Here is a 272,913-nt window from a genome sequence, read left to right on the forward strand (position 1 = left end):
TGAATTTATATATCACCCTACAACTTCCAAAGCAATGTCACCTGGTCTTGTTTGGTCCTTGCAGTCCCATTTTACAGACGAGAAAACTGACTTCAGATAGTAAGGTAAGTGACTTTCACTGGTTCATCTTGATGACTATGAGCATTCATTTACACGAAACTCCAAGAAGAGGCATTACAAAGGCAATATAAATATTCCAGTGCAAGTTATAAATTGTTGGTTTAAACTTCAGAAAGTATTTTCCCATAGAAATAAAGTGAGTCATGGTGAATAGGTGCGTAGGCGAACCCACAAATGCCAGAAATGCAGTAACTGTTACCACAGTAACCGCAGTACTCCAGGGCCTGGGGGGGGGAGCAGCCTAGGCAGGAAGAGGACCTGGGGACAGTGGCAGGGAAGAGGCACGGAGGTGGAGGGGTATCTTCGCGGGGCTAAAGCAAAGGCCAATGACAAGCTGAGTGTTTATAAAGTGGGGCATAATTTATACTTGATCCGGCCCCCCACAAAGCCACGCCACTTAAGTACAAGGAGGTAACATTTACCATTAGTCAGAGAGCTTTCCTGGAACAAGACATGCCTCCCATCTGAGGGACTTGGGAGTCTGAGTTTCCAGGCTAGAAGAACCGAGCGTGGAGAGGAGCCAAGTGACAGGCCCCAGGCCAGCTAAGAGCCCTTTGTAGAAGGTCCAAATAAGGCCGATATCTCAAAAGAATTCTGGTTCTTTCCCTCTCATCTTAGGCCCCTAGTTTTACAATTAACCTACAGACCTTGTATAGCGAGAGGCTCTTTTCATTCCGGGATGACATGAGAAGAATCTCATATTCTGAGCTAACGTAATCAGTCATCTTTAATGAAGCCTTCTGAGATTTACAGGCTTCTAAATCAGGCATCTTTCAGGGATAAAGCACTTGCCAGCTTGACCCAGGATAAGAGCTGGCATTATTGCTCTTTGATTGATTAATTATGATTATAACCATAATATTCATTCATTCAGTTATTCATCTATCAGCTTTGCTCATTCTAGAAAACACGTGAGGTGACCAAATGTGATGATGGTGATGATGGTGATGATGGTGATGGTGGTGATGACGATTTTAGTTCATGAATTCCTTGGAGTTTTTCTGCAGTCACAGCAGAGTAAACCTTGCTATGCAGGGGGTAGGTGGTTCTTGTCGCTGGCACTCAGAGATGGTTTTTCTTTCCTTTCTTTTTTCTCCTGTGAGAAATTAAACCGTTCTTACAACCCCACCTGACTCCCGGCCACAAAGTGTCCCTCTTCATCATCAGAGGGGATCTGGTAGGAGAGCAGCTGTCTTAAATTCTGGAAGCTTTGTGAGACTTGACCAGAAGCTAGGCCAGGGCCCGAGGGTCAGCAGCGCCTTCAGGGCCCTGCGGCTGCAGGGTTGGGAAACCAGGACCTTCTAAGGCCGTAGAATAAGCAAAATCCACTTGTGATTTTTTAATTTTTTTTAGCTCAAAACAAACCACAAGAAACAGCTGTGATTTGAATCATCTGATCCTTGCTCAGGAGCCAGACATACTCAGTAATGAGTCACAATTGTGGTCAGTCCATCTGTCTGTCCTACAACAGCATCGAAGGGAGAAAATTCTTTTTATTGCTTTATTGAGGAAACTGAGGCCATTGTCTGAGTTTTTTCCCTTCAACTTCATACTCTTCCCAACTGTGCAGTGTTCTCCAACTACAACCCATCCTGTCTTCTCTTTTCAGTTCAAGGTCAACTTTTCCACCTATGTTCCGACCCCCTATTCTTTCAGCTCCTGAAAGAATATTTTTAATTTAGGCGAACTCCAAATAACATATAGTCAACCACTTTTAAGTGAACAGTCTGTGGTGTTTAATACCTTCACAATGTTGTGCAACCACCCCCTCTATCTGGATGTAAAACATTTTCAACACCCCAAAGTAAAACTCCATGCCCAGTGAGAAGTCACTCCCTATTTCTTTTTCCTCCCAGCCCCTAACAATCACCAATCTGCTTTTCTGGGTATTTTATATAAATGAAATCATATTATAGGTGACTTTTTTGTGTCTGGCTCCTTTCACTTGGCATAATGTTTTTGAGATTCATCCACACGGTAGCATGTATTAGTACTTCATTTTTTATGGCTGAGTAATATTCCATTACCTGTATATACCACAATATTTTATCCATTTATCCATTGATGGGCATTTGTGTCGTTTTTACCTTTGGCTATTTTGAGCAGTGCTGTTAACGAACCTTCTTGTACAGTATTTGTTTAAATGTTTGGGATACATACATAAGAGTAGAATTGTTGTACAATATAATAATTCTGTTTAACTTTTTGAGGAACCACCAAAATGTTTTCTACAGTGGCTGAACTGTTTTACATTTCCACCAGCAATGGACAGGTATTTCATTTTCTCCACATCCTCATCAATATTTGCTGGTTGATAGTAATGTGCCCACTTTCATTTCTAATTTTAGTTGTTTGCACCTTTTTTTTTGTTGTTGGTTTAGCCAAAGCTTTGTCAGTTTTGTTGATCTTTTTCATGAACAAACTTTTGGTTTCATTCATTTCCTTTAGGGGTTTCCTATTTTTCTATATTAATGATCTCTGCCCTAATCTTCTTATTTCTTTCCTTCATCTGGCTTTGGTTTTATTTTGCTCCTTTTTTTTAGTTTCTTAAGGTGTAAAGCTAGATTATCGTTTATGATCTTTTTTTTTTAACGTAGGCATTTACAGCTGTAAGTTTCCCTCTGAACACCGTTTTCTCTGCATCCCAGAAGTATTGGTATGTTATGTTTCTGTTTTCATTCATTTTGAAGTATTTTCTAATTTTGCTTGTGATTTCTTCTTCAACCCCTTGCTTGTTTAAGAATATGCTGTTTAATTTACATATATTTGTGAATTTCCCCATTTTATTTCTGTTGATTCTAACAACATTCTGTAGTGGTTTGAACAGCTACTTTGTATGATTTCAGTCTTTTAAAATTCATTGAGTTTTTTTTTGTGGCCTAACATATGTTCTGTCTGAAGAAGACGGTTCCATGTTCACATGTGAGGCATGTGTATTTGCTATTATTGGTGGAATGGCATATAAACAAAACACCTGGAGCCAATTAAGTAAATGAATCCTCTCCCCACCTTGCAGATTTGCTGGGGTACTTCTTCAGCTCTGCCCTAGCCTCCCCCCACCTGCCAGCATTGAGCCCAAAGGTCAGCCCAAAGTGCAAGAGTAGGGTCCATTCAGGTCTTTTCTGAGCATGTACCCGGCCCTGGACGTGTGTGTTGCATTCCAGATTCCCCAGAATACAAGGTCGCCCTTTAAAGTTTTATTTCTCTCCCTTCCCGCAAGAGTCTTTTGCCTCAGCCTCTTCCTTCCCAGGCTGTTGAGCCTGTCTTCCCCTCACCTGGTCCTCCATCCCTTGCCCCAGGGATCTGTGAGCAGTGTATATAGCTTTACATGCCCTCCAGCCACGTTTAGCCCCATCTCTTCATTTCTCTAATTTCCTCAACATTCCCATCTCCTCTACTGTCTTCCCTTACATGACAAACGATTCTAGTCTCATCCATCTAAAAGGAAAAGCAACTGTCCAGTCTCTCTCTTCTCAAGAGAGTTGTCTTCATTTTCCCTCTCCAACTTCCTTTTGACCCACAACCCCCTGCCTGGTGGTTTCTGTTAAACTTCGGCTCTGCAGAGACCACGTGTGATTCCCCAGTTGCTCTGAGTAGTGAGTGTCTTCAGTCCCCTTCTTGGGTCTCTCTGAGGCATCGTTCACTGTTAACACACCCCTCCTTCCTGAAATGCTTGCCCCCCTCAACTTCCATGATACCCCTGGTTTGTGACTCCTGACATTTATGATTGTTCTTCTCTCTCTCTTTTGTAGGTTTGACTTCTTTTACTCATTCCTTAAACTTGTGTCCCCCCAGGCTTTATGCTCTACCCACAGTCCCTGTCCTACTCTCTCTGGGCGATTTCATCCACAGTCATTGAGTCAATGTCATCTGTGAACTGACGACTCCCAGATTTATTTCTGTAGCACTTTGTTTCCCTTCTCAAGGAGAGGACTCAGATATCCCATTTCCTACTAGAAGGATAGACTGATAAACATCTCACATGTGCCACATCAGAACCTAAACCATCTCTTCCTACCTACATTCTGGATCACAGATGGTAGCCTTACCTGTCACTAGGTTAGAAACCCGAGTGTCCTTCTAAACCCCTTCCTTCATCATCAACACTGAGACAGTCACTCAGTATTTCTCAGGTTGGCTCAGTTTCCCCCGCCCTCATTACCCAAGTCCCAGTCCAGACATGCATCCTTCCCTCATGGGCCATTGTGCCAGCATCCTCACCAGTCTCTCTGGCTCAGTCCTAGCACCCCATAATTCTTCCCTTCAGCTGCCAAAGAGATCATCCTTAAACACAAATGTAATCATGTCCCTCTGCTTATGTTTCTTTGGTGGCCGCCTGTCTCGTACAGCTTCTTCACTGATCAGCTCTCTACACACCTCGTCTGTGGGCACCTCCTGCCTCTGACTGTGTTAGAGCAGCTTTGGACTTCAGCCGCCCCACTGCATTTGCCATGCCTTTCCTCACCTCTGCCTTCCTGCCCTCTCCTACTCTCCAGCTCCTACTCACATCATCCGTGAAGTCTTCCTTGGCCCCGGCGTCAAGGCCCTTGCTCTGAGGTCCTGGTACGAGGCAGGGGCTCTCCTGTGCTTGCTCCCTTACAATGGTCTGCAGTGATCTGTCTCCGAGTCTTTGTCTTTCACCAGCTTGGAAGCTCCTTCTGCCCATTACCTGGCTCCACTGCTGCCACGTTGTTGATCCTCAAAATTAGTGGAATAAATAAATGACGTTCAGATCCCCCGCTGCCACTTTCTGTGAGAGAGGATCGGCAGGGGAGAAATAAGAGGCAATAACTAGAAACAATTATGAGAAATGTTTCAAATAGACAACATCGCGCTGCTGGTTAATCTGATTTTCTTTTAAGTCATGGTATTTAAAGTATTTTTAAATTTGGACTTTATGGAATACTAAATTGGGAGGGATTATCAGAGGTCATCTGTCTTAATCTCCAGTTTCTAAAGTGCAATAATTAAAAAAACAAAGAGTCATTTTTTAAAAAATGCCTTTAAAATTAGTTTTCTATTTCTTAAACCATTCTCAGATGATGAGCCTTCCCATGTCTGGACCTGCTGAACTAAAACTGTAAACTCCCATACTAAAATAAGCACAAAGGATGGGAATGGAGAATGTCTGACGTCAAGATGTGCCGTTGCCTAGTAACTGACAGGCAGCACCTGCCCCAGGCTCACCCCTTCTGTCTGACGTGCCAGGTGGCCAGGAGCAGAGAACCTGGCTTTCCCAGGTACTGATGTCTCTGTCCCCAGAAGGGCATCAGATTTACTTGCCTTGCTCACTTGTACTGTTTAACTGATTGGGTTAGTCATGATTTTAAATTGTTAGCGGTTCGGAGCACCCTCCTGGTTTTGTTCATTTAAGTCCATTTCCACAGGGCAGAGGTACTTGGTAAGTACAGTGAGTGGTACCTCGGTACTCGTTGTTAAGTTGCTCCAGCCCTTGTGGCAAGTGCCCAAACCGACGAGGACCGAACGATGAAGCACTTTCTCTTGTAGGGCGGCGTTGCGACTCATACAAGTGGCAGCAAGTGCAACGAGTCCCGAGCCAGCACTGAGTGCTGAAATATGTTTTTCTCATCAAAATATGGCGAGTACAGGGCTTGACGAGTTCTGAAGCTGATGAGTACCGTGGTGTGGCTGCACTATTTAATATCTAACAAATTGGAAGGGCTTCTAATTATTGGAGATAAAACTCCTTTGTTACTTTTTAAAGCAGAGAGCAGAAAAAGAGAGAGAGAGATTAGAGGCAGATAGATCATTTTACTCCCTAGTCAAGTGAAAGGAAAAGGAAGAGTGATGTCTAATCTCCCAGGGATGACTGAGAAAGAACGAGGGAACAGCGACAAGGAGAAAGAGACGTGACTTTGTGGCTGCTGGGACTGAAACACTAATATACACAGATAGCATCACCTTAAGGGACCCATCTCAAAACCAGAAGCTGGGCCACTGAGCAGAGCAATAATAATAATAGTAACAATGACCAGAATACATAATAAACCAAGTCTGGCACACTAACCAGCAAGTCATCTCCACGTCAAAGTAGAGTTGGCAGAGGAAAAAAGCTGTCAGAGTTCGATGGTGGGGCTGGAAGTAATGTGGCCCGAAGGATGGATGTAAGAAAAAGGTTCCCCAAGGAACCAAAACGGGCTGAAAAGTCAATGTAAGGCAGTGAGTCTTAACCAGGAGTGGTTTTGCCACCCAAGGGACATTTGACAATGTCTGGAGACATTTTTGGCTGCCACAGCTGGGGTGTGGGGGTGCTATTGGCATCTGGTGAGCAGAAGCTAGGGATGCTGCTCATCCTACAATGCACGGCAAGGAATTATCCCACACTGTGATAAGTTGTCCTGACCAGTGTGGCTCAGTTGGTTGGGCGTCATGCTGCAAAGCAAAAGGCCACCAGTTCAAATCCTGGTCAGGGCACATGCTTGGGTTGTGGCCCTGTTCCCCAGTCAATGTTTCTCTCTCACATCGATGTTTCACTCCCTCTCTTTCTCCCTCCCTTCCCCTCTCTCTAAAAATAAATAAACAAAATCTTTAAAAAACACTCACATATACCTGTACTAAATTTGAGAAACCCTGATGAAAGGGAATTTTCAACCTAATCAATAGTCCCAGGAAGACTGTGTAGGCTTCCCAGGGCCACAGTCCGGGTCCCCTCCTTCTGCATATGGCCAAGGGGTAGAGGCCCCCGTGCCAGCTTTCAAGATCCCTATTCCACATGTCATGACCTCACGTTGGTGGCTTGAAGTAGGCTGCGGTGGCAGTATTTACACATGGCAATTGGCAAATATGACAAAGCAGGGCTTTGTGCCTCCCACGGGGCACACCCTGGAAAACTGGTTGTGAACATTTACCACCACACCGCTGCTGCTCAGTTACCAGAGGAACGAGAGCATTTCTCCCTCTCCATCTAGCCTTCATCCCTCTCCCTCTCGTGCCCTCCCTCTCTCCCTTCTCTTCCTCTCCCTCTTCTGTTTATCCAGAGCACTACCCTTCAACACATGAGTGAAAGATACGAAGTCCTGGCCCCTTCCGCTTCCAGCCAGATGTTCTCAGACAGCACGGGGCTTTAGCATCACCACGGACTGCTGGGTCCCAGTTCCAGAGTTTCTGATTCAGTAGGTCTGTGGAGCCTAAGACTTGGCCTTTCTCATGCGTGCCCCAGGTGATGGTGGTGGTGCTGGTCTGGGGACCACATTTTGAGGATCACTGTCACATGCTGTCTCTGAAAATGGCTTGGATGACTCACATGACTTTGTCTTTGGGAAGCAATTCTGTGGAACGGAAGGTGGTTCCCCATTTCTCAGATACTCACATAAAGGTCACGTTGCACGATAGGAACCATCACCTTGTTTGGGCCGCTTGCACTTTAGTGTGATTTCTCCGGCTTTGGCTCCTCTGAGGAAAGGTCATGGGACTGTTATGCATGACAGTTCATGAAATCATCTCGAAGGCGGAGTGCCGAGTAATAGGGTGCGTTTCCAGGCTCCTGCCAGTGGCTATGCACTGTAACCCGTGGCCTAAAAGCATAGACACTTTTTACCAAAAGATTTTCTTAAAAACATTCTAAAGTGAAATAATTGGAAAAAAGTTGAAAGAATTTTTAAGACAGAAAAGACCGTAAAAAGATGAGTTTTCAAAGTGCTGATGGGAAGCAGGGTGGTTTGCAGCCTGCCCACAGCCAGACCCGGCTCAGGACTCTGCTCTTCCTTCTGTTCGCCGGTCAGAGGAGGCCAACCTGGGGTGGGAGCGAGCGACGTCAAGCGTACGGGTTGTGAGAGGGCTTCTGTTGCATGCCACTTGGCATTGCCCTCCTCAAATCCCTCCTTAGTCATCTGTTCCCAGGTGGCTCTGCTTGGCGGCTGGCTACAGTCTGCTCCCCCTGCCTGCCTCCTCATCAACTGTCCACGCCTGCAGCCAGGTGGAGACCATGGCTGCCCCTTTGCGACGCTCAACAGCTCAGCCCAGTCTCAGCTCCCTCAGGCCCAGCCGCCAGCTGGCCCTGGCTCACAGACAAGCACATTACCAAAATAAGCCATTTGCAGAGGGATTTTATCATAAGGGTCCCAGCAGGAGCAGATGGAACACTCCAAGGGGGTCATTTGAGGAGAATTTAATGGAGGGTCCATTTACAAAGGTGGAGGCAGGATTTCAGGAAAACACCGTCAGGCTAGGAAGCGCTAGCTGACTCCCTACCAAGTGGCAGGCTGAATTCTTAGGTGACCTCCAAAGGTGGGTCACAACCTTGAAGAATCTCCTGCCCCTGAATGTGCGGGGACCCTGTGGTTTGCTTCTAGCTGATGGACTACGGCAGGCCTGATAGACGTCAATCACTCCTGTGATTGGTACGCTGTGTGAGGCTCTGTTGTCACGGACTGCAGGTGAGGTTCTCCTGATTGGCTATGAGGAAGGGACCCTGCTCATGTTGTGTAAGGGCCACCAGCAGGGACGTGTGGGCGACCTCTAAGGGCTGAGAGCAGCCCTCAGCTGACAGTCAGCAAGCAACCCCGGACCTCCATCCCACCACACAAGCAACTGAAGTCTGACCATACCACGTGAGCTGAGAAAAGCTCCTTCTGGCACAGAACAGGGGAGAGAGGGGTGGGCAGCGGATTTCAAGGGGCACATGGAATATGCGTCCAGCGCGGGGGATTCTCAGGCCAGCTACAGGAACAATAAGAGTTTTCCTTCATATTGTTACCTGAACACACGGACAGCAAAAGACAAAACAGGCAAGGGTTCAGGTTTGCGTTTCCACGGTAGAATCAGTCAATAAAAGTATTCTAAGAACTAAAATGACTTATATATTGACTTATCACTAAGATAATAAATGTAACTGGGAGTGAGTGGTGAGATTGTATTTATCTATTTGTACTCTCTCTAGAGTATTTGCTAAACCATGGCCAGAAGGGGAAATAATATACAGGGTGGTACAGAAATAGGTTTACAGTTATGAGGATGCAAAACACAGTTTATTCTTACATTATCATTATTTATTCAGTATTGTATTATTTTCCACGGGCACAGCTGTAAACCTACTTTTGCCCCACCCTGCATGCCACTACCATATTTACTCTTCCAACAGTGTTGGCTGCTGGGTAGGATGCTTAGGCTACTATTTATGGATCTCTGTTCATTCTGTTCTAATAATGTCTAATGAACTGCAAATAAGGTAAGCTTTTTTCTAAGTCTATTACAATGGCATCGTAGAAGAGATTGCTATAACGAAGCTATTGGCTTCTAACGAAAACAGGGGAGACTTAATTGACAGTATCTTGGAATACGCAGAAGACCCAAAACCTATCAGTCTTTCATTGTCCCGTACTTCCCATTGGTCTGTGTAGTCCCGGTTGCTGCTGGTTCTCGGACAGTATGAGCTCTTTGCACTCAGGCTCTTCCACCAAAGTGATGCTCTGATGTGCTCAGCCCTCCACAAGCGTCTTGTTTGGGTAACTGTCTCTCCACCTCCAGCTCCTCATCGCGTCTGGCCGGTCGGCCGAGCAGACAATCTAAATACATTCAGGCCTTTGCACGAAGCTGCTATAGTGTGTTAATGGAAGATTTTTTTTTTTTTTTTAATTGGCTTGGAAGCAGAATAGGGGAAGGGAATCATTATTTCCTAAAAAATGTGTTTCTTTAATCCAGTACTTTCAGAGTGAGATTTTTATTCACATTAATTGTAGCCAAAGGAAAGACCGTGAGGAGAAGCCCTCATTAATGACAAGGCTTCCTGCTGGTCCCCAGCAAGTCTGTTTTCAAAGCAGGCTGCGTCAGAACCGACCCAGCCGCGATAGGCTCCAGTTACATGGAGTTGGAATCTTTAATATTCTTAACGAGGAGCTGTCACACAATTCTTACATGCAGGTCCCCCAAAAGCAACGATGCTGCAACTTTCAGAATTTGCAACTCTGGTTTCTACTTCAGGGAACACGGGATAATGGAGGACAGCAGACACCTGATTAAGGTGGATCCTCCTAATTCCTAGTTCAACAGCTTTCGATGCCTTTGATTTATGCTAAAATCAAACGTTCCTTGGAAAGCGTCATTCTCTTCCTCCTGGCTTACCTTACTCTTCCAGCTCTAGGACATTGAAAACTGTCTCTCTCTGCGTTTGGTGTGACTGACGTCTTCAACTGAGAAGTTCTTTTGTATTTAAACGGTCACCGAATGAAGGATCTGACATTTTCCATTGCAGAAGGGACTGCATTCAGGACTTGTAGCAGATAAACTCCAGCAAGTGACTTTCAATAAGGAGTCTGTGCTGAAATGAACCGGAATACCTGCTGAGCAAGGATATACCTGCCGTACCTGCAGAGCAAGGCTGGCTCCTTGGGTTGAAAATAAACCTCTTGTCCCACTCTCTGTCCACACTCCAGGTCATCCCTGAAGACCCTAAGTTAACATTGGAAACGAACATGGTTAGATTCTAGAAACGTCTCTCTCGTCTTTTATTTCCAAAGCAGCCCTATGATGCATAGAAGTCAATGGACTTGGAATGCTCACCTCTCACTTCAGGTGGATCTCCTTCTTGCCTGAAAGCATTAGAACGAATGAAAGAAGCATAGCCTGACGTTATGTACAGATCCATTGCCCACAGCCGAATCCTCATTGTATCTCCAGGACTGTCTATCAAGCATCATCAATATTTGTTAATTTCTAGGTAACATGCCAAATTTATCATTCCCTCATTGGTATTCAAAATATGCATTTGGAACACCATTTCAGCTGTACTGGGCTTTACAGAAGTAAGCTCCTGTGGTTTGTCTGGGAACATAGGCTTGTACCGGTGGTGTTGTGGGGCATTCTGATGCTGTGCCCCAGAAACTCTGACCCTAGGGACTTGGGGACTCCTGCTCTGCCCCCAGAGCACTATTTACTTGGTGGACACTTCAAAGGGAAACTGCGAAATACACTGGCACGCACACACACACACACACAAATGTTTGCTAACCAGGCTCTGCGGGGGTGTTAATGGCTTGGTGTGAGTCTTTGAATTCCAAATTAATACCCTTCTTTTAACCATTTGTCCCTGTGATACGTCTGAGATGGGAGCGTCTGGACGGCAGCCATAACCGACACAAGCAAACAGGAAAATAAGCAGCACAGGGTCACGGTGGCTTCTGAAAAATGCCGAACCAGACTTTCGGTCTGTCCTGCATCTGTTGGGGGTGGGGGATGGGAGTGTGGAGTGCCATCTATACGAGAAAGAGAAAATCATCTGTGGAGAGATGAGGTAACATTTGCTACCAATTATGCTCCGGGTCCCGAAGCCAAGGCCTGAATTCGACTGGGCAAAATAAAATAGTGAGATCTTTCACCACGTGGGCTTTCATCTTAGGATGAGATTTGATACCACATTTGGTGTTTCGAACCTAGCCTTCGACACGCAGTGAGGAAAGGCAGCCTCACGTCGTTTGTTTCTTGTCCTTCCACCTTGTTTGGGGTGTCGATAACACCGCGGCCTATGACAGGCAGCTGATCGCCCGCAAATGCAGCCAAGGAAGGTCCCAGCCAAGCCATGAACTTTAGTTCAAATGCTCATCTCTGACACGGACAATGCCTTCCCTTGTGCGGAAAAAAAAAAAGAAAGAAAAGAAAAACAAGGTCAGAGCGTTGTATGGGCATGGTAAGAACAATGCGCCCCAAGATTCACTTTCGTATTAATGCAGGGTTTGTATGTCAGCGCCGTGAAAGACAACTGTGTATTTACTGAAAACAGGGTCACGGCCATGGTGCCATGTGCTGGAAAAATACAAGGTCATCCCCAAACTGAAAGCTTCTCTAAAGTTAAGGCTCCGTAAAGGGTGTGAACTTAATCCTTAGAGGAAAATACCCTCTTTAGAAACCGTTCATTGTTTGTTCTAATGGTTTGGGCCTGTCTGCGCAATTGACCTTGATCATCCCCTCTTCCTCCCTCTTCTTGAAACTCCTATATTCCTTGGTGTTTTGGTGGCTCATTTAGTGGACTCCATTTTTCTCCTGACACTTTAAATGGCACTCACACGATGTTTGTCTTCAAGCCCTCTTCTCTTATTTCTCAACACCATTTTTCCTATAGAGCTAATTCCAATCTAAATAGTTACAAAATCTCCGTTCCAAACCTCGTCCTACGCTGTGGTCTCTTATTTCTGACCGCCTGAATATCTTGCTTGTACTGCAAAGGACACTTGGTTTATAATCCTAACTGACTTCCAACAAAAATTATGGTCCTTCAGATTTCTACAATTAATTTTTGTTTTCATCAGTGTCATACATAATGAGTCAAACTGGCAGCTACCAGCTCCCCCACTTCCTTCAAGACAAATTCTTTCCATCTTTCTAGCTGTTTCTTTCGGTATTTCCTCCTCATCACAGAAACACCCCGTCTGCATGTCTCCATTTTAGGCGTCATCTCTCATCAACACTGTATTGTTGCTTTCTCTGTCCATGCCTTCTCCCAAAATAGTTCAGTCACAATTTTTGGCTAGATCATTTTGCAATTCTTCTTTTATTTTTGGAGATAAGGGGAGGGAGAGAGAAGAGAGGGAGAGAAGCATTGATGTGTGAGAGAAACATCAATGAGTTGCCTCCCGCACACGCCCCCACCACATGCACCCCAGCGGAGGCCTGGGCCCGCTGCATAGACAATGTCCTGACCAGGAATCAACCCAGCAACCTCACATTTTGCAGGAGGACGTTCAACCAACTGAGCCATGCTGTTCGGGGTTGCAGCTCTTTTGACTCTGGCCCTGGCCCACAACTCAGGCATGTGCCCTGACGAGGAATCAACTGGGGACCCTCTAACTCTGTACTGCTGAATGACGTAGCATTTTTAAAACTACTTTCCTTTCTTCTAAATCTTTGTTTTCCCTGGTGTTAATAATTGCCTTGGTTTTTTTCTTTCACTTGGTTGTCTATTTAATTATCATTAATTAAGCCCCAAACTCTTCACTGGAAGAGCAAATATCTTCTCATCATGCTGGGCCCACCAAGCTTGTTACCAGTTTTATCTTGTGGAAGCATGTCCCGTGGAGCCTTCTAAACTGCCCCCCGGGGCAGGCTGCCCTCCCGGCCTGTCCCCCATCTTGGAGTCTTCCTTCACCATCAACCTAGGGATTCTCTTCTTCTTTCTTGAATTGAGATCTGTTTCCTGGATCCTGTAAGTTCCTCTTTCTTGGCAATTCTTTTATTTCTCTGGAGCATGTTCTCCAGTAGATACTTGAGAAAGAGAAAGTGGTAGATAAAGTTGGCAGGACTTTGCATACCTGCGAAAGTATCTTAATCTTCCCTAACTCTTTTTTGTTCTGTGTATTCATTCATTCATCATTCTTGAGGAGAACATCTTTTTTTCTGGACGACGTGGGTCAATTCTTGCGCTTTGGCTCCCTTCAGATCATAACAGTCCTTTTCTGAAAATGCTCTCCTTCAGACAGATCACTACACGTTGGCAAGATTGCAATACACTGTAATTACTTTGATTGAACTTGGGTGGTTTTCAGGTTTACATATCAATATATTTAGATCTTATATAGTATGATCTATTACTAAAAATATCTGCTTTTAATAATTTTGTGAATGGGACCACCCAGTCAGAACTACCTGTATCCTAACGATGCTTGTCATTTATCTACCCCAGGCTTGTTGGGAGAATCAGGGGAAGTGATGTATGGATGTGAAGACCCTTCATCCATAGGAATGTGCTATGAAGATCCAAGGTATTATTTTTGCAATACATCCTATTCTCTCTTTATAGTCCAACTTGAAAAAAGTTTGATGGATTAGAAACTAACCTTTAATCTAAAAAAATCTATAATTTAACAGACCTTCAGATATAAATGTAATGTAAGCTGTTTTATTATGTATATAAGAGAACAAACAACAGCCCAAGTTTTGTTATTATTCTTTCCTTCTTCCATTTTTTTGCAGTGGGTTTAAGATTCTTCATTTGAAAGGGACTGTTTTTCTCTCCTAATATTTAATAAATCAAGCTTGTTTTTGCTCTGTCCTATATAAGAATTATATTTATTTTGCAACTATAATTTAAAATAGAACTGATGCAGACTACAGATACTATGACAAACTATCAATTAACTAATATTTAGTGTAGACATTCTGTGTGGTTCTCAGAGTCTTCATTTTGTATTATGAGTCTCCAACTTAAAAAAAATTAAATACATTAAATAAAGCTTGTTTTTTTCTTCCTGTATTTTAGTATCACCATTAATTATAAATCTAATCAATCAACTTTGATTGTAACAGCATTTATGTACTTCCATTTGGGAAAATACAAATACAAGCTTTCCCATACTATTATGCTTCAGGGCTGTGTGTCAGATTTGTCCAACATGCATTCATTTCACAGTTACGTTTTTGCACTTTTAAAAACCAAATGCAAAATAGGTCACCATTCTAGTAAATGTATGTTAACATTAAAGTGTCAGCCTTCAGAATATGGAAAAGGTATAATTAGGAAATATTCATTCATTCTTCTCAATATTACGGGGGCAAAAAAAACCTCTTCTCTTGTCAGAGTTTGAGTTTTTCCTATTTTTAATTCTAAAACTGTACATACAACACTCTAGTGCAATGGAATAGTCAGCTTCTTCTTCCCTTCTTTTCTCCGTGCCTCCTGCCTTCACTGCCTCCACCCTTCTCTGTGTTTCTGGACTATGTGACTCTAAAGGGCAGAACTGAAGTCCAGTTTGAGAAGTTGGTTTCTGGTGCAGAGTTGAGTCCATCTATTCTTAAAGTCTATCTATTGGTCGGCAGGCAGGCATTTCCCTTCCAAAGCTATCAGATCTAAGAGGAGAGGGTCTGTGGATGATGTGGGCATCACTGTATTCGTTCTTCTCAGCCAAGTGCCTGGCACATAGTAGACGCTCATTCAAACTTTTTTGAATGAGTTAATCTGCATAACTGGATCATCAAACTTTGGAACATGATATTGTATTGCCCAAAGTCAATCAATACAACTCATTTGGAGTCCAGATCTCCAGGTTCACATGGAGATCCAACAAGGGGAAACAGGTCCTGGTCCATGTGCTTTTGCACAAAACATTCATTTTACAGGAAAAATGTAGAAACTAAGGTTCGTGGGCCAAGTTGTAAGGTGTACGCCATTTTATTCCCTCTTCCAGATTTGGCTGCCTATTTTGGCCTTGTCTTCGCATATTTGCCCCAACTTCGTCCTGCGCTGGGCCTGTCTACCCTACCCAATATTCCTCCTGTCTCCTACCTCACCTGCCCAGAGTTCTATGTGATGAATGTGTTAAATAAATCCAATGTTCCCTTGTCTTAATCAAAGATAAAACCTCTTACTAAAGGATTATACATAAAGCATTCATATCACAGAGATCTATGATCTTTCACTCCTATAAACCACGCAATCCAGATTAAAAAAAAAATAGAATATTAACCAGAGGGTCGGAAGCCCCCTACAGTTACTGCCCCAGGCCAAGGTTAATTTTTATTCTGACTTCCATTAGATTAGTTTTGTCTATTCTTCTAAAGAAATTGTATTAAAGTATACATAACATAAAATTTACCATCTTAACCATTTTTAAGTATATTCACATTGTTGTGTAACCAATCTCCAGAACTCTTTTTATCTTGCAAAACTCAAAACTCTCTACCCATTAAACAAGTCCCTATTTCCCCTTCCCCTCAGCCCTTGGCAACCACAGTTACACTTTCTGTCGTTACAAATTTGACTAGTCTAGGTACCTCCCATAAGTGAAATCATACGGTATTTGCCCTTTTGCGCGCGGCTCATATCGCAGTTTTGCCTATCTTAAATTTCACTCGTATGTACGGAGTCGTATAATCTATGCTGGTTTGTGCTGCCTTCTGCTCAACACAGTGCCTTTAACATTCACCCACGGTACCGCGTGCTTCCGCAGCGTGTCCTTTTTATTGCCGCGCAGTATTCCACGGTATGATTTTTCTGCCACTGTTTTTCCTCTTTCCCGTTGGTAGATATTTGGGTTGTTTTCCAACTTTGGCTATTTATGAAAGAAGATGCTGTGCATATTTGTATTTTTGTGCGTATCTTTCAGTGGACGCATTCATTCCTCTTGGTGACCATGCCTGGGAGGGGAACACAGGATATGTTCAGCTGTAACAGATGCTGCCCGACAGTCTTCCAGAGTGGGGTGTGGGAGGGCTCCAATTGCTCTGCAACCGTGCCACCCCTCGGCGTTGCCACTCATAGTCTGAGCCTTTCTACGCTGTGGAGCGGTGTCTGATGAAGCTCGAATTTGTATTTTCCTGATGAGTAATAATGGTGAGCACCTTTTCCCATGCTAGCTGGCTTTTTGATATCTTCTTTTCTGAAGCGCCTGTTTAACTGTTTAAGTGTTGTGATTTTTGAAAGGATTACATTTTTCTTATTGACTCATAGGAGTTCTTTATACATTCTAAATATAGTTCCTTTGTCTCTCTGTGGTCTGTGGCTTGCATTTTCACTCTTAATGATGGATGTCTTTGGAAGAGCAGAAGTTCTCACTGTGAAAGAAGTCTAATTTACTATTTTTCTGTTATGCTAGAGCTTTTGTGTCTTAAGGCCTTTACCTATCCCCAAGTGATTTTTAGAGGTTTTGTAATTTTATCTTTCGCATTTAGAGCTAAGATCCAACTCACATGAATGTTTCTGGTATGGCGTCCCAAAGTATTTTAATCTTGGCTTAAGCATAGTGAGCTCTTCCTATTACCTTCAAAGGCCTTGGTTCTCATATCTATTACTTTATCCGAATGTGGTCTTTCAAGCCAAGCTAGGCTGGTGGAGAAGCTGCAGAGGTATTTTGGGGAAGGAAAGCCTTTCTTTTCAAGTCACATCTCTGAAGCATTCGCTTTTTGCAGCTTTGAATCTATATGTCCGATTCTGATCCTGGACAATTCTAATTGACAAGCATGATGCAAACATTGTAACTGGTTTAAAAGTTAGGAAAATATCAGAAACTAGATTCTTCCTTCCAGAGCAAAGATGCACCAAAGTTAAACAGGTAAGGAAGACTTTCTTTAAGGCGATAGCAGTAAGGGAGAAGAAGAACCAGAACTCTGTCTGACCTTAATCCGACCGCAGGGTGGGCAGCAGGGTTTTTAAAGGCTGGAGGGAGCAAGTGGAAAAGTGCTGGGGGCTGTTAAGCCATCTGTGTTAGCTAACTGACTTTATCCAGAGGAGAAATACACTTCTCACATTTTTATGACAGCAGGTAGTTTTACAACTCGGATCGGGACACCCACTGAAATTAGGCTCCTAATCTCCCGTGGCACCCGGGAGATAGGCCCTTATCTCCTTTTACGATGACATTTCAAAGATGTGGCTCCCAGGTCCTTGAAAAAGACATTGTTGGATTATAAAACTGGCGAGAGACTTTAAAAAAAAATTACATACATCTCAGAGCGGGTAGACAATAGATAGTAACGAGTTTTCTAGAGAAAATGCTCCAAGCAGAGGAGGTGAAGGCCTGCAGTGAGGAAGAAGCCCATCTAAAGTTGAGTCCAGCCAAGGGAATCCTTAAGTTGTCTGGGTCACCTCCTCCATGAGACATGTAATTAATAAGCTCACTTGAGAGTTGCCACAGGCTTCCTGGCCAACCACCTTTTCTGCCTACAAGTTCGTTGAGCTTTGCAAGTGTACCAGCTCAGCCAGGATGCCAGGACCCTGAGCTGCTTCAGGGTTGAGGGGACATAAGCTGGGGTCTCAGAACTTCAGAAGGGAGAGTGCAGCTGTGAGATGCTGCCACATGCTGGGTGTGAATTGGACACCTGCTTCCTTCTGTGCACAAGAGTGAGCCTCTGATCCCTTTGGTGGTGTGCTGACTCCATTGGTCAGATATGTTTTCCTGGAGTGAGGACTGGGGGCCCCCATGGGTGGCACTGTGGACGTCTGGGTCCTTCTCCAAAGCCCTAGCAGGTGCCTCACCTGGGCCAGCCACAGAGCCACATCCACGTGGATCTCAGGACAGAGCCAGGGCTTGCTCCTCTCTTCCTGCTTAAGCTACGCTCAGTATCCTGTACACACTCACTTCCAGCAGCCACTCCCCTCTGACATTTGCCCCACACTCCTCCAACAGTGCTCCCTCTGGCACCTCCTTATTTCAGGAGCGAGGGAAGTTTCGCCTTCTGCTGATGAGAGGCAGTCAATCTCAGGCATTTGCCAAATGGCTTGTCTGGAAAGAATCTGTGTGGGGGAAAGGAAGCAGCAAGGCTGAGGAATTAATGAACAAAAGCAAGAGAGACCATTCCGTTCATCCCGGGAGGCTGGCTGGTGCCACACTGTGTGTGTGTGTGTGTTAAAAAGCCCATCAGCAAACAAATACTCAAACAGTCTTGGGGTTTCATTTGACTGCGATCAGAATGTGTGATGGGGGTGAAGTGGTGGGGGAAAGGAGTATCAGCTCATTCTTGTTGCTCTGTGTCAATGAAAAGCCTCTTTTCGGGGCCTCCATTTTAAATCATGGACAATAGGTAGGTCCTGTCACCAGGATATAGTAGGCATTTTTACAATTTTAAATTTTTTATTAGTACTCATTTTTAACATACCAATACTTAGGAGTGATGAGCAATTTTTTAAAAGAAACAGTGGCAGCCAATGAAAACCTGAAACACCCTCTCTCACTGAGGGAGACTTGGGTTCCTGTTACTCAAGCAATAGGAGGTAGGCCACCGAATTTGGAGCCCTGATCTTGGTGTCAGACAGCTTGAGTGTCTACCCTTGCTTTGCCCCTTGCAAGCTGTGTGACTTTAGAAAAGATGCTGAACCTTTCTGAGTTCTTCTTTACAATGGGAATCGTCATATTTAACTCTCAAAAGGGACAAAGGGTTAAAGTTAGAAAACATACTTGACAAGCATGGCCATGCTCCTGGGTGGGGTGCCAGATAAAATAGAGGATATCGGGTTGAATTCAAATCTCAGGTAAACAACAAGTGATTTTTTTTCATAAGTATGTCCAAATATCGCAATTACTGGGTGTCATATATTTTGATTTGTTAAATCTGGCCACCTTACCCAGGCATGATAGAAACATTTGATAAATGTTTTCTCATTTTCACTTCCTCATATGCTTGCTCATCTAAATAGGACTCCAGACATTGCCCGATGTAAATGCTGCTAACTTGTGGTTGAAAGATGGGGAGATAAGGAAAGATGACTGTAGTGAAATCGACTCTGATCATACTCTTATTTCCATAAGTAGAATATTACAAAAATGGTATCTGAACACCGAGGGCCAGCATACTGTCCTACCTAATCATTAATTCACAACTTAGGGAGAGCTTAAATAAATATGGTTCGCCCCAAATGACCTATTTTTATTTAGAAATTTAAAATTATGTTTATGGTTGAGTTTTTTAAATAACATGGAAAATTGTTTATAGCATGGTCTTGAGTGAGAAAAAGCAAGACAGAAAACTGTAACAACATTCTGATCTCCACTACATCAAAATGTATAGAAAAAACCTGGGAGGAAATATGTGAAAATGGCTGGGTTATTAGATTTTTGTTCTGTTTCTATTTGCATCTTCAGAGTTTTCAGTATTGTCTAAACTTTCTATAGTGAACTTATCACTCTTAGCACTAAAGTAGTATTTAAAGTTCTCTGTTAAATTACATTAATTCACAATTTATCAATGGTTTTTAATTAAAAATAAAATTCTAAATGAACTAAACAAGTGGTGGGAAACAACGTAACTTTATTGGCAAAATACACAATTTGTTCAGAATGGAACAAAACCATACAATGATCTTAAAAAAAAAACAACCCTTTGTCACAAAGCATAACACAAAAAGGAAAGTGTATAAAATACAGATGTACATTCTTTTTAAAACAAGAGATGCAGGTAACCACCAAGGTCTAGAAGGCCCCATATGACCTTTCTCACTCAGAGCCACTCACTTCTGCATCCTTGGTTTGTGTAATTTACTTCCTTTTCATTTCAGTTTTACCACCTGAATTGCAAAACCCCCAAATACAGATTAGTTTGGTTTGTTCCTCAACTTGATATAAATGGAATCATAAGTAAGTGTTCATTTACTAAACATGCTTTTCAGATCCATTCACGTTGCCTAGCATTGTAATCATGCATTCATTTTTGTTGCTGTGTTGGTATTTCACCCTAGGATTACGCTCCCACTTATTTTCCATTCTGCTGTCGATGGACATTTGGGTTGCTTCCAGGCGTTGGGGCACGTGGACTGTGGCCAGTATTGACACCCCTGTCCATGTCTCCTGGGGCACCTGTGCTCACTGGGGCTGGCGTTCTCGCTTCTGTGACTTTACGCCACACAGAGATTTCGGCCCATATTTGACCATAAAAGGGAAAACTAATGAAGACCCTGGAGTTTGGGGAGCTGAAGCTGTGGATCTTGCTGTCATGGATTGGTTCTTACTCGTGATAAATTCCTATTTCAAAGGGCTGGAAACCCAGCAGTTCTCTTAAATGTCAGAATAAACCTGCTGTTATTTTAAATGCATTACAAGTTCTTTTAAATGGCAAGAATCAGTCTGAAAAGCATTTTTATTTCCAATTAATAGCATCTAAATGTGAAAGTCTCTGCTTTGTGACTATCAAAAACATTTGCCAGTATTCCAAATTAGGCAATTTTGCCTTTATAAAGAATCAGAAAAAAACTTTTGAGCTGGGAGAGATTTTAGAGACACTTCCTAGTTCAACCCCTTCACATCTCATAAATTAGTATCGAAAGCCTCCCTGAGGTCATATTTAACTAGTATAAACCATGACTAGAGTGAGGACTTCTGACTTCCAACTTTTTACATTACTCAATGCCCCCCAAATATTACACAGAGCCACCTTTTAAACAAAAGTGACTGATATATAACAGAGAATACATATTTAAATGAATGAGTAAAAAGTTAATAACTCACTTGGTGACCAATTTTGGGGGGGGGTTGGGGGGAGAATTTCACTAATCCCTGAAATGTAGAAGTCTGATACATTTCCGATTGTCACTCCTGAGGAGCAATACAAAACATTGGAATGTTCCCTGAAAATTCACATCTACCTGGAACCTCAGAATGTGACTTTATTTGGAAACAGGGTCTTTGCTGATGCAATCAAGTTAAGATGAGATCATACTGCATTAGAAGACCCTGTTCCAAGATGGGTATCCTTATAAGAAGAGGGATATCTGGACACAGAGACACAGGGAAAAAGCCATGCGAGGACAGATACCAGAAGGCCTGGATTGAAGTGATGCAGCTCCAAGCCAAGGAATGCTGGCAACTGCCAGAAGCTGGGTAAGGCCTGAAAAGATCCACCTCCACTCCCCCCTGCCCCAACCACGAGCACTCAGGGAGCATGGTCCTGCCAGCACCTTGATTTTTGGACTTCCAGCCTCCAGACCTATGAAAGAATACACTTCTGTTATTCTGAGCTACCCAGTTCATGATACTTTGTTACAGCAGCCCTAGGAAATGAGTAGAGTGTATCTACAAGTACAGACCAGTGGATGTCATGGGGAGTAGAAGCAGAAGGGGCAAGATTTGTAGGGATTGACTGTGTCTCCTATAATCTCTCTACCTGGGGGCCCAAAAAAGAGAATACCCATGCTGCTTCTTCAGGGGCTATTAAGGACTGTAGGTACATCAAATCATTATCTGGAGGATACAGTTCCATCTTTAGTCATGGAAGATTGAGGGAAAATGCTTTGGGATGATGGAGGAAGGATTTTTGTTTGATATGACTCTTGATGGAAAGAGGTATTAGGCACTTGTTAGAACCCAAAATGGGATTTCCAAAAATCTGGGTATAAGTCAATTAAAAAAAATTATTATATTTTAAATGTAGTAACATTTTAGGAGCCCAGTATTTAAGGCAATTGTATAACCAAGTCATATATAAGAGAAAGAATAAAGAATAGCTTGGGAAGAAATCTTCATCTCCTAATATATAATTTACACATCTAGATGACCATATTTTCCATTTGCCTAAAACAGGAACTGTCTCTACAAAACAAGAGAGTAGGTCAATTTTAACAAAAGATTAAAAGAAAATGACAGTGCCTATAGGTAAGCTTTCTTTGGACAGGTTTTTTTGTCCATTCTATTTACTGGGGGTAAATGGCACCTCCACGTAAAAGTTTAATACATACTTGTTGAACGAACATCCAGGTAATTTACATTGTTCCCGGAAGTGCTGGCGTTACCTCATCTTTATGTGTTGTCGGTCTCACACTTTATTGTTGTGACATGTAACACATGTTTATTTCTACAAGGCAGGATGTGAGAAATAATAAAAAATGAAAGGATGATGGGATTAAAAGGGGTACACTAAAATCTGAAAAACTGTCCAACTGTAGCTATAAAATGGACAGCCTAAGGTGACAGTGGCAATCTAAGCTCCTGAAGAGTTCTTGTGGGGGAGGGGTAAGGCTTTAGAGAGCTCAGGAGGTCTCATCCTGCCAGTGAGCGGAAAACATATGAATTCAGTTTGGCCACCTGGGGCTCATTTAGTGCACTAGAGCAGTAATTTGCTAAATGGTTCCCTCCTAGTAAAAAAGAATGAGTAAATAGTGAGCAATTTAGTCATGGTAAACCACTAGTAGCTCAAGGGATATAAAAATGTGAAACTATAATTAGATTCCTTGTTCATAATGTACTAACTAAATGTATTACATTGTATATTGCATCTTTCTGAGTTTATTCCTGGGCACAGCTGAGTCCTTAACAATTCAGGCTGAAAGCATCCCAGCTATCAATTCATGCCTCCATTAAAATTCCAACTGCTTATATTAGAAAAAAATTCCAAAGATAGTTTCTTTTATCTTGGATCTAAGGATGCAAGCAGGATTAACCCAGATGCAGAACACAGCAAGCCAGTAACAAATCACACAGCATAAAATAAACTATGGCAGTACATCGAAAGTCATGTTCTCCTTTTCTATACTTAACTGTGAAAATATCTTAACAAGTTGGGTTTGCAACTTTCACATCTGTTATTTCTTTTCAGGATTATCTTTTAACATTTTAAGATGTGATTCTTTGAGAAGTGTAGCTAGTAGGAAATGTGGTATTACATTGTACATTTGAAACACTTTAAAGGTTGGGGCGGTGTCATTCAGGAGTCCCATGGTTGTGGGATAGTAGCCTATTCCCCACTCTACTTTTAAGTAGGAGAAGGTATTTCATGGGTTTCTGAAAAACTTTTGTCCTGTACTGAAATCCTTTTCTTATTCAGAGAGATTGTACAGCGTGTTGGCTCAGATGGTGTGAATGATGTTTCCCAATACAAGTAAGCTCCAAGCACAGTCTCACGGCCCCAGGCAACTCCGAGGTTCCAGCTGATCTGGTGTTAAGGGCACAGCCTATTCGTGATGAACTCACATTTTCTTTCTCTCTCTCCTTTCACCCCCAAGTTGAGTAACTTTATGGACGGTTCAGCGGGGGAACGAGGAGTGAATCACACTGTGGACTCGTGCTCCTCTTCCCCCTCCACTCTGATTTTCATTATTCCGAGTACAAGGGAGTGTGGTGGCTTCCAGATTACGAACACTATGCATGCAGTAGTTTCTTTATGTCAAGATTATAGTCTACATTCTTTCCCCTGCCCAATGCCCCAGCACACTTTTTCTGAGGCTGGAATGCATTTCCTTTTTCATGTTGAGACACTTTAACATTACTCATTATTTCCCTTCTCCCAATTTAATAATCCTTCATACCAGGTCTCACACATGTGTATGAGGAATTCTCCACCCCCCTCCCAATACTTTGGATACTAGATTCTCTGAGCAATGCCTTTTCTTTAAATTCTTTTTCCTCTTCGAGGAGGCGTTTTGGTTATAAATACCTTAAAAGAATAAACAAAATTTCTAGAGAATGAAAAGCCTAGGTGGCTGTGTAAAGCTAAAGGGCAAGAACCAGAGATAGAATAAGAACAGTCCTACAATTTCTTTCTGTGGGTAGACAATCATATACTTTATAAAGTGTTCCCCCCGATGTATCTAGCACCCACCTGGCACCATACATAGTTATTACAGTAGTATTGACTGTATTCTCTACGCTGTACTTTTTATCTGTGACTGTTTCGTAACTGCCAATCTGTACTTCCTAATCCCTTCACCTCTTTCACCCAGTCCCCCAACCACTTCCTCTCTGTGTCTATGAGTCTGTTTCAGTTCTGTGTGCTCATTTATTTTTTTCTTTAGATTCCACATATAAGTGAAACCATACGGTATTTGTCTTTCTCTGACTGATTTATTTCACTATGCTAAGTGAATATAAATAAAATAAATTAAAAAAGTGATTTATTTCACTTAGCATAGTGAAATAAATCTAGGTCCATTCATCCTGTTGCAAATGGTGAGGTTTCATTCTTTTTTATGGCCAAGGAATATTCCGTTGCATGTATGTACCACAGCATTTTTTATCCACTCATCTATTGACGGGCACTTGCACTGCTTCCTTGCCTTGGCTATTGCAAACAACTCTGCAATGAACATTGGCGTGCGTGTATTCTTTGGAATTAGGGTTTTGTGTTTCTTTGGACATATACCCAGAAGTGGAATTGCTGGGTCATAAAACAGTTCCATTTTTAATTTTTGAGGAATCTCCATACTGTTTATAACTTCTTAGAGAAGATGGCAATGGACATTGGGCCAAAGTTGACAGTATTTCTGATTAAAACAAACCTTCCTGGCGTTTGTTACATTAGCTAAAGAAACATAACTCTAGAAAGCAGATGCATGGGAATTAACGTACATTTCTTAATAGAGCAGAAGTTAGAGGTTTGTAGGAAATCATCTAAGGAACTAAAAAATAGAAATAGTCTCAGTACTGAAATTTAACATGCACTTTGTTTTTTAATCTTATTAAAGGAAGGCTACATGGAAATACCATTCTTTTCATTTTTAGAACTAATAGTTCCTGTTAGGGGCTGCTCAAGGCAACATAGAGATTAGTGTAGTTAAAATTTAACTTCAATATCATTACCTCTTTCTCTGCCTCTTTCCTCTTTCAGAGATTCACTTTTCAGCAAGTACTCAGTTTTAGTTATTCCAGAAAATTTTATCCAAATGTAGGTCTCTATTGTCTGATTTCCTGGACTAAGTCACTTTTCCTTGTTTTATTTTTGTCTTTTTCTATGGTGCTTTGTCTTTTTCCCTCTCCTATATCCCTCTCATTTGTTGACTATCTTCCTTTCTGATCTGTAAGCTCTGTGAAGGCAAGAACTGTGTCTGATTTATTCAAACGCTGAAACATAGTGACTGCTGGGATATAATTGTTTATAATTACTTGTTAAATTAATTTACTTGACTGTCTTATCTCTTTGGGAGAATTTGCATTCTCTTTCATTTTAAAAATGAAACTCTGCTGTTGATCAAATTGAAATGGAAGAAAATTAGTTTCATGAGGCGAGGAGGTAAGACTTCAAAAGGAAAACACGGAATGTCATTTTCAGGAATTTCAAGTATGAAGAGAAATATTGTTTTTGTGCTGGTAAGTTTCTTCATTCCTCTTCAATGAGTCTGTGCAGATAACTTAAGTACAACTTTCCTTACCCTTATCAACTCTGTCTTTTCAGCTACAAGTTTCAGTTACTATCTCTCTCTGTAACCCTCCCCCCTCCCCCATTCCCTACTCCCAAGTTTAGTAACTTTATTGAATTTAAGACCGTGAATAGTATACAGTTGAACAAGTTTCACACGTGAAAATCAAGATTTATAAGGCAATCTGGGGGAGTGGTAATTCAGTTAAAAAGGTTTACCAAATTCCTTTACATAGTAAGCTGCCCTAGTCTAGTCTACAGTATTGTTTGAACTGAAAGTGTAGCCTTTCAGACCACAGCTAAACACTGTATCAGAATTTTTTTGAATGTTGAAAGGAAAGTCAAGGAAAGATGTAAGAGTAAACACATAGAACCAGCCCATCTCATGCCCATTAAAGTCTCCATTCCAACGTTGCTTCTTCCGTCCACCGCTTTCCGTGTCATTAAGTGACTCCAAATGTTAAGATCAATGGGAAAACAAATGAGACCCTTGCCCTAGGCCCTTTTCCTTCTCTGGTATACACTGGGAGAGGCTCGGTTCCGGATTGCACGATTTCCACCCCGCAAATTTAACAACTGTCCAAGTTAGAATATCCAGGCACTGTGTCCCCTGGCCCTGAAAAAGTGGGAGAAAGTCAGCTTGCTTAGTTTGTAGATTTGTATCTCATACAATGGGACCTAGCACTGGGGACCTTTGTACCGTTTAGAGTCCCTCAACGCCCTTACTTCCAATTAGTAGGGAAAACAAGTCTTCTAGGGAGCGGGAGTGGGAGGGTTGTGTACATGTTAATAAACAAGAACACTCCGGGCACAGAGTTCAACAGCAGAGGGCACAATACCCACTGTCAATGGCTAGCCGTGGACGGCAAGGAGGGGCATACTGTAAGGATCTCTGGGGCTTGTAGTTCGTCCGTTCCCCCCAGCATGTCCGTCCCCGCAATGGCACTACAACTCCCAGGGTGCACCGCGCACCCCCTTCTCGGCCACCCCTCTTGGAGACCAGCGCAAAAGCCTCCCGTGAAACTGCCCCCGCCCCGCCCCCGTACGCACGCGTCGCGGTTTGTTTACTCTGAAGCCCCGCCTCTCCTCCGTCAGCCCGCTCTTCCCACTCGCCCCAGCGGTGCTGTCCAGCTAGTGATGCATATTCATGAGGCTCACGTGGAGCGGCCGCCCCGCCCGCCCCCCGCTCCCCGTGCGTGATTAATATGCAATGAGCCGAGCTCCGCGGCTGGGTCGCGGGCGGGAGGTGGGGAGCGGGCGGGGCCTGCGAGCGGCAGCTTCGACCCGAGCGGGGAGGGCGTGTGTGTAGGGGGGGCGGTGGCGGCGAGTCGGGCGGGCGCGCGAGATGGAACGCGGAGACACCGTCGGAATGCTCCGAATTGCCACATAATCCCCTGGAACGGACGCGTCGAACGCCATTGGCTTCTCCCTCCGCCCCGCGCCGCCGTCTCCCACCTCCGCCTCTCCGCGCCCTCTCCGCCCGCTGCCTCCGGAGCTGGGGGGGAAGCGCGAAGACCCACCGCAATGGAGCCCGCCGCCGCGGCCGCGGCGCAGCGACTCCCAGAGACCCACAGGGAGGACCGAGCCCCGGCGGCGGCGCCCGGGGGCGGCCGGAGCCCGGAGCCTGCGCTGACCCCCGCGGCCCCGAGCGGCGGGGCGCGGGAAGAGGCCCCCGGCCAGGCGCCGCCGGGGCCGCTGCCGGGCAGAGCGGGAGGCGCGGGTCGCAGGAGGCGGCGCGGCGCGCCCCAGCCCACCGCCGGCGGAGCTGCGCCGGTGTCCGGGGCCGGCGGCGGCGCCAACTCCCTCCTGCTGCGGAGAGGGCGGCTGAAGAGGAATCTGTCTGCGACCGCCGCCGCCTCGTCGTCCTCGTCTTCGTCGTCGTCTTCGGCCGCTGCCGCCTCGCACTCCCCCGGCGCCGCCGGCCTCTCCGCCTCCAGCTCGGCCTCGGCGTCGCTGTGCACCCGGAGCCTGGACAGGAAGACGCTGCTCCTGAAGCACCGGCAGATGCTGCAGCTGCAGCCCTCGGACCGGGACTGGGTGAGGCACCAGCTGCAGCGGGGCTGCGTGCACGTCTTCGACCGCCACCTGGCCTCGACCTACCTGCGCCCGGTGCTCTGCACGCTGGACACCACGGCCGGCGAGGTGGCCGCCCGCCTGCTGCAGGTGGGCCACAAAGGCGGCGGCGTGGTGAAGGTGCCGGGCAAGGGGCCCCCTGAAGCCGGCCCCCGGCTCGCGCCCGCTGAGCCACACCCCGGGAAGCCCGCCGTCGGGGCCCCGCCGCGCGCGCCTCCCGCGGACCTGCCGCTGCCCTGCGCTCTAGGCGGGTGGGCGCATGGCGCTTCCCGCGTCAGCCCCGCGCTCTCGGATTCCAGCCCCGGCGATCCCGGCACCCCGCTGGACTGCGCGGCCGCCGGCCGGGCCTCCGACAATGAGAGCTTCAGCCTGAGCCCCAGTGCGGAGAGCGTGTCCGACCGGCTGGACCCCTACAGCAGCGGCGGCGGCTCCTCGTCGTCGTCCGAGGAGCTGGAGGCCGACCCTGCCCCAACCCCAGCAGGAGCTACGGGCCAGCCCTGCCTGCCGGACCGCTCCGCGCACACCCGTCTTGGAGCGGGCGCTCGGTCGCCTTACCCGAAAGCCTCCCCGCCTCCGCTGCAGCCAAAAGCCCCGACGGCCGTCGATTGCCTGGACGGGGCCACCCGCGAGCCGCCAAGGGAGGAAAAGGCGGTGGCAGCCGTGGGCCCTGGCCGTTCCCAGCCGATCTCGGGTGGGACCGCGGAGAAAGCGCCTTCTCCACCCACCCTTTACGTGCAGCTCCACGGAGAGACCACCCGGCGCCTGGAGTCGGACGAGAAGCCCTTGCAGATCCAAAATGACTACCTCTTTCAGCTGGGATTTGGGGAGTTGTGGAGGGTGCAGGAGGAAGGCATGGACTCGGAGATTGGCTGCCTCATTCGCTTCTATGCAGGTAAGGAAACCACCTGCACTTGGATGTTTGGGGTGTCAACACACGGGTCCCGAAAAATAAGTCAAGTCGGGATCTGTTGACCCTAAAGTAAACGCGCGTCCTCGGCAGTCTTTGTTACTTCTTTACAGCTCTTGCGGGGAATCTGTGTAACACTCAGTCGAGCAATTAATCGTTCAGTCCGCAGGTTGGGCCAGGCTTGAGGGCCCAGAGGTTGGAAGCCATGAGGGAGGAGGTGGCAGAGCCACCTGGAGTACAGGAAGCGGAGACTCCTGAAAGAGGCGGTAGTACACTTAACAATGAACCTGCTGCCTCCAGGCCTCTCTTCCGGGGCGGTTTGGGATTTCAGGTAAACTATCGCATGCACTTAATATCGGTAGAGGATAATAGCCAACAGAAATGCTGTAGGACACACTCCGTGCGTTTGAGTGGTCCCAGGTTGCCATTCTGGGCATCACAACCCCCCCCCCCCCCCCCCCGGAGCACCTTACTTTTCACCTGCGCACGTTTAGCTCTCTACCATGCTCCTTTGCCCACTTAGTCCTCGTTAGAAACCTGAAAGATGGAATCCTTTTAGTGATACTTTTTCCCAGTGCTTTTTTGCTTTATCTCAGTTTTCTCTGCCAGTTTGATTCTTGCGACAAAGTGATTTTGCCCATTTATTTCTCTCATTTCTTACTTACAGCCTTTATAAGCTAGAGCTGACCACTGCAGTGTGACTGGCAGTGGGGGTCACAGTAAGACTTTTAAGTGGTTACTATCCCCTGAGATGTTCTCTGAAATCCACCTCATTCTTTTTCAGTTCTATATTTAAAAACTTTCTGTTCTTTATTTATTGCAGCTTTTTGATATAATTGACACATAAAGTTCCTAAGTAGGGGTGACTGTTGTTTCTCTTTTGGGTGAAGACTTGGCCAGTAGTAAATTAGGGAGTTGTAGATCCCGGTTGTTACATTTGAGCTTTATAAATTGTTTGCATTCTTTTCTCCCTCTGGTTTAAAGAATTATATTCTTAGTGATGAGGAATTTTATAAAGTTAGCATAACAAAATTAAATCAGGACAGTTAAGGGTCCCCCAACTTTATTATTCTAGATTTCCGGGGGGCGGGGATAATCATACTTGTAACTAATCTGTAGCCATTCATAGTATTTGATATGCTTTTGGTCCAACTCTGGCAGTTCAGTCAGTTTGAATGAAGAAATTTTTACTCCCATATTGAAATACGCAAGACCAGTAGCATTCCTGTTGAGATCGCCCTCTGAGTTTGGTTGAAGTTTTTAATTCAAGTGGATGGCTGATGGATTTTTGTCTTATAAAAAAACCACAGTACGATAGTATTTGCAGTTTCTGAATATTAATATCCCAACTGGATGACGTGATTTTAAAATTTAGGGCCTACAAAATAGGTGATTGTATTTTATATGCAAGAACAACAATTACATCCTTCTCTCCTGTAGCTCATCTAATTTGTAAATTACAAAAATGTTAAATGGTAACCACACTGGGCATGAGAATATTTTGTTAACATGAAAATGGTAGATACCAACATAACCAAACTAATTACATTGAAGGAAATATACACACACACACACACACACGAAATATATTAGACAGTTTTGAAAATATTTTGTATGGAAAGAGCTCTGCTTCCCTTGTTTTCTTCATGATTGGATATATTGATCCACGATAGTTCACGGAAGGTTTTGAGTGTCATGGTCATGGAATTTAAATCTTTGACTTCCTCCTTTATTGTCTCTCCAAGTATGTGTAAAATATTTGAAGTGAATGATACACAGGTTTTGTTTTTTTGTGTGTGACATCATACTTCTGGTTAATATTTGTAGTCTACCTTTTTGTTCATGAAAAGCAGTACTTGGCACTTCATTCTGAACTTAGTTGCTGTATATCTGTATACACACCATAAACGTGTATGTACACCTCTGTGTATACACTCATAAAAATACTAACAGGAAGACACACACAGTATCCAACCTGTTCTAGAATACGAGGCCAGTGTACAGGTGTCCTAAAAGGAAGGTGACTGATTGTTATAAAGATGTCTCATTGCTTATTTTTCTTATACAAAGTTGAGCTTATTTTAAGCCTATGTTAATATACCAAACATCTCTGTGTTGATAATCATTTGCAATAGAACAAAGTTTAAAATGAGTCCACTTGAACTTTTGCAAGACAGTTTAGTTATTGACAAACAAAAGGGCCTTGTTGCAAGGTGGTCTCACTTATTATGTATGGGAAGGTGGTCGGAACTTCAGATGTAGCAAAAGTTTGCGCCAAGCTGGAGGCGATTCCTGGAAATTACTCTTGTGTTGCAGTGGAATGTAGGACACCCAACTGGAAAAGTGTTACATTTTGGTAGTAATTCTTTCCTTTAGGAAGAAGAGATTTCGTGTTTGTTTTAGATGACTCCCTTAAAGAGGGTGTTGTGTACCACATTTGCTTTTATAATTTCACCTGTAACTTAACTCTTGAATTTAGTGCTGCCTGTTTTTTTGTTTACACTTGTACTGGAATTAAGGATTGAGTAGGGAGTTACCTGTGAAGCCTTTTATTCAAAAGGCGTATTCAATATATCTTCCTATATTTAAATTGAGCTTGTTATCTTCTGTCTATCTAGTTTACTTAGTCAACTGTATTTTTTGAGAAGTTCTTGTTTAGCCGGGAACTTTCATCCTCTTGAGGGTGACCTTTCAATTACAATATAGTATTTATTACCTGACTCAACTTATGTTTAAAAGGCTTTGAAAGCCATTTATGGTTGCTTTGAATATTTAAATATTTATTTGGATAAAATGAAATGAAAGTCTTTAAGGAACTAGGAGGTAGATGTTGGACAAACAAGTACTAAAAACTACAAGGCAGTTATGGAGACTTTAGTTTGACAACTGTTACTGTACCTATCAAGCTACATGTTTTTGTTGTTGATTTAAAATATGAAAAAATTTAAATGCTTTTATCTGAAGTTATTTGTCTTAAGTATGGCAAGTACATGAACATTTAATTTCCTTTTAAAATCAGCCATCTTAAATTTTACCTTAAAGAAAGTAACTTTAGGTTAAAAAAATTCAGGAATTTAAGTCGCTTGAGATAAGTTATTGCCTTCAAAACATTCATGAGCTTGTGTTTTGGACTCCCTGGGGATTCTGAGTCATTGATGAAGTGCAGTATTAAACTGTGTTTTTTATATTTTGGACTTTCTACCACCTTTAAGATTTCAGTAGTCTAGCTGTTTCAGCTCGAACTTTAATAGTGGGGAGGATGTTGATAGAGTGGAGAACATGTCCACTGTGCAGAGTGCATCCTGGACAAGATACTTTTATGTGTGACTTCTCGGGATTGCTCAGGATGATCTTCTTACCCTTCTCATATTTCTTCTCTTTTTCTCTTCTGGGAATGATCGAACCCTACATGGTTTCCTACCTGGAAACCAAGAGGGGGTGGCTCAGCCTTAAGCTGTAATATTGACGAGCAGGCTCCTATTACTATAATTACAGCAGTGTTGAGTAACGTGGTATGAGCATGTGACACCAGCGAATGCCTGAGCAGTCCTTTTAATTTTAAGAACAAAAGTCGTAACTTCATTTTCATTTTTTATATTTAACTTTTATGTTTGTGTTTATGTAAAGTGCATGCTGTCTTTTCCTTCGTAACTGGTTTGACAATATCTATTAATATATTGGGGCTTACTTTCTTCAACCATCTTCGAGGGCTTTCGTGTAGGGTATCTCATTTGTCCTTTCCAAAACCATTGTCAGGGAGGACGCTGTGTCCACCCGCTTTTCGGATGGAGAGACTGATGCCCGGAGAAGCTCCACTGTTGCTTGTGGTTTTCAGGCCTGGGCAGAGCTGACAGTGTAGAGCCTGGTTATTCTGTTTTGCAATTCATATCTCTTTCCATGAATCGATGCTGAATTTCATTTACACTTGAATTTTTACTCTGTTGAAAGCATTCGGAAAATAGGCTATTTTTGTTGGTGATGAGGTGGTATTATCCTCTAGTGCAGAGTGGCATTCATTGTGAAATGTGGAGGGCTCTATTTTTATCCCGCTGCCTTTAAAAACATAAAGAACCCAAACAGGCACATGAGTAGACAGGGCAGAAAGAGTCCTAAAGTGTCCCAGATATCCTGGTTGCAGATAGTCATGCTTGCGTTTAGGGTGACAGGAACTGGAGTCTGCCCGATGATTTGCCGGGCTTTTATTCAGGCATGCCTCGTTTGCTAGACCTCACGTCCTCATTGGGGGTAGGGAGTTAACACTTCATCTGAAGAGTGGATGACTTGAGGCTGGGCGTGTGACAACCCAGTCCCTTATAAAGTATGGAAACTAAAACCCGTTGTGAAAGATTTGCTTAAACCTTGTATTTTAAGATGGAATTATTTGTACTTCAGTGATCGATACTGCCTTAGTGGTGTCACTATGCCGTTGAACAGTTTTTATAATTTACATGTTGTATAGAGGTAAGAGTGCAATTCTCCCTGAATTTCATAGTGATTCCTAAAACGGGGTGTCTTTTGTGCTCATTGAAGTAGCTGTAGGGAGAGGAGATATGTGTGAATGAGTTTGTAAAGTTTCTACATTGAAAGTTGTATTGTTTTGTTGCTAAGAGATTGGTAAATCAAGCTCCATAAATGATTGGTTATCCAAAGATTGTTATTTTTAAAACTATAAAGTATTTTTGTTGTTTCTTATTTTCTTTCTTTTTAGAACCCTGAATTTGATTTATTGGTAACGTAACATACATTGACATTGTATATGATCCAAGCTTAGCATAACACTTGGCATTTTAAGTTTAAACATTTGTTGAATTGAATTTGTGGAATTTCGTTAAGCAGCTGGTGGCGTGGCCCTGCCTCCTCAGCCTTCCACATTTGGGTCTCCAGGGACATGTTAAACACACATGCACTCAGAGGCATTTCTCCCATGGCAGGAGCTCCGAAATGTGCCACGTACTATTCATATCTTCTGTTTCACGGGAGTGAAGCTTATGGGGGTTTTGAGAGGGCAGTTCTCAGAATTTCCTTCCAGTGAGCAGGTGTTCCCCACCTCCCCTTTTCAGAGGCATCTCTTCAACTTTGAAATGAATTTAATGAGGCATCTGTCAAATGAGGCATCTTAGATTTAATGATTTTGCTATGTGCCAGGGTTGAACACAGTTCAGTCTCTCTGGACGAGAGAAGGGTTTAATTGTACTGTGAAAGTCGAGAGACCCTGAAGCCACTCAGTAGAAATGCTTTTCCTTTACAGAGACGCCTGACATTTTGAAAAAGAGAAAGAGATGTTATCAAAGTGTCCAAAACAGTCTGGGAAAATGGAGCCTAAAAAAAAAAATCATCCCACCTCTGAAAGCTACTCCACCCCTTTAATCCCAGGCATCTGGTGCAACACTTGTAATGAAGGGTTTTGAATCTGGCCTCCTGTTCCTCTGCTCCTAGGGAAAACTGTTTTTATTCTTACCTTTGGTTTTCTAAAGATAGTGTAATTAAAACAAAACCAAAAAATCGACATTGTGGCTTCTTTAGACATACCAAGTATTTATGACCCAAGGTTGTAGGAAACGTCGACTCTCGTCTTTAGAATATTGTGATAAATTGAAACTCATGGATCTGGGAAGAACAGAGTTTCATGATGCTTTGATTAAAGAACACTAGGACATTTGTTTAACTCTGAAATAGCAGCTCTTTCAAGTAGTATGATACCACCCTTTAGAGTCAGTCATAGTAACAGTTACTGGATTACTGAAGTGTTATACTTTGATTCAGATATGGGATGGTTTTGTTATATATTATTTCTACATAGAGGGAGGGGCAAAAGTAGGTTTACACTTGTGGGTACGCAAAACACATTTTATTCTTGTATTATTTATTAATCCATACGAACAACTGTAAACCTGCTTTTGCTTCACCCTGAGTAATCTACATGCCTAGTATATCGTTTAGTATGTTAAATAAAACAAAGAAAGCATAGTCACCCCCAAATGCCACAGTAATGCTTGAAATAATCATTTCCCTGTTGTATTTTCACATTTCCGGTTGCTTTAATACACTGTAAAGGGCATTTAATGATGAAGTGTGTTGTTGAGGTACAAGTCCAGTGGCCTTTAAGCTTGGAACCTGGAAGTTACATTGGATATACTCTATTAGTAGGTCGTACATGTTTTATGAGTTTGTAAATGCCAGTACTTTACAAAAACAATTCAGAATTTTTGTCATGTGCTTCTCCAGGTGAAGTTTATGAAAAAGTAAATTGGTCTCATTTCCGGTTACATGAAAGCATTCAGTTCATTGAAGCTTGAATAAAACTTGAAATGCGGCATTTATTGAAAAAATGAAGGGACCCCCGCAGTTCAAACCCTTGCTGTTCAAGGGTCAGTTGTAATTTGGTTTTGGACCATTTCAATAACGAGTGAAAAGTCTCATTAGAAATTTGAACTTTGAAGTAATTATAAGTTGGTTGGTTTTTCTTTTTTTTCCTCCTGAATTCTTTTCAAGCAGGTTTCGCGTTTATTCCCGTCTGTTTCTACTGACTGATAAAATTGATGAAGAGCAGCTAGAGAGTGAGTTTTTCCCTCTACCTGCCTTTGCTAATGATGCTAGAATGTTTGCGCTTTCTTTTCAGATATGAGGCATGTTTTTAATACAGCAAAAGAGCATATGATCTGTGCTTGTTTTTAATGCTTATTTAATAATTAGCTGGATTTTAATCACTTCACATCTGACACATAGACTAAAGAACAAAATTTTATACACAGAACCAGTTTTTTACCTTTATTGTCAATTATGAGAGATACATTCCTAAGAAATTCTTTGTTCCCATCCATGTATTTTGAGAGCTTGTCTGGCTGTACTTCAGTGCTGGAACGGGAGCTACATTGTGGTTCTTGACTTCAACTGCTGTGTCCAGGGGTCAGGTGAAAGTAACCTTGTTCTTTTCAAAACCCACTTTGTACCCTTCTCTCTCACACTGACTGAGAGAAAATGGTCTGTCCTTTAAAGGAACTAGTCTGAGAGTTGGGAAACTTGGTATGACTTTGGGCATTTAGTTTAACTTATCCTGTGCTTTGCTTTCCTCCTTAGTAAAGTGACGAGCTTGCCGTGGAAGGAATCTAAGGTCTCTTCCAACTCTAAACGTTCAGGGCCTCCATTAAAAAGCCTGCTCTTCAAATTGGAAGAACTAGAAGTTGGAGTTTTAAGTTCTGTAAGATCTGTGCATGGGCTTAAGACAGTCAAGTCTGCCTTTTGCCTGGAGAAAGGAGTAGGCTTGGACTTAACATATACACAAGACAGCCTGAGGTTGCCAGCCACAGCAGACCACCTTTTTGGTGTGGATTAGGACTAATGCCTGGGTAGATAATGTGTGATTGACTTCTCTCTGCCAACCCTTACTCCTCAGAGTTGACTTCTGCATGCTAGAGATGAACTTAGAAAACACATCCTTTTAAAAAATAAAGTGAGATTTTTTAGTTGACTTATAAAGTAGGGTAGTTTCATAATCCAGTTGATAAAGCTTACTGTAATGATAACTCTTTGAAGGCTCCAAATGTGCAAAACTTACTGGTTTGTTAACTTCAATTCACAGTGAGCTGTGTGCCTGTGTCCTTGTGCCTAGAGTCGGTAGGAGAAGAAGTGCTTAAAAGAAAATGGCACTTTTGTATTGTCATTTTGGTTATGTTACAGAATTCAGGATCCCATAGAGATTCGAAGGTCTGCATTTTTATAGGTGAGGAAAGCGCACCCATGAACTAAGTGTCTGGTTCAAGATCAAGTCTGTTCCAGAACTAGGAACAGCACCCAGGATTTGGATTATCGAGCCTGCGTTCCTTTTTCCCCCTCCACGCTTGAACTTACTGTCTTTGGGTCCTCCTTGTATTTAGCATTCAAAATGAAAGTTTAAAAAAAATGGAACATGTTTCACACATTTGTGGTTTCTCTCTGACTTCAGTGTGTTTCTAGGGTTTTTTTTTTTCATTTTAATCAGTACTTTTGAGAGGTCACATATCACTTTGACAGATTATAAAGAAGTGGAACAGTTGGATATGTTAAAATAATAGAAATGTTGGAAAAAGAAATAACTGAATTTTTAAAAATATTTGGGAGAAAAATTGAAGAATAGATTTTGAAAATTCCCATTCAGACATATGTGTTCATTAAAAAGATTCAATATTCATTATATTTTTTATTTCACTTTTTATGTAAGGAAAATAATTTGTCTTCTTAGGATGGAAAGATTACTCACGTACACATACACAGTTCTACTTTTGTCTGATAGAAAAAACCAGGACAACCCAGGTCAGCGATCTTTGGCCTTTGTTTGCTGGTTTTGGAAGTCTTTACCATGAGACATGCTGCTGCTTTGAATATCTTTCCTCTCTCTAAAAAAAGAGAGAAAGGGAGAAAGAAATAGCCTGCTCTTGTTAGCAAAAAGACAGTATGTTAAGTATTTTTTAAGGGTGAGAGAAATTCCCCTTTATATTAAGTTCCGTTTTAATTGAATCATACACCTGAAGCGAAAGTGTTAGCTTCCCTTATCTACTGAGTCAGTTCCTCAGAGATGACTGGTCACTTTTCAGGTTAAGTATAGTTGGTTTAAAATATTGTATTAGTGTTGGGGGTACAGTAGAGTGAGTCAGCATTTCTGTGCCTTACAGTGTGGTCGCCACACCAAGTCACCGTTCAGAGTTTTCACAATATTATCGACTCTATTCTCCTTCGCCTTTTTTACCCATCCGCTTGCCCACACCCTTCTGGCAGCCATCAGTTTGACCTCTGTTTCTATGAATCGATTTTTGTTTTGTTCTTTTTTTTTAGATTCCACATATGAGTTAAACCATATAGTGTTTATATTACCCTTATTTCACTTAGCATAATACCCTGTGGGTCCTTTCACGTTGTCACAGATGTTACGATTTCACACTGAGCCCTGTCAGGTGTGGCTCAGTGGATTGAGTGCCGGCCTGTAAACCAAAGGGTTGCCGGTTTGATTCCCAGTCTGGGCACATGCCTGGGTTGCAGGCCAGGTCTCCAGTAGGGGGCGTGGGAGAGGCAACCACACATTGATGTTTCCCTCTCCCTCTCTCCTTCCTTTCCTCTCTCTCTAAAAATAAATAAACAAAATTAAAAAAATGATTTCATGCAGAATAATAGTCCATTTAATTTATGTATGACAGTTTTTTATCCAGTCATCTATCGGTGGAAATCTAGGTTGCTTCCATATCTTGGGTGTTGTAAATAATGCTGCAACGAACGGAGGTGTGCATGTATCTTCTCCTATTAGTGGTTTTGTTTTCGTGGGGAAATACCCAGAAGTGGAATTACTGGGTTGTTTGCTAGATCTGTTTTTAGTTTTTTGAGAAGTCTGTATATAGTTTTCCACAGTGGCTGCACCAATTTGCATTCCCACCAACAGTGCATAAGTGTTCCCGTTTCTCCAAATCGTCCCCAACAGCCAACGTGTTTCTGATTTTTTGATAGTAGCCATTCTCATTGGTATGAGGTGGTATCTCATCGTGGTTTTGATTTGCATTTCCCTTATGATTAATGATGTTGAGCATCTTTTCATATGAGATGATTGTTCATGTTTAATATGAGGAAGGGAACTTTTTAAAGTGCAGTGTACAAGGGTAAAAATACATGGCATCTGGCATATAGAATATGTGCTCCAGATGCTGAAGCTGAGAACTTGATCTTAATAGTCTCTGTGAGAGGGGTGTGGCTGGGGGCAGCTGACATTCAGAGTTTTATGTAATAAGAGTCTCTCATGGGAAGAGTAAACACTGTAATTGGAGCAGACTTGTTCTCTTCCTTACACAGACCCCACTCACTCTATTGCGATGCCCGCTTTATGGCAGTGGTCTAGAACTGAACCTGCATTTCCTCCGAGATACATCTGTAATTGATGTGCGTCCTTAACCTTCTTAAGGCTCTTTTGTTGAAGTGAGAGGGGGAAAAAAGGGTGGTGAGAAATATGTCAGAGGACTTTGGGAGATTCAGATTTGGTGACAGATGTGGAAGTGCTTTGTAAACTGTCAGATGTTAAACAAATGTAGTGTGGTTTTATTATTTTTAGCAGTAGTAAATTGCCACAAATGTTAATTAGAGTTAATTAGGGCTCATTAGGGAGGATGGGATATACCGTTGCTAAGTGACATGGCAGACTATCCAGTTTCATGTCCCTCCCTCCCTCCCTCCCTCCAGTACTTACTGTATCTACTGTGTTCAAAGGAGCTTTTGGTTTAAAGGTGACACATTTGAATTTTCTGTGATCCCTTAAAATACTTAGAGATTTGAGGGCATGTTTGTGGAAACAAACAAGTGGAGCCAACATTTACAATACAAAGGTGAAAAGTGTTCCAATACAGGCACAGTAGTCACAGAATTCGTAGCAGCAGTGAAGCCCAGGGGCTTCTGACTCCACCGTGAGACTCCCCAGGAGGCCTTTGAACCAAGCCTTGAAGAACCTGGAGTAACCAGGCGGAGTAGGCTGTTACCATAATTCCGGCAAAAGAATTGTTTGAGGAGCAACCATAAATTACTAGTTCAGAGTCCAGTCAGACTGAGTTTAAGGGTTAGTAATTCCAGCTGAAGGCTTTAAGGTCCCCCACAGAGGCATCTCGGCCTTGTCATCTCCTTGAATCATTCGGGCTCCATTTGGTGTCAGTCTGGCAGGATCTAAGTTCTGGGTAAGCAGATACGAATTTTGCCTGTTTGAAAAGGAAATGCAAATGTGTGCGTGCTCCAGGTTGCCCTGGATGCTGGCAAGGGGCCTGGAGTCTACGTGAGAGATATTCTCAGCTACCATTTTTTAAGGCCTGTGAGGGTTTCCTTTCCATGAGTTTAGCAGATTTTGGGGAAAAGTGTTGATCTTCTGGAGGCAGGCACTCTCTTTCAGTTTTGTGTCACATGCGAGCCACATTAATGTGAAATTTGGAAGTTGATGAATTGGTAATAATCTGGGGCTATTATTTTTAACTTTGTTCATCTACTGTCTGGCTTTTTGTCACTGATGGCAATTTTTTTAGACTCTTGTGTGGACCAGGAGGAAACACAACTTTTATGTGCTCACGTAACCACAAAAATCTTTCCTACCTATGGCTGTAAAACCTGTACTACACCTGTGGCAACTTACATCTTGACTAATGGCCTGTTATAATTTTGTTGTTGTTGTTTTAAGTGGAAAGCAAAATGTATCTGAAATGTTGTCTTATGTAGTAATGTGACCGACAACACTGGAAAAAGGTCTTCCTTTTGCTTTTTATGTTTTTAAATTTTAATGAACACCATGGTTAAAAAAAATTATTCACATCCTATCTGGCTGAAATAAGTCATGTCTCTCATTCAAATTAAAATACTTCTAATTTAAACTAATCAACATTCAGGTTAATTACCTGTCAATGTGTATTATCCACTGTCATCAGCACCTTTTTGACCTCAGCTAACTCATTAGAGCAATATCAGCAATGGAGAAGTGGAGTTTCATGGGGGATATTAACAGGAATGTCAGCATCAATGTAATAATAGGGACAGTAGTTTCTGGCTCTTGTGCTTGTAAAGTAGGTGTTCAAAACCCATTGCTCTGTAACCAAGTCATAAGAAGAACTTGTTTTTTTAACCAAAATCTGAACGGTATTGTCTCTCTGATGAATAAATAAGAGATGATAACAAAGTTCTGTGAACACGCGAGCAAACCCTGGAGCAGTTTAGATAATGGTGTTTTGAAGATGCCACACAGAAGCCCCTTTCTGAGAGTAGGGGTCATCTAGTGGTTAGTACCTTGGGGATGCTTGTACGTGCCGAGGTTGGTTGCAGCCTCTGTACATGTGCATAAGATTCCCCACCACCACCCTCAACCAAATAAAACACAAAGATTAAGAGCCCTTTTAGTTCTAAGAAACTGATAGATTAATCCAAGTGGCATTAACCTTGAGATAATGCAGACGATAAAGCTCAGTAGTAGTGTTCATTTATCTTTAAGGTTCTGTCGTAAGCACACCTCTCCTTACCCCCTTGCACGGTCACAGTATCATTGCTATCCTTTAAAAAAAGCACTTGTACTATTGGAGCAGACTAAATCACAGTTGTCTGTCGGAACCTGTAAATGCAATCCTTGAAGTAATACTTGGGAGGGTGTAGCTTTGCCAGGCTTCATGGATGGAAAAATCGGTGGGAACGTCATGGCTATCCCTGGGAGGGCATAGAATCTCAGCACTGGAAGGGACCGGAGGACATCCGGCTTCTTACCTAGTGTAGAAATCCATACTTATATGATATGTTTCTGATTGACGGTTCCTAGTGTAGAAATCCGCGCTTATCTATTCCTGGCTGATGGTCATCTGGCCTTTGGTTGTTGATTGCTCGCGAGGCGCACTTTATTCCAGGGCAGCATCGTCAGCATCTCCTGGGAGCATGTTAAAAAGGCAGAATCTCAGGCCCCACTCAGACTTGCTGAATAGTCGGCATTTTAACAAGATCCCCAGGTGACGCATCTACACATTACAGTTTACGAAGTGCTGGCGTTGGACAATCAGGAGCTGGGGCTGTTGGAATTGGTGGAAGGAAACTTAAAATAGGAGCTTGTGTGGGTCAGTGAGGTACCCAGGGCATGAACTAGAGCCGTGGAGGGAGAAAAGGAGACGGATTAAGTGTTATCCTAGGACTCAGTAGTTAATTGTCTGTTTTGGCAATAGAAGCTCGAAGATGGCAAGTTTGCAGTTGGAGTGATGGGAGAATTGTAGGTTCCTGAAAGCAGGAACAAGAGGGTGCACAGGGGATCTCACTAATTAACTCCGTGGAGCTTGAGGACAGGCACTGTACTCAGGAGCTGGTGGTACAGGAATGAATGAAGTTGTGTCTCTTTTGATAGTTACAGTTATTTAGCAGTTGAGATGGTTTTACTGAGGATGAGTTTGAAATGGTAATACATATTAGGCTGAGTGTAGTCATCCCTTTAACTGGCAAATGGACCTTGTTCACCACCAGCTCTTGGATCTCAGTGGCCCTTTTTTGCTTTCCACTGCTTACCATATGTGCGGTTACTCTCAGGAAGGTGATGTAAACATTATTTATTTACTTGGTTTTCTTATAAGAGCCTTTTTTTCACACTCAGAATAAATGCTAGAAGAGGTCTAAAAAGAATGTTTATATTAAATTTATGAAGCTCTCAGGATGAATGCCTTTTGAATGTCGAGGCTTTCCTATCTGCTATGTGTGTGTGGGAAATTTACATAAACAGCTGTAATAAAACCTGAAGTGCCTTAATGAAGGCATTTATAGAGCGCCGGGCGAACCCAGAGAGCTCAACAAACCCACTCTCCCTGAAAGTGGAATGTTTTAGAAAGGCTTCCTGGGAAGCAGAGACCTGATGACAGAGTGTTACGTGTCAGAATGACTTGGGGCTTTCTGGTTTGGTCGACTGTGATCCCGTTAACCAACAGGCACAATAGGGCAGAATACGGAGTTGGCTTAGGATGAGCGGAGAGCTGGTGAATACATTTTGGATGTGTTACATTGAAGATGCCTGAAGGACATCCAGGCACATCTGAAGAGCTCAGGGATCATCTGTGCTTAGGTAGTGGGTGAAGTCTTTTGATTAAGTGAAATTGGTAGGTAGAGTGGGCAGAGCGAAGCGAGGGCCCTGAGGACTGCCCTGGTAATGGGTGATCACGAGTGGAAGAAGTCAGATATAAAAGAGACGTGCTGTATGACTACATTCTTACTGAGGTCCATTAACAGGCAAAACTAATGTTCGGTGACCATAATAGGTGCTGCTTTTCAGGGGTATCTTGATGAAGGGGTGTGAGCCCTCTGCTGCTGATAATGTTCTTTGTAGTTTTCTGGGTTTCAGTTTCCTGGGTACATACATGTATGCAAACGTGCTGAGTGCACCCTTATGGTTTGGCTGCTGTACTAGATTAAGTTATACCTCAGTAGAAGAAAGAAGGGACGTGGTCTCAAAGAACCTTGAACATTGTTTCTACCCTGAAAGGAAAGAGAGAGGCTGAGGATGATGGATGGATGGAGAGGGAAAAACAAACAAAGGAAAGTTCGGGAGGAACTAAGAGGAGGTGGAATCACGAACACCATGAAGGGAGTGTTCTGTGTGTGGGCAGAGGGGCATCTGCTTCTTTGAGGCTGTTAGGAAGGATTGATAAAGATTCGTTGAAGTGATAATTCATGAGATTGAGTCTCAATTTTTGTAGTGAATTAGAAGGTAGGAAAAACCAAGTCTCAATAATTATTGTAAACTGCATTCTTTCCTTTTTTATTTTTTAAAATATATTTTTAGAGAGAGCAGAAGGAAGGGAAAAGAGGGAGAGAATCATTGGTGTGTGAGAGATAAATCGATTGGTTGCTCTCATACACCCCCAACTGGGGACCTGGTACACAACCCAGGCATGTGTCCTGACTGGGAATCGAACCAACAATCTTTGGGTTCGTAGGCTGGCACTCAATCCACTGAGCCACTCCAGTCGGGGCTGCATTTTCTTGAGTGAACCAACTATCTAATCATAGTTTATATCCTCTTTGGGGGAATTTATGACACTTATATCAACCTATGCTGAATTATCTGTAGGGTGCTCCTTTCTTGGACTGTTCTAAAGCACTTACTGTAGCGGAAGGGGATAATGGAGCTAGAGAAACGATGATCCGTTTTACAGCTTTGGCAGTGCTTGCATCGGGCAGGTTTGTGTTGCAGGTTCGATGGCACGGTTTCGGTTCCCTCCTCCCAAACTTTGCCTGGGTTTACTATTTTCTTTGGGGCGGGGAGGGCTGTAGGTACAGAGACATGAATGATGGTCAAAAAACCTTTGGAGAAGTTGTAACTAGTAAATGACAAAGCTGGGATTGTACCTTCCATTATATCCTATTTCCTGTCTGTTTATAAAATCACTTATGGATAATAAAACTTCTGAGATAGCTTGATTTTTTTTTCTCCCTCATGACTTACTGATTACATTTGCAGAGATAAGAGCTGGTTCTGAAGAATGGGTTTCAATTCCTAGGTTGTTAAAAGTGACATTGCTTGAATCTGTTTATAAAGTGAATGTGAAGACATGATAACTTGTAAGTTTAGATAGATACAAACCAGATTGTATAGGGGGCAGTTTATTATTAAGTAATAAATACTGTTGAGAAACCACATTAAACCTTTCATTCTTCCTCTTGTTAATTGTAATAAGCATTGGGTTTCAGTTTTGTGCTCAGTCCTGGGCTAGATGCTGAGATTTCAGTTGTGGTAATGGAAACAAATGAAAACCTAGCATTTACATTGTTCTTAAGAATATAATTACCCAAATATTTACTGCGGTGTTTGGATCACCTGGTTATTTTATATTCCAGGTGCAGCATTGTTTTCTGTGAATTTTTAATGAAGATGTTTTGGGGAATGGGGTAGAAAGTCTTGAGAAAGAATCGTAATTGTTCACTCTTCATATCAAACATGGTGAATCGCCAAACCGCAGGAACATTGGGGGGTTGAGTTTAGCACTGTCGCGTTCGGTTTGCAGAGCCTGCTGCGATGGCAGTGGAGTTGTTCCTAGTCTTTGTTGTTGCTTTACTTGCTTAGGAACTTCATAGTTATTGGGCTGGCAGTTGTTGGCACAAAATTTTGTTTGTGTTCACAAGTCACTGATCTTCGTAACAGAAATTGTTTTTCCATGGGATACTGACATTTTTTTTCCTCATCAACGGAGTCAGCTCAAACAGTTGTGGTGAGCTTGCTGCCCAAGGTGTAAGGTGCTTTGAAGGTTTAGGAGAAAGGATGAGTCAGACAGATCCTCTGCCTTTTCAGGAGCTTAAGTCAAATTGCAGAAGGACAAGGACGATGGTAGAACAAGCAGAGAAGACAGTGCAGGGGAGTTCTCCCTAGTTCCTTGCTAACAACGCTCTTGACCTTGTGCCTGCTTTATGCCAGTCTTTAACAAGACAGACATGTCCCTTGTTACTTCACAACAGGTGGGAAGAGGCTTGTCAGACACGTAAATAATCACTTAATTGTAATTGTGATATGTGCCATTAAGAGAAATACAGTATTTTTTTTTTTTTTTAACAGCAGTGAATCCTTGTCGTTTAAGCTGAGACCTGAGGGATAAATAGCGGGTTTGGGAGCTTGGGGCATAGGAGTACCTGGAAGAGTGTTTCGGCTGGGGGAACTGTGTGTGTGAAGGCCCTGAGGTGGGGAGCGCAGCCTGCTTATGGACCTAGAGGAAGCACCACTGTGAGTGCAGCGTAGTGAGTGACGCTGAGAGCATCATGGAGCAACAGCCATGGGGGTGTGTGGTCTGGGCCACGTTCTGTTATGTGCAGAGACCTTCGGTCTGCATTGTCCCCACCCCCCTGAAATTGTATACAAAATTGGTAGATAGGCGCATCAGGTTATGTCGGGCGGCAAGGGTCTTGTAGGCCACAATTAGTGTTTGGAAATGATTTTAAGAATAATAGGAAGCCATTCCATCGAGTTATAAAATATCATTTAGATTTATCTCTTTCAAAGACAGGTGCCACGACTGTCATTTTATAACTTAGGAGGGATACAGGGAGGATAAAAGTAACTTGTTTTTTCTATATTTGCTAAGTCTTCTATCCCTACATCCTAACCCGGCTCCATCCACTCTGCACTGAGGACCCAAGATGCTCCCAAATAACGTGGGCCATGGTCTGACAGTAAAGGCACAGCCTTTTAAATGGCTCACATTACTTTTTACAGGCAGCTTTATTTTGCCCTCCTTTGCCCCACGCCAGTCTGCCCATTTTCCCTTTCTTAGAAAAGAAACATCAGGACTTCTCATTGGGCGAGTATGTAGACACTCCCTATTGTACACCCCATCTATCCCTAACTCACCCCAGCAGTAATAAGCAGTGCTGAACGTCAAGCGTGTTTGATTGAGGAAATTAAAAAATACCAATTGGTGTGTTCTCCTGGCATTTTAGCAACCGACTTCCATGTGAATGAAGTTGGAATGCAGCATTATAATTTTTATGTCCCGTTACGGAGACATTTAGGGAGATTATACCTGCTTAGGATTTCTCCTTTTGAATACTTTTTATCCATAACCAAAAGAGGTCCCAGGGTCATTTGTGCACAAAGTCAGTTATTTTTCAATTAAGGGCAGTTTAATTAGTTTCTTTATAGTTATTATTGAAGCGACTATTCTCTGTTCTGTCTTCTGCCTTTCTTGGTCTTCTTTATTTTTTGAATCATTTTCCAACTTTTGATGAGATCAAGTGATAGTAGACAGGAGAGAGAGAAAGGATTTTTACTTTAGGAATTTTTTTTTGAAAGTAGACAAATGGAGTCCTGAATTCTGTGGACTCATTGGTGACTGTCAGCTGCTGCCGCTTGCCCTGGCCAGTCGAGCTTTATCGCGAGCCACTTCTTCTGCCTGGATATTTGGAAGCAAATCCTAGACGTGTAATTTCATCTATAAACTTCTCTACACTTAAGTATCTGTCAAATGGAGGCACTCGTTTTTTCAAAAACAACCATGACATCATTATTTTTGTTAAAAAAAAATGAACACTAATTCCTATCTTCAACAAATATGTATTCAGTCTTCAAATTTCTAATTGTCTTAAATTGTTAGTTTGAATTATGATGCATATGTGGTCCACACCTTGTAATTGGTTTTTCTGTCTTTTAAATTTCTTTTAATTTTAGGTTCGCCTTTCTGTCCCCCTCTGTCCTCCCCTTTCCACTTCCACTCTCACCCTTGCCCTCTCTTTCCCTGGCAGTTTATTTGTTGAATAAAACATGTGTTTTGTCCTGTAGGTTTCCCATAGTCTGGACTTTCTGTGACTATATCCCTAGGGTGTTAACAGGAGTACATTGAAAGTTGGAGTATATACTTTTGGAATTTCTTTTTTTTGGAGTTTTGTGTAACTTTCGCTCTCTCGATCCAGAGAGCTGGGCTGGGTCATAGTTTGGAGGACTCAGACCGGAACCCCCAGACCAGAGCTCACACGCCACACGTGGCTCCCAGACCTGTTTTGTTCTGTGGACACAGTCTGAAATACTTTAAAATTAGTAAGCTAAACATTGTCAGTTTCCCTATAAAAATCAAGATTTACGTTTTTTTTTTTTTTCTTTGTAAGATCTGGGCATACTGGGTTTCTGTGCCGATTCTACAGGTTTAGCCGATGAGGGGTGCCAGCCCTCTGCACGTTACCCTGCTGCTTCTCTGGTGGGTTTTCTGCCGGGCCCCGAGGCTCGGTGGGTCTGTGAGCCCCGACTTAATGCAGCAGAAATTACCTTTATCGGTGTGGTGCCACTTACACTTTATGCATGATAGTTTCCGTCTCATTTTTTGCTACATGTTTTACTCCAAGCTGGTGTTTGGGCTACTTCACTGTCTAACAATTGATGTTTACTCCTAGAAAGGTCAGAGGGCCGGCTGATGATTCTGGGCTTTGTATCTTTGTCCTAAGATTTATCCAGTGCCTTGGAACGGAATCTATCAAGGAATAAAACTCGAAGATGCCTCAGAATTTGACTTCTATGTAGAAATAATTTGTACTTCTTCAGAAGGGTGGATTAAATTATATCTAGCCAGCTTCCTTCTGAAATGTTTGTGTAAGAGTAAGAACAACATCAGCTCAAGCAGAGAAATGGGGGGCATGGAGGGAGAGTCATCGGGCCTTGTTAGTGCAGTCCAGCTCCTTGGGAAAGGCTTTCATTTGTGTGCTGCTTAATTATACTGTAAAAGAAAAGACTGAATATATTAAAAAGCCAGGCCCTTTGTGTAGCTCCTGAATTCCTTTAATTTAGTGGCTGCATAGAAGCTTTATTCAGAGCATTCATAGTCCTGTACCATCTTTCCTGTCTGGATGCCAGGTCCTATTCATGGTGTTCTCATTGCAGGAAGTTCTCACATTCATTTGGGGGTGGATAAAGAGGGGAGGGGAGGGGGAAGTGGGGGAGGGGGAGGGCAAAGGACTGTGTGGATCTCCCCTGCCACCCCCCTCCCCCCCAGTTTCCTGCACTGCTCCTTAAAAACAAAACTAACCCCAAACAAAATGTAAACTTAAGAAGATAACTATAAAGGACATTCTCAAGTGACTCGGAATTGCTCACTCCTGGAAAATCACAGAAAAGTTGTGTCTGCCTCTGGTATCTAATTTCAGATAGTACTAAAACACCCAGAAAAAGCATTTCAGGTCAGATGAGGGGAGGAGGCATTGGAAGAATAGACAGTAATGTGTGCCCAAGGACTTATTTCTTTTAACAGAACGTACCTGAAAGGTCTCATTTTGGGGGTGGTGGGTAAAGAATAGTTCTTCCCGATGTGCCAGTGAGCGGTCAGGTTGGGGCTGACAGGGAGAGGCAGGAGAGGGGGCTCAAGTGAACATCTTCAGATCTAACCAGGGGTGTGGAAAGAGGGCAGAAATGCTTTTTATCCCCTCCTTCCAGAGAGTTTTTATTATTTGAGGTTTGGTTTCGAGTATGTGACTTTTTTTTTAGCCGATAGATGCTGAATTGTTGCTTATATTTCCAACTTGTTTCATTGTGTGCCCCTGAAGAAGGGAACCAGAATGATCCATGTTTTTTGTTTTGTTTTGAGAGGCCGGTGGTGGTGGAAATAAAGGCATGGCGAATATAGGGGGGCTCTTGAGAGTAAATAAATAGCGCCCCAGTTTTGAATTGCCAGGGTGTTATCTTGATTAATGGTAGTTCTTTAACCCAAGGGAAGTTCGATCGTGTTGAGTTTTGTTTGCCTAGAAATCTTGGTAAGTGAAATGGGGAAGTGTTCAGGGGGTGGTCAAGGTTAGATTCAATTCCTGTTCCATATTTAGTGTCCTTTTCAGGACTTTCGGGTATGGGGCATCATTTCAGTTTTCTGATCTCTAATTGTTTTAGTCAGTTGTTTTTGAAGCTGTCCATACAATTAAAAAACCAAATAAATCAAACAGCTCATCTCTGTAAAATCTCCAATAGAAAACAGGAGTGAATAACTGGATGAAAACTAAAGGAAAGTGAAGAATGTAGCTGTACTGTGAAATACATCTTCAAAAATTATAATTACAGAAGAAAACTAGCTATTTAAGGAATATGGTAAGAAGACTTCCTGGCATGTGGAACCCTTGACTGGACACGTAGGAGACCGAGTAATAGAATGGGGTGGAGACGGCTGAGTCTTCAGTAGTTTTTATGGAGAGAGACATTGAAGAATTTTTGTTTTGTTTTTTGGTTTTTTGGTGAGGTGAGAATGATAATGTGTTGTAACCTTTTATTTCAATGAAGTATATGATCAGGTAAAGTTGTCCTTTCCACTACGGAAAGCTGGTATCAGGTCTTTCTAGTTAAATTTGAAGTAAATGTGGCACCAGAGGTTGTCCAGCATATCAGTATATAGGTATTAAGATAATTTATGAAAGAGAAACAGGTCATATTTTGTATATTCCCAAGCATTTTATTTTAGTTTTCATGCCTTGGGAAAATAATTTCTGAGATAAACCGTAATGTTTAAATTAATTTTCCCCTTTTTTGTAATTAGCTTTTTCTTTATTATGCTATATTTGCTAATAAGTGTTATGATTAATGAGAAACAAGATCTCAGCTAATATGTATATTCTTTATAGCTATTCATGATGTGACTTTCTTCTTCTTTTTTGGGTAGGACATATGTGTGTATGAATGACAACGTGTAAGTTTTAGGTTGCAACTTCATAAAGTGTGGTTTTCCTGGTGCTGATCTGGAGTGGGCGTCGGGCGACAAACACTTTTTGCTGGCTTCCCACTCTGGTGGTGATGGAAGGACCATGGAGCCAGAAGCTCTGCCGGCCTTATCCACTCTTGTACCCCCAGTGCCTGGAGTAGGCATTCCACTTAAAGAGTGGTGATTTTGTTCTTACGCTCATTTTCACTCGCCCCTTCCACGGTGTTCCAGGCATTGTCAGGCACTGTGGAGAGGGTACCGACATGTACAAAGATTGGGCCCCTGCTGCTCAAAGTCTCCCATTGATAGTGCCTCATACAAGTGCTGTAATAGATGGAGGTACCAGATGCTGTGAGAGCACAGACAGGGGATGAATTACCCGGTCTGGTGTGGAATTAAGTGAGTGATGTGAAATTAAACCTGGAGAGGGTGTCTTGAAGGTAGTGGGATTTTGCCAGATGAAGGGAGTGCGGATACCAGCATCATTTTGGGGTGGAGGGAAACACTCATACATTGGCCCTGAGACATGGAAAGAGTGTGTAGACTTTGGGGAAGGGGCTTAGTGTTGTGTGACTGGAATGAACATTGCCTTGGAGGGAGTGGAAGGAGATGAGGTTGGAGTCGGTTTGGTGGAAGTAGTATGTGAAGGACCCTGTCTGCCGTATTGTGGAGAGTGTGGACTGTATTTTGCAGGCATGGGGAGACCTTGCAGGTGGGTCTTCATTTCTGAAAGATTACTTTAGGGCAGTGTAAGAGGGTCAGAAGCAAGGAGACCTACCACTTGGAAGGCTGGCTGTTTAAGTTCATTGGAGAGGGTAAGGAATGGGGATGGACAGAGGGGATAAAAGTGATCAAGTTCACAGCTGCTCAGAGAAGGAACTACAGGTTTTGGTAAAGATAGCGTGAGAACTTAAGAGAAAAGAAAAAAAAATTGAGACTGGATTCTATTTCCTGTGGAAATGAAGAATATAAAAGAAGCAGTTTGTGGAAGGGTTTAAGATACCTGTTTCCCCTTAACAGCTGAGGTCCAGAAAGGTCAAGAATCTTACTTACCCCCATCCAGGTAGGTTTGTGGCAGGGCAGGAGTGCAACCGTGGTCTTTTCCAGAATGTACTGCTGACCGTGTCTTTCTGGGCTGCACATTGCTCAGCTGCAGGGGTGTCGGTCACGTAGATGAGGGTATAAATTCTAGCATCAGGCTGCTCCACAGTGCTGCCTCCCTGTACCTAAAATGGAAGAGGCATAGGCGCTTTCAATAAAATGACAACAACATGCATTTACTTTAATTCTTTACAATATTGTATTTAGATGGGTGTAATTATTTTAAAGAAACTGAGGTCTTAGCAGTCAATGAGTTCTGGTTTGGATATGTTGAGCTTGTTGGCCACAATAGTGTATTCAGAGCTGATCTCTTGTGGAAGAAGAGAATATGCATCACTGGGGACTAGGCTACATATTTTCTCATTTTAACTGGTTCACATATTGTTTTGGATTCAGGAGGAACCACTTAGCAGATTTGAACCACTTAGCAAATTTATTCTTAGATGAAGCAAACTTTGTTTTATGGTAGAAACTCTCTTAACTGACCTCCCTGTGTACTCTGTGTGACACCGTTTCTTGAGAGTGTTGGCGGCGGGGGCTCTTTCCTGGTATGCCTGTGCTGGCTTCCCCTGCCAGGTGAGTTGAACGTTGTGTCTGCTTCATGTTCGAGATGTGTCCAGGATTTGGCTCATCTCCACTGCCACCTCCTCAGTTCAAGTCCCATCGTCTCTCTCCTGGATTTGTCATTGTAATAGCTCTTTGACATTCTGTCTCCCTGCTTCTCCCCTCCCAACCAAAGTGATCCCGATAAATTAAAGTCAGATCACGTCACTCTTTTCAGACCTCTCCAGTGGTCTCTGTCTCCGACTAAAGCCAGAGTCCTTACTAATTCCTAGAACAGTGCTTGGCTTGTAGTGGGCACTCAACATTTGTTGAACAAATGAAGAGCCTCCCACTTTAAAGAAACAAACCGAATGTTTTAGAGAACGCATTATGAGTGTGGTTTATGCGAGAGCCATGAGTTCATACTTGGCTCTGCATCAAAAGATTGATAAATGAATACACATTTATGTTTTATGTTAAAATGCAATTGTTTAAGGTATTTGTGTTCACATGATTCTAAACATTTTATTATTTTAATAGGCTTTTTTCAATTATTAATCAACTGAGTCTATATAAGTCATATAAGAAGATTTTTACGATATGGTATTTATGGAATGTTTGATTAGAGGAAAATAACAGGGCTGTTTCTAATAATAGTAAGTATAATAACTATAATTTATCGAACCTGTGCGGTAAGGCTGCACAGGCACTTCGTCTGCATGGTTGGCGTCTTGTTCTGGTCCCAGACACGTCTGAGGCCTCGATTCACCGCCACCGACAGTTGGGCTGGTTCGGTATCAGCAAGTGTGTGTCGCTGCATTCAGGTGCTGTGCCCATGCTGCAGACCCGATGGCCTCCGCCTTCCTCAGAATGTGACGCGGTGCGACTGCTGTTTGTATCTTTTCCAAACAATGAGATAAATAAAAGGGTAGTTTCCTCAAGATGACGACTTTAAAGGTTTGGCTTTTTCCTATGCAACTTTGCTTGGAGAAATTGACTGTTGTGTAGAAACGGGCCAAAGAAAAAGACGCCACAGTGATTTTTGATCCTATGGGATTGAGGCTTTTGCTTTTTCTTGAAGTCAGCTCTTTGGAGTTGAGTTCATTTCCTTGCTGTCTCATCTACTGACTCCTGGTGAGGGCTGTGCGGTAAAAGCTTTTTGTCAGTCATGTAACTAGCCCAGGGCCTGCGGGTCCGAGCCCTCCTGCCCTAACCACGGCAGCTGCTCCTTGCACCTTCTCCAGGGGAGAGCGTGCCCTGCACTGTCTTAGCTGCGGCCCCTCCCTTATGCCCAGGGCGCTTGCTCAGCTGTCCACGCTGTGCTGTGGAACTCCTTTCACCCTGTGCACCAGGCATTCCCCATCTCTCGGGCCAACTGTGCGTGCTTGGGGCCAGGGCCCGGTGCTTGTCGATGGGTGTACATGTTGGGTGGTAGGGTGTGTCTGTGTGCACGCAGGGATGTGTGCACGGTCCTGTCGCAAGTTTGGCCATCCCCCGAGCTGTGGAGGCTGCTGCCGCCATACTTTCTTCTCTGAACCATGTTTGTGCCACGGTGTCGGAGTGGTGACTTAGCTGTCCGAGAAGGCTTTCTGGGAGGAGAGAGGAGCAGATTGAGGTCTGCAGTTATGTGGAGAGGGGGGTAGGGGGCTTCAGGGGGGTCGTGGTGGAATGGAGTAGAAGGTGTCTGAGAAACCTTTGTCTGCTTGGTTGGGACGGACAGTGTCTAAAGGAGGGTCCTCCCGAACAGATGTCAGAAGGCAGGGCTGTTGTATCAAACGGTAAGGGCAGTGGCCATTCCCCTCCGATTTGCTGCGAGGGTACCGTAGTGGCCTGTGCAGTGCGCCATGACGGCATTTTGAAATAACCGATGTGGTCAGACGGGCTAATCACAGTATTTTGTAGGCTGTAGAGTTAAGACCTTTTTTGTTGTCCTCTAGATAGATCATCATTATTTTGATTCTGTGTGGACATGGAAAAGGTAAAAAGCATTTTACTTCTGAAACTGGCCAGGAGGTCCCAAACCTGATCCAGTCACGCTCTGTCAGCCCATGGCTCATCCCCGTCCTCTCTTCAGATTCCTGCAGTACCAGTCTTCATAAATAACTCCCTTTCCTGTAGTGACTCACGTGGGAAATGAAGAAAGAAAAGTTTAGATAGAAAATTGCTGTATGTACTGCTAGTAAGATACTTTGTAATTACTTCTGTTTTACTGAACTGGGCATTTACTGCTGGAGGTTTCTTAGAAAGTATGCTTTCTCCAGGTGCAATTTCCTCTTAGTTTTCTTAGCAAACCTCCCCCCCCCCCCCCCATTTACATCTGGGTAAAACAGACAAACGTGATTTGTGAGAATATTTTTTTCTTCTATTTGTGCTAACTAGAAACTTGGATTAATGCTTCTTTCATGTGTTTTTATTTATTTTTTAATAAAATACGGGGATGAGAGGGATCTGCTCACCCGTATTCCTCAGGGATCCAGGCTGATGGAGCAAATGCTGCCTGGAACGGTGCTAGTCGCCGTGGCAAAGGGAAAACAGAGTCCGAGAGGGCTTCTGCTCACGTGGCTGAAGTGACACGGTCCCACCTGAGAGCAAGAGGGTCCTTTCCTTCTCTCAGCCCTGCCATCCTTGACTGGAGCTTTGCTCTCAGGCAGGCTTCTCTCTTGGTCAGAAGGTATCTGAGCAGGTTCAGGTAGTACTTCCAGAAATGATGGAAGTGCTGGAGAAGAAAAGGGCAGAGGAAGAAAACGGATGCTCTTTCTTAGGAAATCTTTCCCGGAAGCCCTCACTAGATTTCTCACGTTTTTCTGGGAAGAATTGTCACATGCCCATTTAAACCAGGTACCAGGATTGATTTAGAAACCACAGTCTGCTTGTTGCAGCCGGCAGTGGTAGGGTCAGCCTCCCCCGCAGCGAGAGCTGGGCACTTACAGTTAAGACTGGGGATGTAGGGTGAGCCTCCTGCAGTGCCGGCCGCACGCTCTGCAGCACAGTGCGCGCGGTTGAGGCGTCTGTCTCTGGAGGTGATGAGAGAGATTCGTTTCTTAAGGTGTGAGATGGTCCATAAAAAGGAGACTTGAGTGGACAAGGGGTAACTCGAACTTTAAAACCTCTTTTTCAGCCCGTTCAGCAGGTACAGAATATGGTGGTGGTGATGAGAGTCAGCACCGCACGCACAGCAGAGCCGAAGGTGCCCGGCGCGGCTTTGGAGGAGAGGCGAGGCCTGACGTGTGCCACCTGTCAGAGGTTCATAGAAGCCCTCGCTAAACAAACCCAAGCCCACCCGAAGCAAACCAGAAACCGGCTGTGGCTTCTAGCGTCTCTGAAACAGTTCGGTTTTCACTTGGATGAGAAACAAAACTCCAGTGTGAATTTCATTAGTTTTCATTTATTTCTTGCTCTCTACAGGAGATGCAGTGATTCGTCCTGCTGTTTTTCAAATCCGGCTTAGTGTGTCTTTGAGGTTTTAAAAAGGTGTGTTCTACTTTCTCCTTATCTGTCAAGTGCAGGCTAGACTGGTGATATGTTTACCCATTTGTACCGAGTGGCCCCATTTTAACTTCTGAAAGCCTTGTTCCTTTCTGTTCTCACAGAGCTGAGCTTCCCTCTTCTGGCTAGTACCTGAGGTACCTGGAAAGGGTACTGATCCCTAGAACTGGCACCGTGCTGGTGGAGATGGGCTTTCTGTCTCCATATCTTTGTAGTGTCTGTTTTTCTTTCTAATTCTTTAGCAGGACTCCTGGGGCCAGCCCCACAGTTCCTCTGCTGGCAGAGAACAGCCGGGTGCCTTGGCACCTGCCCTGGGCCCCGGCTCTGCCTGTGTTAGCCGCCAGCCCTCCTTCCTGGCCTGCTCTTTCCTCTGCTTACAGACCTGTGCGAGCAGATCAGCCTCCCAGCACTTCCTGCAGAAACCTTTTGCTCATCTTGCCTCTTTGGCCTTGGGGCCTTCGGGCATTTGCTTTTACGCACAAGGTCCTTTTCATTTGTCTGTTTAGGGCTTGAAAGAAATGTGTTCAATTAGTTTTCATCTGTGAAATTTTCAGATTGTGGACACTTCTAAATAAAACCTCATAGATTACAGGATGGTAGAGACTGCTCACATTTTGACCCATGAGCTGGTTTCCATATGTATAAAATATCCTTTTCTTCAAGTGCTTTGAAAACTGTTCTACAAAGGTAAAGTCTGTTATTATTACCAGAAAATCAGGAATCTTTTCCCCTTATTCAAAGAATATTTATTAAGCTTTGGATGGTAAAGTTACTTGATTGTAGTAGTGAACTTTTTTTTTGTTTTTTTCTTTTAGGTTATGTTTACCAAAGTGTCAGTCATACCCATGGCATCCAGGAATTAATAACATAGGTTTTTTTTTTTGTTTTTTTTTTTAAGACAAAATAGAAGACCTCACTCAGGGCCAGCAAACTGCCATTTTGAAGGTGAGGAAATGGGCACAGGGAGTTGAAGTAACTCGATCAAGGTCATGTACCTTCTGTGTTCAACCCTGCTGTAAGACATGGTCTCTCCTCTTTTTCTTCAGCTTTCCTTTTTTTGTTGTTGTTCTTATTCTTCCTTTTGATAAAGTTTATCAAAACTTTGACCTTCCTCAAAGTTTTTGAGAGGAAGGTCAGAACTATATATTCCACATTTTTGTTCCTTTAGGCTGGTGACCATTAGACCTTTTTTAAAGAAAAGATAAAACATCCCTGGCCAGTTGCTGAGGTGGTTGGAGCATCGTCCCATACACCAAAAGGTTGCAGGTTCAATTCCCGGTCAGGGCACATACCTAGGTTGCGGGTTCAATCCTGGTCGGTGTGCGTAAGGGAGGCAGCTGATCAATGTTTCTTTCTGTCTCGTATCGAAGTCTCTCTCTTTCTCCCCGCTTCCTTCTTTCTCTGAAATCAGTTAAAAACAAAAACAAAAACACATATCCTCTAGTGAGGATTAAAAACAAACTAGCAAATAAACAGAAGCAAAACCTTTTATGCCACAATGCATTTTGGGGTATTTACAGAAATCCATAATCATTAAACAAAGAGAAATATCTAGTTTTTGTTGTTGTTTTGCTCAGGTAAGGATTTCTAGTATTTTAACTTTTTAGGTATTATTTAGTGAATTGGTCTAAGACAGACATGAAACATCTTGTTATAACTTTATTATTTTCCTCAGCAAATCCATTGCAGAAAATTTCAGTTAATGACCATACCTGCATTCCACATGCAAAAGCCCGTGAACTATTTCCTGAAGAGTTTTTTAAAAATAAGATCCCTCAATCTGAAAAATTTTGCCTGTCAAGGACGATGAAACCTTGTTAGTTTTACATGAAACCATATGCAAATTGATTTCTTTTCATTGGCGCTTTCATTGATGGGAGGGCTGTAAGATGAGATCCTTCTGCAGAGTGGAGGCTCTTGTGGAACCCAAACATTTCTCAACCAAGAAAAAGAAAATTTCGTGTTTGATATCTATGTAATGGTTTTAGAATTATGCTGTTTGTGAATTAAAAACAGGATTTATATGGAAATGTTTACTGATTAAATTTGTGAGTCTCCTTTATGGGAAATAGAGGGAGAGAACTGTTCTTATAACTTAGAGCTACTTTAAAAAAATCACATAATACGATAGAAAGTGATTTAGTAGAAGTGGTAGGGCCCACCGTCATCAAGGGAGCGAGTGCTCATAACGGGGTAGAGTGTGTCAGATGGCCATGCCATTCAGTGAGCAGATTGCTGTAGACCAGGGGTGTCACACTCATTTCCCCAGGGGCCACATCAGCCTCGGGGTTGCCTTCAAAGGGCCGAATGTAATTTTAGGACTGTACAAATGTAACTACTCCTTAATAGTTAAACAAGAGCTAGGAGCTGTAGCCAGGTAGAAACAAGGTGCAGGCCGGATAAAACAAGGTGGAGGGCCGAATGCCCTCGGGCCTCGAGTTTGCCACCTGTGCTGCAGAAGAAGCCTAGGTAAAAGGTATTGTCCTGGACCGCAAATAAAGTTTGGAAAAATGTTCTCTGTGAAAGCTTCAAAATCCACCATTCTCCCGTCAAATGAAAACACACGTCACTCTTAGGCCCCTTTCTGCTTTCTGAGATTCTGTTGTGTTTGCAGCTAAAATGGTTTTACTTTATTCACAAAAATATCTCTTTGAAGATGCAACAGATTGAGAATACATTGCAAGATGGGATGAAAAGTTACATAATTGAGTATGTTCTCATTCTTATCTTTATCCTAATAGTTGTTAAAATCTCTTGCGCATGTCAGATATTTGTTTTAATATCAAGGTCATGCTTGAAATGTAGCACACTGACATGCTTGCTTCCCCTTGGCTCTGCTTTGTGGGCTAAGATAAGAACTAATAAAAAACGACTAATTCTGCCCTTCGTTGGCAAACCCACAGTGCAGTGCACTGGTTTGGAGACCAGTTTCCCTCACCCTTATGTGTGGACCCCACTGATGATGGTTGCTGGCGGGGTTGTTTGTGGCTTTGCCCCGTGTACTTGTTTGTAAACCCCAGACTACTTTCCTTTGGGGTCCACAGGAACTAGTGATTTTCCCATTTTGGTCTAAAAAAAAATGAACCACTTCAGGTACGTGTTCAATGTGAACAGCCTTCAGAATGGTGAGATAATTGGGCAATACATCAATTTAATTGTTACAAGTTTTTCCACCCCTTTTGATGTTTTACCCTGCCTGGTAATTAGTTTTTGGGTTATCAGCATTCTAGCCTACCAAATATCCCAATGTAAATTATAAAATAAAATTATTTTTCCCATACTGGAAGTTTTGCCTTTATCTTCCTAATTACATGTTTATTGTTGCTTCACATCTACTGTGTATGTATTTGTATGTATTTTTTCAGGAATGCTAGTGTAATTCCAAAACACATGAGAAACTCACTGAGCAGGCAATAGGAGCCTGGAATTGCCCACCACTACAGAAATTAATCTTAACTGAGTCAGAATTGGTGATATTGTAACAGGGTGCAGAGCAGGGGTGCCCTGAAATATTCCCCAGAAACCTTGATTGGAGGAGGGGAGAAGAGTGCTACATGGCATTTAAGATACTTTGCATCACAATGGCAAGTTAAAAGCTCTGCTGCTGCCCCAGGCAAAAGGCATATGTGACTTTTAGAGAGTATAGTGATTTGTGACATAGCCAGGGGAGGCCGATGCATGCCCCTGTGTCATGGGAAACTTTTGCCCTGACTAAAGATGGCAGCTGAAAGAAGGTAAAAGATATGGGGGAACTGGCAAAAGTAGCACATCATAGGAGGGACCAGATAGGAGGTAACGTGGGAAGTTCTGGGCCAAACATATAAAACATGGGTGGGCTAAAAGAGAAGGGGATTCCACCATGTGGCCTGGGATAGTAAGGAAGAGGTCGTGCGGTTTGATGGGGAGGATTCCGCCATGAGGTCTGAAAGAGAGGAGGAAGCAGCCTTGCAGGAGGAGAGGGCATGAGGAGAGAGCTGATGGAGCTGTGTGGGGACCCGCCTAACCAGGCACGGGTTCATGGGAGATTGCTTAGAGCTGAACTGTGACCGGGAATGCAGATTTCTGCTTCTCTGAAGGATGTAGGGAGAAGCCACTCTGGGGACGTGTGCCTCCCTGGACTCCACCATGATATAGTGGAACATGGTGTATAGTTTCCTAAACCACTACACGGAGGCTGAGGACAGCGTACCCCAGATCCTGGAGACAGCTGCTGCGAGAGGAGGGCGACTCTGAAACCCTCAGGAGCACAGCCGGTTTAAAAACAGAAGGATATGGGGAATTTCTGGGTATGGTTGTGGCTTATGGCCTTTTGGGGAGCAGGGGGAGTGCTGGGTCTTGTGGGAGAAAAGGGCTCTGAGCAGGAGTGCCACCCCCTCCCCAAGTGGGAATCCTGTAACTAAAAGCCTGTTTCCTTCAACACTGATTACTGGGTCATGTGTCAAGGTGACATGTGGCCAAGCCCTGGTTTGCTTGGTTACAATAGTAGAGTTTCAAAACAGGTGGCTCAACTGACTCATTTAAGAGTAGGTATTAAAATCATTACTATACAGTTTGTCTTCCTCCCCCTCTCCTTCCCTCCCCTTTCTTTAACTTTGGGAAATTGAAAACCAAAATATTGAGAATGTTACATATTGCTAATAACAAATTTCAGCTTAGATCAGACAGATACAGTGATTCATCTAATTTGATAGTCTTCCAGCTGTTCTAAGGCCTGTGCGTCTTTGCCCCTTGGGTTCCACACTTGTCTGTTTCTGCTTCTACTAGAAATGATGGTAGGGCCTCCAGAGAGTAGTTGCTGTCTGTCAGTTTCAGGGGCTGGATGCTAGTGGCACACGGATTTACATCGTTTGAGCAATATAATGTTTAATTTTAAAAACTACTCATCCGTATTTTTTAATGAGATTATTTCCAGTGTCTCTCGAAAAGAACTGAAAGTGTGGCAACACCTGCGCATGAAGTGACTTTGTTTAGATGATACAGAGTCTCTGGTTCCCCAATTCCATTGGCTCCCCTTCATTTACTGTTACTTGCCTAGCCCCAGGGGCATTTTCGACTTGTGGTCCACCTGGAGGAATGTTAGCTACAGGTGCTTCCCTGTCTTTATGGCATTAGATTTTCTACCTTGGGTGCTGCTGAGTCTGTGCCTACTATGGCTTGTGAGCTGGTGAAAAAAAATGTATGATTTTGGGAGGCAGGTTTCGAATCCTGCTTTTACTATTTATTTAGCTGGCGTCTTTGGACCAGTTCTCCATCACCTCCCTACACTCCAGGTTCCTCTTGTGCGGAATGGGTACAATCCCCACCTCCAAGATTCCTGTGAGCTTCCAGCTACTTAGGGATGTGCTGGACGGTATAGACAACTGTTTGACTGAAGTGGTTGCAGTAACTTGTTTGCCACCTCCTTCACTGCTCTGTAACTGTATGCTTCTTAAATAATTACAGTGTGTGGCCTGTAACCATGCTCTCTGACCTTTTGGAATTCAGGAGGAAGCAGGGTGCTGCTAAAGAGAGGAGGAAGATCACCAGTGATTTCCATACAGGTTGTGAGTAGGGCCGTCCCTGGACACAGATGCCTGTCCTTAGCCATGGTTCCGCCCCTTATTGGATACACGCATCTCGCCTACAGGAAATCACGGGCGTGCCTCATTCCCCCTCGTGGAGTCGGTACAGAGCCAATGCTGCCCACCCCCTCCAAGCGCTGGGGCAGAAGGAGGACCGAGACTACCACGTAGTTGCCCTTTCTGTCCTGTCTGCTCTCGGATCTTACCGTACTCTGCTGTAAGTGGTTCCGTTTCCCTGCGGTCGGCCAGGGTGTGGCCCTGCAACACTCTCCCCTGCGTGTCCTTTCCTGCCTGCTCCCTGGTCTTCTGCTAGCATGCCCCTGGCTTCTCTACATGGGACTTCTCCCAGTGCCACTGGGATGTTTTTCCTATTGGGCAGACCTCAATTCTGTCACTTAAGGTGACAAACGCTTAAAGGTTCAATTGTCTCCATCTTAAAAACAGAAACAAACAAAACTCCAAACAAAAACAGTTTCCCCCTTACCTACTGTTCTGTCTTCTATCTCTCTGTCCTTTTACAAGCCAAACATTCCTTTTAAACTTTTCTTTCTCAGCTGTCATTCATTTGTTCCCAACCCCATCCAATTTGGGTTTTGCCTCTACCTAATTATGGAAGTAATTTTCTTAATGATCACCAAAATGGGGGTGGTAGTAATACTAACCTCATAGGATTGGAAGGATTAAGTGCATTAATGCATGTAAAACCCTTGGAACAACGTGCCTGGCACATGGTAAACACTCAGACATTAGCTTTAATTATTATTATTTGCCACATCCACTACCGTCTTTGTCCCTTGTCTCCTTTAAGAGCATGTCATACTTTTAAAATGCTTCTCCCTTCCCTTGGCTGCTATGACACTTTACTGTGCTTTTTTCTTCCCAGTGGCATTGACCTTTTTCAGCCCCTTCATTAGTTTCTGTTCCACCTGTGCTTTAAATGTAGATGTTTCTCAGTGGTGTCTCAGATCGCCTAAGTGTCCTTCCCTCAAATTCCTGCCTGCCTGCCTTCCTTCCTTGGTTAATGCTGTTGCATTCTTTGAGTCATTCAGGATTTTTACCATGAAATTCTTTTAAAATCCTGTCTTCTCCTTCACTTCCTTTCTCCAAACTGTCCCCAAATATAACCTTTTCCCCAATCCTGTGGCTTACACTTCCATCTCTGCATGCGTAGTCTGTTCTATTTTAGGTCTCGGGTCTTTCAACTTCTTCCTCTCCACATTGCCACCAGAGTTCATGTTCTTAAAGCTCAGCTCTGACGTCACTCCCCTTGCTTGAACTGAAGGTCTCCAACGAGGGGTGCTTATGTCATAGGGAATATGCAAATAGATACGATTGGATGTGGGAGGAAAATATGAAAACTGGTATTTATGCTTAAATTTAGCTTTACTGATATTTGATGTGTGCATTGATACCTTCCTCGAGTCTACAATCATGTGATCATGTGTCTTGCAGTATCCCCTGGAAAGAATGCAAGATGAGTTAATAGCCCCTTCCTTGCTTGTTGCTTGTCAACATAGTGTGATCCATTACAGTTTACAGGTGCCTGCTGAGGTGTATTTATAGAGTACATCACTTAGTTTTTCATAAAAATATGCTCTCAAAATGGGTAAGTGACTTTTAAAGGTTCCTACAAAAAAGGAGGGTTGGCGGCAATATTAATAATGCAAGATGAACAGGATTGAGATAGGGGAAGAGGGAAAGAGTTCCAGTTAGAACAGCGTGTGGGAACTTGGGAATGTCGTGCTGCTTTTGGCGGAGTTTGCGGTCCCTTTGTTGTTGCATGTTCAGTGAGACTCTCCTTTCTTCCGGTTTCGTGTTTGCTTGCAAGGGATGGGCATTTACGAAGGTGCTGCTCCTCTCTAGGAACCCTCCCTCACTCTTCCCTAGGGCAGGAGAGGTGACTTGTCGTTCTGGAGTTTGGAAAAAGGAATTGGGCATGTCTAGTTCAGCTCACCATTTCCTCCAGAGAGCCTGCATTGTGCCCTGCCCCCGCATGCTGCAAGTTTTATAGGGGCAGGTGTCCCCAGGGAGGCCAGTGGAGGGGGGAGCTGCACCTGTGACTGGGGAGATAAGTTGACCTAACTCTGGGCTTAAACATTTGCAAGACCATTTGGCTAACTTACTTACGATACCTTTTCTAATTTAGTAGTAAAGCTGGTATTTTATCTCCATCTGTCTGGCTTCCCTGTGTGTCTCTCACTGGTTCTGAATTTGGGGGGTAGGAAGCACTAAACCTTTCCCATGTCAACACCAAAACCTTCATCTCTAAAATCAAGTTGCTAATCTCTAAGTTTAGGAGGACAAAAGATACAGAATGAAGTATTTGAAAAGTAAACTACATATAACGTATAAATTTATAAATGTTCTTGGGAATGGAAAGTAGAAACAAGCTGGGACCTGTTACTTTTATAATTAACTGCTGTCCACAGATTAAATCCTAGCTCCTGCCAGCCACTCCCTGCCAAATCGTTGGATTTCACACAGGAAGTGGTAGCAGTTCACTGGGGTGGGGTGGGGTGAGTCAAAATAGCAAATGAAAAAGATTTTACTTTGAATATAACCTGGGTGTCAGGCTCCAAATTATAATATTATGATATCAAGAATATGAGAATGAGGAAATTTTAGATCAAGAAAATTAATTTTCTAAGAGGAATAGAGAGAGTTAAGTAATTCAAAAGGAGAACACTAATGCAGAGATTGGCTCTGCTTGTCAGAAGTACCACTATGTTACTTGGCCCTGAGGTTGATGAACTGTGGGAGATGTGCTTGTGTTGGATTATGGGAGCAGAACCACAGTTTCTCCTCTGACTTGAGAAAGTCCTAGAATTTGGGAGTACACATCTGTTACTTTATTAGACTAGAAGCCATCATTTCCAGTTTTTTGTCAGGTTTGATCCTTTCCCCTGTACATGGCAAAACCCAATTCATTTTTCAGGAATTTTACATGAAGTGACTTAATGACGTGGGGCATTATTGGTTTGAACACGGGTAAGTCATACTTGTGGCATAGGCATGAAATCCTAAGTAATGACTCACGAGAATTGCTGCTGCCACAGAGTTTTAGAACATAAGAACTGAATTCTCTCTGAAAACATATTTAATTCCATTTCTAAGTAGGTAAGTAGGAAACAGCTGCTCGAATCTGGTGGTAGCATTTGTTTGTGGGTATGGAGGAGAAGGTAGAGTGTACTGCTTTTATGTTAGAGAACTTGTACCCACCCCCAATCTGGTTTAATGGAGTACAGTAGCCAAAAACGAACCAGTTTGGGGAGTGGCCCATCTAAATCTGGTGCCCTTTTATCCACAAAGTGGTTTGGAAGGAAAGATGCTAAGATGCAGTGTTTGGTTGGCACTAGTTAACCACATAGAATGTAGCAGAGTTGCTGTGAGGCTCCAGCCATCTGAGGGCTCCAGGAGAGGCATGAGAACCCATTCCTACCTCCAGTGTGGGAAAAGGGGTGTTGCCATGAAGCTCTGTTTTGGAAGTTTGTTTAATTTCTACTTTAGAAAGAAACTAGAGAGGTGCAAAGTTAAAAGTTTGGGAATTGCCTTATAATAGTAAAGAAACCACAGCTTGGATGAAAAAATTTTAGCTGCTGTGATTCAAGAAAAGCAAAAATGAAAAGAACTTACAAAAAACCATCCTCCCCATTCCTCAAGCCCCAAATCTGGGAGTCGGAGTCTTGAGAACTGAAGAGATGGAGTGCAGTAAAGAAGGTCCAAGAGCAGAATCAGACGTGACCTGTAGGACAGGAAGAACCGCCTTAGCCTCTGCTGAAAACAGCTCGACAGTGATGTCATTGACTAGGGATGGAGGAGGCTATTTTATAACTCTCTGGAAAATGAGTTTAATAATGACATTGCTCTGTAAACAACAGAAGCAGCACAACAATGAAAGGCTCTGTAACACTCTCTCCTATCTGGAATATAGGCAAAAATAGGAAAATAGGCAGAAAATTTCTCTGAATATCACAAATTGATGGCACTAAACCTTACTTGGCTCAGATTTTACTTACTTTTATTTACTTTTAAGATTTTAGTCATTTATTTTTAGAAGGAGGAGAAGGGATGGAGAAGGAGGGAGAGAAACATCAGTATTTGATTGCCTCTGGTGCACCCCCCACTGGGGACCTACCTCGCAACCTAGGCATGTGCCCTGAATGGGAATCGAACCGGCAACCCTTTGGTTCACAGGCTGGCACTCAATCCACTGGGACACACCAGCTAGGGTGAGATTTTATTATATTTAAATATGATTCTGCTAAACTTCGTAATGTGGTTATATTAGAAATATGCAGTTGGAAAGGAGGCTACTATAGACATTCACAGTGACAGTATCAAGCAAATGTATGTGGGTGAAGATAAAAAATTATGATTACCTAATAATAAAAAAAGATAAAATAAAACTGTAGGAAGCAGATACAAGGATTTAAAATCTCAGAAGCTGTGTTCTAATTAAGATACAAGCAAACAATTTATATCTTAATAAGCCTTTAGGGATCCGAATTACAATTAAGTTATTTAATAGACATCAAGACAACACTTTATATGCTGGGGTCTCCAGGGGGCCGGGGGGCGGGGGGGCGGCTGTCGGTGACGTCTGACACATTCATCATCATGGCTGAACAGGAGATACACTTGAGAAAGTCTAATGTATCATGGATGAAATGATTGCTAATACAATTAAGGATAATGATAACGACTGAGTCCTTGAAGGGTAACTCTGATGTGTAGAAAATTATTAAGAACTGTTCATTCACTTAGTATTCTATATATGTACAAACTTTCAGAGCTGATTATTCAGTTGAAAGAAGTAAAGTATGATTTGAAGTTGTAGATTAGAAATACATTTTAACGGACTTTTGGATATAAAGCTTGACTAAAATTTTTAGTATTTTGGCAGAAGTCTAGAGGTAGGAAGGCTTAAACAGGATTTCATATAATCCCTGGTTTCTGCCATGCTGTTCTATTTTTCAGTTCTAAAGCCTATCATGTTAAAGGTAAAAATTATTGATGTGTTGAAAATAATGATTTCTGATTTTGGAGTGGGCAGAATAATTGTCTGTGATTGCTTGAGGAGAAAGGATAAACAACCATAATTTTAAACAAGCTCTTGTTTAAACTTTTGTTTAGTCACGGTAGGGTTCAGAAGTATGCATTCTCTCTTTCCAAAAAGCATTTTTAAAACTTTCACAGAAATGTCTTAAAGCTGCTTTATCTTCCATATACTAGGAAAAATAGTCATTACCACTTACTGTCTGGGTTCAGTGGCTCCTTAAACTTTTCGTGTGAGTGTTTTTAAGTCAATTTACAAATAATTTACAGGACATTAAAGGGTTAGGGAGAAATAGCTTTATTAGGACTTTTTAAAAAGAATTTAAAGTAGCGAATCCAAATTCTTATTCCATGTTTTCTAGGTTTCTAAGGTATGTACATCCCCAAAGGGTAACATTCTCTGAGTATACTACTTGTCAGCTGTCATGCTTGAATCTAGAAATATCCAGATTTCAAATAGATCTCTGGTAGCTTATCATTACTCTTCTTGCCTTTGCACCATCGAATGTCATGCTCGAAGAATTTGTAAAATCTCGGACAGTTCCTAGTTGTGTCGAAGAGAAGGAGGCCATCATCTGTGCCCCGTAACTGCAAGACATTTTTATTCCTGGGTTTGTGTGCATCAGCCAGCACGGCCAGTCTAATTAATATGTTTTCATTTCCTTACCGTGTATATCCTTTCATTCATTATCCTGTCTTCAGCATGTCAGTTTGCAACCTACTGATGAACTCTATGAAGTAAATTTTGATGTACAAACATCATAACAGACAGACAGACACTGTCCCGGGCTCTTTAGCAAAATGGTGTTGTGGCGCATGTTCTTGTCAGAAAATACTGCGTGCTGTTCCCGCTTCCTGTCCAGTGACTGTGGGCCGAGAGTAGCCTCCTTTTTGTCCCTGGAAATACATTGTTCGTGCATCAGCTCTTGAGTCCATCTAGGCCATCTTCGGGTGAAGACTCATGGTCTGAGATTTTGCTTATATGACTAACGTCATCATCAGAGCCTAGAGTGCTGCCACCTGTTCCTTTGCTTTCATCTTCTCATTTATCTCACGGTGACATGTCTTCAGATGTCAGCTTTCTTCTCTTTGCCATTGTGGGCAGAAAATAAAAAATTCTGCATTCTCAACTGTTTTCCATGAATGCTAAAAGCAGACAACAAAGTTCATCAGTGTAAAATTGTCTTGAAAGAGCATGTAATGCTTTGGGCAATGCAGTGAGAAAACTGAAGGATGATACAGTATTAACAGTTTATCTCATTATTATATCATCTTTCTCTGGGTGATTCGACCGTTCTCCTGTTTTCTTATTTTAGTTGGGTTTTTTTTTTTTAAAGCATGGTTGGGAATAATTGATTAGTATTAAAATAATCTTCGGATGATTCGTAAGGGTGAAGCACCTTGCAAATAGCAAAGTGTCTCAATACATAGGAAAAATAAGATCACTAAGATCTCGTAATGTATCTCAGATTTATAGAATGGTCCATTGGGCCCATCTCATAATTGTAAGATACAATGAATTTTACTGTTTTTAAAGATAATAAGTAGATTTTTCTTGTTGTTCTTCAGAAGACCTCTTAGAATAACTCATGAAATATAGTTCTTACAAATACGTAGAACTGCTAGAAAAAGAAAGTAGAAAACTGAAATTGGGTACAGTGGACCCCGATGGTAAGATGAGGGCCAATGGAGGTGGTCGGCAGTGTGTGGTGTTTTATGGAAGCAGAAGAGAAGGGATGGATGCTGGAAAGAACGTGAGCAAGAAAGGCCTGGATTTGGTCATTTGGATTTTGAGAGTACCTTTCAGCTTTCGTTTCTGTGGTGTTGCTTGCTGAACGGATTTACTCTAGGGTGCCCCACTTCACTTGTGCTTGTGTGTCAGAGGTTTTAGCTGCTAGGAGACTTCAAGAAACAAAATAGAACGTATGTTTTAGCTAGTCCAAGTCTCAGAGTTAGGTAGAAGGTGGACATTGTCAGAACCCTTTACGACCTGGAGCTTTGTACATCAGTGAATATTGGGGGGAGGGGGTTGCTTCCTATCTACCTTGATTTAATTTACATTTATTTTCTCTCTGTGGTAAAGTGGTGAATTTCAGAGACCAGTATTGGTAAGAACTTGGCTTTATGTAAAGTTTCCTTGTTTATTGTGTATCACTCTTTTATCACCACAAGTTGTCACATTTGGGGGAAAGGACTTAAAATTTTTGTGGGGAGGAGGTAGGTATTCTATTTGCTTGTTCTTAACCAAAATTAAGAGTATTTTTAACTTTGAGGAAGGTCAAAGTAATGAAAAGTTGTAGCCGATGCTGCTGTGGATCTGGTAGAAAACGTCCTAGCCTTCTTGTGAAATCTGTGTTAATCCAATTGGCTGATTTTGCCTGTTGTCCAAAATTTGATTTGCTTGGCTAGTTTCAAAGGCTTGTAAGGTGTGGTTCCAGCAGTCTTTTTTTCCCTACTGTGGGGTGAGGAGAGCTGGCGTGACATCCCCTGCTTTGTTTAAAAGGGTGATTCTGGCCCTTTGGTGGAGAATAGACTTGAGGAGGGCAAGGCTTCCAGAGGAGGCCAGTGAGGAGGCTGCTGCAGCGATGCAGCCGGGAGGCGGTGGAGGCTGAGAGCAGCAGTCTTTCCTCTTCCTACGCATCCGCTGCAGCTGAGGCAGGCTGGTCTTATTCCTGTGATGCCTCCATGTTGTTAGGCACCCAGCGTGCATGGAGAAGTGCGAGGGGATTGGAGTCAGACCAACTGCATTTTGAGCCTTACTCTTCTGCCAGATAGATTTTTGACCTTGGGAAAGTCCGTTGATGGTTGTGAGCCTCTCATTCATCTACGCATGGATTGCAAAGTTGTGATGTTCACGGGTCTGCATATCTGAAAGTCTTTGACACGGAGGTCACTTTGTGTACAGGTCTCTTCTTTAGCTTGACTGAGCTAATGTCGTAACGGTCCCTAGCTTAAAAGGCATCACACGTGCACACACTTAAAGTCGCAGTGAATTTGGAAGATGTCTTGAGAATTCGTGATATCGGTTGAAATGATTAAGGTAGCATTTCTTATTTAGAAACCTTGCCCCTCTCTCTCGTATCACCATTCTACCTACATCATGGGCTTAATTCTGACTATAAAAGCATTCGAGTTATTTTCTATGTAAAGGCAAAACGAAGTAATATGTCAGTTTGATAATAGCAAAAGCAAAATTTAAGCAAAACAAAAATACCTCCTCACAAAAACAGAACCCTATTTACCATCCTCTCTTCTTTAAAATTGAGGTAGCTTCTTGAGAAAATAACACATAGCAGTATTGTCACTTTTCCTTTCCTCTCCAAAACTGACTCAATGCAGCTTTCTTCCTTCTACGCTACTGACACTGCTCTCTCTAAACTAAGGTCGCAAAGTCCCAGTAGCGTCATCCACGGGACACTGTGAAGCCTTCGTTTCTTCACTGCTGCCTTGTTCTTATCCAGTCTGCCCCTCGTCGTTCTTACTGCTTTTGCGCAGACACTCCCACAGCTGCATTCGGCTCAGATTTGTCTTTGGAAGCCTAGGCTCACATTCGTTGGCTTTTTTGTGTTACCACAGGACATGCCAGCAGAACCATGGCTTAACATGATTATAGCCAAACCCAGTTCAGCATGTAGTTCTCGCATCCTTAATCTCAGCTCATGGCACGGACATTTACCCAGTTGCCCAGCTGAAGTATAATTCAGTGAGGTGTGATTTAAGTACAGTAAACTATACCCATTTAAAGTACATAACTTAATTATCTTGACATGGAAACACCCATGAAGCCATTTCTGTCACCCTGAAAAGTTTTCCCATGGCACTTTGCAGTCAGTTCCTTGTTCCTCTGCCCTTGGCCCTGGGGAGCCAGTGGTCTGTTTTCAGGTGCTATAGATTGCTTTGCATTTCCTGTATTTTATAGAAATGGACTCGAGCTCTATCAGTCAGGGTTCTGCAGAGAGAGGGGACTAATGCTGCATATGTGTTGTGTGTGTATATGCTATACATATCTACAGCTATATAAAGAGATTTATTTTGAGGACTTGGCCCACATGACGGTGGGGGCTGTCAAGTCCCACGTGCTTAGGTAGGCCGGCAGGCTGGAAACCCGCAGGAGTTGGTGTTGCAGTCCTGAGAGTCGAGTGTGTGGAGCAGGCCAGTCGCCCGGAAACTCAGGAGTTGATACTATAGTCTTGAGTCTGAAATCGGTAGGCAGACTGGAAATTCAGGCAGGATTTATATATCACAGTCTTTAGACAGAATTCCTGCTTCTATGGGAAACCTCAGTTTTCATTCTTATGATCTTCCACGCCCCACAGTTAGATATCACGTGTTGTAGATCTCTCCTTCAGAAAGGACCACCCCCCCCCTCGCCCCCCACCGCCAGCGCCCACCTTGGAGTAAGGACTCTTTTTCACACTCTGTTGTCTGTGTTTAAGCCTTCATTGTCTTTGACCTTCACATTAAATTATCCTTCTCATCGACGTCCTGTGTGTTGTATCTTTTTTCTCCAATCCATTTAATGCCATAAGTTGTCATTCTGAATCTCAATCTGTTCATGTTACTCCCAGCTGAGGAAACCTCAAGAGCTCCCCATTTCTCCCAAATTGCCTAAGTCTAGGCGATGTGGCCTGGTGGGGTTTCCATGTTAGAGGAAACGGGCACATCAGCCAGGTGTTTATGTGAAGGAGTCGGGACTTGGGGGATTTAAGCATGACTTCTGTTGTTGGATTTATCACATTCTGTTGTCATTATTTCTTTTATTAACCTATACTTTTAAACACATTGCCTTTGATGTTCTCTCTAACCCTTAACACAGACTATTGTGACATAAAAGGCTTTTATACCTTTTTTTTTAATGTTATAATTAGAAAACCTTTGGGAATTAAAAAAAAACTGGAAGAGAAGTATAGACAGCCATTCATTTTTGGATGCTATATTGTTTTTTATTTTAATCTTGTAGTTTTATATTTAGAAGCCCTAATTTAAAGAGAATAATCTGGAAGACTAAATATAGCCTTCAATTTAATCGGGAAGTAACTTTTGTTAAGTGGCAGTGAAGACGTGTTGAAGAGATGATGAATGTGATTGATTCATTATTCTGAATTTTCTCTTGACATATTGTATACTGCAGCTTTTCTATTAGGGTTTTGCTGTTTTGGTTTAGATAGAGATTTCTAAGCAACCAGATTACATATTTTTAGACATACAGAAGCATGTGTTCAAATTGAGTTTTTTCTTTGGGGAAATGGAGTAACATTAGAGTTCTACAGGTATCTCATGAAACTATGTTATGACTGTTATTCTAGATAGTACATGGGCTAAGTATACAGAAAGCAGAATAATTCAGCCCATGGAATAACTATGTGTTAGTGATAGATTTAATGTTTATAGCCTGATGGTATGGTAGAGATTTTGGGTAATTTCTTAGCATGTTTGTTCAAACTGTGCTTTGGAAATATTTTAAATGAAATCTTCTGACTCTTTTGGTCCAGTGAGGTTAGTTGTGGGTTTGTACATTTTTAGTTCAGGGAATGAGAGTTGCTGGGGGTGATAAACTCAAAGGCGCGTTTAGAATTTAAAATGATTCTGTTCTATTCATAAGTAATCAGATCCTGTCATGCTCCTATTAAAAACCTTCTGGGCGTTTCCCATTGCACTTAGAATGAAATCCAAACAACCTACCAGGCCTGCAAGCTCAGGCTTGCCTGTCAGCCTTATCTCCTATCCGTCTCCCCCTGGTTAGCCTGACTTCATTACTCTGCCCTCTGAGCGTGCAAGGTCATTCCCTCGGCCTTTGGACTGGAGTCACCTCTGTCTGTCATCCTCTTCCTTCAGACCTTAACTGCCTTTTTCAGATCTCAGATCAAATGTCCCTCCTCAGAGAGGTCTTCACCTGTGTCTCCTCCTCCCCAGTCACCGTATTTGATTACACTATTTTTATTGCCTTCCTAATGCTTGTCACCTTCCCTCTAATTGGTCAGTAATCCTCAGGGGAGCCTGGCTTCGCTGTTTGGTTCCCTTGCTGCTGTAGCCCTGTGCAGGGAGACAGGTATTGCGTGCTTTGTAAGTGTTCAGAGGGATAAATGTAATCCTTATAATCATCCTCGCTGAAATAAAGCAGTAAGTTAAGAACGACATGTGACTAAACAGGTACTAATTGGTAAGATTGTCTGTTTGCTCAGTAATTGATCTTTTCATTACATAGTACAGAATTCAATTATGGTAGAAACAGATACTGTCTCTTGTGGATAGCGTTGGTATGCAGACACACGATCCTGGCTTTATTTAATTTGTTGGGTCATGGTTTTTTTCAGTTCTTTAAGAGAGATAGCTGAATGATAATTTCCTATTTTTAAGTTTATATTCTAGAGGCTTTTGGAAATTGCTGAGATGTCATTAGATCATGTGTCTGGTTTTTTATGAAATGGTGGGGTGGCGGACTGAGCATTCTGGACTGAAGGTCAGGAGGCCTGGGCCCTGGTCTCAGTTTCTGCCCGTGGCTCTCTTCACGAGTCTCTTGGCCCTTGGTTCCCTGATTTAGAAAATAATAGGATTGAAGGAAATAAATATCTATCCTCTTTTAACAACAGTGTATAATTATGTAATTCCAGGCTTGAATGAGTCATTTTGTTCACCTCTGGGAATTTTTATAGGTTGTATGGGTGGGTATATGGTATACGTGATAGTTGTGTCGGCATCATTACGTTTTAGCAAGAATGGAAAGTTAAATTCATTTGATTTAGTGGAACATTAAAACATCCGAAAGATTGAGAAGTGGTCTGGTTTATTTCACTTGTTTTACTGTATGTTGGAGACATTGATTTTTAAATTGACAGTATTATTTAAGTGGACAATACAGGTTTACCTTAGGATACTAATTTGGGCCTTATCACTGTTGCAAGGATCCTAGTCTTGGTCTTCTTTGGAAATCACTTAAGAATTTTATAACTGACTTGTTTTAATGTATTTCACATTAGCCTATGGGTTTCACCTAGAATTCATAGAAGTCCTCATTGACATTAGAGACGCGATCGGTTTTGAGAAGTGCTGTAGAACGCTCTGTAGCCCATTCTGCATTCTGTAGTTCACTGGTCCTCAGGCTTCAGCGTGGCATCAGCATTACCTCTCGGATTGTTGTTAAAGCACAGACTGCTGCCCCATCCTGAGTTTTGACTCAGCAGGTCAGGGATGGGGCCTGAGAACTTGCATTTCTAACAAGTGCCCCCACGATGCGGATACTGCTGGTCTGGGACCACCCATACTTTGAGAACCACTGCTCTAGTTGAAAGTTCTTTATTTGCACTTGCCGCCACCATCTTCATCCAGAGCATTCTAGGGTCCTCCATACTGTGTGGCACTGCATCTCAGCAGTACCAGGTCCTCCCCCTCTTTACCTTGTGGTCACTGGGTTCCCTTGTATTACATGGCATCTTCAATCCTTTCCAGCTCCTGGTAAGTATGAAACATAACAAATGGTTGAATGCAGCTGGAACCCTTAAGCACAGCATGCTGCCCGTAACTTAACCTTTCGGATTGTGTGTTTGGGAAAAATGGGAGAAACATGCATTTAGAGGTGATGGGCAATTTATTCTTGTCTGTTTGACGACCCTGGCTTTAGAATCAATAAGACTTTGGCTCAGAGGTTAGCTGTACCACTTACTGGCTATTTTGAGTTTGGGAAAATTATGTAACTTTTCTGAATCTTTGTTTTCTTATTTCTAAAATGGGGTGGATGATATCTGCCTCATAGGATTTCTGAGAGGACCTGATTAAATTAGATGCATAAAGTACTTCGTAGGTACTCAGTAATTGGTGGCTTTGTAAAAGGTCATACGTCAGTCTAAATGGCCACAACTTCCATGTAGTCTTAGACAGTGTTCATTACTCTCAGACTCCATTCATTATTTGCTCACCTAATCTGATTGCGGGAGCCCGGCCACGGGCAATAGGCAGTTAGCTGTCCACTGTGTATGCACGGAGCCCACTTCTCTTGATTGGAAATGCTCTGTCCTGTCCCCATCTAATCTGGCTCTGTATCCCTGGGCACTTAGCTCTGGCTCCTGGTGCCTGAATCGGGCCCTTCCTGCTCTGAGGACCGGTTGCAGCGTGTTTCCCTGACTCAGATCCTCACTCTGTTCTGGGGTGATTTATGCTCCTTTTTCTGGCTCCACATGAAAACCAGCGTATTTAGAGGCATGCAGCTCCGTCCCCCACCTGGAATGGGATTTTTGTATGTGTCACGATATTAACCACTCTTGTCTCTCAAATGTGTATAGATTTAAAGAAGAAACTTTTCGCTTGCTTTTTAAGCTCCAGTTTTTGTACTGGATGTTCATTAGATACATCACCCAATGAGGAGAACTTTGGTTTACTTTGTATCCTCTTAAAAAGAACCTACGTTCACCAGATTTTAGTTAGCTTGGAATACCTTGAGGAGATTTTCAACTATGAATTCTGTTCACTGGGATGGAGTCCCCTAAGAACCTGTTTTGGCCACCAGCAAGTGTTTTGTGAGAAAGTGCCAGTTGCTCCCATCACAGATTATGCTTGGTGGCAGCGTTGGAGGGGGTTCAATGACTTTTCATTGTTGTTTTACATCCTTTTTTTTGGATGACCATGAATTCTCTGTTGTCCTAAGGCCTATTGTAATGATGTATTTTCAGCCACATTTATGATTTCATGCTTTTCAGAAACAGAAGAGGTTTGTCTTCATTACATATTTGTACAAACACTTTGCTTCCTGTTTCCTTTTCAGAATGCCCATACTCAGCTGGCCCAGTTACGTATGTGGGGGTGAGGGGTGTCTCAGCCAATATATATGGTCCTGACTGAGCAATTGTCTCGTAGGCATGATTTTTGCTTGTGTTTGTGAGCACGTGGCAAGCTTCATGCACTGGACCTTGTGAGACTCAATGGGGAGAGAACAGACGCACCCGAGATACCATGTATTCACAGGGTTAAAAACTATATGATAGCTGAACGTGATGTGGTAGTTTCACTTGTTTGAGTTAGGATGTTTGAACACTGGTAGAAAAATTCAGGATGGGTGCACTATATTATTGCCTAAACGATGTGACGTAGTATGAAGGATTTAATAATACATAATGGAGCTCCTCTGCCTTTTATGTATTCTTGCTTAAGACTGTTTTGTTTTAGTGCAGGCATATCTGTGAGTTTAACTTAGGTGGATGCAGCTCTGTGCTCTCTGTCTTTTGTGTAAACACCAAATGTTGCAAATGTCAAAGAATTCATAAATGCAAGAACTTACGAGGATAAATTCCATATATGTGATATTTATCCTGTTCTTTACTGACTTGAATATCAATTCTTGACTAAGATGCAACTGGGAGTAGAAGTAACAAAAGTAATGACTTTTAGTGTTGTTAAGTGTGGTATAGCAAAGAGCAAGATAGTGGATTTTTGACAGACTAAAATCAGATGTTTTGGGAGCAAAGTGCTGTCTCTGTTTTGACTTCCGGTGCTCTGGTTTTTTTTTGGTATCTATGCTGGAGAAAAATGGATTTGTTTGCTTTTATAACATTCTGAATACTTACATGGTTTGATTGGTTTCAGCTCTGTTAAGTAAGTAGCTTTGGTGAAAGTTTATGAGAATCTCTTAAATAGTTCAGGGACCAATAAAACATTCTTCTTGCCGGAAGATGGAGATGGTTGGAAGTAGTACCCATCAAAGATACTCCTGCTAAAACTTGATGAGTTAGAATATTTATTTTAAGGGTACAAAAAAAAGGTAAGGTGGGTCACCTGTAGTTACTACAGTTACTACTTCAACCCACAAGCCTTTAGCTAAATGCTGTGTTGTAATGGATATCGCACGGGAAGCTGCTGGGCTGCACTCCCAAAATGAATCTTTTCTGATCCACGAATACTAGCATTATCAAGGGGACACTTGAAGCCCGAAGAAAAGCTTTACTTGAGTCCTTTCTTCTTGATGCACTTTTTTCCTCTTAGAGCAGCCACCAATTTGTGTTTTATTTATTTATTTATTTATTTATTTATTTATTTATTTGATAGCAGAGAGAGTAGATGATTAAGCGATAGTACACTCCCCAGAGCATGGGAGCAGGCCAGCTCCATGCAGAGATTGACTCTCGGTGACTACAGGGACTCTGTTCTTATAGGGCAGGTGTTTCCGGGCTGGTTTTGCTGGGGTTTTGTTGTGCATGTGCTGTTGTGCATGTCATCTCCCATGATTTTCCTTGACTGGCCACCAGGACAGGGGGCCCCACAGTGCTAATTTATTGTGTTTTAGAATACAGTCTAATAACTTGTCTTAACCCAGTTGTCTTTCAAATAGTGTGAAATGTGTGACTCTAGTATAACAGTTCCTGCAATGGAAAGAAAAAGGGAATATTTATACTTGTCTTTCAGGAAACCCATGCTTCTCAGAATGTAGGTCTTACCTCTCATTCAAGGGCCTGAGAATGAGAGAGAGAGCCACAGTGAGGAGGGGCCTCCTCTCTTGCCTCCCAGATAGTCAGGGCCTGAGCTGCTGGTACACTAGTAACTCCAGAGCCAGGTTCATGGTCTTCAAGGTTTTTAATTTTGAAATGTGAGATTATGGGAAGGATCTTGAAGTTATTCTCATTCTTTGGTTATACTTCCTTATCCTAGACTTTATATAGACACAGACAATAGTGAGATATCTCTGAAGCAGTGGTTCTCATTTGGGGCAGTTTTGCCATCCAGGGGACATTTGGCAACATCTGGAGACAGTTTCGGTTGTCACACGAGGGGATTGCTCCTGGCATCTCTTGTCGAAGGGCAGTGAGACATCCTGTAATACACAGAATAGCCCCTCCAGAGAGAATTGTCTTGCCCCAAGTGATTGTAGTTTCATGGCTGAGAAACCTACCACTAAGCATTATTTCTCTGAGAGAGAAGTTTCTAGAGTGATATGCTCACCCCGAAGGGGAGTTCTAGGAAGGAAAGCAGGCGCCCAACGCTAGGTTTAGCTCCTGCGTTAGAGTGAGTGTCATAGAAATGGGTATAGCAGGGTGAGTCCTGACACAGGTTCTGTTCCCCACCCCACCCCCAGGTCCTCGTCTCTAGAAAGAAGTGACCTTTCCAGGCTAAGTTAGTTCCAATTCAGGTCATTTTGCATTTGAGTGAATGTTGCAAAGTCGGAGATGACTGAAGCCACAGGTTTGTCTGCGTGCTCAAGAAATCAGGAAACCATCACCAACTAACCTCATTTGGTTTACAAAATGGTATATAGCAGCATTTAGCATATGGCGCATTTTGGGGCCTGCGCTTTACTGTCATTTCATGCAGTCTTAATTTGACCCTTTCAGAGTGAGCTAGAACAGAGCACGGATCTCCTTTCACTGACACTTCAGTCAACAGAAGATTATAGGGATCTTTTTTTGGAATTTAGTAATTGTGGTTCTTTTTTGACGTAGTTACCACAATTGAGAAATTGTGAAGCATGCCTTGCTCAGGGTAAAATGAGTCATGAAGTCAGAAAATACATAGATATGTGTGGAAAAAGCTTAGTGTGATATAAGTGCCAGAGGAGGGGAGAATCATGTAAGAATTCATTATTTATAACTTGAGGCAAATTAATTGCAGTTCCAAAATTGCGTTGTTATAAAACATGGAAAACCAGATAATTGGTATGTTTTCCTGTTTGACTCTCACTCTTCAAGGACTCTAATTGGTGTGTTGTAAACATTGTTCACTAAATACAGTGTTGGAATGATGGGGGCATGCATGTGATAGCAGTGCAGAGATGGGCGGCGTGTCTCCCCTGAACAGTTGCAGCGCCGCGGCTGCCAACAGTGACGTCACAGCAGATAAAGAGCCATTTCAGACTCTCTGTAACTGTCATGACAAGAACAGGGAGAATTTGTGCAAAGTGCAAAGCAGTGTTAAGATACCTACTGTGTTCCTCTTAAATGGTAATGTTCCTAACATTTAATTACTTACATAACTTAAAAATTATATTTAGCATCCTCCAGGAAAAGAAATAGTACTGTTTATAGGAAGCAAAACAGGAGCTCTGTGTAAGCAGAAGCAGAAACTCAAAGCAGTACTTTGGCACTGTGGTAGAGAACACAGTGTTGGTTTTTAACTTGGTAACGTGGCTGTTACAGGTGGTGTTGGGTAGCACTGACCTACCTAGATTGTACATTTTAATACTGTTTGTAGATAAGTAACATCCCTTTGGGGAGTGGAAAATGGTAATAGACTTCAGCTCTGTGTGAAAAAAGAAAAAGACATCGCACAGCTAGGAAGAACCTAACTTAAAGGTGATTTTCTGAACGCCAAAGGCCTTTGCCATCACCTGTACACTCTGCTATTTTTGCGAGACTTTTGCTTGTCTTTTTCCTGGATTTGGAGTTACATTAGAAACGAGTATGCTGTCTAACATTGGTGCTTTAGAGATGAGGAATCCGTGCATAGCAGGAGCAGGCAGTGTGAGGGAAGGACAGTAAGGGACGAGTCTGGAGAACTAGGGAAGTGAGTCCTTGAATTTCATCTCTGTATTTTTATCCCAAAGCTTAGTGCCTGAACTGTGAGTGCTTAATCAGTAACTATGATAATTTATTGGTAATAATGGATAAACACTTTTATACGGAGATTTCTACGTCCTAGATATATCTTTTATCACCATCTTTTCTCTGCATTTCTGTTCCCCATTTTAGTTCAGACCATCAGTTTGAGAGGGAGAGACAGAAAGAAATAGAGATAGAAAGAGAGAAAGAAAATGAATATGAATAGAGCAGTAAGAAAACTGAAACACAATGGGCTATATACTTTATTTCACTTAATCCTCACAACCACTTTGGGATTTTACTACTCACAATTTTTGGATGAGAAAAATTAAGGTTTGCAGATGTTTCTCCATTTATAGTAAATAACATACCTGGGATTTCATCCCAAGTCTAGAGGATTTCGCAGTCATCCTCTTTGTTACAGTATCTGTACCTAGTGGAATTTAGGAGTTCTAACAACAAGGGCTGTTATGCATCTGTGTGACTCCATAACTTAGGCTTAGTTATGGAGAAATGCCAAGAAAGTGTTAAGGGATCTGTTTTAGTCTACAAACTTGAATTTTCTTTGGAGGAACAAGTAAAAAAAAGAAGAGGGAGCATACATCGGAAGAGAAGTTAGCATTGGCGGTACATCCAGTGAGTGCCTGGTAGTGGTGAGGCCCCGTGAGGAGAGGACAGGAATTGAAGGTTTTGGCCATGAGCGGAGAAGGCAGGGCCATTGCGTACAGATGGCATGGCCACTGTGCACTGCACAGTCACCTGGGCTGCCCCTCTCGTGTGCAGTCTGTGATGGGGCTGCTCCTGGAGCTGTGCACTGTGTAGGGGTGCACTGACCTGCATGGTGAACGTCCAGGTGCGTGCCACGAGGGGAGGATCAAGGACCTGCTGCAGGTGCAGCGGTCTCTTTCTGCAGAAGGAAGAGGGAAATGCCTGGAAGCTTAAAAGTCAGAGCTGCTAAACAAACACAAATAAACTCAATTAAAAGTGAGCAAAGGACTTGAATAGATATTTCTCCAAAGAAGATATGCAAATGGCCAATAAACACATGAAAAGGAGCAATCTCACTAATACTAGGGAAATGAAAATCAAGACCCCATCCCGTGCTACCTCACACTCATTGGGGTGGCTGTTCCAAAAAGTGTTGACAGGGATGTGGAAGAGTCGGAGCCCGTGTGCAGTGTTGGTGGGAATGTAAAAGGGCGCAGTTGCCGTGGAAAACAAAATGGCAGTTACTGAAAAAATCTTTAACAAAATCACCATGTGAGCCAGCAGTTTCACTTCTCAGTATATACCCCAAAGAATTCAGAGCAGAGTCTCAGAGAGAGAGTTGCTCACCCATGTTCATAGCAGCATGATTCACAGTAGTCAAAAGGTGGAAGCAACCTGTTGAAGGATGAATGGATAAACAAATATGAGACATATACACAGAACATTATTATGCCTTTAAAAAGAAGGAAGCTCTGACCCATGCTGCAACATGGATGGACTTCAGGGACATTACGTTAAGTGAAAAAAGCCAGTTACGAAAGGACAAGTGCTATATGATTCCATTTACCTGAGGTACCTAGACTAGCCAAACTCACAGAGACAGAGAGTGGAATGGTGGTTCCCAGGGACCAGGGAAAGGAGAGCATGGGGAGTTGGTACTCAATGGGGACAGAGTTGCAGTTTGGGACGAAGGAAGTTTTGCAGGTGAATTGTGGTGATGGTCACACAGCAGTGTGAGCGCACTCAACGCCACAGAGCAGCACCGTTAAAAATGGCTCAGATGGTACATTTTATGCTACTTTTCCACAATTAAAAAGAGTAACAGTCCCCGTAAGCTCTCCTATCTTTTCTTTTTGCAACACACTTTGCATTTAAACATACAATTTTCTTGATCAGTACTAAGGGGAAAAAAGTCATCTGTAATTTAAGAGTGCTGTTTACAAGGCAGAGGAACAGAGCGTTGCCTTTTCCCACATCCACACTTCAAGAATGCCTGGCGCTGTTGCCGTGAATGGTGGCCGCGTTCGGGAGAACTAATTTGGAAGGATGGTGCTGGTGGTCTTTCCAGTCACGGTCTGCTCTGACTTCCCTGCTGAACAACCTCCGTGGAAATTTCCTGTTTTAAGGTAATTTTTAAGGCTTTCCCCATCCTGGACTTTGCACAGAGGCAGGGAGGGTAGGATATGGCAAAAGCATCATTTTGAAGAAAGGATCTGAGAGGAGCAATGGGCAGCTGTTTCCCGTGTAGTAGTCCTGGGCCCACTGAGTCACGAACAGTACTGTTACTGTAGTTCTTGTGCCAGAACCAGCCCGCTAGCTTTTTATCAGTGTCCCTTCCCCCATTCACAGCTTTTCCACAAGTCTCTTTTAATACTGCTTTATTAATTGATTTATTTCATTCACTTTCTTGAAAGAATTCAGCTTAGTTTTCATAGAAGTCACTTTTCCTTTTGTGTTCACATGTTTCTGGTCCGTGTGAAAGTGACTGTAATTTCAGCAAGTACAGTCGGCATCACCGTTGTAATGCTGAACTGTGGTTTCACCCTGTGCTCAGCAGGTTGGGTTAGAAACAGGCGTGATACTGGTGGGGACCTCACAGTGCCCTGGACGTCCCTGGTGTATTTTACTGCAGGAATGGAGACGCGCGGTTCGTTGGACGTTGGCTAAGGGTGTTTTCTCTGTTCAGTATCTATCATGTCTCCTGCTTTGGAGAGAATGTTTATGGCTTTATCAAACCTCGGTGGTTTAGTATTCATTCAGTGCCCTCCTGTGATAAACATTCGTTCTGTGTTAGGTTGTTTGATAGTTTTCAGTAATTTGACAATGAAGAAATTAAGCCAGTAGCATTTTCTTTTGAGGCGGTGGTCTCCAGAGGTCAGCCCAGAGGCCCTTTTATCTTTTCCTTTCAATTCCTTTACTTGAGTGGGTTGTTACAGAGAACTCTGGGCAGCGTCCCGGGAGATGGATTATCTGTCACTGCCCCAGTGCCCTGCCGTTGGCACACTTGGACATTTCTGTGTGACCTGGGTACTGGGAGTACAGGAAGCTGCTGTGGGAAAGCAGGAACAGGACACTGGGAAGAGGGAGGGGTGCCTGTTGTGGGAGAGGCCAGGACTAGTCAGGACCCGCAGAGGGTGCATAGTCCCACTGTAATTACCCCTCCTGTTCTCCTTTATATTGGAATTGTGCCTTCTGGCGAAAGGTAAAAGCTTTTCCTTTTGTATGCTATTTATAACAGAGCATCGTTTTATGTGATTCAAGTGAGCCTTCAAAAAGAGGTGGATAGTAAGAGGTGGTATTGTGTTTTGTTTTGTTTTGTTTTTAACCTAGGGGCTGCTCTTGTTCAGTCTACTGTGGTATGTCTCCATAAGTTGTAATTAAAACTTGCTACGTCTTCTGTGTTTAAAAACATCAATCTTGAGTTAAAAATTACCATGCCAAGCTCTGATAAGCACAGCTTCTGTTTTTGATACTATGTGCATAAACTTAAAACATTTAAGTGAAAAGAGTATTCTGGATTCCAGAGAAAAAACTGTTTACTCAAGATGTCCCTCCCTGTCTCCTTCCCTTTCCTCCCCTTTTTGTTTTGGCTTCACAAATTGCTGTTAATTTCTGAAATATGGTTAATCCCAATTATCATCATATGGAATATTAGGCAAGTAGAAACTTCAAGAATGTCTTGGCCAGCCACCCCCCCCCCCACACTCTTTCCTTCCAGTAATTGTATATGATATACGTTCACACAGTGCACACTGATAACTAAATTTGGCCTAAGCTTCAGAAAAATTACAATGCATTAAAAAGTTATTTTCTTAGAGTACCTGAAATTTTACATACCATTCTTTCCTTCTTTTAGCATGCTTGACTGACTGTATGCAGAAACTTCTTATATCTTACCTGACTGTTTTTGTACCTGTCTTCTTGTGTCTATTTCTGTATTGTGCAGAGGGAACCAGTTCTTCCAGGCCCTTCCGTCTTGGTATTAGCCGTTGCAGAGAGAGTACAGAACCTGCTTTAACCTGCTGTGAGGCGGCTGGCGTTGTTTCCCACCACTGGAGAGGTGGATGTTGTGGCAGGGAAGCCCGTAAAGCTGGATGAAACAAGGCCACATCAAGGCTGGTGGCGAGGCAGTAAACCAGGCAGGGAGGGCTGCTGCGATGCCATGTCAGATGAGCACGCGCGGGCACGCGGGGGAGGAGGATAACTGTTGTAAAAATACTTTAGGAGTCTGGACTGCGCCATATAATTTTCCTTAAGCAGCATGAACATATGCGCGCCTCTCTGTTGTTTGTTTTCACGGAAACAAGCAGCAGAGGACAGTTCTGTGTTGGTGGGTGGTGTTGCTGTCCTGAGAGAGTCACTGCTTGAAAACTCTGACGCGGGTGTGTATGTAGCTGTCTCTTGGTCAAATAATAAATTAGTTGCTTTTGAGTGAAAGCAAGCACACAGTGCCTTTGTTTTTGAAGACTCTCACACACAAGTACATCTCAGATTTTATGAAATACCAAATTTTTACTGGAATCTCCCAGGCCCCTTTTAAAATGGTCTCTGCAGAGGTGAAATATTGATTTTGCTCTCTGCTATCAATGGGCAGGTGCAGTGGGAAAGCCAGCAGCGTGAGGGGCCCATGCCCCATCAGTGGGCTTACTCTGCGTCAGACCTCAGGGGCCACGGGCCTGCTGTCTGGCTTCTGTATTATGCCCATCTGGAGCCTTCTTCTGCTGTGGCTGCAGAAATTCTGAGTGACAAAGGTAAGTAGCTCCAAGCTGTACTTAAGGCCAGTTACATTTGTGTGTGTGTGTGTGTGTGTGTGTGTGTGTGTGTGTGTGTGTGTGAAAACTAAACATACAAACCTTAGCAACAACTTGAATTCTCTGGCTGTTTCTCTTCTTTAGTGAAATGGCTATAGTCCTGTGTGGAAGTATACTTATTTTTCAGCTAATTTTTAAATACATTCTGTGGGGCTAGCGATTTCATGGCTATCGGATGATAAAACAGTAGCCAATGGTAACAGAAAACATAGATTGCATAATATGGAGTCACTGCCTTTGTGTGTTTTCAGACTTTGAAAAGGCAAGCCTTTATAAATAAGAAAGTTGAACATGGGTAGTTTGGTGATTGGGGTATGAAGCAATGTTACAAATTATAAATACACCTTGAAGCCAGGAGGCCAGCAAATACGGCCTCTGAGCAGCCCAAATGGCCATACAGAACCCAAGTGTAAGCACTTGGGGTGAATCCGAAGAGGAGACACGAAGCGGGAGCCAGCCAGCCTGGGACTGCAGTTGTCCTTGAAGTCGTTTTTATGAATATCATTTACTGTGCTCTCACATTAGTGATGATGACTCAGGGCCATCAGGCAAAAATATTCATTGCTTATATGATTTTTGACAAGACAGAGCATGTCGTGGTAATATTCAAAAATATTGAAATGAAACTTATTGCCAAAAGAATAAGTTCTTAGAATGAGTTCTAAAGCTCAGTAATCTAAAATAGCATGCGATCCTTGGATTTAAGAATGTCAAGACATTATTGTTAACAATAGGATTTAAAATGTTCCAGAAAACGTCATAGGCTTGGCATGGGACAAGAGAAGGCGCCCAGAGCAAGAGCTCGTGGTGGTGAGTGTGCTGGCGGTGACCTGGGAAGGAGGCGGGAGCGGAAGAAGTAGTCAGTGGATGCTGTAGTTTACCTGAACCTGGGGAGTGACAGGAAGAACGGAGAGGAAGGACTGGATGCAAAAGAGAGGCGGTGAAGCCTGCAGGATGAAGTGATTAACTGGAAGGACTGGCAAGAGGGGAGGGAGGGAAGATTGAAAAGTGGGTCCAAGGTTTTGCAGTTTTTGAGTCTGGGAGAGTTGTTCACTGCCACGGTAACAAGACAGGCAGCTGATTTTGCAGGGAGGGAGGCTGGCTTAGTTTCCGGGGTGCTGAGTTAAGGAGTTGGCCAGAGACCTGGGAAGCCTTTGGACTTGTCGGGCTGGAGCCGTAAGAGGCTCTTTTCAGCTAAGACAAGCAAAGACAGGCATGCTTTCATCGTTGCCCTGGAAAGTGCTTAATAATTGTTGGTTGGTTTGTAGCTCTTTTGAGTTCTGTGGGATGATTGCTTTTTCTTGACAACAGACTTTGTTCAGACACACAGTTTTTACTTAAAAGTAAAAAGTCAGTAATTAGACCTGCTTACGCACTTGAAGAGTGGGAACAGAAGCGAGGCAGGCATGCTAGCCTGACATCATCATCGTAAAGCCTCTTGAAATGTCATGTAATATTTCCATTCTACTCCACGATGTTTATGTTCGTGTAATTTTTAAAAGCATTAACGATAGCCATCAATCCAAAATGAAGAGTTTCCTACCACGTTTTGTCTTGCGGTTTTGCTGGGCTCTTGGTTCTAGGTAGGTGCGCTTTCCTCTTGACTTTGAGCTGCAAAGGAAAATCTTCCTTCCTGCCAGCAGAATGACAGCTCTTTTGGTACATCATTGAGTGTTCTTGCTGTTATGGCCATTATCTTTAGACAAATAGTCTACATGATCAGAGCGTATGAAATGCTCTCAGGAAAGCAGGACAGCGCAGCTCGAATTACTGGAACGTTTTTGTGGCTGGATTTGCACTAAGGTGGTAGGGTACATCTGAAGTGACTAGTTAAGCCTTCTGGTTTTATAGAAAATGGTGCTTTTTTATTGAAATGGCTAATGAGTAATTGCAGATACTGTCATTTAAGGGCTAAGAGTCCAAATGGTTAAATTGGTGGATGCGAGGAAAGCTAAATCTTAGGTGACTTAGATTAATACAATTTTAGAAAATTACTACTCTGCTAATTAGTAAGCTCACTACTTCTTCCTGGAGTGAGACACATTCTTTCTGAATAAAGAAATTATAAAAATATTTTTTTTCGGTCTGGATATAATCAGCTTGGATTCCTACAGCCAAGGGGAAGACTTTGTTATTATAAGCTTAAGCATACGTTTTTCTAATCAGAGTGATTAAATCAGACCAGTCTTTCTGGGCTGCAACCTTATTTCCAATGAATGCTGCAGAAACAGGAGACTAAACTGAAGGGGAGTGTACAGTACTGGCTAAGCTTTATTTCTAGACTTGGAGAGTGTCCCCTCTTTCCAAGTGCTGGAGACTGAAGCAGGGTAAGAGAAGTATTTTCTCAGGCCTGACGTACTATCGAATGGTTATTTCCCAGTGTCCAGCTGTAATGTGCTGTCCCATCTGTGCTCCAGGGACAGTGATGCGAGACAGTTGACTTCACTGCTGATGTCCTTTCAGCGTAAGCGATTCCTCATCACTTTTTTCCTTGGGAAACTAAATTCTGTTGCGCTACCCTTTTCTCAGTGACTTGCTGTTGCTCTCTTCTCACTTTCTTCTAATCAACCCCCTTTTATCAATGTCCTCCTATTCTGACGACTTCTCTGCACACTTGCTTCCCCCAACCTAATGCAAAGAACACCCATCGATACACACGTTTTTAAACAACCATCCTTCCTTTTACTATCAAGTTTTGAGTTTGAACTTTTAAAAAATAATTCAACAACCCCAATAAGGCTTTTATTCAAATTTCTTCTTTTTTTTTTAACCTCCCCTTTTTAATAGCATGGGTTTCCCCCTACATTTAATGCTTTGCAAGTGTCACAAAGAAATTCCCTGCCATTAGGAATAAGATTTACCCACTGGCGTTACGGAGGTGAGAGCATAGTTCCAGTAGAAGGTTGATACAAGGCCTGTCCAGTGCCTGGAGATTGCAAGGAGGTACTGCCCTGACCTGAAAGCCAGCTAGATTTTTGCATAGAAAACCAGTTCTGAGAAATTAATTGGATGGGGTTTTATGTGCTAAGAATTATGGCTTCAGATACTTTGAAGGGACTTACTACAGTAATGAGTACATACAAAGTACTGGAAACACTTTAAAAGTTTTCTTCTGTGATGTGAAGGTATGAGCCTCTGCCTGTTGTGCAGTGCTGATAATCAGTCACATTCATTTTCTGCGTACTGTGCATGTGGAGATGAGGGGATGAGCCCTGTCCTAGAGACCATCCTGGAGCACGTGTCTCGGCTGATGAGAAGGGCAGTTAGCCTGGTGAAGGAGGTAAGGGAGAGCATTGCAGGCAGAGGGACATCAGTGAGACGTGAGAGCGTATTGGTGTGTTTGGAGGGTGCAAGTGGGTCCGGTGTGACTGGAGGGAGGGAAAGCTAAAGTAGAACGTGCAGAAAGACGGGACTGCAAAGGCCGGCGGGAACGGGGTCCTGAAAAAATTCCTTTGCTGTGCCAGGAGTTTAGTTGAGGCAGTACGGCCCAGTGGTTGAGAGAGCGTGGCTCTGGGTTGTATTCCGACTGTCTGTACTCGCAGTGTTCTCTGCGCCTGGGTGGACGCCCTTGGTCTCTGTCGCCTCATCAATAAGTTGGATCTAATAATCGTGCTTGTCTCGTAGAAACGCCATGATTAAATTAGATTGGCCAATGCCTGAGAGAGTGCTCAGTAAATGTTAGCTCCTGTTGTCGATGATGTGATTATGACTGTTCGGAAGGTTGTGGGCCGTCATTAGAGGGCATTAGATGGGAGAGTAATAGGTAACATTAGCATCTTAGAAAATGTTCTGGCAAGCAGGGCGGAGGGATGAGGCATACTGGGTTAAGTGAGATGGATCGGTACATTATTGCAGTAGTCATCTAGGTAAGACCAAGCGAGGGCCTCACAGAAAGCCGGCAGGGACAGTGGAAGGAAGAAAGGGTGGATTAGAGAGGTCAGAATAAACGTTTGGCAGGTGGTTAAGGTGATGCAGATAAACCAAAGTGTCCAGATAACTAGTAGGCTTTAGATTCCAGTAACAAATGGGGAAGCCACGGAGGAAATATATGAGGTCAGAAGATGGTGAGTTTAATTTGGATTTGGATTTCATGTGCTTGGGGATCTTCCCTGTAGAGAAGTCCAGTGCCCTGGGGGTACTGGCATGCGGTTGAGGAGAGGTGTAGACGTGGAGGCTGTGAGTGAAGTCTGGGAAGTGAGTAGGTGAAATAACAGGAGCCCGAGAACTAGACCTGGAAACACCACATTAATAGAATCCTCTGCCCCCCCCCCCCATATTTAAGGAACTCAATGATGGGGGCTTCCACAAGAATGGACCCTGTAGAGAAGAGTGTAAAGAGTCCGGAGAAGTAGAAGACGACCAGAGGAGAGGAATGCTCCAGCAATTGGATGGGGAATGTGGGGCCAGGGAGAGTGGTTCAAGAGCGAGTGTGTTATGGTGTAGTGGGGGCCAGTGTGTGGGAGGTAAAGGTGGAGTCGGGTGCTGTTTGAAGAAACTTGACCCTGGAGGGAAGGAGACTCATTCATCAGTTCTGTTCCCTATCTCAGTACCCTGCCCACTGTTTATAAAGCAGGGTCTATTATGTGACTGCACTTAGCTTTGTTGGTCATAATGGGTTTTTGTTAGTTAAAAGTAAATCCAGGTTTGTAAGACTTAGAGCCAGGTGGCAAACACAAGGCCCGCGGGTGGAATCCGGCCTCCACCTTGTTTTATCTGGCCCAGCACCTCGTTTCTACCGGCGGCAGCACCGGAGCTCTTTGCCCCTAGTTAAGGAGTAGTTACATTTATACAGTCCTAAGATTACATTTGGCCCTTTAAAGGCAACTGTGAAGCTGATGTGGCCCCCGGTGAAAGTGAGTTTGACACCCCAGACTTAAAAGGTAATCTTCAGAGGCCCTAATGACAGTAGATGCAAAGTCAGTCACTGTGCCTTATGCTGCTTTCACCGTTTTACATGGAGGACACTAAGACCAAGAGGTCAGTAGAGAAAGTGGCAGAGAAAGGGATGCAAACCCGGGCTGCCTGGCTTCAAAATCCATGTTTTTGAACCATTGTGCTATATTGCTTCCACACTGAATTAATAGTTAAAAGAAAGACTTTGAACCTAGTAGAGAAAAGGAAGGAATTGTTCAAACATAGCTTTAACCTTCATTCCCTTTCCTGGCAAGGTCTGGGTCTCTTTGTATTTTGTTGTTTTGCCAGATAGTTTGTGAACTTGGCTGAACTTTACAGATGGAAGTATTTCAGTGTTTGAAATAGGGAAGAGTTGAAGGTTATCAGGACAGAAAAAGTTCGGCTCTTTTTCGGGAGCACAAGCCGGTCGGTACCTTTGGATAGAATGTGCCAGAATGTGCCAGGTACTCTATTCATAAACAAGGAGAAGAGGAAGCATTTGAACATGATTATTCATTGTGAAAATTTGTTAAAAACATCAACATAGCATTGTTTTGGTCAGCCATCTGCTAGAAGATAGAAATGAACTTGTTAAGAATTTGCAGAAAATTGTTGATGACTGTTTGTTTATGGATTGCATGTTGTCATCTGGATTGTTATTTGCTGGGAAAGAGAAGTTCTTTTTAAAAAATGTTTTTTATTGTACTGTTTTTTCATTACCATTTAGTCCCTTTATACATCCCCTCACCACCTCCTCCCCCAACTCACCACACTGTCATCCATGTCCATGAATCCTTTTTACTTTTTGCTCAATCCCTCCACTCCCAATCCCCTTCCCCAACCCCCTGCTTAGCTGTCATCCTGCTCTCCGTCTATGAGTCTGTCTCCATTTTCCTTGTTAGTTCAGTTTGTTCATCAGATTCCACATACAGGTGAAACCATATGGTATTTGTCTTTCTCTGACCAGCTTATTTCACTTAGCATACTGGTCTGTAGGTCCGTCCATGCTGTTGCAAAGGATACAATTTTCTTCTTTTTTACAGCTGAGTAGTATTCCATTGTGTGAATGTCCCCTAGTTGTTTTGTCCGCTCATCTACTGATGGACCCTTGGGCTGCTTCCATATCCAGAAAGAGAAATTATATTTTCAGTTTCTTTTGTGACCCAAGCCAAATTGCCCTTTCTTAGAATTCCATATGTAGGCAGGCGATCTGTGAGTGCTGGCCAAGTGAGATACAGATCATACTGAACAATAGTTAACTTTGATCTTCGCCCATTTGTTTAGGTTAAAGCCTTTGATACTTAAGGTAAAGAAAGCTAATAAACACAGTTCTTATTTTTAACCTGTTTGGTTAATAGATTATTCTTTTGTAACGGAAGCATTTTTATCACACTAAAACACATCTTCAAGATTTCCCAGACATTCATCGTGTGACTTTTTCTTGAGGCCACTATGTGTCAGGCATTGCACGACCTCTCTGCTGCACACTGTTGCAGGTGTTCAGGAGACAGCCAAGGGTAAAGCAGGGTCTGTGTCCCCATGAAGCTTACACTCCTGTGGGGGGAAGGGTTAGTAAGCAGAGCAGACAGAAGTAAATTGGGTACTCTTGTAAGTGTTCGGTGCTGCGGAAAAAAGAAGCATCGGCAGGGTGAAGGGCTGGCAGCGCGGGGCGAAGGCAGGCCGTGGCATTGAAACGGGGCAGTCAGGGCAGGCCTTGCTGCGGTCGGAGCAGAGGCCTGAAGTGAAAGAGGGGATAAGTGGCTAGTTAACTGTACTGCCTGCCACCTCCCCTTATTTGATGGCCACTCTTCCTCTTGTAGACAGACCATGATTAATTTGAGTCCCATTTGATCCCACAAGTTATAACCTGTGATGGCTTCGTTAGCATCCATTGTGGAATTTTGAAGCAGCTTCCTCTACCCTTTGCCACTACAACCAGAGCACATAAATTAAGGCTTTAGAGTTTGTGTCGCATACATGTAATTTATTTGGGCCAACTCTATAGTTTTTGTACTTTCATTATTTTTAGCAAATGCAGTTTTCATGTTTTTAAAACTTGCTTAGATAACTGTGCAGTGGTGGCCTCAGCGTTTTTGCTTTTTTTTTTTTTTTTTTTTTTGCCTCTGGACTGATCACGAGTAGTGAGTACAAGCTCTCACATTTTTCATTGTAACATCTTTCATTATGTGCAGTTAAAATTATTCTTATGGGGAAGGTGCAGTGAAAGGGGCTGAAAAGTGAGGCATTCTTCTAGGGAAGCGTGTAAGAAAAGGCAAGGGCCTCTATTGTAAAATACCCTCTCAGTTTTGATATTTGCTTTATTGTTTAGAGAATTTGTCTTATTTCCTTATGATGCTAATAATAACTGGTTGAGATATAGGGTCTTGTTTTCTAGAGTGCTTTGAAGGTATTGGGTACTCAGCTGTTTTTTCTAGCTGCATTCTTTGCCTGACTTAGTAGTGGTCTTTGCAAACACTAATAACATCAGTCCTTAGGAGTAAGGATCTCTTGTCACTTGGTGGTAGTAGATGTACCGAGAGAGAGGAAATTCAGTTGGAGTTTTATTTTATGAAGTCCTTTTTATTGTCTATTTTCACTTAACTGAAAATTGACTTTCTTGGTGTTTTTGTGCATAGTAAGCTGAATTAGAGAGTTGAATTAAAGCTAACTTCTAATATAATTGTCCAGAGCAATTAATTTTAACTGTAGGCTTGCCAGTGTGATGTTTTACACAGTAGGTTTGGTTTGGAGCTAGAGAGATGCATTGAACAAAATAAAACAACAGTGAGATACCATCTCACACCTGTCAGAATGGCCATCATCAATAAATCAACAAACAAGTGCTGGGGAGGATGTGGAGAAAGGGGAACCCTTTTGTACTGTTGGTGGGAATGCAGACTGGTGCAGCCACTGTGGAAAGCACCAGAGATACCTCACAAAATTGAAAATGGATCTCCCTTTCAACCTAGCTGTCCCGCTTCTGGGAGTATATTGAGAGGCACCCACAACACTAATTTGAAAGAACATAAGCACCTCTATGTTCATTGCAGCGTTGTCTACAATGGCCAAGATATGGAAACACCCAAGGGTCCATCAGTAGATGAGTGGATAAAACAATTGTGGGACATTTACACAGTGGAATACTACTTGGCTGTAAAAAAGAAGAAAACTTTTACTCTTTATGACAATATGGATGGGCCTGAGAACATTATGCTGAGTGAAATAAGCTAGTCAGAGAAAGACAAATACCATGTGATTTCACTCATATGTGGAATCTAATGAACAAACCGAACTAACAAGGAAAATGGGGACAGACTCATAGATGGAGAGCAGGATGACAGCTGGTTGGGGGGAGGTGAGGGAGTGGAGGGACTGAGCAAAAAGGGAAAAGGACTCAAGGACATGGACCAACAGTGTGGTGATTCCTGGGGGGAGGGAACTATAAGGGGACCTAACAATAATGGAAAAAATACAATAAAGATTAAATTTTTAAAAACCTGTTTTTGTATAACATATGTAACATGGTAGCTTCACTACTGAAATTACTCATTTGGACAAGTGAGACCAATGTGTCAAAAAGTAATTATGAAGTACTGGATAATTTAGTATTTGAGAACAGCTACTTGAGTAAGTGTGCCAGCACTTACCTTAAAAATGGGATCCCAGGTCTCTGTGGTCAGTTCACTTGTGCCGTCTGTTGTAAAACTGCTGAATGAGCCTGAAGGGTTACGTTGTAGTTCTTACTTTTTTTAAACAGTTAGTAAACTGAAGTCTTACTGTTTGTATCAGTGGTGATCATATTTACTAGGCCTAATAGCTTAGTAAATTTCAAAATATTTATGTAAGCTTCATATCCTGATTCTAAAAATTGACGGCACCATACCCTGTAAAATATTTAAAGATTGTGTTATCGCTAATTTTGCTTAATGTAGCAGACTGATGAGAAGAGTACTTCTCTGGGGGTATGCTCAAATATCTTTCGTTATTGTAGCTTCTGTGTAATAATGAAAAGCTCACTCTATTGAAAGCTTTCTGTGCTGCCTGACATTGTTCTCAGTGCTTTACATGTGTCTTATTTCATTCTCGCAACAATCTGGGTTGATGCAATCTTCATTTTTATAGTTAAGGAAATGGAGTCACAGAGAGGTTAAGTCCATTCACTCATCTATTCAGTAACTGTGTTTTGAGTTTATACTGCGTGCCAGCCATTGTTCTAGGTGCTGTGAATACAGCATTGACCAAAACATTAAAGCAAAGCAGAACAGCACCGAAAATTCTATCATCAGAGAGTGGAGAAGGAGCCCGCCCAGTCGCATGGTTCCTAAAGGCAGAGCTGCGGTTCTGCAGTCTGGCTCCACAGCCCACGCTCTCCACCACTAACTGTGGGAACATCCCCTTGTTCTTACGTCCATGCTTTCCCTTCTTTCTCACCGAGTCTTAGGCATTTACCTTCTTTCATGGTTTTAACACACTTTCTCACCTGTTTCTCGGCTTTTCCCATATTCCGTCTTTTCTGTCTACCTTCGTGTCACGCTCACATTCATGTACACTGAGGCTGTGATTCCCGGTCCCCAGGAACACTATTTTCTGTGGGTTGGTGTGCTTTATGTTTGTGTCTTTTATATTTTTATTTCCTCTCTCTTCGTGCTCCTCTTCTTCTTTTCCTTTTCACCTTCCTTTTTCCTCATTTTCCTTCCTCCCTCCCTCCCTCCCTCCCTTCCTTCCTTCCTTCCAGCAGCCAGAGGCAAGGAAAGGCTGGGGAGTTGAGCAGTGGGAGTGTGAGCTACCTGTTCCTCCATTGTTGATGGGAAGAGAGACCCAGAGAAAAGAATAGCGGCAAACTAACCACTGGTTATGGGAGGGCGGACTGTGTGCCCAGGGAGAGACTGGGAGTGATGGGTCTGCGGGACTGAGGACCTGAATCTCAACCCAGCAAGCAAATGAGAGCAGAACCTGAGTCTTGGAGGGAGCACGTTGGGAAAGGGGACAGATGAAATTACATAGAAGGCAAGGAGAGTGGAGCACGAGCATGTGGGAATCACTCCCCCCCAGATAGAATAGGGCTGTGCTAATCTGGATAATCGAAAGGGTTCTTAGCATTGCAGTTACAGTACTGTGGGTCTAGAACATCACACAGCTAACTTAAATAGGTAGAGTAGCAAGACATAGACTACAAAATGCAGCTGAATCAAAGTAGCTATTTCTAATCTCCTAATTAGGGCTCAATATCTTAGATAAAATTAGCATTTAAATGCTGGTTGAATGGAAAGTAATTTTATCTCAGCTCTGGCCAGGTTGGTTGGATTGTTGTGCAGTCCACCAGAAAGCTGTGGGTTCGGTCCCTGGTCAGGGCACATACTTGGATCGTGGGTTTGATCCCTGGTCCGGGCGCGTGTGGGAGGCAAGCAGTCAGATGTTTCTTTCTCTCTCTCTCTGCCCCTCCTCCCATCCTTTCTTTAAAGTCAGTAAAATATATCCTCAAGTGAGGATTTCAAAAATATAAAGAAAGTAATTGGGTCTTCTTCTGTAACTTTAAAAAATATATACATGTGATTATGTGAATGTTTTCATCTTTTTACTGTGTGCCGTCTTTCTGTCTGTGGAGAAAACAAAACAAAACCTTAAGCTCAGGAGTTTCACATAGTGTCTTTCCCCTCAGAAGTTAAGCTGTTTTGTTGAACACAAGGAATATCCTCTACCTTTGAGGTCGTCATTGACTCTGTTTATGTGTACATAGAAGAATGGAGACTTGATAGATAAAGTTTATGGAAGTCTATCAGAAGAACCAGTAATTTCTTTGTTATTTATTTGTTTATTTTTAGAGAGAGGGGAGGGGTGGGAGAAAGAGAGAGAGACATCAATGTGGTTGCCTCTCATGCGCCCCCTACTGGGGACCTGGCCCGCAATCTAGGCACATGCCCTGACTGGGAATTGAACTGGCAACCCTTTGGTTCTCAGGCTCGCGCTCAATCCACTGGGCTAGACCAGCCAAGGCAGAACCAGTAATTTCTATCATCTGACTCCTTTCTGTTTCCAAAAAGGATTTGTTGATAGATTCAGAAAGAAAGTTATTCCTTCTGTGCTACTTTTTCTAGTACTTATTATTTATACTTTTTCCCCCTTTCCCTGCTTTCCCCATTTTTAGGTGTAAGTTGTAAAAATAGTTTTAGCAGTGGGACTGGGGAGCAGGTATATTATACTTTGAGAGTAGGTCATTGTTTGAGTAGTTGACTCTGTCGATGGGGGTCGTTTGTATTGGTCGTACGATTTTGAGGAAACCCCTTTCTTCCAAAGGACAGATAATATTTCTAAGGCAAGCAGTTTTAGGGCAATAAAAAGATGATAAATAAGAATTTTTCGGTGTATTGTGTGTACTCTACTTCTGTAGTTGGACTATCTGAATATTGTTTTCAGTGTTGAAACGATCTCTGTGAGGATTAGTTTAACATCTGTTTTGAAATTCATAATTTCCTATTTATCTAAACAGAGCCTTATCCTCCGATCTTAGTACGAGATTATATTCTTTTACTCTAAAGCTCTTAAGTATAGTTTTATTTTTCCTACAAATTTGTTCAGGATTATGTGAGTTGAAGTGTTGTCTAGAAGAGATAAGATAAAGGTAGTCAGAAGCTGCTTGAAGAAACTCCAAGAAATAGAAACCTTGAACACTCCATTCATCAGGATTTAGCCTAAATCAGTACGTTAATTACCCACAAGTTGTTAGCTTCTAGTTTAAAATCCTTTTTATTAATAAAATTGCCCTTACTCCCTTTACAATGAGATCTTCAGTGTAAGATAAATATATTAATCAGGTTTTCTTTCTTCAAGTTAATAACATTTAGGAATGATTATAGTATTCAACCATAAAATTATTTTCCGTGTTATCATATGAAAAGGAAATTCACATCTTTATAGCATAGTAATTGGCAGAATATAAGAGATAGTGATGGTGAAGAACAGTCCTTACTAATCATAATCTTAGTTTGTCTAGGAAGTTATATTTCCCATTGATAATACAGGGTGCAGCAAAAATAGGTTTATGGTTGTGGTTACATGAAACAGTTTATTTTTATTATTTATTAATTACTATATTATTTTCTATAGGAACAACTGTAAATGTACTTTTGTCCACCCCTGTATTTTTTTGCTCTAAAACTTGAGGACATAAAATTAAAGGAAAAGCTTAAAATTTTAAGTGAGTTTCAGTTATATGTATTGAGGATTTGTTCTAAGGCTTATGATTCCCGGGCAGAAGCATAAACCAGAAGATGCCATCATTATTGCACTCACGTAGTTTTAAACCAAAATAGAACGAAGACATCTGTATATGTGGATTATTCTGATGTGAGCCTTGAGAAATACTGACGCAGTGGTGCGTTCCAGAATTCGACTTCTGCCGTGTGGGAGGAAGGGGGAGTTGAGTTGTGTAAGGTGACACACTAGGACCGCTCCAGCATGCCTTCCCTCTCGGAGGTGAGCAGCCTTCTGTCCTCTGATCGATGGGAGAAGTTAACTCCGTTTCAACCCGCAATCTCGGGCTCAGGCAAAACTGAAGATGAGCAGATAAGTGGAGGTGGGAGAACCAGGAGCTGAGCAAATGGAAAACACTCATTCTTCCAAACCTGGGGTTAAAGAAAATAGAAAGCCAGCCACAGGGCTAAGAAGTTGTTAATGCCGCCCTCAAGGGGTCTGTCATCGTCAGCAGTGATACAGTGTGGCAAATGGAAGGGTTTTTGGTATTCATCATGATGGATGAATTTCGTCCTATTCGTAGTTTCTTAGAAAGTTTCATGCTTGTCTTTAGTCACTGTAGTATATAATTTTGTGTTCATAACTAGTTTTTCTGTGCTCCTAAAAATACAAAAAGTTGTAAATTTAAAATTTTGTGTATGTGAAGGACAAGTCACATAACAGACGTGGTTGTGCATCTGTACTTCTTTCTGAATAGTCTGTTAGCTAAACGGTCCTTCACTTTGTATTGCCTGTGTATTTCAGGTAACTGAGGCAGTTTTAAAATATCCAGCTTATTGTTGGAAAATAGCATATATAAGTGGAGTTTTTCTCATCCCTAGAAGTGGTTTTTATTTTCCCATCTCGATTTGTTTAGACTTTATGGAACGCCTGCCGTGTGTGTTTGTCATTGGTCTGGGTCCTCTGAGAATGCGAAGGTGAATGGGCAAGTTTTGCTTTTGAACTAACAAAAGACAGGTTCCTAAAGATGAATGTGCATGCTAAATAGGTATGTTCTGTTCAGTGTTTTACAGCTAATGTGCACATCGTTTGCACGAGCTTGGGCATTTCGGTTCTTCCTCCAGTGGCTTATTTAATTGATGGAGGCTAGCTTTACCTGGAGTTGTGAGTAGGTAGCAAAAATATGTAAAATTGTCAAGAAAAATATGTCAGACTGTGGCAGTCTGCAGGGCTCATCTTCGTGGTTTTTCAGTCTCTTCGAATGTGGAGAGCTTCTCCTGAAGACAGTTAAGTAAACACCGAGGTTTGTGTAACTCAGACGTGAAGTGCTAACATTGGGTTAGGCTACTAACGAGCCGACTGTTGGACTTTCGTCACGTCGTCGCCCTACTACGGACAAAAATGACAGAGTGCTTCCTGTGTCTTTAGTAGGGTGAATTTCCAGATACCCTCTTTAGAGACATGGTACTTTTGTCTGCTAGGGCACTGGCCTTTAACATTTAGAAGTCAAAATGTCATGCTGTACCTAGCAATCTTTTTAGAGTTCTGCTGAGAAGAATTGCTTGATATTATCACGCTGATACTTCATGATTAAGTTTTACTGTAAACGTAATATACTCACTGCATTGTATTGGAAATACACCATAACAACACTGAACAAAGGTAGTACTAATTTTCAGTAAAAGAAGGGTCTCATATGCGACTCTCAGAGCCACTCTGTCTGCTTTTCAAACTGCTGCTCGGAGTCACTGTTCTTGAGAACCGGCTGCCAGTGTGGATCTGTAAGAAGTGTCCCCTCCCTTGTGACAGAGGGCAGGACCCATCACAGCCTTTTTCCCTTGTTATGTCAGAGGGAGGATAGGAAATTTGGCACCCCAGTTCTAGAAGTTTGCTCATGAGATAGGATAGTTTGTTTCAGTTCCAGTTAGGGTGATATTTTGACTCAAATACAGCTGTGTTAGGGACATTTTAGCTACTGCAACAACCAACCACATCATTGTTACACTTTAACATAACACACGTTTCTTTGGTTCTCATGGTCAAGCCAGGCAGCTCCTTTCCGAGTGACTCAGGAACCTGGGCTCCTTCTCTCTGAGGCTTACCATCCCCTTGCGCATTCTCAGAGAGTTCTCCTGGACCATCTGCATCCAGCTGGTCAGCAGCGGAGGAGCCTGTGGAAGAGCATGTGTGGTGTGGGCATATGGAAGTGGCATTTATATCTCTGCCCACATTTTGTTGGCCAGAACCAGTGGCACAGCTCCAGCTGAATTCCAGGAGAGGATGAAAATGTGTCGTGTGTGTCCGGGAAGAAGTGGGGTGGTTGAACGTGCCCCTCTCTACCAAAATAGCATATGTAGTATATGCTGTTATATGCAAAGTAGCATTTTGGTGCATTCATGTGAAAAAATCACTTTAATATATTTTGTAGTCATGAAGCTCTTACTTTGTGCTATTATTTTGGATGTAGGATTTAGGTTTTTGGGTTTGTGTCTAAGCCGTTCCTCTCAAACTTCCCTGTGTTGTTTTGAGTACCGACATGTTGTAATTTGTGGCCCTACTGAAATGAAAACTTCCCTTTGATAATTTAGGATTGAAAAATATGGCGTGGAATCATGTTCCATTACAATACAACATACTGCTTTTATAAAGCACAGTGAAAATGAGGAGCTCGCTTTTAAATTCCTGATACAAGGTTCCACAGTACCTGGAAATTCATGTTTCTCGGGTATTTTTGTTCTTGTCACTTTATTTATACTCTGAAGAATGAGAGGGCAAATATTCTTTTTCTATTGTCAGCAAGTTTTAGAGACATATTTTGATCTCTGATTTCCAGGGACACTAAAAATGATAAATGGACGTTATTCCTGTTGTGAATACAATCCCCATTTATCCTCCTTGCAGATTCTTCATGGTGGGGTCCCTGTCACTCATTCATTCTTTTGTCATTTCACTCTGCGTGTGTGAGCACACGTGTATAGGGTGGGCAAAAGGTTTGCAGTTGTGCTTATGTGAAACAGGTTTATTATTGTACTCTTTACATGTATGGTTTCCACATTAGTATCTGTAAACCTACATATATATGTAAATTGTACTCCTAATACACTTTATGATGAACATAGGGACAGGCTATTTTTTTCAAAACTGTATACATACTATAATTAAATCACTTGAATGACTTTTATTTGTCCTTTGAAAATATCCCCTTTCCTTTCCTTAAAAACAAACAAAAAGTATTCCCTTACATTTCTGTAAAAGAAGCTTGAAATATTTGGCCAATAATCTCAGACACATGTCTTTCTTAGTAATATAAACTGGAAGTGGTTAGAGGCTAGACGATTTGTTTTGAGCCACACATTTTTCTCTTTTACCCTATCTTTTTTCTAGACACATACTTGTAGGTTGCATGGTTTTAATAATGTGCTGTGGACATTGAGAAGTGGCTGTTTTCTTTGGCCCAAACACCAGAGTGCATTTATTTCTATAGCAGATACTTGCTGAGCGCTAAGTCTATTCCAGATATTACGCTCGGCTTTGGACCTGCACAGTGGAAAGAGCCGTACCTACTAGAGCCTAGTCTGGAATCTATAAGCAAAGGGGTGGGTCTGTTGGAGGAATTCTAAAGCCCAGGAAGAAGAGTTGGGGGTACTGGAACCCTCTGAAGATCAAAAGACTTATTTGTTGTGAATAAATGATTTGGCTACCAAGGACTTAAATCAGTATCCTAGATAGGAAAGGCTAATTAAATATTTTATGATAGCAAGCACTGTAAAATCCATCATAGTCAGTTATAGCTATTTTTATTGTACTTGTTTGGAATTTTTTTTTTTTTATCCGTTGCTAAGTGCTTTGCTACTCCTTATAGTTAACAATCAGTGGCTAAGGGCAGAGTAACCTCTCCCCCTTCCTCTCCCCATTTGGGGGGGTGGGGGGCGGGGCGGGGGTTGGGTAGTTGGACGGTTGGGAGCAGAAAGGAAAAGACAGTATAGAATGTCAGATAAAATTAGAATGCTATTTGTCTGTGCGCAAACATTTTCACCAGAAAAATTATAGTTTTTTTTTTCCTTTTACTTTTTTACTCTATTTTCTTTTAATCAGTTTTTAAAAAGTAGTGACTTCACATGTCTTATTCAGATGAGCTACTGGTATCGACAGTGTGAAGCCTATTTCCATTATGGGTCATGGATGTGGGTTCATTCTTATTACTAATAAAGCTTATTGTGCTTTTTCTTTTTCCTTTCACATGGTCTTAGGATGTCTGGAAAGGTTACTCATTCCTCTGGGGAAAATATTCAGTAGTGGAAGCATGCTTATTTTGGCTTACTCTAATTAATAGCTGATTTAGAACTGCTGGCTAGAAAGAACTGGTAATGTTAAGGAGGGAACAGGAGTTGTTAAGTTGAGCACTTTGGTTTAGCCATTTATAGAATGAGAATTCAGAAACAGGCGTCAGTGGTGGGGAGAAATGGATCAAATGATAGCTTATGGAGTATTTTCCAAGTCTTTAAGCTATAAAGACTGACAGTTTGAAAAGTGTGTCTGATAATGATTTGGGGAGGTGAAAGCAGGATATAAAGTGGTGTGCATGTTGTGATTACAAGTTTATAAATGAATTTTAAATTTAAAAAATGGAAAAAATTCACCGCACTGTTAACAGTACTACAAAGAAAGTAGGATTATGGTTATTTTGTTATTTTTTCACTCCCTTTCCCTTTAGTCTTTGAATAATGGGGCTGTATTTAAAATAATAATTGAAAATAATTTAAGTGGGAACTGGGTTTTGTGTGTGCTTCTGAGGGTTAAAATGAAGGCCCCGAAGTTTCCTGTAGGTAAGTCGTAGGGAGGGGCTAACAATGGGAGGGTTGTCATTTTTTAGAGGGTCCTCATAAGGGGAGGGACAGTCATCTGTTCGGAGTGGGTGAGTTGTAGACGTTTCTGAGGTGGTGGTTGTAGAAGATCGTTCTTCAGGTCAGGGTTAGAAATTCTGAATCAAGACTCGCCCTCTTTAATGGAATCAGCCTCAAACGGAATAGGGTTGTCAACTGAATATCACCTCGTGCAGTAGAGGTGAGTGAGAAATAACATCTTTAGGAAACTGTTTCGCTCTCGAAATCTTTGTTCTTGTTTTGTAAAAGTCACATTCAAACGTCATCAGTGTGTATTATAAAGAGGAAAGTAAACTCTGACCCTTTGTTATAGAGAGAACTGCGGTGGAAAAGCACTTTGAATCAGATTGTGTCCTAAGCGATTGTATAGACAGCGTAACCTCAAGTCATCTTGGCTGAAGTGTTCTTCACAGCAAAGGAAAATGAAATGTAGTATTTTTTTTAAAAAACTGTGCCTTAGGAGAGAGAAACAGTGGTGTGGATTATCCAAAAATCATTCATGCATGACTTTAGAATTTTTGTTTTTCTGTTTACTTATGAGTGTGTGTGTACCCGGCTGGAACATCACAACACTCCTTTGAAAAGCATCTCACAGTGAAAACGTGTCTCAGCTGGAGCTTTGGAGCTGTCTAGCTTCATCATCCTGATTTCCACACCCACAGCAGTGGGCATCACCTCTAACACAAGTCCAGTTTTTATCTAAAGGAGGTCGCGCATATGTTATTTTGAGAGCAGTTAGAGTACATAGAGGTATATGGAACCTTCGGCATTCTCAGATTTAAGATTTAGTCACTCTTGAAGCCTGCAGCCCAGTGTCATCATTTCAACAAAATTCAGCTGTTACCTGGTGTTTTATGCTTTAATGCTTGTCCCTTGTGAAGTTAGTCTTTGTGGAGAGGCACGCAAAATAAAGCCAGCTAGGAAAGCAGGTTATGAAAATCCCGAGGTCTACCAAAGTGATGGTTTTTAGCCAGAAAATAGAAGTCGTAGGTAGTTTAAGAATGTTGAATATGGCAGAAGTTTAACAAACCTATGGATCTGAAGAAGTCTACCAGCCATTATCGTGGAAACAACAACAGAAAGTTAGTGAAACTGTTGCAGTGATTTTTCTATCCAAGAAAAAATTTGCTCATCAAATGAGAAAGAAAACGCAAGAGAATGTTGAAAGGCTCTTAAAGTATGGTCTGAAGTTACGCACGGGAGAAATGAGACTGTCATTTGTGGGGTGTAACAGATGGTGAAGACAGTGCACTGACGGGAGAAGGCTGATTTGATGAAATTTTTCAAATGTCTTTTCTTTGCTAAATATGAAATCAATAAGTGATGCCCCCCCCCAGCTAACCATATATTGCTCCTGGAACTGAGCTGACGGAGCTCGTCAAGCAGGGGTGGGTTCTGGTGTTCATGAATGCAAAATTATAATGAAACCCACATTCAAAAAAATAACTTCCCTAAATACACATCCCAAGAAGAGACATGACCAACTATATTCAGATAACTAAGAATGTGTTTTGATGATGGACTGGGGGGAACTTTAAAGATGCCTGAGAAATAAATCTAGTTCCTTATGAGTACAGGAGATAAGGGAAGGGAGAAAAAAGTTAGCACCAGCTTGCTTTTAAGTTCATTCCCAGTTGCCTCTCTCATCTTCTCCCCAACTTGATTCACTTGCTTCTCTGGTCAAGGTTAATCAACCAAATGCTGATGGTCCATCAGGTCAAAAAGACATTGTTAGTCTAATACTGTAACTCAGAGGGTCTCAAACGGTGGTCCTCAGACCTGCAGCATCAGCCGAATCTCTGGGCCCCACCCAGAATTATTGAATCAGAACCTCGGGGCGGGGGAGCCCTGCAATCTGGTGTTAGCAAGCCTTCCAGGTGATTTTGGTGCATGCTAAAGTGGAGGCCTTCTGCTTTAACTTGTCTTTGTTCAGCATTTTCTTTAAGTATTTTAATTTATTATGGTTTGCTACATATTAACATACCATGTCCAGTCACAGTTATCATCTTCATTATCATCTGTGATTTTTCAGATTTGTTAAGTTCATGGCTAATCTTACTGTAGTTTATATTAGTTTTATTGGCAATAATTTTATTGCTAAAACTGTTAGCAATTGTATATTGCTTTGGTTGATTCTTTTTTTCCTTTTAAATTACTTTGGCCCTGTGTTTAAAAATCTGTAAGAGCACGAAGGGGTAGCTCACATTTTCCAGGTGTTGTTTTAGTGAATATTATAAGGGAAATTATAGGCTCTAGTGGTATGTATTCAAAAATTTAGAGATTAGAGAAAGGTTCGGGACATGTTTCTCAGACATAAGCGTCTGCAGTAATTTGGGGGATATAAATAAACCTAATCAAATTGAGTAGCTGTCAATAAGAAGCAAGATTTACCGGGCAGTTGACTACATATTTTTTGATCTGATGCATAAATTAACCCTTCCCAAATCTATTTCACAGCTGGCTGTCATTTCCATTAGCTAAAAGCAACTAGTCTTAAATCTGTTTCAAAGCTCCTGCCAGCACGCCTTGCTGAGCTCCATCAGCCTTCAGCTCTGAGACAAAATTCCCAGGTGCCAGTTCGGTGCTAGGCCGGTAGACCTTGTTATGGGGTGCGTTTAAATCCTCCTGCCAGCTCTCAAAACCACCCTCAGCAAGTAATTTATTTCAGTCTTTCTGTCACTGGAGGTAGTCAAGAAGGATTTAGGGATTTATATGCAATAAGAAACACGCTTTAGAGTTTTATCAGCCTAAGCTGAAAAGGTGGAAGAGGTGAGGTGAGAGTTGAGTATTTTCTCTCAGTCCTGACAATTTTCAGCTCCAGGGACGTGGTAAATTCTTTCAGGAACGTCCATGTAGTGATCAAATTTTCTTGGTTTTTGGTGCCATATCATCATGAATGTTTTAATTCTCTTAAAGTTTTATAAATTTTGATTGCTTAACGTGCTGTTCTTATTCTCGTTTTGACTATTTCTGATTACAGCAGACTTTCACTAGTTTATGTAAAGCCCTGTGTAGACGCTGATAGATTATTTTAGGGAAATGTAGGTTATTAACATCTTACCATGTTCAGGTAAATACAACTAAGTGAAACCAGCATAATAAAGTTGTATTAGTTATTGTGCCAAAACTTAGTGGCTCAAAACACCACACGTTTATTATCTTACGGTTTAAGTCAGGAATTCAGGAGTGGCCTAGCTGGGTAGTTCTGGCTGGAGACGGGCGCGAAGTCCTAGGGGCCAGGTTCCTGGGCTTGGCAAGGGCCGGAGGATCTGCATCACATATGGCTCATTTATGTGGCTGCTGACAAAGGGCTTGGCTCCTGGCTGGCTGTTTGCAGTAAGATTCAGCTCCTCACCTCGTTGGCCTTTTCACAGGGTTCCCAGAATGTCCTGGTCACATGGCAGCTGGCATCTCTAGAGGGAGTGATCCTAGAGAGAGCAGGGAGGAAGCTGTATCCCCTGTTCCACCTGGTTCCAGTCTGCCACATTCTGTGTGTGCAGGGGGAGTGGAATCAGGCTCCACCTTTGAAGGGAAGAATTTAAAGGAATTTTTGGACCTATTTTTAAACTACTGCAATGATAGACACTAGATATATTTAGCAAAGACGTAATTGGCAGCAACCAACTTTGTACTTATTTCTGTGTTTTTTCAGTGGTCTTCTAGTTAAAACAGGTGTTTCTGCTACTATATATATGTTCCTAAAAATTCTGAAACGGGTTTATGAGAAAATGGAGTTGGGGTAGGGCAGAACTCTAACTCCGTGCATCTTTATACTCGAAGTAGAACTAACAAAAATAATCATGGGTATCTCAGGGGAGAACTTGGGAGAACGCAGGCAGCGAGGTGCAGCTGGGAGTCGAGTTGCCTCAGGGCATATGAAAAGTGCCCAGTGAAAGAGGAGTGCAAACGCTGGCTTCGGGGCATCGAGACAGCATTTAGTGTGAGCTTTCCCCTTCGTTTTGCAAAGTTACAGCTCTACTCCCATTGGTCTGGGTGCCCTTCCTAGAGTAAATCCTTGTGAACCGATACAATATGCATGTGATACTGACATCGTTCCTCTTCGTACAATCACAAATGAGCTAAATTGGTATTAATACATTGTAGCACAACGGACTGCAATTTCCCTTATATAAGCACTTCTAATCATGTTTATTCATTTATTTAGTAATATTTTCTGCTGATAGATACAAGTAGAGTTCAATTTCAAAAGCTCATGGTCAAAATTCTTAGTATATCCAAATCAGTGATTTTTTTTTTTTTTTTACTATATTCTTCTTTCGTCTCCAAAAGTGGAAATTCTCTCTTCTTATGGAATGATAGTTAAGTGTAGACTTTCAGCCACAGAAGAGAAGAAAGGAGAAGAGAAGAAAAAAGAAAAGAAATGAGCAAGTTCTAGTCTCTTATTTGAAAAGAAGAAGGCATTTGTCCGAGCCTCACGATAAACTGCTCTTTGACCCAGACCCCTGTTTGCATAGGGCTTGTTAAGACAGGGTGCTGGGCTGTACCCCGGAGATGCGAGGCAGTAGTACCAGCTCAGGTTGGGGGCCCGAGACTTTGCAGTTCTAGTGAGCTTGCAGGTGACTCTGGCACTGCTGGCCCCGGGACCACCCTTAGAGCCCGTGTGTGAGGCATTTGTTAGAGTGATCTGCCCTGCTCCCACCTGAGTCAACAAAGAAGACTATTTTATTTAAAATTCTCAGTCAGGATTTTTCCATCAGAGTGGCTCTTAGTTCTTCTGTCTGGTAAGGATGAAGTCCTCATATTTGTGACAGGTAGAGAGATATATGAACTGTGCGTTTTATTCTATTTGTTTTTGGGGTTTTTTTTGAAAGATAGTATACCGACACTCAACCAGAAGTGAATTGTTCAGAAGCCCGAACTACTTGGATTAATAATTATAAATATGGAAGTTAAGAGGGAGCTCTGAGCGCAGAGAAAGACTTACCACAAAGTTCTGTCCTCTATGCTGACAGAGGGTGGAGAGCTAACTTTTTTAGGCTTATTGTTCCAGAAATGAATGTACTTAAGGCAGCAGATTAGAAGCTGCTTATATCTCACTAGCGTCAATAACTGGGAAAGAAGAGGAGAACTACGCCAATACTGTAGTTTGGAGCCAATTCTGGGCAAGGGCCTATAGCTCTTCCAATCCAGTGGGCCTGTGGGCTTCTCCAGATTTCTGAATGTAGTAATATGTTGATATCCAGCACTTGGAAGGAAAAAAATAACCGGAGAGTAGGTATTAGACACTGAGTTAGGTGAAAAATAATGGTGCCTTGCTCCCGCCAAGATGGAGTAATAGGGACTGCCTGTGCTCTCTCACCCAAACTACTAAAAATCCGATGAAGTATGTGAAACAGCTTTTAGACACTGGGCCTCAGGCAGCAGAGGACACAAAATCCCACAACAAATGCACTCCTTCAGCGAGAGGAAGCAAATTAGGAGACCCCTACAAAGGTACCAACCCATAGACTGGGAGAGAGTTCCAGGCCTCAGCTGCAGACAGGAGGAACCCAGGCAGAGCCCGGGAGCCCACCGAGGCTAAGTGTCCTGGGTTTACAGAGCAGAGTGCTGGGGAGGAAAGAGCTGCTCAGAGACCCAGGCCCTGGAGGTGTGCAAGGGGTCGTCGTGGGCCTGCAGCTGGGTTCTGACCAGCGTGTGTGTGTGAGGACACTGCTAAGGGCGGAGGGGGGACAACCACGGAGAGGGGGCAGAGGGGACAAACCTTGAAGCTCACTCAGGGCCAGGTACAGTTCATGGTCCTGCCAGCCACAGTAGGAAATCTTACGATTAACAGGGTTTCGGAGCATTCAGCAGGGGACTCCTTGCTAATATTACTCCTAGGTCTAGGCTTAAGGCTGCTCTGGTCTTGCATGACCAATCTTCGAAAGCAGACCTCATAAGAACTGAACCGTTTCCAGCTAACCTCACTGTGTCCCAGAACAAAATGCTGTAATATTTATAGAAATATAAAAATAACCAGCACTCAGCAAGAGAAGAGTCACAATGACTGGCATCCAACACAAATTGCCAGGTGTGCGAAGAGGCAGGAAGCTGTGACCTGTGACGAGGTGAAAACGCAGTGGAATGAAACTGACACCGAAGTGATACCAGTGATAGGGTTAGTTGACGGGGACATTTAACGACCATTACGTTTCCCTCTGTGTGTGTGTGTGTGTGTGTAAGTGCACGTGTGTCACACACAATACCCCCGTTGAACTTCTGGAGATGGAAAGTACCCTGGATGGAATGAACAGTAGATCCCACACTGCAAACGAACTCGGGTCCACTGCCAAAAGGGAAGATCGGTGAACCTGAGACCACAAGGTAGCGGAAGTTGTGGAATACAGCCGGAGCAGTGCCTAGAAGGAGGTTTCTGTGGCACTTGAATGCCTGTAGTGGCAAAAAACAAAAGCCTCAAATTGGTCACCTCAGTTTACTCTGCACCTTAAGAAAGAAAAAATAAGTGTCAATTAATCCCAAGATCAGTAAAAGGAGCAATAAAGATAAGAACAGAAATAAATGAAACCCTGATCAGAAAACCAGTAGAGAATGAAACCAAAAGCTGGTTCTTTGAGAAGTTTAATAAGATTGATAATCCTCTAACCAGACTGACCAAGAAAAGATGGAAGAACCAAATTACCAATATCAGGAATGATAGATGTGACATCACTACAGATTCTGTAGATATTAGAAAGATGAGGAAATAGTGTAAACAAGTTTATGCCAACTGTATGGCATTTTAGATGAAATAGACAAACTTCTTGAAAGTTAAACTACCAAAGCTTCCTCAAGAAGAAATAGACAATGGAATAGCCCTAACTATAGTAAAGAAATTGAAATTACAGTTTGACACCTCTCTCCCTCCTCCTCCCTCTCTCTTACACACACATACACACCCAGAAAATAATAACATTCCAGGTCCAGATGGCTTTACTGATATATTCTAGCAAATGTTTAGGGAAGAAATAATACCAATTTTATCCAAACTCTTTCAGAAAAGTAAAGAGGAAAGAATACTTTAACTCAGTCTATGAGGCCAGCATTACCCTGACTGATCATCAAGATTCAGTAATCAGGATAGTGTGATATTAGTTGAAGATAGACAAATAGAGGAGTGGGACAGAAATAATCACAAAACTGACCCACCCGACTATGATCAGTGGTGTATTGATGCAGGGGACAAAGCAGTTCAGTCTTTAGGGAAAGGCAGGTGAAATCTGTAATGAGATACCACCAGGTGTGCTCTGGAACAGCCAGAAGTGTAGACGAGGAGTGAGGACAGCTGGAACTCTCCTGCCTCTGCGATAGGGATGTAAAATGGTACAACCCAACCCTTCCCGTTCTGCATGTTGACCCAAGAGAAATAAAAGGATATGCTCACATAAGGATTCGCACACCAATGTTCTGGGTCAAAATAGGCAAAAAAATAAAAAGGGAAGCAATCCAAACATCCACCTGCAGTTGGATAGTTACAAGGGTATATTCTTACTCCCAGCACCCTGAGCAATGTGGACAAAAAGTGGCAAAAAGCAGATCAGCAGTTGCCGGAGCATGGGACGCCCTAGGTGAGGTGGAGGGAGCGGTCACAGCAGGCACAGGAAACTGTCACAATGACCCGTGAGCTCGTTTTCCAGCAGTGGTTTCATGGGTGTATGAGTGTTCGACCTTATCAAATTACCACATGCCAACCGAGTATGAAAGAAAAGTGTATGTTCTAAATCACCTTCTGTCATGGTCAGCCGTCTATGTCAAGTTTGAAATACTTGCCATTGTTGTCTGTCTTTTCTCTTGGATCATGTAAGAAATGTCTTAAGCCTGCAGGGAATTAGAGTAACATTTCAAAAGTGGGAGTTAGAAAAACGGAACCGATTTGACAGTGGCAGGCAGTGGTCACTTTGGTGTTGTCAATATTTATTAGAGTAGAGGACAATTGGAATTCCTCTGAATTGAGAAGTTTGAGAATTGGCAGGGAGAGCTCAAGTAACTCCTCATGTCGTAGAATAAGGACGTCTGCCACACAGGAGGGCGCACCTGGGTGATTGCCCAGGTATGCATTGCTCATTCACCTCTGTGTTCCCCAGAGCCCAGCTGGTACGCACTGAGCCCTCAGAGTGCCGAGGGTGTGTCTGATTTGGAACACCCAGGGAGGCGGCAGACAACAAGGATGTTGAAATTCCGCTAGAACAAAACAAGAGTGATTTATTTGACTCAGACTGGGATGTTTAGGGCTTTCCAAGGACAGGCTGATCTTACCATTAGTCTCCAGGACTATTCAGTCCCCTTGGGAGTTTTTCTAACTGCGGCATAAAGAGCCTGCCTCTTTTGGTGTCTCTCTACTTTTCTGCGTCCTTCCAACCTTAGCCCACTCCATCTGGGGATTTGCTCTTGGGCTTTCTCTAGGATTTTTGTGGAGTTGCAGAATTGGAGGGCTGTTCCTTATGTGTCCCTGTTGTCTTTTGTTTCAGTCTCTGATTACTTACAATGTGACAGGTTAATAAATATGACAGTTTAACAAACAAGTATCCCTGAAGCTGCTCTCTGATGTAGCTGAATAAAATGTCTGGGTTTTTTGCATACATTAGTCTGTACTAAAGTGTGTGTGTGTGTCCATATTTAGATCAGATCCCTTGTTATAGAACGTTAGCCATGGAAATTGGACTTTGGCGGTCTGAGTGCCCATTGTCCATTGTTTTTGGTCTTGCTGTTACTTCCACTTTTCCTCGGCGTCTCTTCTCCCTGCTTTCGTCCCTGCAGGAACAACTTCTGCCGTGCAGAAAGGAGTTCTTAGACTGGGAGCCTAGGCAGATGCCTCTCTGGGTGTAAATGGGACAAGTCAGTGACTGTGGTCTGGCTCTTCCCTGGCAGCCTTGGGCAAGTCACATTTATTTTGAAGTCTCCTGGGCTTCCTGTTGCTTTGTGGAAGGGAGTATTAGCATGTGGTGGAGCCCTCGGGTCCACTGGAGTGCTAGCTGTGTGGTTGGTGCTAGGTGCCAGGTTCAGGTAGGTGGCTCACGTCACACTCCATTCTGACCCAGCCCCAACAGAATTGTGTAGTGTGCAGTACTCATTATATAAGAATCTCTGATGACAGGGAGGAAGAAGAAGCTAAGTCCAAACCTGCTGGTTTTGGTACTTGTTAAGGTATCTGCCCAGAGGTATGTGTTGGGGGGGTTCACTCGCTGGATCTTCTTGAGATCCGTTTTTGGTGCTGCTGCTCTTCCTGTTTCTTTCTCCAGTAGCTATTAGACATTTACCCAAAATGCGTGGTATTTACATTAATGTTAATATTCATAAGAATATAACGTCTTTCAAATCTGTTTCTTCTGCTAGCCCTTGGCAACTAGGCAAACCTCTGCATAAATACATTTCTGGCGTGGGTCCTACTCACAGCCACGCATCCCTCATTTACTTCTGAGCATGGGCTTCAGGCCTCTTCGATGTTATATATTCATTGTCCAGAACTGGGAAGTATTTTTCTCTTGTTGACATATTTCATCACATGGTAATCACAGTAGTTCTCCTATTCAGTTCGTAGGACTTGTCTGATGTTATTCCGCCGAACTCATTTTCAGCTGGGAAATGCAGGCTCTTCAGATCTTTCTCAGCTCTCTGTTTGCCTGTGAGTCTCGGTGGACCTCTGCCTGTCTCTGTTCCCGCCATGCATCACAAGTACCACACACACCGTCGTTTAGGGTTGCAGAACAGTATTTTCTTATCAGAGAAGTCATTTGTTTTTTTAACTGTCTCCTTAATAGTAAATTCAGGGTGGGGAAAAAAAGTTGTTCAAATGGAAAATAATACAATAATAAATAATAACAATACAAGAATAAACTCAGTGTTTCGCCTACTCACAACTGTAAACCTACTTTTGCCACACCCTGCACACATTGAATATCTGTAGAAGGAAGAATATCAGTAGTTAATTGCATTCAAACTGATCAGTTTCATTAAATGCTAGATCTTGAATGTTATTTTGCTGTCTCAGTCAATAATATTTTAACTCTAGCCATTCATAAAAATCTGTAGTTATCTCTTTTTTAAAGGTAAAATTAAATTGTGAAGGATATAGAAGAAAATAAAACTTGGGTTACAACAGAGGAGTTAAAAATAGTCTTTCTCCAGTTTTTGAAGGAAAAAGCTCTTCTTCACCTAATATTAAAATTACGCGTGTGGAGATGTGGTAGTTCTAACCATAATTGCATTATTTCATGTTTCAGATTCTTTCAATTACAAATTAGATTGTTTCTCTATAATTACTCTCTGTTGTCCAAGTAATTTATCTGGTATGCTGATGAGTAGGAAAAGGCTTATTTCTTTAAGACTGAAATGTTTGCTTGCGTTGGTTCCAGGAAAACCTCACGGCACTGGTAGCTCTGAACGGATTCAGCTCTCAGGAATGTATAACGTGCGTAAAGGCAAAATGCAGCTGCCGGTGAACCGATGGACCAGACGCCAAGTCATTCTGTGCGGGACCTGCCTGATAGTGTCGTCTGTGAAAGACAGCTTGACCGGAAAGATGCACGTTCTGCCCCTAATTGGTGGAAAAGTAAGTTTAAAACAAACAAGATACTAACAGATCTCCCAGTGTCCTTAAGGAGCCATTTCCGTGATGATGGGTGAATGGGTTCTGGCTGGTCTAAAGGTCTTACTCAGTTCCTGTTGATCGCACCAGTGGACATTGTTGGTTGGTGGAGCGGTGGACAGTAACAATGCCCGTTGGCTCATGCGAGGCCCTGGTGATCCTCGCTTCCGTAGTAATGCATTTCAGCTACAGGACTGAAAATAGAGCAACTGGAATTTCAGTGGTGTGGGCTGGGCTGGAGATGATGTCATTACTTACGAGGAGACACCTTTTGATATCTCGAGCATGTGTTTTGTAGTGTATGTCCATGACCTTGGGGTCGTCCCAAGCAAGCATGCTTATCGAAGGTTTGGCTCTCTAGCTTGAATCTTTGACCTCATTTTGCCATCACTCTGCATTTGTATTTAGGGACTGGGGGGATAGCATTTTTAGTTTATCACTGTAGCTAATCATAACTTTTGAACCTGAAATGTTACTAATTTTGGAGAAAACCTGTGCTACAACTAATAGATTTCTCTGACATTTACCAGCTGCTTTTCTTTGGGCATGTTAACTATTTTATTCCTATCACTTGTAAAATAAAAAGAACAACATTGCTTAAGAAAATGTTTTTGCCAGATTTATAAATTCCAAACATTGGTAGGGGTACCATTACTAGAGTTCTATGTATTTCCTCATTTTTAAGTGATAATGATAATCTGTTAGTAAATGGAACGGTAAACTTGGATGGAGAAATGGATTTTTGGAAATCGGGGACATATGAAAGAAATATTTTCTTTAACTATTTCCCCCCCAAATGAGCACGGGAAAGAAGGCAAAATATGGAGAATATAAAGAGAGGAAAAATAAGAAACAGTCTTTTGTTAAAGTGAACTTTTTTTAGTTTGGTAAAATTTGATTTGCTCATTCCAGGGATTAGCAATTAAGCAGGTAAGACCGGATGTGGGCAGTAAGAAATGGTGTGTTGTTCCCTGCCATGTAGCAAGTTCATTCTTCACTCATAATTTTAAACTAGTTTTTCCTTATGAGTAAATAGCCCACGTCAGTTTTTATCTCCCTCAGCTCTTACACATTCTAATTCTCAGAAGACTAATACTCGATCATTTTTAAAAATGAATTTTGGCCAGGCTGCAAGGGGTGTTTAGATGTATTTCAGTCATCCAGTTTGAAACCATGGCTGCTTAACTTTTGTCTGAACATTGAAGAATTAGCGATATTTTGTTACTGAAGATTTTGTCCTTTGGATGGATTACTGAAAATTTAGTCAATATTACTCCTATAGCGCATCATTAAAAATGTGTATTTAATGTTTGATGCTCTGTTAAGTCAACAGTCTCTTTCTTCTCTTTATGATGTTAAGGATTTGCATAGGCAAATTTAATGTAACTATTTATTAAATATCCTCGGTGGGGAAGCCACTTTGCTTGGCGTCCTGGAAATACCAAGATGGGTAGGTCATCGTTCCTGCCTTTGATTAGCTTACAATTTACTTCTCCAGAGATGAAGGATGGGCATAACAGGATCTGCTCTAAGAGAGGTATAAGGTAGTAGTATGGCAGAGTAGCGGGAGGAATGCTGCATTTCGTGGGGGGGACTGGACATTTCTGGTGAAGGAGGTAGCAGTTTTTGAAGGGTGAAAGATCTGTTGACATGTGAAGGAGATGGCCCTAAAGATTTTTATGTTCAAAGAAGCAGAGGCTGGAAGGCAAGTGAAATGTGCAGATAAGGTCAGAAGATCCAGTTGTAATTAACATTTTCATTCAGAGCCAGAGACTTGCCCTGTTTCCCAGGCCTGTTATTGGATGATCTTCTACCACTGAGTGAATGGAAAGTTAATAGCTTTCTTTTCTCACAGACAAACCTTGTAAAACCTGTTTTGCATTATGTCTTTAAAAGTAATTAAGTGTGTTGAAAAATTAAGTCTTTTAAAAACCAGTTGACCAAGTTAGGAAAAATAATTCAGCCTTTGCAATCTGAGTTTTCATTAATGTTTGTCTGTTCCTTTTTTCATTCTGTTGTATTCTTAAAGGAAAAACCGAGAATAAATGGAAGAGTTTTTTAATGTAATTTAAAAATTTTTTATAAAGAAGAGCTCGTAACGAGGTGTTAGATGAATTCATCATAACCTAGACACACTTGTTGTGATAATCAGATGAGGTACGCCACTTGAGTGTGATCATTTGTTCACATTTTCACATGTGGAATTCCAAATATGATGTTAAGTAAAGCTCTCTTAACATTTAATTGTTAAAAAGTATTTGTGTGAGAGAGAAGTTTTCATTCATTGTACAATTGTTACGATACATTTAATTTGTTCTTTGGAATTTAAATAGATTTTTAGGTACCTTATTTAATTAATATTTCATTTACTCTTTGCCAAGTAATAATGCCTAATGAACTAAGTAACCGGTAACCTGCTACGCAGCCAGGAAAAATGGCAGGGTCAGCGCCGGTGTTGCCTCTGCTCTCCTTACATCTGTCCCATTGCCTCCCCCAAGCAGTATCCACTGTCCTAGAATATGGCTTATCATTTTCTTAAATAAGTTTTATCATGTAAATATGTTGTGCTGTTTGTGATCTGCATAAAAATGGTGTCGTACTTTGTGTGGTCTTCTGTGAGTGAATGGTTTCATGCAATACCATGCTTTATAATGAGAGTCTATGTAGCTTGCTAAATGTGAATTTTATTTCTGTATAACGTTCCACTCTGTAAATGTTGTAAATTCCCGTAATTTATTCAGTAATTTTCCTGTTGATGGACATTTGGGTTGCTTCTCGTTTTTCATTATCATAAATGATTCTGCTGAAACAGTCTTAGGTTGATTTGCCTCCTAGTATGCAAATAGCTTTCCTAGGACAGTAGTTCTCAACTACGTTACTGCGCCCGAAGGGGACGTTTGGTGTTCTGTGCGTGTGTTTTCTCCAGTGATGGAACAGTCAGTGTGCTCTCTGTCCGCTGATGTAAGCTAAATTCTGCTGGAGTAACAAACACCCCACGTCTCAGTGACTCATCCTGGTGGTTATTTCTCCCTCACACTCCACGTCCGTTCTGGATTGGTGGAGATTTCTTTTGTCACATAACTGTACAGGGACCCCGCCTGACAGAGGCTCTGCTCTCTTCCAGTTGCAACATTTGGAATGTGCAGCCGTCCTCTCTTGCTGAGGCCGGGGGGAGAGATAGCGGAGGGTCATTACCCAACTCATGCACATTTGGCTGCAGGAGGGACACAGGCCATTCCTGTCCATGGCTCATCTGCCAGGACCAGTCGCACGGCTGCACCTTCATTGCAGGGGATCTGGGCGATGGAGAAGTATGTGAGGGCATAGTTAACAGCAGTACCTTTGCTGCAAGGAGACACTGTTGGCACTTACAGAGCAGGGGCTCAGAGAGTAAAACGTCAGCAAAGTATTAGTCCTTCACAGTGCACAGCTGTTGGAGCCAGAATCCCTGTGGTGGCCTCCTTGAGAAATACTGCTCTTGGACACCTATCTAGAAGTGCAGTTATTGGGCTGCAGGGCAGATGCACATTTACTTTTACAAAGTGATTTCAGATCGTTTTCTATGGTTATTATTTTACACTCACATTGGTGTACAAGTGTAGCTCTTCACCAAACTTTATTGAGGTATAATTGACGTACAGTAAACTGCACATTTTGATAACATTTTCTAACTGTATAGTTCCAAGATTGCAATTTGAGAGCTATATACAACCATTGAACCATCACCATAATCAAGACAGGGATTGGCACTGGCCAGCGTGGCTCAGTTGGTTGGAATGTTGTCCCATAACCGAAAAATCGCTGGTTCAATTCCCAGTCAGGGCACATGCCCAGCTTGTGGACTTGGTCCCCGATTGGGGTGAGTGCAGGAGGCGGCTGATTGGTCTTTCTCTCTCACATTGATGTTTCTCTCTCTCACTCTCCCTTCCTCTCTTCTCTCTCAAATGAGAATAAGAAAAAAAACTTCCAAAAAAGATAGGGACTGTATTACCCCTAAAAGTTTTCTTGTGCTCCTTTGTACCCTTCCATCCCACCCTTTTCCTCTCACTTCTTCCCCAAGAAACCACGGGCCTGATTTCTGTCAATATAGGTTAGTTTAAATGACAATTTCTCTGTAGTACATAGAAATAGTTTGTTTTTGAATATTGATCTTATATTTAGGCACCTTGCTCAATTTTCTTATTTGTTCTAATGTTTATAGATTCTTTGGAGTTTACTATGTAGCTAATCATGTCATATTCTAATAATGACAGTTTTATTTCTTCCGTAATACACTTCTTTGTCTTACTCTAATAGCCAGGACTCCAGTATGGTATTGAAAAGAAACAGTGGTTACTTGTCTAATTGATGATTTTATTATGGTTAATAATGGCATCTCATTAACATTGAAGTTGGCCTTAGATGTTTGATAAATACCTTTTCTCAGTTTAAGGGATTTGTTGGAGTTCTTCGTTTGCTTAGAGGTTTATCATGAATGGTGAATGGGCGGGGAATGTTACTGCGAGTTTTTTCTGTGGGCAGGACCGAAGGGTTGTCTTCCTTTAATCTGTTCACGTGACCAAGACTGTCAAGTTCCAGTGACAGTGTGTGTGGGCGGACGGTAGGGTTGTCCTCTTTAATCTGTTCATGTGATCAGTAACATCGTAGTTCCAGTGACAGTGTGAAACCACCTTTCCTTTCCTGAGTTAAACCCAACTTGTTCTTTTTTCTTTTAATTTTTTAAAAAGATTTTATTTATTTATTTTTAGAGAGAGGGGAAGGGAGCGAGAAATGGAGGGAAACATCAGTGTGTTTTTGCCTTTCATATGTCCCCTACTGGGGACCTGGCCTGCAACCCAGGCCTGTGCCCTGACTGGGAATCAACCAGAGACCGTTTGTTTCACAGGCCTGCGCGCAATACACTGAGCTACACCAGCCAGGGCCCAGCTTGTGCTAGATACTTTCTTTCTATATTACTGAATTCTGGTGGGACATTTTGTTCAGGATAAGTCTTCATGGCTGAGATTGGCCTGTAAGTTTCCTTTCTTTTACTGTTCTGATCTATTTTTGGTTCTAGTGGTCTTGTAGAATAGGTTGGTGTGTTTCTCTTCATTTTTTTTATTTGGTAGAGTTTGCACAACTTTGGAATGATTTGTTTCTTGTAACTTTGGTAGAACTCAACTATAAAACCATGTGAGCCTGATATTTTGAGAGTTTTAAAAAAATAATATTAAGTTTACAAGGTGACAGGTGATTACTATAATCAGTGGGGTGATCACATTGTAAGGTATAAAAGTGTCAAATCACTATATTGTACACCTGAAGCTAATGTAACCAATATAAGGTTGTATACCAACTATACTTAAATTAAAAAATAAATTTAGTTTAAAAAATATTCATTCAGCCCTGGCTGGTGTAGCTCAGTGGATTGAGCGAGGGCTGTGAACCAAAGGGTCACCGGTTCGATTCCCAGTCAGGGCACATGCCTGGATTGTGGGCCAGGTCCCCAGTGGGGGCCGCGTGAGAGGCAACCACACATTGATGTTTCTTTCCCTCTCTTTCTCCCTCCCTTCCCCTCTAAAAATAAATAAATAAAATCTTTCTAAAAATATTCATACAATTTCTTAAATGGTTATAGAACTATGTAGGCCTCTTGTTTTTTAATTCTTGATTTAGTGGTGGTAAAACATTTTTCTAAAAATTTGCCAAAAATTGCTGATAAATTTGCTTGGAAATTTCGTTTGCCCACGTCACTGCATTATTAGGACTTGAAAGTTCTCACAGTAGGGTTTTATTTTAGTTTATCTTAATTTCACGTTAAATTTTAAAACACTGATTTAACATGCTTGAAGGGCTCTTTAACAAGAAGATTGTAATTCAGAGTAATACAAAAATTCCATAAGTAAAAATCCACCTGATGTAAAAATTCTCGCGTAAAAATCTTCCCAAGAGGAAGTAAGCATCCTGTTGTGAGGATTCAGAAGGATCAGAAAGGGAGTCTGTCCCAATTTTAAATAGGAAGAAGAATCTCGCTGTTGTGGGGAGATCTAGTGGAGATACACTCCCCTTTTTGTGGTTTTCTGGTAACTCGGATTGGCTGGTCAGACTCAGGATCTTACATGTGTTAAAGGCAGAGAAACATACTCATAAGGGGAAAGATACAGATCTGTGCAGGCTCTCTGATCTAAGGTGGAGTTAAAGAAACATGTGGATGATTCTGCTTTCTGACTTGCTTTTGTCTGTCTCTGTTTGTATTTATAGGTAGAAGAAGTGAAAAGGCACCAGCACTGTTTAGCATTTAGCTCCTCTGGACCCCAAAGCCAGACTTACTACATTTGTTTCGATACATTCACAGAGTATTTAAGGTGGCTTCGACAAGTGTCAAAGGTAAGAAGCACTTACTGAAGAAATCTTCTGTTCGGCTTCTCATTGGCTAAAGAGTTGCTTTCCTTCTGCTTTACCCAGTTTCCAAATACAGTTATACACCCAAAACTTTCTTTCAGATACTGCCAGTAGTTAGCAATTTTTAGATTTTTAAAAGCTCATGTTGGCTGAAAAGTAGCTTTTAAAAATTGTGTTTCGTTTGCCAGGTTTTGTTTAAACTTAAAAAACCTCAGTGGGCAGACTGGCATTACTATAGTGACGTTGCCGGTGAGGAACATTAAAACCGAGACTGCGAGACTGGTCCAGGGAGGACCACTGCAGAACCACAGAGCACCCAGAGATCTGTCACGGATTTCCCCTCGTCTGCTATTTGGTCTTGTGAGAGTCTAATCTTGTGCCATCTTCAACTTCTGCCTTCTGAATGGTTTCTTTTTTCATCTTAGTTATTTTTGCCATTTTATATAATCCCTTAAAAAACCAAGGTCACCATGACCCATGAAACAGTGTACTTCTGTGTGTCTGTGCAGTAGAAACCAGAATAGCATGATTAATAAGATAAATAAATGCTGGTATTACAGGTACTGTGTGTGAGAACGTTTCTGTATGACATTTGTGGAATCAAGTGCGAAATGGATGGGTCACAGGGCTTCGTGCCTTGCTTTTGGGTGTGCTCATGAAGTGATGAAACCTCTCTGGGGTGCAAAAGCATTACCGTGGAATTTGCTTTCATATTTTTGAATTTATAATCCAATTTCTTACCCAAGTCCAGTATGACTCAGACTGCAGTATGATGTAATTATTTGTCATTCGAATAGGGAGTAACTTTGTAAAACAGTTAACAGAAAATTAGAGGATAATGTCTAGTGAGTCTTTTTGAAATACTTGTTGCATTTGAACGATCAGATAAAGACTGTGTTCTCTGATGATGCGATGCCCTTAGGAACTGTAGTTTCTGCCCCTTTTAGAGAAGATGCAGTGAACAGAGTTTAGGATAGGACTTAGAAGATTCTGCCAACCTAGTAGGCAAATGGAGGTTCCAAATGTACAGGGCAGCACCTCCACTAGAGAAAATGGGAACAGCGGCGGGTCTCCTTCAGACTTGCGTGTAGAACTGATTGGTACTAGAGGCAATGCGTACTTCTGTCTTCTTTGTCTCCCCGGCTCTGTGACAGTTTTTCAGTCCTTGTGTTTTCCAGACCTTGACAGTTTTGGGGGGAGTACTGGTCCCGTATTTCTTAGAATGTCCTATATGGAGATATTTTGATCTTTTAGACTAAATGCAGTCAGCTGCTTTACATTCTTTTGGGAACAAACCAGAGGCATAAATTCTTAAACAACTAGAGATAAGTATATAAACAAAAGTATATGTAAATTATCAGGCTTACCAACGACGGATTGTTTTGATTCGAACAATAACAACAAAAAGATTAATAGGTACTGAGTTTAGTAGTGTTGTATATTAAACATTCACACAAACAATGAGTCACTGTTCAGAAGCCAGCAAGCGTTTATTAAGCACTGGGACACAGCAAAGAACAAGTCCAATTCCCCTCGCTTGGTAGGTCTTAAACTGGGTAAGTGTAGCCGCAGTCAAAAATCGTAGCATAATTGGACTCTATACTTGCACCTTCAAAACTATGGCAAGATACAGTTCTTAACTTCAGAGAGCTTTCTGTAGAGACAGCAGAGAGATGAATGAAACGTAAGAGGTAGAATATGAAATATGTCTTAGCTAGGGTGCGGAAAATACTGATTTCTACCTTGTTGCTGGTGATTGTAAATGTCACATGTTCGCTGGGTTAATATCCTGTCTTTGCTGGTTGGCCAATATCCCATCTCCTTGGTCTAATAGGATAGCGTACCAATAGCGAGGCTCTCACTCTGATTATGCAGACCTCTCCATAGGAAGATGGAGGGTGGGGAGGCACGGCGGAGAGGAATCTTGGTGTGGGTTTGCCATGTCACTGATTATTGTATTGCATTAGAAAGCATTGGGTATGTATGTGCTGAGATGCAATATAGCTATATGCAGAAGAGAATTCACACACACAGACGTACTCAGGATTGCAGTTTACACTTCACACTTCCAAGTGTGGGTGAGTGCTTCCAGGTGGGGGGAGTGAGTTTGTGTTAATGGCCTTAGATTACTAGTTAACTAGCAGTTAACTGGTGTTAACTAGGATGAATTTGAATTAGAACCTTATCCTCCTTTCCCTTCAGAAAGGCTCTGAATATTTGGGAAGCAGAATGGTGTGGGGTAAAGAGTTCGGGTTTCAGAGTAAGGCCCACATGGGTTGTGTCATTCACTGGTCCGGTGACAGTATCCAAGTTTCTCAGTGTTAAGCTTTTTCATTTAATAAAGATAATAGTAACAGGGCTTGTATGAAATACGCATATAATGATCATTGTGTGTGGAAGTTGGGTGTGCACTTGAATGTGACTGCCTAAACCGATACATACATAAATAAAATAACTTTATGACCATCATTACTACCATCATCACTGATTGGCCAGACAGTCGTTTTTTAAGTATTATGTTTTTATGTTTATTTTAAGCAGATAAAGCCACAAGCATGCTTAGTTATCTGAACAATCTTAGATCTGCTTCTGCTCTTAACAACCGCAACAGCCTTTTGGGGTAAAGTCATGAAGGATGGCAGACATTGGGAAGAAAGACTTCTTCCTGAAAAGTCAGGAATGGGGGGCTAAGGGCTAAACGTTCTAGTAAAAGCAGATTTTAGATACAGTATCTTCCTTCTCTCCAATCTGAAAAACCAGATACACAAAAATTTTAGTTGGTATGGTTAGTGAGTTAAAGGTCAAATGTGTTGTAAGGGGCTGATTAAAGAGATTAGATGTTACAGAAGAAATGCGTGAGGGAATGCCCTACTTGGATGTAACACCCTGCATAAAATATGGCTATATCCTTCTTTAAATTTTGTGTATTGTGGATAATCCTGTGAGAGTATCTTTTTCTTTAACCCAGCATCCTGGGAGAGTAGGCTGGGGCTGTTGGAAAGAGGATGAGAACCTCTCTCCATGTGGGAATGTGTGCTTATGGGAAATTTGGGGTGGCAAAGCCTTGCTGTTATAAGCCACTTCTTCTTCCAGCTTCCCCTTTCCGTTGTCCTCTGTTCTTCCTCATATGTGGGTATTAGGAAGTTACCCATTTTAGTCACACTCAGGGTTCCTATGGAAATAGTTTCTTTTTCTTTTTACTAAGAAACAAAACATTCACAGAATGGAGTGTCTTTACATCCTGATATTTAAATGAGGATTCAGTCATTTTGATAAGGATCTAAGAGGGAAAACCAAAGAGGTTCTGATTTTTAATGACCATCTGCATTGCAGTCAGGGTAGGAAGACAAAACGAACCAAATTCCAATGTTTTACAAAACAAAATGAATTAGATAATTAATTTAAGAGGAAACTGTTATTTTCAGTTTATGCTTCTAGATCTTAGTTAATAAGAAAATGTTAATCTTTGTTCTGATTTGTTTCATTTGATTTTGGGAAGTTTTATAAAAGATTATTAATTAGATATTTTCTATCAAGATGGGTTTTTATATACCTATTATTTTTTAAACTTAATGTTAGGATTTAGTATTGCTTGCCAAAACTATATACCCAAGACAGTCCCTTTAGAGTTTTATTTTGGGTGAATGTGGCAGATAATGTGGAAATAGCTCCTTTGGGAGGATTACCATATTTATTTTAAAGTCATTCCTAAAATATTTATGCACACCATGCTTTAAAAATTCAGTAGACATCCTATTATATGCAGTATCAAAAAGGATTCACATAGATTCCGGTATCCAGCATGTTTTCAAAGTGGCTGGAGGGGCAGTGGTGGATGAGGCTGAGGGTGGCAGCCATATATACAGTTATGGCCCCGTGTTACAAACTGACACTTGCTAAGGTCACACAGCCCGGATCGCTCTCCTTGGTGATGAATGGCTGACATGCTGACTGTTCTCGTGACTGTGGTTATCACAGTGGTTATCTCTCCCTCCTGTGGCCTTGCTTTCAGTATTAACCGTAGTATTTTATTTAACCTTCATTTTTTTTCTTTTCCATTACCATTTAGTCCCCTTACACCCCTCTCCCTCCAGCAATCACCACACTGTTGTTTAGGCCATCTTTTTTCTGGAAAAATTCGTCACTGCAATGAACTTTTGGTTAAAATGATATATTGGGTTTACCCTTAAAATGAGTAATGTGGGCAAATCAGGGCCACATTTTAAAAAACTGTATGAACATTTTACTTTTTAAATTTTTTTTCCTTTAAGTATATTTTATTGATTATGTTACTACAGTTGTCCCAATTTTCCTCCCTTTACCTCCCTTTGCCCAGTACCTCCCTCCGCTCCAGCAATCCGCTCCTTAGTTCATGTCCATGGGTCACCTGTGTAAGTTCTTTGGCTTCTCCATTTCCTATGCTATTCTTAACATCCCCCCTACCAATTCTGCTTCTTAATCCCAACGCCATTTCCCCCATTCTCTCTCTTCCTGCTCCCAGCTGGTAACTCTCCAAATGATCTCGATACCTATGATTCTGTTCCTGTTCTGGTTGTTTGTTTAGTTTGTTTATTTATTTATTTATTTATTTAGATTCAGTTGTTGATAGTTGTGAATTTGTTGCCTTTTTAATGTTCATGTTTTTGGTCTTCTTTTTCTTAAGTAAGTTCCTTTTAACATTTCCTGTAAAAATGGCTTGGTGGTGATGAACTCCCTTAGCTTTACCTTGTCTGGGAAGCACTTTATCACCCTTCCATTCTAAATGATAGCTTTGCTGGATAGAGCAACCTAGGTTGTAGGTCCTTGCTTTTCATGACTTTGAATACTTCTTGCCAGTCCCTTCTTGCCTGTAAGGTTTCTTTTGAGAAACCAGCTGACAGTCTTATGGGAACTCCTTTGTAGGTAACTCTCTGCTTTTCTCTTGCTGCTTTTAAGAGTCTCTCGTTATCTTTAACTTTTGGCATTTTAATTATGATGTGTCTTGTTGTGATCCTCTTTGAATCCAACTTGTTTGGGATTCTCTGTGCTTCCTGGACTTGTATGTCTATTTCCTTCACCAAATTACGGAAGTTTTCTTTCATTATGTTTTCAAATGAGTTTTCAATTTATTGCTCTTCCTCTTCTCTTTCTGGCACCTCTATAATTAAGATGTTGGCACATCTGAAGTTGTCCCAGAGGTTTCTAAGCCTGTCCTCACTTTTTGAGTTCTTGTTTCTTTCTGGTCTGGTTGAATGTTGATTTCTTCCTTACGTTCCAAATCATAGATTTGAATCCCAGCTTCCTTCCTTCCCTTCACTGTTGGTTCCCTGTGGATTTTTCTTTATTGTGCTTAATGTAGCCTTCATTTCTTCCTTTATGTTGTTGCCGTGCTCAGTGAGTTTTCTGAGCATCCTGGTCACCAGTGATTTGAACTTTGCATCTGTTAGGTTGCCTATCTCCATTTCGTTTAGTTCTTTTTCTGGGGTTTTGTTCTGTTCTTCCATTTGGGCCATATTTCTTTGTCTCCTCAATTTGGCCGTCCCTGTTTTGTTTCTGTATACTAGGTAGAGCTGCTTTTACTCCCTGTCTTAGTAGAGTGGCCTATGTAACAGCAAAGGCACCTGTAAATTGTGTGGGGTGGAGCCTTAGGTAATTGCCAGGGTGGGGCAACACACTTCACTGCTTTGGGGCTCTTTGTGTGGTGGGGGAAGACTTGGGGAGGGACCGTGCTGCTGCCTGACTTCTGGAGATTTGCCCGTTTCCAGTCATTGCACCTACTTCCTGTATGCATCTGGCACCCTTCCAAATGCTGCCCTGGTGGTGAAACCCAAACTGGGTTTGTATATGTTCTAAGTCAGTACGGGCCCTTTATGCGGAGAAAATCCAGCAGTTTCTTCTGCTGCCCCAATCCCCACTGGTTTTTACCCCAGTGGTATTGGGGATTTCTCTTCCCAGTGCTGGAACCCTGGGCTGTGTGGTCTGGCCTAGGGCTCCTGATTTTTACCCACCGTATGTGAATGTGGGAACATCCATTCTGCTGCCGCCACCACCTCTCAGCACCTTACCACCTCTCCGCCCCTCCTGTCCACCTGGATAAATGTGGCTTCTTTAAATTCTTAGTTGTTGGACTTCCATGCAGCTCGATTTTATGATGGTTCTGGGTGTTCATCAGTTTTGAGACCTGGATATAATTCCTTCTATGGTTGCGCGAGGAGGCGAAGCATGTCTGCCTACGCCTCCGTCTTGACTGGAAGTCTCAGGGCCACATTTCATGCTGAATTAAAGATCACATGAAATGATGAGTGAATGGCACCTTTTAAATAAGGTATGTGGTGAGTCACAGTTGAACTTTTGGTTTTGTGTGCTTAAAAAGTATTTTATTCAGATACTACTTAATACTTCACTAACCACTTCAGTCACATCATTCTAGTATAATAGGATTCAGGTTTTTAACATGCAGATGTGTGTCATTAGATGTAGTTGCAAGGAACCCTTTAAGATTAGTCATCTTCTGCACACAGTTTGCCCCTAATTCGAAGTGCAGTTTGGGGAGTATGCTGCTTTTGGTCGGCATGTTTGGTCTCCTGTCTTTTAGAGATCGTGCTGTAGTCGTTTACATTGGGATTATACTAGTAAAGACACTTTCCTCTCACCACTGTTCTGCCAGGGAGTATTGAGAGTATCTGCTTTTTGGGGAAACCCTCACTTCCCATTTCATATCCATTCTTTAGATTAAAAAAACTTAAGCCATTTGATCAAGGACAGTCTAGCAAGTCTATGGTAGAATCTGAAGTAGAACTGAAGCTCTGAGTGACATGGATCTTAGCTTATAAAATGTCACCCTATCCCAAGAAGATTGCTGTTGTACTAATTCTACAGTGAAAAGTTTGGAAATTCAGTATATGAGTTATTTGGGTACAGGAAGACTTCCAGGAAGTAAAGGCAAGCTGAGCCTTGAAGGCTGAATTGGAGTTCACCAGAAAGACAAAAGGGGAAAGGACGTTTCAAGGAGAGGTCAAGTGTATACAAAGGCATAACTGTGTAAGATGTAACAATGTCATATCACAGATGACTGAGAAGGGTGAGAAACAAAAAAATAGAATCTAGATAAAGTAAAAAAGTGCTGGCCAGTCTAGACTGTTTCCTGCTAGTCCCATGCATTGTCTTGGGGAAATGTGACTTTAAGTCACCAAATACTGTAACTGACTTTCCAATATAGTAATGGGTTTATTACATAAAAATTCACATTATGAAATCTTACCTTATTACACATACAAAGAACAGGTTATGAAATTCAAATTCTGCTTTGAATTTAAGCTAAAGTTGAAGTATTTTTTTTTTAAGATTTTATTTATTTTTAGAGAGAGAGGGGAAGGGAGGGAGAGAGAACATCAAAATGTAGTTGCCTCTGGCACACCCTCAGCTGGGGACCTGGCCCGGATCCCAAGTCGTGTGCTCTGACTGAGAATCGAACCAGTGACCCCCTGGCTTGTAGGCTGGAACTGAATCCACTGAGCCACACTAGCCAGGGCTAAAGTTGAAATATTTTGGATTGCACTAAATTTTGTTTTTGTAATACATAAAACCGTGATTAATTTAGGTAGTGAAAATATTAAAATGATCTCTTTGCAGTTACAATTATGCATCATTTTACTTCCACATCACCAATCCCTTCTATTCTTTCTTCTTTCTGTGGTAACTACAGGTTCTGAAATCCTAGTTAATTCAGTCCTAAAGAAGGGGTTTTCCCTTCAGTTCTAAGTCATTTCAGTTTAAAACCATTTAATTTTATTTTCTTCTTTGTTTTTTTATCCGATATTATACAAATAAAAAAGATACTTAGTTTGCTTACCCTATCATAACAAAAGAAACATGCTTTTGTGAAACAGTGCTGACTTACATATTTACCCTTTTTAGTTCATCCCATATATCTCAGTCCTCTCTCCTCCTGTCTCCTCACCCCCTCCCCCTTTTCCAGCTCTATTAGAATTACAGAGATGTTGCCGCCCCACCGCCCCCCCCTCCCCCACCCCCCAGCAGGGAGAGACAAGGAGAGGAAGGGAGGTACTCCTTATTCCACTCTTTCTTTGTGCTGGGCACTTTTCTGGGCTCCACTTCTAGGGTCAGGACCTCAGCCAATGAAAGAAATGTGTTCTCCATGTGGGTTTTATTTGTAGATTATTATCTTTAATAAAATACATATTAGGTTTCAAGTGAGGAATTTAAAGCTATGTTTTAAAGTGACAACATCTTATTTTAAGATTGAGAAGGGCCCTTGTAAGGTAGTGGGAAAAAAGGTAATATTACTGAAATAACTTCTGGAATAGTTGCCCTAATAATTATTTGGTAAATTCTTTGAACGTATTCTTTAGTTTATCCTTGAATCCTCCTCATCATCTAAGTTTAGAGACTTAGGACTTAAGATTTGGAAAGGACCTTGTGGACTCCCAGGCCTCCTTCCCTCCTAAAAGACCGTCTGTACCCTGCTGGGTAGCTCAGTTGGTTAGTGTCATTGTGGGTTTGATCCCAGGTCAGGGCACAGAACAAGTTAATTAGTGGATACATAAGTTAGTAGATCAACAGATCGATGTTTCTGTCTCTGTCTCTCCCCCTTTCTCTCTCTCTCAAAAAAAAAAAAATCAAATTGTTGATGTATTTACTTGTCTCAGATGATCCCTATATTAGTAACCCAGAGTATTGCATTTTCTACATCTACTCTGGAGTTAAATTCTTCATTCTTCTACCTACTTGTCTTATTCAAGAATTTGTAAAGTACGGAATGACAGAATATTTGAAAAAAAATCTATGAAGTCTGTGTTTAATGTGTTGATCTTGTATGTTAGATTTGGAACTTGAGCATTGAGGTTTTTGTATTTTAGATGTAAAACAAGTGGCTTATTTCCAATGGTAGAGTTCTTTAAGTATGTATTTATATTATTTATTTTACCATGTAGAAAGTTAGCATATAAGTTTTTGTGGTTAGCCATGTTCCCTCTTCTCTTGTGCCAAGGAGATGCCGCCTTTGGGGGACGCTGCATGATGGGCCCCAGAGGCAGGCTCAGGTAGCCACTTTCTAAAGAGGTTGTTTACGCATATTTTGCCAATAAGGAAATGAGGAAGGAACTCTGAGTTCAGATTTGATCTCCACCCAAGGCAAGCTCTATTTTTCTGTTGTTACTGGGAAGCACAATGGGGCTGTGTGTGTGGAGGGAGATAACTGTTAGAGTGGCACAGTTAATGGTTCTGGTAGGCCGTTGGTGCCGTCCCCCTGGGCCTTGTGCGGCTCACTGGGCAAGCGCTACGGTGCTGCCTGCGCTGCATGCCGCCGCACACGTCTCCGCACAGGGGCCAGGAATACCCACCCGTCTGTCACGTGAGGGGCCCGTGGGCGCTGCTGATGCCACTGAGACTGCTGGGGTTTGTTTTCTGCCCTGGGCTCTCCTAGCACCATGGCACATGGGCTCTGAAATTTCAGTTGTTTAGGTGTCTGTGTCCTCAAGAGCCCAAGCTTTGGAAGACAAGGAGTGCGTCTCTCCAGTACCACGTACAGTTCCTGGTTCTTAAAGGCACATGATAAATGTCTGTCGAAAGAGTCACTCATCCTGGTCCCTTCCACTGCCCTGGCCAAGAGAGCTCAGGATGCCTAGGACGAGCTCATACCTAATGTGTCCATGTTGTTTTGTCTATATTGTTTGTTTTCTTCTTTTCCAGCCTGTAGCTCTTTCCATATACCCTTATTCTTGGGTCCCTTAACTATGTTTTAGCTGATACCTTGCAGTCTCAATCTTAAAATCTTAGAATCATAGTCCCCTCCTTCCCCAAATACTTTCGCCCTCAGAGATTCCCACCTCTCATTTTTGCCTACTAATGATAACCTCTCTAGGTCTTCCTGTTGTCTTCGTGAATTTGCCATTTCATCATCTCCAGTGGTTTAGGATGGTATATAAATTTGTATATTTTATTTATTGTTGTTTTTCATATCATTTAAGGCAAAGAAGTGGTGAGATACTAGAATTTCAAGCAGGATTTACTAAGTCCAAAATTGGCGGCTTGATATATTCCTATTAGGACGTTATTAATGTATACAATTTTATAGGAATGTTTTCTGCCTCTCTTGTTAAGCAGATTTTATAAAACGGTAGTTAGTAAAGGATCAAGAAATGAGATGTCATTGTGAAAAGGTCTGGGGTCAAGTTAAGGCATTTTTTATCTTTGTAGAATTTTTGTAAAGAATTGACTGTTAGAGGAGCAGTGCTGTGGAGCAGTGAGAATTTAAATTTTATTAAAATTGGGAATTGTTCAATATAAAATACTATAAAACTTTTTTGAAGAGGGTGAAATTGAAAGTAAGTAAAGTTGTTAGAATGCTTAGCTAATAAAAATTAATAAACTCTATACTAAATTTATATTTTCCTACCCCTTGCCTTCCCAAAGCATTTTGGGCTGGACGGGGCTTGGGGAGAAACAGTGAAAATGAAAACTCGGTCAGCTGAGGTCAAGAATTTTTTACAGAAGTCTAGTCAACTCCCCAGAGACTATCCCCATAGCCAGGGCATAATTTCCCAAGCCACAGAAGGCCACGCCAGAACAATTAATGACTCATAACGCCAGTTTACGGCAGTCCTTTACTTTATACGAGCAGAATTATTTGTGCTATTTCAGCTGCTTTAACCAAAATTTTCAGAGTGATTTTGCTTAATTTGAACAGGCCATACACATAATAAGGATAAATACTAATTTACTAAAGTGTACTGGGGACAAACATGAGTGTTACTCTGAGCTCTCTGTCACCTGTGAAAGGCGAGTGCCCACTCAGTGAGCATGAAGAACCCTGGGTGTAACGCAGAGCGCAGCCGAGTTGCAAGGGGAGCTGTTAACATGGGAGGCGTGGTGGGGCAGGTTAGAGATAGGACAGATACATTGGTGTGGAAATGCACCTCAGCTAGAGTCAGAGCACAGGCGGTTTTTTAACATAAATGTCCTAAAGTTTGGCACTGAGTAATGTCTGAGCTGAGTGACGTGTTAGAAATGTGTGGAAGCCCTGTAGGTAACCTGAAAAGTTCATTTTTTGTCTTACTTTTGTTTGTACCCTGCAGTGTTCCTTGGGGGGGAACTTTTTTCATAGACGTTTACGAGCCATTTGGAAAAGAAGACAGTCAGCCTGAGCAGGTGGTTGGGATTCATGCTTATTTCACTGTATCTCCCAGCATATGTATGTTCGTGGGAGGAAAAACCCCACTTAATTTACTACCTGTAAATCATCAGCCTTAAAAAAATGTTTGGTTGTTAATTCAGACTACCCCTGACTTCCCCAAGCCAGTCATCTGAACCCAGTCCCTCTGTGTGTAGTTCACCGGTGGTCTGTGGGCTGCTTGGTAGTGTCGGGTGCTGCCTTTGTGCCAGTGAGCTTTCCCTGTGTGCCTGCTCAGCGGCTGGAGCAGTGGCCTGCGCTGCGGTCTGTTCTTGTCTTACAGATTTCTGTTGCTTGCAGCTATAGTCTGCAGACCCTCTCTGGAGTTTTAAGTGAGCATGTTTCATTCACAGTGGCTTGTGTAGTTGGTCAGGGTACCACTTCTGCTTTAGAGACGGAGAAACTGAAGGACAGACGGGTGGAGGGACTTCTCCAGGGCCACCTGGTAGGAAGTGGCAGAGCCGTCTCCACAGAGAGTGCACATTGTTAGGCCTATGCCCTTTCTCCTCTGTGTCAAGCTGCCTGGGCCTCGACTTTGTCTTCCACTTTCTTGATGTTGGGGGATGTAATAAAAATATAGTAGCGTTTGCCAAAAGGACTTTCTATACTAATGTGAGGTCCTTTAGAAGTTCCTTTCTGTAACAGATTTGAGGTGATTTCTACCTGTGCCTATTTCTTTAAATTTCTTGCCAAATTTCTGCAGCCTCCTTTTAAACTTTTCCTGTAACCTTTTAAATTTTAATGAGGTGCTCACCAGGTAGCATCATCAATGCCCGGGTGGACAAGCCGTGTGAGGTGTAGGAGGGGGCCCAGCCCGTGATGTCGAGGAGTGCTGCCCCCATGGGACTTCACCCGTCCCCTTAAGTTCGTTTGTGGTCAGCAGGTAGTCTCCTCTGCTTCTCTCCAGGAGGGCTCCTGCCTTCATCGCTCCCCTGCCTTCGTCGCTCCCCTGTCTTCGTCACTCCCCTGTCTTCATTCCCAAAGCTTAAGCTTGTCCTAAGGGTGCCATCTAATCGTCTTTGCTCTGGTCTGAGGGGTTATGTTGTTATTTTATCGTGGAAGTTAGAGGAGCCTCCCTTCACGTCAGATATGCACTGGGTGTAGGCCCTGACCTGGCAGCCTAGCACTGAGAGCACAGGCTCTTGTTCGAACTTGAGTTCTGCTACTGTTTCCATGTGACCTTGGGTATCCTGTGTGACTCAGTTCAACCTTCATCTTTGAAGTGAGAAGTCCTTTCCACACTGAGTTGTTGTGAAGATTAAGTACTATGTCTAGGGCACTTAGAAGTGAGCCTGTCACAAATGAAGCATCCCCTAGATGTTAGCTTTTATTGCTGTTATTACTACCACTTAAAAAAAAAGCCAGGATAATAAAAGGCTACTTGCTGGGAGGTGCATACCAGTAGCATTCTGATATATTTTTATGGCTTATTTAGGTCTTTCTTATGTTGAGAAGGATCTTAGATTTAATAGGTGCTGTGTAGGTAAGCAGCAGGTAGGTTTTTCACTAGGAATCAAGCCAGTCCTCTTTGTGGGGGAGCCCGTGTGCCCCGGCGGGTCGGGGCGGAAGCACTTCAGCGTTCCCTTTGTTGCAGGGACCAGGCTGGGCAGAGGTACAGCCAGTGGTAGTTTTGTGGCTGCCCGGGCAGCTCACTGCCCACTGCCATCCTCACTTCTTTAACTTCTGCTCTCGCTGTGGATGTTCCCTGGGCTGCCCCGACTCCCACACACTGCTCTTGCTTGTTGTAGCTTTGTTAGTGTGGTTTCCTCCCCGCTGTTGCCAGCGGGAGCAGTGTGTGGTCCAGAATGAGGAAGGGATCAAATGCAACTTGACATTTAATCATGACTTTCAGTTGTCCATAGAGAGTGTTTCGGGTGATGCGTCAGTTGAAATAGAATCTGCCCTCTTTAAAGTCATCTCCACGTGAAAGGATAGCCTGGGTGGGTGGGAGGTGCACCGGTGAGAGGGAGGGGGCGAGGGGTGCCGTGGCCATCCTTCCAGGAGGTTCTTCCTAAGGGCCCTATCGAGTGCTGAGCAAAATAGGCAGATATCCTGCCCTTCGCAGCTTCCAGTCTAGAGACAGGGACTCCTCTCAGAACCTTCCCACACTTCTCACTTGCTCACGTGAAAAGCAGTCTTTACAGTGACCTAAAAGGCTCTGCAGGACCTGCTGCCCACCCTCAGCCTTACCCTCTGCCCTCCTTACAGGTCACTCCCCTTACCGTAACCTCTCCCTGCTGTTTCTCGTGTGGTTTCCCTTTTCTTACTGACATTTTTATTGCAATCAGATTGTTTTTTTCTAATTATACACATACTGCAAAGGATATTACAATTTCCATGTATCAGCCTCCCTAGTTGTCAGCATACTGACATAGTTCCGTCATAGCTTCTATTTTTCTCATGTGGAAATAAACATTACAGATTAAACTCCAGATCTCCTATCCGTTCCTGTTTCCGTTTCCCTCCCTGCCTATCTAGAGGCAGTCATCGTTAACTTGGCACATGGCCAACGGACGTTTATAGCTCTATGGCCATATAACTGTTCATACAGAATATGTGGAGTTGTGTTAAAATGTTTTTCACAAGTGGCAATTTACTGTATGTAACACTCTGCAGCTTGCTTTTTTTTTTTTTTACCAATTCAGGTCAATGTGTATGAATCTCATTTATTCATCCTAACTGCAGCCCTCTCTCTCTCCTGGCTTCAGAACATACACATCCCAGAGAAGGCTCTGATCAGCCCAGCTTGGGTCCCACGCTGGTTTCCCCCGGAGCAGCCTGTGGGTTCAGCAGACGGGGCACTCCGACTGCTCCGGCCTGGGCCGTGGGCGCCAGAGGGCCAGCGGGCTTTGTTTGCGGCTCTCACCAGCTTTCCACGTGTCTGAAGGGTTGTTACAGGAAGGAAGAAGGGGGAAGGGTTTGGAGCAGATACATACGCCTCTTTCCACTCAGGTTTCAAACTTGAGCTCGGACATGGAGCCCTCTGGGAACCCTTTCCAGAGTCCTCGGATCACGCTCCTCGTGCGGCCATCAGGCCCTGAGTCGCCGTGGCCCTCTCTTCTCTCGTGCTCGTCGGAGCAGAGGCCATGTCTGTCTTGAACTGCTGTGCCTCAGGAAGCAGGAGGCCCGGCCCGGCTCTGCATGCTTAACACACGTTTTTAAGTGAAGGGCTTTCCCCAGTGCAGCGCGCAGCCTCATCCCTACGGACAGGTTGCTGCCCGGGAGCTGTGTGTGTCTGGCACATTTGCACTTGCCTTTTGGACCCATTAAATTCAGGCTCTTTCCACATCTTTTGGTTTATTTGGATGATTTGGCTTTGTTGGGGATTTTCTTATCTTTATTTAATAGTGAAAAATCAAGGAAAGATGAAATTGTTACAATGCAAACTCTGACTTCCTTTGTAAAATCTTTCGAGTTGGGCCCTGCCAGGCACTTTTCACCCCATTGTCCCCGGAGCAGCATGTCATCAGGAGAATATGTTTGGTGCAGATTTTTCAAAAAGATTTTACTTATTTATTTTTAGAGAGAAGGGAGGAGGAAAGAGAGGGAGAGAAACATCTGTGTGGCTGCCTCTTGCACACCCCCTACCATGGCCCACAACCCAAGCATGTGCCCTGACTTGGAATCAAACTGGCAACTCTTTGGTTTGCAGGCTGGCACTGAATCCACTGAGCCACACCAGCCAGGGGTGTTTTGTGCAGATTTAATTCTGAATACCTTCTTAGCATCAGGAGAATTTGGACTGCAGTGGGTATAAGATGGGAACCATTCTCTTTGGAAGTAGTCGTGGTGACAATATTAGCAATCGTCATTTATTTAATGCATCTTCTGTGCTGGGCATGTAGACACAGGTATCATCTTGTGATCTTTTGTGCAGACGAGGACACTGGAGCTTGGGCTCTCCAAGTCTTGTCCGCTCCTGAGTGGGGAGCCGGGATGTGACCCACACACTGACACCAGAGTCACACTCCTAAGGACCATGTCCTGCTGCCTTCTGGAATTAGGAGAGAAAGCTGGGGGTTGGCAATAGAAAAGGGCATCAAGTCAATCATAGATAAAGCTTTGGTGAAGATAAAGAGGGAGAATCAACCAGATGCTAGAACAACATTCTCATGGCCTCTGTCCGGAGAGAAGGTGCCAAGCTGTGTGCAGGTGGGGCTGCAGCCTTGCACAGGGGCCTGAGCTGGCGCCCATTGCCCGGGCACTGGGGAGGGCGTTTGAGAACTGCAGGTTTCCCACTGCCTTACTGACTCCAGCAGGCACTGGTCTTTAGCCCTGGGACTCTGGCCATGGGGGCGTCATTTAACCAGGAAGGCTTGGACTATGTGGATAAACATTTAGACATAAAGTAAATTTTACTTAGAATACCTACAAGAAACAAAGCACAGTGAATTTTTAAGCATCTTACTGAACTTTGGGGAGGGGGGTAGACAACCAAGAAGTTTATCACAGGCAAGCAATGGAATCTGATTATATCTGCCATTATCATCAAAGATATGTCCAAGACTGCTGATGGTCCTTTTTTTATTCCACTGTTTTAAATCAAAATATATAAGGACTTTCATAGGTTCAGTGAAGTGTCTATCTCCCCACCCCGTTTTTACTCTAAAGTCTTGTATCATTTAGCTCTGAATTCTCTTATCCTGGATGTTTGAATGTAACTCCTAGGGTTGGAGGTGGCCACTGATGTCACTAAACCTGATAGGATAATCTGTGCTCTTTGTGACTTGTCTTCTATACCAGGTTACTCTAAGTACCTTCCCTGCTGGGACACTGGTTTCTGCTTTTACAGCAGGTACTTGACTCGGTTCTGTACTAAATAAATCAAGTAAATTCTCCAGTGGTTTATATTTGGACTAATACCGCTACTTGAGTAGTGTGTCTTTGTTCCCAAATGCGGCTCCCTTATTTCCATGCATAGAAAGCCATCGCCGGGTAAGTAGATGGAATGGTAATGGAGCTGTGTTTTTGTGCCCCCCCCCCCCCCCCAGGTTGCATCGCAGCGCATTAGCTCAGTGGACCTCTCGTGCTGCAGCCTGGAGCATCTGCCTGCCAACCTCTTCTACAGCCAAGACCTCACTCATCTCAACCTGAAGCAGAACTTCCTGAGGCAAACTCCCAGTCTGCCAGCTGCCAGGGGGCTCAGTGAACTGCAAAGGTGAGCATGCTGCGGTGGCTAATGAGAAAAGGAGTGGTGTCGGCTTCTGTGGTTTCTTGAATATTCTGACTTAAAAAGCCACAGTGTATAACTGTCTCTTTCACAGGGCAAGGTAATACGACTTTATTGGTGAAGACAGTATCAGTTCTTACTCTAAAGTTTTTTCAAGTTTCCTGCCTTTGAAATGAATGATTTATGATGTTCATTAAAAGGATGGATTTGTATAAGAAGAACATTTCTCTTCTTTAATTCTTAACCAATCTACAAATGGGTCATTGAGAAGTTCATGGTGTTTCGTGTGCTACTTCTGAACTACAGGAGTTTGGAATTATTTCTTTAGAAATTTATGAAAGGTCCGGGTTTTTCCATGAAAAGACATTTCCATAGAAATTTAAGAACTAAGGTTTAAATCCATCAACACCATCTAGGTCATCCAGGTAATTAGTGTGTAAATTTCAGGAGTCACGTGTTAAATGAATAGGGTCTACTCCTTTGTCACTAGAGAAAAGGGACTTTATTTCTATGTATCTAAAACAGATGTAAGGATTTACCACATTCATTTCCTTTTGCTTTTTTGTAGCAATGATCAGTTTTGATTCTGTGGTAAATGAAGCTTCTGATGCATATATATTTGTTATAACTATATGAGACTAAACTGCAGAAGAATCTAAAGTAAATAATGAATTGTTCATTTGTTCTAAAATGACTGATCATGATCAGAGATTAAACTATGGAAATTAATCATTATGATTATGTTCATGGTTTTTAACATCCAGGAAGAATAATTCAGTAAGTGTTTAGTATAAAGTTTATGCAGATAGTAGGAAAAGGGAAGAGTATTTTAATGGTCTTTTCTGATAATTGTCAATGTTATTTTGATACTATCCCAAAACCTGACAGGCAATTATTTCTTAAATGTTAGTTCCAACGTGGAATCTAAAACCCGATTAGTGAACATTTAAAATTGTTTTACATTAGGACCATTGGTTTTTCTTGCACTTTGAATGGGTCTTTGCCCATACGTTATGTTTCTGCATTATGTATTGGTCTTTTGGAAAATACTGGCTTGTTGGGTAACACAGATATTTCAAATGTTAACACATTTCATTATGCAATTTCAAGAAATCACAGTTGTTAATATCACCACTTATCTCATCAGAAAAATATTTATGTGTTGGAATGTTGTCAAGCTCATGGTAGAAAAAAAGTTTTCCCAAATTTTAATTTTCCGCTGAAAGCTGGGAGGCTGTCCTTTGGCAACAAACACTGTCAGTTGTTTTTCCTGAATTGACCTCCCTTCACCGTCGAGAAAATGTCTACCAAACATCCAAGTCTACACAACAAATTTGTCAGTTGTCCTTTCAAGTAAAAGTGGTATTCCGTAAGCATAGCGACTTGCTTCGCTCACGGCTGAAGAATCATACAGGCGGTCTCCTTAAATTGACCGTCATACTTGAGTATACTTTATGTGTACGTCCCATTTTCTCACCCAGAAAATAGAGACATGGGCTCACAGGCCGAGATGTACCGCAAATAACTTTCTTGCATCATCAAGAACATTTTTAAGTAAAACTGGCATTACAAGTATTTAAAAATCTTTTTGCTGTTACTATCTGCTAGAGAAGAAGGCAATGACAGTGGGGAAAGTTTGATGCTACATTGGTTAGTTACACGGACAGGCAGAACTCCAGTAAGGATGTGACGGTCAAGCACGTCCTTATTGCTCCCTGAAGCTGACAGTCACGATGCAGGGAAAGCGCGGCAATGTTCTTGAACTTAGGTTCTCCTCTGCCCTCTGCAGTGATGATGATGTTTACTGACACTATGATAATAAAGTCACTGTGAGTTTTTGGCCAAAGGGTCCCATTATGGTCCAGTCTGTTTTTGAGGTTTGAAATCATTTTGAGATATTTCTGTGTGTTTCACTGCAGTATAGGCTTCTGCCTTTCAGTTACAGAGCATCCAGTACTTCTATCTCAGACTATTGAATCATGGTGTTTTAGAACAGAAAAGGGCATGGAATTCATCCCAGCGACTGCCCTCATTTCAGGCATGAGGTGCATGGAGATGTAGTCTGACTCGGGTCCGTGGTTCTCTTCTGGGAGGCAGTTAGGGGAATGGGATTAGGAAGTGGTTTGAAGAGGGTTTCAAGTAAATCCATAATGCTTTTTTCTTTTAAAAAATTAGCAGATGTGAAAGAAATGAATGGCAAAGGACAAAATAATATTTTTAGAAGCTGAATAGTTGGTACTTGGATGATCATTTCTGTTTTCTGTATTTTTCTCTTTGTATATTTCATAATAAACAAAAGGAAAAGCAGCTCTGTCTGGTGTGGCTCAGTAGGTTGGGCACTCTCTCTCAAAGTGAAAGGTTGCCAGTTGATTCCCAGTCAGAGCACATGCCTAGGTTGCTGGTTCAGTCCCAGATCTAGATGCATTTGAGAAATTGACATTTCTCTCTCACATCAATGTTTCCCTCCCTCTCTTTCTTTCTCCCTTCCCCCTCTCTAAAAATAAATTTAAAAAGTCTTTTTTAAAAAATGAATCAAAATGCTTCTGTATTCATGGTGGGGAGTGGGGAATACGATGCTCCCAAAGAGCCAGCGTTTGTGGAGTAAGTAAGTAAATTCCCAGGGGGAGGGTATTTGTGGCTTTGCCTTGTGAGTGCTTCCGGAGCCTCCCAGTTGGTCTCCCACATCTGTTGAATATCTTTTCAACCCATCCTCCTTTCTCCGCTGCTCCCCAGCCCTCAACACACACCCTGTCCACCAGCTGTCGGAGGGAGCACTCCTCTGCTCTCACCGAGAGTCCTGCAGGAGGAGCTTTGGAGAACCGGTGTGTTACTGCCGTTTCCCTACTGCAGGTCATTCTCTGTAGTGTCCTTGCCTACTGTTTTGTTCATTTCTTGGTTTGGTTTTGTTCTATATTTTTAAAAATTTAAACATTTTCCCCATCAAGTTCATATCCTATTATAGATTTAAAAAAAAATTTAATAAGCAAAAAGACGTTTTAAGAATAGGTGTAAAAACTCCAGTCCATCCTTACACCCAACTCCTGATCCCCAGGCTACCAACCACCTTTGAGTCTTTGTGCCGTTTTCCTCTGTCTTCCAACACACTATGTATGTACTACTTTCTGATTTCTTCTCATTTTGGGCATTACACGTCGACTTATCACAATGGAAGATGAGACTTCAACTCTTACATATGTCACCCCCTTCTGCCCACCCCATGTGCACGAACTGCTCCTTCCCCCGTGCTCAGTGTACAGGCACCGATTTTCGGTTACGTCGGCGTTGAGGGTTGACATTCTTTGAGCACCGAACTGAGATTCACGGCGAAGGCACTTCAGTGTAGTGGCCACATTTTCTTTCCTCCGCTGTTTCTGTTCCTCATGTGTGCGCTTCCCTTTCTCTCTGGTGTCCCTAAGCTTTCTGACAGGGCCCTGCCACTCTCCTCGGCACCTTTCTCTGTGGTGCGCCCTCCCCTGGAGCTGCAGCCAGCGCCCTTCCTGCTCCGCCGGCCTCTGTGCAGCTGCTGTGCCCTGGGATCACCGTTGTCATTCTCCTTGCCTGGACCCCTACTTTTCCTGTATCTTGTGGCTTCTTTTCTTGGTTTACTTCCTCTTTTTAATGGAATGTCTTCTACGATCTTCCCGAGAAAAGGGATGTGGGAGCAAATTTACTGGAAACGTATCTGAAAATAGTTTGCCTTTCACACTTGATTGAAAATGTGGCCATCTTCTAGATAGGAAAGCATGTTGAAGCCAGTGCACCATTGTTTCCTGGTTTCTACAGTTGTCACAAAAAAGTACTATAGGTAACTTGTGTTTTTCGTCCTCTCTCTTTCCTTTAACCCCCGAAGATTTCAGGATCATCTCTTTATGGCACTCCTTATTTCAGCCACTGTGAGGAATACTTGATCTGGAAAAACTGTCCTTCAGGTCTGGGACACTTTCTCATGATGTGTTTTGGTGACTTCCGTCCCCTTGGTTTTCTCCTGTCTTCCTCTGAATTCCTGTTAGGTGAGATGTCCTTGTGGTCCTCTGATTCTCTGATTCTCCTGTCCCTCTGTCTTAATGCCCTCCTTACTCCTTTGCAGGTTTTCTCTACTTTGTCTTAACCTTCCTGAATTTCTGCTGTCTCTATTTTTCTATAGTCTTTCTGGTTTCAATTTGTATGCATTTTCATAGCATTTTCTTCTTTTTTGTGTGGGGACATTTTTTTTCTCTTTCTGGGGACATTTATTTATTTCTGTACTTACTCACTTTCTTCTTGCATTATCTTGGTTCTCCACAACTCTGCCCCCTTCTCCCCCCCCCCCCCAGTTTAGTTTTATGTTAGAAATTTGAGTTAACTGCTTGGTGATCATTTGCTCTGTTCCTGTTTACTGGTGAGTACTGAAAGTGAATTAGGCTTCTCTGCCACACAGCTTCATTGTGAGGGCTGTCAGGGGCGAACCTTGTGGTTTCATTGGGAACCTTCCAAAGACAGTATCTGTGGATCTTTTCCCTAGGGCGTGTCATTTTACTGGAGAGGAATCCTTTGGTCTTCTGCCTGGGCAGTGCATGCCAGGATTCAGTGAGTTGAACAGGGAAGAGAGCTGGAATCTCAGGACTTAGTGTGTGGCTTCCTGTTTGATCCCTGTGTTTGCAGAACAGTGTTTTCTACAATACTTGATGTTCCTGAGCCCGGAATTCTCTGGTTCAACTTCTTCTAGGGAATACACTGTCTCCTTTCAGAACTGGGGAGAGGATACTGGTCTAACACCTCCTTGTATAACCTTCTGACAGTCTTTTGTAGAAGTATAATAGAAACATAGAGAAGGCACAAGTTTGGGTTTACAAAGAGAACATATCAACTTAACCAGTACCTGCATTGACATAGAATATTACTGCAACAGTGGTTTGCGTTTTGTTTCCGTTGCTTTAAACGTGGGGGCCACGTTTAAACGTTGCGATAAGCCGTGGGGACTTGTTATGTGGGGGCCAAGCATCGGTGAAGCGGCTGTTGTACTGTTGCTTCACTGGAAAAACTTTGGAAAACGTTGGAAAAACTTTGCTTTACCCTCTTTCTCTCTCACCACATACTACTATGAGATTTTTGTCGCCCATCCCTATTATCCAGGAAAGATTTTCTTGCTAAGTTTTTCAGAGCAATAAGTGCACAGGTGTATATGAGCATGCACCAATACACACACACACACACACACATTTAATGCTAGGAATCGAAAATCTGTATTTGGAAAACTCATACTTCAAAAAGCATTAATGTCGTTTTTTAGGTTCATACAGTTAGTGTGTAGTTTTGAGAACATGCCATTTATCTAATTGCTTATTTTGATTAGCATTTTTAAGGGATTAGTGCTGATCTCTTGTATGTTTCACAGGGCAGGGAACATGCTAGAGCGTTCCCGAAGGTCATTTATTTTTATGTTTTTATCTAAGTCTCGAGGAATGAATATTTAGATTACAGTGTTAGGACAAATACCCAGGGAGATTTTCCTCTTGACCGCATGTCCCCTCACTTTTTCTTCCTTTTGCAAATTCTCACTTTGCACGAATGAGCTGTTTTCCCAGAACATCTGAGTTGGTGTTTGCAGCGCAGGTCAGCGGTCTCGGAGGGAGAACGGCGTTCTTGGAGCCGCTGCTGTTTGTTTTCCCTGGACTGGCAGTGAGCTCTTAAGTTAGTTTTCAAAATAGAGGAGAGGCCGCATCAGTAACTTTTAGGAGTTTTAATGAGCTCTTTCCTGATTATGTCACTAGTAATTACAATGCATTACTTACCTCTCTTGTATTAGTAGTTCACTGTATTAACTATATCTCCATTTAGATGACCCAGATAGTATTGGTACTTTTGCCATGGAGAACTATTTTAAATAAAGCTTTCTTTGTCAAGGCAATGAAGACAACCATTTTTTGCTGGTTTAAATTCAAGGAATATAACTGTCCTTTCATGTCTCAAATGTATTGTTTTTAACACTGTATCAAAGCAGTGTGACGTGTACTAAATTATATCAGTGTTTAAACATTGTGCCGTACTGACAAATTTAACGCTCTTAAATCGATCGTTTATTAAAGCATCATGGGTGGCAACGATTGCATTCAAGTTTCGAGAGTCTGTAAGGCTTCGAGACCAGAGTTCTTTCGTGGTGGCACCAGCGCAGTGTGTGCAGAGAGCAGTGTAGGGGGCCGACGCAGAAGCAGTGTTTGATGGTAATAATCTGTATGTCTGCCTTCCTGGGTGCTTTGTTCATGGTGTCTGGCAAGTTCGCCCCTTAAGCTGAAGTTAAATGTCTTCATTTTAGTTACTTTTAATTTACTCATCACGTCTACCTGCCACTTTTAGAGATAAGCCTATATTTTAATAAATCTTTGACAAATTGATGATAATTAAAATTACACACACTTAAATTGCTTAATTCTGTGTGTTGGAAATTATGAAGTAATTACCATCAGAAACCGGTTTTGTTTCCGTTGCGTTGATGACTGGTGTTTTCATCCATTAAGGCAGGAAGTGAACCTGCCTTGTCCAGCTGCTGCTGTTGTAAGGGAACTGGTGTCCAGAAGCAAAGCCAGCTCAGCTAGGGGGGCCCAGCAAGCCCCAGGGATGCAGTTATTTTTGTAATAGGAAGAATACTAACTTTAAGTAGAAATTGATACTTCAAACTACTTGATAAATCATGTGTCTAGAATTATTAATGTGCTTTTTCCATGGCAATAAAAAAAGAAAAGTAGAACATACCACCAACTTTTTTTTTTTTTTTTTTTACGTTCTCCTCTGGATACTGAATTTTGTTGTTGCTTTGTTATTATTGTCCCATCACAGTTTCAAATTTTATGCAATAGTTTAAAAAGAACCAGTTTTAATTAGGGTATAATGCTATTCCTAGGAATAGCAGTGTTGCCTCAACTTTTAAATATTTGAGGCTACATTTAATTTTTGAGTTACAAAAATTACACCGAGTTACAGTGTCGAGACTATAGGAAATAGTTAATTTCATTTAGCCTGTCACCTCCGTTGCGTAACTGTCTTCTGTATGTTACTGTATAGAGGGTAGAAACCTGTTCTCTCTCAGAGGGAGGACCTGTTGCCAGGTCTTGGCAAATGACAGAACTGTGCATGGATGGTGGTGGGGAGTGTGTTTTCCAGCTCTGTTAAGTACACCCCACGTCTTTGCAAAAGGTACTGTGTTTGTAGCAACTTGTAGAAGGAAGTGAGACTGGTAATTTATTACTACATTTCTCTTTGGTTGAAACTAAAAGTGAGAAGGCAGCATAGTGAGATGATTCAGAAAACATGACAGAGGAAAAGATTCGTAAGGAAGGATTTCAAGTTGGAAAGAAGGCATTAGCTGAAAAAAAACCTGCAGGTCTGTTTGCCAGTCTCTAAACATACTTCACGCTCACTTTGCATGGAAGGTGCCGCTTCTGACTTTTCATCTGCCAAGCCCAGGCTCCACCTGGTGAGTCCTACCCGCCCTTCAGAGCATGTTTGTAATGACTTGTTTCTTGAAGCTTTTAGTTATTTCAACTCCATGTGACCTTTTTCTGTTCTGAATTGTTAGCTTTCTTTGTACTTAATGAATATTTGTTGAATTGAATTGCCGGCTTTTTTCACCACTAATGATAATCAAAAGAATGTGATCCATTTAGAAGAGAGCAGCATCCAAAAATGCTTTGAACAGTGGAACCATTTCATATATTTAGTATCGAGGTGACTATTTTAAGGGGACAGTAGTCATTTAGAATGATTGCTGATCAATTGCATTATGTGTCACGGGCACTCAGATCAATTTCAAGGAATTTAGGAGTAAGTGTGTGATTGTGTCTTACAGGCTATGGTACAAAATACGTGGGATGTAACCTAAAATAAGGTAAAGTTTACCTTTTGACCAAGGAGAGAGAGAATTAAACACTTAGAGGAAAGAAGTGATTTGAGCTCTGATTAGATGTGAAATTTGTTTTAGCTGAAAAGAATGAGGGAGATGCGGAGGGGCGTGGAGCTTTCAGATGGGAGGAGAGTAGGAGGGAAGGAATGAGGTTGAGTTGGGTGTGCTAGTATGTGGGTGTGGCAGAATGAAAGTTATGAAGAAATGAGTCCTGAGAAACTCATAATTATGCCTGGCATTTATTAAGTACCTTTCTTCTTAGAAAGCTTGATTTTTTTACATTTTAATCCCCCTGGAGTGGAAAACGAATGACCTTATTTCCTACTCTGTTCTCTAGGGGATCGGCGTTCCAGAGCTGCAGTTACTTATGTTAATTACTTATCCTAACCAAAAGTTCACATTTCCAGGTTTTTATAGAAATAGAGATTCTAATCTTTGTTTTTATCAGTAATTCCTGAAAACTCTCTTTAAATGGAAATAGTGATGCAGCATTAACATACTAATCAGGACTAGCAGGCTGAAATGTTTTTGCAGCTCATGTGTCGGACTTACACTGCAGTAGTTAGAATAATTTCAGCATCTTTGAAATGCTCTGCCATAGAAAAAATTACAAGCAGATGAGAGCAGCCAACTGCTGAAGCGGGTGTGTACGCCCAGGTGTGAAAGAAGAAACCCGCAGCCCAAGCGCTGCTCGTGGGTAGCGAGAACCTTGGGAAGGGACGTCCACTGCTGGGGGCGGGGGCGCTTGCCGACTGTTGGAGGGATTTCGTGGACTGGATGAAATGCCCTTCTTTCACAGTTAACCCTCCCCACACTGGAAGTCCCTTTCTTACACAGCTTTGCTTTCAGATGGAGTTTTGATCCTCTGGGGAAGCTTTCCATTTCACACAATTTCCATTTTCCTTCCCTGAGCGTTTGATCAAAGGAAAGCCTTTGCTTGGTGCTTGGGGCAATGAGATTGTGTAGCCTTTGGTCCTCTCCTCGGGGGCTGCTAACCTCATTTCTGGCAATAATAGCCTATTTTCTTCTTCCCTGTACAGTGCATTTAGAAGGGGGTGCTCAGAAAGAGACAAAAGGTTTATTTATCAGCCAGACTGTACTAAATTACAGTTGCCCTGTTGACTTCTTGGGGTCCTTTAAGCTGTTCTTTAACATTTTTGTTCCTCTTAAATAAGTGGGGGGGTGATCTTCAGAAGCTTTGGCTTGGTTCCAGTGAGGTTATTGTATTCTGGCCAGTTCCATTTTTCTGTTTGTTTTAGTTGAGCTCTTGCTGTACTCTCTAAGCTTTAACTTAACTGCAAAAGTTTAATGCTAAACCTAGTATTTGTACATATTTGCTGTTCTGTGTGGTAACCAGCGTTTCTCTCTGTGCAGGTCTTAGGGGCGGTGGTAAGCAGAAGTGTGCAGTGAGAGGGCCAGTGGATGCTTATTTGGGGGTTGTGGACAGCACAGTGTCATCACAACTTGGAACTTGGGAGCGTGGTGAACACCATTGGTGATGACTTCTGAAGTAACTCTTTGGTTGCCAGTGTGGAAAGCAGTAATGCTCCTCTCTCCCCCTTTCTCTTCTGCCGCAGGTCAAACACAGCTAACTCTGCCGCTCCTTCTGGCAATTACATGTGTGACTTCTGAAAATTAAAGGCCCACAAGGCTTTCTGTGCTTCCTAGGAGTGCCTGTCATTTTGATGTCACTCACCATGCTCTCCACAGTAACCGAGCTTTGAGCGGGAGGAGTCCCATGCCTGTTGTCATTTCCCATGGGTGGGCTGGGACCGTGGTGCTCGAGCTGGCTGGCTCTCTGGCTGACCTCTAAAGTAGGGCACACCCATCCCTCCCTGGTGATGTCTTTGGGACAGACAATTAACGAGAGAACCTGAGGGAACTCTGACTTTCCAAATAGTTGTTCTTAAAGTTTTCTGTCAGAATGCACACTTCCACCCCACCTAGAGAGGGATGTGTGCACATCTGTGCACACATGTGCATGCGTGTGTAGGAGATGCAGCAAGGGAAGGGGAGGTGGTGTTTGATTTATGGGATCTGCAAATCCGAGCATCCTAGGAAAGATGATTTCACTCCCCACATTTGGAAATTTTCGCAGGTAAAGAGCAGTGTCTTCATCTGGAATTTAAAGTGCTCTGTGACTAGTTTTTAAACATCCTTTACAACCACAGGAGTTCTTTGCTTAACAATATAGTTTGGTTGCTGTTTCCCAATTGCACGAGTTTTTGCCCTCCAGATCCATGTGTCTGACAATATGACTCATGAAATGCTTGCATCCTAATTACCTGCAGTGTTTTGGAAACAGGGGCACTTGGTTTTCACCCTAGACCTGCTGAGTCAGAACCTCTGGTGGTAAGGCCCAGGGATCTGCATTTTTAACTGCATGCTCAAGTTTGAAAAACAGCCACGCCACCCTGTGCTCTTTGAATGCCTTCCATCTCGTCTAAGCCCCATCTGCTTGTTGAACTCTGTTCATATCCCTTAGATAAAAGTGAGTTTTCTCTTCTGGAAGCACTCATGGTATTTTTTTTCCAGTATGTTTCATCTTCTGCTTTGTATTATAGCAGCTTTGCTCCCAAACTATTTCAAGTTCTGGGAGGGTGGAAACCATGCCAAGTTCATATTTGCATGCTTCACACACCTTTGTGCACAACGAGAAGATAGAAAATCTTCGGTGAATGAATGGTTCAGTCCTAGGATCAGACTTCTGATATTCCTAGTAACGTTTTGGGTGTTGAACATTTTCTGTTTAACTACCGGATTAGCCTAGTCTATTCATAGGATGAGCTTAAGCTATTAAGGCACATTTTCATGACATCATTCTTCTCCCTGACATTAGCTTATGTTCACTTTCCCCTTTGATAATCTAATATCCTTGATAGAGATGTTGTCCGGTTTTCATTTTTATATGTCCTGTATGACTCAACTGGGATTTTAACAGGTATATTGTATATATCTTCTCTGCATTGAAAAGAAGTGGAAATAATGACCTTTCTTCTTTCTTTTATAGAAATCTACTTTTTTACATTTTTGTTATTCTACTGGTGTGGTGGTTAGTATTAAACATCTCTTGAGTAGTATTGCAATGAAATTGGCCAACTATGGCAGATCTTTCGGTGAGAAAATGTTAAAATTGTACTCATGGATAGAGTAAAGAATCCATTTTCATAAGAGAGATAGGTTTGACTGTAACATGGTAACACATTTCTTACTTGTCTTTTTGAGCATTATATTGCCAGTTTATCAAAGACTCGGAAAATGACAGATTTACGGCGACTGTGAGTCCTTGTTTTCATGAATCAGTGAGGGGTTACTGCGGTCTCCAGTGACCGCTGTTTGCACTTCATTGCTCTTGTGATTTGGAGTGGCTTTCTATATGGTGTATTGGGTTGGCCAAAAAGTCCATTTATTTTTTTCCATAAAATAATATGCATTTTTCTTTTCACCAGTAACTGTATTGACTTGGATATTTTGAGTATGTCAGCTGTTTCCCGCGTGGTAGAACGTTGATTGTTCTCAACTATGTCTCGATTCAATCACTGTCAACTTCAACTGGTCTCCCTGACCACGGAGCACCATCCAGTGAGAAATCTCTAGCACGAAACTTCGCAAACCACTTTTGATGCATTTAATCAGTCTCAGCACCCTCTCCGTACACTGCACAAAGTTTTTTGTGTTTTACTTGCATTTTTACCTTTCTTGAAATAATAAAGCATAATATGCTGAAATAATATGTTGCGTATTTCTTCTCTCTTCAGTATTAAAAGGGGTACACTGATTTTGATAAGTTTTTTTTTAAACGAACCCTGATATGACAGCTGTTCCCATACAGTCTAACAAAATTGTTTTGAATGACGTTAAAGAAAAGTAAATGGTACTAGAGCCATCTTACAGGAAAAAACGAACGAACTTTTTGGCCAGCCCAATACTTACTTGATTCAGAGGAACCTGCCCCTGCACCGCCTTCCCCTCCCCTGCAGGACTGTTGTGTCCAGAGGGCTAATTTAGCTTCCGGTCTGGCACAAGTAGGGAACCAATAAGTGCCTCCTGTTTGAATTATTTTAAACGAAAGATAAAGATAAAATGTTCTTTCTTTAGGGAATGCTTTCATTTGCCTTTACAGCAATATGTCCATTGTAATTACTGCCAAGACTGAATATTCTCAATTTCCTTGATTATTATTTTGGAAAAATTATGTTTATCAGTTGTAGCTTCAGTATACTTATTCTGCTTTTTAACATCTGCAGCAATTAAGAAAATTTTGCTCAAATCCTTTTGTGGCTGTAAAATTTCATTTCATCCAAGTAAAATATGCATGTATTTATTTTTGTTTCCTTAGTCATATGAGAAGGTTTTATGCTTATTTTACTTGTATGGAGTCATGTATGGTGGTTAGGCTTAAGATGGGATGGTTTCTGTTTATATTGGCGCCAGCGTTGAGAAGCTGGTCATGTGCCACATTAGCATTTGTGTGGGCTGAACCTCCCAGAAGACCCTGGCAGGTGCTTGGTGGGAACGAGGCTGGTGGACTGCTCGGGCCTTGGAACAGAACGGCACACATGAGTTCCTGTGGATCTCATTTCAGAAGTCGTAAAGGGGCAGCGGGAGAAAATGCTGAACCCAGAAACAGAGAAGTCGGCGAGGAGAGTTCAGTCCCAGGGCAGTGCCGTTCGGGCGTGTGGAGAGCATTGTGAGAGCTGAAAGGAGTTGAGTCATGCTTCTGAGGCGTAGGTGTTCCCAGCAGTTCTGAAGCAGACCCAGGCACTGAAATGTTTCTCATGCCGCCGCAACCGCAGCCTCATCCAAGAGGAGCACAGGGCAAGAGATAGTCTTTTTTCCTTCTGCATCCACGAGAGAGAGCCTTTTAAGTCTTGTGCAAGTCGTTTTGCTTACTTACGTAACTGTTACAGCACATACACGTTGCCCTATATCATACCTGGACTGGGGCAAACTATTAAAACATGCTGTGGGACTAAGGTCCCAGGCCAGTAAAGTTCCACACAAAAGGAAATCAGAATTTGAGGAGTGCGTGGAAGATAAATCCAGCAAGTTACTGATGCCTCTTTCATTCACTCACTTAACTGAGGTTTCTTGAGAGTAAGTGCATTTGATACACATTTTTAAAAGTACTTTGATACCCATCTGAAGATTTGTCTTTCTAAAGATAAAAAGCATTACTTTGTCAAACTAATCATTTTATTAAAGCACTTTACCGGTTCAAAACCACAAAGTGGGCTCCTAGGAAGAACAAAAACACAGGCACTGGATTTAATAAATTGTCTTGGGAAAAAAGGAAAGAGAGACAAAAAGTAAATGTAACTTGTTTTTGCCCAAACTTTTTTCTTTGTCTCATTTATTTGAACAGCACCAAGTTTTCTCTGTTTGTTCTCTCTTCCACCAGTGTATGAGATTTATTGAAAGTGAATGGATTTTGTAAAGGATACTTTATGTAATAAATGGTGTTGGCATGATTAGCTACCAGGAAAAAAAATGATTAGACCTCTACTTAACATTCTACGTAAAAGTAAATGTCAAGTGAAATAAAGATCTAAATGTAAAAACTAAAATACATAAATATTAGGAGGAAATACAAGAGAACATTTGTACTACTTTGAGATGGAATAAGAAGACCTTCTCAAGCAAGGTGAAAACATAGACTCCATAAAGAAAAAAATTGCCAAATTTGAGCAAATAAAAGTTAGTTTGTGGCAAAACCCACTTCTGACTATGGGGAAAACGAAACAGCAAGCTGGGAGAGTCATGTGCCACATGCAGCGGAGGACCCTGCATGCGGCACACGGCGTTTATTTGGAAGAAGACGAACGTCACTGAGAAAGACCCGTTGAAAAGAGCCGAGGCCTGCCACCGTTCAGTCAGATGGGCAGCCATGGAAAGGGGACTAACCGTAATGCTCGGGAAGGTGGGGTGGGAAGAATTTCCTCTCCTGCATTTCTGCAGCTTTTCGGTAATTTCAAAGCGTGTATTAAAATTTAAATTGTACATGCTCTTGGATCAGTGGGTTATACTCTTAGAAATACAGGTTCACAATCCCTTATCCCAAGCTCTTGAGACCATTTGTGTTTCAGAATTCAGAGATTTATACATTATTGAAGACAGTATGGTTGCCTGTACTGTATGTTTTATATGACACCCCCAGCAGGGTTTGGGACAGCACTCCGTAAGCAAACACATTCATATTTCTAAAGAGAAAAAGTGAATATTTACATCAGGCCAGCTTTTGCCACCATATGAATCAATGAAAGATCTTTGAATTTTCAGAGCCTGTTGTTGGGTTTCAGAATTATGGGTAAGGCATCGGCTACCCATAAATTGCAAAAAGAAATCATTGCTGCACAGACAGATATGCTGAATTATTTCTCACAGCAGAAAAACTGGGAGTACTCCTGATGTCAGTGTGGAAGAACGGAATAAATTGTGCTACATTTGTATTCCGTGTATTATGCAGCTGTCAAAAGAGTGAGTTAGATTTTTATGTCCTGACTCAGAAAGATGAGTTGTTGGTATTAAATGAGAAAACAAGTTATAGAAGAAAAGTGTGTGGGTGTGATCCCCCTCAAAAAATAGGGAGGGAGGTTATCTCTATTTATGCATGTATATGTTTTAGAAGGAGGAAAAGCTTGGGAAGGATGCACATACCATGCTCTTGTCACTGGTTATCTCGGGGCGGGAGGGATTTGGAAGGAAGCTGGAGAGACTGCCCACATTTTCTTTATATGCTTCTATAGTTTGGCTCATTAGAATGAGGGTGTGATGTTTTGGTAATCAAATGAAAGCAGTCTTCCTCTTCAAAGTTAACACTGTGAGTATCACTGAGCACGGAGGGCCTGGCAATACCCCGCTAGGGTGCGGCCACTCCGAACCCTCATTAGGGAGCCTGCTCTTCCGAGTTAATGGAAAGCAGAGGGCTGAGCTAGGCTCACAGCTCCAGCAGGTCCTTCAGTCCTTAATATCGAAGCCTGATGATTTCCAAAGTGTATCAGCATGTCCCCTACAGCGAAGGAAAAACAACATGGCTGTTACTGTGAAACAGAAATCCAGTCACCCTGGGAATCCTTTTTTATTTGACCCACTTGGAGTGAATGATAATTCCAGAAAATAACACTGATTTTTTTCTCTGACTCATGGAGTAAAACAAGTATGGCTTCCTCTTCATGAGTGTGATGTCTAACACTCATTTTAAGCACACTTGAAATGTGTTTTGAAAAGAACTACTTCCATGATACTGTTACTTTGTTTTACTAGTATGTCCTTAGTTCCTGAAAAGAAAATTACTAAAGATTTAGATGGATCTAAAAGCCAGTTAGTATTACGTTTCCAGATAATCATGCTATATTTCCTTAGTTTTGTGTCCTAGATATATACAGGTAAATATAGCCATTCCCTTTAGCTCAAGAGGCAGTAAGCACTTTGTACGTAAATTTTTGAGTGTGGGTAGACGGAGTGGATACACGCTGAGAAAGGAGACAAGATTAAGCACTTCTGTGATCCTGATAAAAGTAGCGCAGGCCCGAGGGGGAGGTGTGTGAGAATTGGCAGCCTTTGTGCGTTTGCTTATTTTTCTTAAATCTGGTATCACAGAACCTTTGCCTTTTCTCTGCTGCCCTGCAAAACATGGCTCCTCTTCGTTTTCTAAGTAGTTTTTTTCTTTAAAGCCAGAATGAAATATGCTTGTAGAGCTGTGGTTGATCAGTTTAAGGGAAAAAAATTATATATATCAAGATATATATATATATATCTTCCCAATAAAGATAAGTAAACCAGGCAGGTGCATCAATGTGCTGCATTTTAACCTTTCGATTTAACATGAGAATTAAACACTCTTCCCTTTTGTAGTGTTAAATAATTTGCTCAAGGGAGTAGCTTGGAATATCATCCCTGGAAATTGAGTGGCTGAAGGGGGCAAGTGCATTTAAAGCTAAGTGAAGAGTATGAAGTTCATTGGCGTGGTACGGGGTACTGCTGTCTAGCTCCACAGGGAAGCTCGACAAGTGCTCGGCAGCACGGGGGATGCTCCGTTCCCTCAGTGGCACTTTACGGTGTGTGCTGTGTTCCTGCTCTGCTGTCAATTATTGTTGGCTGTGAAGTTGGGGAAAGAAAGGAAACGGTAAGAACATTATAGATCAAAGCCCTGGATAGTTTAGCGCACCTCGTGTCTAGATACAGAATCATGGTTACTGTACTTTTGGTTTATAATATCAGGGCAGGAAGAAACGCACGGGAAAGAAACGTCAGCCATTTGGCGGAGCAGTGATTCCATCGGCTCTGTGCTGCATCCTCGTCTGCACCTGTGGCCTTCTGTCCCCTCAGCCCCCACCCTTTGTGAATAATCTTGCGCTTGGTTGCGTGCCCCTTAGGATCCCTAATTGTGAACATACTCAATTAGAGTTCTCTGTCGGTGTGGATTACCAAGTGTGTTTACTCGATTGTACTTTTCTGTGGCACTTGGTGTTAAAAACGGAAGTGTGCCGTAGAACTTTGGATTTTGTCAGAACGGAGTTCTAAAGGTACGCACAGTGCCCGCTGCCGTTTGCTCGTACGCTACTGTAATCCTGCCGTGTAACTGCATTTTAGGAAAAGATCACTCTTTATTAGACTCTGGCTAAATGTTACCTTGACTTCTTTTCCCCACTCGGGGCTCTATTACAGAACAAAGGCACACGGGTTACATCTTTTTCCTTAAAGCACTTTGCTTTCTCTGGAAGGTGCAGTCAGTCTTCTCAGGCTGTTGGGGGTCTGGGAGCACCGGGCCCTGCCTGAGCGGGTGTGAGTGTGCGAGTGTGTGTGTGCCCGGTGCTCAAAACATCCATCGTCCTCCGTCACGGGGGGTGCCACTCTGTAGCGGGAAAGAGGGGTGTAAGGAGTACTTTCCAGACACTGCTCTGAGCCACTCTTTGACCTTGGAATTACTAGTGATAGATACCTGTTTACATTAACCTCTTTAATAAGATGGAATAAAGGAAGAGCAGGCAAGAAAGGCAGTAGATTCAGGTTGTATGCGGTAGTCACCCAGTTTCTCTGAGCCTGGTTTTTTAATCTGTTAGCTTGGGACGTGAAGGAAGATGACTTCAGAGGCCCCGTCGAGTCTCACGTCTGATCACCCTGAGACGTGAGGACGGTACACACCCACTTCAAGTGACCCAGCCTTGGTGCTGGGGGCGCATATACATGTGTGACAGGTGTTTTTTCAAAAACAAGCCGCGGTGTCTTGTTCTTTTAGTTTCTAAAGCATCGGAAAGAACCATCCCTTGTTATTGCTAAACTGACCACTGGAGCTATTGCAGTCATCACTGAGATAATTTTCAGTAATCTTAAATTTGGTGATACCCTGATTCTCCTCCGCCTGCCTACATTGAACAGCTATGAGGAAATAGCTGTAGCCCAAGTGAATATAATGTAACTTCATTTTAAGGTTTTAGTTTTAAGTATTAACAACTAATATTAGTTAAAATATTTTAAGGTATTTCACCAAATATGTATTTTTTGAAGCGGTCCGGTTCTACTTTAGAATCTGGGTCCGTGCCCATTTGATCTGGCTCACCTGTTTGCACTGACAGAGCTAAAAGTCTGTTCCTTTTTTAGGAGATGTGAGGATTTCTGGTCTTTTCTTCCCTGAGCATGTTCTCACCTTGCTTTCTCCTCTGCATTCTTCTGGAAGGAAGGTTAAGGGAGGAAAGTCATCCACTCCCCCTTTGCCTCTCTAATGTCGCTTCCAACTCAAACTTTGCCTCCAGGTGTCTGTTTCATCCACTTTAAGCCCTGAGGGAAGTAGAGTCTAGGAAGACCTTCCCTCTTATCTTCCTCTGAATTGGCAGGTGCCTGTCATCTGACTGCTTTCCATATCTATTAAGGAAAAAGTGGGACTCTAAGGAGGCTAAGGGTTAGAGTTTCCAAAACAGCTGACTTAATGTGTTCTGATCAAGAACTTGAGTTCTCAAGAAACAGTAATGCTTTGTTTGCTAAACAAGTCTGCTGAACACTGTGTTCTTTTCTGGAAAGAGTTTGGGGGATGGGCTGCACAGGAAGGAATACGAGGGAGGTAGGGAATGTGGTGAGGAGTGAGAGGAATTTAAGATACCACTTTTAATCAGAGTCAGCTCTTAAAATGTACAAGTCTAGGGCAGGAGTATAAATGGAGGCCCCATACCATATATCTAAATATTTAAGTCATAATCAAGCTAACAAACTGTGAAATAAAATGCAGTCTCTCCTCCTACCTTGAAAAATACACTTTTTTGATGACTTGTGTGGAGGGGGAGAAACTCTTCTACCCTCAAGGTTGTTACAGCTGGTCTGATCAAACAGAAATGAGGCAGAGTAGCAAGAGAAAATAACCAACTGTAACACACACCTATGTGTGGGGACCCCGTGTGCTCGAGAGTTTCGGAGAAAGAGAAAAATAGGCCCACGCGACATCCTGAGCTGGGGGCGAGGTGCGATGAGTGGGGCTTCAAACGGTCATCGCAGGATGAGGAGAAGGGCAGATGCTTAGCAAGTCAGCGTGTCCTGTTCGACTGACAGGTCAAAAGATGTTGTCACTGATACTTTCATTATGAGCACAGCCTCTAACTCAGGTTCTTCCAGGTAGTTACGGAAGGTCAGAGCAATCTGCATAACTCAGAGACACATTTCAGGTGACTTGTCCCCAAACCCCACATCTCCAAAGCATAGATTCAATTTAAAGTCCTCAGATCCCTTGGGATTCCGCACTGGCTATGGCAGCATGGGGAGAGCTGACCCAGGGGCTCGAATCTCTTCTCTTCCTGTCTCTAGCTCCTTCACCCTGCTGGGGTGTGGGGTGCAGCTCTGTCCACTCCTGGGGTCTTTACTGCAGGATGTGCTCAGGGAAGAGGCCCGCTGCAGCCCTGAAAACAGATTTGGTGTCATCTGGGTCGGGAATTCCAGGGTCCTGCTCACTGTTAGCATGGAGAGAATGCGTCTCCAATGGAAATGCAATGGAAGCCATGTAATTAAAAATTTTCTGGTAGCCACATTCAAAAAAGTAAGAAAAAAGCAGGTGAAATCGATTTTAATAATAATTTACTTCAATATATGAAAATGATCGGTTCTAAGAACTTAGAGTTTACATTGCTTTTGTACTAAGTCTTTGAAATTCAGTGTGTGTTTTCTATTTAGAGAACATCCCAGTTTGGACTAGCCCCACTGCAGGTAAGCAGTGGCCCCCTAATGCTCACAGTACCCTGCTGGGCGGTAGGGGAAGGGGCTCAGACTCCTGGTCCTGTAAGGGTGCTTGGCCCCTGGGGCTGCGGGCAGCTCTCCTCACCGGAGGGCCTGGTCCTGCTTTTGTCCTTGAGTTGCTGCAAAGAATAATTACCTGTCTTTACACTGAAAGCTGGTGGCCACTTTAAAGTACCAAAGATACATACATTAAACTAATGGAAAATACTTGGTAAGGGTTTGCTTTTTTTTTCCCCCTCTCCCATTTAAGCTTGTCAACTGCCTTTTACTCATTCAACCCACTACTGCTTTCCTTTGTTCTCAGGAGCGGTGTGGTCCTAGAAATCTCTTTGCATAGATGAATATATCTTTTCCCCTGTTGTTGACAGATACTTTTCCGAAAGTCCGTGCTTCCATTTCCCATCTGGAGGAATTACTGGAAAGTCTTTGTACTTGTAGACATAAGAAACATCCAAACCTGGAGAGAATTTCTGTAAGAGTTTATTTGAGCCAAATCGATGGCATTGCCGGGAAGCAAAGATCTCAGATGCTCTGGAGAAGAACAGTTTGCAGTTTCTTTTGTGCAGAAGGAGGGAGTGGAAGGCAGATAACATGACGGTGGGGGAGAGGAAGGTCGGGCTTGGACTACAGGACAGTCAGCAGTATCCTGTGCTCTCCCGAGGCTGGCGAGGCTTCCGAGGGGTCTGAAAAATGGGCATGTCAGCGGTGTGCCAACCCAGAGGGTCGCCAGCAGTGGGCAGGGCTTGCTGAAGGCGGAGATAGACCTTTACTGAAGAAGTTCCATGCCTGGGGCATGAGCACCCACTGTGACCTGCCCAGTCAGGAATTTGTGATCAGACGACCCTGTGAGGTTACTTCCCATAGAACTCCTTCTTCGTCCACACACTGTATTGTGGTGGATAATGCCTAGTGGCGTCCCTTCCGTAAGCAACCTTTTTTAAAGTGCGGTTTAGTTGCATGCGTATTTCAACACTGTGACCAGTCCTACCAGATGAGGAGACATGCCTAGAAAGTAGGAGACTCTCTTCGTTTGGACTGTAACAGCATCTATTTCAGGATAGAGCTGCCAGATTTAAAGAGGAAAAAACCCAGTTAAACTTGAATTTCAGAAAAACCACAAATGAAATATTTTTTAAGTGTGTCATGTACAATATTTGGGATGTACTTATACAAAAAAATTATTTGTTGTTTATTGGAAATTCAAATTTAACTGGATGTCCTATCTTATATCTGGTCACCCTACTTTAGAACTCCTCTACCTTCTCCAAAATTGAGGACCCTAAGCAGCTTTTAAGTAGCAAATCTATTTATATTTACTGTATCAGAAATTTAAATGGAGAAATAGTTTAATATATATTAATTCATTTAGAAAAAAATAACCCATTCTTATTAATATAAATATATTTATATAAAGCAGCTACTTTCTAAAACAAAACATAGGGAGAAGAGTGTCGTTGTTTTGTATTTCCACGAATCTCTCATGTCTGGCGTGTTAGAAGGTGGGGGGCTTCTATGTCTGCCTCAGCATCCTGTCAGGCGTGCGTGTCACAACGGCGGGTTCTGCCTGAAGCTCGCCGCTGGACACTCCGATGAAAGCGACAGTGAGAAGGGCAAAGGACGTCCTAGTGTTGTTCCAGAAATCAGTTCGGACTTGGGAATCTCCCATAAAGTTTTCGGGGACCTCTTCTGGGGCCCCCCGATAGTGCTTTGAGAACCCCTCCCCTCGGAATAACAGCCCTTGTCGCTCTAACTAGTGGTGTGTAGAGCGTAGACGGAGTTGAGGATAAGCATTCTCTGTTTCAGGAAGGCCTAATGAATCGAATTGTAAAATATGAAACAAACTAAAAAAGTGACTATCCAGGTTAAGCAGTAATTCTTAGGGTTCTTTTTCTTTAAAATACTATTAGGTCTGTACTCTGCTGTCTAAGAAAGTGGCCATTCCAAAAAGTCAAGGTAACACTTTCAACCTGTAAAATAGGCACTTAACAGCTTTCTGTTTAGAATAAACTATGTAGCTATTGACAACAAAGCTTAATACTTTTTATTATAGAATTTAACAGGTCATGTGACAGTTTCTTTACAATGCTGGTTGGATTGAATTAGATTTATTTTTAAGATTATGTCTCTTCTAGGCATAGCATGTGCTGCCTAGTGTTTGGGCACGGGCAGTTTTTAAAATAATTAGCACAAGGCAATAACTCGTCTGAGTCTCATCTCAAAGAGCAAAAAGTACAGAAGTTGGCAATGGGCCAAATGCAGGAGTGCCCAGAGAAATAAAACTTACTGACTATTGGACAAGTGAGAAAATGAAAGAGCCACTAACAGAAGTAAAGCGGGGGAAAGTGCTGGGATGGAGATGGCAAGCTCGGTTTCAGATGGACAGGTAGGGCAGCTCTGGAGGGAACAGCGGCGGGCGGCAGGTTAGAGAGAGTTGTTCGCAGAGCAGTAACACGCTTCCCAAGGAGGCCAGTTGCTACCTAACGGTGGGGTGGCAAAGGAGAAAACACACTGGAGAGGGTTGGAGGGGGCTGGGAGCGGCTGGGTGGGGAAGGCTGGTCCGAGGGGGCGTGCTTGGCAGTACCAGGTGTTACGTTGAGCTTGAGCAATGACGATTGGGGCTTAAATTTGGGACTACAAATTTGCCTGCCTTAGAGACAATGTAGGGTTTTTTTGTTTGTTTTAATTTCACATTTGGATTAGAGAGAACGAAGCAGAAAAGTGTTTGACATGCCTGGGATAACCCAGAAATTCGGCACATCTGCCTGTTTTATCCCTCCCTCTCGGTTATCACTCACACGTGTGGATTAAGCTGGCCGAGGTAAAGCTAAAAAAATTTACTCAGCAGCAGACACCTCCCCAAATATTCAACTGCAGAATGATAAGGTTTTTTGGGTTTTTTTTTCTCTGCCATGTTGATATTTTAGGTAAAACACTGGCCTTTGAGTGCGAGGCTCTGCATTCCAGCTCGGCTGCTTGCTTCACCTCTGAGGACTCCATTTCTTCCTCAGACGAACCAGAGTTTGGGCTGGATGATCTCTAAAGCTGTGCTCAAATTATGTGAACTTACACATCTATGACATTTGTCTTTTCTTTCCTTTTGTTTTATTGTAATAGGTTCACCAAGTTGAAGAGTCTTAACCTTTCCAATAATCATTTAGGGGACTTCCCAATAGCAGTCTGCAATATTCCAACCCTGACCGAGCTGAACGTGTCCTGCAACGCCCTCCGAGCCGTCCCCGCAGCCGTCGGAGTCATGCACAAGTGCGTACTCGAAACCCACTGCGGAGTGTCCCTCCGAACCCCGTGGGGGGCTGCATCCGGGCCACAGCACTGCAGTTATTAACTTATGCTGGTGGTATCAGTATTGGCCCCAAACCAAGGCTCTTGTGTAGAGTTCATTTGTTAGCTTTCGTACTTCTGAGTATCTTGTTAAAAATTAGAACATCCCTGTTTAAAACTGCAGATCCTTACTGATGAGTGTGTCTAAGCATGGGAGGAGGGGTTACTTGCTCATTTTCTGGGTTATGTTGAATTCTGAGACTTAGATGTTCATTTTTAAAAATAACAATGGAAGATGGGTATTTGGGCTGGCTTCATCTCTGGCATTCACACTGCAATTAGCTCACATTGTTCCCATTTATGCCTATCCAAGTTGGGGAAATTGGTCATAATTTTGTTTTCAATAAACGATTAAGATGTTTATCTCTGATCTTTTCTCTCTGGTATATTATTGCCTCAGGCCTCCCCCGTTCATTTTACAGAGGAAAGTACTTTTTTTTTTTTTTTAGTAATATGATCTGTACTTATGGAACTTGTATGTTGATAAGAAAGATATAAAACGTATACATTCTCTTTATAATTCTTATGTTTTCTTGAATAGCTTACAGACGTTTTTGTTGGATGGAAACTTTCTGCAGACCCTTCCTGCTGAGTTGGAGAACATGCATCAGCTTAGTTATCTTGGCCTTTCTTTCAATGAATTCACCGACATTCCAGAGGTGTTGGAGAAGCTGACTGCTGTGGACAGGCTTTGTATGGCTGGGAATTGTGTGGAAACCCTGAGGCTGCAGGCTTTACGAAGAATGCCTCACATTAAACACGTGGATCTAAGGTACCCGTCTTACAGAAGCGTATCCCATTCGAGTGGCTGGTTTATATTGGGGGCTAGATGATAGCCCTTTGGGTGACGTTTTCCTGCCAAGGGGAACGGGCTGGATAGTTGCAGTTAGGCCCCATTTTTCTATGTCTTCCCAGAGGGAAGAATAATGATTAATAGTGGGGTTTGTTCATACCTGATATTTGCTTTTAAAAATTTCTCATTAATGAATGACCAGATGTATTGAAGGTTTTGCTTTGTTTGGCAGGTTTCAACCCAGTTGTAATTTGTATGAATAGATGGAGGCCGTTGGGGGAGTAACTTATGAAAATGAAACCATATCACTAAGAGCAAAGTGGATCTGTTTCTCTTGGTCCTTCTTTTCTGTGACTTGAGGCAGTTAACATCATTGAGCCCATCTCCTTTCTTAAATTTCTTTTCCTTCCTTGGCTTCTCTAACTTAGTATATGTTCATTAAATTAGATGTCTTTATTTATGTAACTTATTTATGTGAATTCTCTCTCTCCATCCAGGTGGTTCTGCCTCGTTTACTGGTCTTTGCACAGAAATATAGAACTCATAATCTCTTGTTTGGCCCAAATTTGGCTAGAACTTCCACTCTCACCCCTTGCAAGAGCCGGGAACCTGTAGTTTGAATCCCGATCACACTGAAACTCCAACTGGAAACCACTAACGCACTCCTTGCCCCATCAAAGATGTCCAGTAATCCCCTCTTAGTACATAAGGTTCAGTTCTGGTTTCCAGTGCAGACAGGACCAGTATACAAGGCGAAAGCTCTTGGAAATTTCTCTATTTTAAAGAAAAACAAAAGCCTATCATGGGACTGAATTACTGCAAAAACAACTGTGGGGCTTAGGCTTTACTAGTGACTTGCCCAGGTCGATGCTTTTTCGCCCAAACTTACTTCCTCACTAGCGCCGGGTTTAGGACCACACAATAGCCCTGTTAATGTCTCTTTGCAACTGTGTGTCCTCTCTAAATTACAGCTAATAGAGCCTAATTCATGGAGTTTTGGAAAGAGCTGAGTCAACTTCACCCTCCCGGCAAGTGTGATTGTGTTGTTATTGTTACCTGTCGAGGCTGCTTTGCCACTCGTGGGGCCTGTCATTCTTGGCATCTTTACACCTTTCCGTGTGTCAGAGGTGCTTCTCTCCTTGCTCTACTGCCCACTGCTCTCTGTGGCGGTGACCCAGACCCTCACTCAGACCTGTTGAGTTGTGTCAGTGTAAAGTAGCATCGTCTTCAGTTGTCTTTGCTCCTCCATTCACGTGCTCTGGCCTAGGAAACCCAGTTCTTCCGTCTCACAGGCCGCTTGGGTTGAGCGTTCCTCAGACCAAAGGCATCAAGCCTGCCATCCCTGGGAAAGCGGTGGCAAATCTGCAGACCAGAATTCTTAACTCAGGGAATGCGATGGTCATGACTTACATGGCCTTGCGAACACTTGGAATTGACAAGGGAGAGAACTGGACACTGTGTCTTGTTCACTTTCACAAAGTGTTCACAAAGAAAGAACACTTACTTTCTTTCTAAATCGTTAACATTACTTGCCTCTGAGTCACTAGGATTTTAAAAAACGGTCATATTCAAGATTTTAAGGCCTTTTTTATTCAGCCACCCAGCAGTGTAACAGTGATTCTACTGACGTCGCATAACAAGCATGAGAGGATTTCTGAGTTTACTTGGTTGGTACATGTAATAAAATATCATTTTTCTTGATCTGAATTAGCTTACCAATAAGATCAATCTGTCTAGAAGTAACTGTTCTTATTGAGAACTTTATGAATTCTTCAGACTTCTGGTTTTAATTAGGTATTTTTAGATTAGATCAGTTACAGGATATTTAAATGCCAGAATATTCTTGGGACAATCTGTGAATGTTGAGTGATCTTGAGCAGATAACTGCTTCCCATTAGACCACTGATCTGAGGAGAGGAAATCGGTCAGATTAGCTTATAATTCTGCTTTAAGAGGAACAAATTTAAAAAAGTTCCACTTAGTTTCTGTAAACTAAGGGCAAATTGTATTGATTCATTTTTTATTCCTTCAGATAGAAATGTTACATCAGATTAAAAGTGATCACTTTTCTTTAAATCTTTAAAAAATTTTTTTACTTACTGATTTGAAAGAGAGAGAAAGAGGAAGGGGGAGAGGGAGAAACATCAATTTGTTGTTTCACTTATTTGTGTATTCCTTGGTTGATTTTCTATGTACCCTGACCAGGGATCGAACCTGCAACCTTGGTGAACTGGACAACACTCTAGCCAACTGAGCTAGCTGTCTGGGACCTTAATCTTGTTCTTTTCCTTGTGCTGCTGTTCTTCAAGTCTGATGTTATTTCTCCTATGGCATCATTAGTAATTCCACGTCTCGTCTCTGTTCAAAATGCAGGTGTTACCTACGTCTCTCTCCTTGATCACTTCTCGTTCTGTTTTCTGCCTTGTGGTGGCCTGAACTCGGGGCTTCATCACTCACCTTTCATCTCCTTGTTAATTATTTCCCTAGTAGCTCTTATTTCCCCTCCTGGAACTAATTCTACTTTAACTGCAAACTGAATAATTTCACCTTGGTTTTCCCTACTGATACACTTAACCAAATATGTGTTCGATTTCTTTCTTCATTCAGCCAGCGCTTCCCCCCGGGCTCCTGTTTGCTGACAGCAGCACCACTTCGTTGGTTATCCAGACACACAACTTCACCCCTGTTTCTCGTTTACCCCTAGACCCCATCATTCTTCTTTCACTGTAGTTTCTCCCCCAGCCCCTTCCTGCCCTTCCCACTGCTATTGTTGTCCCCTAGCTGAGCCACCTGATGCCATCCCGCCGCCTCTCCAGCGAGCACAGCCTTCCGTTCTCCAGTGAGGCCATTCAAGCTCTTGTATCTGGTTTCCGCTCACTAGGCTGGGAGTTTCTTAATGAGGAGGCTCTTGCTCAGAACTGCTCAAAGTATGGTTCTCCATTCTGTGCTGGCAAGCCCACTGTTTGCCACTTTTCCACAGCAAGATATGCATAGAATTTGAGACTTAATATTTTAGAAACAGTGATTCAACATTGCCACACTATCCACGTAGGCTCGTAAAAGTAGAAATCTCACTGCACAGGGGAACCCGCATGGTGAGCTGCTTGTGGTGTGACCCGTGTGCTGCTCACGTGCAGTGTGAGTGCACAACAGTCTGTGACGTCAGACGTTTAGAAGGTGGGTCCTTCACCATAGATAACCTGGGAAGTGCCACTCGTATTGACCCTTGGTCCCCCAGTGTAAGATATAGTCATGCTAAGTATGAGTTGACCAGCCCCCCCGGGACTCGTATTCTCCTCTCTCACACCCCACACTGCTTGTGCATGGCGCTCGCCCTGTGCCCTTTCCTTCGGTCCAGCGGCCATCCACTGCTTCCCCGGGACGGTTTTCTTCTCCCGTGTACGTCTCTGCAGTTCTGCCTACCCTGGACTCAACTGAGATGTGTCCTCTCCCATCACATCTTTTTTAACCAGTTTCTGTATTTTATCCATCATTTATATAGCTCTTATCACTTACTCGTAGTCCTTATACTTTATATATGAAAGCATATGTGATTTTTCCTCACGAAATTTCAAAATCTGTAGAAAAACACCTCATTTTATTATTTCTCATCAAGCCAAAGCCACTGGGCATTGTCACTATCAGCGCCATAGCCTTTCAGTGTTGCAGAGTAATGCTCAAATTATTCATGCAAATGACAGAGTGGCGGGGCTAGTTGAGGGGATTTTTGGAAGGAAACTCAAACCATATTTTGCATCTTTAAAAGTTCATCCTAAATAGTTGTATTATTGTGTGAGCCTAAAAACTTTTGATATTTGAATCCTGGTAAGACTTGGCAACTTAAACCAAACAGTGGAAATGTTAACTTCCTTTTCATTATAGTTTTGTTTGGTCTTATTAAACCAACTCTTAATTATTTTAGTGTTAATACAATGAAACTGTGGGGGTAGCAGTTTCAAATGAAGTTGATAATGCCACATTACAAAGGCCATATAAAGTGTAGAATAGGGAGAACGTGGGACATGTTTTCAATTCTTGCAGTTTTATATCCAAGATGAGATTTGATTTTTCTTTTTATTGTGCATACCTTTTCTAGAATCAAGTGAGCATTTGGAAATAGTCAGATAGCTGGGCTGAGGCCAGTTTTTTAATCTTACAACCCGTAATAAAAAAGAGAAGGAGCCAAAAAATCCTCTTGGGGACATTTGAAGAGGCCATATGCTATACCTGTGGGTTGACGGATCCCAGCCCTTCATTGTCACTCATCCTGTGTGTTAATGGCTTTATGCTGTTGCTATTAATAATTCAGTTACCATCATTTTATTTTAGTTTTTAAAGGTCAGAAATACATACCAGAATGTTTGGCTTTTTTCTAAGCTCCAGCTTTCATATTAATGCTCTTATAACCCAAGTTCATGGTCTCAGCATTTTGTTGGCTTCGTAATGAGAAGTAGAGTGTTCTTATTGTTTGTAAGGAAATTGGGTGTAGCCTAGTAAACTGGGAATTGAGATTTTCATTTATTCTTCTCCCCTTTGAAGCTAAATATGTCTTTGTTGTATTGGTCTCTAGTCCCTATTCCTACTTATTTATCTTCTTGGCAGCCCCTCCACAGCAACGCCAGCCCCGTAGCTACCTCGTTCTCACACTGAGGTTCTGCCCGTTTTCCCTCTGCCCCGCTCTATCCTAGACTTGTTGCTCCCCGTCGTCGTCCTTCATTTTACAGTTTCTCAGTACATCCTAGATGCCAGATTTTGGTATTTCCTGCATTTTACTCTTTCAAGCAATATTGGAAAGATAGAGATAGTTTTGGTAAACAGTTCTGGGTTCTGAGCCTGTCGAAAATGCAGATACTTGCATTCCTATCTCTGGTGCATCTGTGGCTACCATTTGTTATTTTTATTTCCAAGTTCACCATTTAATTCTGTCCTTTATGGCCACACATCTGCCTGCTCACTTACCCTCTGTCCTTCCATAAATAGTCAACGCAGTCGTAATGTGCTTCTTGTATTCTTTCGACCATATTCTTTGAAAATAAATGTGTAAATGGATTTTTCCCCCTCTTCAAATGAACTAAGGTAAAATCAATACATATGCTTCTCCTCCAGGCTTAGGGGTTGTACCAAAAATAGCCAGAGGAGCTGACCAGTTCAGGAAGGCCAGAGCTGAGATTAAAGAAGCCATGCGGGACTCTAATGCAGTGAGACTTGAGTCCCTGCCCCTTATCTCACCAAGGGAGGGTGCAGCTATTCATGTAGTTAACTGTAGCCTCTTTTCGTGTCCTTTTTCTCTCAAGACTGAACAAAATTAGGAAGCTAATAGCAGATGAAGTGGACTTTCTCCAGCACGTCACTCAGCTTGATCTGCGCGACAATAAGCTTGGTGACCTAGATGCCATGGTTTTCAACAACATTGAAGTTTTACACTGTGAAAGGAATCAGCTGGTGACATTGACCATCTGTGGCTATTTCCTGAAAGCACTCTATGCCTCTTCTAACGGTATGTGACGGCGGCCACATCAGAGCTTCCCGGCCGGTTCCGAGAGTGTATTCAGTGCCATCTTCTGCGCGGTGCTTTGGCATGTCTTTCCTCGTTTAGTAAAATGTGTCAAACTTTGCTAAGATAAAAATCATAAAAGAAGAATTCTGGTTGGCTACCTAAAGGAATCAAAAAGGGGGATTCTATAGTTCCTAGCTTGTTTTTCTCATATTGTGATTAATAAGATAAGTTACTCCCACTTTTGATTTGGCACCTCTGCTTGACAAGGGAGTGTGGGGAGGGCGAACTATTTCTTGGGCTACCTTGTTAATAACAGTAAATCTGGAACCTTGATTTAATCCTGGAGCATGAAAGTGAAAGGATCCATTTTGGACTCCATTCAGGGCCTCAGATTTCCTGCTCCACTGACAAAGGACCTCACCTTGAGAGAAACCTCAATTACAGACCCACAGGGACACCACGAAGCAAGAGTCTTACTCATTTATTAAGCTCTCTGTCTTAGAACTTGGAAATCATGGCCATTCTGATAAAGAAAAGGTGATATGGGCATGTTTGCTAATGTGAAGATTTAGTTCCTACCAGCATGAATGAAAAGTATTCATAAGTTAAACAGATGTTTAACAAGCAGTTGTTTTGTGCATACTGCTGTGTATGAGTTCTAAAGGGTAAGGGACTTTCTAAAAAGGTTTCTTGTCATCTCTCTGAAGAAATAAGACAAAACTTAAATAGCCGTCGGCCTCCGAAGGGTTACAGGTTTGGATGGCCGTGGCACAACGTGGGTGTTGGAAAAGAAAGACTCGGAATGCAGTTTGCTTGGCAGGTGGAGGAAGACAGGGATTCCGAACTCCTAGGTGCTTGCTGGGGAGTGCTAAGAAGTAATTATGGGATGCATGGCTTGGAGTCCTGGTGCGGCTTTGAAGAGGCGTGTGACAGACGTGATGCTAAAACACTGTTAACATGACAGTTGTGTGCAGAGTGCATTCATGGGAGGAGAGGGGGGCCACCCCGTCCCCTGCTAAATCCAGGTTATTGTACTGGTCTTCCTGTAAGCTGATGATTTGCAGTCAGGAATACAGGTGTTGATTTGGGACTCTGAGGTGATACCTGAAACCATGGAAGTGAGGCAGCTGGAGAGCAGAACTAGCAAAAGCAGGCTTACAAACCCTCCTGTGTAGCTGGTGCCAGAGTGGGCAACCAGGTGGGACCTGGCTCTGTGATTGGAAACTGCTCTGTCCCAGGGACAAAGCCCTAGGTGGACCGTGGTGCCCTATTTTATCCAGTTTTGAGGAGGGGCTCTAGGTTTGAGAAGAGTCATTCTGACCCTCAGGAGTGCTGTTTCAGTAGAGTGAAAAAGGCAAAAGCGAGATTGCATCTGGTTTTATTGGAAGGAACACTGAATGTTTAAAAAAAAACCAGTATGTATATAGTTCATCTTCCAGATAAAATTTAGCATGCCACAATAAGTGGATGGGAAAGAGGTAGGAAAGTAGAACAAGTGATTTATTTTCAACTGTGAGTAAGATCTTGTGATTGAATTAGATGTTCTGTGTCCTTTCCTGTAGTTTCAAAGTAGAACAGATGGATGTATTGTACTTCCTAACCTAAACAAACGGCGGAGAGTACAGCCCAGTAGTGATATTCTACACACAAAGGGTCTCTCTGTCTCTTGAATGGTAACACTTTTGTGGTTTTTTTCCGCCTTCTAGAACTTGTTCAACTTGATGTTTACCCAGTTCCGAATTATCTGTCCTACTTGGACGTTTCCAGGTAAGAGGCCAAGTCCTAGGGTGCTCTACAGTCTGCCTGAAAATTACTTAGATAATTTTGTCTGAGCATAGGCATGAAGAACTTTTTCTATACTCTGAAGTATATAAATTCAGTAGTTGTAACTTACCCTCTGAAAATGTGCCTGAGTATCCGTCAGTTAAAATACTACACTTGTATACTGTAGTTCAAACAGAAGAATCTGAAGAAGAGGCTGTGTTGGCGTGGACACCAATTTGAACACCAGGCTTGGGTTTGGAAGATTAGTGAGTCGGGGGTCCTGTGGCTGGAGGTTCTGCAGTTCTTTAATTATGTTCACCGCATCATCGTGTCTTTCCCTGAAAGGGTGTTGATTTCCCTAACAAATATTGTGCTGTGTTTCTTTGATTTTTCCCTCTTCCTCTTTGTTATTTTGTACATGTATCTCCTAGCTAAGAACCCTGGGAAAGTAGCCACCAAGCTTACCGAAGTAGGATTTCCATACAACCTGCTCACCTTTCTCAGCTCCTTCGTGAAGAGCTGGCCGTCTCCCCTTTCACACAAACTCACTGCTGTGGTTATGCCCGTTCCCACACAGATTATGGTAGACTTTTTCCTGCAGACATAAAGCGTGTATTTGCACAAATTACACTTTAATAATCTTAACACGCTAACACTGAAAACTCACTTCTAATGCACTTCCAAACGAAATACCCCAAATTTCTGAACAGCCGCAGTACTTGGGAGAATGTGGTCCCCTCAAAGTTGCCCTCACTGTTAATGCATCTCAGTGTGTGGAGATGTTAATAATCCACAATGTTAATAATATTCTCAGTCATAATTGTGTAAGAATGTCAGACTTCAGCTGTTGTGAGAATTACTACAATTACAGTTTTATTGGAAATTTGTCATTATAAAACCCTGTATGAGGAGGACTTCACGTGCTTCCTGCTGACTTCACATCAGACGATGCTGTTTAATCTACTGAAGTCAGATATTACTTGATTTATTTATTTATTTTCCTATTGGCCTTGGTTGTTATCTTCCGTTTTTAAAACAAGAACAGTACTGGAGCATTGGCCATAGAGGGAATTTACTTTCCCTTCATTTATAGCGTGTAATCGTCTGGTGGTTCCGTGAGGTACTTTCACACACACACACCCCCCATCTCACCGGGATGTGTTAGGGGTTAATTACTATAAAATGAAATCATTTAAGTGTATCAGTCTTTAGGGTTCCAAACCAGAACTATATGTGCCTGTATAGACAGTAAGCAGAAAATAATGTATGTATTATAATGTATATAATGTATTGTTTTTTGTATTTTAATGGAAAAGTCAGTATGATGGCTAAGAACATGAATTTTAAATCACACATAATGCTACCACCCTAATATTACAACTATTTTCACTTTGGCTCTAATATAGTTCTCTCCCCAAGCATTATATTCTTACAGAATTGTTCATCTGTTTTTAAAGAATTACAGTCATAACATATTATATACCATTTTAGATTCTTTGTGCCTGGTCATTTTACATATTTAAAGGAAAGATAAGAGGCTAACACCTATGATTAGGGAGACATTCAAACATAGTAGATTTGTGTAAGAAGGGGTCGATCCATGTACTAATTAAAGTCGCAGTTAGCTTAGTTCACTTGTTTTGAGGCGGTGAACTACAGTCACCACCTCGTGCCTCCACAATGCTTCCGACAGTGAACTCTGAGCCGGAAGGACCAGTGCATTCTTGCTCTGCGCCGTCTTCCCCTCCCCACTTCTCTGTGGCTGTGCGGCACGATGCCCGTTGGAGCTGAGAATTATTTCAGTCTTAAGAGTAAAAATGCAAATTGGCAAATAAGGTTATTTTATGCCACTTGACTCTTTGACTTAACTGGAAGTGTATGCCTGCTTGTTTGTTTGTTTCCAATATAAGGCCGCCTCTCCCTAAACTGGTATGGGTTTATAGACTTTTTAGCAAGGCAGTTCTGGGAGCCAGACTTCAAAAAAATAGACTGTGGAGAGGACGTAACTGTGTCCTTTCCCACCTTTTCTTTACTTCTTATTCCTTATCACAATCTTCTATGTTAAAGTGAATACTCGTATGCTTTTGATTCACTGTATTTTGGGATTTCATTGAAGTTTTATTTATTCTGTGTAATTATTTTGAGTTTCAAACTATATTTTAGGCTACATTCCAATCTAAGAAAAAATTGTGTATTCTTACATTTAGGAACCGCTTGGAAAATGTGCCTGAGTGGGTATGTGAGAGCCGAAAGCTAGAAGTTTTGGATATTGGCCATAATCAAATATGTGAACTTCCTGCACGGTGAGTGTCACAGATCAAGTTAGAGAACCTCAGATTAGACAAGCAGTTGTAAAAATTGATGATTCAGTGTTGCACTTGTTATTAGGAACCCCTGAAAGTGTTACATGTGTGTGTTTTTTCCTTCGTATTGAATTTACTGGGGTGACACTGGTTAACAAAATTATACAGTTTCGGGTGCACAGTTCCGTACAACACATCCTCTGTGCACTATACTGTGTGTTCACCACCCCAAGTCAGGTCTCCTTCCATCACCATCTCTCCCCCCGTGTCAACCTCCACCTCTCCCAAAGGAGCTTTTTCAGCCCTGCCTGGTGTGGCTCATTTGGTTGGAGTGTTGTCCCGTGACCAGAGGGTTGCAGGTTCAGTTCCCAGTCAGGGCACATGCCTGGGCTGCAGGTTCGGTCTCCAGTGTGCACAGATGATCCCCGACCCAGGCATGTGCGATCCCCAGTCGGGGCGCGTTTCTTTCCTCCTCTCTGTCTAGAAAGCAATGGGAGAATGTGCTCGGGTAAGGATGAAAAAATATAAATAAATTTTTTAAAACATTTTTTTAAAACCTTATTTTTTAAAACCTAATATTTAGCATCTTACCTCATGTGGTGTCTTCAAATTACAAACTTTCCATATGCAGTGAAGAGTGATATGAGGCTTTGACTCTGCTAGACTTTTCAAATTCACGTAGTGGGTGGTTCCTGGTGGAAATTTTTCAGTAAGCCAACAGAAATGTTCAGAGACTCAGCAAACAGTATGATTGGTTTGCCTCTGTAATCTTAATTCTTTCCAAATCCTCCCCGTTGACCCATTAACTTGACATGTCTGCCTTACCCACAAATAAGTTTTGGTTTTCCTTGAGCATAACTTTGGGGGAGAAAAGACTATTAGATCATTAAACCTAGAAAGAGCAAACTGGATTATTTTTTTATCTCGTAGTTTTTACTTTAGTGCCAGGATTTCTAGATCAGCCATATGACGATGTCTAACACCCACAGATACGGACATCTTCTCGTCGCTGTGACACAAAGCGGTCTTGAGCTTTTAGTGACGAGCCCTGAAGTTAATGACCAGAAGAGTAGGCTGTCATGGGGCTGGCCCGTGGGACTTCCTGTGATGATTGGAATGTTCTGTACCTGTGCTGTCCAGGGTGGTCCGCTAGCCACGTGTGACTTTTGAGCACTTGGAATGTGGCTACTGTGACTAAGGAACTGAATTGTAAATTTTATTTAATCTTCATTAGTTTAAATTTCAATAGCCATTTGTGACTGTTGGCTGCCATGACTCAGGTCTAGCTGTTTGCCCCTTTCTCAGCCAGTCGTTGGGCAAAGGAAGCCAGTGGTTTCTGACTATGTGTCCTCAAAAATACCTTTGAAAATATTGTAGAACTGTGTCACTATTTCGGAGTTAAGTTTTACTTGAGGGGCACGATCTTTAAAGGTCTATGCCTGATACGCCTCTGTTCCCCTGTAAAGAACAAAGATCACGCATTGTACGTGCTTGGTCAGCCTAATAGACGTGTTGGAGTTTAGCCGTTTGGTATGGGAGCTGCTAGCCATTAGCCAAGGGTCCGTTGAGCAATTGAAATGTGTTTAGTTCTAACTGAGAAGTGCTGAAGTAGAAAATATACACTGGATGCAAAACAGCTCAGTAATGCTGTATATTGATTACATGTTAAAATAATACTTTGGGTATATTGGGTCAAATAAAAAGTACTGTAAGAATTAATTTACCTGTTTCTTTCCACTTCTAATTTTAAATTACATGCGTGGCCCACATTAGATTCCCATTGTCTGACACTGTCGGAACGTGGTTCTCATAAAGAAAGACTGAGTGTACGTTTTCAGTCCCTAGAAAGCTCAGCTCGTTTGACTTTCCCGACCACGGGTCCTTGCACCTGTAAGTCCAGTGCGCACTGATGGAGCTTTTCGGTGACACGGTGCGTGCCGCCCAGCACCGTTCTCGGTGGAGGGCTGGGGCTGTGCCCTGTGACAGCACTGTGGGCGGGGGGGGGGGGGGGGGGGGCAGCGCTTAGAAGACAGAGCAAAGAGGAAGACAGGCTACTGCCGCACAGGCGAACGACGTGATGGAAAAAGTTTCGCTCATCTGCTTTCCGATTTTCTCTGTGCCGTTCGCCACTCCAGCCTCCCCAGTGCCTCAGACACAGCACGTTGGAGTCTAAGGCCTTTGTGTCACTGCAGGCCACAGCAGAGATACTGTGTACATATACCAACAATTAAATAGCAAGTGCAGGGTGCCTGGTATTTCATCACATTTTCCCCCAGAGTTAGTCTTTGATTTGTTCTCTGTTAGTACGGGCTTTTGTGGGGGGGGGGGGGGGGATGTAAACAGACACTTACTCAAAGCAACCCCACAATGCTCTGTTGTCAGGGAACTTAAACAGTGTCCGTGTTGTAAGTGTGGCGGGACAAAAGCAGTGTATTGTTACGTTCTCGTTTACCGTGGTGGTTATTGCAGACTTCGTAGTAGCCCGTCACTGAGCGAACGTTCCAGGCAAGACCGTGGCTCACTGGAAGGTGATTTACTATTCGAGCTTTGTTTATCTCAGTGGTATGTGTAAAGGGTTTGACAAAACAGAAGTTAGTATTTAGAAGTGGAAATGTATTAAAATGAAAAGAAGGTATTTTGTGCTTAGTGTCCAAAAGAATTGAACCAGACCCAGTAACTGGCATTGAATAATCAGTCTATAGTTATCACACCTACTTTTTTATTTGGAAAAATCAGGATGAACGTTTTGTCACCTGTCTTCCAGTTATCTACCTTTTCAAGGGTAAAGTGTGTGTGTACGTGAATAATAAATAACCCAACTCTAAACTGTGCCACAAGCCCAGCAAGGCAATAAGGTTGATGAAGCCGATCCTGAGTTACTCGGTTGAAGTGACCGTTACGGAGACCCTGGGCTAACTGTGACTGAATGACAGTCCTGGGTAATCCGTCTTGTCACACTGGTATCTACACCTGCCACGCCAGGCACGTTAAATACCGTTAATGTTGGCCCGTGTCGTCACAGCCCTGACACGGGTTCCGGCACCTCTGTGAGCAAAGCGTCTAGTTTTGGTATTTAAAGTGAATGAAGGCACAGCTGCACTGTAGAGTGGTTTTAACAGCTTTGGGTGTCAGTGAGTGAGATCAGCACGGAGGAAAACGGGTGGTGGGGGAGGAAGCCCCGTTCTTGGATATCTCACTCTAACGTGATGCTGGGCACCATGTAACCCCACTTCCCCACACTTCCCCGATTTCCTATTTAAACCCAGAGTTTGTTTTATTCTCTACAGCTGTCGAAGGCCCCAGTGGTCAGAGAGCAGGCTTCCATGCAGTTTTGATAACCTCCGGAAGAAACACAGCCAAGCTTCCAACGAGCTCTTTAAGGCTCAGCAGAAAATAGGGGTTGAAGTGCATTCTGTTCTTCTCAAGGGAGAGTGTCTGCTCTGTTCTAGGATTAGACCAAAGAGAAAGCAAAACCGTACAGCCTTAGAGCAGTGAGTGAGGAAGGGCGAACTAATTGGATTGTGAAATGCAGCCGAGGAAAATGTAACATTTTCTCAGCTGGCATTTGTAAAAGATTAATTGGATAGACGAACCCTTTATTGAATGTTGATCCTGCAAGATAAAAATTGCTTGACTGTATTTATTTAGAATCTGTTGTGGGTAAAACACCCCGTGTTTCACAGCGACACAACACAAGCCCTGCCTTCAGCAGCCTGCACCTTTTGAAGCTTGTCCTGTGAGCCTCAGATTAGACTGCTGTCTTCGGCATCTCCTCCTAAGAAACCTGTCTTTCTCATTCACTAAGTAGCTTCTTTGTTGCATATTCCTTCTCATAGTTTTTCTCACCACCTTTTTTTTTGAAAGTGTGGAAAATACTGAAATATGATCAGCTCCAAGTTGGAGCTTCTGGTAAAATGAATTTGCAGTTGCTGTGAATGAATTTGTGTTTTTTTGGAGAGATTGTTTCAAGTGTTCTCCTACTCCTGTTCATTTGTTCATCTTTATCCCAGATGAGCTCTAAATAAGTTTCCTTCTTCTCTCTCCCTGTCGGCACAGCTTATTCTGTAACAGCAGTCTCCGGAAGCTGCTGGCGGGACACAACCAGCTGACGAGGCTGCCCGAGCGGCTGGAGAGCACCTCCGTGGAGGTGCTGGACGTGCAGCACAACCAGCTCCTGGAGCTGCCCCCCAGCCTTCTGATGAAGGCCGACAGGTAAGGCGGCCTGGCTGGCTGGGTTGTGCGTCCAGCTGGGAAAGGGCCCCCCGTTAGCGTTCTTGTCTCAGGACCCGAGACCGTGTGTGTGGACTTTCGGAGTGTCTGTCTCTCTGAGACCTATGAAGAAAATGGCTTGCCATGCACTTCCCTGGCCGGACCATCGTGTAGGGGGTGGAGACAGGAATCGCTTCTAGAGGCTTCATTAATTTCACTGCTTTCTGGAGAGAAGTGGATTGGCTGAGATGGGCAAGGATGAAGCTGGCTGAGTCTTCAGAGCGATGCAGGCTGCTCAGGCTCACCTTAATTACCGTGTGAGTCTCTGTGCTGGCTGTCACATATCTGTGGCCCTGGGTGACAGAGATAGACTTGCCCTGAGTTTGCTTAGCTCTCTTGTTTTTTGTTTTTGTTTTTTTATTTAGCCAGTTGTTCTTTTCTTTACCATAGTTTTTCCCTCACATTAAATTTACTTTTTTAAAAGAATTTTCCTAAATTTGTTTTGCTAAGTATTTAAAGAAATTACTTTGATTTGAGGAGGAGGTTAGTTCTCCCAGGCAGATAGGGTTGTGAAGAGGGTGGGGTAAATCAGTTAGCTCTTTTTCGAACAGCATTCTTGTATTATTTCACTTGTCAGAAGACATGAAAAACCCCACCCTTTTACGACTGTCACCAAACCATTCATGGCTTCTTACAGTGTTAATACTCCTACTTACCCCCTTTTCGAAACCTAAATAATTGAGGTTTTATTTACCTAAACTTAAAGACACACATACACACATCACTTACATTCCAGAAAATGTGGAGACACTGTATATTTGGTTTGTTGAATTTGGAGGAGAGAATACACTAGTGCTGACAATTGTGGGGTGGGTCAGCCCCAGAAAACATGAAGTTTAAAGTATTGGGGAGCATCTGAAAGCTTCAAGGGGACTGTCAGGAAAACATGCATTTCTGGACACAGAGCAAAGGACCCTTTCTCGGGGGTCTTCTGGTACTCTGGATCTAGGCTGCTAAAGCCAGTACCGCGGTTTGTCACGTGACACGGTCTGTTAAACGTGACGGCTTTAGAACGGGTGTGCTGCTGGCTGTGCCTGGTGGCGGGGAGGTGTGTCTGGACAGCAGATAGGAGCAGGGAGTCTACTCTGAATTGATGGCATCCACTCCTCTCTTCACCTTCCTCTGAAAGCGTCAGACCAGTTTTGTTAAAATTCCTATGACTTGAATCAGGAATTTCAGTTTATGAACTTACTCTCCATGTTCATCTTTGAGTTTTGCTTGTTTTGACTTCCTTTTCACTGGCAACTTAAAAAATATAGATAGATGTGCAATATGTTAGGGCATATGTTGCTGAAAAATTGACTTTGAGTTTGATCTTATGACCAGATTGGGATTTGGTTCTGTGGGGGAATGGGCGGATATTCTAATCTGGACCTCACTGGCCTAGATCTCTCCTCTTACCTCTTTTTGCTTAGAATTGAAGGTTTTCTTGATGGAAACCCCCAAAAGAATTTCAGATAATCAGTTTTCATCAACAGATGGCCAAGTGTGGGGGCTGATATTCCCCATGGGTCACCAGAGTGGATGGATGAGGTATTGCCATCCTTCTGTTCTTCCCGAAATCTTGGCACTGCCTGACTCCCCATCCATCTCGCGTCTGCACACTCATTTGATGGCCAGAGAGCAGCTCCTGATGAGCTCGCTCCACTTAACAACTTCCCCATAGAGGAGAGTTACAGGTTCCTGTTGTGGGCGGACATTAGGGTCTGTTTTTCTCCCTGGTTAGAAGGGTGCAGGGCATTTTCAGGGATGGGTAAGGGGGGGTGCACAAATGAAGTACGTGGTAATTAATAAATATCCCCAGAGTATTAGTCACTTTACAGATCATAAGTTTCAGTGACTCACACAGAACATGTGTAAATATCAAGGGGCCTAAAAGGGAACAGCAAATTTGGGAGAGCATGATCAATTGACCGTGACAACTGGTGCTTTTTGGCAAAGATAGATGTTTCCAGCATTTTGAAGAGCTAAGTGGCCTACACGGTTTTTTTTTAAAGCTGTCTTGTGAAGGTCTAATTTTTTGAGAGCCATAGTGGAATATAACAATGTTTCTCAAAACATGTTTTTAGAGTCCTCTAGATTACTTATTAAACGTGCGGCTTCCTGGCCCTTATCACTCTTCCACTGGCTCACCTGGCCAGTCACCAGGATTTTTATTTCTCTAGATTTTGAGACTTTCTTCTGACCTACCTAATAGGACTGTGTGGGGGGCCAAAGTTGAGAGTCACATGCCTTCTGAGAGGCAGGCACAGTGCCACTTCTGGGTATTTTTGCCAAAGTGCATCACCTTATTCTAGTGATGATAAAACCTAATCGAAAGATACTCTACGAAACAGCTGCCTAATACTTTTCCAATGTGTCAAGGTCACTTGAGATAGATGGGGCTGATTAGAGGAGACTAAGAGGGCATGAAAATGAAATGCCACCTGGGTCCCTGGATCAGATCCTGGACCAGATAGAGGACATCATTGGGATAATTGAAGAAATTAGGATACAGTCTTAAATAATTATACATAATTTTTGAAGTTAATTCTTTTCAAGTTCTTACTTAACAATTCTTATATTTGTATAACTTTTGTTCCTTAATGTTATTGCCTTACTATCTTTATGCCCAAGCCAGGCAGATTTTCAGACCTTCCAAAATAATAGTGTGTGAATTCTGCTGGACTGGTACTCACTCATCCTTCACTTGCCATCCCCACTATTAGGTGGTGTTCCTAGATGATTAATAATGGGGCTTCTTTTTCAAAATCATTAGTGGAGTACAACATATAATCTACCAGCAGTTAAAAAAATAACAAATAGGATAGAAAATACCAGCGTAAGAGTGAAGTTAAGTATAGTTTCATGAAACTTTTTTTTCAGTGCACACATATTTTGCATGTGTACTGCACTGGGTGGTCGTTTAAAATGTATTTTGTACTCTTGGTTACCATCATAAAAAATTTGAAAGCCCTTGCTTTTAAGAGCTATCAGCCTTATGAAATGGATGAACTTGTCAAAAGTGCTGTGTTGTGAAGATGGTTGAACTGGAGGTTGTGGGCACACGGTACAATATACAGGCCTCGTATCGTAGAAGTATATACTTGAAACCTCTATGATTCTATTAACCAGAGTCACCCCAATACAGTTAATACAAATTAAAGAAAAAAAAGACAAGTGATAAAGAATTTAGACTGTTTTTGTTTGACATTTCTGGAACATTTTGGGGTCAAAAATAAAAATAGAAGAGTTTTGCTGGGCTTTGAATCTTAACCTTTTGTATTTTTGATAGACTGCAAGTCCCAGTACTGATCTCCTGGAAAAAATAGTCAAATGCAGAGTGCCTGGTATGCGTACAGATAGGTAGATCTGTTGTACCAAACCCTGTGCTTTGTTTCAAGGATAGTTTGGCTGTAAGATTTACGGATATGCTGGAAATTACTAAAAAGCAATTAAAAACAAAACAAAACCAAAAAACTAGGTGAACCAGAGATGGACAGAATGTGCCAAGGAAGAACAGAACTATTGCTCAAGAAGCAAGAAGTGGATTTGTATCACTGTTCTTGTGGGCAGCTTCCCAAATACGTTAGGGTAGGAGCCACACATGGGTGGCTTTTCTCTACCACTTTTGCACTCTGCTAAGGAAAGTTTTTGCGTACTGTGCTGTTTATTAAGTTACTTTTAGAATTGAGTTTGAAGTGCAGTTCATGTGTGGTCTTCCTGCTACCCAGCAGGTATCCTGCTTGACCTCCAGCTTTTTTGGAGAGAAGGGGCTATAAAAATGCCCTCAGGAAAATGTTTTACTATTACTATTCTTACTATTTGAATTTTGGAGAGATCTGTTAGGGAATAGTGAACTCTTAAGACCGTTGTGATCTGTGTTTCATTTCTGGCTCTGTCACTAATTACTATTTATTGCCCAGTAATGTGACTTTTCTCAGCTTCAGTTTCTGTCTTCTGCAAAATGGGAGGTGCACATCTTTAGGAAGATGGGAGAATCAAATGAAATAGGACATAGGAACGAGCTGTGGTTTCTAGAAAGCACATTGCAAATGAAAGGAAAGTGGTGATACGGTATTCTTTTTTTCTAATTAGTAGAAGAGGGTTACATAGTAAGGGTTGTATGGGTGAACCATCTCTTGGCACATAAAACAGTATTTTATACAAAAATCTATAAGAAGCAGCTTAATGAGGTTATCACATTCTATTGAGGTTGAGACCAAAGTTGAAAGCAGGGGGTGGAGTTATATACCCTATATATTGAGTCAAACTATTAAATTTTGCAAAATTAAAGTAGTTGTTCCTTCTGGTAGAAATATAACACCTACATCAAACCCATTTAATTTGTGTCCTGAGACGTGGTAAGGTTGTGGGACAAGTGTTCTCTATTTAAGAGAATGAGCACTGAATTCAGTTTTCCTGAGACCATTATAATAAAAACTCTTTTTAGCCCAGTTATTTGCTTTCTGCTCATTGGCTAACAAGGTGACTCGGTCAGGCTTTTATTCAGTACAAATGAAATCCTTTGGAACCAGCCAGTGTAGTTCCAACTTAGTTTTATTCCTGGGGTTCTTTTCCCCCTTTAGTTTCCCATAAGGAGTATGTAGCTCCTTTGGTACAAGCAGATTTCAACAAGATGAGAGAGCAAGTCTTCTGGAAATTACTGTCTTGCCTCCATTCAGGTGGTGTGAATGATTTTTAAAGTTCCTTCTGCAACTTTCTAGATGAGCATTCACTTACCAATCTTTTCTGCTTTCCAAACAATACTTCCTCTTTTTCTGGCCTAAACATAGGCAAACAGTTATAAATTAATTTCTTTCTCTCTTTTTTCCTGTTATCTGTAACTACATGTTTCCTAGAGAATTGTGTTTTGATGAGATTGTCAGTTTCCCAGCCAGCTCCAGTTCATGATATTTTGGGACAATACATTTTAACTTTTTCTAATTCTGTACCGAAGAAATTCCTAACAGGGCATTTAAGCCAGGTGGTATGAATGGGACCCAAAGACACAGCCTCATAAAACCCTCTGAAGAACTGCGGTGCTGGAACTGGTTTCCTTCCTAGTTCAAAACCGTTTCGGAAACTGCACGAATGACCTTTCTTTTCTTCTCTGCACCACACACGACTGTAATTTCCCATGACTATTTATGGCCTGTACAGCCCTTTTCTGACTTCCTTTTTTTTTTTTTCTTTAATGTCAACAGAACGCGTGTTTCTTTAATGGAAAATGGGCTATTTGGGGGAAGCTGCTTCTCCTCAGACAGTAGTGGAGTTGGGTGTGCATGTGTGGAAGCCGGTAGGGGTTGCGAGCCCGGGGACCGTTGAGTTAGAGGATGGAGAGCTTGAACTGGCAGTCCCGGGGATGACTCATGAATACAAAGACTTCTTTTTGTCCAAGGTTAAAAATAACTGCACCTCGTATTCCATATTCTTTTTTTTTTTAAAGGAAGATTTTATTATTCTTCCCAAACATATGGCAGAATAGTCCTGAAGTAGATGCTGAAATTTTCAGACCCAGGTTATTTTAAAACAAGAGAGTGGAGGTTCATTAACAGGATAGTTCCAGGCGAGGAGGCAGGGCAGCTTTGCCCTTGCGAGGGTGGCAGGTGGGTCCTGTGGGCTGCACACTCCCCCGTTGCCGGCGGCTGCAGCTGCCCACTGGGGCGCACACTGTGGAGACCCAGTGCGAAGCGACCTGTGAGCCACACACAGTTCCTCTTCTGTCCTTCCCTTCCTTCCCAAGTGGTGTGGACCTGACAGCAGCAAGGGGTCTGTTTCAGTCCTGCAGCTTTGCATTTTGCATTTAGCTGTGTCTCCCAACAACAGCAGGATTCCGTTTTTGACAGTTTTAGTTAGGTATAAAAACATTCTTCATGTTTTAGCCATTGTTCACACTATCGTTTGGATAACCAGCTGCGTGTGTATGTTATATATATGTCATTTACTTGTTCTAATGTAAAATTTTTTGAAGAATACTATAGATACAGAAAAGGGGCCAAATTATAAGGGTAGCATGCGACGAATTTTCTCAAAGTGAGCACACTCGTGTACCCAGCACCCAGATCAAGAATGAGGATGTGATGTTAGAAAAACCAAAAGCCCTTTCCTAGATGCTGCTTCCTTTTCCCCTTACTTCTAGTGCCATAGATTCGTTTGGCCTGATTTTCAGCTCTGCGGTGACGGCCTCATGCAGCGCATCCTGTGTTCTCCGGTTCCTTTCACTCAATGCTACCTGTGTGAGACTCGGCCTATTGATTGTGTAGTTGTAATTCGTTGTTACCCCAGCTTTGTAGTGTTCGATTATCAGAGCAAATCAACTCCTGCACTTGTGAGTCTATGTCAGTAAAATGTAACAACGTAATGACAAGGACTTAGTCACTGTGTGATTTACTTGTGATCTAATGTCTAATTGATTTATTACTTTGAGCTCTTTAAAAAAAAATTAGGCGATCGTTTTTCTCTTCCTAAAGACAAAATATTTGCTTTATCACTCTCTCTTCCACTCCCCATCAGCTGTAAAATTAGTTACTTCCTCTCTCCTTTGTGCTTCCACAAAAATTGATTTCTGTCTCTCCGTATTTAACACGCACAGGTAGGTTCCCACATGCCTGCTAAAGCCAGGTCCTGTCTTTAAACTCCTGCTTCCAGACCCAGTTTCTAATATGCTAGGTTTTTGAGGCTTCTGGACAAGAGCTCTGGCTCCTCAGCAGGACTTTGTTGCGTTTTGTCGTTGCAGCCTGAGGTTCCTGAATGCATCTGCAAACAAACTGGAAACCCTTCCTCCAGCCACACTTTCCGAAGAGACGAGCAGCATCTTACAGGAGTTGTATCTGACAAACAACAACCTCACGGACAAGTGCGTGCCCTTGTTGACAGGACACCCCCACCTGAAGATCCTGCACATGGCCTATAACCGGCTTCAGAGCTTCCCAGCAAGGTGAAAACCACAAAGTGATGCTTTTCATTGTGTTTCTGAAAATGAGCGCACAGACGGGAAGGCGCAAGCCAAAATGTTCATTTCCCACATAATGTCAGGCGTGTGCTTCCTGATTCCTCTTCACAGCTGTCTTTTCTGTGAGCTGTGATCACCATCGCCCCAAACAATGGGTTGCTGTTTTGAATATGAGTGTATCCAAAGGCCCACTCACTAGCACATTCTTAGGGTTTTGAAATAAGGTATGTAATTTAGCCAGTGTATTTTTTCTTTTGCTTCTTTTTAACCAGTCAAATTAATGTTTAAAAAATCAACCTAATACGGTGTGTGGTAATTAGAACATAAACAAGGAACCTGAAGGTTCTTGATTAGCTACCAGCCTTTGTGTTTGTGCTTATGGTACAAGAAGCAACCATAGAAACTAGGTAACGTAACAAATGAGGCCTAGCTCTCAGAAGACTCCACTTTTAATCATATTTTGAGGTTGATATCTAGCATCTACGACCAGTGGCACTGAGTCTGGCTTTGAGGGAATCCACGCACTGAGCCTGACATGAAGGACTCAGTCCCCTTCCATGCTGTGGGCACTCACTCATCGCACACGTTGGGACTTGGAGCACATACCCACACATCAAAGAAGCAAACACTAACCCCTCTGGTATTCTGCTAACTGCAGCTGAGCCCTGGGCCAAAGCACAACGCTGGCACGGCCTCCCTCTGAGCCGTGAAGACTGCCAGTTTGTTTAAACCCTTCCTAAGGAGGAAGGCCCAAATATGCGTCGACGTGAAGTGTTGCTCTCTTGTTCCTAGTCTGTATTTATTTCTGTAGCTTCTCCCTTCGTTTGATGGTAATGATTCAGTTTCTTTTAAACTTCTGTGTACTTTACTCTGGAATGAGGAGGTGATGTATTGGCAAGAAAACATGACAATCACCTAAGATAATATTTCTGAAAAGGCTCATTGTCCTATTTCATATGGCGAATGTGTGAGCCCTGCAGGAGAAATGATTGTCATACTCAAATCTGGGACTCTTCCCTGGGGCCCCACGTCAGTTTTAATCACCTAAAGTACAGAGAATTTTTTATGCACCCCATGCAAACCCATCTGGCCATAGTTCCTGCCTCCCCGGGGGCTGTGATGTGGCATGGTAGCTCCCCTACAGACAGGCCTGGGACTTACCTGCCTCACGGGAGGTCTGGCCTCGGGTCAGCTCAGCCAGTGGAACACGCTCCCATGGTCAGGTCCATCTTTCCACGTGGAGGGACACCACCTTCTGAAACTTCTTCCTTGGGCCTGACTTCTGTGCTTTCAGTCACTTCTCATGCCCCATTACCCACCGATTTCTCCTCATTTCTTTTCAGAATAGTCTGAGAGCATATTCAAATAATAGTCTTACAAATGCAGGCTGCTGCACATGGATGGCTTCAGCCATCACCGTACAAACGATGGCTTCAGCCTTTGTACGTAACGTTGTTTGCGACGTACCCTGTTACCATGTTGGATATTTGTGCGATTAAGAGATCTGATTTCATAAGACAAAAACTTGGTTCTTGTTGTATCTTAGGCTGTATTTATTTTCAAGGTAAGCAAATAATACAAACTTTTACACATGAGAGATGACAGAAAAGTAATAAAGAGTTTCTTGCTGAAGTTTTTAAAGGTTTACTGTGACACATAAAACCACAGCAAGCAGAGGAGATACCAATAACTGCAACCTAAACAATCCCAATTACAAGCGTGAGTGACCCTCAGTGGGAGGGACAGGGAGCAATGGCTCCGTGTCCGGTGGTGAGTGTGTTACAGGCTGTAGAGGCGGAGGGCGTTTTCCTCCAAATTCACAAAAAATACAAGCCACCCTAACTCAGCAGTTTCCCTGTATTTGGTTACTGTAATTACCGAATTAATATTTTTAAGATTAAATACAGATTAAGAGTGGACAAGAGAAAGCGTTGTTTAACAGAAGTGTTGGGTGATGTCAGGACACATTGTCAAGGTTAGGTCAGAGAGATTCCTTCTTTGTGGGAGTTGGGAGGAGTTAAGAGAAATTTGTTTGGGGCACAGCTTAACGTGGGGCGCTGCCAGCGGGTGGAGAGAGATGACTCAGATGACCTTCAGCCATCCCCCCCCATTCCCGCCCCCGCCATCACGGTGACGGCTGAGGAATTAGGGAGAGCGGTTTAAGAGAGAATGTACCTTCATATGAGCTAGAACCCTCTCCTCCTGTCTGTCCCCTGAGTTTTCAGGGCCAGCACAAAGGAAATTGCACTCTCCAACTAAGCTCTTCCAGAGCACTGGTGCTGGGTGAATGCTAACTTTTGACCTGTCTGAGCAGGATTTTCGTCGGCATTTCGACTAAGCTGCATAGCAAGGGGATTGTGGCCAGGCTAACGTTATTCACACGCGCAGTTTTCATTGGAAAAGGATATCTGTTACTCTTCTTGTTGCCAATTTGAAGAGTTCAGGTTAATAGTTTTTGTTTTGTAGTAGGAAAGGAGAAGTTAAGATACTTTGAAACTCAAAAACAATAGTGAAAATATAGTCTTGTTTGTTGGAATGACCATTACAAGTGAATCTTTGAGGAATCTTTAAAGTCATAGTAAATTCCCCTTTCATTTTTATTATGTGTTATTTTCTTTTTAACTTGCCTCATAATTACCTTTTGGCTCCCTGCCCCGTGGGTTTCCTCTTCTTTTAGTAAAATGGCCAAACTGGAGGAGCTGGAGGAAGTGGACGTGAGCGGGAACAAACTGAAAGCCATCCCCACAACCGTCACCAACTGCCGGCGCATGCACACCGTGGTCGCCCACTCCAACTGCATCGAGGTCTTTCCCGAGGTCATGCAGCTCCCGGAAATCAAGGTGTGTGTTTGGACCCCATGCTTCAGGCTTCAGGTCTGCAAAGGGAACTGTCTCTCACTCAGTCATCCGAGACGCTTGCACCGTGCCTGGACTTCTTCAGCGTGGAGACTCTCAGTTCTCTTTGCTCCATCCTTTCTAACCACTGAACTACACTGTCGAGTGAGCAGAGGGTAAAAATCCCCAAAACAAAAAACACCAAACCAGGGTAGGGGAAATTGTATTCCAGGCCCCACCCCTCAGCAGCAGTGTGACCTGAGGCTAGCCTCGCAGCCACCCAACTCTGCCCATCTGTCCAGTGGTCTCGTACCCTGTCCTCCCCACGTCCAGCTCAGAGACTGAATCAGGTGTGAGAGCAGTTTGAAAAACCTAACGTTAATGCGGTACACCCCCCGCCCCAGCTCCCCTAATTAAGTAGCATCCACCAGAGCACCCAACGCAGAGAGATTCCCTGTACAGGTGCAGCACCATTAGTTCATTTCAGTTTAGTGAAATTGGCAGAACAGACCTTCCCGTTTGACAGGTGAGGAACCGAGGCGCTGATGCGTGAAGGGATAGGGCAGCAAATCCATGCGGTTCCTGACTCCTGACTCAGGGCAGGCTTGTGGGATGAGATCTGTCCGTTAGGAGGAAAGGCATCTCACAACTTTTTATTCGTGTGTGTGTGTGTGTGTGCGCGCGCGCGTTGGTACAAAAGCACAGATTTTTTATAGACATAAAATGTAGTTTTCCCTTTGCACCTTAGCATTCTACTTTTCATCAGTTACATGCTTAATGAAAAATAACTCAGTCGTTTCTAGACTCTGGAGCATATTCTAGTCCCCTAATGAGGAACAAAAGCTGTCCCACTTCACCCTTCCTCACTTTCCCGGCACCTTCTGGTGTAAACCGGATGTATCAGACTTTGGAAGACACTTGAAATAGCATGCATAATTTTTTACGTCAGCAGTTTTTATACATTCACCTGGTTGACATGTGCCTCCTTTGACATATTGAGGCGTTTGGTGGCAAGTTGAAGGGCAGGAGGAGTGTGATGGGATGGAATAAACCACATCAGAGAAGCACTGTGACAGCAGCACTGTGACGAGTGGGTCAGAGGGAGGGGGACTGACCGCAAAGCTAGGAAGCGCTCACAGCCCTCCAGGGGGCCCGGGATGGAACAGGACAGGGATGAGTGGGGAGGCAACTGGCTGCAGGGAGTTCAAGACTGGTGACCAAATAGGCCTGGACAGGGGTGGTGCGTAAGCCCCAGCCCTCGGAGGACCTGCTCTGCCTTTGCCAGTGTTACCTTGGTAAATAAATAGCCCGTACAACTCAGTCTGTGAATCGGTCATTTCAGGAAGGAGCACTTTACATTGGCATAACCCTGCAAGTTTAAATATGACCTGTAATATGACCTTTAGGTCATATTACAAAATATCGCTAACCAAGTTTATCAAATTCGGTAACGTTCTAAAATGTCCTTAATCTTTTCCCATAAGGCATGCTCTGACCTCTGAATTTATTTCTGTCAACGACATGTTTTAAGTTATCCACGCCTGCCAGTCCTTTAGCTCGTGTTTCAGAATTACCCAGTAGATCTTATTTATACCATTTGTTATCTTACCTGTAACGTGTTCCTACTCTACCAACAGAATAAACTGTTATTAACCCGTATTATCCATTTTTCATTAAAGTCGAGTTGACTATTTGTGCACCCATTATTTGTTATTAGAAAAACAAAACAAAAAAGATATGACCATTTCCCATTACAAACATTTAGGTTAAGTGACTTATTGTCCTTGAACTCGAAGTATTAAGGCTACCAAAGGTGATGGGAGTGACGGTGTGGAACAAGTGACGTGGATGAAGCTGTACCTACATGTATGATTGTTTAAGCTTTTGTAATGTTAGTAGTAAGCCTACAAGAAAAAAATAGAGTGTTAACACTAGTAGTGGTAGGATGCTAAATTTAAGGGTAAGTTTTCTAAGCTTTGCTGTTTGTCCAACTTTTTGTAATAGGGTTATAATGTTCTTGTAATAGAAAGTAATTATTTAAAATTGCAATATAATTTTATGTCATTGCTACTGTTTGGAAACGAGAGCATGAAACAATGTTTGTGAAACATTATATTGTTTGAAGTCAGTTAATATATTTCTCCAAAAATAGAGATTCTCATTTTACCCAGTCTCTACCCCTCCCCAATCCATTATGCATTTAACTTCTCTAAGAATTTTTCCAGATAAAGACGATTTTGGCCACTTTTTAGATTCTGAAATTCTTGGATACAATCTGCTTTCAAACTATCCAAAGAATTTTAATAGGCTCTTTGGGGCATTTTTTAAAATAAAGAGTAAGGTGCCAGCTCAAGCCAGATAACTGAGTGCTTTCCACTCCATCCTGCTGAACTGTGGGCCCACACTCCCCTGTCCAGAAAAATGACCGGCCAGTCTTGTTCTCGCGGGTGCACAGTCAGCCTTCTGCCCTGGCTCCCTGCTCCCAAAGCAGAAGCGCAACACCCCCAATTAGGGCTTACCTCATTGGAGTCTGACCTGGGTCTTGTGAGAAAGGAGGTATTCCCATTCACAGATAACAGGAAATTCATGTTCTTTAAAAAAAAATTTTGTTGTTGTTGTATTATAGTTGTCCCAATCCACCTCCCCACCCCCACTGCCTTGCTCTCGGTTGCCCTGCCAGCCCCTTCTCCCTCCCACAGTCAGTCCCCACCCTGTTGTCCTTGTCCCTGGGCCACACGTTCCTGTTCCTTGACTGGACCCTTCCCCTTCTTTCCCCCTCCCCTCCAGTCGCTGTCAGTCTATTCCTTGTTTCCTTGCCTCGGGGTCAGTTTTGCTTGTTTGTTTATTTTGTGTTCTAATCAACACGCTGACCCTTTTTGTGCCTGTTTTCTTGGTGAGAGGAGGCGAGCAGTTGCTGGAGGGAGGATTGGGTATTCAGTGCCTGGAGGGCAGGGTCCGTACTTGATTCAAGCCTTTTTCTCCTGCGTATAGTAGACGGCCCATCTGCAGCCCATCTGCTAGTCTTTTAGCAATTTCTTAGTTTTGAAGTATCTCATTTTGAGTATTGGTGCTCTGCCTTTTCCTCATTTTGCATGTTTTTTGTTTGTTGTTTTAAGAAGTTCAATTTTGATGTTGTAACCCTAACCCTCATGGCCACGCCAGGGGCACGGATTCTGTCAGCACTAAGAAAAACTATCCTTAGGATTTTTCAGTTAATACTTTTAAAATGTAGAGATAAACTTAGAAGGATAAAGATGGGGAGAATAAAGAGCATGGAAGGTTTTGGGGGGGTTTTTTTGGCATTATTCAAAGAGAGTAAAAATGTAAACCACATTTAGCAAAATCTGTGTCCCACATCCCTGGCCGGGCAGCAGCCCAGCTGCCTCTGAGCAGTACTGTGTTGTGAGCGGTCAGCCGGGTTCTGCTTTGCAGCGTGGGAACAGAGAGCCTCCTGACCACCTCTCCTTGTTTCTTCTTGTCCTTCAGTGCGTGGACCTGAGCTGCAATGAGCTCAGCGAGGTCACTTTACCCGAAAACCTGCCCCCAAAGCTGCAAGAACTAGACCTGACGGGAAACCCCCGGCTGGCCCTGGATCACAAAACCCTGGAACTGCTGAAGTAAGTGTCGGGCGAAGCGCCGCAGGCCTGTCCCTGTCCGCTGACAGCGGGGTTGTAACTGAGGGAACACCGAGCGGGTTGTCACTCCGGGTTGTAACAAGCAGTCCGGGGCACCCTGACTTACCAGCGGTGTCTGCACACATTGGAAGTGATTCGCGAGTCTGTACTTTACCAAAATGGAGGGCCAAGAAAAACTCCAGTAGCTGGACCCTCAGTGTCCTTCTGGAAATTTGTTTAGAAAATAGCCAAACGAAGAGCAACAAGACAACTGGGTTCAAAGTGGAACACAGGAGATAGAGACAGTGGGAGAGCGATGAATGACTAAGACACAGACTTGTATCTCAGTCGCTGATAACACGGGTGATGTGCGAAGCAGAGGTCCCCGCAGGATTTTGAGAGAGATGAGTAACGTGGGAAAATGAACAGTTTGGAAGTAAAATCCCAATTATTGAGACAAAGTTGGGAGTGTGGGATAGTCAGATCCTGCGAGGTTCTCTTCGTGTTACGGGAAAGAGTTCACTGGCACTCTGTCTTTCTCGATGCTGACGGAGAATTCCAGGTTGAAGCTCTCTGTCGAACACTAAAGGTAACCTCACTAGAACAGATGTCTCTACAGGAATGTTATCACAGAACGCTAGGTGTCTAAAGATAGAATTGTACTGCACAGTTGAATGTTATACAGCCATTACAATCGATGGTTTACAGGAATATTACTACTCAAGGTCTCCCCAGTATAATGTTAGTGAAGAAAATGTCAGTGAAGAAACTTGTATAGTGTCATTCCACTTTTTACAGAATAAAGTTCCGTGCACCGGGTGGTACATCTGTGTGTGTTAGAAAGTGCCTGAAAGGATATTTAAAAAAATGTTAAAATAGTGTTATTCTCAGCTTAATAGGATTTGGGGCAGTTTTAATTTTCTTTAAACCTGTCTGAATTTTTGGACTTTTTGGCTGTACATCTTAAAGTAACAGTCTTGGACATCCGTGACCATTGTGTGGGCCTCACGTGCTTAAACCCGTGGCAGTGTCTGCATGAGAGGCATCCTCTGCGACCTTAGGAAAACCTGGAAAAGGAGAGTAGAGTGTTGCAAAGAGAAGTAGTACAAATACTGCTTTTGGTCCACCAAAACTATCCTAACCTCTAGTGCAGACCAAAATTTGAAAATCATTTAAGGTGATTCTGGATGGAATTGGCCCAATTCATGCCAATTTGCTGATATTTTAACTACTTAATGAGAATATTGATTTTGGTATGTGATTAAAGACACTGGTGGGGTAGAGTGTCCTTGGGAAGCCAAGGGGACTGGGTTCTCTCCGCTGTTTCAGGGCCCGGCTGTGCAGCCTTGGCCTGAATGCCTCAGGCTGTCCAGGCCTCAGTTTCTTCATCTCTAGGCTGAGGAGGGTGAGACATACTCTGAAGGTGCTTCTCAGAACAGAGAGTCCATGTATGATCAAAATACATTCCATAGGTATCCAGATAACTTTGAGTAGTTTTACAAATATCCTACAAAATTTTAAGAATTATTACATCAAAATCTGTTAATAAATGCAACTGGCTGTTTGGAGAAAAATAAAAAGTTGAATTCTTATCTCACACGAAATAAATTCCAGCAAAATTAAAGAGTTAGCTCTCTAAAATGAATTCATATTTGAAAGTAAGAAGAAATCAACCTTGGATAGCATGACTCAATTGGTTGGAGTATCATCCCATAGACCAAGGGGCCGCAGGTTCGGTTCCCGGTCAGAGCACAGGCCTGGGTTGCAGGTTCGGTCCCCGGTAGGGCGTGTATGAGAGGCAACCCATCGATGTTTGTCTCTGGCATCAGTGTTTCGCTTCCTTCCTTCCCCTCTCTAAGCATGTCCTCTTGTGAGGACAAGTAAATAAGTATGTAAATAAACGTGAGAAGAAGTCATATGAATATATTCACAAGCCAGAAAAGGACTTTTTAGGCCAAAAAGGGGCAGAAGGATCACAAGAAGGGAAACCATATGTGCAGATTTGTTTTGATATTTATGTGAGGTATATTTAGATACAAAAATACCTTCTATGCATAAAAGGTTTATATGTCTTTTATAAAAGCTACCAAGAGTAAATCTAAAAGGAGTGACAAGGAATGACAAACTAAGAAGAAACTTTGGCAAAAATATGAAAATAAAAGCATTAATATTTAATAGAAAATGTTCTTAAGTCTGTAAAAAAATACTCAAAACAAGTGAAGGACATTAACATTTAAGAAAAGAAATACAGATAGTAACATGAAAAGATGGTGTTCAGCTTTACTGGTACATCAAGGAACTATAAGAGATTGAAACGGTAATGATTTTCCCCCTCAGCTGGTGCTCCCAGGGGACTGTAAGTGCACACAGCTTTTCTTAAAGCCAGTGGCTCTGTGTGCCAAGCTTCTAAATATATTCCCATGCTGAGACCAAGGTTTTCTCTGGCAAAAACTTATTCTAAAAAATAATCAGAAATGTGTTTATTTTGGATATAGTGTTTATGTTGGATATTTTTGATATAATCATCAAGATATGTCTAATTTTATTGAGGATCAATGTAAAACGATGGAAAATGCCCATGATTTAATCAGAAAAAAAGACGCAAAGCCGTAGATAGATAGAAAGACAGACACACCCACCCACGCAGTGCTACACGTGCGTTATAGAGAACATCCGCTTGTTAAAGTCCCTGCAATGAGCACATATTATTGGAGTGGCTGGGCTATTGTAGTGAAGCACCTGTGTGCTGTCAGGCTTCAAAAAAAAGCAACAGGCAATGAAATCACAATACTCTTATGTGAAAACATTACCTTCTGTTTAACATACAGAAGATTGTGGCTTTTTAGCGACACGGGAGAGCTTCCGTATCTGAAGTATTGCTTGGCCTGCTTGGTCTGCGTGAGCCAGGGTAAGTGCGTCTGCTGACCCTGCTGTGCGACTGAGCTCCAACTCCCGGATGCCTCAGACTCACTGGAGGAAGATGTGCAAGAGTCAAAATTCAGGTCACTCGGGGCAGCTGCTCAGCCCCACTGTGTTCAGCGAGGCTGAGAATGAGAAATTGCTGCTTCACGGGAAAGGATTATGGGGGAGTTTGAGGATTATGTATTCTTTCATAATCAGGCTAGGAAATGGAATTATTCTTTGAAGGCTCAGTGTTCTGTCTGTAAAAAAAAGTATAAATGTCTTTAGAAATGAGCCTTCAGCCTTCCCCTAGAATGCAGAAAGGTAGCAGAGTTGCAGAGAGCGAGGCTTTCCTGTGTGCTTTGAGAAACCATTGCATTGCTTGGCGTCGCCCAGGGGCAGCATTTGGCGCCCAGTCATGCGGAGCGCTGGCAGGGCTGCCTGTCTTTCATAGCTCTCCTCTCGGACTGGTGGGGTTGAAAACTTTGAAAGGAGGGGAGGTATAGATCTCCGTACTGTAAAACGAGGTACTAATTCGATTTGGGGATTTTCTGTTGGTACTGTCCATGATTTTTATGTTTTCCAGCTTTTTAGGATAAAGGGACGAGTGGATGTTTGCTGGTAATTGAGAGTAGAATCTCTGCTTTATTGAAACGTTTTTAAATTTCACAAAAGTGCCACCAACTATGTCTAGAATTAAAGTGAATACTATTTGATATCAATTTACTGCTTAGGGTTCTTAAGAGAGGCATTCAGTATTTGTTACATCTTAGAGTTAATGAATGCCAACAGATCATTAAAATTCTCGGAGTCATGAGAGGGTTAGGTGTTGTTTAAGTTAAGAGATTGTACAGATGCTTTTTCTTCTGTTTACGTAAGGTGGGGGTGCTAGTGGCAATTTACAAGTGGGAAGGATTTATTTCACCATGTGGCAGCCAGCCTTTTAAAAAATCGACTTCACATCTGTATGACTTCCTGTGCAGGGCACCGAGTGCGGTCTAGGAGGCTGGTCTGTAATGAACCCCATTTGAGAGTGTGCCCTTTTCGTATTTCAGTTGTGGGTCCTCTTGGGCCGGTTACAGCATATGGGGGCAGAGGCGAGATAGGAACCTGTCTTCTAGTTCAAATACACAGAGTTAACGTGTCATTTACGGAAATTCTCTTTGTTTACTTTGTAATTTTATTGTATTAGCCTTAGCATGGATGGCTGTGCAAGTGAGGAAAGAGTTGGAAGCTTCAGGGGATGGCGAGTCCTCGGTAATACTTGTGAAATATTTTAAGCAGTGATGTGGGCAGAAACTGTTTTTGAGGATGAATGTTGCAGAATTGTCTCACATCCATCCAAACACAATGTAATTGTGACTTAGGTTTTGATCTTTTCAAATCTGGGGTTCGTGTTGTAAGAATGCACACAATTTAGTAGTTAAATTTCCTTTTCCCATGCCAAGGTTGAGAGCCGTTCTGTCCACTCCCAGGAGAGAGCAGCCGTGCAGTGCGACGTGTGTGAAAGTCTCTGATGACTGACGTGGAATGTCGACAGAAACTAGCTTCCACGTTCTGGGTGTTTGCTCCTTCGTTTCCATTGTGAATGTAGTAGCTAGTTATTGTTGCTGACAAATGTTTCAGACATCTTAGGGCCTGGCCAGCAGCTCAGTTGGTTAGAGCATCATCCCAACACGCCAAGGTTCCAGGGTCGATCCCCTGGCAGGGCACACACAAGAATTAACCAACAAATGCGTAGATAAGTCGAACAACAAACTGATGTTCTTTTCTCTCCCTCCCTCTCTCTCTGGTCCCCTTCTCTCTTTTTAAAAAGAAAAATCAGTAAGTAAACATTTAAAAAAAATATTTCAGACACTTAAAACACAATAAGAAATGGTAAGTACAGAGTACTTAGCAGGTCTTTTTTTTTTCTCGGATAAAGGTAGCAACGTGTACATGTTTGGTTTTAACTTTACCCGTCCCTTCTGTTTCTCCTGTTAGTAACATCCGCTGCTTCAAGATTGATCAGCCTTCGTCAGGAGATGCCTCTGGAGCCCCTGCTGTATGGAGCCACGGCTACACTGAAGCCTCAGGGGTGAAAAACAAGTGAGTGGGTGGGGCTTTGAGGGAGAGCCCTCCTGCCCACTGCCCTTCTGTAGCGGGGCCTACGGAAGCCCAGTGCTGGCACCCGCCCGCCTCATGCGATACTTACTGAGCATGTTTCCCCAAAGTCAGGCCACCTCATGACTCAGGTGTGTTTGCACAGGAAGCCGTAGCCCTGCTTGGCATCCCATACTCTCCCTTTGTGAGAGGTGTTGCTAGGATACAGTGTAACTGACACATTATATCTGTGGGAGACTCCATTGTTTGGAGGAGGCATAAGTATTGAAATGCATCCCTGCTCTTTTGAAAAGCCCCTTTCTCTTTCTCTGAAGCCTGTTTACCCAGCAAAACGGGATCATGTTAAAGAAGCGCCCTGGAGTGTCCATATTCGAGATCACTCACACACTCACTCACCAGCCGCTGCTTCTGGGGAGCTGTTTCTGCGATCTGAATGAGCTCAGCAGGCACTTGCTGCCTGTTTTCTGTCGTGTCAGCTGCTTGTCCTGCCACCAGGACAGTCTTTCTGAATTTCTTTCTCTTCCCTGAGATGCCGATGTTGATTTTCCTGAGAACTGTAGTCGAGCTCTTCGGGCTTGCTTGCTTTTCATCAAGAGATGCTAATGAGTCGTACTAGAAAAGTAAAGAACCCTATAAATCCAGTAGTCATAATGGAATTAGCTGTGGCACAAGGACACAGCGTATTGAGAGGAGGGGAGAACAGACAGTGGAGGACGACCCGGTGACAGCTGACATGAGTACTGGACCCCGGGTGCCCACGAGAATCAGTCAGATGGCAACCTTCACCACAGTTCCCAGCCGAGCGAGGGCCATTAAATCAGAGTGGTTTGCAGCCCCGCCCGGTGATTCTGATGCGCACCCAGGTTTGGGAACCAGGGACCAGCTGATACCCATCATGGACAATGAGAGGTGGACTTGCGGGTGCTGTGCTGCCTGCTTTTCTTCGGGATGGGAGGCAGAATCAGCTCGAGCTCTGGACCGACACACTGACGGCCCCCCTCTCAGACAGTGTGCGGCGTCACGCCGAGCAGGGGAGAGGGGGTCCCCGTTTCAACACCCTGCCCCATTTGCCCTCCGTGGCACTTGGGCTCTGTTGTCACATGGTTTCTGTGCACTTTGCACTGTATGACATTGTATTTGGGGGAGAGGGGAACAAATACATTCTGTGGAGTGCTCGAAGTTCCTTCCTAGAGATCTTTCTTTATAGGTTAACAGGCCTCACGTCTTGCTTGCCAACACCAGTATGTAAAATTGCCTTCGAATTCATGAACACCAATGTAAAATCCAAGATTGGTTTTTAAACATCTCTGGATATTAAAATGTTATCCGCTTTTATATATGAATGAAGCAATGACCAATTAATCTTTCTGCATAATTCCTCCTTCCACAATTACTTTCTGAAAAATTTTGTTAGACCACAAGTATGGCGTAAGTATAGAAAAGTATATAAATGGTGAGTGTACAGCTCCGTGAATCACCCTAAAGTGATCCCACCTGCAAATCGCCACCTCAATCAAACACTAGAATGTCACCAGCCCTTCGGAAGTCCCATGCCACCAGGCCCTCATTTTATTTCACTTTTTTACCTTTGGCTTTGCCAGTGGAAGCTTCTCAGGGATTTTCTCTTTGACTTATAGACAGTGTTTTGTAAACAAGGAGCATGCTGCTTGCCATCTTGAGGGGAGGCCAGAACTGTGGTTGTCCCTGCCTCCAGGTCTTGGGAGATGGCTGTGCTCTCCTCTCTCCCCGCCTCCTGCCCTGGGGGCGTCCCTGTCACCTCCCCGTCTGTCATTGCAGATCCCTTGGGGAAACCCAAGCTGGCAGCTTCAGTTGGATAAGTTCGGTTCTTCCTCAGACTGAAAAACAAACAAGAAGCTTCAGCAGAGAGAAAAACCACTACTGTACTTTTAAAAAACACACCTTTTTTTTAATCTCCCTTCTCCCATTTTGACTAGCAAGGGGAGCCTACAGAAGGAAATCGGAATGATAAGATGACCTGACATTATGTTATGCAACTGTACTTTGCCACTAATTGCCATGGGGCTGACTTACTTGAAGAAAAGTGAACAGAGGCAGGAACGCGGCAGAGCGGACTTGGGGTCGGATGGCCCGGCTTTGCATCAGGGCTCTGTGCTTGGTTCCTGAATGACCTTGGGCAGTTAGTTACTCAACCCCTCTGTGTGTGGTTGCTTCTCACACGGCCCTACTGGGGACCTGGCCCACAACTCAGGCATGTGCCCTGGCTGGGAATCGAACCAACAGCCCTTTGGTTCACAGGCCGGCACTCAATCCACTGAGCCACACCAGCCAGGGCTCAACCCCTCTGGTTTAATTTCCTCATCTGTAAAATGGCACTAAAAATACTGCCTGTCTTCATAGGGCTGTTGTCAAGATCCCCTGAGTTACACACAAACGTGTAATGCGTAGCGTGAGACCTTTCGTGTGTTTTCATGTGCTTTTCCTGCATGTTCTCATACTTTGCAATGCTTCAGTTGCTACTCCACTTTTGCCGGATGCGGAGGTTCTCCCGGATAACTTCTTGTGAATACGGACGTAGGGATTTGTAATTGCGTTATTTCCCATGTCTCTCATTCTCTTCTCGCCACCATTTAAAATAATGTCACCAGAAGAAAAGGGCCCGGGGAGCCATGTGTGAAGCACACATGTGTGTCCGTCATTCTTCTTTGCATACACACAGTCGTTCGTAGAAATTAATTGGGGTTAGTTGACCTAATGTTACTCACAAGCCTGGTGGGGTGGACAAATCCAAGAGGAGGTCAAGTTGGGCTGGGCACGGAGACGGGAGGACTAGACGTGGCCCAAATATGTCCTTGCTTTGCAGGCTGTGTGTCGCCGCTCTGTCGGTGAACAACTTTTGCGACAACCGGGAGGCCCTGTACGGCGTATTCGACGGGGACCGGAATGTGGAGGTGCCCTACCTTCTCCAGTGCACGATGAGTGACATCCTGGCGGAGGAGCTGCAGAAAACAAAAAACGAGGAGGAGTACATGGTCAATACCTTCATCGTTATGCAGAGGTACGAATCAGAGCCTCTGCTGCGTGTGTTCTCGTTCTCCTCGAGTGCTGGCCCTCTGGTTAGAAAACCAGGTGCCCACCCAGTAATCTCAAAGCACCGTTGTTGGCTGTGGGCGTCCCAGATGCGTGCAGGCCACTGGCTGTGCCCGAGCATCGGGGATGCGCTGTGTTCTGTCTGAGACACACTGGCGCTTTGAGAGCTTTGTGGGGGTCCATGGCAGGAGATTCGTTTCTTTAGAACTGGATGCCACGGCACATCAGGGCTCCCGGTTTTCACAGCTGGGTAGCACACACTTCCCCTTCCCCGCAAGTCGGCGAGCACCAGCGGCTCTTCAGGCCTTTCGGTGTGGACTTCCTTTGAAATGCATTGTCCTGTCTCAGGCGGTTCACCCTTGCAAACACTGTCCCTGGTTGGAGATGGTGCAATGCTTCGTAAACCTGAGACGGTCAGGTTTTAAGCCGGAACTTCGGTCATTCATCGTGTGTTGTTTTCCCCTTTAGGAAGTGTTCAGGTCAGTGTTACTAGCAGGGTCCAAGGCTGTTGCCTAGAGCTTAAGGTCACTCCAGAAATTTTGGAATGTGCGTACCTTCTAGTGCTGAGTGTTACGAGCATTCCCGCACTCAAAGGACTGCTCCTTCCTTCGTCGCCTCCCTGGCGTGGTGGGCTGTTAAGACATTGTCTGCCTATTAACACTGTTCCGCAGATGCTTGCTTGTGTAGGACCAGGAAGTAGAGAGTGCTCTAAAGGTCACAGGAGTGATGGCTGTCTCTCCTCTCTCCTCTCTCTCTCCCGGGGTCATCTGCCAGAGGAAGTGTCTTTCTGAGAGCGGGAGAGGGTCTCTGCCAAGGCCTGCTGGTGTGGAGAAGCCTTTCAGGTTCCCCCAAGTCATGAATAGCCAGGTCCTCGTGAAGAGCTCAGCAGAGGCAGGCCCAGGGGGGCCTTTGCTGCCAGGCCCCATGCTGTCCCTCAGCTTCTCAGTGGGCCTGCTGCCCACAGCTCATGTTTAACGGGTCTTTTAGATGTCCTCGTCATTATTCCAAATACCGTAATGCCACAAACCGTACCCAGTGGGACAGGCTCTGATGCCGATTGTGTTCTACTGACGGGCAATTCAGCTACAGAGAGATGAAGCACATTGTGCTGGGAGCCGGTCGAGGGTGCAGCCGGAATTGGACCTTAGGCAGCACGACCCCAGAGAATGGGCGGACTACCAGGGACATCTGCCTCCTTCTCTGTGTTGATCCCCGCCTTGTCCTGCAGAAAGACAAACAGATAACATCCACACAACCCACACGCCCTCCACACACGCCCTCCACACACGCCCTCCACACACTTCCAGGAAGTCTGCTTGTTGTCGACCCTCTAGCACTGGATAAGAATTAAAAGCCTAAGAACCTTGAACTCTGATTATTTGCTGTGCTTGCCACAGGACAGCGCCCCACTTCTGGCCTTGCTCAGGGTCATCACTGAGGCTCTGCAGGAGAGAAAGCAATGGTGCATCGGCAGTGCCTTGAGCCAAACCCGGCCGGGGTGTCCAGGAGTTGGGGTTTGAGACCCAAACTGCTGGCCCATGTTCGGGGTCATTCACGAGCCTCTGGCTTTCCCTGTTTACGAATAGGATGTGGACGTGTGGTGGTCTTTTCTCGGGGGACTTGGACGGACTTGGTGCAACAGGCTGATGCACAACCAGGCAGCCCTGGCTCCCGTTGCTGGTGGTGTCACCTGACCTGGACAGGGGACGGGAGCTGGCAGAACCTGAGGGTCTGCCCTTGTAACAGGTGTCTGTCCATCCGAACCACGTGCTCCTGCGCACTCAGGGTCAGCGGGGCCTGGCCGGCACCACCATCCGCGGGGCTTCCCTTGATGGTCAGGCCTGCAGGTGCTCTGTGTAATCAGCAGTCAGTGGATCGACGGTCACGAACGAAAGTGCTTCGGAGCTTGAATACCAGAATGTCCTTTCTCTGAATGTTCTAGAACTGGCATTACTGGTCCAGCAAGTCTTCACCATCTAGAGCAAGAACACAGGTGGCCCAGTACAGCAGCGCTCTCCCCAGCAGACCCCTGTGTTAACAGGGGAGAGGGTGGCCAGGCAACTTTGAGGCCTGTGTATCGGCGGATGTGGCATCTCACACCTGTCCCCATGGAAGCGGTCCCTTCAGTGCTCCTCTCTGGGGAGCAGGGGGCTTAGAGAGGTGTTGGGGGAGCAGTGCGCGCTCGTTTGCCCACTGTCTCTGGAGTGTGCTGCTCTGGGAGTAGTGGTGGGGGCTGGGCACGGCGGGACAGGGACTCGTCCATTGCATATAAGCTCTGTGGGCTTCCCCCTGGTGGGGAGCAGACCCTTCTTTGTGAGGAGTGCGTGTCAGCATTCACGGGCCCATGTCCTATGAGAAGGTGAGTGGGGCCTGGGGTGATGAAGAGGCTCACTCCCACCCCAGGTTCTGTTCCCCCCGCCCTGTCCACTCACTCGCACCCCAGGTTCTGTTCCCCCCACCCTGCCCAGTGGACAGTCCTCTGTTCCGTCAGCGAAACAGACGCGTGACCGGCTGTGTGGGGCCTTCACACTCTCTCTTTGGGTTCCAGGAAACTTGGAACTGCGGGGCAGAAACTTGGAGGTGCCGCTGTCCTTTGTCACATCAGGCATGACCCTGTGGACCCAGGAGGGTCCTTCACCTTGACCTCTGCTAATGTGGGCAAGTGCCAGACGGTTCTCTGTCGCAACGGGAAGCCGCTGCCTCTGTCCAGGTCGTACATCATGAGCTGTGAGGAGGAACTGAAGAGAATTAAACAGCACAAGGCCATTATCACTGAGGTGAGGGGGAGGGGGGGCCATTCTCCTCAGGGGTGGGGACGAAGGGCCAGGGGGCGTGTGGCTGAAGCCAGCCAGAGACCATTCTCCTCCAAAGAATTTCTTTAAAGCTGGTTTAAGTTGGAATTCCAAATCCCTAATGTCACAAAGCAAACTCTTTGTATGACATGCGAGGACATGTAATGCACAGAACATTGGTCATTTGTCAGTGGTCTGTCTGTGTCAGGGGTGCGCTGACCCATCTGGTCCTCACGGACGCGCTGGTTTGGCTGCTGGTTGAGGGCTCCGCCCCTGAGATCATCACACTGCTGGCATCCCTGTCCTCGCTGTACCCGTGGGCTGTGACCTTCAAACCTTGCCTCAGTTTCCTCATCTGTAAAGTGGGCATAGTAATACATCGGCCCTGTCTGACAAGGCTTCTGTACCAGTGGAAATGGACTACCTGTTCTTTTGGGTCACACCCCCAGTCCATTTGAATACGGCAGGGAATGGTTTTCAGCCAAGGGTGATTTTGCCCCAGGAGGACATTTCGCAGCCCTGGCAGACTTGGTTTGTTGTCACAGCTGGGGCAGGGGTGCAGGCACAGGGCACCCCGAAGCAGCAGCAGCAGCGAGGTGGGTGCGGCCCAGCATGTCAGCCATGCCCTGCTGAGAAAGGCCGGTGAGGCCATCTGCACTGAAGCCAGGTCCCTGGCAGTGCAACCCCTGTGGGCAGCCCTGCTCCAGGCACCAGCTCCTCGTACGATACTGCCACCTGCTGGGCGCTGATCAGTGTCGGGGATACAGAAGTGGCCCCCGCAGACTCACAGGAGGTGTCCACTCTTGCATTGTTGGGAAAGCCCACAGGCCTTGTGTATGTAGCCCAGGAGGACAGGGGCGACAGTTTGTAGAGAAGAAGTCTGTTGAGTCCAGATAGGCTTTGAAAGGGACCATGAGGCAGACGGAGACGTGGGATCCGCAGCGAGTCTGGGAGTGAGTTTGTGGGTTGGTTTCAGGCCCCTGCCTGCCTGTTCTGGAAGCAGAGTGGATTCGAACACACCGTCTCAGGGAGCGGAGCGGTATGAGATGGGACAGGATGTGTAGAGTTAAACGCTCAGGTCAGCGGTTTCTGTACGTAAGTGCAGAACTGTTCAGTTTTCTCTGCCTCTCCTCCCCTCACTTTGTCTGCACTGCAGAGTATGCAACCCCTTTGGTCTTGTTACTTCTCTACTTGGAGGCGTGCCCCCAAGACGCACACACGTGCACACAGACAAGCACAGCACAGGCGCACGACTATTGGTTCTGCTGGGGTGAGAACAGCCAGGGTGATTTCTGGCAAATTCCACACTTCAGGGAGCAACGAATTACAGGAGTACAATCAAGAGGGCTGAAGACTGGGCTTGACGACTCGTTTCAGTGATTTGCCTCCTAGGAACTCTGCCTGCTGGTGTGCGTGGCAAGGCAGGCTTGTCTGTGCAGGTGCACAAGGCACCCCTAGAATGCCAAGCAGACGCCTTGCAAAATCCCCAGGGAAAAAGGCAGGAGTTAGAAAGGAAACGGCCAGTGTCTGGAAGAAACACTGGCTTTCAAGGGAGATGGTGGGACCATCTCTGTTACCGCGTCCTAGACACACACTGGAAGTGGCATTTGTCATAATGGAGGTTCCCTGGGACAGTTGTTAAAAATAGGAGCATGGAGAGGCACACGATGGGCCTGAGACCCTCAAACTTGAACAAAGAACCAAGCGGTTCACAGGGTCACCCCTCCCCCATCCAGCTTCAGGGTAAAGGTCTTTTACCAGCCCGTGGTCTGAAACTTTGGCTCATGGTTTACATGGCATGGACCCAACTGGGCTAAAGCCGAGGGACTTTGTCTCCCCTACTTACCACCAGCAAAGCCAGTTCTCGGAAGTGATGGGAACTGGCCCTTCTCCCTTAGCATCTGCCTCTCCAGTGTAGGCATTCTGACCCAGTGAGTCACAAAAAGAGTCTCTCCACCAGTATTTTTCTACCTTCCTAAGTTTAAAACAGTGTCACCTCTGGGCCTTGTGGCTGATGGGCTGTTGGAGAGAAGTGATTGGGGCATTATTTTGAATCAGACCTGCCTCGGCTGTCTGCTCAGGATGGGCTTACTTCAGGCCCTCCCTCCCCTGTGGGCTGCAGGAAGAGCAGGGCCCCTGCCTCGCTCTGTCAGGCCAGATGGTGGTTTGCTGTAGAAGCCAGTGTGAACACGGCCCTCCTTCTCCCTCCTGTGTCCGACCTGCCCAGGCCACTGCCCCAGGTTTCTCATAACAGATGGACCCTCGCCACTCCTCACAGACTGCGCAGCCCTTCCCTTTGTGGCCCGGCTTTCTCCCTGGGGTCCCGGCAGGAGCCCGGAGGGAAGTTGCCGCCTGTGCTCTGTGTTAACCTCTGCTTGGAAACCCTGTTCTTCCAGGACGGCAAGGTGAACGGAGTGACCGAGTCCACACGCATCCTGGGATACACTTTCCTCCACCCCAGCGTGGTGCCCCGCCCCCACGTGCAGTCTGTGCCCCTGACCCCGCAGGACGAGTTCTTCATCCTGGGCAGTAAAGGCTTGTGGGACAGCCTGTCCATGGAGGAGGCGGTGGCGGCCGTGCGCAACGTGCCCGACGCCCTGGCCGCAGCTAAGAAGCTGTGCACCCTGGCGCAGAGCTACGGCTGCCGCGACAGCCTCAGCGCCGTGGTGGTGCAGCTGAGCGTCACCGAGGACAGCTTCTGCTGCTGTGAGCTGGGCGCTGGTGGGGCGATGCCGCCGCCCAGCCCTGGCATCTTCCCTCCCTCGGTCAGCATGGTGATCAAGGACCGGCCAGCGGATGGGCTCGGCGGGCCGTCCTCCAGCAGCGGCATGGCCTCGGAGATCAGCAGCGAGCTGTCCACCTCTGAGATGAGCAGCGAGGTGGGCTCCACGGCCTCTGACGAGCCCCCGCCCGGGGCCCTGAGCGAGAGCGGCCCTGCCTTCCCCAGCGAGCAGCGCTGCCTGCTGCACCCCGCCTGCCTGCCCAGCTCCTTCCAGCGCCAGCTGTCCAGTGCCACGTTTTCCAGCGCCTTCTCCGACAACGGCCTGGACAGCGATGATGAAGAGCCGATCGAGGGTGTCTTCAGCAACGGCAGCCGGGTGGAGGTGGAGGTGGACATCCACTGCGGCCGCGCCAAGGACAGGGACAAGTCGCAGCCCCTGCTGCACGTGCAGGCCGAGGCCAGCGACGAGGGCATTGTCATCAGCGCCAACGAGGATGAGCCGGGGCTGCCCAGGAAGGCGGACTTTGCTGCCGTGGGGACCATCGGGCGCCGGAGGGCGAACGGCTCCGTGGCGCCGCAGGAAAGGAGCCACAACGTGATAGAGGTAGCGACAGACGCGCCTCTTCGGAAGCCTGGAGGCTACTTTGCGGCCCCTGCCCAGCCGGACCCGGAGGATCAGTTCATCATCCCCCCGGAGCTGGAGGAGGAGGTCAAGGAGATCATGAAACACCACCAGCAGCAGCAGCCGCTGCGGCCGTGCCCAGGGGACCCGCTGCCGGACGACTGCGACACACCGCTATGACCGCCGGCTCCCTAAAAATAAACGCACCTGGAAAGGCTGAGTGGCAGAGTCTCCCGGGCTCGCGTTAACCAGGGGTTTGCTCTGAGCCCGTCTCCCAGACTCTCCCGCCTGTCTTTGCAGCCAGTCTGTAGGTTCTCCCTGCTGGTGATTTTTAAAATAATTACCACTTTTCTTCTAGCGATGCTTTACCAATATGATTTAAATTTGTTAACTTCTTTTCCTAACGTATCAGATGTGTAAAGACAAAGAACAAAAGGTTTAATATATTACAGAGAAACAGTTAATGATAATGTAATATTTTTTAAAATGGCTTTTTATTGTTTTGTTTGGAAGGCAGGGCAGGTTGCCGTTGCTAAATGATTTAATAATATTGTAATTCTGGGGGGAAAGGCTTTTTTTTTTGTCTTGAAAATGATAGACATTTGTAGAATATGGAGACTAACTCCTAGGAGTTGCTTTACTCTGTCAGGTGACTTAAGTCACTGGGATTCACTAATTTTCTCTGAGAGAACAGTTGATTGAGAAATTTCTATTGTAAATAGCTCAGTGTTGTATAGTGTTGCTTCTGATGTTCTGTAGTTTGGGCGTGAGGACACAGTCTAAACAACTGACTCCCCTCCTCCCTGGAGCCTCCCTGCCCACGCCCCCTCCTCACCCAGCGCTAGTCCATCATTAAATGTGAGGCTGAGCGGCGAAGAGCGTGTCCGTTAGAATGAGGTGCCTCTTAGGCCACTGCAGACAAACCTGCACCCGAGGGGCCTCTGTACCTTCTCCTGCCCCCCGCCCCGGCCCACCCAGCCCCCTGACTCTCGCAGTCACTTTTTAATCGTGTTCCTTACTGCCGCCGCCACGGTCAGCATGGTTGTGTAGCGTTCCGTTAGGCCATTTACATACCAAGAGTTCTATTACAGCAGAATGCACAGATGAACATGTCGTAATTTTTGTTACAATAAACACAAAATTTACAAGTACTGCTCCCATCTGCTTTTGTCTCAGTGGCCAGATGTGCCTTGCAGACAGTCACCACGGCTTGGGCTGGGCGTGGAGCAACGAGGTAGACCGTTGATGTCGTCAGATATTTTGACTCTGAGGGTTTTTTTTTTTTTTTTTTGGAAGGGAAAAACACCCAACAGGTTAACCGACATTGAATGAGGTAGTGACATCGACCTTGAGATTAACAGCAGAAGTAGTTGATCTTGTGGCCTTTCTATGTCTCGTTATTATGTAGCCCAGGTATTAAAAGGGGACTAGACAGAGGTTGCAAAGACGGGATCTCTGGAAACCCTCTCCCACAGAGCCACACCCGTTTCCAACTCTCTCAGGGGCCCCTGAAGCACAAGATCAGGTTAGTCACCTTCATCTGAACAGTGAAAATCAGAAGCTAGTTGGCTCAGTCCCCACCACTAGGACAAGTGATGCTCGCACGGTGCAGCCCACCAGGAAGGCCCCAGAGGAGGCTCCTCTCAGCCCAGTGAGGGATCAGTGACCAGTGGCCTAGACTGTTCAAGCGCAGGCCCAGCTCTGTGCTCCAGACTGGAAGCCAAACTGCCTCAGGACGCCTGTGCCCAGCCCCTCACCAGCCCCTGCCCTCCTCAGTCTGCCCTGCTACAGGCGGATCAGAGCAGGCAGACGTGGGAGGTGCTGGGGCTCACACCAGCGAAGGCTGGGCTGGTTCTCGGGTGCCCGCAGTTCTTAAATCCCCTGTGGGCCGGGCTCACCTGCTTCCCCGGGGTGGGGCATCCCCAGGCCGGCCATCCGTGTGGGTTTCTCTGCAGCTCCCTTCCATAGGGGCCAGCACTTGCCGCCCTCCTTGTGGTCAGCAGAGGGGGCAGCACTCATTTGAGAAGCCCACAGTGGGTCTGTGCGAGGGGCAGCCAGTGGCCCCTCCAGGTGTCCTGGGGAGAGCTTGCTCACGCTCTCACACCTGTGCAGACTGGGCACAGCTCGGGGCTGGTGTTGGCCGTGGCCCACCAGTTCCGTCCGTGCCTACTTTTCCTGTTCACTACGTCGTGACGTTGCACTGAGTGTGCCCTACGTATAAGGTGCTGGGGGAACACAGGACAAGACGTTGTCCTTTGGGAGCTTGGGGCGAATAGGCACATGGACGGAAGCAGAACAGAGGAGCATGTCTTGCTCTTGCAGGAAGCCTCCCAGTTATTTTCTGAGGAAGAGTTGCTTTTTACTTCTCATCACGGTACCATCTGATAATATATGTAAACTGTAATGCTTTTAATATTTGAAGGCCCCAGAATCCAAAGTATCTGCAGAGTGCACGTGAGCCAGAAGGGCATCTCCCCCTGCTGGGGAGACCAGGTAATTGGCTAAGAGCCGGAGACGGGAAGGGAGATTGTGGAGCAGATTTTAGAAGCTCTGAGAAGGCTTGCAGCCTTGCTAGTAGGCTCAGCCCCATTTAAGGACCCTGGAAGTGGTTTGGTGTCGTACCAACTGCGTATGTGCCCTCGGATTACTGACTTTGTAAAGGGCACCAGGGCCAGTCTGGGAGCTGGGACTCCCAGCCTGACCCGACTCCCAACCTGTCTGACCTGCTTTCGCTTGATTGCTTCTATCACAGCGCCACCTGCTGGTGAGGTTAGACCCAGGGTGGAAATGGCCTCCCTGCTGGTTCTGCTGGTTCTGCTGGTTCCTTCATCCTTCCTCCAGGTTTCCAGAAGAAACAAAGTTTATGCTACTTATGACGCATGAAAGCGATCCCAGCACTATTAAGGAGATAGAGAATTCTTATTTTGTTTTTACTCCTCACCCAAGGACATTTTTTCATTGTTCGTTGTTTTTAGAAAGAGGGAAAGGGGGAGAGGAAAACATTGATTGGTTGCCTCACATGGGCACCTGCTCAGGTATGTGCCTTGGTCAGGGATTGAATCTGAAACCTTTCAGCTATGGGATGACGCTCCAACCAACTGAGCCACACTGGCCAGGGCAGAGGCAGAGAATCCTAATTGAGCCACATTGTATGACAAGGTATGGAGGTCCACTTTGTCAGGGGGTACAACGGACCACTGGTTCCATCATGGGCACTGTGTTCCCTGGGAAGTCGACATGCAGGCATGCAGTGAAAATCCGAAATGTGCTTCAGATCCGGCAGGACGACATCTGAGAGTCGGCCCAGTGAACAGTCCCATTTGGTCATGTGACCCCCATGTGAACCCTCCTAAAAGGCATTGTGAGGTCGCCCCAACCCATCAGGAGGTAGAATTCAGGTGAAGTGTGGGGGCTGTGGTACCTGCCCTTCCTACCTGCCCAATGATCAAACCAGGCCACGTATTCGAGGCGATTTGTAGGTGGTAAAGCCTTATGTAAGCGGAAGTATTGTTGTCACTGTTATAAATGAACCATTAAGGGTGGCCAGAAAGAAAATAATTGGGAACACAGCAAAAGTGCCTTTTTAAATGAAAAACCCTTACAGAAATATCTGTTGAATTGTTCCAGGAGAGAGAGAGATGCAGTAATGGGAGAGAAAATAGGCTTTTCTCATTTCTTGCTATTGAATTTCACTTTTTCTTTCAATTCATCCTCCAATATACCTTTTGTGCAAATGAATCGCTGCAGACTTTGTTCCATTTCGCTATTATCATTCACCTGCCGTGAACTGATCCCCATTGCTGTGTATCTGCAAGATGGCTCTCAATTTTTTTTATTCCCCACCGCCATCAAAATACCAAAATTGCCACCAAGGTCAGACAATTTGGCAAGCCCACGGCGCCGACCATGCAGTGGCAGGTCCTGAGGGTGACGGGCTTAGGGGGGTGCTGCCTATTGTCCCCTCCCTTCGAGAAGATCAAGCTTGAACCCTGGACAGGAGGTGGACAGGACCCCCGACTTCCAGGCTGTGTTATGAAGCAGGAAGTCACGCCGTCCCCAGCCCTGACGTGAAGAGCCCCAGAACAAGTGCTGCCTTTGTTGGGCTGCGGTTCGCGAGTGCCTTCATTTTAATCGCAGCCCAGAAACACAGTGTTCTGTCCTGTTCAAAGGGGATGGCAGAGCACTTGGAGGATTTGCTGCCATCTGCTCACGACTAGGCCTCCTCCCATCACGCTGCCTCTCTTTCTCTGGAAACGTGAAGGTAGAACGTTTCAAACTGAAATTTCAAGTACTTTCTACTCATTACTGGTTCTCAGATCTTATTCCAATGAATGTGCACTTTCCCCTAATTACTAATCTTCCCTGTTGAAAGAGCATTCAAATAGCAACCAAGGTAAATTTCCCAATTGTTGCACCTCCAGATGTTGACTTTTCTTGAGCTCATTAAGAGGTCATTTGCTTTTCTGGGTCTAAGAAAACGGCTCCACAGTTAGCCGTCGGAGGTTCTTAAATCAGCGGAAATTGCCCTGTACGCCAGGAATAGGCCACACACACACAGTATTTTGTTTTATAGCTTACAATCCATTTTAAGAATCACCTGAATATTCCTTTTCCTAGAGCCATGTCAGGGGGCTAAAAATAGCTCGCTGAAATGTGCGTCACATCCAGGCCTGCTGAGCACACGGCGGTGGGTTATCCACGGCAGCCATCATCCTCTCTCACAGGTGCACCCGGTAGGAACCTTACTAGGCAGGTATTACAATGCTGCCCGCATATCATTTGCATATGCTTTTATGTCAACACTTCTAGGACTCCTCCACGCTTCAAATTTAAATCTTAGGGTATTTCTTGGATTACCGGCTGTGGGGTTTTGTCCTCTTCCTTCCCGATCCCTGGCACATTCGAAGGTACGAGCTGGTGCGTGTCAGGGAAAGCAGGCAGCGGGCGGGAAGGGTGAGCCCACCGGTGTGACCACAGCACGTTGCTGTCCATTTCAATCCAGTCCGAGCCTCAGAGGGCGAGGCTGATCGCGAGAGGTCTCCGAGTGCCTGCGTCTAGGCAGAATCCACAGTTGCTCTGCTGAGGGTTTTGCTGTTCTTCCACCTGGAGCTCTAAGACTGAGGCTCCTTGACCCCCTTCGTAAGCTGCGGAACACCTCTGTGGTAAGTGGAGCGCCCACTCTGTGCAGAAGTGTCGGGCCGGGTGGAGTGCAGGGGGTGAATAATAAACCACATTTCAAAGATAACAACCCACTGCAAAGACCCATAGAACCAAGAATGGGGGTGGGGCAGGGGGAAGGGTCAGGGCGTAGACTTACGTCCAGGCTGAGATGGCCAATGGGCCAACCCCAAGTTCAGAATTCTCTTTAAGTCCCAGTCCTGCAGTGTGGTCCTTGAGAATTGGTGCTGTGGGAAGTTCTTCCTGTCTCCCAGTGGCCTTCAGACTTGTCTGTGACTTCCTGAGGGACAACGTGGACTTCCCACCTCCAAGGAATAAAGAGGGGAGAAGGACCACCGCCCACGCACTGCTCCTCACTAATTCCCGGAGCAGGCAGGTCCTTCCTGCAGTGGAGAGCCAGTAGCCCTTGCTGCCCTCTCAGGACTCACCATGGGGGCGCTTATTATCCCCCCATATCGGCCGCTCCCCATTGCCTCCTGGGTGCCTCCTGCAGGCCGGGTGCTGGCAGAACCTGTCATCTGTCATCAAGTCCCATCAATCTACCTCCTGGACCTCCCTAGTGGAGGACAGGGACAATGAATAAACAATTTACTTTTTAACAAGCATGATTGTTTCAGATGTGAGGAAAATAGGAAGAGGGTTTGAGAAGAAGGCAGGATCTGGAGGAAGAGACTCTCAAGCAGAGGACCCGCCAGGGAACAGCCCCGGAGTGAGCGGTGAGTGCTGGGATGCGGGGGGCAGTGGGCATTTGGAGCGTCCCTCTTCTTGCCCCTGCTTCTGACAGACAAGCAGCAGGGGCAAAAAGGTCCCCTTTATTACTTAAAGCTGACAGTGCAGAATGGGGTTCATGTCATTTGTAAGTGGGCTTCTGGTCATTGAACCCCACCATCAGCCAGGCTTGCTGGAGCAGAGAGCACCCCCTGGAGGTGCCACTGAGAAGTGGGGTTCCCTAGAGGACGAAGGGAGGCCAGGGCTGCATGGGCACAGTGCATCCTTCTGCCTCTCCCACGAGGGGCCCAGGGGCTGACCCACAGCTGGAAGGGGGACTCCCCCCGCGTTGGCAGCTTGGCAAGCTCAGGGAGGTCAGTGGGGTTAGAGATCAGTGACCCGGGCCAGAGGGTCTGAGACGTAGGGCAAGGCCAGTGGACAGGGGCTGGGGCAAGGCAGGGGCTTCCTAAGGGGGTTTTCACATGTCCCCTCTGCTCTCAGTCCCTCAGTTCCTGACCGCAGCTCTGTGGTTCTCATCACGGCATCTGTGCCTGGTCGTCCGTGGGGCGGGGTGCGTGTGTATAGTCCTACAACAAATGCCCTGTAACAATCTACCTAGCAATGAATGCACCCCCCTATCCAGCCCGACTTCAAATATCTGGAAACCCTGTCTCCCTAAGTCCTGTCACTCTTGTCACACGTTGTGTCTGGGTTTTCACTCAGAGTTTGTGGCTGTGGCAGGGTGGAGGAGCCCAGTGTTGTCTGTACGGGGTTGGGACTGGCCCAGGTGGCTTCTGAGCAGCATTTGGAGCCCTGTGTTTAATGCACAGGTGGTCACTCTTCCCCCAGCCCCTGAGACCAAGGAGATGGCCTGGGCTGGAAGGCTGGGATTGTCATTGACGCAGGCCAAGAGACTAGCCGCGGATTGGCCATACTCTACATCAGTCATTGTCAGCTCACGCTCTGGGGTGTGTGCACCTTCCACTTCCTGCCCCGCACTAGGAAAGAGCTTTTTAAGACAGGACTGGAATCCAGGCTTCCGAGGGGAGTCTTTTGACACGTGAATTCCTCTCTTTCCATTTGCAGCGGTTTTACCAGCGGGTAAGAACTTCAGGTCAGCCATGTGCTCACTGATGGGAAGATCTGTCTGACAGAGGAATAACCAGAACTACCACTTTCAAAATGCCGCATCTTGAACAAAATACCGATTCCTCCCTGGATTGATTACTATGACTTTTTTTTTTTTTTTTTTTTTTCAGTTACGGGCAGTAGCTGAAAGACTGCATGGGGAACTACGGCACCGCGGGACCTGCGCTCTGCAGGGGGAGGCCCTTGCTCTTGCAGGCCTGCCCCTGCCACTCCGGGGACACCAGCACAGGTGGGGGACTGAGGCATTTTCAGTTGTCGTGTAGACAGACTGAAAATTGGTTGCACATCCACAGTTTCCTAGGGTTCAGCTTATTAAACACAGTTCTTTGGAGCTGTGGAAACTGTCCTGTTGAGCCAGCCTCCCCCACCCCCCGCCTCGGCTTCACCTCGTGCTCCTGGGTATGTGCTGAGGACTGCGAATGACTTTGGCTGATTACCCTGTACCTCTCCTTTACGTTGCTTCTGGGGCCCGACAGGTCCTTCCTTCATTTCACAGGCTCCGTTATCAATGAATATCAAGTACATGTGGGGGAGGAAGAAACTTTCCTCTCCCTGCAAAGTGCTTTCGGTTAGTCTAATAATTAAGTCTACAGGAGACCGACTAACAAGAGAAAATAACCAAGTCTAATTACTGTTATACGCACGTGAGGGGTTCAGAGGCCGAGAGGGACGACGGGTGTCTCTGAGATAGAAGGAGGTCTTCTGATGTTCTGAGCTAGGGGCGCAGTGAGGGGTCTGGGGGGCTTCAGAGGGTCGCTGGAGGATGATAAGGACAGAATGATAAGGCAGGAATTTGAAGTTTGCCTGCCATAGAGATAAGTCAAACAAGGTTATGTCTGATAATTCTTTTTGTTTTTTTTTTAAATTTTTTGTCCTCACCCAAAGATATGCTCACTGGTTTTAGAGTTGGGGAAGGGAGAAAGGGAGGGAGGGAGAGACACACCAATGTGAGAGAGAAACACCGGTTGGTTGCCTCCAGTACCTGCTGGACCAGGCACTAAACTCACAACCTAGGTGCGCGCCCTGACCGGGGATGGAACGCACAACCTTTTGGTGAATGGCCGATGTTCGAACCACATGAGCCATGCCAGCCGGGGCTGTGATAATTCTCATTATGGGTAAGCCCTCTAATTTAAGTTCTTCTAGGCAGTTGGTGTGGGGCTGAGGGTTGCTCTTGAGCCCACAGGGTCTCAGTTGCCTTTAGCTCAAAATAATCCGTAGGCCCCAGAGGCTCCCCTGGATGACCCGAACTGAGCTGCTGCAGAAAGTATCCCACCACAAGTGGAGGCTGCGGTCTGGGTGACTCACTAACTTCTGCCTTCGCTGAATCCATGCGTTGTCCCCGCAGGGGCCGGGCACCGGAGCTGGCCGCTTTCCTCGCATTCTTTGGGAGCCAAAGACAAACTGGAACAGGCGCCCTACAGGTTTGCTCCGCAAGTAGGACTCCTCGCAGGTAATGAAACAGACGTGTCCCGATTGAGTAAGTTCCCATGGAGACCTATGGCAGGGCCTGGGGAGGGTGAGTGGACCAAGATGGAGTGCCACCGCGCAGAGAGAGTGGGGTGAGGAGGCCCAGCGGGCTGAGGAGGACGGGACGAGAGCGCCTGCCTGCCCGGGCCCCTGGGTTCAGGACACAGCGGAGGAAACGCTGGGCGTGGGGGGGGAGTAGCAGGACTTCCCTTCACGTTGTTGCCTTAGTTCTCAAGGTTGGGAGTTAACGTTCAAGCACTGCTTCAGTGAGTGTCAGGCTCGGCCCCACGTGCTTACCTATCCCAGGGCATCCCTTAACCTTGAGGATAGGAGGAGGAGCTGAAGACTCACAGTCCTGGTTCGCACAAGCAGCAGCAACTGAAGCTCTGAGGGTTCTGGTGATCAGCCCAAGGTCACTGCCAGGAAGCAGGGGTTTGAGCCCAGGTTGGTGGCTCCAGTCTCTTATCAACCTTTTTAGCCCTTTCATGATGAGACTACCTGCACCATGTGGAACGGTGCCTTCTCTTGCTCTGGGAGCCACATCCCTGATCTGAAATACAACCAATATTTTTTTCTGGTCATAAATTAATATATACACAGAAGTTGGAGAAGAGAAGAGCATTAATGAAGCAAAAGGACGACCCACGATCTCATTCTCACATTAGCTTTGCTTTATTCCCTCCCAGTCCTTTTTCTAAGCACTGGTTTTTAATACTTAATTGCGATTATGCTATATTCAATATCCTTTCCCCCCATATGTTTTGAGCATGTTTCCTGGTTACTAAAAACTCTTTGTAAACATTTTTAAAAGCTGGTGCTATTCTGCCAGTCAAGCAGGTCAAAGATGGGGGTCACGCGGATGGTCTGTAGCTTTTCTGCTGTTGTGATAGCTCTGCAGTGAGCTTCTTTGCTCTCATCGATTAAACAATTGCAAATGCTAATTTAATCAATATGTTGATTAAAATTTATGGACAGCTGGAACAAGAGGTAGGGAGCTCAGCTATGACTGTCTGTGGTGGAGGCGGGTGTGGCCTTGGCTCCCAGGTGTGGAGCAGATGCAGCCCCTTGAGGCAGTGGTGACGAGTTGTGGGTGGGCCCTGTTGCGTGGAGAGAGGCGGGGTCACAGCATCAGCCACAAAAGGGAAAAGTACCCTAAGTATTTATTTTCTTTCTGGAAAAAGAAAGGAATTGCAGTAAAGATAAAATTCTGATATAGCTTTAGGGTGATTCTTAAAGAGTTATATATCTTAGCTTTAAGAAGGGAAATCAGGATTTCATTTTTCCACTCTGCGAAATATTCCTTAAAGTGGCTAGTGGTTGATAGCAGATCTCAACGGCGTGGGGTTTGGATTCCTACAGACTGAACTCTAGCCTCTGTGATTGATTTCATGGGCAGGTTTTCAATGTCAAGACTAGTTCCAGATGTGTGGTACTTTGCAAACAAACCTAGGACACCTGGTGTTCACCGTGAACCCAGCTCGGCCTGTTCTGTCCCTCAAGGACTGCACAGGCTAGTGGAGGAGAAAGTCATCGAAAAATAAAAGGAGCAGGAGTTCTGGAGCAGGCAGCCCTGAGTTCAAATCCTGGCTCTGCCTCCGATGGTGTCCTTGGCAATGGAATCTCCCAGGACTTTAGTTTCTTGGTCTGCAAACTGGGGTTCATGGTACCCAGACATAAGAGTCAACACAAGAGGATTCGGTGACGATGGTCACTAGTTTGTGAGAAGGACTTAACTTCAAGGGTCTCCAACACACAGAGAAGAGCAGCCACCCAGGTCAGGACCAAAGGTGGCATCACAGAGAGGCGCTTTCTGCTGTGATCCTGAGGGGCTGCTTTGGGAGGTGGCCCATGGAGACGTAGGGTAACAGTGTCCCCACCAGGGCAACAATCGCTTCACATAAGTCAAGTTGGGGTTCCAGCAAGAAGTCCAAGTTCTCTGAGCTTTGATACTGACCTGCTGGACCCTTCTGTATTTGTCGACATCTTAGACCACATTGTTCTCTGGCCTCTTCGAAAAAAAATTATTCTTCTAAGAATCATAGATAATGAGAGCATGACCAGCTTCTCCGATGCAAACAGAACGATGTTGGATTGGGTGTTACTGAGTGAGCGGGCTGAGGCAGCCCAGCACAGGGCGGGTGGGCCGCAGTGTCTCGCACCCCCTTTAAACGCCATCTGTATGGTGGCGGCCCACTGTCTCTGAACACCTGCATGTGGGTTTCTGTTCGGTGTCATAAACTCGCCCCACCCAGCCCGGGATTGCTGGTTTCCTGCCCCAAATGAATGCTCACTTAGCCCTTCTCACGACACAAATGTCATGAGGGACCCTCCGGTTGCTCTAGGCAAAATGCCAGGAGTCACCCTTGAGGGCTCTTCTCCACACAGCCAGTCTATCCATTGTCCTATCCATTTCATCTTAAACACGTGTCCCAGACCGTCTACTTCTGTCCACCTCCCTGGCTTGTCCACACGACTGTTATCTCTCATTTGGGCTTCTGGACGGGGTGCCACTGTGGCACCAGCCCCAGCAACTTCCCATCAGGACCATCATTTCAAAAGGTAGACGGCCATGCCAGGCTCCTGGGGAGAAGTCTCCTACGGGCTCTGTCACTCCAGAATGCACCCACACTGCTCACAAGGGCCTGCCCAGTCTGACACGACCCGACAGCCTCCCACGTGTGGCCCCTTCCACTCCCACCCTCACACACACCCTTTAGTCCCAGGCTTCCCACTTTCAGCTCCGGTGACGTTTTGAGTCCACATAATTCTTCCTTACGGGCAGCTGTCCTGCCCATTGCAGGGTTCTGGAGTCACCTCCAGCCCCACCTGCTAGCTGCCGCTAGTGCCCTCCCACCCTTGTGGCAACAAAAGTGTCTCCAGACACTGACAGTACTCCCCAGGGGGCAGAAGCCCCGCTGTGAGGGTCAGTAGTCACGTGGCACTGGCTTCCTTCCCGCCAAACCAGCCCCATGCACCCCCGTGAGACCCCTCGTGGCAGCTCCTGCCCCGCCCCACGCTCTTCCTTAGATGACGTCATGTCCACCGCCTCCTCTGTTCTGTCTCCACTCAGATGTCACCGCCCAAACTAAGGTGGCCCCTGGAAGTCCCCTGTACTACATCACTGCAGTTGAGTTTCTCCTTATCCTTTGTCAGTTTCTGAAATGACCTTAATTCTCTGTTCTCTGTCCCCTCGCTAGACGGTAAGCTTTATGAGTGTAGACACTTGTCTGCCTTCATGAAGTGTCCCAAATATGACCAGCGGGACCAGGCCTGTAGCAGGCATGTGACAAGCAGCAAAGGTCAAGTGCATGCATAAGTACCTTCCTCCTGCTTCACGGAGACTTTTGTGAAGGTCAAGGAGCGCTGGTGTGAGGGAGTTACAGAGCACTGGGGTGATCCCAGGACACCACTGAAAGTCTAGAAAGATTTTGTTTGGTAGCATCTTCCAGACTCAGCTTTCTTAGTTGGGGAACCAAGTGCCAGGGGTCCCAGGTGAGGGACCCCACAGGTCCAGTCTTCCTACTGAGGAGGTACCACCCAGTCCTCCTGGCTGAGACAGACAGGTCACTTTGGGGCGACCCAGGCAGAAGTGTAGAGGGTCAAAAATAGTCAGGTCTCGGAAGGGGTGCTGACTTGGAGGGATGGTTGGCTGTCCTGGTCGGGGTAGGAAGCTGATTCAGGAAAGGGAAGGCGCCCTGCTGGGAGCCACGGTGAGGAAGGGGTGGGAGGCTGGGGCATCTCTCCTCCTCCAGCCCCGTCCTCCTGACCACCCCGTGGTCACACAGGATGCGTTTCCGGGGGCATCTGGCCAACCTCTTGACTCTTCTCCTTGCCAAACGGGGGTGGCGGGGGACCAGTCTGTGTCTCCTGACCTCTCTGAAGCTGCGGATTCGGTGAGTCACCTTCTGTCCTCATTGTCTTCTTCGCTCTTGGCAGGCTTCCTTACAGGGGAAAAAAAAACCTTTGCAAGATTAATATTGACCACAAAGGATATGTTTCTTCACTTTTTTTCAGTGTCTCCATTTTCAATCTCAATTGATTCAACTTGTTGCAACTGCAACACATCACAATTAAACATTAAAAGCCGGAGCCAGGAACCAAAGGCAGTATCGATCAATGGACTGTCAAATATTGAAGTTTTCAATGTAAAAATGGTTCACTTTGTCATTTCTTATAGACATGCAACTGCTCAAAACGGCACACAGCCGGCTTGCAAAAAGTATCAATTAGCACGTAACACATGCCCACAGGGCTTGAGCTAAGTGGCCAGGACTCTGAGGCTTTTGTTCCCTGGGGTGCAAGCGCAAGCGGGTCCACGGCTCTCTCTGCAACAGCACCCGTGTGTGCTAGGCGGGGCTCTCGGGTGTCTGGACTCCTGAGAACGTGCCATCCTTACGGCTCTGTGATAAGATAACATTGAGGGATGCCCTGATGCAGCTGCCTTCCCCACTGGACAGGTCTCGGGGACAATGCTCAAGAAATGAATCGGAAAAGCGTTTAGAGAATTACTGTTTGAGGCCAAAACTCCAGACTGGGGGGAATCCTTGCAGTGGGAGGCCAAGAGAAGACGGCGAGTTCTTCCCACTCTGGGTGTGGAGGGGACTCAGGCACCTGATTTGACACTAAACGGAAAACTAGGGCACTCGTGACCCACAGAGGGACATGTTCTGACAGCTGGCTCACCTCTGGAACCTCCTCTGAAGCACACAGGACGGATCCCAGCAGGGCCCCATGCCACTGAGCCAGCTGGCCTGGCTGGGGAGGCTGAGGCACCGGTGGGCAGGCCGCTGGGTTCCCAGTGTCTGTGTCTGGCAGACCCGCAGGCAGGAAAGAACGCCAGCCCAGAGTGGCCCCGGCTGACGTCATCAGCAGGAGAACAGATGGGCCCCAGGGCAGGGTCCACAGAGGGGCCCTTGGGGGGGCCCTTGGGGTGACATTGGGGGCAAGGGAGGGGGTGGGGTGGCTGACCGTCCACAGAGAGAGCAACCCCATTCAACTCCTGCTCGCAGGTAGGAACGTGGGGCATCCTGCCAGCACTTCGAAACTTCAGGCCTGGCTGCCACGTACCCAGCAAACTAACGAACCTCTCAGCCTCAGCAGGGTGGGAAGACACCAAGTCACCTCGTAGGCTTTCCAGAGGTTGGGGTGTCCCATCCCAGAGCCCCTCCTCCTAGAGCCCCTCCTCCCGGTGCCCTGGTCCGCTGACTCCTTTCTGTCCCGTATTCTTCCCTTCCAGGACGACTTCATTCCAGCTGTCTAGTTAATACAATGAGCCAGCTTGAATTTAGGGACTGACATTAGGGAAACACCAGGGTTTTTATTCACACCCGTTCCCCTCCTCAAGTTGCAAGTCCAGGCGGCTTACAGTAGAGGTGCCGGCATTTGTATGGCGCCCCGAAGTTTATGAAGCACTTACATACTTCCCGCCTCCCCAGATCACTCGGCTCTGAAGACTGAGTAAGTAGGGCTGGACCTGGGCCACCTCCGCCTTGCAGGCTACCTGAGGCTGTGCATCTCTGACCACCTCCCCATGAGAGACCTGGAGTGTTCTGCTCTGGGAACTAACTCCTCCTGATGGAATGTGGATTACAGCCTCCCTACCCTGAACTGAGACTCAGGAATGTGCTGGAGCCCGACGGCCTTGTAATAACAGTCCAGCCTTGCAGCCTTGTTCCTCGATAGCTGCCCACATCAGCTGGGAGCGATGCCAGCTTTGGGGGCGTGTGACCTGAGCAGCCCACGGTCCCCGTGCTCAGAAGGGCTCTACGCTTAGAACAGTCGCCCACTGGTTTAATGCTCTGCTCTTTTCTCTTGCCGTTCCTAATCACTTTTCAGCGAGGGCCCTGCATGTTTATTTTGTACGGGGCGCTGTAAACATTGTAGCTGGTGCTGCCTGGGAACGTCTTTAAAGTGCAGAGTGTCAGGCCCCGCCCTGCGCCCTCTAACCCAGCACCTGCATTTGAACAAGCTGCCCAGGCGCTTCCCAGGCCCGCGAGAGTGTAGAAGCCCTCCTCCCACACCACTGGGAGCTGTTTCCCCAGAACTTAGCACCAAAAGGTGTTAAGGAGAGGAGATAAACCATTTTGAAAAATGCGTGAAGGACAAGGAAAATGTGGGCAACCTACAGACTTTTTAAATAGCCTTAAGCCTAGAGTCTTAGAATGGGCCACACCAGCACATGGTGTCAGAAGGCTCACGCCCAGCAGGGCTCTCATCATGGAATGCTAGCAGGAGCAAGAAACAGTTTCTGCCCTTGGGAATGGAGCCAAATATTCCTACTCCGCGTCCTGGCCAGGACAATGGGGCAATTCCTTGGCGGGGGGCGGGGGGCCCATCCTTGGGTTCAATGTCAGTAGATGCTGCCAGCGGGTGCACTGGGATCCTGATTCTTCTGGAGCCATGCATGGGTCAGCCACATACCCATGCACTTGGGAAGTACCTTCAACCACCCGTGTGGTCTCACCACACCTGGGGGGCACGGCTCCCTCCCCCAGGGGGCTCTGAGTGAGGGTGATGTTCCTCGGCAGCTGCACATGGGTCTCCGAGGGGAAGAAGGGCCCCCACAGTCAGAAAGAGCTCCAGCCAGCACTCACACAGCTGAGCATCACCAGTGGAGGAAACATCTGTCATCAGTGCTTTCTGGACTCAAGATCTGTGGGCAGAGGTGTCTCTTGGTGGACCAGTCCCGACAGCTATTACGGCAATGCGTGTCCTGGCGCCACCTGCAGGCCATCACTGGGCCTGGCCCCTCGCCCCTTATCCCCGATCTCCGTGCTCTGCTGTCTGGCCCACTCTCTTGGACAGCCCGCCCTGAACGCTGTCCATGGAAACGAAGGGCAGCGATGCCCCCGTGCGATGGGTGTGCCCCCCACCCACAGGTACATTCCCCCATGAATTCCCATAGAAAATGCCAGATATCCCTGTAATACAAAGGAACACTAGTGCCTGAGAATAGGTAACAAAACAAGTTAACTCACTGAGATTCACTTTGTCTTACATCTTAAATCTTCAGTAGGGTGGAGGGTGCTGGGCCTGGCAGAAAGGGATGGGGGGGTTCGTGTTTCATGGGGACAGAGTTTCCGGTAGGGAGGAGGAAAAGCTCTGGGGATGATGGTGATGGTCACATGACAGTGTGAATGTGCTTAATGCTGCTGAGCTGGACACATAAAAATGGTTAAAATGGTACATTTTATATAAATGTTGAATCCCTGTAGTCAACTTGTAGTGCAAGCCTTAAAAAAATGAGGGAAAATAAATGGATAGTAGGTAAAAGTTCTCCTGAAAAATGATCAGAAGGAGTAGTAAGAATTTTAAAAGTAAAAAAAAAAGTATTTCTTACACCAGAATTTGTGAACTGAAGTTCCCCTTAGCTGGTGTTGGGAGAGCTGATTTCCTGAGAGCCTGGTTTCCTGGAAGTTTCTAAAATTGAATTGTCTCCCTCCACGGTCCACTCGCAGTGACAGGAGGGAGGCGTCCTCCTCCCTGGGTCGTCACTCGAGCGTGGTGAGGCATGTCCCACGTCATCAAGGAGGAACCTGGCAGCCAGGGAAGGTCACGACTCTCGATTGTTGGTGCCAGGGACTGTCCCCTTGCTCTTTGCTGCCAGGAAGTTCTCTCCTCTGTGGTCAAAATCCTCCAGGTTGGAATTTCTCTTTACGGTCCAATTATGACCCAGTCTCCCGGCAAAGAACAGGGATGAAAATGAAGTTCCCATGACTCTAATGAAAAAAAAAAAGAAGCTGCTGTCGTGAGGACAGGATGACAGTGGCCGGGCAGGGCCACTGCAGATGTGAAGGCGATCGGGGTGTCGGGAGGCGGCAGCCTGTTTGATCGGGGAGCTCAATGCAGAGCGAGGGACAAACCCAGACGTTGTGGCCACAGTCTCGGGTTGGTGCTGGTCAGACCTCACCGTGAGCCCCATGTTCAAGTCCAGGACCCAGTTCTCTTGGGGCACCACCCCACCAGTGTTCTGTCCAGAGCTCAGGATGGAGGGGGCTGCTCGAGGTCTGCGCAGGAGGCCGGGAGCTGGACAGCCACGTTAGGTGGCGGCAGGCGCATGGGGGAAGTTCCAGGGGGCTGAAGGCAGCTGGGGAGGCAGTGAACGCTTTCCATGTGGATCAGAGAGGGAGCTGTCCAGCGAGGGGTCCCAGAGTGGCGAGCAGCTGTCCAGGAAGTGCCTGTCCGCTCGGAGGGTGGACGGCCACCACGGAGAACTAGAGGCCATCAGCCTCCTGCGTTCCAGCGTCTCAGTGTTGGACGATGCCTCCGACCACTCACATGTCTGCTGGTGGAAGTACACTGCATTCACTTCGCTTTCAGCACAGGGAATGTTGAGGCTGTGACAGGTTTAAGAAAACTTTTTTTCCCCCACGAGTAACAAATACAGCAAGAATAGAAGCCAGGAGGAAAATGGAGAAGAAACGTGGTTCCTACAATTTGTCGTGAGGCCACTAGGGGGCAGGGGAGGATAGCTCTTCGGAGCCACTCAGGCCTCTAGCTCATCCCACCACCAAAGCCTGAGTAACAGACAACGGGCAGCACAACCCGAAAATGGCTTGCAAGCGACAACGGAGAGAATAAGAGGGTGGCAATCTTAAGAATAAGAGATAGTGGCTGAGGTTTTTTGTTTGGAGTTAATAGAAGACATGATTCTTCAGATTCAAGGTGGAGGCAGCCCTGATTCGTGTAAATTAAAGGCACAGCTGAGCCGATGAAAATATAGCTGCAGACCACCAGGCAGAGGGAAAGGGGGATTAAATACCTCTGGGTGAAGGAACCGGAGACTGAAAAACGAACAGGTTTACCTGCCAAACCACCGCAGCCTGAGGGGCACAGGCCTCCTCGGCAAGGGTCGCAGCAGCAGGAAAGTGCTTCCGATGCAGACCTCCAGTCTAGCTACATTGTCACACACCAGTGAGGGCGAAATACACACGACTTCAATCGAACAAATGGGCGGAGTTTACCCCTGGCGGCCCCGTCCTGAAGAAATATTTAAAAATGTAATTCAGAGGGAAAAACAATACATTGAACCTCTTTAAAGGGAATGCGTAGGGTGGTCTTCTGTACTCTGGTCCCTCTCTCCGGTGCCCGTCACCTCGGACTTCACAGTCAGGGGGACCTTGAGGAGGACGCCCCGATGGTGGTGGCAAGAGAACACCACAGGTCCTTCCGTTCCACCCTGGTCCCTGCATTACTGCAATCTCTGTCCCCCTGCACATGTGTTCCGGCCGCCTCTGGCTGGGCATCGCTGCCGCCCTCCCCTCCGGGGACCAGAGACAGCTGCCAGAGGGCCCCCTAAGGGTCCACTCCATAGCTCAGGCCCGGGAAGCAGCCACTCTTTCCGATTTTGTGTGGGAAGCTCCCAGGTGTCCGCAACTGGTTTCTCGCAACAATATCTGCTGGCAGAGGGCTTTGTTCGGGTTCTCTCTGACGAAGGTTCCCGGTAGAGTGGTTTAGCTGGGAGGTGACCCTCGGGGATGCTGGCAGGGGCGCAGGGATGGGAGAGGGCGACACAGCCAAGGGAGCGTGTGGCATCGGGCCAGTTGCTGCCGTGGGCCCTGAAGCTTCATTCTGTTCGGAAAGCTCTGGAAGCAGGATAGAACACACCCCTCAATTGTCTCACCTGAGGGACTGGGGAGCTGGGGTACTCGCACCCCAACCCCTGCCTGCTGCCATCAGGACGCTGCTTGTGTCCCTGGCACTTTGGCCCACTGTACAGGTGGCAGAGGGGCTGCAGGTGAAGAGAGTGTCCTCAGGCCATGGAATGAGGTGGTGGCGGTTGGCATTCCAGCCTGTCAGTGCCGGGAGGGGGTTGGTGGGGGAGACAGTGTGGGCAGGGCTCAGTTAGCATCTGCCTAGCACCTTAACTCAAAGCCTTTAGGCGAATGCACCTTTTCCACAGGTGAGAGTTAAAAGACCCCAACAAACTCAGGGCCAGGACTAGCTGTCTTCCTCCAAGGTGAAAGGGACCTTCGAACTTCTGTTGCTCGTGGGCCCTTTTCTACATGAGCTCCTGACTCCAGCTCCCAGGTCTCTGGAAAGCGTTGGGAGGGAGGGCGGGCAGCCTGGAGCTTTTCCCTGTCATGAAGGTGACGGACCTGAAACACACCCAGGCGTGTCGTTTGCCCGCTGGCCTTGCTGGTGGCCTGGCAGCCAGTCTGGCAGGTAGAAATGTGCTTGGGACACTGTGCAGGTACAGCTGGCCCTGCAAATGGCACGGAGCAGGACATCCGGGGTGCTCAGCCCCCTGGCCAACCTCACCTACAAAGGCACGCTCACACGTCACAGATATTTGCCCAGGTTTGTGCGCTATGAAAAGGCCCAGAGAGGGGCGGAATTAGAAGCATGCCATAGGCCCTCCTAAAACAAACCAGAGTGAAAAGCTTCGGCGTGGCGGGGAGGCACCAGGGGTTTAGCCTTGGCGGCAACACCATGGGTGAGCTGGCCCAGCCCCCTGAATGACTTTAACGACCTCATTCTTTCTCCCCTTTTGTTCATTGCTGAGGTCTACAGCCTTGTTTTAGGTGCCTCGTATTTGATACGGTCTCTCATAGCTTGGACACCCGTTATCGGCAAGGGGATTCAGTTAGAGGCCTCATCTGTGAAACAGCAATGCTACCCTCCCTCCCTCTCTTTCTTTTCTCTTTCTAGGAGCTATTTATAATTAGGAAAAGTTAGGCCTTTTTGTCATATGAGTTGCAAAAACATTTTTTTCCATTTGTTATTTTTAAAAATTTAGCATATGGGTGTTGTTTTTTCCTTTCCATGCAAACAGTTTTTTAAAAAATGTATTCGTCTCATCTTTTATGCCTCTGGATTTTGAGTCATAAGTTTGAAAAGTGTAGGAACAGCCCTGGCTGGGTGGCTCAACTGGTTGGAGTGCCCTCTTGTGCACCAAAAGGTTGCAGGTTCCGCTCAGGTCAGGGCATGTACCTAGGTTGAGGGTTCGATCCCCAGTCGGGGCACATACAGGATGCAACAGATTGATGTTTCTCTCTCCCAGTGATATTTCTTTTCCTCTCTCTAAAAAGAAAGAAAGAAAAACGGACAAGTGTGGGATGAGGGACACTGTTCAGGAGAGAGCAGACCCTAGGCCCCTGAGGAGCCAGCTTGCTGGGGGCCACCCCTCGGCCTGCACCCCCCACCGACCCCCGTTGCAGGTGGGCTCTGAAGCTCCTTGGGTTATGGGAAGCTGACTGCTTTTTCCTTCTTAAGCCTCATTTCATGGGACCAGGAGGCTGGAAGTATCTCGCATATGCACGTACAGAGAACAGTGGGAAGGGAGTGAGGGGTAGGCTGTCAGCCAGACACTGTGCAGTCACACCTCTGAACGGCCCTGCCCCGAGCTCCTCCCGAAGGTGCTCTGGGCTGCGGGTGACCCACTGCCCAGAGGGGCAGCCCCGCTGAATGGGAGGAGATGCACCTACTTGGGGTGTAGGGCCCCTCTGGGCTCACTTCCCATGTGTCCAGGGTGCTCTGATGACCCGCCAGTCATTCACAAACCACGTCCCACAGAGACCGAGAGATCCCGCCACCTCGCTGCATAAGGAAGGCTTGGCTGGGCAGTGTTTCACGTGTGGCTTTGCCGTTCTTCCTGCCACCGATACCATGTTCTGGAAGAGTCCTGGGCTTTAAGAATCATGCAGAACAGTTCTGAGAGTTCACCGAGACAGAATGGTAGCTGGAGCCTCCCTCACAGGCCACTCTCAGCCCTGCCGTGGTGACAGGGGAAACACCCCCAGCTCCTGGCACTTTCCACGGTCACCTCACCTTCCTCCACAGTCACCCCCACAGGCAGACACCACTGGTGCCCCTTCTCACAGGTGGGAAAGCAGAGGGACAGAGTTTAACACACCTGCCTAAGACCATCCCCCTAGTAAGCGGAAGAGTGGGATTTGAACCCAGGGCACCTGTTCCTACCCAGCTCTCAGAGGGGCCTCCAACCCAAGGAGGAGAAAGTGTGATTTAAGGGGAAAGCAGTTACAAAGAAAGAGAAGTGGAAGGAGCATTGCGTGGTTAGAGGGAAGGAGGTGAGGAACATTGCTGTGTCCCCAGTGTGTCACCTGCGGAGAACGTCACCGCGGACCACCGTGGGCAACACGGTTCCTGTGGTGAGAGACAGCCAGGCACAAGCGTGTGACCCTGCGTCCCTGGCTCAGTGCCTCAACTTCCCTTGCCCTATGACCTGGGGCAGGTCACTTTATTATCATTTTTATTAATTTTTTTATTGTGGTAAAATAAGCATAACATAAAATTTGCCACTTTTTTCCTGTTTTCAGGTGCACAGGTCTGTGGCATTAAGGGCATTTGGCATACTGTGGAGCCATCCCTAGAGCCCCTCCCTCACCCCAAACAGCAACGCCTCCCCCCACCCTCCCCCGTGTGAGTCGAGTTCCGCGGTATTTGTCCTTTTGTGCCTGGCTTATTTCATTTAGCACCATGTCTGCAAGGGTCCCCCACGTGGAGCGTGAATCAGAACTGTGCTCCCTGAGGCTCGGTCTGTTGCATTATGCGCATCGACCCCGTTTTATCATCCCGTCGCCTGCTGATGGGCTGTTGGGAGTAGGGCCGCTCTCCCACGGGTGCACTGGGACAGGCTTCAGTTCTTCCCAGTCTCCAGACACCCCCCACCCCCAATCTTAGTTTGCTTAGCTGCAAAGCCCCACAGGCAGGGCGGCTTAAACTACGGAAATGTCTTCTCCCTCCATCCTCGAGGCTGGAAGTCCGAGAGCAAGGCATAGTCCGCACCACGGGTTCCTCCCGAGGCCTCTCTCCTCGGCTGGCAGACGGCCCTGTTCTCTCTGTGCCCCACGTGGCCTTCCCTTGGGGCACGTCTGCACCCTAATCTCCTCTCCTGAGGGTACTAGTCACATTAGGTTAGGGCCCGTCCTGGTCACCTCCCTTTGATTTAATCACCTCTTTAAAGATGCTGTTTCCAAATGCAGTCACATCCAGAGGGACTGGGTGGGGGGTTTAGGACTCCAAATGCGATTTTTGGGGGGACACAGTTGAGCCCATAAGAACTCAGCCAGAGGAGCTGGCATCCCCTCGTGCCTAGAGTGTGAGATGTGGCTCCAGCCACAGCCAGGCCCCCGGCTTCTCCCAAAGGTGGCTGACTCCTGAGGCCCATTCAGCTCAGCTCCCCTGTCAGATGGGGGAGTTCTCCAGTCGCGTGGTTTCATATAAAGGAAAGTATGTGTCTGCTGGGGCCGAGGGGCTGGATGGGACCACCAAACTATAATAACGCTGGGAAAGTCTGTACTTCAAAAATATTTCCAGAGAATACGAGTTCTGAGATGATGAGGAAAGAGGGGAGGGTCAAGGTATGGGCTGCCGCCCTGGCTGGTGTGGCTCAGTGGATTGAGCGCCGGCCTGTGAGCCAAAAGGTCACTGGTTCGATTCCCAGTCAGGCCACATGCCTGGGTTGTGGGCCAGGTCCCCAGTTGGGCGCATACAAGAGGCAACCAATTGATGTATCTCTCACACATTGATGTTTCTCTCCCTCCCTCCCTTCCCCTCTCTCTAAAAGTAAATATATTTAAAAAAACATGGGCTGCTGAAAACGGAAGCACACCCTCAGCCTGGACCGCAGCCCACCCTGAAGTTGGAGGCCCTCACTTGAGTCCTGGGAGTGCAGCCGTGGCCTCATGTGCAAGTGACACGCCCCCGTCCCCCCGGAGCGCGTGGACTGTGGGATGCAGCTTTCTTCCTCTCCTGAAATCATACATTAAGGTCTGTTTTGCACTCATCTGCTTGCCAGGTCTTGGCAGCCTTCTCTGGACCTTCGGGCTCTTTGAGTACTTACAGTCTTTGTTCACAAGCAGCCTCCCGACGTCTGGCCCAGATGTGAGGCCCACATCTGGAAGCTATCCCTGGTCTTGGCCCCGGCATCCAGGCTCAGGAGATGTGTTCACGTCAGGTACGGCCACACCCCACCTGCCATCGCCACCCAAGGCCTGTGCGGGGCAGTGGTCTTGGGGCAGAGGCTTGGCTAGGAGACCGGGTGTTGGTGAAACCCTAACGGGCCACCTGCCAACAGTGGCACCCGTGCACCCTGTCCTACCATCCTTACTCAGTTTCCTGGGCAGGCCCCGCCCCCCCCCCCCCCCCCCCCCCAGTGCGGACACCTATACCTGGGGCTTATGGTGCAGGTAGGAGTGTGGATTACCTCCACCTCACTGAGCGCTTCGTTCGGAGGGGCTCCTATTCTGAAGGGAGACTCCACACTGAGTTTTGGACCAGTGGCTGCTACCCAGGGAAGGGCATGTGCTGCCCGCTGTCCCCGTGGAGCAGCAAGCCCCACGGAGTGGTCTGTGTACGGGGAGGAAGGCGGCGTTTCTGCCAGAACAGAGGGGAACCAATGCTTGTGTTAGGCGTGTGTGTCAAGGGGCAGCTGCCACCGCCCACTTCGAGGCCCGCCTGGTCCTAGGCCAAGGCCAGCCCTCCCGGACGCGCTCACCCGACCTGACCCCACCTGCCATCTGCCCGGTTTTCCCCTTCCCTGAATGCATTTTAAAGACGTCTTGAGTGGATCAGAGGGAACACTTTGTAACCTATGTCCCTCTGTGGCGTTTCACACCGGAAACTAATACGAAAGGGTGTCGAATGCCAGCTGTCATGAAAAATAAAACTAAAAAAAAAATAACCTTGAGTGGAAAAATTTAAACATACAAATAAAACAGAAGAAAAATATTCCTTCTCAAATCTCAGTAGGAAAGGTAAGCACTGTTAATGCTTTGGTTCAATATACTGTGAGGCCTTTTCTTACATGTATGTGTAAATACTTCCTAAAATAATGAAAGGCCATGCTGGGACCTGCTTTCCACCCAGTAGCATAATATCTCTGTGTCCGAAATACACGTTCACGTCAGCGGCCTGGACAGGAGCAGTACTGCTGCTCCGGGGGGGTCGGGGGGGAGCATCACCGGGGGCATTTTTAGTAGTCACGTGCCGGGGAGGAGGGGGACAGGGCGGGTGGCAGCATGAAGTGACATTTAAAGGTGAGGGACCAGGAAGTTAGCTGTTCTACAATATTTAGTCCAACTCAAATTTGAATGTCCTGTTGGATATTCATGAAAGTGAAAAAAAACCTGTTTAGAATGATTTCAGCCCAAAACCTGACTCCATTTTACATATAAACACAAAGCTTTTTGGCATGGGTTGAGTATACACTGAATTTTATAACAATGCAACTCACGAGTTTTATTTTGTTTGTACTTTCTGCTACGAGTTGTCAACCCAACCATTTGGAAAGTCTCGTCGGCCAGGGCTGACCCACGCACAGCGGGCCCACGTCACCGCCACCTGGCCCGCTCTGCACTGCAGCCTTGGCTCTCGCCGTGACTGTACATACGTGGGAACACTTCGGTTCGGCTTTTCTTTCCAAACATCAGAGACAGGAAGTGTCTACAGACATTTAGTGGAACCTTGTCTTGTTGAATTAAGTCCCGATTCTTTTTTTTTATAGGCTGATTCAGGCATCTGGCGTCTTCAGTGCATCTTCAGATGTATGGCGCATTTGCGCATTGAAACTTACCCGTCAGCTCTGCACACTTCTTCCAAGCCCTGCTGTCCCCCTCTGGGGCTGGAAACCTCCACGTTTCGGCTTCCAGATTCCTTCCCGCCCGGCTTCCCTGAGGGTCTGCCAGTGGGAGGCACTGGGGAGGCTGGGAGAGGTCAGAGAGATGGCATTTCCTGCTGGCTTGTGTGTGGCGCGGCAGTGTGAGTGGAGGCATCGGCAGAGGCCTGGCAATCAGAGGCTTCTGCTTCTCTGGTTCCTAGGAGTCCCTGCAGGTAGCCCTGGACAACCCTACCTTCCTGTGTGTGCCCGCCACCCTTCCCAGACCTTTGTGACCAACTCCCTCCGTGAACTCACCTTTGTTAGAAACACCGTGTTTTCCTGATTGGGCGGGATGGATTAAAACAATGCTTAGAATTTTGTTCTCTTAGACTTGTTTATATTCCAGCCAGGGCTTTACAACCTTTTTTTAAAGAACGTGCATTTGAAGGGTCAAAAGGTACAGACTTCTGACTGTGGGATGTGTGTCACGGGGTGTGATAAATAGCATGGCGGCTGTAGTTCATGCAGTAAGTCCCCACTCACCATCGCCCCTGGGCTCAGGGAACTTCAGGGAAACAACGGGCAACGAGGCCACGGGCTAACCGATACAAACAAGAGCTATGTGCCCGTGACAGCTCGTCCTCGACAAGGACACGGCACTGAAGGACGAGATGTCACTCAAGAACCTGCTGTGTACCACAGGGTTCGGCACAAATAACGTCCCTTCTTATTACAAAGCCTTTTATTATAAAATCGTCAGCGTGGAATCCTGTGACAGAACAATATCCCACTCAAGCACACGATAGGACACTTTAGGTGAAATGTTCAGATTAAAACTATAAATTACTACACCCATATTATTACCCTACCCACCACACTCAAGCAGGCCTCACTTCTGCCAGACCCTGTATGGCGTATTTGAAAGTTGCTAAGGTTTAAAAGTTCTCCTCGCAAGAAAAATAAAATGTGTAACTATGGGGAGGAGATGGATGTTAACTAGACGGAATGTAATAATCGCCTACAATATCTACAAATATCGAGTCATTACATTGTACGCCTGAAACTAATGTTACATGTCATTATAGCTCAATTTTTAAGACGATGCACTTGGGTGCATCCCCTATAAACGTAACTTTCAGGGATAACAAAGGGGGGGTACCACAGGATATTCACTACTATAAAAAAGGGGTGTTGTGCACAATGGAGCTGAAGACAGCTTGTGTCTGTCACCAGCGGCATCCTTATCCTTCCCACACCCCCACTGTTGACACCAACAATTATGCCAGACTTTCCGTGATGGCTGTGCCCCTTTGGTAGCCCTCCTGGTGCTGAGAGTTTCCGGTGCATTTAAAAACTTCTAACGGCAACTTTTCTAACAAAACTCAGTTTGGACTCAGCACACAGCAGAGGCGGCTAGAGGCCCAGTCCCCACCTGCCATGCTAGACCTCCCTGGAAAAGCCCAGGGTCTCAGAAAAACATGTAATGCGCAGAAACCAAGGCTGGGAGTGAACACTGAAACCAGACTCGAGCTCCGCTTGGTCTTCACCTTGAAGACAAAGAGGCCTCTGAGCAAGGAGCCATGGCCTGGCTTTCATGCTTAGGATTCTGAGTACACGGGACTTTGGAAGGAAGCTACCATTTTTGAAAGGGCTTCGCACAGATTTCTATATAGACACATAAACTGTTGAGCTTTCACAACAAGCCAAAGGAGATCAATATCAGTAACTCTTCCTCTTCCCACCTCTTCCCATAGGTCATGATTTCCACCTGAATACGACATCGGTGGAATCCTTGGACTCCCCTCCGCTCACCCCCCACATCCGTCCCCTCATCAAATCCAACCGGTGGGCCAGCCTGGGGTTTCTGGAAGTGGTCACTCCTCTCCCTCTCGATGTCGTCGTCCTGCCTCTCACATCCCAGGGGTGATGCCGGCAGCACCCACCGGTTCACCTTCCTCAGGTCTTCACTTCCCATTCTCCATTTTCCAGCCAGAGCCCAGCGTGATCACATGGAGGATGACAAAGCTTCATTCAGCCCTTCCTCGTTTTAAGAAAAAGTCCCAAGTCCTTACGTCCCCACTGGCCTTCATCTCTCTGTAGGCCGGATGCGTGCCAATAATTTGCTGTGCAGCGACAATGGTGTAATGCATCCATTGACCAGAAACACTGTAAAAGTGCCTGTTAACTCTGTATGTGGAATTTCTGTTTGTCTTCCTACAGCGTTTCAGAGGCTTATCTCAATTACCCCAATATCATTCACGGTTGAATAAAAAGTCAGTTTGATGTGCGGTGTGGGAGGAAAAAGGCCTCCTGTGTAATGCCTTCGAAAGCACAAACTTGAACTTCAAATTCCCTTTTTGTGAGTCAAGGAGAAACTGATTAAGTCATTTTGCTTGAGTACACAAAATGAGAGGTTTTTTTTTTTACTTACAGTTTCTAACAATAATAAGTGTTGTCATCTTTAATATTTAAGCTCACGGCTGGAGGGGGAAAGATATTAACACACATGTGTGTACAACCTGTCAAGTATTAGCCATCTGTCCCCAAATGGCTGGAACTAAGTAGAAATATAAATAACTTTAAAAAGTAATAAAGCAGGTTGCTCTAGCTATCCCAGAAAGTGTGTAAGCTTTTTAATAAAATAAGACATAGTCACCAGTGTGACCACCATCTTGGGCACCCCTCTTCCAGTTGCTGCTGGCCCTCTCCACTGTGTCCTTACCCCAGCCTTGTACCAGGGCTGAGAGAGCAGGGGAGGCCTTGGGTAGAGGTCAGGACCATCACTAGGACATTACAAGCCATGGGCCACACAAGTGTTGTTATTCGTGCAGTCTATAGCTCAATTCTAATCAGCTGCACCTCAACACAAAACCTGACCTAGAACCAAGCAAGCCATTTACATGTTCCAGAGTGCAAACACTCACGGCAAGCAAGTTAGACATGATCCTAAGACACCAAGCACTAGACCACAAAGCCCCGAGCTGCCAAGAGCGCGATTTTGTGGGGACCTCCTCGTTGGTCGTGGGACCACCGCCAAGACACTGGTGGTAAAGGTCTGGTGACACGCAGGGTGGGTGGGCAGTAGTTTTCCGTGGAGACAGGGAAACAGCCCAATCATTTCTCAGGACTGTGTTTTCAAAAACCTAGCACAGGCTTCAGACCCCTCAAGAAGTTTTATCAAGGAAATCTAATCTCATGTCTAACAGCAGGAATTTTTTTCTGTATCTGGTTTAAGAACAGTGGCCCAGAAAAACAGCCATGTAAAAGTATCCCCCCGTGAGACTGCTGACTGTCCGGGGGTGGGATTGCTCTCACCTTTTCAGAGTGAGCACTCTGCAGCCTGGACAGGTTAGGTGGCAGACCGAGGCCTAGGGCCTGGGCAGCCTCTTCCTTCTCCCTGGGTCTGTCATGCTGCAGAGCTCACGGTCTTTCTACCCCACGATGCTGCCCATCTTGCAATAAAGTAACACAGCTCAGAGATGGATGTGTCCCAATAATCGTCACAAAATCATACTTTTAATGAACTGCTCTAGTTGATTACGCCTAGGGAATAAGTCTGTTCTCCCCCAGAGGTGGGCTGTGTGTTTTAGACAATCCAGCCACTGAGCCTTCTAGACATAACCATTTGTGATTCTTCCCAAGGCCCAGAAGAGGGGGGAGCCTGTCTCTCTTGCTCACAGCTAAGTCCCGTGGCCAGGCAATTCCTGGCACACAGTTGGTGCTCAATAGATACCTGTGATCGATTGAAAGAATTCATCAGTGAGTAAATAAACAGGAGTTTAGGGAAGGGCCAGAGAGGTCATCTATGAGGTCATCCAAAGGACCTGGGTTACTACATAAGCCTAATTCTTGGACTGGCTATTCTGAATATTTAATATAACATAGACATAATACAATATTCATATTTACAATGAAAATTTATAGCCACTGTATTCGTTTCCTAAGCATGCTGTGACAAAGTATCACAAACTGAGTGGCTTCACCAACAGAAATTCATTGTCTCACAGTTCTCCAGGCTAGGAAGTTCACGATCACGGCGTTGCAAGGTTGGTTCTTTCTGAGGAACCACCACCAAGTCCCACCCTCGCGCACAGAGCTCCCAATCAGCTTTTTGACGACCCTCAATACTGGACAACCAAGGACCCTGGGACACACGAGGAGAGCTCTGAACATGAAGAAGCCCCGAGTAAAGGGCTGCAGGAAGGAGACTAGAGGAAATGGAATTAATCAGAGAAGAGAGAAAATGTTTTAAATAAGCCCAAATAATAACCTTAGAAACAAGAAAAAACCTTTACAACTTGAAAGTGCTATAAAGTGGTAACAATTAGGGATTAAGAATAAGCTTAAGAAATTTAAAACATATACAACAGTCAAACTGAAAAAAAATATTTAACATGGGGGTTAGTAAGTAAAATTCAATAAATAATGACAAATGATACAAAGATGGGAAATATGAAAGAAAAGAAAAGAGACGTGGAAAGTTATCCCTGAAGGTCCAACATCTGACTAATCGGAGCTCTGGGGAAGAGGACAGAGAAAATGAACAGGAAAAAATATGGTTGAGCCTTTTCTAGAGCGGAGCTACAGGCCACTGGATTGAAACAGCTGAGCGAGTAGCCAGCACGACGACAGGAAGGGATTCACACCAAGGCACATGGCTGTGGACAGCTGACGCAATGGACTTCATCCCTAAATGCTTTCCAAGGAAGATAAAAGCTTGGCATCAGGCTGCTCAACATTGGGTGCAGAAGATGGGGAAGCAGTGTCCTGTAAATGCTGAGAAAAATGAATTCAACCTAGAACTTGGCTCTCTGCTAAGCTCACTCCACGGTGAGGCAAAATAGATTTCAGACAGGCTAGGACTCAGAATCTCTGCCTCCATTCACTCTGGCAGAGCAAGTGAGTGGAGCTTATGCTCTGGAAGGATGAAAGTGTAAACCAAGAGAAAGGGAGAACTGGGATCCTGGAAAGAGTGGATGTTCCCCAGGAAAGGGGGGTTGGGGGGAGAGATGTTTCAGAGAGACAGAAGAGCAGCAGGCTGACCTGGAGCAGGAGGAACAGGGGTCCAGGGAGAGAAAGCTCTGGACAAAATGGGACTCCTGGAATAAATGAGACGGTAGGTCACTAGGGCAAGACAAAAAACAGATGGATGGCAGAGCAGACAGAGCATTTGAAACTCAAGTCCTATTCACATAGTCATATTTACATGGTTTAATTTAGAATGGTGATCCATCATACCAGATAACAGATACCAGGGAAAACAGATAGATGAAGAACTAGCCAGAGGAGCACATTATGCAGTAATGTGAAGGCTGGTGCTGAAGCGCAGCTCAGGGTTCAAAGCGGTTGCCCCCAGGTATCAGAACTGAGTGTATGTTTGGTGGGGGGAGGGACAGGGTTAAGGACTGCTGTGATTTATTACCAGCCTCTGGGCACTGGTTGATGGTTAACTCTATGTAGATATGGCTTTCATAAAAAATTAAAACGAAAGGAAAACCACCACCATGTGGTAAGTGCTACAGGCGTGGAGTGGAGTGGAGTGGACGATGGTGGTCTTGAGTGGTGTGTCGGAGGGAAACCTTCCTGGAAGAGGTTGGTCACACTTATGTGAGGCCAGGATCGAGTCTGCCTGTTTCATTCATTCATTCACTCCCCTGCCATGCTGCAGACGCTGTCCTGAGTTCTGGGCGGGAGCAGTGAATAGAGAGACCTGGCAACTTCATGTTCGTGCCAGTGTGAGTGAAGAGTTTAAGTGATCGACTGACACTCGTGTGTTCTCTTATGTCCCACATAGCAGGTTAAATAGTGCTGCGTTGCTGTGGCCAATAAAGTCCTGGTTAAACGAGTGAATGAATGAATGAATATATAACCTGCAGAATCCACAGCCATGTGAATAGACAAGTAGTCATAAAGGGCATTCTTATTGGATTTAAAGTAATTTCTCCTCTAATCAAATGGCAACAAGATTAGAGAAAATTTTGAAATCTGACATCCCAACCCTGGCCAGTGCAGCCCAGTTGGTTGGAGAGTCATCCCATAAACCAAAAGTTTGCAGCTTAGATTCCCAGTCCGGGCACATGCCTAGGTTGCGGGTTCGGTCCCAGTGTAGGCACGTAAGATCCCTGGGCTGGGCACATATGGGAGGCAACCAATCAATGCTTCTGTCTCACATTGATGTTTTTCTCTCCCTTCCTCTGTCCCTCCTCTCTCTATATAAAAACAATGAAAAAATGTCCTCGAGTGAGGATAAAAAAAAAGAAAAGAAAGAAATCCAACATCCCAGACAGAAAGGTCCTGGATCTCCTCTTAGCTCAGTAACTGCATTGCCTTGGTTTTCACTTTATTTCTCAATATTGCACAAGTTCCATCCATAAAATGGGACTAGTGAAAATACCTCGGAGCACTGTTAGAGGAACAATGGAGACAGGACTTTGTAAACCGTAGAACTCTGTAAACATTTTAATTACTTTATCCATGGGATTATGAGTAGACTTTGCCTATTACTTTCAGAATGATGGGAACTTAAGACCTTGGAGTTCCTGTAACCCATCTTCTCAGTTGACATAAGAGGAAACTGAGGCCCAGAGCGAGGCAGCGAGTCGCCCAAGATCGCTGAGCCGGGCCGCACAGTGCTGGGTCGGGCGCCCCTGTTCCCTGAGCTCGGCGCTCCTTCCTAGAGGACAGCCCTGTATGTCCCTTTTGGGTTTAGAGATTTCAATTCTGAGCTTTTGCAAGTCTGTAACTTAAAAGTGAAAAGGAACAAATCGAGCATGAAAGAATCCAATATTTTGTGTATCAGGAAGTCCTGAGGCCCAAATGAGTAAGGGTCGCTCTAGAGTCCAACAGAAGTTTCTGTCTTATCTTAAGTGCTGTGTCCATCGCTTATGTCTTCAGGGCAGAGCTGATAGCCAAGCTGGCTGCTCTGTGAGTCGGTGCAGGGTGGTAAGCCTGCTGCTGTGGTTGCAGGAGACTGTGCAGGGGTGTGTACAGACAATTCCGGGCTGCATTCTGGAAGGACTCAGGAGAAATTTTCAGAAAGGGGATTATATTTCATAAAGGCTTTGGAAGTCTCATTCAAAGCCATGAGTGAATTTATGTTTTAGCAGAAAATATAGCTCTTATTCACTGAGTGCTTCTTTTACGCCAAGCGAGGTGCTAAAAATCTTATGCAGTTGGCACACTTAATCCCTTCAACAACCATTTTTAAACAGAAGGCTAAGGCTCAGGAAGGCTAAGTGACCTTCTCAAACCAGAGAGTAAATAGGTCGCCAGGGTGAGATTTAAACGAGGTAATGTAGTTCTAAGGTCTGGCTGTTTAGTCCGCAGACCAAGTGGCGTAGAAGAAAGCTTGATGCTGATGCACATGACTTACGCCTTGATAATGTAGCCGGAAGAAAACTAAGGCTGTCGGGATACTGATGGTTCACAATATACTAAGGGCTGAGAAACTGTACGGCAGACACGACTTTCTTAGAAAGGCGTTGGTTACACTTGACCTATAATTAGATGGCGCCATACATCTTTAAGAGAAAATCCTCTGGTAACAGGGGAATATGTATTAATCACAGTCTTGGGGTAAGAATGGAGAAGGGCCTGAGACGTCATCCTTTCTCCTTGGACACCTTGGCCATGGACGCTGCTGTGATGAGGACGGTGGGGGAATAGTGTGGAAAACACCCAAGGGATTAGAATCCCTCCAGGATTGGTAATGGGGGTTCCAGTCCCCACTGGCTCCCTCCAAAACCACTCGACAGAAACACACAATCTACAAACAAACAATAACACAATCTAAGCGTGTTTTTGGAGCCTTCAAAATGAGTTTACCAGGGTCCCAACCCTCCCCAGTGCTTCTCTGTATTTTAATTTTACATTTATACAGTTATAATATAATTGTGTATGCTACATAATATGTAACATAGGCTCTATTTAACTCCTAGATGCTATTTCTGTTATATGTGTTTTCTTATTTAGAGAGAGAGGAGGAGCTGAGGGACCACAGCTGTCTGCTTGTGCAGGTCCGGCTGGGATCCACGGAGACCGTAAACCCAGGTGACCTGCTCTTGGGGTGTTTGGAAACAAAGGCGACCATCAGGTTGGAGGCCCACCCTGGGTGACTTAATGACCTGGATCCTTGGTTCAAGTCATTGTAACAAACAGATGACCGTGAGCTCACCACAAGTGCTGGGCACGGTGCCAGGCATGGTGAGCAAACCAGGGACGCCCTGGCTCTGAGTTTCTTCCAATGGACTAGACGGAAGGAACTGTCCACGATCACTCTTTCTGACGTGCCTTCTTGGACCTGCCTAAACTGGTGAGATTGGCACCCATTCCGGCTGCAGGTGACAACCGAGATGGTGGTGTTGGTGTCGCAAGCTGGGGTCTCCGATACTACAGGGGTCGGAAGCTGTGACCAGGGCCCATAGATTTTCTACGATAGGTAGGTTTAAAATTTCATATTTTCATTTTGTTGCTAACTTTTAAAAAAATCTTAATGGCAGTGAATTCAGGGTCATTTGATAAACACTTTAGAACTAAATCCACTCCCTGAGGGAGGTGCCTGTGTTCATATTTATAATCTTTTTGTCACCGCGGAGCATATAATTGTCCCAGGCTATTGAGATAAGAACAGTGGGATCTGGGGAAGGAAGGTTCTCACCGGGCAAAGCCCTGTGACAGCACCCAGTGACATCACCTGCTCTGAGTGTCCACAGAGGTGTCACAGTGGTTAAACGGCGAAGAGCGGAGGCAATCAGTGGGTCATTCTGTGGCCCCTAGGAATGTGGGCATGTCAAAATGAAAGCAAAACCGTGGCCCAAACCTCCGTCAGAACAATCAGCGCTCTGTTCCCTCGGAGAGCAGCAGTTCAGCTTGAGCAAACAATAGCAACAGTTGTGCTAACCACATTTCTAATTGTGTTGGTTTCGTGGTTTATTTTTAATTTGTCGACTTGTTTTTCTAATTCAGTGTGTAAGGGCTGAGTATAAAGGGTTAAATGTAGAGTTTTGTAGTTGTAAGTGACATTACTATAGAAATCTCTTAAGCTACCCATGGGGATCCACAGGACATTTTCCCTTTGAAAGGGGTCCCAGTGTAGCTCAAATTCACACACACTTGGGTAGCAGGAAAGGGGGTGTTTCATCAACCTCAGGGCCCCTGGGAGGCGTGTGGCTCATTAACAGGAGCACAGGGAAGGAGAGAGAGAAACTCTCCAGCCTAATATCAAGAAGCCTGAGTCTCCTGGAGCAATGGATTTCAAAATGTTCTGTTGTAGCTTGTGTAATAATGAAAACAAAACAAAACTAGGTACCCCCTGACACGTTTTTTAGTTGACATTTAAGTTTTTCCTTGTAAGTCACAATAATTACAAAAGATGAATGTTCCAGAAAAGATGCTGCAAATAGTGGCATTTGAAAAACAATCTGTTACAGAATTCTTTGAATTAGTTATAATGAAGTCTAAATACCGTACGAGTTGAAAACATCCGTTACTCAGTTAAAAAGGATGTAAACCACTCTTGTTTAACTCCTGCGATGTTTGTATCATTCTGTTTCTTTCTGAACACACATTTCCTTCCTACTTTCCTGCAGAATTTTGTCCCACAGTTATATCTGTGTGCTCCAAAGTAGTAACTGTCACTGTGTCACTGTGTCGTACATTCATGCATAGAAATTAAAGAAAAAAATTGGCTTACAAACAACAGAAATTTATTCCTCACAATTGGAAATCAAAATTTCAAACTGTTTAAATTTTCAGTGACCATAGAGACTAAGCATTCATTCTGGGGAAGGATTGAGTTATTGCTACATTTATTACTCGTTTACGACTGATCAAAACAACATAAATATATTTTAAGTGTTGATGAATAATTATCACACATTAAAGTAAAATGTTACAGAAAATGCCTCTCTTAAAGAGATGGATTCGTCTGTAGGTGAATATTTTGCCAGAGTCCGACAGGGCTCGGCTACAATTCTCTTCCTGGTTTTCACTGACGTGCATGTAAGTTCTACAAGTGTCTGTCCCCAGGAATGAATAGCAGGCATTCGTTAGAGTGATGGCACTCGGTTCTGTGAATTCCTTCCAAGGGACACGTCAAGAACCACATACTAATCCATCTTCAAAAATTATTTTTATTAACCTACCAGCAGGCTAATCAATTAGGTTCTCCTTCAATTATATTAAAAGCCAAAATAATATTAATAAATAAAAGGAAACCATCTGCTTTACAAAAAGATTTGTTATTCAATCATCAGTTTCTCAATTTGAGGAAAATATAATCAAACAAACTCTACTAAGATTTAGTAAACTACAACCAATTTATATAGACGTATATGTGTATGTGTGTGCATGTATGGATATATCACTTAAGCATTTTATTTCACCCAGGATTGCCAGAAAGATCAGGAAGTTCTAAATACCGTTCATTTCAATATGCCTTCACCCATAGAGTATTACAGATAAGATGCTTTTACCTTTTCACTGGCTTTAAATGTGTTTTATCCAAGACATCAGAACAACCTTTTAGCACCTCTAATTCAGGGGATGTAGCTGTCATACTTGTATAAATGAATCGACAAAGTCCGTCCTCAAATTTGTCCACTCAATCAGCCACATGGGACTTAGGCTTTCGATTAGAAAGAACCTACCTTCTTTTCTCAGTTCAAATGACTACGCTAAGCTGTGTCTCCAGATTAATGTCCCACTTCACAGAGCACAAGGGAGGAAGCCCAGAGCCCGAGCCTGAGCCCCGACTGCCAGAGCTCTGTCAGTGGTTAGAGGACCAAAGAGAGATGTTCACAATAGAGCCTGAGCAGCTAACCGGGGTAACAGCCCCGGCTCCCAAGCTGTGCTTCCCCTATGCTTCCAGCATAAGTGGAAGCATAAGACGGCTAGTACATGGTACCCAGTGGAACACGAGTGTGTTGGGTTACCCTTGGCCTGGCATGTTTCACATTCTGGGGCACCCTAGGAAGCACACGCTTTTCTTCTGTGAGTTAGAGAGCAGGTCAGTGCCAGGCAGCCTCCCAAGGAAGCTGGGAGCCTGGAAATAACATTTGTGTTTACTGAGCTCTAAAGTGTCTAGTGCTGCAGGGACGTCCAGAGATAGTGGGAGGAGTTGGGTTAACGGAAGGACATCCCCACGCCCCCAACTTCCCTGGGAGTCTCTCCAGTACTGATCTACCTGACAGACTTCCTAACAACACCTGAAGGTTATACAGCAGCCCTTCCATCAGAAACAGCCCTTCCTACCGTGTTTCTGGATGAGGCCCAGAGGCTCCAGCCCTTGGCCCCAGGCCCACAGGGCGGCCCTGCACCCTCTTCAGCTGCATGCCCACGTGCGGGGCTGGGGCCCGTCCAGTCGGTGGTGCCTTTGGTGGTGTGACTTAGAATGCACCGAGGGCTGCAAGTTAGGGCCACAATGACGTAAAACATGCTTATGATTCCAGGAGACAAGGAGTCTACTGAAATACACTGCGAATTTTGTTCAGCCTAAAAGAAGTTCAAAAATCATTACCAGTCAAAGTTCTCATTGAAATTGTGGGGAAAGTCTCTTTGTTAGAGTCACGGTCAGTGGTTTTGTAGCTAACTGGACACAGAAACTCAGTAACCAGGGAAAATGAGCCCCCATAAAGTAACGTTGGGGAGCCTCTGCTCAGCCCACCCCAGTGGTCTTTAAAAACAGAAACAAGGAAGCAAAGGACCACGACCCACACCTGTCCCAGAGTGCAGCAGAGGGCACTGCTCCCAGAGGGCTTTGCATGAGGCTTATGTCTGAGGGAGTAAGAAGGCCCAGGAATTGTCCAGGCGACAGTGAGGCAATCAGGTTGTTTTGAAGTGGCTTGGAGGATGGCTTGGAGGTGGTGGCTTGGAGGGTGGGGATAGGGGAAGGCGTGGGAACCTGTAGGAGGCAGAAGAAAAGAATGCTTGTCAGGTTTCCGGGTCTTGGTGCTTCTGAAATAGGTGGAAATTACAGCTCAGTCCCTTCGCCATGGGAACATCTGGGAGAGAAGTACTTCTGTGCATATTAAGAGGACTATTTATAGTTTTCTACGAATGTTAGGGAAGGCAATTATGTAAAGTACTACTGTATTATTAGGTATTTGAAAAACACCAGGCTTGCAGTCACTGTTTGCAAAGATCTAAAGGCAATTCAGACTTCCACGGATCTGTTCCCTGTGAGTCGGAAAGTCCTGGTTTATTTGCAGCGACGCCAGACTCCAGCTCAAGTCTCGGCTGACACAGATGAATGATGTCATCAGGCATGTCCACCCTGCTAGAGTCGTGTTGGTGCCGGTTCCACCCTCAGCTGAGCCAGAGGGAAATAGAAACCCAACTCGCTTCTGGGTGTATTTGGAAATTCCCGGAGCACATAAGTGTGGGCTAATAGGAGGGGCTCTGTACCCCCAGAAAGTCCCCAGCTCCCAGGGCTTGATCTCCACCCAACTCCTTTACGCTGAAGACCTAAGGGCTGTCGGAAACTTCCTGCATCTCACGTGTCTGTCCTTTTTAAATGCTGACGGCATTTCCATCATGTGAGATTGGCTTCAAAGCATTATCTATGTGGCCGCTATAGCCTGCGAGTGGGGGCAGCAATATTAGAGACACTGATATTTGTGAAAAGCCACCAAGGCTTGGCTTTTCCTTTGCTTCTCTGGCTTTTGGACAAACTTTTGCGGTAGCATCTTCTCATGTCTCCCGAGAATTGCTGGGAGGGCAGGAGGGAAGCCAGACGAGAGGTCTGAGGCTGGGCCAAGCGGGCTGGCACTGCTGTTAGCCCTCAGTGGCCCCGCAGCACCTGGGGAGCCAGAGTTCTGGGGCTGATGGGCCCTGTCCTGCCTGGCTCTCAGTCTCATCTGGAAAATTTTCCAGTGCATGAATGGTAAGTCTAGAATTATTTCAAGCTATATTATTGTAGTGAGATCTGTTGTTTTTCTTTAAGGTAACTAACAATGTAATTGTAAATTACATTTACTTCTTCCTAAGATAGTGTGTGTGTGTGTTAGAAAAGTAGACATGTTTCAAAGTAAAATAGTAGAGACACAAAAAGAGAAAGAGGCACAGGAGAAAGGAACGGTTGTCTAAATCCTATGAATGAATAATGAAATAGGAAGATGTAGGTGCGAAAGGATCTCAGAGCTCTTAGGGATGTGGTCATCAGGTGGCAATGAACCCCTGGCTACCGCTGACGCGGAACGGAACCAGGAACAGGTGAGAGCACAGCCCGGAGCTCGAGCACCAGGCAGCTTGCCCAGGCATGGGATCCTGTTTCATCCTGAACCACCCAGTCCTCTCCCGAATATTAGGTTCCACAGGCTGGCATTGGTTGTGGAATTCTTGTCTTGGTCTATGAAAAAGGAACAAAATTGCAAAAGCCAAAAGTAATTACATTTTAAACAAACCTAAGCTACCCATTCTTAAATGGGTCTTCTTAATTTTAATGCACCATTGTGTAAGTATGGGACTATTACCACCACCCCCACCCCATTCTATTTCCTCATTTTCCCCAGTTGAGGGTTAAGCGACCAATCGATTGTTATTCTTTTTGCAGATCAGAAACACGACTTAAAACATTTAAAGTACAGCCACAACCTAAACGCAAATCAAACGCCTTAGAGAAAGTGTTTGATGTTCACAACTTCATAATGAATCTGAGGACCTGGGTTCTAGTGTGGCCTTTCCTGAGACTGACAAAGCCCAGATGATTGCTGGGGACAAACTCTGCTGATCTGGTGCCCAGACAGACAGCGACCTTCGCGTGGTGTCTCCTTACCATTCCCACGAACAGGTAACGCCTCCTCCTCCCAGAAACACAAGTCCCAACTCTCCACCTTCCAAACCCGGAGCCTGGATGGTCCCCTTCTAGACGTGGAAACGGAGAGGGACAGAAGCAGATAGAAAACAGGGGAGCTTCTTGATTGCCGCATCATGAAGGAGTCACCCAATGAGAAGACCATCCCCCAGGAAAAAGTCACCCCAAGGGTCCTACTTGATAGTAAATTATTGCTTGAGTGTATCAAACTGTCCCCTAGAGGCCTAAAGGAGTCACAGAAAACTGCCTGGTTTGCAAAGTGATTTACACACGAGGATGTCATCTGTCTCAGTAAATCTGACGTCTACACAACAAGCCCTTCCTGGGGTAAAGCAAAGTGGAGTGATTTCAGTGACATAGTTATTTCTCTCTGCTCCATTCAGCTCCCCTCACAAGGCTGAAGAGGGCTGGCACGGGTCTCCTCAACTCACTCTGTCCCACGGCGCCCATGTTCTCATGGGGCATAAGAAAACAAAAACACAAGAAAAGAAATCAATGTCTCCCCTCCCCTGCCGTCTCCTCTTTCTCCCTCTCCCTAGCCCCAGCCCTGAGACTCTGCAGGTCTGCATGTTCTCACACGCTGCCAGGGGGACTTACATAGGACAGGAAGCTCCTTTGCCCACAGGTGCCAGACCCAAGTATGTCTGGCTTTCAACGTGACTATTCAACGTTCCGATTTTCCCTGCCTGGTCTTTGGTTCTGCAACTTGATTCGTCATTGAAAGGTATCTCAAGTTCAAGGTGAAGGGCAGTTGAATACTTTGAAAATGGGGATGACAGATGAAAACAGGTTTTCATTAAGATCTGTCTTCTGTGACGTCTTGTAGTGAGTCTGAGTTCACCAAACTCTTTTCAAATGTAATATGTATTGAGGGCATTTCCCGAAAGAGCGTTTGCTGCTACTAGAAGCTGGAAATGTAGTCACTTAAAAGCAGTTTCATTTACACAACCTGAGAATATTTGTGTGACTCTCATTGATTGGATGTCCAGCCCATTTCCTTATCGGCAGTACATCTCCCCCCATTGAGAAGGGCTGATAAGAAGCCGTGGGGACTGAAATATCCATCCGGCGTGGCAGCTGGCCTGCATTTAGGAAAAGGTGCTGGGAGGCCGGTCATAGCTGTCCAAATGGGTAGCACCCCCTCTATCTAGTCCATCAGAATAAACTCCGATCAAATCCCAAACATGGCCACCCACACTCAGGCTTGCTCACACCAATCACTGATCTTCCTTTACGTCTGAAATTTCAGCAAGGTGAGGATGCTACTCATTTCAAAGTCTGTTTTAAAAATCTTCCCCACCCCCTGTTCTTCCTCATACAAAGATGAACCCCCAGCAAGACCAAGATGGTGAGGGACCCCAGCCTCCATCTCCACACAAAAGTCACCCACAGACAACGACGCATTTGGGGGAGCAGAAGGGGCCGCTTCGGGAGCTCCAGCAACAAAACACTTGAATAACCGCACAAACTGCAGGGAGAAGAGCTTCACTGCTGGGGCATCATCCATCCCCGGGGCCGGTGGTGCTCTGGGCTGGGAGGAAAGTCCCCACTAGGAAGGGCCCCCTCACTGGGAAAGGGGGCACAGGTGAGGGACCAGCCTCCTCAGCCTTTCAGGGAACTGCACGAATGTTCTGCTTTGGTATCATGCCGCCCGGAAACCAATAAAGCTGACACACAGAGACAGCGAGGATCAAGGGGACCCACAGCTCTCGTCACTGAAGAAATTGTGCGTGCGCAGCTGTGGAGGACCCTCTGCAGACATCTCCGCTTTGGTCCCACAGGTATTAATTTGCATTGCAGACACCAGACACCTGAACCCCTCCCTGTCCCCTTCCCTCTCTGCCCCTGCCTGAGCTTGGGATATGCCCTGGCCGCCAGCCCAGACCCCTGTGGCTGTGGGAGTGCAAGGCACAGGCCCAGACCCCAACAGCTGGCCCCCACCTCGGTGCGCACATGTGGGGCCAGCCCCTCCCACTGTGCACTGCCCCCCACCGTCCCAACGGGGCACTGTCCTCCACCACCCTGCACACAGTGTGGGAAGACCCCGCAGCCACAGGTGCAGAGGCCAACAGCTAGGGTCCCCACAGCTCCTGGTGGGCCCAGTGCTGGCAAGGTGAGCCACCAAACAAGTCACATGATTTCCTGTCTGAGCTGAGGACCCAAGCCTGCTTGGACCTTGACCTTGATTGCAGTGTTCTGTTTTCCTTTGATGTGAACTTGCTGATGATTTTTCCACGCTGAATTGTGTTCAGCAGCAACACCCAGGGCTCTGGTGCCATTCTGTAAAGTGGTAATGGCTCAACTTGATAAGACCAACCGTAATTTATTGCCGCTTTAACCTCTCTGTTGCTGAGGCAACCAGTATCCTGAATTCAGACTTGGGCTATTTTAGTTAAGTTAAAAAATTTATTACCTTACAACCACTCAGCCCATCACTTTGTTCATGTCCTACTCCTATGAGTCACGCTGACCCCCTAAGAGTCGCCTGTGACTCTAATTGAACTAAGGCCTGTGGCCCGAGTGCAGTGAACAGCTGGGACAAACTTGCGTGACTCATAGGCCAAGAGGGGCCTCCTCATCTCTCCGAGTGCTCCAAGGAGCACAGGCCAGGGGACACTCAATCCTCCAAGGAGCCTGCCCTTTATTGTGGGATCAAAATTCGGGGCAGGACAGGGAGGTTTGGTTCACAGCAACCAGGCTGGCCTGTGGTTAACTCGGTAGCAGGAACGGGTGGCCAGGGCAAAGGGTTAGTACAGAAAACAAGCAGGCAAACAAACCCGCCTCCTCAAGCCACCCTCAGAGTAGGTTTTGGCTTTGTCCTCTGCCTTACTGCTTGCGGGAGCATCGGGTCTTTGGCTGTTCTTCATTAACTGTCTCTGCTCCGCCACCCCCACTTGAATCTCTCTGACCCGAGAGATTTGGCTGGACGGCTGTGCTAACTTCTGGTCTCCCTGCCTCTGCCTTATCCAGGTGCCTCATTCGTTTAGTCGACATTTAGTCACAGTCTGCTCTGTCCTCCACGCTGTGGACACTGCGCAGTCCCACAGATGACAGAGATGAGCCAGCCAGTAGTTGCAATGCATTTATTAGACTGTGAGTTCCAGGGACAGGGACCATGCTGCTTGTATTCTTTGCGCCTAGTTGGCCATATAAATAAATGAGCAATATTTGAGAGTTATAACTAAACACATGTCCCAAGAGCCTGGGAACTCTTCAGAAGACAAGGACTGACTGAGTCGGCAAGGAGAGGGACTAGCTTGGCTGGGCCAAGCAGTGGACAGGCGGCACACTCAAGGACGTGACGCCGAGCCTGCGGGCTCACCTCCTCCAAAGCCTTTCCCAGATGCTCCAGTTCTTAGGGACCCTCTTCTGAACTGGCCACTTTAAAATACCTTGGAACTTCACATTCCTGATGGCATTGTTTAAATATGGATGTGTCATGTGTCCCCAATTCGACTCCAGTGTCTTTGAGAGACTACAATTTATTTCCTACATGCAAGACCAGATATTCATAACTATAGTAGCTTTTTAATAGGACATATTCTACTTTGGGAACTTCTTCCTGTGCATTTTATTTAGTCATGAGACATATGGAATGCCTCCCTTCAAATCAGCTTCTCTGGGACTTGTTGTCGTTAATTTATAAAGCTTTAATTACTTGCTCGAGTCTGGGACAGGGTCAGAAAGGAATTTCAAAGTGCCAAGTGTAACTATCAGTTGTGATTCAGTCAGACATGCAGATGAAGTATCTTTGGGTAAATCAAAGGAAAACCATAATTTGCTTTACCCAACACTTTGATTTCAAAAATACACTGGCCGCATTAAGAAGCAAATTTAAATAGGCTTACATACTGTGAATATATTACTTGCCCGCTGCAGCAATAGAGCATCCCAGAGCTCTGGTGAGTCTGCGCACCTAACCGTGGACTCCACGGAGCGGCATCGAAATCGCTGAGCGCCGAGCCGCCAGGTGGCTGTGTTCTAAGTGTTCGTGGTTGCTCCCGTTTTCTGACGGTTCTAAAGTCATTTGTTTTGGTTTGATTCTGGAATGTCATTAAAGGCTCAGATAATTCAATACGAGATGTTCAAAACCCAGTTGAAAGGGATTTAAAAAATTAGAACTCAAAAGGTAAGGTTTGAATCTTGAACCTTAAATAGTTGTCAGGTGTCTGTTTACAGCAGAGTGATTTTTCCGTTTTTCTCGCTTCATCCACCTCAGCCTAAGGATTGTCACTTAGAGCACAAATGCAACAGTGGCGTCCGGTGGCCTGGCCCGTGGACGACCAGCGTGAGCCACAGTGGGGGCCTCGGGAGCACAGGGAGCCCTTGCGGAGAGCGTGGCCACGCCGAGGGAAAAAACAACCATCGGTTGCATTTTTAAGACCTAAAATCCTTATAAACAAATCTTCATGGTCTTTTGTCGTTAACGACGTGCATGTATAATTTAAAAGTGAATTAAAAATAAAGCTTCAAAAATTTACTTTTTTTTTTTTTAAGCTTCTTTTGGGGGAAATCCAATATGGGGTTTCCCCCTGTATTTTTATACAGAGAATACGCCATTATTTCTCTCACAATGTTACTACAATATTGTATAATGTGTAGATTAATGGCGAGTGTTTTCTTTCTCACATTTTATAAAGAGAAGGAGAGAAATGAGGGGAACATTTTAAAAATTGTAGTATTTAAGGAAGTGTGGGAAACGGAGAAGAATCCATACCAAATGGTTAACAACTACCAAGCCTTTATCTTTTTATTCCCAGGAATACAATGTAATTAGATCCTGGGTGCACTTTGCTTGTCGCCCTTGGTGGCCTTCCTCTCCTCCCTCAAAGGACAGCACCGTCCCAGCTCACTGTGCAAGCTTCCTACTGCTTCTTCTCTTTGGATTTTTAATATCTTCATAAATGAGAGTGTTGCTTTATCTTACTTAAAACTTTATGGAAACAGCATTATGGTGTTCACAGTCTATTAGTGTTTGCCCTCGAGAGGCAGTTGAGCTCTCATAAATGGTCACCGTGAGTGAAAAATGTATAGAATAATGCCACAGTTATGCATTTTAAAATATAGAATATATATAAATTTGGACTATAAAGTGAAAAATATAGAATAAGAATAGCATCTTTCATCTGGTTAAGAATATGTGTATATTTGGATTATATAGTGAAAAAGTTTATAGAATAAGAATACCATAATTCTATTTATGCAATTTTTAAGAAAATGTGTGTGTGTGTATATATATATATATATATGTATATATATGCAATTAAATTTCTACTTTTGAAAGTTACCTGTTTTCATTTCCCCCCACTTTTCTATTGGGGTGCATCCATTCTCTTATTTGTTTATTTGTTGATTTCTGTTCCTTCTCCATTAAATATAAATTCTCTGATAGAACAAGTATATATTTATTAACTTCTTTGTTATAGATCCTGCAAATATCTTCCCCCATCCTGTTTTTCTTTATAAATCTCTAACTTTGATTATGGTCTTCTTTTAAATAAAGATGTTTTCGGATCACAGGGGTTGTACGGCAATTATTGTTGTTCGTTACCAGCAGTAGAATCCAGTCTGACCAGTTCAAGCAGGAAAAAAATTAAGAGAAACGCTAGGGAGCCCACCCAGCATTTGGGACGGGTGGGAAAAGAGGCCTCCGACTTAATGAAAGGAATACCCCAGAACCAAGTCACTCTCTCTGGAATCTCCACCAGTCCCTGAACCACACGGCCGCTGGCCCTCCTCTCTGCAGAAAACCCCAAAGGTCCCTGGAGGTCCAGCAGCCACCAGCTGCCTCACTTCGGCCTGAGGCCTCCTGTGGCACCGGATTGGCGGCCTCGGTGGGGTGCCGCGCCTTGGCTGGGAAGCAGAGGTTCTCCTGGGGACCGCGTGGGAACGAACCAGCACGAGGTGGCCGGGGGAGCAGGCACGCCTGGCAGAGCGGGAAAGCACCTGCGCTCCAGGCCATGAGGGTGTCCTCCTACACATCCCGGTACTCTGAGGTTGCAGTTCTTCATGCTGAGGTCTTCCGGAGTCTGTTTTTGTCCCATGGGCATAGGATTCCAATGACATTTGTTTTCACGTGGAAACGCAGCGTTTCCATCCTTGCGTCGCCCACGTGTTTCACGTTCTGCGTGTAAATGGGTCTGCGTTGGGTGCTCTGTGCTATTCCAGGTCTCTTTCTCTGCCCAGAAGCTGTATTTTAACTTCTGTGAGCACCTGGAATATGTTGATATCTGCCCACCTCACTGTTCTTTTTCAAAATGATAACTTTTTAATAATTTAAACGTTCATATGAATTTTAGAAACCATTCAAAAACCCAAAAGTTTCTGCAGGGATTTGGTTTGGAATTTAGTTAAATTTATAGATAATTTAGGCAGAATTGACACTTTTATTCTTTTGAGTCTTCTTACTCATTATTCAGATCTTCTTTTATGTCCATTAAGTTATATGATTTTTTCCATAAAGCTCTTAGATGTTTTATGTGAGGTGTATTTCTTAGGTCCTTTATAATTTTTGCTGCTATTGTGAATCTGCTCAATTTTTGTTTTCAATTTTGTTTCCTAAATTGTTGCTGACATGTGAACAAAGATACATTGAATTTTATATGTTGAACTATAATCAGCAACTTTGCTGAATTCTTTTTTGCAGGTCCAATAGCTTATCTGTTGACGTCTCCGCATTTTCCATGCCTAGAAATATTTTTTTATTTCCTTTCCAAATCTCACACATTTTTTTCTTTTTCTTCCTTCCCTCCCCCCCCCTCCTTTTTAAAGCATTTGCTAGTATTTCCTGTGTAATGTTGAACTGTGGCCACAATAGCTACCTCCTTGCCTTGGTCTTGCTTTTAATGGGAATGTTCCAGAAGGAAGTGACTACTCCACATCGTTGGTAAAAATCTTTCATCTGGTTCAGTAAGTTCTCTTCTATCTCTACTTTTTCCTTTTAGGTAAGAGTGAGGGTTGAATTTATAGAGTAAAATATGTTAATTTGTTTTTCTGATGTTCCCACCATCCTGGGATAAACCTTAATTAGTAATGATCATTTTAAAAACTATACAGGTTGGATTAAATTTGCTAAGATTTATTTAGTACTTCTCATCTACATTTATAAGTGAAATTGTGCTATACTTTTTCTCTCTTGTACAGTCCCATTTCGTTTCTGTGTCAAGCCTATAGTAGCTTTACAAATTAAAAAGCCTGCTGTCCTTTTCTACTGTCCATAAGTTTATAAAAGATAAAGAAGATCTTTTTCTGGGAGGCTGGTAAAATTCACTGCTAAATTCATCTAAGACTAATGCCTTTTTTGGGAAGGGGTTGACATTTGATTGTCAAATTCTTTTAGTGCTAAAATTGTTTTATTTAGGTTTTCAACATCTTCTGTCAGTTTCAGGAAGTCAGAATTTTTTTTCTATAAAAGCAGCAATTTAATCTACATTTCCAGATTTATTGACATAAAATTGTGCAACAGTTCCCTTATGATTTTTTTTTTCATTTCTAGTGCACCTGGGATACATCTTATTTTTCTATTGCTAATGTAGTTCATTCATCTTGATTGCTGAATAATATTCTGTTGTCTGGTTAGCCACAATTTATTTATTCAATTATCAGTTGACGATGCCTGGGCTGTTTTGGTTTTTGGCTCTTAGGAACAGTGCTGCTGTGAACATAAGCATGCAGATTTTTATAGACATATGTTTTCATTTTGGGGGACATGTACAGAGGGGTGTAACTTCTACTTAAACACTAAAAAGGGAGGAAATCGTTACACACTAGCTACATGCAGAGAAATACTGGTGAAGATGTCAGTCTGCTTTTCTGTGGCTGGTCATAACGTTGAGATTGATTGAGCCCTGGCCTATGTGATTCAGTTGGTTGGAGTGTCGTTCCTTAAACCGAAAGGTTGCAAGTTCAATTCCCAGTCAGAGCACATACCTAGGTTATGGGTTCGGTCCCCGTTGGGGGCACATATTGGAGGCATTTGATGGCTGTTTCTCTCTCACATCGATGTTTCTCTCCCTCTCTCTTTCTCCCTCCCTTCCCTTCTCTCTAAAACCAATGGGCATGTCCTTGAGTGAGGATAAAAAAATTTTTTTTTGAAAGATTAAGGTTGGTTGAATAACTACCCAAACCACCCCACATTTCCCTTTTCTCTTACCAGGTCCTCAGCTGGTTGAGAATCCTTGCTTGATCAGGCAACCCAAACCTTTAGTCTTGAGGAGTGTGAATCCTTAGGGATTCTGCCCATATGGAGTTGATCTAGCCCTTTGTAACCATGACCATGGGGCAGGCAGTACAGACACTCTACGGCAGTGATTCTCAATGTTTTTCTTCTCATGGCACACATAAACTGATCACTAAAATTCTGCGGCACAACAAAAAATATATGTTTTGCCAACCAAAAAAAATAGATATAATTTTGACTCACACCAGACATCTGTTGCTGTGTTGGCTGTTGTCATTTTTTATTTGACAGTCTAAGGGAAAAGAGGTCAGTGGCCCTGACTAAATAGTCAGGTGTTGCACGTTTTAAAAATTCTTGTGGCACACCAGTGTGCTGCGGGGCACACCCAGCTGGAAATTGCTGTTCTAGGGTCTTGCAGTCATTCCTTGTGCATTTAAGAGACAGATTGACTTAGCATTCCTCTTTGACGTTATAAGTGTTATAGAAACCCCTCTGAGAGAGCTATGTTTTTAGTGAGAAATTAACACATAGGCAAAATCATTTTTTCTTGTGAGTCTGGAGCCCCATGAGACATCTATACCTGTGCAGAATCACTTCATGTAATGAGTGATTTAAAGCAAAAGTAACAACCTACATTTTGGATGGCTACAATTGGTGCGTTTGAAGAGATGAAGCCCGGTAGGTGGGAGCAGCCCCCCCAGGAGAGCACAGGTGCCCTTTCCTTTACGAGACCCCCCTAAGGACCATAATCCAGACCAATTAGGTAGAGGCAAAGCCAGACTTGCCTCGATTTGTCAGAAGCCTTGCGCTGTTTTCCCCCGTCGTTGGGGTCTGCTCAAATCCCATACACGGTTTGGCCCAGCACATTCTTCTCGGTATTTACATCCCAAGGGGAGTTTTAAGGGACATTTAATCCTCATGTTTCTGGTTCATTTTCCCTTAACTCATCAAAACCAGGTTCTGAAAGATTGCTTTGATCTCTAGCAGGACTTGTTCACAAGAGGCATGAGGCCGTTACTCTCAGAGCAGAGAGCTGCTCTCTGCCCGGGGTGCAGGGGCTGCACAGTGTGGCCTTTGGGCTTCGTTTGAGGCTCCCGACCTTTGGGACCCAACTGGGTCCTAAACTTGGCTCAGGGAGGCCTCTGGGCCTCCAGCCTAATAAAGCCCATTAATTAACTGTCAGACCAGCTGGGTAACAAGTGAACTTTCAGCGGTGGTGCTGTTTTCTTGGTTCCAGGCCAGAAACGATAGGTGTAAAACTTACACCATTAGTGAGACATTTCAGAGAGAAATTGGTATTTGCATAATGAAGGGCTGCCTTCCAAATAACATGTGCATTGCAGGACACGTGTTTTCTAAGAATTAAAACGTCAATCAATCTGTTCACAGCAGCTTTCTTTGGGGTCTTCCAGGTACCATATACCCTCGAGGGTGATTTACTGTGAGGCGCATATTGGATTCTCTGTTCTATTGCTCCAATGTTTATGGAGCTCAGTGCCCAAGGTGTAAGGATGGAGAATAAGTATATCAGATGACAACAAAACTTCCTATTTAAATGGATTTCAACTATCTAGAAAATAACGTTGTAAAAAGGACTAGTCTGGGGTTACAATTGAAGTTCTTTAATTTGTCAGGCATAGAAACTGAGCCACGCCAGTGTGGAAAAAAGAGGAATTTGCTGGAAAGATATGGAGGCCCCTTGCAGCATTAAAGAACAGGCTGGACGTAAGCCATGGCACGGCAGGCTCAGCAGCGGGCAGCCCAGGGCCTCGGAGGCTGCCCTTCTCAGGGTTCTCATTTCCCTGAGATCAAACCGAGAATGAAACTTCATAGAGGTGTCGGCCCAGGAGAGGACCCTGTGGAAAGTGGACAGGACAGGCAAGGAAACCCCAGCTTTTGTTTCCTCGGTGGGGTAGTTCAGTATTTAGATGACCAGACGAATCTTGGAATCTGAGCTGCAAGCGCCCATTAATGAATGTCACCCCTTCTCCTTTTGCCTCGACCCTTGGGCGTTCGGCCTCTGTGTGAACACTGTCCTAGTCAAGGACAACCTCTCCCATCATTGGACCACGTGAAATATGTAAGGGTCTCCTGTGAAGGTGGAAGCGGACTTCCACCCTTTGGTTCGCTACCTAGACTGCGAGCACGTAGAACGAGTCTTAACGTACACACGATAATCTTTTATACACTGAAAACAAGCCGATACTCCATCCTCCTAGAGTTTTCTCTTATTCTAGCTAAGCATATTTAATGGCTTCAAACCGCTCTCACATAGTGGGATTTTTTACCCTGTCCAACCTCTTCTACACATTATTTAGTCTCAAGTGGCCCTCCTAGGATGGAATATATACTCCAGACATAAGCGTGTGGACAATATGCTTCTAAGGCTGTGGCTTTGGATTGTATACACATTACCTGGTTGACTGAGATCGTGCATGGGCGTGCCTGAACTCTTGCTGAATCGGCTTTCCCCTGTGAGACTCTGGTGCACTCGAGTCTTTAAACGTAAATGCTGATGGCGTAGGATTCAAGTCAAAAAGGAGCAGTGAGTAGTCATTGTTTAGTTTATTTGGATTTTTGACCCTGCCTTCTATCATATGAACTGTCGTCCCACGACCAATTGATAGGTGTGGATTTTATCCTTTACCCCAAGTCATTGATTCTTTTTAAGTTGAGGTGACCAGGACCAAGTACAGAGACTTGATCTGGCCTAGAAATATCTACACAAATTGACACTGAACAGTAGTCTCTGAGTCAGCTCTCAGTCAACTGAGAATCAGCCCGCATGCAGGGTTTTTCAGAATGTGTCTGGTAGAAGAATGATTTCTCTAAATATCAATACAACTAACTGTTTTAAAGAAAATGTTCTCAGGGTCTCTAGTATGTGCCCAGTGAGTCATTAAGAGAACGCGGAGTCCTCTGTTCTTTGCATCTGGTGTGGAATTCCATAAAACCCTCTTGGGAAACCCCGCTCACCTAGTTTATTAGGATGCAGCGTGCAAACTTCCTACTGAGATGCCAATGAGAGGCTCCATCAAGGGCCCCCTGTAATCAGAGATGCACCCTGCCCCCCCCACCCCTGTTCTTCCCTTCTGTTAGCTCTGTCGGAGGAGGAAAGAAGGAGAGGGGGTTAAGAGCTCAAAGGGGTGAGGAAGGTGCATGTTGTTCGGAGGCTTTGGAGACTTGACATCCCAGACCCTGGCATGGCTGGAGCCCTGGGTGGAGGAGAGACAAAGATGGAGTCAAAGGTGGAGCCAATCTTACCGGGTAAGGTCCAGCAGAGCCCAAGCATTGCGGGCGGGACAGTTAGTCCATGTCATGAGTGGTGGCAGCTGGGTTTTGAGTCAAAGTCCTGGGGTATCTGACTTCACCTTTTCGGGTCAAGGTCCTGCCCAAGTGGACAGTGGCCCTGTTCCCGATTGTGGGGAGTTAGCAGCCTGGGCCTTTCTCTCTGCGACCTGCAACACGGTGCAGCCTGCCCAGCCGGGTCTCGCCTCTCTGCTCTTCTGAGTGAGAGGTGGAGGCAGAAACTCCTTTTGTGGTCTTTGGGATATCCCACAGGTTCTGATTGCTTTGGGGCTTTAGCCTTCCTGACATTCTTCTTCCTCTTCTTCCCTTCCTCTCCTGGTCATCCTTGGTTCTTTGTTCCATTTTTTTTTTTACCCTAATACGTTTCTATATTTTAGTCTTTTATAAGTTCTGTATACTCAGCACCTACATCTGCTCTTGGGCTGTTTTTCAACTTAAACAGCAATATCCTAAAGCTGGATTTATTTGTTCCTGAGAAAATGAATTCCATTTTGTCCCTTATTTTGCTTGTTATTTCAGTTTGTTTATTAGATTCTATTTATAAGTGAAATCGTATGGTATTTGTCTCTCTGACTGGCTTATCTCCCTTGGCATAATGTTCTCCATGTCCATCCATGCTATCCCAAAGGGTAAAATTTTCTTCTTTTTTACGGCTGAGTAGAATTCCATTATGTAAATGTCCCACAGTTGTTTTATCCACTCATCTACTGATGGACACTTGAGCTGCTTCCATATCTTGGTGACTGTAAATAACGCTACAAGGAAATAGGGGTGTTTATGTTCTTTTGAATTAGTGTTTTGCGTTTCTTCAGATATATTCCCAGAGGCGGGATCACTGGGTCAAAAGGCAGGTCCATTTTTAATGTTTTGAGGTATCTCCATACAGCTTTCCACAGTGGCTGCACCAATCTGCATTCCCACCAGCAGTGCAAAAGGGTTCCCCTTTCTCTACATCCTCACCAGCACTTGTTTTGGATTTATTACTGAACTAACAAGCAAAATAGAGACAGACTCATAGACGGAGCACAGGCTGACAGCTACAGGGCGGGGAGGCTAGGGGGTGGAGGGATTGAGCAAAAAGGGAAAAGGACTCATGGACGTGGACAACAGTGGGGTGATTTTGGGGGGAGGAGGTATGAGAGGGATAAATGGTAATGGAAAAATACAATAAAAAGACCTAAAAAAAAAGAAAATGAATTTCAGTAAATTGAATTATATTTTTAACACCCATGGGGAGCTTGAAATGTACAGATGCTCCCAATGGATCTTTTTAGGTAAAGCTGAAGAATGCTTTTCTAAGTCATGTGATCTCTAATTTGCCAATTTTGTCAGTCTGTAAATTTAGTTTTCTTAAGTCGTGGTTAAACTAGATCAATAAGCACTGCATTTTAAAGTTTATCAAGTAGCAAAGGATCTGGTCAGTTGACCAGAAGTAATTGATGGGATTTCCTGACCGAGTGCAGCTTGGCAGTATGATTTAAGGGTCACACTCAGTAAATTAAATGAGATCATTCTAGAACTACTCACAGTACCGGGCTGACTCAGTGTGAGCCGCGCACAATAGCCCAGATGGTACCTTCTGTCGTTGCCCTTCATGTCACTTATTCACTCACCAAACATTACCGAGGGCCTGGAACATTCTAGAAACTTGGAATACAAATGCCCCTAGTTTAATTCACATCGAACAGTTACTTAGCACAATTCACTCCCAGGCATCCAACCCCAGGTGCCTGCAAATACGTTAACTACTAATGGGACTGGGGATCCACTGCAGGGAACCAACAGGCGTTCTGGGATCCAGCCGGAGAAAAGTATAAATGGGAACTTCGCTGACGTTGGAACACAGCCAGGGGTGCTTTCCTGGGACAAGGACGGGCCAAGGTTCAAGGGTGAGACCATGGGAAAGCAACAGGCTGACGTCCAATTCTGGCCCCGTCTCGGCAGCCAGGGGGATGGTGAGGAAAAAAGGTAACAGTCTGTCGAGTTTGCTCCCCCTGTGCCAGGCTCTCTTCTAACGGCTTCTCGTGTACCGACTCTCCCAGTCCTCACCGCAGCCCCACGAGGCAGATTCTGTTGTAATTTCTGTTTTATAAATGAGGCCGCTGAGGCACAGAGGAGCTAAGTATCTTACCCAAGGTTGCACAGCATGTCCATGGCAGGGCCTTGGTAGTCACAGCACTCAAGCGAGGTTGAGGGAAGCCTCTGGGCTTTGTGATGCTGCGCGAGTGAAGATAATAACATTAGCGCTGCGAATGGCCAACATCAGACATCAGACTCCCTCAGCCACACAGATGCTCTTGATTTACCCAGCAATAACGTAATCAGATGATTTATACACATCCTCTCCTGCTGGAACAAGTACACAGCAACCTACTTCTGCTATGTGATGAAACAGAGAGATTTTAAAACACCAAATGACTTGTGGACTCTGGGACATGGGGTGATACAGCGCTCGGGTCAGCGGGAACTCAGAGGCCCCCTGCCCAGAATGGCCCCCAACTCCCATCGTTGCCTTGACTGGCTCCCACAGCCCCATAAATCTGAGGGCCCTGGAGTCTGGATTGTGAGGTAGAGATGGGTATTGATGGACGAGGACATAGGAGACAAGACCTATAAAATAGAGATTCATTAACCTAGGTAATCTTCTATAGCTAAAAATATCAAAGTGGGGGTTATCTTTCCAAAACACAGGCCTCACCATGTGGCTTCTCCACTGAAAACTCACTAATGGCGCTTTTTTTCTTTTCTTCTTCTTCTTTTTCTTCTTCTTCTTTTTTTTTTTTCCCACAGGGCTAATCCTCAACACGGTGCTCAAGGCCTTCCAAGTGTTGACCTTGACCTATTTGCCGCCCCAGCAGGCCTTACATTCCAGAAAACTCCTGTTGCCCGCTTGCCTCGCCCTCCTTAGCCACAGGGCTGGCTGCTACTCACCAGGCCTCTCTCAGCTGTGTGCCTCCCAGATGGAGCCCAGGCACAAGAGCAGAGGCCACAGCTCAGAGAGTCCTGGGATCCAGAACATTAGGAACCCCGGGGAGAAGAGGAGGCCCCTGAGGCCTGGGCCCTGAAGGGCATCTGGAGGAGGAGCCAACCCCTCACTGACACTCCGGGGTGGGGGGGAGGGGGGTTGTCTCCAAACCCTGCTGAGTGGGGGAGGAAACCCCAGGTCCTGCTCACTGCAGGGCTCTGTGGTTCTGGAGCAAATTCCGCAGAAGCAGCTGGGATGGGACTGGAAAGGTAGGGGCCCACCGCACTAGAAAAGGCAGGGGGAGTCTCTGGGGACCTTGGAGGGACAGGGCAGGGACAGCTTTCCTCAGACCTTTCTCTGACTCCTTCTGGTGCAGCTACTCGTGCCGAGAGTCCCTGAACCGTTCTTAAGGACACACGGAGAGGATGGTGAATCAAAGACCACGGAAGGTGGGCGGGCAGATGTCCCGCCAGGGGCTCACGGTCTCTCATGGCGAGTCTTTCTCCTTCACTCGCCTAGCTGCGGTCCGGGGTGCGTGGGGCGGGGGTTAGGGGGTCAGAAGGCTACTCCAGGTGGAGGAAGGAGGGCGGCCACATGTGGGGCTTTGCTGTCTTCCCTGCCCTGGACTGTTTCTTGTCCTGGTGTCTCCTGATCACATTCTGCCTGTCTTTTGGGGGCCCCCTCAGAGTCCGTGGCATGCATGGAGCACTTTCTCCTCCAGCTTCCAGCCACCACCCCCTGCCCTGAACTTCTACAGCCAGAAGTTACCTGTGGCATAGAATTAAGTGCTTGAAGAAATTGTTGTGTTGGCTATTTTTTTGTCCTTCCCTGACCACATTGGAAACTTCTTGAGCTATAAGGGCTATTTCTCACACTTAGTTTTATCCCCGGCAGTGCTGTGCTTAGCAGAGAGTCAGTGCCTGGCACATATCTGTGGTTGGTAGGGGATTACAGGAACTATACTGTAAAGGACACATGGACAAAACCAAGGGGGAGGGTGGAGGTGGGGGAGGGAGGTGGGTTCAGCTGGGGTGGGGTGGAGGGATGGGGAGAAAAGGCATACAACTGTAATTGAATAACAATAAAAATTAAAAAAAAAATGCAAAGGAATTTCTCTCCCTGATCCACCCCCCACCTCTCTCTCATCTCTGGGGGAGGAGCGCGCTGACCCAGCTGGCCGCAGTAAGCCCTTTGTGTGGCTGGTCCAGGAAAGTCCCAGTGGGGACATGGGAGGCGTGCTTTGCAGGATAGCAGTAGTTTGCAGATGGAGAGCGAGTAGAGCAAAATCAGGCCATGGGCTTTGGAGGAGGCAAAATTATCATTTGCATTTCTCCCCGAGTGAGAACTCTGTAATTTAGGATTTTGCCTAATTGCTGTTTAGAGTTCCCAGGGCCGGCTTCTTCCCGGGCAGCGCCGTGTTTGCCAGAGGGGTGCACCGTGAGTGGCTGTGAAGCCCCGTCCACCTATGGCTCAAAGGTGAGGTGACTCAGGTAGGGATCAGGCTGGTCCTAGAGTGGGGCGTTGTGTCTGGAGTCCTGATTTGTGCAGCCGCTGGAGGCCAGGGAGTGGTGGTGACACTGTCTGGGTCACGATCACTTATGTGCAGGCAGCATCTTTGGTCTGGGGCTGCTCTGGTTTCAGCTCTGAGCAGCTGGGGGCCAGATATGATGGGATGCCCAAGACAGGCACTCCTGAGTGCTCCCTGCAGCCGGGCTCTCCTTGCCTGCATCTGAGAAACTGCCCCCTGCTCCTCACTCACACTGCGGAAAGTTATCTATTTCCTTGGCAACGTTATTTTTGAGTGTCCCTCTGTGGTCGTAGGAATGACAGGAGCTCCCTTGAAAACAAGGAGGAATTGGGTGCCCCTCTGGAATCCCCACACGGTTTCAAACCAAACCTGCACTCTCTCCCTCCGTCTGAGTTTGGGGTATCACCAGCAATCAGCTTTTATTTAAAGAAGGGCACATCAAAGGAACAGAAGTTGTGGCCGTTTTTATCAATCATGGGCAAACACCTTGACAAATGTAAAATAAGTGCACTTTCCGTTCAGCTTTTTATAACTGGCAGCTCCTTGTGGTTGGAAGCTAAGGCCGCAGATGTCAAAGCCACAGGGAGCAATGTTTCCAGGTGGGGCGGGAGCCAAACGGGGGCCACCGATGTTCTCCAACTGTCCTCTCTCCGGGGCCACCGCTGGATTCGGATCTCTACGCACCTGGCCAGGCCTTCTCCACCGGTCAGCCTGGCTGAATTGCACATCCTGGAAGTTTTTGGTTTGTGTGCTTGTTTGTTTTTAATTTTTTTTTATTTTGATTAGAGAAAGAAGAGAAAAGAAGGAGAGAAAGAGAGAGAGAAACATTGATTTGTTATTCCATTTAGTTATGCATCCAATGGTTGATTCCCGTGTGTTCCCTGACCGGGGGTTGAACCCACAGCCTTGGTTTATGCGGACTATGCTCTAACCAACCGAGCTACCTGGCCAGGGCATCCTGGACATTTTGAAAGGGACAGTAGCACATCAGAGCACGGGGCTACACACAGAACCCAGGTCGTGCGCGCGTGTTTAGGGAGCAGACACTGTTGACAAGAGAGGAGTCACACCGGCAGCCAGCTAGCTCCATGTTGCAGAATAATGATAACAGCGACTGCGTCTCTCTCGTTGGTCTTCTAAGACCCAGATGCTTTGCATACGGTGCCTTATTTTAATCTTCAAGGCAACTCTCTAAAGTGTTATTATCCCACTGTTATAGGTGAGGAAACTGAGACTCAGACCATGTATTAGTTGGCCAGGGCTGCTGTAATGGCTAACAACAACAGAAATGTGTTCTCTGGGTGTTCTGGGGGCCGGGCGTCTGAGCTCAAGGTGATAGCAGGCCACGCTCCCTCTGAGAATCTGGGGAGAGGCCCGCCTTGCCTCCTCCTGGCTCCTCACAGTGGCTGCCCGTCCTTTGGGACCTTGAATTGACAGCTGCCTCAGTCCAGTCTCTGCCTCGTCATCCCATGGCCTTCTCCCCTCCGTGTGTCTTGGGGTCTGGTCTTCTCTGTTGTTTACAAGAGCACAAGCCATATTGGATTAGGGACCCACCCTACTCCAGGAAGACTCTCACTCAACCAATACATCTCATTGATTCTTTTCTCAAATAAAGTCACAATCTGACACCCAGGGGGTTAGAGCTTAAGCATATCTTTTGGGGGAACAGAATTCAATCCATAACACATAAGCAAAGTATCTTGCCTACGATACAAGCTAGAGATACAAGGTGTAAGAGAGAGAAGCAGATCCCAGTCTGTGCTCCCTGGCAAAACATTTGGGGAGATGGCTTGTGGGGCACCTGATGAGGCTCAGTCCTGGACCCTGGAGCTCCCAGACTTGATAGAGACCCCTACTCAAGCCTGACCCAGAAGTGACAGGGTTACCTGCCTTCAGGAGGTCATGTTGGCACTGGGAAATGACATCAGTTGGCCCTGATAACCAGAGCCTTGGTTCATCCTCCTTTGCTAGGCTGGAACCTCTGGATTCTTCTGTCCTAGGGAAAGGGAGAACTCCCCCTCCCTTGCCAAACAAGGATTAGATTAAATTTCTGCCATGGCCCTGGCCAGCTAGCTCAGTTGATTAGAGCTTCGCACCAATACACCAAGGTTGCAGGTTTGATTTCTAGTCGTGGCACATACAAGAATCAACCACAAGTAAGTGGAACAACAAATCAGTGTTTTTCTATCTCTTTCTCTCTCAAATCAATCAATAAAAATTCCAAAAATATTTTCTGCCAGCCTAGTGGAAGACAGGTTTAGAGTCTTATTTAATTTGATTTAAATAAAATAAAGATATGTGCTATTTATTGCATATCTGCGTTTGTGGAATGAGATTCGCACATACTACACAAGTAACCTCTACACCTGAAGGGGATTTAAAGAAGGATTTGCCCCATTTATGCCAGGGGAGAACCCCTGAGAGAGGATACAATGCGGCCCGGCTCTTCCTGCACAGAAATAGGGTGTGCTTGCCCCACCGAAAGGGAATTCGAGATCTTCTACAAACTGGTTGCAAGAGGGCCAGCCTTACCTTTGTTTCTGGTATTTAGGGAGTTGTAACGTGGATGGGGGGACAAGGAATGGGAAGGAAATTCACAAGATGATAAGAAGATCAGAACATCAACTCGTGTGCATGCTGTGAGCTGCCACGGGACACTGCGACCACCCCCGCCGAGGGAGTGCCTGTTCCACAGGAGGATCGAAGCGAGACTGAATATTCCATTTCATGTTTAGAAACAAAAATAGAACACAAGTCGCCTCATTTCTTTAATGTTCAATTAACTCTCAGGGTACTTGATCCAATGTCAACGGCTTTGCTTTACTATTGTTAAGGAGTCACTGGAAGAAGTAATTTATCCCAAAGCAATTCCGTTTTGGCAGGATCCGTGGCTACACCTATTCTTTTTTGTCCTGACCCTTCCTGGTTGAGAGAGCTCTTTAGTTATATGTGGTAGGAGGAGACTTTCTACCCACAAGAAAATAGGCCGCTTGCCTGGGAAAAGAAAGTTCCAGAAAACCAAAATTAAAGTTTGTTTTTTTTAAGCATTCCTAAGCAGGATTTTCACATTTCTATTATAAGCCTGCTTTTCTTGGTGGAAAAGAATATTAAGAGCTAACAACAACAACAAAAAAGGAAACGTAACCATTTAAAAGGGAGTATGTTGTCCCTATGTCTCTTCTTCCAATAGTCGACAAGTAGAAATGTTGGTAAATGAGCCCCAAATTCCACGCAGCTGCTCTAACCGGCTGTCGTCTTTTCAACAGACAAGTGAGATACAGCAAGAAGCTCTTGGCTTATCTTCAAGGCCAGTGGCTCATATTCAGAGTTTACTTTTGGATATTTCAGTGATGTCTTGTGGAGCCTGAACCGGACCATCAAAAATAAATGTTTAACAGTAGTGCCCACAAGGGGCACTAACGCACTGGGAAACCAGGCATCCTCCGCAGGCGGTATGACGTCAGACAGAGCTTCTGCCTGGAACCCACAGTTCCAATTAATACACCTCCAAGCGCGTCATAGCTGCAGTCTTGGTCGCTTCCATCTGCCACCTAGACTAATAAATTGATGTCTTGGAAGTGAACGGTGAACACAGTTTTAAATTTAAATATTGTGTCACCCAGAACGAATGTGCGTTCGGTCATGATGTTAGCTCAAATGAAGGACATACTGAATTGAAGATCTGGCTCTGCCGGCAGAGGCCTTTACCCTAATCAAGAAATTTATGGGCAGACAAATTTGCTAGGGAGCCAGACATCTTCTCTGCATCGAGCCATCACAAGTCATTTAGCAGCTGATCTACGGTGTCCCCAAGCTTCCTCGAGGTCAATTAGGGGACCTTATCCATTTAGATCAGCTTTATGACTTTAACAAATGACTTGCTGGGGTTTATTATTTTTTTTCCCTTCTTTCTTTCTTGGTTACCAGAACTAATAAAAACTTCATGGAGATTTAAAGACGCCCAGTGAAATCAGGAGTGTTGGGTTTCAGGTCTACCTGTTCTAGTTCCTGTTCGCACATTCCACACGCCCAGCTTTGAAGCCAGGATGGAAAGCAGTCAAGGAATGAGGCCCATTGTTACCAAGAATATGCTGATGGAGGAGCCCCAGGAAGGGTTGAAAAATATGTCGCAGGATGGGTGGTGCCTGCCACTCGGCGTGGAGCCACTCACTCGTGGGGGCGGGGGTGAGACAGCTTTTCTGGCTTCAGCCCCTGGAAACATGCTGTGAAAGTGGGCAACTTGGCTGGAATCTCAGGCAAAGACAGGAGGGCATGGAGGCTTTAGGAATGTCCGCTTTGTGTCAAAATTCCAACAAAAATAGTTATCGGGGATTTTTTTTTTTTAAGGCGGCAGAAGAACCTAGATCCAAAGTCCTGTGTGATCTCTCTCAGCCCAAACTCTAACAACAGCCAACAGTTCTGTCGCTCAGCTTATGTTATTCTTGGCAATGTGCACATCTCAGGTGGTATCAGAGGTGACCGTATAGATATATATACACAATGAAGTCAGCTTATAATTAATTTATGTTAGAATTGCAAATTCCACTGCATGGGGGCCAAAGTTCCCACGAGACAGGAAGTGCCACAGACAAGCAGATGAGGGGCACAGGCCACCTGTGAGACACAGATGCTGATTCCTTAGCATACAGAGGTAGGCACAAAGATAAGTCCCCCCAATGGAATAATGGGCTCTCACATAATTTACAAATATGTCCATCTGGTGTGACATCTCCTCTCTGATTTTATTTGTTCTGTGATTTTCATGGGCTTGTGTTTTACGTGTGGTCGCATCTGTACCTGTCTCTCGATCACCTTTATGCTTAGAAAGGCATCCTCATTCTGAAATCCATCTAGTTGACTTTGGATTTGGGAGGGCATTAATTTCTGATCCATCTGTAAAACCGGTGTGTGGTTAAAGAATAAAAATAGACTCATTTTTCTAAATAACGAGGAATAATTGTTCCAGCTTTGTGTACTGAGCACTCCTCGCTTTCCCAACGGAGATGGAGTGGAACCTCTACCGGGTATTAACCACTTCTGCGTGCTAAAAATAAAACGTGATCCCAGTGCGCGCGGGCTCTGCGAGTCCCTCCGAGGCGTGTGCGGAGGCGGCGCTGGCCACACGTGCGCGTCCTTCCTTTTCCCTCTGCCCTCCCCCTTCCTCCCCAGAGACTGAGGACAAGAGGGAAGGAAGCCAGGGCAACATTAAACAAGCTGTGCTGCTCTGGATAATGTCTGTGAAGAAAAAGCACAGGCTGAGGTTTTACGATTTCAAAAACGATCAGCCTGCGTCAAGAACCCGGGAGCTGCAGTGCCTGCCACGTCCCGGGCGCTCACTCCACCCCCTGGCCCTGCTCTGAGCACTTCCACGTGGACATCCGTGGGTCCTCATGACCGCCCACAGTGTGGGGGCTGTGAGCACCACCCCGACTTTAGAGATGAGGAAGCTGACGCCCAGAGACATCACACCCCTGCCCCCCAAATCATTTAGAAGGACAACAGCCTACACCTGCCAAAAGGCGCTGGGATAATAACTTTCCTCCAAACAGTCCCCCTCAGCAAAGACATAGTGTCAACAGACACATCGAGAAAGGTCCCTGCAGATGGAACTTGTCTCATGGAAATGGTCCTGGGATAGAAAGCGATCGAGCCAGGTGACGCTGTCGTTCTGAGAAACGTGGGCCGCCATCGATTTCTAGGTACTCATTCAACTCCCGTTGTTCTGACATCAAGGCGCCTCCTTTCCAGGAAAAGACAGAAGCCTTTCATCTGCCTACCGGATTTCGGAGAGCTGGGCAGAACCCTCAACCACAAGATCATTCGGTAGCTCAGAGAATTCCACACCTAAATATTTGGAAATCCGTGGCCTTGGGGTTTTTTCATTATTTATAATCAATGGTTGAGGTAGCAGACTTTTACTGAGTGTCTCCATGGGCCAGTGAGGGGGTGGCCCCCAGGTGAAGGCAGTGCCGTGCATGCTACATTGACGCGGGATGCCTCCGCCTTGGGGACCTGCTGCTTTCTCTGCAGGGGGCTCTGTTTGCATGGATTCAGCAGAACCAGACATTGGACCTGGATCCAGCGCCAGGAGTCCTGGAGCCTGAGCCCTGTTTGTAACTTGCCGTCTTTACAACTATCCCCCCTTTCGGGGTCCCTCTCCAGACAGTGAAGATATCAACACAGCTCTGCCTTTCCCTGGAGGTTATTGCAAGCACTGAGTGTGTGTGAACGTTCCTTTTCTTTTCTTATTTCTTTTCTTTTAATTGATTTGAGAGAGAGGCAGGGGGAGACAGAGAAGAGACAGAGAGAGACATCGCCTTGTTGTTCCACTTACTGATGCAATCATCGGTTGATTCTTGTTATGTGCCCTGATGGGGGATTGAACCCACAGCGTCGGCGCATTTGGACAATGCTCTAACCAACTGCGCTACCCCACCAGGGCTACGTGAATGCTTCTTGATGGCATCAGTTGCTACACAGATGCAAAGGTTTTACTCGTGGAAACCAGAAATATTGTTAGTTGATTTGTTTTTGGTTTTGATTGTTTTGTGCATATGTGTTCTGTTGTTGGCTTTTTTGTTTTTGTTTTTTTACCACCTTGGTTTGATCAGCAACTGGTTTAGCTGCTGACTGGCCAGCCGGCTCTGCGCGGGACTCTCGGGCAGAGACTTGCCATCCCTTCTGACTCCCTGAAGAGGAGTGAGCTGCCTCCTTTTTTTGTCAGGCCAAACCACATCCTGCCCATTTCCACTTTCCATAAGACAGCTCATGACACCGGTGGTTTAAGATGCGGCAGGCTTCGCAGCAAAGCGATAGCAGGGGCCTTTCTCACACAAGTGAAAATAACTCATCCAGCAGTCAGCATGGCAGGCCTGGGCCTTGAGTTCCCCCGCCCCCCAACCAGATCTGAATCCCAGCTTTGGGGAGCGGATTGCTGCTCGGCGTTCTCTCACTACCTCCTCTTACAGCTTTCTCCCAGCAAACTAAGCCAGAGGCTGGAGTGACGCAGTGTCACCATGAAAGGGCTGCAGGCACAGGCCAAAATCCAATTGAGGGGAAGGTGCAGACTGCAGTGGTTGGGAAGGACTTCAGTGATGTTCTAGTCACTTTGCAGATGAGGAAATGTCCTCATTTACCTCCAAGGAAACTAAGTCTGTGGAGAGAGACAGCCTGTTAGAGGCAGAGCCTGCAAAGGTACCTGGATGTCAACATTCCTGGCTCAAGTTCATTTGAAGTAGACCAGGGGTACCCATATCTGCAGATCAAGTTCTGGTGGCATCAGTGGAACTTGGTGACCGGGTTGGGTCCTGGTGACTGAGGGGCACAGGTCACAGCTGAAAGCTACAGCCAGCACCAGAGTTAAGCCCGTGCTCGAGATACCAAATGCAATAAATGTTTGGAAAGCATTTGACACTCGAAGGAGACAAGGAAAAGGAGGAGGAGGAAAAGCAGCAGTGTTATTATGAATGATGAGACTATCAGAACCCTGGAATTCATAAACTGATGCTTTGGGATCATTTTTATTTTTAAGAGCAGGGTGGCGGACACCATAGTGTTTCCAGCAGTCCCAGGAAACTGGGCAGAGTAACGGGAGACCCTCGGCCTACAGCAGCACTGAGAAGGAGCCGGACTCATGAGAAGGGCTCAGGACCAGCCTATGTCCCCGGAGTGTGCAGCCCATGTCCCCCGCTGTCCTGTGTGTGCACAGGACCTGTCCTTGTGCTTCCCAGAGGGCCTGGATGCTCTGACCACAGGAGAAAGCATCTTCCAAAGACATCCCCTTGGACACTTCTGACGCTGGACCATGTTTACACCCGGCTGGGGCTTCCCTAATCTTTCAAGGGTACCACGTGTCCTGTTCACGGTTAACCTGTGAACTCGGCTTTGATTCTCTCTGGGAAGAAGACTGAACGCCACCCTCACACCACGTGTGTGGCCTCCAGTTGCACAGCCTGTGCCCTGGCCTCTCAGGCCACAGCAGGAGCCGTGAGCTGGATGGGGAAGGAGGGCCTGGTGAGCAAAGAGCCAGCACCTGGAAGGGGCCCATCCCAGACCCACCCCAGCTCGAGTCAGAGCTAATTGTGGCTCCGCTGTGGGGACAGTTCCCCTTTGTCAGTTTAACTGACAGGATAGCCCAGATAAGAGGTGCTGGGCTCCGTCTCCTGGGTTGTGCAATCAACCACTTTGCAAACTGAGGGAAGAGATGAATGAGTCTTTTCCAACCCCTACGGTCAAAAACAAATTTCCTTTGGGGCTGCCTCTCCCCCATGGCCTCCCCATCCCCTATTTTTAGTTTCCAAGTTAGTCTTAACTAGATTTGGGGTTTTCTGGGGGGGCGTAGAACGGAGGGTGACTTTTTCTCTCTTTCAAGCTCTGGCCTGGCATCTGCCTCCAGCCTCCTGCTCCCTTTCTTGCCTCCAAATATGCCTGGGGCCCTGGCTGGGAGCATCGGCCTGTGTACCAGAAGGTTGTGGGATCGATCCCAGGTCAGGGCACATACCTAGGTTGCAGATTTGATCCCTAGTTGGGGCATGTATGAAAAGCAACCGATTGATACTTCTCTCTCTCTCTCAAAAAATCAATAAATACAGCCTTGGGTGAGGATGAAAAAAGAAAAAAAAGGTGTGCCCCTGGCTGTTGTTCACTGTTGACCAGGGTGACCAGGGCCCGGCGCCTGCAGGGTCCAGGAGGCAGGTCCCATTTGGGATGAGCTCAGCCACGCGGCAAACAGTGTACTCGGTGCAGTGGCCAAGTCAGCGGAGTCACGAAGCCTTCTGCTGGCTCAAGAAGGGAATTCTCTCTGGCAGCTGCATCCGCAAACTCACACCCAACGGCTCGCCAGTCAGGCTCGCCCATCAGGCCCTTAGGGGCCACAAAGAGTGATTTGCACCCCCCCACCCCCGTGAGCTCGGCCAGCACCCCTCACTCCTGTCCTATGCACTCCAGCAGCTGCTCATTTTCTGCATCCCCGTCAGAGCCGTGTGCCTGGCAGCATGTGGGAGTGTGATTTTACTGGATGATAAGCTAACCCGGCCATGCAATCTTGGGCGAGGTGGGACCCCCCTGGAGCTTCAGGCTCACCGTGGAGGAACGGAGGAACGGTGTGTCCCATGGACTGCCCACAGCAGGGGGCTTTTTAAATGCCCAGGCAGGATAAGCCGCAGCCTTGATTATGCTGACAGGCCCTACAGCTCAGGAGAAAAAGGAAAAGACTAGGAGGGGCAACAATCCACAAATGAGTGAGATGGACAGAGACAGAAGGAGAGGGGAGACGACGGGGTGAAGGGAGGGCGGGTGCCGCCCGCAGTTCGCACAAACTCCAGCCCTGCGCTTGTTCCACCTGCTGCTGCCGACCATGTAGGAAGCAGCCGGACCCTGAGGCCAGCAGACCCAGACGGCCCGCCGGCCAGCACAGCCCTCCCTCCCTCCGAGGCCCAGTCCTCCCTGGGTCTGCGCCTGGTGCACTGCTGGTGCCTCCCCCTGGACTTTGGGAAGGGTGGGCATCAGGAATGGGCAGCTTTGAGGGCCCTTGGTACCTTGATCTCTGCTCCTCTGGACCCAGGTATGAGGGAAGGACAGCCCAGCTCCCTGCCGCTAGGGCGGGGGGCCGGGAGGCACCCTGGGGCCTGAGCCCATGGTCATCTCCCCTCTGCTCTCAGGCATGAAGGGGAGGAGGCCCATGAAGCTCCAAGTCCCAGACAAAACCGGCTTCCACAGATCCTGTGGCACATGCAGGGATGTGGGAGCTCCAGCCCGAGGAAAGGCTGTGCCGGCCGCCTGATGCTTCCAGTGAAGCCTCAGGGGGTGTGTGCCCGTGTGAACTACACTCTGCACTCAACACGCTACTTCCCACCTGGGGACACAGGTGAGTTCGCAGCGTCCCTAGTTCGTCTCCCGCCTCGGCTACAGCCTGTCTACTCGTATCTGATCCCAGTTCTGGGCTGGGCCTGGCGGCGGGGCAAGGGGGTGGGGGAGGGAAGGGTCGCCCTGTCCCCGCACAGCGCAGCCAGCTTTGCGGTGGGCTCACGTCTTCCCATCGCTGAATTTAAACAGATGTGGGCAAGGATGGCGGCCCCGCGGCTGACCTCCGCGGCTCTGCTACGCACACCAATCCCCTGTCCCACAATCCATCCTCATCTGGCCCCCTCTCTCCGTGCCTGTGCGACCGCCCGCTGCTCACCAATGATTTGAAACTGTCTTTTGTGACAGAGACACTAAGGGTCGCAGTTTATCCGCTGTGCACGATTCCAAGACAAAAGAGAAAAAAAGGTCAAGGGGGAGGGGAGTGTTGGTGACAACGGAGTCCAGGGGGAACCTGTGAAAAGATTCCTGGAAACTTCCTCTTCACCCTGGGACCGGGGAAGGAGAGCAAACACTTCTTCCCCGGCCTGAGGCCCCTGGAGCGTCCTGGGAGCCTCCCCGCTGCGTCTTCCTGGGTGGCAGCCTGGCTCCCCTCCCTGTTGCCCCTCCTCTGCGCCTGCGCCCCTCGTTGCCCTGGGGACCGCGGGGCACTGATGGTGCTTTCCCACCTGGGCCCACCTGGACGGCCGTGGCCTCCTGACACTGTGCTGTGGGCAAGCCGATGAACATCTGCGGTGTGAAAAGATCCTCCTGGCGGGTGGCGAGTGGGAAGCACAGTCCCCACATTTTACGTGAGCTCGGGCGGTAATGAAGAGGCGCTGACAGATACACCAAGAGATCCCTACCTGCTTCACCCACATTCCTGCTGTACTGGGCAGAGTGGTCTGCACCAGGATGAAGGCTGCAAGGGGGACGGTTGCACAGATCGGAATGGGACTCGGTGGGAGACCCTGTGTGCATGTGTATGTAGGTGTGTGTGCATGGGGCCATGTGTAGGTGTTATATAGGCATGTGCACATGTGTTGGTGCATGTACATGTATACAAGGGGGGGCACACACAAAAATAACAACGATCTCCCGGAGGGCGGTTCCCTTGTAGTACAGGCTTCCCCGGCTGGGTGAGTGTTCTAGGAACCCGTCTGTACCAGTGTGCCAGCTGGTGTTGTTGGGAGAGGCTGCGTTTCACGCCCATTTCATGATGTGTGATTCATGAGTGCACCTGCCCACACCACACTGAGCGGTCAGCAGTTTTTGACCAAAAACGGCATGACTCCATGCCCCACCCTCCCTATTCACTCGATCTCACCCTGAGAGACTTTGTTTTGTTTCCCTGGATGAGAAAAGTCCTCAAAGGGAAATGTTTTGCCGATGCGGAGGAGGTGAAATCAACAACAGCAGAAGCACTAAAAGGCATTAGAAATTGATGCGTTCAGAAACCCTTTTGAGCATGAAAAAAAGGTCTAGACAGGTGTATTGCATCAAACAGAGGGTACTTTGAAGGTGACTGAAGTTTAAACATGGAAGAATAAATACACAGTTTTTATAAATAAATTCCGGGATTTGGGGGGGCCCCCTTGTGTGTGTGTGTGTGTGTGTGTGTGTGTGTGTGTATCCGAGGAAGAAGGGAGCAGGTGAAGATCACTCCACTCGAGAGGGCCAGAGTGAATTACTTGAAAAGCCCTTGGTTAGTGATCAGGAGGAGCCAGGGGAGGGGAGAAAGGGACAAGGTCCTGCTGAGCAGGAGTGGACGGCTAAGAACGAGAAAGAAACCAGAAAACCTCTGTCTTGACTGGAACCTGGGTCAAGGTGCATGTTTTGATTCCTAGGTCCCTGACTGTGTTAGACAAGACCTGTTTTTTTCCAACAGAGTTGGAGACGAGATCCTACTGAGGGCGAAGGAGAGAAGACTCAGGGGCTTCTCTGAGTTGGGACAAACCCAAGCCCCAGCAGCAGAAACAGTGGACAGTGTGAGGCGCCTGCAGACCAGGCGAGAACAGCGTCTCTCCACTTCCCTGGTGGCTGAGGGTCCCAGGGACACTGCAATGGCGGAAATCTTCCCCTGAGTTACTCCCTTTTGATATCAGCTGGGAAGCATTTTCTAAATGAAACAACCCAGTAAGAAGACAGGAGACAGCTGTGCTCAGCACTGGCGAAGCTCAGGAGCTGCCTGGAGTGGCAACCCTGAGAGTAGGAACCCAGCTTCCAGGAGGAGAAGAGCCCCAGGAGGTGAGAAACGACTTCAGGCCAGGACACCTCGGCCTCTTCTTCCCCGCGTGTACTGTGGGGCATTAGTTGGTGTCACGTAAAGAAGGAGGCTGTGCCACTGGTTGAGTTTTAGGAGCACTGGGTTGAAAAAGGAAGGGCTCTTCATTGTGGGACTCACCACCGCATTTGCTCTGCGCATGTGACTGGACAAGAGGGAGATGCAACCTGTGGTCCTCAAGCTGATCAGACAGCGGGACCCTGTTTCTGTAACGTGCCTCCTGAAGCTGGTGTCCCACGGAACACTCTTCGGGAAACACTGAGGTGGCTGGGCATGGGAATTGTGGTGCAGAGCCTAGGCTGTTGTTTCACTCACCTATGAAGTTTTCCTATGTGTTTCTTTTTCTTAATCTTGCTTTGTCCCCCTTCTAGAAGCCAAAGCCTTTTTCCCCAGAGTCTCCCCTTCTCCAGAGGGGAGACTCGGGACAACGCGTGTGCTGTTCTTGACCAGTGTGCAGGCAGGAGTGGGCTCGCCTTGACAACGGCTCTTGTCTAGCCTTCCTGAGGACGGGGACAGCTCAGCCCACTTGGGAAGCGCTCTCCCCAGCCCTCCACCACACCTGTACAGATAGACTTTAGGAGAACCCACTCTGGCTGAATACTACTCTGCCTTGGGGAAAATAGCCCACAAGGTCTTTAGAACAGCCTGAGGGTCATGGCCAGATCATAGTAACAATAATAATATGACTTATTTGCTATAGCAGGGAATTTAGAATAAGGAGGATCTTGGACTCCATCCAGATGGTGTTAGTTACAAAGGAACCAAAAGCCCTTCGTTAGAAGGGCTCCCTCGCAGGGCAGCGCTGAGCCCCGAGGGACTGCAGATGGTGAGACTGGGGGTATTTAGGTAGGAAAATGCAGTTACTGGTTGCACAGTGCCCCACGGCATGTCCCCCCCCCCAGAGACGGACGGATTGGCTCCTAAGACAATCCAGCAGTTGGGAGTCTGGAGGCGAGAAGACCCAACCCCAGTCTAGCCGCTGAGGAGCTGGCTGACCTGAGGGCAAATCACTTTGTGTGGTTTCCTCATTTGGAAAGGAAAAAATAAAAGAGATAAAATCTGATCTACCTCTCAGAGGTTCGAGTGGTTTCTGTTTTGCTTTTTGTGAAGAGCAACTAATAAAAATGATACCAAACCCCTCTGAAAATAAATACAGGCTCCGTGCATTTCTAGCAATAATAGCATGTACTCTCGTTGGGACCATGGCTCGATTTACCTCGATAAAATCACTGGTAAATTTCTAAAAAGTCACTCCTTTGTACACACACCTTCTCCGTACAAAATGGTTTTCTGTTAGGAGAAAGTTAACGGACACTCCAAGTCATTCATTTGGGGGTTTATGTGTTTCTTTTCTACAGTTGAATGGTCTCTCTCTCTCTCTCTCTCTCTCTCCCTCTCTCTCTCTCTCTCTCTGACTTGCCATTTTGGTCATATTTCAGAAATGACTAAACTTCAGATTTTGAGCTCTCACTTACTGAGAGTGAATTTAGAAAGAATAACCAGATTAAGAGATAAGTAGACAAACATTCTTTTCTGATTGAGGCTCGAACTGTGTCAGAGTGCTCTGGGCAGTGTGGAATTACATGTTTCCATATTCCTTGTTGGTCTTCATGAAACCCAACCCAGAAGGTTATAGTAAATATGGCCGCCTCCCTCCTCGGGGCCCTAGAAAGAGTTTTTAATGTGGCCACTTAAAGGCAAGTAGTTGTGTGAAACACAAGGGCACAAAGGAGTGTTTTTGTTCCTTCTGTGTCTTTCAGAGAGAAGAGTAGCTCTTCGGGAGGGTGGAAAAGGACCGAGTTTCAGACCCCCCACCCCAAAGGGGAACTGCCTGGATAGACGGATCTCACTGATCCCTCAGGAAAGGTACCTGAGAGTCCAACCTGGAATGAGCTCGATGCAGGTTTTATGTTGTGAGAACTTGGAGTCTGGCCCTCGGGGCTGCTTCTAAGTTGAAACTTCACTTTTTTTTTAATTTGATACATATTTCATAGACTCCTAGCTTAAATGCTTCTTGATTGATTGGCAGCAGGGAGCCAACCCTCTCACTGGACAGGGTCCCCACTTTCTCTCCGAAAACCCGGAATGTCCAGGAGCGTGAAGAGCTTGCTCTGTTCTTTCTCACTGATGCCATGCCGCTATGGAGTTGGGACTGAAAAGTGCTCACCCTGTTCCTCTCTCCTTTCTCTTTGGGTTCTAGGTGGTCTTGATCATCACAAAGCAGGCGTGTAGTTTACTGGGCCCTGTAGCCTTCCTGTGCCCACCTCGCAGGAAAAGTCTGAGGGCACCTTCTGAGGACGCAGAGCTCCTGTAGCTGGTAATGACCGACCGGCTTTGGTCACAAGGCCCGCTCAGTCCAAGAACATCAGCCTGCACCTCACTTTTAATTTTCCTGACAATAGGAAGGATCCCTTGGAGCTGTTCACTCCAATACATAGCCACTGGCCACAAGGCAATTTACACTGAAATGAAATCATGTTAAATAAAATTTAAATTTATTTCCTTGGTCACACGAGTCACATTGCAAAAGGTGTAGATAGGGAACATTTCTATCACCACAGGTTGGCCCCGTTGGACAGAGCTGCCTCAGAGATTACCCGGCCCAGGGCTTCATTTAAATTCATGGAACTTTAAGAAACGGACACCCCTAAAGGTTAAAGGGCTGTTCCAAGGACATTCAGGGATTTACGAGAATATATTTCTTGGCCATTTTGGAATCCTGGAGGATGTCCTTTATTTGAATCTTGAATTTTGAAAGAAATTTTCTACATCAAATACCTATTTGATTTTTGTGAGTGAAATATTCTAATGTAATGATGGTCTCGTGATACAAAAACACTAATCCTTTTGGGAAATGTTCAAAGCTGTGTAATCAACTATGTCTAAATATTTTCCTATTTTTAGTGGCCTGTGAATTTCACAAGGAAGAGGAAGTCTGGATGAATTTTGGGAGACTGAGAAACATGGCTGAATTAATTCCCTGTCCTGGGTTGCGCCAGCCACGCTGTGATGCTTCTAATGACACTGGGCACACAAATCAATCCCGGGAGAAGGCCGGCAGGTCAGCTGGGCCCTGGAGTCCCAGGACCCACCACTGCAGCGCCCACAGTCAGGCGAGACCCTGGGTGAGACCCCGGGTGAGAGGTACAGGCCTATGACAACATCTGTGCCCTGAGCATTCTTCATAGGCTCTTAGCCTCACGTAGCGCCAAGGAGGACAATGCCTGTGTCTCTCCCTCCACCAGTGCCTCAGGCAAGATCTCACTGGGGCCAGAACTTCCGGTGGACTGGAAGCTGAAGCCTCACTCAGAGAGCGTTAAAGATGGGGGATTTGGAACTCGGGACTCTTGAAAAAGGTCCCCCCAATATACGGGGCCAGGTGGGTGCTTAAAATACTGGGGGATCACTTTGTAAAGTACATAGTTGTCTAACCACTATGCTGTACACCTGAAACTAATACAAAATAATATTAAATGTGAAACTAATTGAAAAATAAAATTTAAAATATGTATACTGCTCAGTCACTTACCCAATTAAAAAAAATTAAAAATAGAAAGACTCCCCCCAGAGAGAAGGCCCAGAAATGTCCTCTGAGAGCCGCCTATCCTGCTTGGCTTCTTTGTATACAATTTGTCCCTAGTGAGATCAAAGGAAATCCCGGGCAATTGTTTTAAGTTATTAATTAAATGAAATTGATCTGTAATTCTCCCAACAGTTAAGCGAACCATGATACACAGGGAAGATAAAAGAAAGAACCTGGGCCCACCGTGGCCTTCATTAATTGCCTCGTTACGATGAATACCTCTCCTCGTGTTCTCCCAAGTGCCCGCCCACTGCGCGCAATAAGGAAATACAAAAGAAAGCAATGGAGCATCTCCTCTTGGCCCCGTGGGCTGTGTCTTTCTGACTCTGGGGCTTTGACTTGTTGAAGAAGACACTGTGAAAGGCCAGTGTCCCCGTGGATGGGATTTTAATGAAAAGACATTGAGAACTGGGGCAGTGGAAAAGTTCTGCCAGTGTTTCCAGTGAATTGCATGGTAAAAAGGTGCATTCCAGAATAACAAACCAGAAGAGGACCCAGAATATAAGAGACCAAGTTGAGGAAGACCAGGAGAGGCACAGAGCAGACATCAGATACCGGAGGTCAGGGCAAGGAAGAGCCAGGGCCCAGAAGGTCGGAGAAGTAGCAAACCCAACAGTAGTATTTGCTTCTCCTTGGTAACTTGCCCTGTAGGGCTGAGCAAGGGCTCGCTGAGTTTTCCTATAGTCAAGAGGGAATGTGGAGGTGGGACAGACGGTGAGGCCTTGGTGGCGGTGCCAAGAGCACCTTCCTTCTCTCCAGGGGAGCCGTTCACCCACCTGGACTCAGCCTGGAGAAGTAATGGTGCCCAGGATGGGTCCCTCCACTCCTCAGCACCCGCACCATTCAGGCACTGGTGTACTCGCATTTCTTGGAAATAATTATTGGTTAAACCAGATTTTTTCCTAGCCCTTGACTTATTTTAAGAAGGAAATGCGGAAAGGAAGAGCTGTGGGGAAGGCCTTATCCCTGCAGGCTTTGAGGACAGAGCTGGGAAAGAATTTGAAGGGGTCCAGAGAGGGGATGCCTGGAAGATAGACAGGAAGCAGGAGGAAATGAAGCCAAGGGAAACTGCTGCCCCGTGGCTATGGAAGTGAAGGCTGCGTGTTAAAGACTGTGTCACCTCCGTGGAGAAATGGGCTTTGCGGATGGATCAAGTTAGCACTGGTGAGATGGGGTGTCTGTGGGGGGTGCCATGTCATCACAAGGTTCTTACAAGAGAGACACAGGACAGAGTGGGAAAGAGACACAGGACTGGGTGATGGAAGCAGATGCTGGAGTGACAGTAGGAGGGGGACACGAACCAAGGCCCATGGCGGCCTCTAGAAGCTGACACCTTGATTTTAGCCCAGTGGGGCCTATAAAATGCCACAATAATGGTGCCCGCCTTCTAGGGCCTCTGGGACAGGTTAAATAAGACAAGTCATTTAAGGCACATAACACAGTGTCAGCCAAGTGTTTGGTAGATGGTTTCATCGTGTGTTTTTAAAAATTATATGATTAGATCCACCAAGGTTGGATCCCAAGTCTGACTTAAAGCCCACCCAGTCCACTGTACGGAAGCCGACTTGGGTTGTTCGGAAGTGGATACAGCTCTTCCAAAGAAACTATGGCCAAGTATTTTAGAATTTCTGAAACCTAAGGAGATGCTTCCTAGTCCTTTATGTCAGAGAGCTTTGGGGACCCCAGAAGTCCTGCATTCCAGCTCCTCACAGCCACGTTCTCGGTGGCGTCCACAGGGTTGCAGGTGTGCTGGAAGCAGTCTCTCAGATAATGTGGCAATGACGACTGAAAAATGTCAGCAAGCCATGTGGCTGTGAAGGGGTGAGAAGGACTCAGAGGATGTCATCAACAAATGGCAGGGCAGCTGCCCGGGTGTCACATAACCCTGGTGACTTCGCCTGATAACTTCCCGATCGATCTTGTTGATCCCATCTGGGGTCCTGCCCCCCTCATTGGCTTTGTTTAGCACCTGAGAGACTGAATGTACAATGCGACAAGGACCAGACCAAGTGTAGAAACTGAACTCTGAACCGCAGTCCACAGCAACCAGCTCATTATCTATAGCAACCGGCCCAGGAAATCAGCCTGCCCTCCATAACTCAGACTGTAGGAAGTCAGACCTCTATCTCTAGCAACAATCTGGGAAGCCAAATAAGCTCTAAGACCATCAGTCCCAGAAGCCTGAGATTTGATTAATACCTGACAGCTTCCCTGATTGTTGTCCCCACTTCCAACTTAAGACCCACCACAGAAAGCCAAATATGTTTCCTCACCAAGCACATAGGATGCCTTGCTTCTACTTGGCCCTCCTATGGCTTCCCCAGCCCAGCAGCCCGCAGTTGGGGCACACCCGAAGCTTTCCTTTTTCCTCTACAAAGCCTCCTGTCTCCTCTACCTGCCTTTGAGTCTGCCAAGCACAGGTGCATATGGCTGACTCCCTTGCTATAGAAAGCAAACTCTGCCCTGGCAGGTGTGGTTCAGTGGGTTGGAGCATCATCCCATTAAACCAAATGGTGGCAGGTTTGATTCCCGGTCAGGGCACATGCCGGGATTGCGAGTTCAATTTCTGTCGGGGTGTGTACCAGAAGGCAACCAATCAATGCCTCTCTCTCTCTCTCTCTCTCTCTCTCTCTCTCTCTCTCTCTCTCCCTACTCCCCCCCTCTCTCTTCCTCTCTCTCTCTCTCTCTCTCTAAGACAATCACAGATAAAAAAGATTAAAAAAATACACAAAAAGCAAGCTCGGAATCCATGGACTTTTCCTGTTCCCATTTGGCAGGTCTTCATTATTTCCACACGCCACACGATGGCGAGTGTGGGTTGCAGTGTGAGAACATGCTCTAGGCACCTGGCCATGGACAAATTTGGTCACGTGATCAGATCAGAGTGACAACTGTGGCCTCCTGAAGCCCAAACCCCTCTTGGTTTCTGTCTTTTCGGAGCGTGCCTGGCTTCCCGAAGAGCAGGAGCCGAGTGTGACGAAACAGTGATTAAGTTCTGTTCGAACTTGAATTAGTGCCTGCGGCACTGGTGGAACATCCAGGATGTAATTAGTGAAGGCAAATGGGAAAAGCCCCAAATTGGAATTTTGTTTTTAAGTAACACTTGGGAGAGGGCAATTTAGAAATGAAGACAACATATTTCCCTAGTTGCCCGCACACAGATCTCATTTTGAAGAAAACAATGAGAAGGTGCGCTTTAAGTGCTGTCCTGGGGATGTCGGCAGCTAACGTTACTAATCGAAAAGCTATCGGAGCAGGGAACCATCCAGGTGGTGACGGGGCAGAGCTAATGCAGGCGCTCTCTGTAGGCATCTCAAACTGCGGATCTTCGAAAATAAGGTTCACGTGCGACGTTCTCTGCAGAGTCGTTGTTGGGGTTGTTACTAAGTTCATAGCTGGGTATGATCAGGACACATTCTCACCGTGTGTTCCTGGCTCCAAGGACCACAGCTGATATCATCCTGGGGCGTCATTTCTCCCCTCCCCCGCATGTGTGTGTGTGTGTGTAAAGTCAATGATTAAAATGGTTGTCGACATTGTGGGTAATTATAGGAATTTGCTTCTTTAATTCAGCTTTTTAATTTAAATCCTTACTCTGTGTTCTAGATAGTGTGGGTTATTTTCTGTGGTTGCACAGCTTTTAATGGTTTGGAATAAACAATAATGGGGTTTTCCACTTTATATGGCACCATTACCAGAAGTGTTCACACTCACCATTTTTGTGTCCTCACACCCCTGTCCCAGGAGGCTAGTAGCATGTGGTGGGACAACCCGTACACCCATTTCGCTGGTGAGAAACCTAAGATTTAAGAGGCAGAACGCTAGCCCTGGCTGGGTAGCTCAGTTGGTTGGAGTGTTGTTCTGATATGCCAAGGTCGTAGGTTCGATCCTAGGCCAGGGCACATACAAGAATCAACCAGTGACCACATAAATAAGTGGAAAAACAAATCAATGTCTGTCTCTCCCTTCCTCTCACTCTCTAAAAATCAATCAGTAAATAAAAACATTTAAAAGACATGTAATGCTTTACCGGAGTTCCTGCTTTTAGCAAGCTGGAATTCGAACCCAGATCTTTTCACATCAAGCATGCAACCCCCACCAACAAGGTTTGTGATACTTTCATTGAACACAACGCGATCCAGTTCCTCCTTTCAACTGACAGACTGTCTTGAAAGTCAGGACTCTTTCGGGCACCTCTGGAGATGAAGAGTTAAGGGAGCTGGAGGGAAAGATGCTCTCCAGCCTTAGCAGCCGCATCAGCAAGGTGGGGGTGAGGCAGGGGATAGGGCAGGCAGAGGATGGCCACAGAGTTGGGTGTGAGCTGCACTGGCCAGCCTCGTAGCTGCCCCCACATGTAGCCATCGGGCACTTGATGTGTGGCTCCTCGGACCTGAGATGCGCTCCAATTGTGGGTTCCACACTGATTTCAAAGACGGCCTATTGAAAAAAAGAAAGAATGGCAACTACCTCAATAATTTTTATATCAATTCTATGTTGAACATGATATGCTGGGTTAAATGAAATACATGATGAAGATGAACTCCATGTATTATTTTTAATTTTTAATGTGACTCCTAGAAAATAAAAAAAAACACATAGGTGGCTCACATTTTATTTTTGATGGACGGTGCTTGTGCAGAGGTTTCCCCTTTGGGGTTTCTTTTTTATTTACTCTTTCTTGTATTTTTCCCCTTTGGGTAAGACAGTCCTTCCCTGGGGAGGTGAGAGGGAGGGAGGCTGCAAATCCATCAGTTTCTCAGACAACGGCGGAGACTCTTGCTGCAGGGAGGAAGAAAAGCCGGTCCACCCTGCCCTTGGGATTGGGGAGGGGAGGGGGGCTCTTATTATGTAAGACATTAAAGAAGCAGCCATGTGGCAATTTCAATGGAAACATTTTTACTTCTGAAACCTAGTTTCTTTCCTAAATTCCCCCCAGGCAAAATGGATTATTGCTTCCTGGAAATCGAAGCAGGGGACTTGAAAGTGTTTCATATTAAAAACAGAAAAACCCAAGGAGGAGGAAAATAATTATGTTTCTAAAAGCTTTTAGAACAAATGCTTGCTTGTGAGAAATAATTTTCCTATAAATATTTTATTCCTCCTTTCCTTTCTTCTGTCCCCCAGCTGAGGATTTCCACATGGACATGGGAGATGATGTTCCCCTGGGCAGGGTTGGGGGCGCATGTAGATCAAAGCCCCGGACTACTTGCTGCTGAGTGTCACTCACAGTCTTCCGAGAGTCTGCTTCCACCCGCCTGCAGGGCTCTGAGATGCAGTGGGCTCCAAACTTTGGAAAAACAGACAAAGAATGCAGAGAAAAATTTGTAGCTACATTGCTTCCGAGCCAGTTGTTTCAAACACAAAGTTTCCAGGCTTGGCGTGAAAGCGAAATGCTTATGGTTTCCCTGTGGGAACCTGTCCATTCTGAAAGACTTCCAGTAACGTAAATGGTAGATCACTCCCAATCGGTGCTAAAGATGACTACAGACAACACAGAGCTCATTAAATGGGGGTTCCCAACCCAAGTCTGTGTGCCCAGCGCTTTGAAGGTCAACACTCAGAACGCCAGGGTTCGGAGTAAGGAATGGTTTATTGAGGGAGAAGGTACCAACTGAGAAGATGAGAGACCTAGTGGTGCCTCAGACCCACCTTCTTGCTGCACCAGGCCAAGGGCTTTGAAGGGGCTGGGGAAACAGGTGCCCAGAAGTGCTGGTGGGCGAGTTTTAACTGCAGGGCCTTGGAGCTTGGCCATTGATGGTAGAGGGCGTCAGCACCGGCTCTTCCAGCACAGAGAACCCTTGGTTTCTGCAGGGGCTCTGGTGTTCCAGTTCTGGTTATGTCCTGGCCCTGGGCACTGACTGCTCTTGGTTCCCGACTCTCTTTCCAAAGACGATATACAGCGAACAGCTTTGGAAGGGAGAGACAGGGTCTTCCTCCAGAGCAAAGCCCAGATTTGCTTATAGCTTTGGAAGACAGACAGGGTATCTTCTTCCACAGCAAAGGGCAGACTTGCCTACTGCTCATGATAAAACATCCGAGTTTTTTAAACTCTTGAACTCGGAGCTCTTCTCCTGTGTCACAACCCACTGTGTGTGCAAACGCCAGCAGGTCCCCTCCACATTGTCCT

The 272,913-nt window shown here is 44.9% G+C and overlaps 1 protein-coding gene across 1 annotated transcript; it reads left to right on the top strand.

The window, feature by feature from the left end:
* Positions 1 to 26,870: 26,870 nt before the first annotated feature.
* PHLPP1 (PH domain and leucine rich repeat protein phosphatase 1) lies at positions 26,871 to 198,472 on the top strand. The gene is made up of 17 exons (XM_024580518.4): positions 26,871 to 28,582; positions 109,622 to 109,818; positions 116,095 to 116,220; positions 132,397 to 132,563; positions 154,783 to 154,929; positions 155,549 to 155,779; positions 161,095 to 161,297; positions 163,004 to 163,064; positions 165,269 to 165,364; positions 169,421 to 169,576; positions 176,352 to 176,552; positions 179,245 to 179,407; positions 182,888 to 183,018; positions 187,900 to 188,004; positions 190,862 to 191,056; positions 193,637 to 193,865; positions 196,277 to 198,472. Exons 1-17 carry the CDS (start codon positions 27,142 to 27,144, stop codon positions 197,402 to 197,404), a joined length of 4,977 nt encoding a protein of 1,658 aa, XP_024436286.3. The 5' UTR covers positions 26,871 to 27,141; the 3' UTR covers positions 197,405 to 198,472.
* The last annotated feature ends 74,441 nt before the right edge of the window (positions 198,473 to 272,913 follow it).

The sequence above is a fragment of the Desmodus rotundus genome, chromosome 10, assembly GCF_022682495.2.
Source record: "Desmodus rotundus isolate HL8 chromosome 10, HLdesRot8A.1, whole genome shotgun sequence".
Taxonomy (NCBI): Eukaryota; Metazoa; Chordata; class Mammalia; order Chiroptera; family Phyllostomidae; genus Desmodus; species Desmodus rotundus.

Bases quoted from the DNA above. Each gene is read 5' to 3' on its own strand.
- PHLPP1 (XM_024580518.4), top strand. From the start codon at position 27,142: ATGGAGCCCGCCGCCGCGGCCGCGGCGCAGCGACTCCCAGAGACCCAC. The intron at 161,298-163,003 runs GTATGTGACGGC...TCCGCCTTCTAG, and splicing joins ACTCTATGCCTCTTCTAACG to AACTTGTTCAACTTGATGTT. The intron at 179,408-182,887 runs GTGTGTGTTTGG...CTTGTCCTTCAG, and splicing joins TGCAGCTCCCGGAAATCAAG to TGCGTGGACCTGAGCTGCAA.